Here is a 266939-nt window from a genome sequence, read left to right as displayed (position 1 = left end):
TATCTCCGTATGGACCCTAGACCTGAGAGATAGTTGAGAAGGATCAGCCTATAAGTTTTTTTCCCCCATTTTGCCATCGGTTGAAGCAACTGGCTTGAGCACAGTCTCCACTTTAATATCTGAATGTGCTCTGCCTTAGCTATTAGCCTGTACACTTCAGTCATCTCTTAATTTAGATGCATAGTTTTGTTTCTGTCCTGTTCAGAACCCTCCTGGCTCATACTTGTGTGTATCTTTCCAATTCTGGTCCCTTTTTTTTTACCCCAAGCTTTAAGAGAAGGGGAAAAAAGCATCTGTGGCTCCTTTAGGCCAAAAAAGGGTGTGGAGAGCAGCCCATCTGCAGCCCTTCCGAGGCCTGTTGAGTGCCGGAAGACAAAAAGGAGATGTGGCATCTTTAACTACACCTCTAGAGAATCGCGTTTGACATTGAGAAATTGAATAGTAAAAGCCACTTGGAAAGAAGGGGGAGGGAGTCGAGCCAGAGAAGGGCATAAACGCTGATGATGGTAATGGGAATTAGGGAGAGGGCATTACAGAGAAGACTTCCTTCTAATTCATCTTCCAAGCTCTGTGCCAAAACAGCATTTGGCATGGTTCACAGGGAGCGATTGTGTGATAATGAACCCTAAGGTGTCCCTTAATTGAAGACTGAGCATTGCGGTTTGTGCCAAGAGTCATAAATGGCGCAGGCTTGCGGGAGGATGCATTTTCTTAAATGTATCGGTAAGTACAGATTAGCTCTTGTCCCCAGTGAAATGCCCATACTATAAATTATGGAAATATCTCTCTCTCTTGCTCTGATGCAACCTTTTATTGAGGGGTGGGTGCGGGGTGCAGTACAGCAGGAGGCAGGGGGAAAGTTTGCAAGCATATGAAATTTGGCCTCATTAAGATGGCGCCCGCGGAAGATGGCTTTTCATCAGCAGTCTGGTGTCCTAGAAGGCTAAAGTGCTTGAAATGTACCAAGTTCAGCGATTTGTTCCATTAAGAAAGCTGCATGGTCATCACTGAGAGGCCAGTCTATGTGTTAGGAGTGGGGGGGCGGGGGCGCGCAGGGCGAGTGCTGTCTTTAGAATTCTTGCCCTGCCCCCCACCACCACCATGGCACACAGCACACTTGGCCTCTGCCAGCCACCCAAGTTCAGCACTCAGCAAGGACCCAGCTGGGCTCTCCCTAACCCCAGCTAAGAGTTTGGGCTGGGGTTGGGGAGTTCTCTAGCCAAGGTATCTTGACCAATACCCCTGGCCTTCACATCAGGTAGGAGGCACTGTTTCTCAGTGTCCCTCTCAAGTGGCGACCATCCAGGTTGACTGACATCCCCACAGCAGGGTTGACTGAGGCACAATTGGCACATTGCAGAGCCTGGTCCAAGAAGCTGTTCAGACACCATGGGGCTTCAGCTTCCAGGTGGCTACAGTGGTGCCATTTCCCAAGCTCCACTTCTGGTCCACGGGGGACCAGCTGGGGTTTTTTAAGATGGGCTAATGCAAATGGTCCTGATAGACTCTTAGAGATTAATGGCCAGAAAGTGTCTTGACACTCAATTCCACAGGGCCTCCTGGCCCCAGGTCTGTGTCTTGAGGGGGGTGGAAGGGGAAATGAAAAGAAGCCCTCATCAAGTTTGAAATGATGGTAATCTTTGCTGTCCTTTGTCTTGATGGTCTTTTCATAGGATCTACCAAGGGAGTTAAGGCCCTTTCTGGGCATCTCTGATGATCTTCATACCCTGGGAGGTGACATAACTAGTCCTCCCATTTTACAGATAAGAGCCCAGAGTCAGGCTGAGTGGCCTGCCCATAATCACACAAGTATATAGGGGCCACTTCTGTGCCAAGTTCTATGTCCGTCTGGGGCTTCAGGACAAAGCATGACAACTGCCCACAGGGAGGTCGAAGTCTAGTAGGGGAGATGCTTTGCAGTCGCCACCAAGTGAGGTAGATGATATGGGGAAACGGTCCTAGAAGTTAGTGTTGAGCACCAACCATGAGCCGGGCCCTGTGAATGCATTATCTCATTTTCTGTTGAGGAAATGCTATTATCCCATTTTAGAGGTTTAAGTAGATCTTGCCAGAGACATACCACGGATATGTAGGTGACAGAGCCAGGGCTCAAACCTCAGACTGACTGCAACACTTGACCTCTTAGTCACTCCCATGGGTGGAAACAGGCTCATGTACAAGGTATACCTGTCTTGGTTCTGGAGCTGCCCAAGGGATTCAGCCCACCTAAGAGTGTAGGGTGTAAATGTTTGCAAGCTCAAACTTGGGTTTGAATCTTCTCTCCACCACTCAACATTTGTGTGACATAAGGCAAGTTATTTAACTCTCTGTGCCTTGGTTTCATCATCTACAATATGGACACGACTACTACTGCCTGACCATGGGGCTGATGTGTATGTAAGGCACTTGACACCTAGCTCGTAATGAGCACTCAGAACAATGGCAGCTAACAGTAATAATTGTGTCCAAGGCTTCTGATTGCTCCGGTGGCTTTTTCTGCTCCACTATGAGCCCCAGGGTAGCTGCAGTTTGGAAAGATGTCAGGCTCAGCACTGACCCTCCACCTTCTCCTGGGCAATCCTGGTCTTCTCAGGATGCCATGACCCAAGTCATGGCAGAACAGCCTCCAAGGACTGGCAACTCTGGAAGAAGTCAGGACCCCACACATGGATGCTGTGGGTGACAGGTATGTAGGTGATAACTTTGGCCAGTGATTGAATGGATCAAGGCTGCTCATTACCAGCTCACAAGATAACATTTAAGGAAACCCTATTTGAAGCGCATTATAAAGGAGTCTGAGATTCTTTAGGTCTCCTCCTCTTGTGGCAGTTTCTCTAATCTTGACTTCCCTGAGAAGCAGGTGTCTTGGCCCCCAAGCAGGGACCTGGGCTCTCCAACTGACCCCACCATCACTCACTGCCAGCCACTCTATCAAGTTCACTCCAAGTCTCAGAAATCCATGTACATGCCAATCACTGGGTGCAGTCACTGGGTGATGACCAAAACCAAAAAAATATCAAACCCGTTGCCATTGAGTCGATTCCAACTAATAGCACCCCTGTAGGACAGAGTAGAACTGCCCCATAGGGTTTCCAAGGAGCAATAGGTGAATTCGAACTGCTAACCTTTTCGTAGCAGCCAAACTCTTAATCACTGTGCCACCAGGACTCCAGGTGATGACAGGAGGGGGATAATGGTTTTGTTCTCAGGAATGATGTCATTCCACAAGGTCACCTGTTGGAGTGTATGTTCGAAAGGTTATTTCCCAACCCTGCCTCCTCTTTAGTCAACGGGAGAGAACGATCAACTAGGATGTCCAGCGACCTGGCTTTATTTCCAACTTGGGCAACTAACAGGTCACTTCTCCTGATCGCAGTTTCTCTTCCTCTAGATTGGGTCACACTAAAAACCAAAAAACAAACAAATCCATTGCCATCAAGTCGACTCATAGCCATGGTTGCCAAATTGTGTTAAGTTGGGATTGAGGGTTCCAGCTGTTTGATTCAAATTTCAATAAAATGTGTTAAATCTATTTTAACAAAACAGATTAAATCTGTTTTAATATATTTAACCTATTTAATATTACAGACTTTTTAATAATTTTTAAAAGCTACCATGCACTCAAGTATGTTATGTGCTACATTTCCGTTTTATTATTGTGTTTGTCTATTCTTGTACCAATTCAACACTAATTACTGTACCTTTATTGTAAGTCTTACTAATTGGTAGAAACTCTGGTGGCGTAGTAGTTAAGAGCTTTGACTGCTAACCAAAAGGTCGGCAGTTCAAATTCACCAGCCGCTCCTTGGAAACCCTGTGGGGCATTTCTACTCTGTCCTATAGGATTGCTATGAGTTGGAATGGACTTGATGCCAAGGGGTACAGGTGATAATTGGTAGTGTAAGTCCTTCAGATTTGTTTTTCCTCAAGATTGCCTTGGCTATTCTCAGCCATTTGCATTTCCATATAAATTTTAGAATCAGTTTACCAATCCCTCAAACCCTCATTTTCCCCCCGCAACTCCCCCACCGCCCACCACACACACACACAGTTTTAAACTGGCTGAAGTTTTAACTGGGATTGCATTTAATCTGTAGATCAATTTGAGAATTAACAACTGATCAGTATTGAATCTTCCAATCCATGAACATAATATATCCCTTCATTTGTTTAGTGCTTTGATTTCCTCTCAATAATTTTGGTAGTTTTCAGTATAGCGGTCTTGCACATCTTTTGTCCCATTTATTCCTGGGTTTTTGATGTTTTGCTATTATTGAAAAGGGTATTTTTATTTCATTTTAATTTCTCTGTTCCTGGTTATAGAAATATAATGTTTTTGTATATTGATCTTGATTTCAGTGACCCTGCTAAATTCACTTATTAATTCTAATAGTTTTTAGATTCTTTTGGATTTTCCAGGTTCACATTGTATCATCTATAAAAATGTTTTGTTTTTTCCTTTTCAATCCTTATACCATTTGCTTCTTTTTATTGCCTTACTGCTGTTGCCAAGGCCTCTAGTACGATGTTGATTAGAAGTGGTGAGAGTGAGCATCCTTGTCTTGTTTCCAGTCTCAAAAGGAATGCTTTCAATAATTCACCATTAATTTTTTTTTTATTAATTATGTTTGCTGTTTGTTTACATCCCTTTTTTCAGGTAAGGAAGTTACTTATACTTCTAGTTTGCCAAGAGTTTTTACCTTGAGTGGTGTTGAATTTTTTCAGATGCTTTTTCTGCAACCATAAAAAAAAAAAACCATAGAGGTCATCATATGATTTCTCTCCTTTTTTATTTTAATACAACAAATCACATTGATTGATTTTCAGATGTTAAACCAGCCTTGCATTCCTAGAATAAACCTCATTTGGTCATATGTATTATCCTTCAGTTTTATATATCATTGGATTGATTTACTGGTATTTTTGGGTCAGCTTTTTGAGTCTATATTCATGAGAATAATTGGTCTATAATTTGTATATGCTATATTTTGAGCCTTTAAAGACCCACAACATGTCAACTTGTGCTATTACCTTAACTCACTTCTGTGCAGGTGGGCCATCACTGTGCACACCTGAGTCCCTGATGAAGAATATTCTAACTCTGCACCAGTCTTTTCTTGAATTCAGCCCTGCGAGCATCCGTTCCAGCAAAATTGTACCAAAAAAATGTATTACTCAGGGCCCGAGTTCCATGCACTGTTGGTTGTGGGAAAGGTTCCCCCAGGCAGATTGTCTCACCTTGGCCAGTGGTCATTACGCAATTAAAACCCACAATACTGGGAAGAACATATTCTTTTGAGGGAGGGAGGGTGGGAGAGGGTTATTTACTGATTAGTCAGTAGATAAGAACTACTTTAGGTGAAGGGAAGGACAATATTCAATACAGGGAAGGTCAGCTCAAATGGACTGGACCAAAAGCAAAGAAATTTCCGAGATAAACTGAATGCTTCGAAGGTCAGCGGAGCAAGGGCGGGGGGGTTGGGGACTATGGCTTAAGGGGACTCCTAAGTCAATTGGCAAAATAAATTCTATTATGAAAACATTCTGCATCCCACTTTGAAGTGTGGCGTCTGGGGTCTTAAACGCTAACAAGCAGCCATCTAAGATGCATCAATTGGTCTCAACCCACCTGGATCAAAGGAGAATGAAGAACACCAAGGTCACATGATAACTATGAGCCCAAGTGACAGAAAGTGCCACATGAACTAGAGACTTACATCATCCTGAGACCAGAAAAACTAGATGGTGCCTGGCCACAACTGATGACTGCCCTGACAGGGAGCACAACAGAGAACCCCTGAGGGAGCAGGAGAACAGTGGGATGCAGACCCCAAATTCTCATAGAAAGACCATACTTAATAGTCTGACTGAGACTAGAGGAATCCCGGCGGTCATGGTCCCCAAACCTTCTGTTGGCACAGGACAGGAACCATTCCCGAAGACAACTCATCAGACATGGAAGGGACTGGACAATGGGTTGGAGAGAGATGCTGATGAAGAGTGAGCTACTTGTATCAGGTGGACACTTGAGACTATGTTGGCATCTCCTGTCTGGAGGGGAGATGGGAGGGTAGAGAGGGTTAGAAACTGGCAAAAAGGTCACGAAAGGAGAGACTGGAAGGAGGGAGCAGGCAGACTCATTAGGGGGAGAGTAAATGAGAGTATGTACTAAGGTATATATAAGCTTATATGTGACAGACTGACTTGATTTGTAAACTTTCACTTAAAGCGCAATAAAAATTATTTAAAAACAAAAAACCCACAATACTGCTTGAGAACCAGCTAGACCCAAGGTACTGTGCTCAGTCCCAGGGGTATAGTGCAAAGCCATTGCTCACCTCAAGGAGCATGCTGTGTCATAGGGCTTGTTTATGTCTGGTAGTGGTTAGTTAGCAATTCAGCTTTGAAACAAGAATCTCCTCCTACACCTTCTCTTTGAATTTTCTGAGTCAGTTTTATTAAACAATATCCAAGATTACAAGATAAAGAGTCCAAAAGTTGTTATGATTGACAACTGCTTGTTTGTTTGAATCAGTTCAGAAATAACTTGGATGCTGAGGCTCATGTGAAAACTCAAAACTCCTCTTTTCTAATCTATCATCAGCAAAACAGCCTCATTATTGCCATTGGTTGTCTGACTTTATAGCAAGTAAATATGGTAAAGATGAACTTATGAATATATTACTATTTAAATGCCGCTTGTATCTATTTTCTTTGGTTTTCTACAGTTTGAATATGATATGCCTAGGTGCTGTTTTGTTTTGTTACTTTTGTTATTGTTTGTTTGTTTTATGTTTTGGTATTTATTCTGCTTTGTCTTCTTTGAGTTTCCTGGATCTGTGATTTGGAAAGTTCTCAGTCATTATTACTTAAAATACTTCTTTTCTCTATACTCTCTTTCTTTCCCTTCTGGTATTCCAAATATGCATATGATACATCTTTTGAAAATGTCCCACAATTCTTGAATGTTCTATTCTGTTTCTTTCATTCTTTTTTTTTTTCTCCGTGAACTTCAGTTTGGGAAGTTGCTATCAACCTATCTTCAAGTTCACTGATTCTTTCCTTAGCCCTGTCTGGTCTACTGATGAACACATCAAAGGCATCCTTCATTTTTCTTAGTGTTTATTATTTCTAGCGTTTCCTTTTTTTTCTTATGGTTTCCATCTCTCTGCTTATATTATCCTTCTGTGCTTGCACGTTGTCTACTTTTTCTATTACAGCCCTTAACATATTAATCATGTTATTGTTGTCATTAGATGCCAATGAGTCAGCTCTAAGTTAATTCATAGAGGCCCTATATATAACAGAATAAAACATTGCCAGGTCCTGTGCCATCCTCACAATAGTAGGTATGTCTGAGCCCATTATTGTGGCCATTATGTCCATCCATGTTGTTGATGGTCTTTCTCTCTTTTGCTGACCCTCTGCATTTTAATCATAGTTATTTTAAATTCCTTGTCTGATAATTCCAACATCTATGTCATGCCTGAATCTAGTTCTGATGCTTGCTTTGTCTCTTCAGACTGAGTTATTTCTTGCATTTTGGCATGTCTTATAATTTTTTGTTAAAATCTGGACATATGGTATTAGATAATAGGAGCCGAAGTAAAAATGCCTTTAGTGTAAGGATGTATGTTCATCTGACTGGGAGTTGAGCTGTGTTTAATGTTTTCGGTAGTTATAGGTTCCAGAAACTTCAGATTTCTCCAGTGTCCTTGTTTTTGTTTTCTCTCTTGACTTTGGGCTTCTGCATCTTATAGCTATTTTATCTGTAATACATTGTTATTATAATGCAGCCCTGTTGGTGTGGTGATTAGGTGTGAGGGCAGGGAAGTGTTCCATAGCCTTTCAGTTAAGTGTTAGTCTTTCAGTGGACCTCTGTCAAGGCTGTGGAATGTGACTTTCACAAGTGTTTCTCCAATGGTATAGTTTCCCCACTCCCCTTTCTTCCTACTCCCTTCCCTGGCAGCAGCACTCCAGATGAAATTGCTGGAAGCCCTGACCCCTGTAGACTGTGAATTTTTTCTACCTTAGGTGAGACAGGAGGGCTAGAGGGGGCTGGATTTAGGGAAATGCTCCCCTCCCAGATTGAATAAGGCTCTGGTAAACTCTTTTCCCTAGAGAATAAGCCTTATCATGGAGAAGGCTCTGGGAGTATTTCACAATGATTACCCTTCCCCTGTCCCTACTGGAGCCAGAAGGGAATCTTTCTCAGATCTTCACCATGAGAACCTTGTGGGGTTCCTGGAGATAAAATGCACAAAACTGTAAGAGCCCTCTAAGACTCGGACTTCAAGAATTTCTCTCTTTTAGGCTAATCCACACTCAGCCTCCAGCAATTCATCAAAATTACCCTTTAAATGTTCCTAGCAGTTTGTGGCTCCAGCAGCTTCTGCTCTAGACAGCTCTAGCAAGTTTTCAGTAGGCACTAGCTGATTTAATTCACCTAATAAAGTCTCCAGGGACCAGAAGCTGCAAATGCTGGGCTGATGTTGCAGGGCATGACTCATCCATGCTCAATGCCCCCAAGCCCCAAGTCCAGCTGAATAATATCCCAGGACCTGGCACACATTGTAAATCAGAAAAAAAAAAAAAAGACTATTGCCACTGAATCAATTTTAACTCATGGCAACCTCACGTTTCAGAGTAGACCTGTGCACTAGAGTTTTTAATGGCTGTAATCTTACAGAACCCTGCAATATGCAAATGACACAAACTTGCTTGCTGAAAGCAAAGAGGACCTAAAGCACTTATTGATGAAGCTCATAGATTACAAAGCTCAGTATGGATTACACCTCAACATAAAGAAAACAAAAATCCTCACAACTGGACCAATACACAACATCATGATAAACAGAGAAAAGATTGAAGTTGTCAAGGATTTCATTTTACTTGAATCCATAATTAACACCCATGGAAGCAGCAATCAAGAAATCAAACAACATACTGCACTAGGCAAATCTGCTGCAAAAGACCTCTTGAACATGTTGAAAAGCAACTAAATAGACAATAGATAAGTGGTAACTTTGGTGAAGGGCAAGACAGTACACAATACTGAGGAAGCCACCACAGCTTATCCAAGGCAAGGTCATCGAAGCTGCACAGACACATCCAAACTCCCTGAGGAAATGAATTACTGGGCTGAGGGCTGTGGGAACCATAGTATCGGGAAACACCTAGCTGAATTGGCATAACATAGTTTGTAAAGAAAATATTCTACATTCTACTTCGGTGTGTAGTGTCTGGGGTCTTAAAGCTTGTGAGTAGCCATCTAAGTCAGGAGCAAGGGAGAATGAAGAAAACCAAAGACACAAGGGAAAGATTAGTCCAAAGGACTAATGGACCACAACTACCACAGCCTCCACCAAACTGAGTCCAGTACAACTAGATGGTGACCAGCTATCATCACTGACTGCTCTGACAGGGATCACAATACAGGGTCATGGACAGAGTGGGAGGAAAATGTAGAACAATATTCTAAGTCACAAAAAAAAGACCAGACTTACTGGCCTGACAGAGACTGGAGAAACGCTCAGAGTATGGCCCCCAGATACACTTTTACCTCAGTGATGAAGTCATTCCTGAGGTTCACCCTTCAGTCAAAGATTAGACAGGCCCATAAAACAAAATGAGACTAAAGAGGCACACCAGGGGCAAGGACTAGAAGGCAGGAGGGGACATGAAAGGTGGCAAAAGGGAACCCAAGGTTGAGAAGGGAGAGTGTTGACATGTTGTGGGGTTGGTAACCAATATCACAAAATAGTATGTGTACTAATAGTTTAATGAGAAGCTAATTTGTTCTGTAAGCCTTCATATAAAGTACAATAATAAAAAAGAAAGAAAAGAAAGTGTTGAAAAGCAAAGAGGTCACTTTGAGACCTGACCCAAGCCATGATATTTTCAATTGCCTCATATGCATGTGAAACATGGACAACGAATAAGAAAGACCAAAGAAGAATTAATGCCTTTGAATTATGGTGTTGGCAAAGAATATTAAATATACCATGGACTGTCAGAAGAACGAACAAATCTGTCTTGGAAGAAGTACAGCAAGAGTACTCCTTAGAAGTGAGGAAGACGAGATACCGTCTCACGTATTTTGGACATGTTATCGGGGGGACCAGTTCCCTGGAGAAGAACATCATGCTTGGTAAAGTAGAGGGTCAACAAAAAAGAGGAAGACCCTCAACGATATGGATTGACACAGTGGCTGCAATGATGGGCTGAAGCACAGCAACGATTGTGAGGATGGTGCAGGATCGGGTAGTGTGTTGTTCTGTTGTACATAGAGTCACTATGAGTCAGAACTGACTCCACAGCACATAACAACAACCATCTCATGGAAGTAGATCACCAGGCCTTTCTTCTATAGCCCTGCTGGGTGAATTCAAACCCCTAACCTTTCAGTTAGTAGCCTACAGCGAACCGTTTGCACCACCCAGGGACCTGGCACACCTTGTTGTTGTTGTTAGGGGCCATCTTGTCGGTTCCAACTCATAGAAACCCTATGTACAACAGAATGAAACATTCGCCCAGTCCTGCACCATCCTCACAATCATTGCTATGCTCAAGCCCATTCTTGCAGCCACTGTGTCAATACATCTCATCAAAGGTCTTCCTCTTTTTCGCTGACCCTCTGTGTTACTAAGCATGATGTCCTTCTCCAAGGACTGGTCCCTCCTGATAACATGTCCAAAGTATGTCTCACCATCCTGGCTTCCAAGGAGCACTCTGGTTGTATTTCTTCCAAGACGGACTTGTTCTTTCATCTGGCAGTCGTGATATATTCAATATTCTTAGCCCACACCATAATTCAAAGGCATCAATTCTTCTTTGGTCTTCCCTATTCATTGTCCATCTTTCACGTGCATATGAGGCAATTGAAAATATCATGGCTTGGGTCAGGTGCACTTTAGTCCTCAAAGTGACATCTTTGCTTTTCAACACTTTCAAGAGGTTTTTTGCAGCAGATTTCCTCAATTCAATACATCGTCTGATTTCATGACTGCTGCTTCCATGATCGTTAATTCTGGATCCAAGTAAAATGGATTTAAAATGAAATCCTTGACAACTTCACTCTTCTCCATTTATCGTGATATTGCTTATCGGTCCAGTTGTGAGGATTTTTGTTTTCTTTATGTTGAGGCGTAATCCATACTAAAGGCTAGAGTCTTTGATCTTCATCAGTAAGTGCTTCAAGTTCTTTCACTTTCTGCAAGCAAGGTTGTGTCATCTGTGTAACGCAGTTTGTCAGTGAGTCTCCCTCCAATCTTGATGTCCTGTTCTTCTTCATATAGTCCAGCTTCTCGAATTATTTGCTCAGCACACAGATTAAGTATAGTGAAAGTATACAACCCTGATGCACACATTTCCTCATTTTAAACCATGCAGTATCCTCTTGTCCTGTTTGAACGACTGCCCCTTGGCTATGTACAGATTCTACATGAGCACAATTGTTTTGGAATTCCCATTTTTTGTAGTGTTATCCATAATTTGTTATGATCCACACAGTTGAATGCCTTTGCATAGTCAATAAAACACAGGTAAACATCTTTCTGCTCTACTCTGCTTTCGGTCAAGATCCATCTGACTTCAGTAGTGATAACCTTTGTTACACGTCCTTTTCTGAATCTGGCTTGAATTTCAGGCAGTTCTCTGTTGATGTACGGCTGCAACTGTTTTTGGATTATCTTTAGCAAAATTTTACTTGTGTGTGATATTAATGATATTGTTCAGTAATTTCCACATTCCATTGCATGACCTTTCTTTGGAATGAGCACAAATATGGATCTCTTGCAGTCAGTCATCCAGGTAGCTGTCTTCCAAATTTCTTGGCATACACATGTGAGCGCCTCCACAGCTGTTTGTTGAAACATCTCAGTTGGTGTTCTGTAAATTCCTGGAGCCTTGTGTTTTGCCAGTGTCTTCAGTAAAGCTTGGACTTCTTCCTTCAATACCATCGGTTCTTGATCATATGCTACTCTTGAAATGGTTGAAAGTCAACCTTTTTTTTTTTTTTTTTTTTGGTGCAGTGACTCTGTGTATCCTTTTGATGCGTCCTGCGTAGCTTGCTTGATATTTTGCCCATAGAATTCTTCAGTATTGTAACTGTAGGCTTGAATTTTTTCTTCATTTCTTTCAGCTTGAGAAATGCAGAGCGTGTTTTTCCCTTTTGGTTTTCTAACTCCAGGTCTTTGCACATTTCATTAGAATACTTTGTCTTCTTGAGCCACCCTTTGAAATCTGTTCCGCACTTTTACATGATTATTTCTTCCATTCACTTTAAGTACCCTATGTTAAAGAGCAAGTTTCAGAGTCTCTTCTGACATCCATTTTGGTCTTTTATTTCCTGTCTTTTTAATGACCTTCTTGCTTTCTTCATGTATGATTTCCTTGATGTCATTCCACAACTCGTCTGATCTTCAGTCACTAGTATTCAATGTGTAAAATCTGCTCTTGAGATGGTCTCTAAATTCAGGTGGGATATATTCAAGGCTGTACTTTGGCCGTCTCAGACTTGTTTTAATTTTCTTCAGCTTCAACTTGAACTTGCATATGAGCAATTGATGATCTGTTCCTCAGTTGGCACCTTGCCTTGCTCTGACTGATGATATTGAGCTTTTTCACAGTCTCTTTCCACAGAAGTAGACTATTTGATTCCTGTGTTTTCCATCCGGTGAGGTTCATGTGTATAGTCACTGTTTACGTTGTTTAAAAATGCTATTTATTTGCAAAGAATAAGTCGTTGGTCTTGCAAAATTCTGTCATGTGATTCCAGCGTTGTTTCTATCACCAAAGTCATATTTTCCAACTACCGATCCTTTTCCTTTGTTTCCAACTTTCTCATTCCAATCACCAGTAATTATCAATGCATCTTGATTGCATGTTTGATCAATTTCAGACTGCAGAAGTTGGTAAAAAACCTTAAATTTTCTCATCTTTGGCATTAGTTGGTATGTAAATTTGAATAATATTCACATTAACTGGCCTTCCTTGTAGGAGTGTGGATATTATCTATTGCTGTCAGCATTGTACTTCAGGATAGATCTTGAAATGTTCTTTTTGACAGTGAATGTGAAGCCATTCCTCTTCAATTTATCATTTCAGGCATAGTAGATCATATGATTATTCAATTCAAAATGGCCAATACCAGTCCATTTCAGTTCACTAATGCCTAGAACATCAATCATTATTCACAACCTTTCATTTTTGACGACTTCCAATTTTCCTCGATTCATACTTCTTACATTCCATGTTTCAATTATTAATGGATGTTTGTAGCTGTTTCTTCTCATTTTGAGTTGTGCCACATCAGCAAACGAAGGTCCCAAAAGCTTGACTCTATCCACATCATTAAGATCAACTCCATTTTGAGGAAGGAGCTCTTCTCCAGTCACAGTTTCAGTGCCTTCCAACCTGAGGGGCTCATCTTCCAACTCATAAGGTTTTCACTGGCCAGTTTTTTCAGAAAGTAGACTGCCAAGTGCTTCCTAGGTTGTCTAAGTCTGCAAGCTCTGCTGAAACCTGTCCACCAGGGGTGACCCTGCTGGTTTTGAAATACCAGTGGCATAGCTTCCAGCATCAGAGCAACATGCAAGCTACCACAGTGCGACAAACTGACAGGTGCGTGGTGGGACACACATTACAGGTACCATTAAATACTTGCACAATTAAAATAAATAAAAAACAATCTTAAGAGCTGCTGTCTGTGAGTATATATGCCTAGCCTACACTCTGCAATTGGAGGACTCTCACCAAATTCTCCAACCAGCCCCTTATGAGGTGGATGTCTCCCGCAGAGAAACTGGAGACTCAGTGAGGACAAGTGCCTTACCTACACTAAGTCACCCCAAATCACTCAGGGGATCCCACATTTGGGATCTGGGAGAGGTGCTGGCATGAGTCTCTGAGGGACACTGGGCTCAGTGACTTGGAAGGAGGAGGGGGAGGATTCTAGCCCCACTAGACCAGTCCTGCTCCACACTTGCAGTAATAGAGACTTTCTGCCCTGGCCTGAGCTGAAGAGCTGCACCCGAGTGCTTTTCCCTCAGCAAAAGACGTGAAGGTCTCACACCGTCGATATTGTCATTGTTCTGAATAGCTAGGAGGGTTTGTCTCCAGGAGTAGAGTTATCAAATCCCCTGCTGTTGGACAATCAGGCTCCTTCAAATTCTTCCACTGTGGTTAACATTCCTTTCCTGCCCACCTTTGCACAGACTGCTATACCTTCCATATTTAAGGTTCGTGTCTTAGAATGGGTCCCCAGAAGACTGAAGGAAATGCCAAAGCAAGCCTAGTGTGAGTTTGGGTTGGCATGGTGTAGGAGGAACCACCTGGGTTTGGTTCCTCCCTTGTGGCCCATTCCAGAGTCCTCAGGCATGGAAGGAACTCCTATTTTGCCCTGGTACCATCTCCTTCTCAACCAGGCACTCTCCCATCACCTATGCAGTCAGCTCCAGGGCTGTATCCACCTGCCCTGAATGCTGTAAAAACTCTGATGGTCAAGGGAGGGTTGGGGGACCCACTGGGCCTGCAGTCCTACAATGGCTCCCATCCCCACATCTCTCTTCCACCCTGAGTGGATTCTTCTCAGAATGCTCGCACTGCATGTAGCCTCCCATTCAGCAGAACTTCCGTGCGGACAGAGGTGGTGGGTCTTGGTCCACAGAGCTTCTCTATTTTTCTCCAGAAACAACTTGTATCTCTCCCAATTCTACCACCCTGCTCCCCAAAGCCACCTTTGTATAAATCAAAATCCTCCAGTTTATAAATGTCGCAGGAGGGAGACCAGGATGCAACAGAACTGGTTTCCTCTAGCTGTGATAACCCAGGCTCTCTACGTGCTGGAAGGAGCTCTGGTGGAGCAATGATTCAGTGCTTGGCTGCTAACTGAAAGGTTGTCAGATTTAACCCAGCCGTTGGTTCCATGGGAGAAAGACCTGGGATCTGCTCCTACAAAGCTTTTTTTTAAAAAAACCCATTGTCATCAAGTTGATTCTGACTCCTAGTGATCCTATAGCATAGAGTAGAGCTGCCTGATGGTGTTTTCAAAGCTGTAAATCTTTACAGAAACAGACTGCCACATTTTTCTCCCTTAGAGAGGCTGGTGGGTTTGAACCATTGACCTTTCAGTTAGCAGTCAAGTGCTTCACCACTGCCCCACCAGGGCTCATTCCTGTAAAGATTACACCCTAAAAAACCTTACGGGACTCAAAGGACATCTACATAACATAGTGCACAAAAACAATATACTATATCCTACTTTGGTGAGTAGCGTCTGGGGTCTTAAAGGCTTGCGAGCAGCCATATAAGGTATAAAACTGGTAGTGTCATCCCATCCAGAGTGAAGAAAACCCAAGACTCAAGGGTGCAATTAGTCCAAACAACCACATGCACCACAGCCCACATGATCCCGAGATCAGAGGAACTAGATGGTATCCAGCTACCCCAATCACTCTGACCGGGATCACAATAGAGGATTCTAGACAGAGTGGGAGAAAAATGTAAAATGAAAAATCAAATTCGTAAAAAAGAGATCAGACTTACTGGCCTGATAGAGACTGGAGGAACCCCCAAGACTATGCCTTACAACACCCCTCTGACTTGGAACTGCAGCCATTCCCAGAGACCACCGTCCAGCCAAGCAATACACAGCAATACATAGGTCTATAAAATAAGCAATAACACTCAAAAAGAACATGCTGCATAGAACACACAATTACACAAGACCAAAAGGGCAACACTTGCCAAAAGCATAGATGAGAAGGCAGGAAGGGGTAGGAAAACCGGATGAAAGGAAACGGGGAACTCAGGGCTGAAATGGGGAGAGTGCTGACACAGTGTCGGGATTGGAATCAATGTCGTGGAACACTTTGTGTAGAATTTGTTGAATGAGAAACTAATTTTCTCTGTAAACTTTCACCTAAAAAGCAAGAAATACTAAAAAAAAAAAAAAACCCTATGGGGCAGTTCTACTCTGGGGGCACAGTGCTAAGAAGATACAACCCTTAGGTGCTTTAATCTCTGGGAGAAAAAATGAGAGCCAGTGAACATAGCCAGGGCAGCAGAGAAGAAAGAGTATTCTTTAGCCTCACAGAGCCTCAGTTCCCTAGGCTGTAAAATGGGGTGAACATTGGAGTATATTTCACAGAGTTGTTATGAGTTGGCAACAAAGTCAGGTGTGCATGTGCTTCACCCAACACTCCACACGGAACAAAAATGGTGCCCTCAGAACCATCTTCCCATTATCACGGGTGCTGTTGACAGTTTTGGGGTTAGGGCAGCAACGATGAGAAAATGCTCCATGGGGTCCTGTGGATGGGGCAGATAGAGGCTGGAGGTGGGGAGGCCTAGAGGGGTCTGAGGCTCTGGTAGGGGGAGAGGAGGGGAGTTAGATCCATGAGTGGGCCCAGCCCACCCCAGCCGGGCCATGTGTTTCTGGCTCTCAGGCTGGAGAACGCATCATCCCACCCATTCATGTCTGCTCCGGTCTGAATATTTATGACCAGACCTCAGTATCTCCTCCCACATCCTGACTTCACCCCAGGCTTCTCCGAGAGCTGGGCAACCCTGGCCTGTTGGCTGTGCCAGCTTGACAGGGGAGAGGAGTTCCTCAGGTATAACACTTTCCAAAATCATGGAAATACCCGGATGGGATATAGACAGTCTTTTCATGACAACCTGAGGAGGTCAAGGTAGTGACTTCATTCCCCTTCTGAAGTCTGTTCATGCCTCCATTCACCCTGTCATTCATTCACTGGCTGAGCAGTCACTGTGTGCCACACCCTGATGTTGGCCCTGGAGGCCAAGGAAGATTCAGACAAAGTCACTGCTCTCAAGGAGGTCCTGGTCCAATCACCAGGTCTCTGAGATGGGTCAGAAGGAATGTAGTTCCTCCACAGTAAATGAAAGCTACTTTCCTGGTCCTAGAAAGCCTCTCGGGTTTGGCAGATAGTGTACAGGTCCCCTTGAGTCATAGCTCCTTAGACTTCAGCGGCACCAGCCAGAAGGCTGTATGGGACAGTGGTTAAGGCCTCAACCCTAGATTTAGTCTGCCTGGGTTGGAGTCTCAGCTCTACTTCTTGCCCACTGTGTATGGCTATGGGTGCATCAATGAAACTTGGCCACTATCTCCTTCCTGCCTCAAATGTGATGGCAGGGCTGCAGCAGCCATCTTGTAATCATGAGAAGTAGGGGAACCTCAGGCCTCTCATCCTTGAGCTGCTGAGTCAAGGCCAACAGATGTTCACCCCCCTCTGCACTCTGTGTTATGTGAGAAAATAGATCCCTCAAGTCTTCTGTTGCTTGGGGCCAGAGGTGTTCCTGACTGAAACACTTGACTTCTCTGTGGCTCAGTTTCCCCTTCTGGGAAGTGGAAGTAATTATAGCAGCTACATCAGTGTGTTGAAGTGAAAATTGGGTGAGATGATCCATGTAGAGTACCTAAAATAGCACCTGGCACTTAGTGTCTAACAGGCATTTATTATTATTATTCCAACCATTCTTTATAAGACAGGGACCCAGACTCCTTAGCATCCTAGTCAACTTCCTCAGCATATGGTCTTCCTTGTCAATATCCCTTTATAGGTGATACTTTGTAGTTTCTATATTTCCCACATTTTCAAGCATGGCCATATGTTGTTGTTTTTAAAATAATTTATTGAAATGAAATTCATATAACATAAAATTATCCATTTTATAGTGAACAATACAGTGGCATTTAGTACATTCACAATGTTGTATAACCACCACGTTTATCTAATTCCAGAACATTTCCATCATTCCAGGCTAAAAACCCATACCCATTAGTCAGTTACTCTCCATTTTCTCTCCCCCAGTTCCTGGCAACCACTAATCTTCTGTCTCTATGGACTTACCTATTCTGGATAAAAAAAAAAATCATACAATATGTGAACTTTTGTGTCTGGTTTCTTTTACTTAACATGTCTTGGAGGTTCATCAATGGTATGTCTATCAGCAGTACTTCGTTCCTTTGGATGGCTGAGTAATATTCCATTGTACGGCTCTACCACATTTTGTTTATCCATTATCCCTTGATGGACATTTGAGTTTCTAATTTTTTTTTAATAATTTTTATTGTGCTTTAAGTGAAAGTTTACAAATCAAGTCAGTCTCTCACACAAAAAACCATATACACCTTGCTACACACTCCCAATTACTCTCCCCCTAATGAGACAGTCTGCTCTCTCCCTCCACTCTCTCTTTTCGTGTCCTTTTCACCAGCTTCTAACCCCCTCCACCCTCTCATCTCCCCTCCAGGCAGGAGATGCCAACCTAGTCTCAAGTGTCCACCTGATCCAAGAAGCTCACTCCTCCCCAGCATCCCTCTCCAACCCATTGTCCAGTCCAATCCATGTCTGAAGAGTTGGCTTCAGGAATGGTTCCTGTCCTGGGGCAACAGAAGGTCTGGGGGCCATGACCACTGGGGTCCTTCCAGTCTCAGTCAGACCATTAAGTCTGGTCTTATGAGAATTTCGAGTCTGCATCCCACTGCTCTCCTGCTCCCTCAGGGGTTCTGTGTTGTGTTCCCTGTCAGGGCAGTCATTGGGTGTAGCCGGGCACCATCTAGTTCTTCTGGAGTTTCTAATTTTTTGGTTACTGTGAGTAAAGCTGCTATGAACAGTCTTGAGCAAGTATCTCTATGAGTCCCTGCTTTCTGCTATTTTGGGTATATACCTAAGAGTGGAATTACTGGGTCATATAGTAATTCTGGGTCTAATTTTTTGAGGAACCCCCAAAGAGTCTCACATATGTTGCTTTTTAAATTCAATGAAGTTGCTAATAGTTTCCATACACTATGTGCGTCCTATGCCCCCATGAGCTTTTTTTTAAAAAAAATAATATTTTATCATGTTTTCAGTGAACATTTATGCAGCAAATTGGGTTCCCACTTGACAATTTCTACACAAATTGCCAGTGACATTGGTTACGTTTTTCACGATGTGTTCCCGTGGGCTTTTCATTTATTGTCTTCTATCCCACAACCCACAACCCTCCCAGCACAGGTTCTATTTGTCATCCCAATTTTTCAGATGAGGAAGCTGAGGCTCAGAGAGGGGAAGTGGGTGCCTTGCCTATTGGCAAGTCTCCAGGGCCCAGCCCATCTCCTGATGATCCCAGAGGATCTGTACATATGGGGACACAGCGATCTTTCTGGAGAAGGGTAACAGAGTTGTAAGGTGACGATGTTGGATTTTCTTGGGGAGGAGGCAGTAATACGGACGGTAGCCACAGCATCTCTTCAGCATTTACTCTGATGCTGAATGGGAGCCTGCTCACCAGCAGAGGAAGCTTTATTAGGCAGGCATAACTAGTGTGTCCACTTTACAGATGAGGGAGAAGCCCTGTGACAAGAGAACTCTGACAGGGCTGTCTAGAGAGGCACGGGGGGGGGGTGGGCAATGACCCAGCAGCTGGCCTAGGAGAGGCTGCCACAACCTCTGGCCCCACCAGGGTGCCCCCTCCAGACAGTTGGTCTTCTTCCATGGTTGGGGAGCTCTCTCAGAGGCCAAGGACTGAGTCTGCCCTGGTCACCATCGTACCTCAGGGCCTTATACAGGGCCCAGGACACAGGCACTCAATAAATACTCATTGAACAAAGGAATGACCAGAAGCATCTGGGATTCCCAGTGGAACAGGAGATGGTCTGGATGGCAGCAGGTGCTGTTGAGGCAGCAGGAGAGTTAGGGCCTGACTCTCTTTATGCCCTCAGGACAACTGCAGAAAGGGCATCCTGGGTGGCAGGATGAACATGTGCAAGGGCTGGGAGTTGGGAGGCAGGTCATGGTAAGGCTGCCTGGGCTGAAGTGTGGAGCCAGAAGGGCGCTGGTGAAACAAGGAGGCTGTGAGCACAGCATGAGTGGGAGCTACAGAATCCCAGTGAGTTGGAGAGGACTCTCTCTGGCTGCCTCAGACCCACAGACCCTCAGACCAAGCAGGACGCTTGTAAGGGTGAGGGACTGGAGAAAGGTGGGCCTGGAGAGGTAGGGAGGAACAGGGAGGGAAGAGGTCCTTCCTCCTACCTGCCCCACCCAGCCTCCTCTCTTCATCCTTCCTCCCTGCTTTCCCCCATGACCCCTCTTTCACGCACACCAATCTCTGTATTGAGACACTCCCATTCCTCCTTTTTCCTGCTTCTTAGCTGCCTCTCCAGGCCTCCGGTTGTGTTGCAATCCGTGTCTCTATCTGCCTCGTCTTCCTCCATCTTGGGGTATCTTTGTGTCTTCACGCACCAAACTTTGATTTTCAACTTGGCCTCTTGGTCTCAGTCTCCCTGCATCGTTGCCGCGTTCTGTCTCCCGCACCTCAGCGTCTCTCGTGGAGTTCAAGCCGCCCTGGCGCTCCTCCCCTCCACCCTGCCGCATTGATCCGCCCTCCTGGGCAACAGCTTTGGGACTTGGTGGCCTGGCGACCCGGGCGTGGGCGATGGAGGGGCCAACGGCCCCCGCCCCGCACCCGAGAAGACTCGCGTGTCAGTCACCTGCCGGCCGGCCGGGCGCGGGCTCGCGCCGACGGGCTCCACTTGGACGCCCCGGGGCGCGCCTTTGTCTCTTTCCGGGCCTCAGTGGCTAATTAATGGGGGGGGGGGGGAGAGGGGCTGTCTCTATTCACTGCGCCACGGCCGCTGTCGCTGCGCTCGCCACTCCGCGCAGGCCAGTCCCGCGTCACGTCTATTGAAGCCGTGCGAGGCGGAGATTTTATTCATTCGGCATCACCGCCCACCTCTGCGGCCCGTGGCGCCTTTGTACGCGCCGGCGGGGGCGCCCTAGAGTCAACCATCCTACGGGAACGGGAAGTGGGGGCGGGAGGCGAGATGGGCCCCACGCGAAGAAGGAATTTCCCTGGGCCACGGCAGGGACTGGGGCAAGAAAGGCAGAGCAGGAGCAGGAGAGAGAAGTGGGAGGAGGAAGCTGGAGAGGGGGCCGGAGCGCAGGAGAAAGAGGAGAGAGCGCGGGGGAAGGAGGAGCAGGAGAGGGGGACAGGGAGAGAGGCGGGGTGCGGGAAGCACGACGGCTGCAAGGGGGCGAGCGGAAGAGTGCGGCGGAAAGCGGAGGAAGAAAACGGGATTCGAGCGAGGGCGAGGACCGGCAGGCCGCGGCGAAGGGAGGGCAGGGCCGCGCGCGGAAGGAGAGGGCCGAGGACCGCCGCAGGCCGCCAGGCGCGCAGGCTGTGGGTCGCACGGACGGCGGGAGGCGGAGCGGGGCCTGACTGCGCTGGGGCCCCACTCCTACCGCGGGGCTGGGGCACAGGAGCTCGGACCCGGGGGGTCGCGACAAGGCGCGCGGGCCTCGGCGCGACCACATTCTTCGCCTTTTCTTCCTCCGGCTCATTCCGCCCGATCGATACCTGCGCGGGACCTGCCCCCGCCGCTAATATCTTTTTAATGAGTTCGCTGGGCTTAGAGCAAGCGCGATCTGCCCTCCAGGGTGGATTTTCCCCCGGCAGATGTTTCGGGAGGAGGAGGCGCGCGGGGGCCCCCGGGAGGGAGGACAAATCTCTCCCTCCCAAGGGCGAGGATAGGAGACTTTCTCTAAAGTTCAAAAGAAAGACGGGCTTTCACTCGGCCCCCAAAAATGTATTTCTCGGAGGACAATGGGCTCCTTTCTGAGCCTCCGAGGGCCGGCAGGGTGGGAGGGGCGGGGACCCGTGCGCCTATGGCCCCGCCTGACGGACTCGCCACCCCCGCCCTACGCCGCTGAGTGAGAACACCGCACGGGTCCCCTCTACTCCAAACTTTCCCTCGGTGTCGCCGAGCTGAGCCCGAGAGCACGCGCGACAACGAAAGTGCCCTGTGGGCAGGGCCACTGGGCCTAGGGAGACTTCGGCTGTCCCTTGCACCCTGGTTTACACGGTGAGGCTGCAGAACCACCAGGGTTGCGCGCCCGTGCCTCGCGAGGAGGCACGACGGATCTCCCGGCTTGGACCGTTGCCCCGGTCCCCCCATCTGCACTCCACCCTGCGCGTGGAAACAAGTAGAAATCAACCGGCCCCGGGACGGCTGAGGGGCCCTGAGTCCCTCTACGCCTGTGCCAGCCCCGGTCACTCCTTCCGACCCTCCCAGCATTGTCGTCCCCTTCCAGTGTCCCTGAGTCCGTGGGCCTGTGGACCTGCCGCCGCCTCCCTTTCTCCACTCCCGTGGGTCCGCGGAATGGGGAGCCCGATCTCGAGGATGACCTCCGAAGAGCCGCAGCCAATTGATTCGTTCCGCCCGGAGCCGGAGCGGCGTGAATGGGGGCCCCGGCGGCAGCAGCCGCGGCAGCGGCGGGGATAAAGATGTTCTCCCCATAAGGGGGAGGAGGCGCGGGGCGGGAAGCGGGGCCATTCACTCCTGGCCTGGCCCCTCGGGAAGCTGCGCCGAAGAAAGGGGGCCGGGGCCTATTCAAGCCCTACGAGCCGTCCACAATGGACCGATATACTGGGGGCCTCTCTATTAACGCCCATGAATATTAAAGAGATCGCGGAGTTGCAGCCCTCGGGCGCGAGGGCTGGTGGCTCCTGCTAGCTCGGGCCGAGCCGGGCCGGGCAAAGAGGAGGGGATTTCGGCGGGCGCACTCAGTGCCTGGGCCCAGCGCAAAATGTCCGGTTCATCAGCTGGTAGACCCCGGAGGGTGCCATTTGCCCTTCGCCATCTCAGTGAGGAGAAGGGGAAGCGGGAAGCGCGGGGACTTTGCTCCCCAGCTCCAATAGACCATGACTCCCTATAAATATCCCTCTCCTAGGGTGCTGTCCTGGGGGGTCGGTGGCTAGGCCAGAAACACGCGGGCGCACTAGCTGGGAAGCAGTTAGGGGCTCCGCTTCCGCCCCGCCCCCAGCACCGCTCCTCAAGATTCGCGGGTCCCAGGGAAAGGATTGCTTTGCACCTCTTGCCCTTCAGATGGGCTCCACGAACTAAATGCTGCGCCCTAGGATAGAAGGATGCACAGACCCTAGGGTTTTTCTCACTAGGGAGCCGCTCAGAAATTAGCGAAATCCTTGGAGCTTTGGGGAGAAAGTGACCTGACCCAAAGAAAGACACTAGGGGAAGAAACCTCAAGTCACAAAGTTCAATCCAAACCATTGTACAGAAAAGTAAACTGAGGCCCGGAGAGAAAGGATTTCCCAAGAATGCACAGTAGTCCTCGTGCCCTCTTAGTCTCCTGGAGGAGCCTAGATTGGCTGCAGGGCTTGGGAGATGTAGTCTCCTCTGTCTTTGGCCATTCACCTCTCCAGGGAGTCTTCGGAGAAGCCAAGGCCCAATCGCCGATGAGGCTCGCCAAGCCCGGAGCCAACCGACTGCACGAACCCGCAGTTCACAAGCGAGCCAGCATGACTCTCTGAAAGGGAGCAGAGGTTCCGATTTCCTACCCTGCAAGGCGCGTTCGCCCCTCTGCAGCGCTGCCCTCTGCTGGTGCCGGGTCCGACGGTCGTGCCTTCTGCCTGGTGCAGCCTCCCGCCGGCGTCAGCCTCGGGCCAACTCAGTTCCGAGACTGAGTGCTGGCGGCTGCCGCCTTCTTTCTGCTGGGCCCCCACGCTAGTCTGGGGTTCCAGGAAACCGCTGTGGGCAACCGGGCGTGCAGGCCTGGGGATCGGTGGCCGCCGGGTGTGAGGATGGTATAGCGAGGGTCCGACCCGGCGGTGGAAGGGCCTCTTTGCCAAGGGGCATTCGGACAAGGGGCTTGCTTGTGGGGAGGCCAGGCCCCGGTCCCTCAGCTCCAGTACCGGCACTAACGGAAAGGCCTGGGGAGCCCTGCTGCACAGCTGAAACCTAACCTGTGAGCCCAGCCTACGCCCCGAAGGTCTAGAAAACCTGGCTCCATTAGTCGCATCTGGGATTGCAGCCCCACGGTGATGGTGGTGGGTGTGGGGGGGGGAGGAGCCAAGGGATTCCACAGATGCGAGGGGTGCCCCCATCACTCCCCTGTGTCGGGCTGGAGTCGGGGGACTTGAAGCTAACCCCGGGAGGCAGCAAAGCCTTCAGGAAGCGATGGCCTTCCTGCCTTAGCTTCGGGCAAAGCATCTCCCGAGAGGGTCCAGGTGGAAGGTGCTCTGACAACATGCCTGGGAACCGCCACGCAGAAATTCTACCAGTAGGGTGAGGTGGACTGAAGGGAGAGAAAGAAGGCGGGAAATGAAGGGATGGAAGAAGAGGGAGGCGGAAAGAGAAAGAAATAGAGCTAAGAGTCAAGAAGGAAGGAATGCGGAGACGGGAGAAACCGGCTCCCCTACGTTGCGACTGAACCAGGAACTCGGAGGCCCCAGCCGCAAACCAAGCAGCACCTCGACTCAGCCCGGAACTGTCTGAAGGTTCAGAGGGTGTTCACTCGGGGAACTGGGCTGCATCTCCTCAAGGACCAGTCCAGGGACCGCTCCCAGGCCCCAAAGATGTATCCCTCAGGAAAACTTTTTCCGAACAACTGGCGACCTTTGCTGGTTCCAGTCGCTTTTTCGACCCCCGACCTAGCGTAGCCCTCTAGTGTCCGGAGACCGCCTCCCGCGAAGCGGTTCCAGGCCCTGCCCCAGGCCCGACGGAGACTGCTGCCCGGGTCCGGCAGCCAGCTCAGCCGGGGAAGGGACTAGTGCCCGGCTGCGCGCAGCTAGCTGGGCGATTGGCCAGCCCGTTTGAAGCGAAGCGCCGGCTTCTGCAGCGCCCTCTGCGCAGAAGGTCAGCACGGCTGGAACCGGGGGCTCCGGGTTTCAGAGCGACCTTCGCAGCCTGGGGCGCAGAGCCCCGAAGGGAGGGCCGGGCCCCGCCAGGAGAGGAGTGCGGGCTGGCCTAGGCCGTGCTGGGCTGGGCAAAGCCAAGAAGGTGAATAGGAGGGTGGGGCGGTGAGCGCGGGGCTTGCCGGGCCCGAAGCCGGGCGTTCCCTCCTGCCGAGTCCAGGCCCTGAAGCCGGAGCAGGCCCTGCCGGGCCCCCTCCCCTGCTTGGTCCCCTCCTCTCCTAGCTGCGGGCTTAGCCGCCCTCCCTGCCCGGCGCTTCCCACGGGGAGAGGAGGAGGAGTGGGGAGGAAGGACCCGGGAGGGGCCGGGAGGGGAGGAGAAGGTGCTGAGCTGCCCGCGCGTCCCCGCCCCTCGCGCTCTCGCGGCGAAGGCTCCTCCAGCTCGGCCGGGTACAAGTCTGTCCTCCGACGTCAGGGGGTCATTAATAACCAATTAGGAGGGTCACTGCGGCTCCTATAAAGGCGCTGAGATTTTGCCAAGGGGAAGACCGTTCCGACTGGGTGTGCGAGAGGCGAGAGCGCGTCCAAGAGCCATCCACCTCCCACCCACCCGGCACCCCTGCACTTGCCTCCGCCTCCCCCTTGCCTCTCCAGCCCTTTGCGCCGCCTCTGCTGATTTCTCCATTTCTCTCTGCTTCTCTCCCTCTTGTTCATTCTCCTCCCAACCACCCTCTCCTGTATCGTCCTCCCCCTGCTCCTCTTCTTTCTCCTCCTCACTCGCAGCCCTCTCCTCTCCCCGCCTCTGTTCCCCTTTCGCCCGTCACATTCCCACTTCAGCGCACCGCCCGGCCGTCTGTCCCAGGCGCCGGCGAGCCCCGGGCTGCCCATGATGGGCTCCGTGCTCCCGGCTGAGGCCCTGGTGCTCAAGACAGGGCTGAAGGCGCCGGGGCTAGCGCTGGCCGAGGTTATCACCTCCGACATCCTCCACAGCTTCCTGTATGGCCGCTGGCGCAACGTGCTGGGTGAGCAGCTCTTCGAGGACAAGAGCCACCACGCCAGCCCCAAGACGGCCTTCACCGCCGAGGTCCTGGCGCAGTCCTTCTCCGGCGGTGAGTCACGCCGTCGAGGCCAGCCGGGTCCCTTCTTCCCAGGCCCCGATTCCTCACCTGTCCGATGCGCGGGATGCAGCGGGGAGACCCGGCCTTGCCGACTCTCGCCTCAACCTGGGCGCTCTGGACGCTTCGTGCGCCTCAGTTTCCCCGTTCGTGGAACCAGGATGCGTGCAGCCAAGCTAGGTCACGCTGTGGCCTGCACTCCGCAAGGCTGGTAGAAGGGACCAGGAGTACAGGCCTGCAGACTCTTCTGCCCCTGCACCTCCCTGGCCAGGCCTCTCCCTTTTCAGCCGGCGGGTTCCCGGCATTTAAAACCTTACTAGGCGTGTAATAGCAGTTGACTCAAAAAGAAGGGGTTTTAAATTCATTTAGTTAACTTGGGATTGACCCGCGAAAGTTCCCACTTAAACCAAGAACTTTAAAAGGCAGCGGGGCTGCGGAGGGGGCGGAGGGCGGGCGGTCCGGGAGAAAAAGCCGCGGAGAGAGCGAGGGAGAGAAAGAGTGAGCGAGAAAAGTTTCTTTTCTTTAAGATGTCTCAAGTTCTTATTCCTCATTCATCAACCCGCAAACAATATCTTTCCCCGGTGCTGGCATCTCTGCGCGTCGCCCTCTCTTCCCCCTTTACGATTTCTGTTCCTCTCTTAATTTACCGTGAAGACTAATTCCACTTCCATTCACGTTATGTCAACCATCTAATCCCCCCTTTTTGTAAGGGGAATTCCTCGGCCCCTTTTAAACAAGTCCCCTCCGCATTGAGCTACAATTTACTGCTACAGCATTCTTCCAGGGCTAATGAATTTAGAATTAGCAATTTCTTTCGAATGGAGCCGAATGAATGCGATCACTTTAACAGCGTGACAAATTGCCGGCCGCGCTGCAATGGACATCGTTTAACCCCCCCCTTTCAGCCGGCCCGCTCCCCGGGTATTTTCCCAGGTAGCTTAGAGGGGAACCTTGTAAGACACGGAGGCCGCCCCTGTGAGCCTCGCTGCTCCCACCCTGGCCGCTGAGGACCCGCTGGGGGCTTCGGCGGGTAGGGAGTTGCCTCGGCTCTTCTCCGTCCAGAGAGCCGACTACCCGGCTCGCTTAGGCCTGGGCACCCCCGTCTCTGGCACCTGGGCCCCTGGGCGCAGAGAAGAGAGGGACCCTGGCCCGCTTAGGTCACACAGCAGGTGCTGAGCCCGGCCAGCCGCCGCCGTCGTTTTTTTTTTTTTCTGCTTCCGCAGTTCCCCAGCCCGAGGTCTGTTCTCAGAGCTGCCAACCCACCTTGGGTGCAGGGCCTCCCTGAACCCCGAAAGGTCCTCCTCCAGAGCCCTGTGCGAGGAGCCAGGATGCGCAGTAGGCGCAGAGTGACAGGAGGAACCGCCGCGGAGTGGCCGTCGCCTCCTCCTGTTTCTCCATCTATAAAACGACACGTTTGGTCGGCTCAGCAGCTCTTAAACTTTTTTGGGTGTGTGTGCGTGTTTGTGCTTTGAGAATTCATGGAGTAACAACAACAACAAAAAAATGTAGAAACGAGCCCCAAAGTACCTCTAGATTTGGAGGGCACCAAAAGGCGCCCGGGATGCAAACAGAGGAGATCGCGACCCTGAGCCTCCAAACTACCAGCTTCCAGCCACACACATAGAGAGCGGAGTGAATTCTCTGGAGTTGGGTCCGTTTGGGGTTGGCCGGGACGGACAGGACTGGGGCAGGGGTCCCCTGCGGGGAAATGGACGCTCCTTCCCAGCCTCTGTCTCTGACCGCGTTCTCTGCCTCCGCGGCCGCAGAGGTACAGAAGCTGTCCAGCCTGGTGCTGCCGGCCGAGGTGATCATTGCGCAGAGTTCCATCCCGGGCGAGGGCCTTGGCATCTTCTCCAAGACTTGGATCAAGGCGGGCACCGAGATGGGCCCCTTCACCGGCCGCGTCATTGCCCCGGAGCACGTGGACATTTGCAAGAACAACAACCTCATGTGGGAGGTAGCGCGGGCCAGGGGAGAGGGTTGCGGGAGGCCAGCTAGGAGCGCGGCGGCCGCTTAGCACTCCCTGGGAGATACAGACGCTCCCGGCTGGATGCCCCTGGAGGCGGGACCCTTTGCTGCCATTTGACTGGAACTCACTCCCCAAGCCGAAAGGCACTTTGAAATAACATCCCCTGCCCCCAAATCTGTGCTGCAAGGACAGTCAGATTCTGAAAAATCAGATTCGATTCTTCCAGGCAAACCTGCAAGCAAGACTACTGTTGGCCCCACTTCACAGATGAGAGCACTGAGTCCCAGAGATGTGATATAGCTTCTCCAGGGTCCCATTGTGAGCTGGGAAGCCACTGGGTTGGGCTGGGTGTCTGGGAACGATCCCCCAATCACTCACATTCTTTCCCTGGCTCCAGGAAGCATTGAAGGAAGCCTGTCAAAGCCAGCCCTGGGCTCGGGATGGTAGTGCCGAAAATGGAGAATGGCCATGGCAGGGGCTGGTGCTTCCCGGGAATCAGCTTCCCAGCCCCAGGCAGATAATGACAGTGAAAACGGTTATTGCTGATCTGGCACTGAGTCAGTTTCCAAATGCCCGCCTGCATGACCCCCTGTGCATGATTCCAACAGCCCTCTGAATAGTACTATTATCCCCATTTTACAGAAGGAAATTGAGATTCAGGGAGGCTTCCATCTCAGTCCTTCTGACTGTCCACTTCCAGCGTTCGGATGCCAGGGAGAGCCAGCTTAGAATAAACCCAGTCCTGCAGCCTTCTTCTTCTTGGGGTTGTTACCCTGCAGAGCCAGGAACCCACAGAGGCCAGGCTGGTGCACCCACCTGCCCCTATCTAATCTTATCCTCCATCTCCTTATTCCCTCTAGCCCACTACCCTCTTCTGCTTCTCCATCACAGCCCCCATCTGGTAGACCCTAGCAGAGTCCAGTGTAACAAACTCTGCAGGGGAGGAGGAGAAAGAGAACAGGGGGACCTCCCAGAGGCCTATCCCAACCTCACTTTCTCCTCCCTGGTAGGTCTGGGCTATTGGTTACCTTCTCCAGGATGTTTCTGGGTCAGGTTTGGCCTCTGAGTGCCCTTGGAAGCTCTAACAAAAGGGCTAAGGTTTGCCCATTGGAAGACTATCTGGGCCAGGGTGCCACAGGGAGCCAGCCTCCATCTCCAGGTTCTCGTGTTCCCTCTGAGGTCCCAGCCAATGCTCCCACTGCTGTGGGGAGCACCTATGCACTCCCCAGGAGAGCTAGCTAGAGGCCACTTAGCCTGGTCAGTAGTGCCATGGAGGCCCTTTTCTGGGGATGGGGAGAGTGTGGCAGCAGGAGCACATCGTGGTCAGCTCATGAGTCAACTTGCTGTTGCCACTTCTAGCTGCATGAGCTCAGGCAAGTCATCTCTCCTGTCCAAGCCTTCGTTTCCTCAGCTGGAAAACAGATGATAATAGCTATATCCGCTTCCTGGGACTGTGGTGAGGATGGAGAGAGAGAGAGAGTACGAGGACGTACTCAGCACAGGACCTGGCCCTGAACACAGGCGGCACATGCGGGCACAGCCCCGCCTCACCCGGTCCTTGTTCTGCCTGCACCCAGGTGTTCAATGAGGACGGTACAGTGCGCTACTTCATCGATGCCAGCCAAGAGGACCACCGTAGCTGGATGACCTACATTAAGTGTGCACGCAATGAGCAGGAGCAGAACCTGGAGGTGGTCCAGATCGGCACCAGCATCTTCTATAAGGCCATCGAGGTGAGCTCGTTGTGCTGTTGTATGGCGGCCATGTCTGTGTGTGGAGGGGGGGCAACTATGTCCAGGGACAATGGTGGACAGGGGGTCGAGGTTCAAGGGCCTTGACTTTGGTCCAGTCAGCCCTGCCCAGGCCCCCAGGCGTCAGGGTCTCCAGGACTGTGGCCTCGGTGGAAAGCTCTCTGCTGCAGATCAGAAAGGATGGAACATTTGACTTTATGCCGTTGTGAGTGTCATGAGCACCTCAACAGTGATGTCCTTGGGTATCTGCTGAGCGTGTCCTGGGGTTCAGAGGTCACAGAGGAACAGAGGGCAAGGTGTAGGAAGGGAGCCCAAGGAATGCATTTGGGTGGGAGAGAGCATTGTGTCTGAAGCATTTCAGCTGTGCATTGTCCTTCATTCTGCAAGCATGGTGCACCTGTGGCATGTGGATAATGACTCCAATCACAACTATCATGTACTGACCATTCCCTGTGTTAGGCTTCTCCTAGACCCTGTATATACATTATTTAATCCTCATGCAACTCTGCAGCAGGGGAAACTGGGTCTCACTTGGTGGCAGGCTGACTAAGGAGCTCTTTCAGAGCATTTGTTCCTTCGTTAGGAGAGAGAAAGGGTGAAGTGCAGACAGATAGTTATCACTTTCCACAGTGGAGGTAAAGGCTAAGGGAAGGTTAGGTGGGCAGAGGGGAGGTGGGAAGGAGAAAGAGGGTTCCCAGTAGGGAAATGCTTGGGCAGAGGCAGAAGAGCTCAAGGTGTGTGGGGAAGGGTTGATGGCAAAGCTGAGGCGGGCCACACTGTCTGCTGTTCAGACCCTCCCTGGGCAGGAAATGTGACATTTGGCTCAGTGGCTGGCTCAGGAGCAGGTGAAGCTGTCCTGAATTCCCTGTGGCAAGTTGGCTGTGGGTGCTGTGTTGGTGGGCCCTGCTCCCATCACACCTTTCTGGACTTTATGCCTCTGCTCCCCCATGGAGAGGAAGACAATGCACCTTGGAGTGTGGTTGAAGCTTGGTTGAGTTTTTGGGGTGGTCTGGAAGAGCCTCCCCAGGGCCAGAAAATGATTTCCTGTAGTTCCGCGGTCCATTTTCTCCCTGGAACTCAGAGCCCCAGGCTCTAAAGCCCCCAGGAGTGCTGGGGCCTACCAGCTTCTGGAACATGAGTGAGCCTTGTTCCTAAATAACCAGGCCCCAGGGAATTTCCCAGAGATGACAGTGGAAAGGCCTTTGCCTGGGCCCTGGTGTGGCCAGGGGGGTGATACTAGGGGGGACCAGGAAGTGGAGGATAAAAAAATGGCATGGATGTTAAGTGAGGTCAGACGGCTAGTGAGATAGTGTGAGGGTAGGACTGAAAGTGGCCCAAGCCCAGGGCAGGAGTGGCTCCTGTGGCCATCAAGGGATCTCCACCACCAGACATCTTAGAATTGGCCTCAGGTGTATCTGAAACCCTCTTCATAGATCCTCATCCCTCCTTCACACACACACGTGCGCGCACACACACACACATCTTCATATTCGTACACTCCTTCCAGCCATCCTAATACAGATGATACAGAGGACGCACGCTTAGCCCATCCCTCCCATGCAACACACACACACACACACACACACACACACACACACACACTGACTTAGGAGACAGACCCGGAACTTTTACATCCTTTTGGCAAAGGGCTCCCAGCTGGGGCAGACAAGGGGGACTCAGTCTCAGCTTACTGTGCAGGTCACGCCAGCTGAAAACAGGACAGTCGGGAAGCATTGACAGACATTTATACAGAAATTCAGAGTCAGAGGAAAGATGGCTGAAGAATATCTCCAGGGAAGAATCTGATTATAAGATTAACAAAAAGATAAGAAAACAAAATAAAAATATTCTACATTTGATCAGGAATTAAAGTAGATAAAAGAAGATCAGGAATTATATATATGATATAAACCCAAAAAACCAAACCCGTTGCCACTGAGTTGTTTCCGACTCATAGTGACCTTGTAGAACAGAGTAGAGCGGCCCCATAGAGTTTCTGAGGAGCAGCTGGTGGATTCAAACTGCCGACCTTCTGGTTAGCAGCCAAGCTCTTAAGCACTGTGCCAACAGGGCTCCAGATATATATTGTAGCATATATATATGTATATATACACACACACACATATATATACACATATATATTAAGAAAAAAAACTGTTATGGTCGAGTCAATTCCGACTCATAGCAACCCTATAGGATAGAGTAGAACTGCCCCATAGGGTTTCCAAGGAGCACCTGGTGGATTTGAACTGCTGACCTTTTGGTTAGCAGCCGTAGGTCTTAGCCACTATGCCACCAGGGTTTCCACATATATATCTGTATACATAAAATACCACCAATTTGGCTATGAACGCTTTTACAGAATTAGTAAACCTACTAAGAAGGATCGTATACTGATATTTGAACGTGAGATAAGGGGACAAAAAAATCACCCATTTTACTTTTAATAAGCAAAGTTGGGGACATTTTTCTTGGTGACAGTTTTTCAAACCCACCTGGGTTTTGTCATGACTTCAGATTCCATGTACTGAACAAACTGTGTGACTGGGTGTATGTGACCACTCATGTGGCAGGGCCAAGACTCTGAGTTCAAGCAGCCCTTCCAGCGTGACCAGAAGATACTGCTGCTCCCCCAGGCCACTCTCTCGATGTCTCTGGGATAAGACAGGTGTTTGCTCTGTGTGTGTGTGCGAGTTAGCCCAGGAGAGGGACCATTGAGTGAACTGTTTTTTTAATCTTTCTGAAACTCAAGACTGCTATTTATATTGCATAACAATAGCCTATTAATTGCCAGAAATGGGAAGGAACATCTTTATTCCATAAGCAGCATATACTATTGATTCTCTAAAAATTTCCACAAATACAAAATAGCAACCCTCCAAAGGCACATAAAGTGGGCACTAAATATCGAATGAATAAAAGTCTTCCTGCAGGTGATGGGAGCTGGGTCGAAAGGGGAACAGGGGACCCATTTCTTCCAGGAAAAGGGAACTAGTTGTCCCAGACCTTGTCTGAGTCCAAAAATTAGCATAAGAAAAGGATTTCAGAATAATATATCAATGTTTTGGATATTGTAATTGGGAAGAAAATTCTCAGAGATGTTCTCCTCTCTGTTCTTTGGCAAAATACCGTGCCCTGAATGTAGTTTTTTTTTTTGCTACTTTTGATCTTGCTTATCAGTGGTTGCAGATAAGGCTCTCTGATTATTAATAATAAGCACCATTAATAACGCTACTGTTGTGAAGCATTTACCGTGTGCCAGCCACCATGCTAAGACCCTCTGCAACTTTTTAAAAAAGGTAGAATACTTTTGGCCCTGTTAGGTGCTTTTTGTTATTACTCCCATTTTACTATGACAAAACTAAGGTTTGTGGATTTGCCATTGTTGAGCTGTGATTTGAACCCAGGCCTCTCTGACCCCCGAGCTGGAGCTCTTGATCATCATGCCGTGTGGCCTCCCTTGCCAATAGCTATTTGTTGGAACTCTATTAATTGCCGTGTCAGGACATCTGTGGTACAATGGAAATTGATGTTTGTCCAGATGACACTGAGATCCTTCTAGACTAGGGCTTCTGCACCACATGGGGCCTTAGCCCCCTCTGGGAGAATGTTTAATCGTGTGACATGAATTTTTATTAGGAAAACAAACTAACCCCCCACCATTGTTTTCGATTTATAATAAAAACTCAGAAATTGGGCACGATAGAACTTCTGGGCTGATATAGGTTAAGAAATATAAGTTGAGAGATCTTGAAATTTGTCAACCAAAGATTTAGGCACTGATGTTCTCCAGAGTTTTGGTGGCATGGGTTTTCTGCTACAAGACTTGGTTTCTCTGAGAATTGCTTTGTTTACTGTGTGTCCTGAGCCTCTCTCTGCTCCCGAAAAAAAAGTCGATGAGTCCCTGAAAAGAGCACCAGCTGGCTAGGCCTGAGTGTTGGCTGTAAAGAAATAATGCTAGAGAGGGGACATGGCGTGGCCATTCTTGGAACTTAAGCAGTCAGCTCGTAGAACTGTGGGAGCCTCTGGACAGTAGTATCACGATGTCAGGCAAGAAACTGCAGGTTCTCGGGTTTCCAAGAGGGTGCCTGGGAGCAGAGAGAGATCAGAGATCAGGGTGAGGGCCTGGAGCTGGCTTCTCAGGGCTCTGAAGGGCTGAGGGAGGCTCCTGGCTCTGGAGATGGTGGCTCCTGGCTTGGTGCCGGCTGCCTCCCCTGACGCTGGTTCAAGAGCCCGTGGCTTCTAGCTGTCTCGGGATATGTGTTACTCATTTCCAGTAGGTTCTTCTTAATAGATTTTCATTCTTAAAAAAAAAAAAGTATAAAAGTATTATGTGTTTATTATTCTTATTAAAAAGTCAGATGTATCATGTAGAAAATGGAAGTCTCTCTGTCCATCACACTGCTCTCCGTGAACTTGAAATCAGCATTTTTAAATAATCTCAAAATGACAAGCTTTTCTGGGGAAAGACACACAAGAAACCCGTGACAGTGGCTGGGCATGGAGAGTAGGAAGGAGAGTTACTTTTCATTATACGCCCTTTTACATGTTTATACATTTTTGTCTGTGTGTTTGCATTACAGTTTTCATTTTTAAAATTAGTAAAACTAATTTTAGTACAATAAAAATGTGTAAGTAATAAATGACTCACTCTTATGTTAAAAGAGTCACCATCGAAGCTCGTATTTAAAAAATAATATTCTAAATAACCATTATGAATAGTAGTATTCAGGGTTTGTGCAATCCTGGAAGTTCTTGGCTCTGACTCTCTCATTCATCGTCACTGTTATCATCATCATCATCATTATACTTAATAATTGTTGTTGTCAGTTAAAATAAAAAAATCGGTGTTGACTTAGACATTTGATCCAGACATTGAGTCTGGATGTCAAGTTGTAGCTCAAGAGCAACATCAGCTGTGTTTCTGACCCTTCCATCCCACATCTGTCCTGGAGCAATCAGCTCCTCTCCCCAGGGAAGGTGAAGCTGGGAAGTAATGGCACCTGAGTGTGGCTGCTGTCCTCAGGGCATGCGGGCCCCAGGCTATGCTCTTGTTGGACACTGAAGGCAAGGCCCTGGTCACCCTGTGGGCTCTGTGAGGATACCATAGGAACTCAGTAGCCAGAGGTCACTGTCAGATTCTCTGAGAGTTTGGGGCTTGATCACAAGGGGTGTCTGGATAAGAGGTGCCCAGGAGCAAGGAAAGACCAGAGGTCCAGGCTTGGGGAAAATAATAACAAGCGCTGCTGAGTAAAGATTGTGTAAAGAGCTTTATGTGTGGGACCTGCTGAACCCCAGCAAGCACTCAGTGAGGCAAGAGCTATGTTACCGTCCTTATTTTACAGTTGAGGAAACGGAGGCACAATGACATGCGGCACCTCACCCAAAGTCGTAACACGCTTTCCAAGTGGGGAGCCTGAATGGACCCCGTCCTGTCTGACTCTAGGCCTTGAACCAGAACCCTCTTCAGCGTTATTCCCTGAGGGATTATGTTCAGACTTTTTGATGGGGGCTAGTTTTTTTTTTTTTTTTTTTTTAGTTGCTTTAGAAGAATCGTGATGAATAAATGTCTGCTTTCATCTAAGAATTGAAGCCAGAGGTCAGGTCAATGTTGGAGGTGTCTTACAATCAGTCTTAGAGTTGGGGGGACCTCAGGAATCATGCTCCCAACCCCCTCATTAGAGTAGACAAGCTCAGAGAGGTGAAGTGCTCTGACCAAGGTTACTCAGGGACCTGGTGACAGATGGCTTGTCACGCCATCTTGTGTAGAGTGGCTTCCTTCACCATGAATTTCCATTGTCTACTTTTCTACTTTTCTAAGAGGTTCACAAACCCTCTCTCTTCTCTGCCCCTTTTCCAGCGGGGGCCTCTAGCTCTGACCTGCTGGCTTTCTGGACAGTGGCCATGACTGTAAATGACCAGAGAGTCCCCAAAGCCTCACTGCAGTACCAGATTCTAAGTTGCCTGCTGTCTTTGACAGTTCAGGGACCGCACATTGCTTTTACATATTTGAGCCCCCATCACCCTGCGTTGGTGTGGTATATTCTGCCTGGCTTCTCATTACCCACTTATCCTGAGCCTTGATGTGGCACCCCACAGGCTGTGGGCTCAGCTGGGAAGGGGCTGGTGACTCCAGGCCAAGTCACAGGGGGATGGGAGTCACCTAGGCTCCCTCACACTTTCCTGGACCCTTCTTCCCTCTCCCACACTCTTCTTTCTCTGCTTACCTGTCCTTTCGAGGTTGCACAAGCTCTCTGTGATGCTCTGAGGGTCTTCCTGGGTCTGACCAGGCTGGGATTCTTCCAGAGGAAGAAAGGTGTGGTGAACAGACAGGATTCTAAGTGTGGCAGGAATCTGAGGTCAGAACCCACCTGAGGGAAGGGGAGCTTCTCTCTGGCCAGGGAATGGAGTTCCAATCTCTTGGGGATGCCTTGGAGTGTGGGGTTTATGGTCAGTGCTGCCTCAGGAACAGGCCTTTCACAGCCTTCCTGATGGTTACTGCAAAGCCCTCTTTACTGACAGCCTTCACCTCTTCCTTGGGGCAGGTCCTCACCAAAGAGCAGCAGAGCCCTGTCATCCCTGTCATCAACCTAGGACACGGCGAAATGGATTTTGCTTAAGACTGTGTTCCCCAATATTTCCTGAGGTGGGAGGCGTTCATCAATCAATCTGTGTGCCTGGGATCACGCAGAGCCCTGTAATGGGTAGAGAAGTATGCGTGGTATGGTGCTGCCTTATGGGTGCTTTGGATGAGAGATGTGTTTCCACAACATTATCAGGCAGGGTGTAACCAAGTGCTTTAGGGTTCCCCACAGCCCACACTCTTCGGAAACATCTGGCTCAGCCCTGTGACTCTGGTTCCCCTTGGTAAGAAATGAAAAGTTTTCTAGCTTTCGATCTTCTGTTACTTCTGCTGGTTGCAAAGCTTCTGTTTTGTTGCTGTTGGCTTAAAAGTTCTGCTGTGGCCGGGAGGCAGCTCTATTCCCAGCAGCAGAGCTAGTACAGAGTTGATGAGAAGGCCTGGGCAGGGAGGGCAGCTGAAGTGCAGAGCTGCCCAAAGACCTCTGTTTGTGCAGCTCACCAGGGATGCTTGGTGGAAATGGACCCAAATGTGGCTCTCTCAAGGCAGAGGCTGGCTGCACATCTCCACGGCAGAAGCCAGGATAGCTGTCTCCTGGCGGCAGGCAGGGGATGTGCAGAGGCCTCCTACTATCATCCCCTGGCCGCGGCCTCCCTGATCTCTCCTCTCTCCTCCTCCCCTGCAGATGATCCCTCCTGACCAGGAACTGCTGGTGTGGTACGGAAACTCACACAACACTTTCCTGGGGATCCCGGGTGTGCCCGGGCTAGAGGAGGAGCAGAAAAAAAACAAGCATGGTAGGTATTCTTCAAAAGGCATTGATGACAAAGGACTCACGGAGGGGGGAACCCAGGGAGAGAATATGTGTGAGGCAAGGTGGCTTCTGGCTCCTGGGGACCCTGCTTCAACCCCTGGCAGCATCAAGCAGATGGGGCCTACCGGTCCAAGAAGGCTGATACCCCTGGAGCCTGCCTCCATGATTGTGGCACGGGTGAAGGAAGTGCTCCTGCTTCCTGGCCAGATGGACTATCCTGGGACCAGGTGGGGGGACACCAGAGAGGTAGCAGGTCATGGCATAAAGAGCAAGGGGCTGGGCAGAGGGAGCCTAGATTGGAGTTCCAGCTCTGCTGTGCAATCTTGGGAATAGCTTTGTGCCTCAGTCTCTCCATTTTAAAGGAAAGGTGTTGGGCAAGATGATGTCAAACGCCCTTCCAGCTCTGCCAATCTGTACATCACTGCCCTGTCCCTGGCGCCTGGCACAGGAGAGATGCTTGTGATGCCCGATTAACCTTACAGGGAATGAACCTGAGGCTCATGAACTACCATGTGCTGAGCCCTTGCTCTGCAGCTAATGTTTTACTAACATGAACTCTACTGATTCTAACGACAGGCCCATGGGGGTGATGCTATTATTATCTCCATTTCAGGGATGAGAAAACCGAAGTGCTGTTCCCTAGTACACAGTAGGCACTCAGTAAATATTTATGGGATGAATTAAAAAAAAAAAAAAAAAAAACTCGTTGCTGTGGTGGAGTCGATTCTGACTCATAGCGACCCTACAGGACAGAGTAGAACTGCCCCATAATGTTTCCAAGAAGTGCCTGGTGGATTCGAACTGCCAACCTTTTAGTTAGCAACCACTACATGAATTTAAAAAATTTGGTGTGGGGGTGGAGGGTGGTGGTGGTTATAATAGCTATTCTTTATGGAAAGCCTACTAAGAGCCAGGCACTTCCCATACATGGGCGAAGACATGTAAAGGGCTTAGCACAGAGTAAGCCTTCAATGATGCCTGCTTTTTATGGTTATTTCCTGTAGTGCATAGCCCTGTTTAGGTAGTACTAGGTTCCCGGTTTACAAATGAAAAAAAAGAGGTTTATTTTTTAGTGAGGCTACGTCACTTCCCCGAGGTCACATAGGGACAATCTGGTGTCAACTCCTATCTGACCCCAGGTCAGGGCCCTTCGCTGCCCCTCCCATACCTCTGCCAGCGCCCCCAATCTATCCATCAACCATCCCACGATCAGACGGGCTGGGCCCTGGGATCGCAGCGCGTGCGTGTGAGTGCAGGGAAGTGGGGATGTCTGGCCCTCGGCAGCCACCGCTCTAACGGGGCTGCTCTCTCTCTCCCTCCTCCGTCTGTCTTTCCCTCATCCTCCCGCCCTGCCCCGGCCTCTCCCGCCACCCCCCCGAACCCCGCCCGCGCGGCCAGAGGACTTCCATCCGGCGGACTCGGCGGCGGGCACTGCGGGCCGCATGCGCTGCGTCATCTGCCACCGCGGCTTCAACTCGCGCAGCAACTTGCGCTCGCACATGCGCATTCACACGCTGGACAAGCCCTTCGTGTGCCGCTTCTGCAACCGCCGCTTCAGCCAGTCGTCCACGCTGCGCAACCACGTGCGCCTGCACACGGGCGAGCGCCCCTACAAGTGTCAGGTGTGCCAGAGCGCCTACTCGCAGCTGGCCGGCCTGCGCGCCCACCAGAAGAGCGCGCGCCACCGGCCGCCCAGCGCCGCGCTGCAGGCGCACTCGCCCGCGCTGCCCGCCCCGCACGCTCACGCGCCCGCGCTCGCCGCCGCCGCCGCCGCCGCCGCCGCGCACCACCTGCCAGCCATGGTGCTGTGAGCGGTGCGCCCGCGCGCCTGCCGGGAAGGGTCCCCGCCTCCCCGCCTGGAGGGGCGCGGCGCGGGAGCCTGGGAGCGTGGCTCCTTTCCTTCCGTGCGGCTGTGGGGCTCCGCGCAGCAGGTGCGCTGCGGAAGTGATTCCCCGGCACACTTTTCGCTCCATTTTACAGATGAGGACACTGAGGGGTGACGTCTTTTTCTCATGCCACCCGGCCGCTGTAACTTCTCATCTCTTCCGGAAGCCTTCTTCTCTTCGGGGAGTTTACCTGCCCAGCCCTACCCCTAGACTCCCTTCTGTCCAACCGGCCGTCCAGGTTGGCATTCCGCTCTGTCAGGAGAAGGGCTGAGAGTCTTCGAGGGGCCTCACAGGAGGGAAGGGGGAGCCCCCACTGCCCCCACAGAAAGCTCCCTGCTTCGTAAAGGAGCGCGACCTCCCTATCCCTGTGAGGCCTGGGGGCGTGGTGGTGGCGGGAAAGGAGGAAGCCATTCACCTCTGTTTGCTCCTCCTGCCTCCTGGGACTGGTGCCTTGCAGCGTTGGGAGTCACGCACATGACCTTGAGAGCTGGGGGGATAATGGGGACCAGAAGCAGCTGGGGAGAAGAATCCGTGCCAGAAGAGCCCTGATGAGACCTTGTCAGGGCGACTGCTCTGGCTACCTTATCCCCAAAACTGGCTCCCCGAGGATGAAGGAGGCACAAATACTTTGCAGTGTGCCAGGGAGGTTGATGGTGAAGGGAACACATAAATACACTTGTGGGACTCTGGGCAAGTCCGTGCCCCGCTCTGGGCCTCAGTTTCCCCACCTGTGAAACGAGGGAGTTGGACCAATGCCGCCCCTCTTCAGCTCTGACTTCATTCTTAGGAAGGGGAAGGTTTCCCCTCCTCCTCTTCAAGGCTGGTTTAAAGCACACTCCAGTAAGAGGAGGGCAAGACTGGCTTCGCTGCTCTTGAGGCTAGCTGGTTTCTCTGCCCGGAAAGCACTTCCAAGCGGTGCCCTATTCCAGAGGGTTCAGCCGCGCCTGCCCACACCCTTGGCCCCTTCCCCTTTCCCCAAACTCCGGCCGTTCGCGCCCTCTGGTGTCGCTTCTCCCACTTTGCAGTCATTTACCGGAATTCTCGTAGGGCGTTTTGTAAAATACAGAAACTATAATAATATTAATGAAAAATATAAAATGTATAGAGTTTTCAAGAAACTGCGTTCTACTTCCAGAAAATGGTCACTTTAACTTTGTAAATATTTATCCAAAATGATATTTACAAAACTGTGATATATATTATTTGATTGTATATGTACAACTGTAAATACATTTGTACCTCTCGTATTCTAAAATAAAAATTACTTGGAACATTTATCACTTAGCATCTGAATAGGTGAACACTTTTGTCTGCTTGAAAAGGAGATATAGACAGGGCCTAGAAGCTGGAGAGGGGGCTGCAAGAGTTGTTCCACTTACTGGTTTTGAAAGTCACCATTGTGTTGCCCCTTAGGAAAACTCCATCTGTCACAACCAAGCTGTCAGCTCCCAAAGAGATTGGCTACAGTGCAAAGCAACAGGAAATCTTGGGAGGAGCCAGGAAAATTTCTTCTGGTTTTCAGCTGACTCTCTTTTTCTCAAATATTGGTGCCTCACTTTACTTCCCCAAAATCTTTACTTACTTTTTTTTTTTTCTTCCATTTTTGTGGCCAAAATGAAAGGGGTTGAAGAGGCTCAAGCAGCCAGTGGGGCGGGCCAACGTGGCCACCAAGGGCCCTCCAAATGCTAGAATCTCCTAATACTCAGGCACCTGTCACTTGACCCTCCTTGAAGGAGACCAAGGAGCAGAGAGACCATCAAGTTAGGGCCAAGGGGCTTCTCTGTCCATAAAGGGCCAGGACCCAACTTTTCTCTCCAGGTTTCCTGGCCCAAGGTGGTGTGTGCACTGGGGATTGTGAATTCACACCTGTGCTTGCACATATACCAGTCATGAGGGTATTACCCCTGTAACCCGCTGGGTGAGCATGCCTGGAGGCTTCCTGTGGGTACATCTCTCCTTGCATCCTCCTGCAGATGTGTGCACATGCACACATACATACCCCTGCAAAAACTTGGAAATTCATACTTGGACACACAGGTCACCTCCATCTGGAGCTTCACATGGTACTCCCACATACACCCTCCTTTGTGGGAGTCATCTCATGCCCTGGCTGGTGGGGCACAGGCAGGGAAGTACACTGATGTGTTCACATGCAGGCTCCATCTGGGGTTTCCTGCCTCTGGCTGGTGACAGAGCCATCCTTGATATTCCTCCCACCCCCGGTCACAAACTTCGCCTCTCCTTTTTTTTTTTTTTTAAACAGGCAGCCAGTTTTATTCATACAGTTATTTATTTGGTAGTTTTTTTTTTTATTGTGGTAAAATGTATATAACAAAATTTATCATTTTAACCACTTTCGAGTGTACAGTTCAGTAATGTTAATTACATTCACAATGTTGTGTAACCATCACCGCTATTTCCAATAAGTGAGTTTTACAAACCTTTTTTATCATCCTTACCAGAAACTCTATACTTATTAGGCGATAACTCCACATTACCCCTTGCCCCTGACCCTGGTAACCTCGATTCCACTTTCTGTCTCTATGCATTCGCCTAGTGCCTCTCCTTTGACGCCTCTCCACTAGGCTTTCGAAGCCTCTGGTAGCCCCTGGTACCACCCTCCACACACTGCCTCCCCCACCCAGGCATCTTGTCCCCACAGCCAAAGTTTATATGTCCCGAGGCCCCTTCCCTCTGGATGATGACGGGTGAAGTGGAATTAAACACCATCATGGCTCACACTTCATGCCTCCCAGACAGAAATGCCCAAATAAGGTAAAATGCTGGCTTTCTGAAGAACCTGCAGGAGTCAGACTTCAGAGAAGTCAGTGGCGTCCTTGATCAAAAATTTAAATTGTTCTCCATAGGTAGTTAAGTCCCAGCTAACACCAGGGCCACAACCCAGGCTCCAGAACCCACCTGGTGGCAGTGAGCTGTAATTGCAGACCGAGGTGCCACTGGCTTGCCAGCTGACCTGCTTCTACAGACACGTGTCAGGGCCTGTGCTAGGCACTGGGGAAACAAGGATGAACAAACAGGGCTCATGGTGCTGGGAGGCTTGACGCCGAAAGCCTTACCTCTCACCTTGGTTGCATTTCCAGCAGAGACCTTGACCCCCTTTTCCAAGCGTGCACTCCCTGGACAAAAGCATGTGAACACAATCACAGCAATTTCTGTGGGCCAGCCCAGGCTTAGGGATTTAGATGCATGCATTCTGGGAACCCTGCCAACAACCCCACAAGGCCAATGCTCTTTTTATGTCCATTTGAGGTATGAGAAAACTGAGGCATAGAGAGAGCAAGTCATTTGCCCACATCACTCAGTGGAAGAGTGGCAGAGCAGGGTTCCACCACGGGCGTCTGACTCTCAGGAGCTTTAGGGCACACCACTTCCCATTCAGTCCACAGATTCAGTCCAAAGGACCTTCTGCATTTCCCATAGGGGTGCAGTGTAGACCAGCATTGTACACTGACCTTGTTTCATGTGACCTTGTAAAACTCACCTATTAGTTCCTGTGGCGTTTTGTAGATTCTTTCGTACTTTCTACGTACAGTATCATGTTGCTTGTGAATAAAGAGAGTTTTATTTCTTCCTTTCTAATTGGATGCCATTTATTTCTTTCTCTTGCCTTATGTCATCGACCAGGACTTTCAGTAGTAGAAGGACTCTAGAGGCTGGGTTCAAATCCCAGCTGTGCCACTCCCTAGCTGTGTGAATTCGGGCAAGTCAATTAACGTCTCTATGTCTCAGTTCCCTCACATGGAAAATGGAGTGATACTTAGCTCCTAAGGATGTTGTGAGATTAGATGGAATAATGCATATAAATGAATAAAGTACATGGCTCAGTGTCCAGTACATAGTAAATGCTCAATATATGGGAGCTGTTATTAATAAAAGAATGCTTTGGTGTGTGCCAGGGGTTGTAGACACCCCCAAGAGGGCATCTGAGGCAGCTGTTAAACCCCTTTCCCCCAACTGTTTTCTATACTTATGACCCTTGGGTCTCTCAAACTGGAGGATCATATATCCTAAGTTTTCAGCTTCTTTCCTGCTTTGGAACTGGCCCACTAGGAGTATGTGTCTGTGGTTGGGTGGGGAAAATTATGGAGTGTGACTAGATAGCTCCCACCCATGACCACCTGACATCTGTTTTGTAAGACAGGCCCCCCACTCCTGGGCTCCTGGCTAGAGAAGGCTGCCCCAGGGTAGGGATGTTATGTAGAGAAGGCTGCCTCAGGGCAGGAACGTTATGTGGGTGGAACTCAAAGTTTATGCACAGATATATAGGCAAATGAGGTCAGAGACAGGCAGGAGCCAGGTCCCACAGGGCCTCAACGCCAGGATGATGAGTTTGGATTTTATTCTCAGTGTAAGGGGAAGCCACCAGAAGTTTAAGCAGGAAGAAATTTAATCTGATCTGATTTAAAAATATCCCTCTAGCCCTTGTACAGAGACTAAATGGTAGAAGGGGCAAATACAGAATTAGAGAGGCAAACTAGGAGGTTATTGTAGCCACTCGAGTGAGTGGTGACACTGATTGGCCTGGAGTAGTGGCTACAGAGATGCACAGATTGAGAGGTAGATGGAGGAATCCGAGAATTAAAATGACCAACGATTAAAATCACATGGGGAGTTAAACACATACTGATAGACCTGCGGGCCTCACGCTTGTAAAGCCTCAATGCCTAAATCTGGGCTTGGAGCTTGTATTTTCAACAAGTCCTCTGGGACGTGCAGCCATGTTTCCTGAGTCTACTCATCCACAAGGTAGTGAAGAGGCAAGTGTGGTAGAGTGAGCAGAGCCTGGGGTGGGAAGGCCAGCTGCCAGTTTGTTTTTGGGACTTAATGGCCCCAAATGACTGTCAGAACTAACAATGCCTACCTCCATGATGGGCCAAGTTGTTGTGAGGAATCAATAACACAATGTTTTTAAAGTGCCCAGCAAAGGCCCAGGCCTTTGGGAAACGTTTAGCAAACGGTGCCGGCCCCGGAGTAAGGCAGGTACAGTTGGAACACTGGCTCTGGCACCATCTGCTGTGTGAATTCTCATCCTTTTTGATAATTTAATCCTCTGTATAGTCCCTGTGCATCTATAAGAAAGCATCCATTCTACACCGACACACTTGGCTTTAAAGTCGACTCCGCAGCAATCACTTTTAATACCAACGTGATGACCAAACAAAAAACCTGTTACCCTTGAGTCAAATCCAACTCATAGCAACCCTATAGGACAGAGTAAAACTCCCTCCATAGGGTTACTAAGGCTGTAAATCTTTACAAAAGCAGACTGCCGATCTCTCCCCCCATAGAGTGGCTGCTGGGTTCAAACTGCCAACCCTTTCTGTTAGCAGCCCATCGTGCTTAACCACTGCAACACCAGGGCTCCCTCTGTAAACTAGGAGTGCTGTGAGAATTAAAGGAGTTAAGGTTTTGTTCATCCTTCCTAGCGTAAAACAAGATGTCAAGACTATACCCCACCCCTTGGTCTAGGGGCACGCAGAATCTTGCTCTGAACTGGCTGGGCTCTGTCAGCTCACAGGGCACCACTGCCCTCTTATGGCCAAGGCTTGACTCAACAGATGGGCCCTTGTACTTTCTTCTGCTCCAGTGCCTTCCTCAAGGTAGGGAGGAGGGTGAGGGTCTGACCTGCCCACTTGTCCAATGACCAGCAGAGCTCTAGCATTTATATCAGAGATTGCCTCACAGGGTTGGTAGTCATGAGCCTTGCTTAGGTGAAAGAAGTGTCCTCTTTTTGGAAATTCATAAAACAATTGATCTGATAAAACTTCAGGAAGCAGCGGGCCTGATCTACTGAGTAGAGCAAGCAGTATGTGGCTAATGCAGGCAGTTCTTCCATTTAATCCTTAAAAAAAAAAAATTTTTTTTTTTTTAATGGTCCCTGTGCATGAAGAATTATAATCTCCAATTTCCCGAGGCTGAAACACAAGTTTGTTGTGCTATAAACCATGAAGGACAAGGGCCAGGGAGAGCATAGTGGGGGGCAGGAAAAATGGGTGAGGGAAATGCTCGCATTAAGTAGGACATGGAGGTGAAGCCACATACACATGTTCGCTGCATCCTTAGAAAGATGCCTGGCACACAGAAAGCGCCAATTCACAAGAAGTATAAATACAGGTGAGAATCTTTGTGTTATGTGGGCACTTGCTCTCCTTGCCAAACATACCTGCCCTGCAAGGTCTGACTGGTTTTTTTTAAGACAGTTTCTTGTTTTTTCAAAAGAAATGTTAAAGTAAATCAGCTCACTCAAAGAACGTTACAAGGAAAGTAGAAAACCAGCGAACAATGCGGAACATCGTTGGGAGGAGTTGATGGTTGGTGCCGAACCAGCAACCTACACGGGGGCTGTAATGTAAAATACTGGCTGTAATGTAAAATAAGCCACTAGGAACGATGTGGAAAGGGGCTCTCCTTATTGTCCAATACTATTTTCTGTAGATCTTACCTATGGATCTTTCTAGATTCTTTCATACAAAAAAAAGAACCAGACTCTTAGCGGCTTAGAGTTGTCAGGAAACTCAGAGGTCCATTTCTCAAACATCTCTAAGCCTGGTAAACAGTAAACGGGATAGTGTGTACGAGGCAGTTTTGGTAAAAATCCATGCGTCACACAACGTGAAACTTTGCTATTTCACTGGCGCAGCCTTGCCAATAGTAAACATGGCAATTCGGCTCCTCTTTCCCTTCAAGTTAACCTAAGGGTTGCCACTAGTCAACATGGCCGCCAGCCCGTGACCGCCTATTGGCGGCTTCTCAAAGGCCCTGCTCTGCCCCGCCCCTGCGAGCGTCCGCGGGGAATCGCGGGGACGGATATCGTGGCTCCGGGCCCGGTTGCGCCTGCGCAAGTCATTGGCGCCAAGATGGCGATGGAGATGAGACTTCCAGTGGCTCGCAAACCTCTTAGCGAGAGCCTGGGTCGCGAGACTAAAAAACACCTGGTAGTGCCGGGAGACACGATCACTACAGACACGGGCTTCATGCGGTATGTAGGGACCTGGGGGACTCGGGACTCCAGTGAGCGAGTGCAGGGCTCAGCACGTGGCCTACTAATCCGAAACCCCGGCCTGCAGAGTCTAAGCCCTTCCTTCATTCAGCGCAGATCTCCAGAGCACCCCAGTCCCCGGGTTTCCGAGGACTCGGGCTTCTCACTCTCTGTGTTTTGTGTGTTCGCGTTTGTCTCAGCCCCCTGAAGCCCTTTTCTCCTGACCTCTGGTGGCCGTGGTCTCTCGAGTCCTCTGCCTTTGGCCCAGATCTCTAAGCCTTCCTCGTTGGAGACCTGGAAAACTGGGGAGAGTCTGGAACAAGGGCCTCTTTCCAGTTTTCAGGAGAACGGTGGGCGTTTCTGATTTGGCTTCCATCTCCCTCAGTGTCATCTTGGGACCAGGGGCTGGGTTTTGGAGTCAGTAGTTTGGGTTAAGGCAGACAAATATATTGTGCTACATGCATCGGAATATACAATCTTTGACCTAAAGGCAATGTAGTTTGTTATGGTTAACAGGGCAGGCTCTTGAGTGAAACGGTCCTGGTTCCAGTCGTGCTGCCATCATTTATTATTAGCGGCATTATCTCCTGAAACATTATTTCCTCGTTTGTAAAATAGTGATGACAGTAGCTATCTGGGAAGGTAGTGAGGATTAAATGAGATTATAATGTGAAAAAGAGAAACAGAGCCCACCAAACCAAAAAAAAAAAACCAAACCCATTGCCCTTGAGTAGATTCCGACTCATAGCGACCCTATATAATCCCACCTTAAATACTATTAACATTTTAGTTGGTTGGTTTGTTTCTTTTTTGCAGGGGGTGGGGGAGACACATGTACATATATGAGGAATACAGCATTTACAACATTGCCTTTTTGCCCAAAACCAAAAAACCGAACCCACTGCCGTCAAGTCGATTACGACTCATAGCAACCCTACAGAACAGAGTAGAACTGCCCCATAGAGTTTCCAAGGAGCACCTGGCAGATTTGAACTGCTGACCCCTTGGTTAGCAGCCATAGCACTTAACCACTACGCCATCTTTTTGCCCAGTTTGAGGTTATTGAATCCTCGGAAATCTTAAAACTCATTCCTGCGTTCTTGGCATTCGATACATTTATATTACGTGCGGTTGGGGTACAACAATGAACAAAATGAAAATCTCTGTCCTGGCGGAGTTTAAATTCTAACAGGGACAGACAGATAATTAAGTAATCACAACAAATAAATAAATTGTGCAGAATGTTTGGTGAAAGTGCAATAATAAAACAAAAAGCAGAGCAGGGTCATTGGAATGGGGTTGGGAATGTGGTGGTATGGGCAGCAGAGTGGATTACTGTTTTAAATGAGGTAGGTCAGATGGAGAAAGTGACGTTTGAACAGACTCGAAGATGAGGGAGACGTCCGTGTAGCTCTCTGGAGAGGCAGTGTTGCAGGCCCGTAGAGTAACCAGTACAAAAGCCAGGCTTTAAGGCAGAAGGAGCGTGTTAGGTTTGAGGAACACATTGTTCTTGAGGGGAGAGGTCACCTCAAGTGTTACCCTAGTATCCTTTGTATCTGTATCTTGCAACAGGGGTCATGGAACGTATATGGGGGAAGAGAAGCTCATAGCATCTGTGGCTGGCTCTGTGGAGAGAGTAAACAAGTTGATTTGTGTGAAAGCTTTGAAAACCAGGTGAGGACAAAAGGTGTGTATTCTCTTTCTTGAGACAACATATTGTGTGACCAAGTCTATTCTGTCTCCCTCCTCCCAATTGCCCTATCATTTTGTGAGTCTGTGATTTTGAACATGACTGTAAGAAAGATTGTATGGAGATTGTATGTAAGGTTTTCCCCCATTACTTAACCTTTCCAAGCCTTGGTTACTTCCTCTGCAAAATGAGGATAAAAACACAAACTGCCTTCTAGAATTTTTGTTAGAATTTAGCGAAGCGATGAATTTATGTAAAATACTTAGAACAGAGCCTAGTACCTAGAAGGGCTAAGTAAAGGTTAGCCCCAGGAACAGTGAGTGAGGGGGACGGTAGGAGCATATACAGGCAGAGAGAGAGCTGAGGTGGGAGGACAGTCTGGCTTGCCTTGTAGGCCATTGTAAGCATTTTGGCTTCTACTTTGCGTAACCTGGGAAGACATTGGAGGGGTAGAGCAGAGGAGGGACATGATCAACTTATATTTTAATAAAATCTGTCCTATAGAGTTGCTGTGAGTCGGAATCGACTCGACGGCACTGAGTTTTTTTTTTTTTGGTCTGGCTGCTATGAGGAAGTTGAAGGGGAATCGGGGCAGATTTAGGAAGATGAATTCATCTGAAGTAATGGGTAGCTTGGAATGAAGTAGTAGAAGTGGAAATGGGAGTAGTGATTTGATTCTGCATATATTTTGAAGGTAGAGCTAGCAGGATTTGCCGCTGGACTGATCATGGAGCATGAGAAACAGAAAGGAATCAAGGATGCCTCTCCAAGGTTTTTGGCTTGAGCATCTGGTGGGATGAAGTCACCACTTACTGAGATGGGGAGAGGAGAAGAGGAGGTTGCTTGCAAGCTTAGTTTTGGGCTTGTTAAATTTGAAAATGCCTATTAGTCATTAAAATGGAGTGTGTGGGGTAGTCATCAGCAGTATTTAAAGCCATTAGATTGAATGAACTTACCAAGAGATGAGTGTGAACTGAAAAGTGAAGAGGCCCAGGGACTGACCTTGAGCATTGGAACATATCATCATTAGAATCAGAGCAAAGAGGCCTGCGAAAGGGCAGCCATCGGGTAGGAGAGGTGGCGAGTAGGCCCATTTAACTGGCATCAGTGCCTCTTTGGGTGGCATCCTGTCTCAGAATCTCCTTTTTCCTCTTCTGGCTGGTGCAGAGCCCACAGGAAAACATTCTATCCTTTACATTGACCTAATAAAATAGGGATTTCAGGCTTATTAAACCACTTGGCAATAAGTAGTTTGTTTAAGAATAGTTAACAGAGAATTTATTCATGTAGGAATGTTTGGCGTTATCAATTTCTGAAAATAAGTCTGAACAGCCTAGTTAGGTAAGTGTGCCAAATGTGCCTAATCAGGCCCTCATCCAGTTGTAACTGAAATCTCAAATGGTGCTTGGCCATGTAAGACAATCTGTTCGCTGATGACCTTTTGCTTTATCTTTCAGATATAATGGTGAAGTAGGAGACATTGTAGTGGGGAGAATCACAGAGGTAAAATTGATATCAGATTGATTTTCGAAAGGCAAGCTGGTGATTTAATGAATGGCGTAGTCATTCTGTGTGTAGTTATATTAATGAGGCATTCATTCCATTTGGCTGTTGTGTGACCTTTGATGAAAACATTTGGCTTGTTATATTTGGGATTATCAGTCACTTAAGATGTGAGCACTTGCCCCTGGAGTACATATCCAGGTGTGGAATTTCTTTGTAGGTTCAACAGAAGAGATGGAAGGTGGAGACCAACTCCAGGCTGGATTCGGTCTTGCTTCTCTCATCCATGAACCTTCCTGGAGGAGAGCTGGTAAGGGTCTCCAGCAAGGTCCTGGTTACTGTACGGCGTGCTAGGGTGAGCTGTGAGGCCCTCTGTTCCACTAGAGAACTTCGTTTTACACTGAGGTTGCTTTTATTACTCCTGTTTGTCTGCTGTGACATTTGCTGCCTGGATGTAAATGTAGGTCTTTCAGCTGGCCTAGTTCTCCCAGCGTAGGCTACAATCAGTGTGTGGTGATATCAGGAATGTCTGTGGGGTAGAATCCTAAAATAAAGTTGGAAAGAGAGGTCCCAGATACTTGGTGCTAACAACTTTCCTTTTCTGGGTATATCAACTTTGCACAGTGAAGATGTGCCTTGAAAAGTTGTTTTTAGATTAGTTTTTTTTTTTTTGTTAACTGAGTGGCACTTGGTTATTCCAGACAACTGCAGTAACTAAACTGTAGTCTTTTGTAAAATATCATGGTTCACCTTTATTTTCAGACCAGCATATATTTATAGAGGCTTACTCTGTTAGGTTCTGTGGAAAATGCCAAGCAAAGGAGACACGATTGATTCCTTGAAGCACTTACAGACTAGCAGGGGGTATGAGACAATGAATCCAAATACCTGGCAGTAGGAGAATAAATACAAGTGTGTAGTTGTACAAAAGGATGAATTAATTTCAGTGAGAGTAGATCACTGAGGTGATCCTTGAAGGATGGATTGAATTTAAATGATGAGTTCACGGATTCTGAGATAAAGAGAAATGTGTGAGCAAAGATACAGTGAAGTAGGAAGTAGTCTGGTCCTGCTGGAGCATGGAGGTCTGTCATGCAAGGTTAGTGTGGAAAAGTAGGCTGTCCTAGATTGGGAGGGTTTTGAATATCAGGTAAGGCATTTGAATATTATTCATAGGGTTGCTATAAGTCGGAATCGACTCGATGGCAATGGGATGGATCAGAGGAGGGAAGGAGAGAGGAAGAAGAATTGAAAGGTCTGTAAGCTGAAAAGTAGTGGTTATCACTCTTGTTTCCTTTGAGTGGCACACGTTATCTACTCTTGACATAGTTCTTAGTGTTTGAATATTGTGGTTGGCTTCAAAGATCTCAAGAGGAAGTGAAAGAGAAGAGATGGAGAGAATCTGACTTAAGTAATGTCGTCATTCTTTGTGTATTTCAGAGGAGAAGATCTGCGGAAGATGAGCTTGCAATGAGAGGTTTCTTGCAGGAAGGGGACCTTATCAGTGTATCCTGCACCTTGCATTCCAGCAGCTTCATGCTTTTATATGGAGCTGGGAAATGTGGCTGAAATTGTGTATCTCTGACAGGAGAAATGTATAGTCCTGGCAGGTGTCTGAGTCCTAGACCAAGTGCCGGGGTCTCTGCCACAGCCTTTCTCTGTTTCCTTCACTCAGGCTGACCTCCAGCTCTGTTCAGACCTGCTGCTAAGTCATTTCTTTGGGTCTTGTAACTTATGGTGGCCCCTGCATAGGCTAAACTCAAGTTTTCTTAATGATGGTTTAACTTTTATTCCAGGACTTAGAAAAGGTGTTTTTCATATCAGGAAATTCATGACATCCAGAGAGGAGAGGTCAGGTCACAGTGATGTCCTTTGGGTCATTCCAGCTCTAAGTCAGCCCAGTGGGACTCTCAGAGACAGAAGGAAAGGATGGAGACAATGGGGCCAGGGATGTGGGTGAGGGAAGCGACATGAGAGAAGGGAGCCAAAGCTGCTGTTTTTTCCTTCATCACCCTGGCCAGGCTGAGGTCCAGGCAGTGTTCTCTGATGGAGCTGTTTCTCTTCACACGAGGAGTCTAAAATATGGAAAAGTAAGTTGGGCGCTTGCTATTCCTGTTTATTGACCGAGATTTCAAGTCCATTTCCGAATCCCTAAAACCCTTGTGAAATTCTGACCCAAAGACCCTCAGAAGTTAAGCATGTAAGGCTGGCATCCCACTGTGTCAGTGTTCCCAGAATTTAGAGGAAGGAAGGTCAGGATTCACACGGTCATGGGTCAGTAGCATTGTACAGGATGACAACTTTCATCCCTTTCCTACTGAGGAGATTGTGGGGGGGCAGAAGAAGAGACCCCTGTGACCATGTGTTGGGAGGCTCTGCTCACTCTGCTCCTTCCAAGAGGTGCTGCAGGTTTGTATCGGGGCCAGGGCTGAGAGGCAGATCTTGGAACAAAGGGAGGTCTCAGCCTGATGAAATAGGGCAGTCTTGGCCCCTAGAGAAATGCCTAATCAATAAAATGGATATTATTTCTAGGAAAGATTGATTTGTCACTTGAGTGCCTAAATGAAATCTCACTGTTTTTCTTGTATGAGTTTACATTATTGAGGCTGTTTATTTATTTTTTTAAATGATGGCATACTAAAGTAAATTATGATTGATTAGTCTCTTGGCGTTATCTGGGTAAAACTTCATTTTCTGGGTGGAACTCCCTTAATGGGGTGGCTGTAGCCAATAACATTCAAGTCCCTGAAACAGGAGACAGGGCAGCTGCCCTACGTTTGCTGCCCTTCCCGGGGCAGGGCACACATCTCACGTACGCTATAGCTGGTTGGGGTTAAGGGTATGATCCAGGGTCACGGAACAGAACAGTGCTCCTTGGCCCACAGGAAGCTCAAACCCAAGCCCTCATTGGCTCCAGCTTCTAAAAGCCAGCTCACCAGCCCTGGATTAGAATGTATTAATGATTGCAAAGGCAAACGACAGAGAAGGGTATTAAAAATTATCTTTTGTTGGAAGGTATAAATCTATGAATCTAGAATTTTTCTTTGTGAGAATGCTTACTATGTAATCTACTTTCCATTCCTCACTGATGATTGTTCAGTAACTTACAGTGTATCTCTCTCTTTTAGCTAGGCCAGGGTGTGTTGGTCCAGGTTTCCCCCTCCCTGGTAAAACGGCAGAAAACTCACTTCCATGACTTGCCATGTGGTGCCTCAGTGATTTTGGGTAACAATGGCTTCATCTGGATCTACCCAACACCTGAGCACAAAGAAGAAGAGGCAGGGGGCTTCATTGCAAACCTGGAGGTGAGTAAACCCCGCTGCTGATCTTGGTGGGATGAAGTGGCACTTGATAATTGGTGTGTTTTTAAACTATATTACTGCTATAGTGTGAGTGAGTTTGAATATCCACTGAGGTGTGTTCATGAACACTGTATTGCCTTCTCTTTTTGGAATAGTTGAAATAAGGGACTGTTGGCAGAGATGGCGGAGTTGTGTTGGCAATAGCTGAAAAGCCATGGAAGAAACTATCTTTTTTAATCTCCCTTGAGGTTAGCTGTTTGATTTGTTTGGAGTCCCAGAGCGACCATATGGTTTCTGTGATTTACTGTGACCACTCACTTATTTTGGTCCTGTTTCTATTTCCTTTTCCTTCCTGGTGCTCTTTGCATCCACTTTGTAGCCTGTATCTCTTGCTGATCGAGAGGTGATATCCCGGCTTCGGAACTGCATTGTCTTGATGGTAACTCAGAGGATGATGCTCTATGATACTAGTATCCTGTACTGCTATGAAGCGTCCCTTCCACATCAGGTACTCTGTTCAGGGCTTCCCTCTTCTTCGCCGACCTGTGAGCAGGCATTAGGTGTTCATCCGTCAGCTCCAGTGTTTCCACAGTGACACAAAGTACATCTTCCCAAATACCTTTACCATGTCCATCAGTATGAATTGGTCTGAGGGGCAGCCTTAATGAGCATGTGGTAGATCTTCCCCTAGATACTTGCATTATTCTCAGTGCCTTGTGGGGTAATGGTTAAGCCCTTGGCTGCTAACTGAAAGGTTGATGGTTCAAAGCCACCAACCCCTCTGCTAGAGAAAAGACCTGGTCATCTGCTCTCATGAAGATTACAGCAGTTCTACTCTGTCCTATAGGGTTGCTATGAGTCAAAATCAACTCAATGGCACACAACAAGAAAAGTATCAACCTGAAGATTTAGGGAGATGGACGTTCCAGATGGGATTAGTTTATGACAGCAACCCTTTGGACTTCATCTTGCCCATCCCAAATTTAATGAATGTCAGAATAGTTGTTCTTGTCAGCTATATCCCATAGAATCTTGCTGATGTATTAAGCTAATTCTAGCAGATCATATCTTGAAACACTTAGCCTCTGTAAGGGAAAGGCATACAGAAGGTTTATATTAACTGTGTTTGGTTTCTAAGTTTGGATTGGCTTGGTGATCTGCTTATGGTTGGTTTCTTTTCTGTCAAATGCCTTTTTCCTTTTTTCAGATCAAAGACATCTTAAAGCCAGAGATAATGGAAGAAATTGTGATGGAAACGCGCCAGAGGCTGTTAGAACAGGAAGGATAAGGAGAGGCACCTGCAGGACAGGACTGTCTGTACCTGGCTGAAGCCGTTCTAGAAAGTGAAGAATCAAATTGATGGTCCCCATGTGCAGCCCAGTAAAGAGCTGAGAAACTCATCACTTGATGCGCATCAACAGCTGTGGGCTGCCACCAGCCTACATACCTGCTTCCTCCTTCTAAGAGAGGACTGGGTGGAGAGGTGAACAGTGCCTCTGGCCCTTCTGGTAGGCTGAGTCCCAGCACTAGGGGGTAGTTTCAGGTCTTTGAAAGCGTGCAGAGTTCCAGCGAAATGGACTTCCATCCTGGAATAATGTGGAGGATCCTTTGTCTTCCACTCACCATCATTCAAAGTGCACAATACCCCATGAAATTGCCCCTATAAAACACATGGCATCTCTGACCCCCAAAGTGTCTTTGTCTTCTATTTCCAGCTCTAAAGTGCAAGTACAACATTCCAGTTAATCTAGCAGTCAAATGGAAGAATAAAGTTAACCAAGCCGTTGTTCGCTTGGTTTGACTCTTATTTCCCATTGAATGTTTTTTCTAGTGATGGCTGAAAATATATCCGCCCCTTAACCTCTGTCCTGCCTTGAGGGGTGAGTTGTAAGAAGCTGAATTATTATCGACAGCAGAGAGAATGAATGTTCTGGATCCATGTACCTTTGGGTGTTGTGACAAACATGAAGAAAACAAAGTAAGAAAAACAGATAGAAAAAGAAAAGCTGTTTTCCTCCTGTCATTGAAGTAATGCATTTACTTTTGAATTAATTTGAGGTTAAAAGATAAAAACAAGGTGTTGATGTTCTCACCGAGGGATTGTTTTTTCTGACGACTGCCTAAAAATGGTGCCCTGATTTAGGTTGTTGGGAAACATTTTTTAAAGGCACTGTTTTAAAGGGCTGTTTATTTCAAATATGTGGTAAACTACTTTTTTATATTACAAAGGTGGTGTTAACGCCATTGATTTGTGTTCTGTGTAATAATTGTAATAACAGGAGGATTTAGTGAATATAAGTTCCTTCTGACAGCTCCTGACTATACTTGGGTTACCTAATAATATTTGGCCCTATGTTAGTTTCAATGGCAGTAACTTTTGAACACTGCACTGCGCTTGAAAAATGTGAAGTACAGATTCGCCCTATTTCATTAAATGGTATTTTTTTCCTCTTATTACTCAATGGGCAACTTCTTATGTCACTTTTTTTCTACCCCACCTTGTATCACTGGTTTTCATGAGTTTGCAGACTCATCAAGATTCTATAGGCTATGCTTTAACTTTAGATTTTCTCATTTGTTGTATTTTTGAGAAAAATTTCCAGGCCTTAAGCCTTTTGTTAGAAGGGAACAGGAGGGTTGGTGTCTGAGTGCCAGTTTTGGTTTTGACTAGGGCCATAGCGAAAGCTCACTGAAAGTTTATCCTTATCACTTGGTCTTTCCCAAGGTGCCAGGCCTATGCTGCTCATTCAGTGTTGAATCGTGATTGCCTATTAAGTGGAAATTAATAGAAGGTTTGAAAGCACCTTTTGGTGATTATTTTTTGTGGCCCACTAGAGGGCACCCTTGTTAAGTATAATTTCAGTAAGTTTAAAAAAGCTGAAAATTTTACACTGGTGCTGAATTCCTTTAGCAACCTAGTGGGTTTGCTTTGCTTTATAAAAGCGAGAACAAAATTAGACTCAACTAAATCATTGTTTATGAAAAGGCTTTGAGCTTAAAGGGATTTAGTCAACATTTGGTAACATTTATTTGCTTTTGACAGATGTTTGCTGGGCTCTGGATCCAACTTTCAGTCCTCAAAAGTATCATTCTGTAGTGCTATACAGGAAGTAAAAAAATATAGTGCCTCTCTAGAGAAAAATATTACAGCCTGGGCTTGGGGTTCACCTAAAACTAACAAGCAGTGGAAAATGGACATTAGCGGTAATAAGCCTTCAGGTGAAGTGCAGTTGATCTTTACATTGCCTATCATGAAGCATGGTCTCAGTCTTTTACTGTGGAAAATCAAACAGTATCTAAGATGATCCTCATGATAACCTCATAAAGTGAGCAAATAGGACCCCCACTCATAGGCGAAGAAATAGATGGAGAGAATTAAAGTGATTTAAGCCCATTAGCAATTGTGAATAAGATACATATTTAAGGTTTAGAGAGGTATTATAAAGCCCTTCTTTAGAGTGTGGGTTGAGACTGATACTTGGGTTTGTTACTTACTTTGTGTACTTGCTGTCCCTTAGCTATGAGTCGGAATCGATGCCACTGGGTCTGGTTTTCTCCCATGTATGCTTCATGAGGACAAGTATGTTTTTTCCCCCACTGCTGTATTCCAGCTCCTAGAACAGTGCTTGGCACATCATGTGTGCTCAAGAAATGCTTGTTCAATGAATGGTAAATAAACTGTTCAAGGAACATGTATTGGATCTGATTTGATTGCCCAAATTTAAGCTAAATTAGAGAATGAAGATACATGAAGATGTGGAGGAAACGAGTAAAGCATGAATAGGAATCAAAACAAATTTTCCAAAAACAAAAATGGGGGAGGGGGGAAGGGAATAATCAGGATTATGGGAAAATAAAGGGGACCAAGGGTGTTAAAATTTGAAGAATGACTCAAAAGTTGCTACACTAGACGTCAGTCAGATATTCTGTGACAGCAAAGCTAAGCCAATTAACATCTGAATTTGTACATTAGTTAGAAATCTAGGCACGTGTTTTCATATGCTTCACCTCCAAGTGACTCCTTTCCCCCTGAAGGTAATACCTATGCAATCACAGCACCATTTTACGTTCCAGCAAAAATATTTCTAGAATACATAACTCATTTGTTGGGCTAATGTGTCACCTACATATAGCAGGGGAATGTACAACACTTATAATGGGGCTGTGGCTTCCCCCTAATCAGCAACTTCTGAAAAATCTATTGTTTAGTATTGCATCAACAGTTATTTGATAGTGAAAAAATGGGGAGTAATATTCCACGCATTATTGCACTGTAATGAGGATTAAGTGAAAATGCAGTTGATGAAAAGTGCTTAGTAACAGTGCTGGGCGTAGAGTAGGCGCTGTGATAAGTAGATCTCCTTAGAAATGAGTACATCCCGACCACATGCAATGCTTTGAGGAGACAGGGAAGGTAAATAGGGAGCCAGGGTGCTTTTCAGTTGCGGAAGATGGGTTATGACAGGTGTGTTTGGTGTGTCTGGGTCACTAATTAGCCCCGCAGCCCTGCGAAACTCAACGATCTGGGCTTTACCTCAGCTAACATGGATATTTTTATGGGTATACGAGTTCATCTGTGAAACGAGGTTGTTCACTCTTAAAGGTTCATTCTAGCTCGAACATCTTTGAACGCGCCTGGCAAAGCCTTGGAGAGGTGCTTAACAACTGCAGTTTGTTAAGTGAGTGAGCCTCGTGATACCCGGAGAAAGCAAACAATTGCGTTCGTTAGCAATACGTCGGATGCTTTCCAGCTATATTTTTCACTAGCTCTAATATTTATGCTTCTTGGGGAAAAGGTGGAAATTTGGGTGGAAAGGTGAAAAAGGCACCAAATAGTCTTCGTTTCCAGGAGCAAGCCAAATTTTCTCCCCTAAAGAAGCTTAAGGAAGTAATCCAACTCCGGTTCGGGGGATAATCCAATCCGCAGTTTTCCCCTTACTTTGGCTCTTCGCCGGTTTTATTACTTGCGAAGGGGAGACATTGGCCAGCCCTACGCGAGGCCATCTAGTCCACGGTCTCCCAGGAAGGCGGGACCGAAGCTCAGGAGTTGAGAGCAAAGGGCAAGAAGTACCGGGTGCCGGCCAACAAGAGCGGGCTTCGCAGAACCACAACTCCCGGCCTGCCCTGCGGAATACATCGAAAGTGGTTGGTTGGGAGCTCTAGCACCATTGCCCCTCTGGCCAATGGGATGGAGGAGAGAGGCCTGACCCCGATTCTCGGGAACCAATGGCAGTACAAAGGAGGCGGGTGCTTCCTTACTACTCACCTTGCCCCTCAGAATAAACCACTTCTAAGAGGTTGTGTTGGTCCAGATTCTCGCAGGCAGCGAGACCAGAGCCGGAAAGTGCGGCGGCGTCCCTCGAAAGCTGGTCCAGGGGCATCCCGGTCTTTGAGAGGCGCGCTCCGGACGCCCTAGGGGGCGGGGACAGGGGTGGAGCCTGGCCTCGTTGTGAAGCTGCTCGTAATCCATCATGGCGGCCGCGGGGGTCGATGTCTTTCCCTGAGCAGCGCTGGAGCCGGAGCCGGTTCCCGGGTCCTGCAGCTGAGGAGCCCCTCCGTTGTCTACAGCCCCTCCCGGCGGGGGGAGGCTGGGTCCCGCGGCCGAACTCGGGGGATGTGACTGCCTGGCGGCGGCGGCAGCCGTGGCAACGTCCGGGGCCGAGGGAGGGGGTGTCTCGGGCTGAGCCCCCTAGGCTCGGGGCAGCTGAGGCGGCCGGGCCTCCTTAGCCCCTACACCGGCTTCCGACTTCGGGGCCGCGAGGGTACTTAGTCCCATACAGCCCGTCCGGGCTTCTCGGGTACTGGGGGTGGCCTCTGCTCCCCTCCAGACCTGAAACACCCCGTTTACTGAGAGGTGGAGGAGCATCGCCCCGGAGTAAACCGCCGGTGCCCCGACCCGGCAGCTTCCTTACTCCCAAGCCGCCTCTTGCTCCCATTCCCGGTCCCAGGTTTGGCCGTGGAGCTCCCCCCAGATTCCGATTCCCTCTCTGCTGTCAAGTGACCTCTCCTTCCCCCCAGGTTGCTCCTGCAAGCCTCTAATGCCCTGACTTCCAATGTCACCTACGGCCCCCTCGGTCTCAGCCCAGCCAAAAACTTTAATGCAAAGGAAAAGTCTGGACTGGTTTCACAGGCCTTTTAAAAAGCGAACTTAAAAGTTGCTGGCAATGCATTCCTTCTCGACAGAGTGAAGGGCAAGCTCTCGCTGAAATCTGGGTGATCCGTGTCCTTTTCCGGACAGAAGGGTAGAGAAGCGGGAGCAGCAGCCAGTTCGGCAGGAAATTTGTTGGACGATGAAGAAACTAAGATAGGGGGTGGGTGACTTGCACAGGAAAAGTTCTGGAGGAGCATCTAAAGAAGATCAACGTTTCCTTTACATGTGGGAGTTCAAATGACTTTAGTATTGTTGACCCTTTACAACATTCCCTGTGAATATTTTTAAGTTTTTCCTCTTGAAAAGAAAGACGTTGATATTCAGTCAGTAAAGGACACTTAAAGTCAAACTTTTGGGTAACATTACAATTCCATTACTTCAAATTGATTAACCGCAAAAATTATTGGAACTCCTGTTTACAAGAGTCAACCTAAGAACTGTGCTTCACTCTTGTTTTGGAAGGTGTCTTTTTGTGATTGACCTCAATTACTGACTTGTGGAGATGCGGTGAATGTGAAATCCCACATATATACCATTTTCTTTTTAAGCTTACTGACTGTTCTGGAAGACCTTGAACCCTTTTCTGGGTGCCTAGCATTACTTTATGGGGCAGCAGCCTGGAAAAGTTCTTGGGGACCAACGAAGGCCAAGTTTGCCTGCCCTGCACTTTATCAAAGGAGCAGGGAAGAAGGAATCATCGAGGCATGGGGGTCCACACTGCAATGTTTTTGTGGAACATGGTGAGTGCTTTTTAAGGTTCCTGAAGTTGTGTTTTTCCTTATGTCTGCAGCTTAGGTCATCAAGGAACTTTTGGATAGTGTTCGTGCTAGTTCATTCCAGTACTGCTTAAAGCTTCTGTTACTGTAGTCTTAGTTTCTGGTTGAACTTTCTTTGTATAAGAAAAAGCTATGGTTTTATTCAAAATCTCTTTGAATTGCTTATGCCTTTCCTGATTGTGATTTCAATTCACTGTTGACCTTGGATAAGCCCTACCATGTGGTTCCAGGGCCTCAGTTTTCCTGAGGGTTGGACTTCGGTGGTTTCTTAGGAACCATAGTTTTATGATTCTGCTCTAATGTAGGGCATGGGCTCTTCACCTGAGGTGCATACACATGTCTGGGCTGTCTGTGCTTTTATCTACAGAGAGCTTTTTATCATATTTCAAAGTGGCTTGTGCTCCCCAAAAGCTTAAGAATTGTAAAACCTAGTTGACACTAATATCCTTGACCTTTTCAGTCATAAGTAGCTCACTTTGGAGCTATGTGGGAAAAATCAAGTGGGGAAGCAGCATTCCTTGTGAACTGAGAATACACAGCATCTAGTTATTTTGCCTTAGCGGAAGGAATAAACCTTTCCCCATTGAATGAGCGTTCATCCTCCTCCCTCTCTGTTGGAAATGACTTTTTGGGCAAAATAGTTTGTATTTCACGTTTTTGTGAACATAATGCCGACAGTACAAATTATACCATTCGCTTCCAGTAATTCTGTGTGAAATTAAAGCTAAGGGTTGGTTTAAACTGACGTCTGTAACAGAGGCCAGTGCTGTTGCAGCCTGCTGTTTTTGTATTGTGCGTTTTATATTAAATATCCATTGAGCCCACCAGTCCTGTAGGCAAATATAAGATATGTGCAGGTGACACGTACTTTGAAATTCTGTCACAAATACTTCTTAACAATGGATGATGCAAGTAAACAAAGGCCTCTGCTCAGTGAACTTGTAGTTGACAGGTAAAGTTTTTACTTTTTTACAGACGGGTATTCACCTCATCTAACTAAATCTGGGTAGTTGGATTTTACTTTGCCTTGAAACATTAGTTATATTTTAACATTGGTTTTAGATATGCAAATAGGGTAATCCATCACCTTATGGTGCTTCCTAAAGTCAGGATTTAAAAATGGAATTCTTTACTTTTTAATTAATCACGGTCATGCAATCTTAAGTAGTAGAAATTGGTACAGACATTTTGGAGAGCTTTGGCAGAATTTATCAGAATTTAAAATGCACATACCAGTGACCCAGTAATCTCACTTCTAGGAAACTAACCAAGTATAGAATGGCATAGTGCCTAAATGTCCCTGATGCCCTTTCAGGCAATCAAGACGTTAAACTCTTTTTGTATTAATACAATACTAGGATGTATTTGCCCCTTTCACTGTGCTGATGTGTGCGCTAATGGTGCAAAACTTATGTAGGAGCCTTAGCATGAATCAAAACAGGGGCACCTAACTGTACTAAAAATAGCCATTATATTCTTAATGCCATGTACCCACTGTTTAAAACAAACAAAACAAAACAAAAAACAACAAGTCAGTTTCACCTAAGAATGTTTTTGACGAAGCAGTAAAAATTGCTAATTTTATTAAATCTTGTCCCTTGAATACATGTCTGTTTAGTATTCTGTGGGACAAAATGGGAGGTATGTGTGAAGTACTTCTGTGTACTAAAGGATGGTGGTGGTTATACTAAGAAAGAAAAGCACGGGGGTGACTGAGTTGCAAGCTAAACTAGCTGCATTTTTACTTGAAACATTGACTGACAAATCATGGTTATTCACACTTAAGTATTTGGTAGATATTTTCTCAACAATGTATGATGGAGATTGTCCCTTTAAAGAAAACAACTGATGGTATTTGTTGGCAGTGATAAAATTCAAGGGAAAATTAGAATTTTGTAAAACTTGTATCTGCTACTGTGATGTAGAGATTTGGGATACAGAGATAGGTGGTAATATTTACAAATACGATATTTTGATATCTTATAATGAAATGTAAGGAGCCCCGGTGGTTCAGTGGTTAAAGCACTGAGCTGCTAACTGAAAGGTTGACAGTTCGAACCCACCAGCTGCTTCCACGGAGAAAGATGTGGCAGTTTGCTTCCGTAAAGATTTACAGCCTTGGAAACCCTGTGGGACACTTCTACTCTGTGCTGAAGGGTCGCTATGAGTCAGAATTGGCTCAATGGCAGTGGGTTTGGTTTTGTAATTTAATATATCATTTGGAAAATCTACACACCTCAGTGAACTAATATTTTATGAATGACCAATGCATAATATTTAAAATCACACACCAGCAAAAGATTTACTCAAAGTTCAAAATAGACCAATAGATTTTAATGAAACAAAACAAAAAGTTCATTGCATTGTAACCAACTTTAAGAAACTACCACTTACCAGGTTTTGGTGTAGAATCAAAGAAGAATATTTAAAATTATTTGAAAGGGCTACTTATAAGAAAAAGTAATTTGCCATTAAGATACTATTTTTATTTTTAAATGAATAAATATTTTTTTTAATTTCAGTTTTAATTTTTTTTAAATAATTTTTATTGTGCTTTAAGTGAAAGTTTACAAATCAAGTCAGTCTGTCACATAGAAACTTGTGTATACACCTTACTACATACTCCCATTTACTCTCCCCCTAATGAGTCAGCCCACTCCCTCCTTCCAGTCTCTCCTTTTGTGACCATTTTTCCAGTTTTTAACCCCCTCTACCCCCCCATCTCCCCTCCAGACAGGAGATGCCAGCATGGTCTCAAGTGTCCACATGGTGCAAGTATCTTACACCTCATTAGCATCTCTCTCCAACCCATTGTCCAGTCCATTCCATGTCTGAGGTGTTGGCTTCGGGAATGGTTCCTGTCCTGGGGCAACAGAAGATTTGGGGACCCTGACCGCCGGGGTCCTTCTAGTCCTAGACCATTAAACCTAGTCTTTTTATGAGAATTTGGGATCTGCATCCCACTGTTCTCCTGCTGCCTTAGGGGTTCTCTGTAGTGTTCCCTGTCAGGGCAGTCAACTGGTTGTAGCCAGGCACCATCTAGTTCTTCTGGTCTCAGGATCATGTAGTTTCTAGTTCATGTAGCCCTTTCTCAGTTGTAATTTCTTACATGGTAAATATCGATAGCGATAATCTGTATAAATGAAAGCTGTCTGGGGTCCTCAATGATTTTTAAATACGTAAAGAGGTCCTGACATCAAAAAGATTGAGAACAGTTACTATAGGAAGTCCACCAAGAAGGGTATTTATTGCAGGCATACTGTAAGGCACTAACACCAAAAGATATCGGTGCTGTGGTAAGTGGAGAAAACCAATTTGGGGGTTATGTATGATATGACCCTATTTGTGTAATACAAAAAATATGTATTTAGTTGTGTATGTGTGAAAAAAAGTATGGAAGGATTCAGACCTAAATAGTTATCTCCAGGAAATTGGCATTTTCGTGGGCTAGGAGAAGACTTCGACTTTCTTCTTTGCATTTGTGATGTTCCAAGTTTCTTTTTATAACAAACAGGTATTATTTTCATAATACAAAATATATGAAGATTTAAAAAAATGAATCAATGAGAGCCCAATCAAGTAATCACTTCTTTGAAGCACTTATTTAAAGAATTTGCCTAAGTCACGTTTTATTGAAGTTCAGTTCCTTAGGACCCTGGATATTCTTTTTCTAGGGGAATACAGTCTTATTTTGTGTTACAAACTACCCTTGATCTTTCATAGGCTGTTTAGAGTTGGTTAATGGTGATTACCCCTTACCGTCAAGTTAGTTCCTGTTCACTGCTCATCTTTTGGTTAGCAGCTGAGCTCTTAACCATGAACCACCAGGGCTTGAATAGAGTTGGTTAATATCCATGCAGGTGGAATTCAAAAACTTGCAACCAAAAACAGTGTTGAATCTGGAAGCCAAGGATAATATTGTTTTGTTTTGTTGGTGGTGGTGTGGACAGATGGCATCTTTTTGCCACGATCATTGAAGGTCAAAAGGGCTGGTCATACACCCAGGAAAAAAAATGGAAACCATGATATTATTTCATGCACCATATGTTCCTTTCAAATTTCCGTGCCTTGACTAAAAAAATTCACGTTGAGAAGAGTTGGTAAAACAAGATTGAAAGCATTCATTAGTAAGCCTTAGTATTTCCTTCATTCTTCAACAAATATTTATTGAGCATACACTATGTGCTAGGTAGTCTTGGTGATAGGTTAGTGAACAAAAAAATATCCCTACCCTTCCAGAACATATAGTGGGAGTAGACTATAAATAAGCTAAATAAAATATAGAGTATGTTGGATGGTAGTAAGTGCTAAGGAGAAAAATAACATAGAGGATGGGGAATGTTGGTTGTTGTTAGTTGCCCTCAAGTTGATTCTGACTCATGGGGGAAAGTGTAATTTTAGTTAAGGAGGGTAGAGAATGCCCCCACTGAGAAAGTGGCATTTGAATAAAGTCCTGAAACATTAGTTTAGCATTGGTTTTAGACAGGCAAATATGGTAATGTGTTACCTGATTGTACTTCCCAAATTCAAGATTTAAAATTGAATTATTTATATTTTAACTAGTGACAGTCATGCAATCTTAGTGAAAATTGGCGAGGGAGCAAGCTGTGTGGACATATGGGGTAAAAGCATTTCAGGCAGAGAGGATTAGGGTGCAAAGGTCCTGAGGCAAAGCTTGCTTAGCATGTTCAAGGAACAGAGCAAAAGGAGAGTTGTAGGAGATAAAATGGGGTGGGTGGAGAGAATGGCTGGAGAATAGTGTGGCCCTGTTGGCCGATTCAAGGATTTTAACTTTTACTCGTGTGGAATGGGAAGCATTTGGAAGGTTTTGAGAGAGGAGTAATGGGCCTGATTTTTGGTTTAATAAAATTTCTTTGGGTGCTGTGTTCTGAAGGAGAGCAAGGAATGAAACAGGGAGTCCATTTAGGGGTTGATTGTAGCAATCCAGATGAGAACGATGATGGCTCGGACCAGGGTGGGGGCAGTGGGTGAAGGGATCAGATTCTGTAAATATTTGAAGGTAAAGCTGACTGGATTTACTCTTGGATTAGATGTGAGAGATGTCAAGGGTGACTCCAAGGTGTTTGGACTGGCTAACTGGAAGAATCGAATTGTCTTTGACTCAAAATGTAGAGTAGGGGAGTGGAGTTTTTTGAGGGGGTGGGGAGGAGATGAAAATCTGGAGATTCTTTTTGGTCACGCTGCCTTTGAGATACCAATTAGGCATCTGAGTGAAGATGTTAAATAAATACTTGGGTCTATAAGCTTGAATTCAGGGAAGCAGTCCAGGGTAGAGAGAGAAATGACGAGTCATCAGGTTAGATGGTAATTTAAAGTTGTGCAGATGGATGAGATTGCCAAGGGAGAAGTCTCTGTCTATGTGTTTTTCATATACCTAAGGTAACATGTAGTAGCTTATGAAGTTAAGACTTTATATTTTTATATAAAATTAGTTTGAATCCTTTTTTTGGGGGGGGGTGGGGATGGCATTCAAATTCTGCATGAGAATTATTTTAGCTCATCTTTAAGTTTCAAATCCTGTTTCTCTGTGAATTATTATTGTCTTTCCACCAAATTAAGAAGGTACAGATTTAAAAAAGAAAAATTTGCACAGAAATTTTCCCCTTTCCTTGGCAGTGAATGTCTTAAATATTAAATGATTTCAATTTTAAGTTTTGTAGTGACTTTTTAGTTAATGTTTAAAAAAAAGCCAAAACTTAAAAAAGAAAAAAAAAACAAATTGTATACTTTCTAATTTTGAGTTGGTCCATCTATATCCTTCAAGGTACTGTTTATTTATTTGTATCCACTGTTTTGTTATGAGCTTAACTGAAAAATGATTTTAAGAAATGGTTTACTATTAGTTCAACAGTACTTTACCGTTCTCAAAGCTTTATTCAAGATAATAACAGGAACTTGATAGATCAGCCATGTAATTCCCATCAGTGTTAAATTATACTAAACATCCATATAGATTAGGAGATGGGAGAAAGGGCTACTATGAGTCTTATAGGCATTAAAGTTAATTCAATCAAATTTTTAAAGAGATTGTTTGAGAAGGTTATATCCATCCATTTTTGTTACACAACCCATCCATCCAGTCCATTGGGTTGTGGCACACAAACTGTGAAAAAGCAAAATTGCGCACATTTGCATACATTTGTATGATCTTCTTACCTTTCATGAAACCTTATTGTCCATTTTAAGAACCATGCTTATAGTATAGAAGAAAACAGAAATTTTAGCAGTGGGGTAGGTAAAGAAGAATGATCAAAAATGATTTAACCAAGAAGACCTTTCCTCTTATTTAAATGAAACATCAAAGGAAGTAGTAGAAATTGGAGACAACATGAAATCATTTTTTATTGGTGTGCTTCCGGTCTTTGTGTAATATACACTAGTGTGTTGTGAAGTGTGTTGCAAATAGATGCCTTTTTGAGGGGAAGAGAAAGGGATGAATTAACAATATTGAGCTGAGAATTACACCCATAGGAGTATGTCAGTCACATTATCTGAGTCTAGGGGGGAAAAGATTAAAATTGCTACTTAGAAGATTGGCTTCAGTAAAAGGAAGGCCTTCGTGCTTATTCTTGTGTAGTTCCCTGACCCCTCGCCTTGCTCATTTCTGCATTGTGTGTTCAGAATCTACCCATCCTTCAAAACTCTTGAGTCGTGTCACCTGCTTGAGTCCCTCCTCCTTCCTGAAATCATATTTAACATTTCTGGTCCTCATTAATTTTCTATAAATTCTGCTCTTATAAAGCCTCAGCCATACAAACAAAACCTTAATCATACACTGTCTTGAGGTTATTTCCTAATAGTTTTATGTGAGTTGAGTCCCCAGGTAAACTGTAAGCTTTTGAAGGCAGAATCCACCTCATTTTCTATTATCTCAGCTCACTGCTGAAGAAATAGGCCCTCAATTAAAAAAAAAAAAAAACAAAAAAACCTCGTTTAATAAGAATTATATTACATAGATTAAATAAGAAAGTGGAATTTTTTTAATCTGCTTACAAGGAATAGAAGAGTTTTCAATTAAGTGATTTCCTCTTTCCTTATGGATCCTAGGACTGTTTATCTAGCGTTGTCCTGGGGTTCTTTCCCCAATGAGTATACTTGTGTATGTTTTTAAATAGTCTTAAAAAAATTAAGTGTAATATGCGTATAGAAAGGGACACAAACTGTAAGTGTACAGCTTGATGAATGATCACAAAATGTAAATCCCCTGTAACCACCATTGGAGTCTCTGGGTGGTGCAGGTGGTTCGTGTGCTTGGCTGCTGCGTGAAAGATTGGATGTTCGAGTTCATCCAGAGGAAAGGCCTGGTAATGTACTTCTGAAAAATGAGACATTGAAAACCCTATGGAGCACAGTTCTACTCTGATACACATGGGATCACCTACAATATATACTGTTCCGTAACTTACTCTGTTTTTGTTTCCCCGCTTAATATATTCTCAGAATCTCTTCTTATCAATATAGATATCTTCCTTTTTTTTTTTTTTTTTTACAGCTGCATAGTATTCCACTGTGTGAAAGTACCATTGGTTTTTCACCCAGTCCCTATTGCTGAACACTTGGATTGTTTCCACTCTTTAGCTATTACAAACAATACTGCAAGAATAACCTTATATTTGTCATTTCATACTTGGGTAGGTGTATCTGTCGGAGAGATTCCTAAAAGTGGAGTTGCTGGGCTAAAGGGTAAATGCATTTATAATTCCCAACGTATTCCCAAATTTGTTCCACAAGGGTTGTTCTAGTTTTCATTCCCACCACTAGTAATGCTGGGAAGTACCTATATGCTCAAAGCCTAGCCAAGAGTGTGTTGTGAGAGTTTGGGACTTTCACCAGTCTGGTAAGTTAAGAACTAGTATTTTGATACAGTTTTAATTAGTGGCTCTCTTATGAGTAAGGTTGAGCACTTTTAAAATTTTAGCTAAAGGGACATAGAGCCCGTATGTATTTATCTTTCTGTGGACCATTTCTCCAGGTGAGATGTGGCAGGTATTTATTTAAACAGTTGGCTGAGGAAGGCCTAGTTGGTTGCCTTCCTAACATCTGTCACCGGGAACTGTCCCATCCCAAACTCTCGAGTGGGGTCCTGATTAGGTGGTTTTCAGCCCTGACTATACATTAGAATCTCCTCAAGAGCTTAAAAATACTTGGGTCCAGTTTCCACCTGGAAATTAATTGGTCTGGGATAAGACCTGACACCCAGTTGTATGTATGTGTGGTGGTTAACTCCCCAAGTGATTCTGGACAGACATAATTGTGCATCACTGGGAGAAGCCAATCATAATAATCCCTCTACCCTGAGGATTGTTTTTGGTGCAAAGTGGGCATGCACCCTAAATTAACTGAGACAGGCTCAAGGCAAGGACTTTTATTCCGTGGTGTTGGCAGTGAGGGTTCCCTCCTTGCTTCTGTCCCACCTTTCCACTGGAGTGGATAGGAGAGGATGAAGTGCTCTTTTCTGTTGGTAGCCAGCATAAACCCATGAGCACAGCTGGCCTCAGGATGGAGCTGAGTCACTGTGGAAGGGAGTCGGGAGTGAACACGGTATGAAGCCACAGAATCTGCCTCACCTCTGGACTTTGAAATTATGTGACAAAATAAAGTTCCTTACTGTTTAAGCCATCTTATTATTTTTTTTTTTTTGAGTTGGGTTTACTATTTCTTGTAGTCAGTCACCAGCGTTCTAACAGAAAAAGTAATACATTTTAACCTCATCAGTTTTTTCCCCTCTCCATATTTTAGTAAGAAAAATGGCAGATTCCATGGACAAATTATATAATTCATTATATTTGTTTAGCTCTCACTAGTTTGGATAATGCTTTCACACTTGTCTGTTTTGGGAAATTGACAAAATCCTATATTATGAAGATGTCCTAGCTTTTTGTCACAGTGTACTAATCATATCCACAAGATATATTGTTGGAACTGCCTTGTGATAACAACACTTTGTTAGAGATACTGTTATTTGTATTGCTTCAAAACCCAATTCCTGGGATGATGGGGAGGCCTGGCTGCTGCCACCAGTTTGCTTTTCATCTTGTCATAGACTGACAGGGTCAGCCAGTCCCAGCCTTCCAGCGGCTCCTACTGCTTGGCTTCTTCCTGGAATTGGTATCTCATGCTAATGCCACTGAGCTCCTGATCATGTTTGAAACATGGGACCTCTGGTTTAAGGAGCCTTTATGATTGTTCCAGGCTGCATTGTGGGGAAGCAATGGGTAGAATTGTAAAGCCTGCTGGTTCTTGCTGCTTAAGGGGCAAAGACTGGTCAGAAACTCTGATTGAAGCATCTTTTATGGGGCTCAACTCAATTCCAGGGTCTTGAAGCTTGCTTTTGACCACTGCTCACCTTCTTTGCTTTAGTGTTAAAACAGCCTCTGTTTCAAGTACAGTGGTCTTTGTAGAGGAATACTGATCTATTTAGAAGGAAACACCTAAAAAAGAGGTCCCAATGCAAAGAACCTCATAGCCTGCTAAGAAAGAATCAAAACATTGCCAAAACCCCAAACCCGCTGCCTTTGAGTTGATTCCAACTGATAGCGACCCTATAGGACAGGGTAGAACTGCCCCATAGTTTCCAAGGAGTACCTGGTGGATTTCAACTGCTGACCTTTTTGGTTAACAGCTGTAGCACTTAACTAGTACACCACCAGGGTTTCCACATTGCCTAAGGGGGAAAGAAATGCCGTATGATAGCATTTGTATTTCAGTTGCCTTTCCTTACCTAGACTAATAATAAACTAAAAAACCAAACTGCCGTCAAGTTGATCCTGACTCATAGCAACTCCACAGGATTTTCAAGGCTGTAAATCTCTACAGAAACAGACTGCCACATTCTTCAAAGGAGCCGCTGGTGGCTTTGAACTGCCGACCTTTTGGCTAGCAGTCGAGCTCTTTAACCACTGTGCCACCAGGGCTCCAATAATAATAATAATAAACCCACTGCCGTCGATGAATAGAAAACATTTATTGAGCGTTTACTATATTCCAGGTACTAGTCTAATCAGTTCTAATATATTATATAACGATTTTTCCAATATTTTTTCCAGCAAGGAAAAGCTGAAAACTAAGAATTGAACATTATTAGCACACCTGGAGGGTTTGTTTTTCTTGAGAAGCACATTTGAGGTTGTTGTTGGAATGAGGTAGATGGCGTGGCTGAGCATGGACACCCTAATTCAAAACAAAATCTGTTGTTCACCGAATACAATGCAAGGAAATTTTTTTCTCTCAGAGAGATGTATCTTTTTTGTGATACATGAGCCTTTCAATCTAGCAGAAAGTGTATTGCTTGTACTGTTTTTTAGTAATAAGCTGCCTTTGTACCTCTCTCTCCATTACTTTGGTTGGAATTTGACAGATGACCTGTGTTAGTATCTTCCTTAGCATTAACTCATTCATGATCTTGTCATTGTCAGTTAAACTAAATGTGTCTTGATATTTTTTTTTTATTACCTTTTATTAAGCTTCAAGTGAACGTTTACGAATCCAATCAGTCTGTCACATATAAGTTTACATCACATCTTACTCCGTACTCCCACTTGCTCTCCTCGTATTGAGCCAGCCCTTTCAGTCTCTCCTTTCGTGACAATTTTGCCAGCTTCCCTCTCTCTCTATCCTCCCATCCCTCCTCCAGACAAGAGATGCCAACACAATCTCAAGTGTCCGCCTGATATAATTAGCTCACTCTTCATCAGCATCTTTCTCCCACCCGCTGACCAGTCCCTTTCATGTCTGATGAGTTGTCTTCGGGGATGGTTCCTGTCCTGTGCCAACAGAAGGTCTGGGGACCATGGCCGCCGGGATTCCTCTAGTCTCAGTCAGACCATTAAGTATGGTCTTTTTATGAGAATTTGGGGTCTGTATCCCACTGATCTCCTGCTCCCTCAGGAGTTCTCTGTTGTGCTCCCTGTCAGGGCAGTCATCGATTGTGGCCGGGCACCAACTAGTTCTTCTGGTCTCAGGATGATGTAAGTCTCTGGTTCGTGTGGCCTTTTCTGTCTCTTGGGCTCTTAGTTGTCGTGTGACCTTGGTGTTCTTCATTTTGCTTTGCTCCAGGTGGGTTGAGACCAATTGATGCATCTTAGATGGCCGCTTGTTAGCATTTAAGACCCCAGACGCCACATTTCAAAGTGGGATGCAGAATGTTTTCATAATAGAATTATTTTGCCAATTGACTTAGAAGTCACCTCAAACCATGGTCCCCAGACCCCCGCCCTTGCTCCGCTGACCTTTGAAGCATTCATTTTATCGCAGAAACTTCTTTGCTTTTAGTCCAGTCCAATTGAGTTGACCTTCCATGTATTGAGTGTTGTCTTTCGCTTCACCTAAAGCAGTTCTTATCTACTGATTAATCAATAAAAAACCCTCTCCCTCCCTCCCTCCCCCCTTCATAACCACAGAAGTATGTGTTCTTCTCAGTTTTTACTATTTCTCAAGATCTTATAATAGTGGTCTTATACAATATTTGTCCTTTTGCCTCTGACTAATTTCGCTCAGCATAATGCCTTCCAGGTTCCTCCATGTTATGAAATGTTTCACAGATTCGTCACTGTTCTTTATCGATGCGTAGTATTCCATTGTGTGAATATACCACAATTTATTTACCCATTCATTCGTTGATGGACACCTTGGTTGCTTCCAGCTTTTTGCTATTGTAAACAGGGCTGCAATAAACATGGGTGTGCATATATCTGTTTGTGTGAATGCTCTTGTATCTCTAGGGTATATTCCAAGGCGTAGGATTTCTGGGTTGTATGGTAGTTCTATTTCTAACTGTTTAAGATAATGCCAGATAGATTTCCAAAGTGGTTGTACCATTTTACATTCCCACCAGCAGTGTATAAGAGTTCTAATCTCTCCGCAGCCTCTCCAACATTTATTATTTTGTGTTTTTTGGATTAATGCCAGCCTTGTTGGTGTGAGATGGAATCTCATCGTAGTTTTAATTTGCGTTTCTCTAATGGCTAATGATCGAGAGCATTTTCTCATGTATCTGTTAGCTGCCTGAATATCTTCTTTAGTGACATGTGTGTTCATATCCTTTGCCCACTTCTTGATTGGGTTGTTTGTCTTTTTGTGGTTGAGTTTTGACAGAATCATGTAGATTTTAGAGATCTGGCGCTGGTCGGAGATGTCATAGCTGAAAATTCTTTCCCAGTCTGTAGGTGGTCTTTTTACTCTTTTGGTGAAGTCTTTAGATAAGCATAGGTGTTTGATTTTTAGGAGCTCCCAGTTATCAGGTTTCTCTTCATCATTTTTGGTAATGTTTTGTATTCTGTTTATGCCTTGTATTAGGGCTCCTAGGGTTGTCCCTATTTTTTCTTCCATGATCTTTATCGTTTTAGTCTTTATGTTTAGGTCTTTGATCCACTTGGAGTTAGTTTTTGTGCATGGTGTGAGGTATGGGTCCTGTTTCATTTTTTTGCAAATGGATATCCAGTTATGCCAGCACCATTTGTTAAAAAGACTGTCTTTTCCCCAATTAACTAACACTGGTCCTTTGTCAAATATCAGCTGCTCATACGTGGATGGATTTATATCTGGGTTCTCAATTCTGTTCCATTGGTCTATGTGCCTGTTGTTGTACCAGTACCAGGCTGTTTTGACTACTGTGGCTGTATAATAGCTTCTGAAATCAGGTAGAGTGAGGCCTCCCACTTTCTTCTTTTTCAGTAATGCTTTGCTTATCCGGGGCTTCTTTCCCTTCCATATGAAATTGGTGATTTGTTTCTCTATCCCCTTAAAATGTGACATTGGAATTTGGATCGGAAGTGCGTTATATGTATAGATGGCTTTTGGTAGAATAGACATTTTTACTATGTTAAGTCTTCCTATCCATGAGCAAGGTATGTTTTTCCACTGAAGTATGTCCTTTTGAATTTCTTGTAGTAGAGCTTTGTAGTTTTCATTGTATAGGTCTTTTACATCCTTGGTAAGATTTATTCCTAAGTATTTTATCTTCTTGGGGGCTACTGTGAATGGTATTGATTTGGTTATTTCCTCTTCGGTGTTCTTTTTGTTGATGTAGAGGAATCCAAGTGATTTTTGTATGTTTATTTTATAACCTGAGACTCTTCCAAACTCTTCTATTCGTTTCAGTAGTTTTCTGGAGGATTCCTTAGGGTTTTCAGTGTATAAGATCATGTCATCTGCAAATAGTGATAACTTTACTTCCTCCTTGCCAATCCGGATACCTTTTATTTCTTTGTCTAGCCTAGTTGCCCTGGCTAGGACTTCTAGCACGATGTTGAATAAGAGCGGTGATAAAGGGCATCCTTGTCTGGTTCCGGTTCTCAAGGGAAATGCTCTCAGGTTCTCTCCATTTAGGGTGATATTGGCTGTTGGCTTTGCATAGATGCCCTTTATTATGTTGAGGAATTTTCCTTCAATTCCTATTTTGGTAAGAGTTTTTATCATAAATGGGTGTTGGACTTTGTCAAATGCCTTTTCTGCATCAATTGATAAGATCATGTGGTTTTTGTCTTTTGTTGTGTTTATGTGATGGATTACATTAATGGTTTTTCTGATATTAAACCAGCCTTGCATACCTGGTATAAATCCCACTTGATCATGGTGAATTATTTTTTTGATGTGTTGTTGGATTCTATTGGCTAGAATTTTGTTGAGGATTTTTGCATCTATGTTCATGAGGGATATAGGTCTATAATTTTCTTTTTTTGTAATGTCTTTACCTGGTTTTGGTATCAGGGAGATGGTGGCTTCATAGAATGAGTTGGGTAGTATTCCATCATTTTCTATGCTTTGAAATACCTTCAGTAGTAGTGGTGTTAACTCTTCTCTGAAAGTTTGGTAGAACTCTGCAGTGAAGCCGTCCGGGCCAGGGCTTTTTTTTTGTTGGGAGTTTTTTGATTACTGTTTCAATCTCTTTTTTTTGTTATGGGTCTATTTAGTTGTTCCACTTCTGAATGTGTTAGTTTAGGTAGGTAGTGTTTTTCCAGGAATTCATCCATTTCTTCTAGGTTTTCAAATTTGTTAGAGTACAATTTTTCATAGTAATCTGAAATGATTCTTTGAATTTCATTTGGTTCTGTTGTGATGTGGTCCTTCTCGTTTCTTATTTGGGTTATTTGTTTCCTTTCCTATATTTCTTTAGTCAGTTTAGCCAATGGTTTATCAATTTTGTTAATTTTTTCGAAGAACCAGCTTTTGGCTTTGTTAATTCTTTCAATTGTTTTTCTGTTCTCTAATTCATTTAGTTCAGCTCTAATTTTTATTATTTGTTTTCTTCTGGTGCCTGATGGATTCTTTTGTTGCTCACTTTCTATTTGTTCAAGTTGTAGGGACAGTTCTCTGATTTTGGCTCTTTCTTCTTTTTTGTATGTGTGCATTTATCGATATAAATTGGCCTCTGAGCACAGCTTTTGCTGTGTCCCAGAGGTTTTGATAGGAAGTATTTTCATTCTCGTTGCATTCTATGAATTTCCTTATTCCCTCCTTGATGTCTTCTATAACCCAGTCTTTTTTCAGGAGGGTATTGTTCAGTTTCCAAGTATTTGATTTCTTTTCCCTAGTTTTTCTGTTATTGATTTCTAGTTTTATTGCCTTGTGGTCTGAGAAGATGCTTTGTAATATTTCGATGTTTTGGACTCTGCAAAGGTTTGTTTTCTGACCTAATATGTGGTCTATTCTAGAGAATGTTCCATGTGTGCTAGAAAAAAAAGTATACTTTGCAGCAGTTGGGTGGAGAGTTCTGTATAAGTCAATGAGGTCAAGTTGGTTGATTGTTGTAAGTAGGTCTTGCGTGTCTCTATTGAGCTTCTTACTGGATGTCCTGTCCTTCTCTGAAAGTGGTGTGTTGAAGTCTCCTACTGTAATTGTGGAGGTGTCTATCTCACTTTTCAATTCTGTTAAAATTTGATTTATGTATCTTGCAGCCCTGTCATTGGGTGCATAAATATTTAATATGGTTATGTGTTCCTGATCAGTTGTCCCTTTTATCATTATATAGTGTCCTTCTTTATCCTTTGTGGTGGATTTAAGTGTAAAGTCTATTTTGTCAGAAATTAATATTGCTACTCCTCTTCTTTTTTGCTTGATATATTTTTTTCCATCCTTTGAGTTTTAGTTTGTTTGTGTCTCTAAGTCTAAGGTGTGTCTCTTGTAGGCAGCATATAGATGGATCGTGTTTCTTTATCCAGTCTGTGACTCTCTGTCTCTTTATTGGTGCATTTAGTCCATTTACATTCAGCGTAATTATAGAGAAATAAGTTTTTAGTGCTGTCATTTTGATGCCTTTTTATGTGTGTTGTTGACAATTTCATTTTTCCACATACTTTTTTGTGCTGAGACGTTTTTCTTAGTAAATTGTGAGATCCTCATTTTCATAGTGTTTGACTTTATGTTACTTGAGTCGTTACGTTTTTCTTGGCTTTTATCTTGAGTTATGGAGTTGTTATACCTTTTTGTGGTTACCTTATTATTTACCCCTATTTTTCTAAGTAAAAACCTAACTTGTATTGTTCTATATCGCCTTGTATCACTCTCCATATGGCAGTTCAATGCCTCCTGTATTTAGTCCCTCTTTTTGATTATTGTGATCTTTTACCTATTGACTTCCGTGATTCCCTGTTATGTGTATTTTTTTTTTTTAATTAATCTTAATTTGTTTGTTTTTGTGATCTCCCTATTTGAGTTGATATCAGGACGTTCTGTTTTGTGACCTTGTGTTGTGCTGGTATCTGATATTATTGGTTTTCTGACCAAACAATATCCTTTAGTATTTCTTGTAGCTTTAGTTTGGTTTTTGCAAATTCTCTAAACTTGTGTTTATCTGTAAATATCTTAATTTCGCCTTCATATTTCAGAGAGAGTTTTGCTGGATATATGATCCTTGGCTGGCAGTTTTTCTCCTTCAGTGCTCTGTGTATGTCGTCCCATTCCCTTCTTGCCTGCATGGTTTCTGCTGAGTAGTCTGAACTTATTCTTATTGATTCTCCCTTGAAGGAAACCTTTCTTTTCTCCCTGGCTGCTTTTAAAATTTTCTGTTTATCTTTGGTTTTGGCGAGTTTGATGATAATGTGTCTTGGTGTTTTTCTTTTTGGATCAATCTTAAATGGGGTTCGATGAGCATCTTGGATAGATACCCTTTTGTCTTTCATGATGTCAGGGAAGTTTTCTGTCAGGAGTTCTTCAACTATTTTCTCTGTGTTTTCTGTCCCCCCTCCCTGTTCTGGGACTCCAATCACCCGCAAGTTATCCTTCTTGACAGAGTCCCACATGATTCTTAGGGTTTCTTCATTTTTTTAAATTCTTTTATCTGATTTTTTTTCAGCTATGTTGGTGTTGATTCCCTGGTCCTCCAGATGTCCTAGTCTGCATTCTAATTGCTCGAGTCTGCTCCTCTGACTTCCTATTGCATTGTCTAATTCTGTAATTTTATTGTTAATCTTTTGGATTTCTACATGCTGTCTCTCTATGGATTCTTGCAACTTATTAATTTTTCCACTATGTTCTTGAATAATCTTTTTGAGTTCTTCAACACTTTTATCAGTGTGTTCCTTGGCTTTTTCTGCAGTTTGCCTTATTTCGTTTGTGATGTCTTGAAGCATTCTGTAAATTAGTTTTTTATATTCTGTATCTGATAATTCCAGGATTGTATCTTCATTTGGGAAAGATTTTGATTCTTTTGTTTTGGGAGTTGGAGAAGCTGTCATGGTCTGCTTCTTTATGTGGTTTGATATGGACTGCTGTCTCCGAGCCATCATTGGGAAACTAGTTTTTCCAGAAAATCCGCTGAATGGTACGCTGGCTCCAGGCTCTGAAAACAGTCGCTGCTTCCCCGTATTTGTTCGTTCTCCGTCTCTAAATCTGTGTTTGTTGTTCAGGGTTCGTAGATTGTTATGTATGTGATCGATTCACTTGTTTTTCCGAGTCTTTGTTGCAAGAGGGATTCGAGGTAGCGTCTACCTAGTCCACCATCTTGGCCCCGCCTCCGTCTTGTTATTTTTAAGGGCTTTTTTTTTCCTTCTTAAAGTATAATTAAGGCATGAATATAATGGAGAAGAGCCTTCAGAAAATATAAATACAAGGGAAAATTTGTTATTTTTACAATAGTTTTTAATAAAAATAACATGTATTTCTGTAAATTCGATCCAGGAATATTTCATTCAGAAAGCCATTTGAAGTTGAATTAGCCTGATTAGTGAAACTTTAAATTTTGTTAAAATTAATCATATCTTAGTCAAGGTAATAGGCGTCCCTGTGGGGGGTGAAGATGGTTAAGCTCTCTGCTGCTAATCAAAAAGTTGGCGGTTCAAATCCCCCCAGAGGTGCCCATGAAGAAAGCACTGGTGATCTACTTCCCAAAGATCACAGCCACGGGAAACATTACGGAGCGTAGGCCTACTCTGAAACACACGGGGTCGCTGTGAGTCGGAGTTGACGCAACAGTGAGTGACTTGGTTTATTGAAAACGTTATGGAGCGTAGGTCTTCTCTGAAACACACGGGTCGCTGTGAGTCGGAGTTGACGGAACAGTGAGTGACTTGGTTTATTGAAAAGATTATGGAGCGTAGGTGTACTCTGAAACACACGGGGTCGCTGTGAGTCGGAGTGGACGCAACAGTGAGTGACTTGGTTTATTGAAAACGTTATGGAGCGTAGGTCTACTCTGAAACACACGGGGTCGCTGTGAGTCGAAGTTGACGCAACAGTGAGTGACTTGGTTTATTGAAAACGGTATGGAGCGTAGGTCTACTCTGAAACACACGGGGTCGCTGTGAGTCGGAGTGGACGCAACAGTGAGTGACTTGGTTTATTGAAAACGTTATGGAGCGTAGGTCTACTCTGAAACACACGGGGTCGCTGTGAGTCGGAGTTGACGCAACAGTGAGTGACTTGGTTTTGATTAGTCAAGGTAATACATAATCAAAGTAACGGGAAATGTAGATGTCCTGAGAACATTTTTTAGGGTATGTTTTGGAGACAGTTTTTCCAAATTAGGAAGTCATTGTTAATGGATGGATTTTGTAAGTTGATCAAACCCTGGTCTGACTTTTTTCTTTGAGTGTCTGTAAGTCCTCATCATTGCTTTGTAAGAATGTGTAATCATGGTGTTAATGATGAGTCAGAAGAGTTGGTAAATTATGATCTTTTAATTGAAATGAAGTTTTTTTCTCTCCCTTAAATTGGCTTGTAGAGGAGTTATCGGTAAATTCATGAGTGGTGTAATGAATGGCCACAAAGACACAAAGGAGTCATGTCATTGCATCTGGGCTGTCCTTTATCCCCAGGGCTGGTAAGGTCCTGGAGGATCACTACTTCTCTGCATTTATGTAACAAAATTCCCAGACTAAAGGGTTGGCTGCGTGGTTATGTGTGAGTGCAAGTTGTAGGGCTGCCTGGCACCCACGGGAGCCACAGCAGACCTGTGGTGGAGGGAGGAGAAGAGGAATACCAGTTACCAGTTACCACTGGAGTGCATGTTATGCCCAAGACCTACAGAAGGGGCAAGACTACACCTGTCCTCAGGCATTTATATTCCAGTGCAGGGAAAAACAAAAGCGAGCCAAGAAAAAATAGTGAAAAAGGAAATTTGATGGGGGACTAGGAAAAAGGATAAAGTGAGTTGGTTGGAATTGGTAACGGCTTTAGCCTCTAGCTACCGAGCAGCATCAGTGCCAGGGCGGCCATTGCGCATCTGGCCCAGACCTTCTCCGATCTTTACAGACCAATCCATTCCACGTTGTAAAGAGGAAGGAATCTGATTGTGTGATCATTTGCCCCGCAGTCCTAGTCCTTATTACGGTGTGAGGCTCATTCCTAGGCCCACAATGTTGTACTGGCCCCCTTCCTGCATGTTCCCTGGGTGCCCTGGTTTTGGCTGAATTCAAAGGTTGACCACTTGGCACTTTTTACCTCTTGTATGCTCCAGCTGCAGTGGATATCATTTTGAGGATGTATGCTCGGCAGTGAGTCAGATGGGATGCACACATAGCTTTTCAGTTATTAATCCAATACAGTTCACTTTTCTGGCATACTTCTGAGAAATGCTGATGACTACATTTAAAACTTTTTCTCCGCTGGCTAGAAATTGAGGCTCATTTCTGCAAAAGCACTTCCGTCTCTTCGGAGGTACATTAGGGAAACCGGAGGGAGTTCCTTGATTCACAGATGATGTGTTGTGCATAAATAACTCGTCTTACTTAGTCACCAAGTGCTGTAATATGTTACTTACTTGGTATAGCTGCCATAGGAATGCTTTCTCTGTGCCAGGCACTGTGCAAAGCTCTTGACGTATTTTAAAAGGAAACAAAAGGAAAAGGGGGAGAGGGAAGGGAAAGGGAGGAGGGAGGAAAAAAAAAAAAAAGAGCGAGAGCGCGAACGAGCCAGTGACAGAGAGAGAAAACGAGCTAAAATGAACCTGGGGAAATGAGGCTTGACAGTGTTAACAGTGTATGTTTAACTGCATCTTCCCTGCAATGCAGAATAGACTCAAAATACAGATTCTAGAATGTATAGAAGTTCTGTTGTCTCTTGACAATTTCCGCTTCTGTGTCTATCTCCTTGCCAAATAGGGAGACAGGAGTGACATTAAGATCGTGGTTCTGTCTGAATTTATACCCTAGCTGTGACTGCAGGTACCAGCATTCACATAATAGGTACTGGTTAAGCATATCCTCTATGCCACATACTTTGCTAGGTATTGGGAATACAACAAATCTTTTTAACCTTTCTGAGTCTCTAGCTCCTGATTTATAAAATGGAAATTATGGTGCTTACCTTGGTTGTACTATTGGTGAAAGAATTAAATGAACTGAAGAATATAAAATATCTAATGGTACCTAGCCCTTGGTGGTGGTGGTTGTTGCTAGCTGCCATTGAGTTGTCACCGACTCATGGTGACCCCATGCACAATGGAACAAAACATGGCCTGGTTTCGATCAGTTGTGGTTTGGGCCATTGTGATCCATAGAGTTTTCATTAGCTGATTTTCGGAAGTAGCTCGCCAAGCCTTTTTTTCCTAGTCTGTCCTAGCCTGAAAGCTCCACTGAAATCTGTTGAGCATCATAGCGACATACCACTGACAGACGGGTGGTAGCTGTGCATAAGGTACATTGGCTGGGAATCGAAGCCAAGTTTCCTGCATGGAAGGCAAGAATTCACCACTGAACTACCAATGTCCCCAGCTGGACCTTGATTGGCCCCCCCCAAAACAGTAATTATGTTATAACTCTAGAAATAATCTGTCGTAAAAAGAGTAAGCCAAAAATGACTAGATCAGAGGAAGATTAAGAAATAATAACACTGAGATGAACAGCTTGTCAGAGACTAGGTTGTACAATGTTGGTAATAAATAAAAATTATCTGTAAAATCCATGGGTTATACCTGAACATAGGATGACACTAGAATGCAATTCTGCAAGAAAATGGTAAAAAAAAAAAAAAAAACCCAACTTGACCTGTAAACACTTTTTTTTTTTCTTTTTGTGTTTCCCATGGTAGTACAGTGGTTAAGAGCTTGGCGCTTAACCAAAATGTCACTATTTCAAATTCACCAGCTGCTCCTTGGAAAGCCTGTGGAGCAGTTCTGCTCTGTCCTGTAGGGTCGCTGTGAGTTGGAATTGACTCAACGGCAACAGGTTTTATAAGGTGGTTGGAGGATATGAGCTGTAGAGATCTTTCCGTCTCTGCTGCATGAAATCAGCAATTCTGTATTTTTGCCCCTTTTCCCTGAGGATTTCCTTGTTGTCTATGGCTTCAGCCCATTCTTCTTGTCAGAGACAGCATCCTCTGACCAGATGGCTGTTTTTCTTTCCCTCAAGTAATTTCTTGTGTTTTCAGGACAAAATTATCTAACCCTTATATTTGCTGCTTCTTGTTTAGCACACTTCATTTTTCTCTGGCTCCTTATCAGAATCTACATAGGTTTTATTTATGAACCTGTGTGAAAGAGGGATTTGTGAAGCACAGTTTGTTTGTAATACATGGTGGTTAGTTTGCTGGAGGTAAGTTCTGAGGTATATAAGTGTGTGTGGCTGTCAACCCAATCTGGAATTAAATAATAAAGCAAACTTAATTTTGCTTGGTCAGAAGACTATATAAATTGGACAAAAGCCCAAGAAATTTACTGGTTTACCAGAGTATTTGCATTTTCTATTTATGTTGTAGTGATGGATAACCCTCCTCATGACTTTCTGGGAATCTGTCAAGGAATTTAAAGAAAGTCGTAAGCTCTGTGCTGGATATTTGGAGATCAGTTATTCATGCTCTTGTTTTGAGTGTTCTCCTTTCTTGTATCATTTAGCCATGTTCTTTTTCTCCAGCATCTTCACTAGCCATAGGATGAAGAGAACAGGTGAATTTCTTTGAGGTTCTTTCCATGTAGGAGCATTTCATTGTCTTAAACTAAGCTTATTTGACTGCAGTGTTCTCAAGTTTGTAGTTAATTATAAAGTGAAAGTGGGCTCAGCCAAATAACTCTGGAGAATCCTCCTGGCTCAGATGTTATTTCATTCTCCTTTGTTACTAAGCTGGCTCTGATTTTAGTAAGAGGGTGTAGTGTGATGAATTGCTTTTATATGGCCTTTCTAGCCATGGTCTTGTAATTCCCACCAAAAGATTGGGTGGGACTATGCAAATAAGGTACTCGTAGCCCACCAAGGGGATTAGACAGCTTGCTAATAATACACATAAGGTGCATGGCACCCTTGTGGAGTGGGACCATGCAAATAAGGTATATGCAACCCTAACGAGGGGATTGGCCAGCGTTGTCACCCTGCTAGACTTAAAATGAGCCATCCCAGAGGTGGATGGGGGGACTCCATTACCACCAAGAAGAAGAAATGAGAGTAGAGCACATCCTTTGGACCTGAGATCCCTGCCCTGAGAACCTCCTAGACCTGAGAGACAGAAAGAGCTGTAAGGCTGAAGACGGCATAAGATGACAAGAGGCAACGGCAGAGAAATGGTGGCAGCAGAACCAGGAGGCTGGCATGTGATGGCCCAGTGGGCTTCCTGGCCCATGGAACAAGGTGGTTACAGTGGATGTGCCAACACCATGGAGTGACAGAGCTGAGCGCCTTCGGGTAGGAGGCTTCTTGGTGGAGTGTGATACTTCCAGGTGCTTGTCAGCAGACGTGCTAGGCATACCGACCAACAGAGCAAGAGAGCTGAGTGCCTTTGGGCTGGGGCTTACTGATGGAGTGGGGTGCCCCCAGGTGCTTATTGGCAGAACTGAACAGTTTTGTAACACTTGCCCAAGCAGGGCAGAGGCCAGGCTGAGGGCCTGAGGCCCAGAGAGAGGCCTGCCTGCTGACACGGCTGCGAAGAATCTGTTGTGATGGAAGAACTGTATCCTGAGCGTTCCTGATCCTGAATTGTAACCTGTTACTTCCCTAATAAACCCCATAACTTTGAGTATGGTCTGTGAGTTCTTTGTGGCCACTGCAGCAAATTATCGAATCGAGCAGAGAAGTAGAGAGTGTTGTGGGAGGGACGGCTGGTGTCCGAATTGGTAAAAAGATTGGAGGTGGAGGCATGTCTGACCTCCACCTCATAGCAGTCAGCTTTGCACTGCTGATGCTGATAATGATCCTTCTCCCACCTTGGGAAGTTAGACGAGGAGGTCTGATGCCCCCACGCCACAAGTTTTGCCGAGAGGATAGAGAGTAAATGGAGCCATTTGTAATAAATGGACTTTATTTTTCTGTGTTGTCCCTTATTGTCATTCCTGTGGAGGATCAAAAGTGAACTGTACCAGAAATTGCTTAGAAAGCCCAGGGTGTTGGGTCTTGGTTTATAAGATACTTGATATCAAATCATAAATACGGTATGATTCCTGATATCTAATAGAGGTTTTTCCTATTGGAGCGGGCCTGAAACTTGTTTTTTGATGGAAAAGCTCAGTATCATCAGTCACAACATCAGGCCAACTGTGGAACAGACCATCAATTGCTCATATGCAAGTTCAAGCTGAAACTGAAGAAAATCAGAGCAAGTCCACGAGAGCCAAAATATGACCTTGAGTATATTCCACCTGAATTTAGAGACCATCTGAAGAACAGACTTGATATGTTGGACACTAATGACTGAAGACCAGACGAGTTGTGGAATGACATCGAGGACATCATACATGAAGAAAGCAAGAAGTCATTGAAACGACAGGACAGAAAGAAAAGACCAAGATGGTTGTCAGAGGAGACTCTGAAACTTGCTCTTGAATGTCGAACTGCTAAAGCAAAAAGAAGAAATGGTGATGTAAAAGAACTGAACAGAAAATTTCTAAGGGCAGCTTGAGAAGACAAAGTATTATAATGACATGTGCAAAGAGCTGGAGATAGAAAACCGAAAGGGAAGAACACGCTTGGCATTTCTCAAGCTGAAAGAATTGGAGAAAAAATTCAAGCCTTGAGTTGCAATAGTGAAGGATTCTATGGGGAAAAATATTAAACGACACAGGAAGCATCAAAAGGAGATGGAAGGAATACACAGAGTCATTATACCAAAAAGAATTAGTTGATGTTCAGCCATTTCAAGAGGTGGCATATGATCAGGAACCGATGGTACTGAAGGAAGAAGTCCAAGCTTCTCTGAAGGCATTGGTGAAAAACAAGGCTCCAGGAATTGACAGAATATCAATTGAGATGTTTCAACAAATGGATGCAGTGCTGGAGATGCTTACTTGTCTATGCCAAGAAATATGGGAATCAGCTTCTTGGCCAACTGACTGGAAGAGATCCATATTTATGCCTATTCCCAAGAAAGGTGATCCAACCTAACGTGGAAATTACATAACAATATTAATATCACATGCAAGCAAAATTTTGCTGGAGATCATTCAATAGTGACTGCAGCAGTATGTCGACAGGGAACTTCCGGAAATTCAGGCCGGATTCAGAAGAGGACTTGGAACCAGGAATATCATTGCTGATGTCAGATGGATCCTGGAAGAAAGCAGAGAATACCAGAAGGATGTTTACCTGTGTTTTATTGACTATACAAATGCATTCGACTCTGTGGATCATAACACATTATGGATAACGTTGCGAAGAATGGAAATTCCAGAACACTTAATTGTGCTCGTGAGGAACCTGTACATAGATCAAGAGGCAGTTGTTCAGACAGAAAAAGGTGGTACTGAGTGGTTTAAAGGCAAGAAGGGTATACGTCAGGGTTGTGTTCTTTCACTGTACTTATTCGATATGTATGCTGAGCAAATAATCGGAGAAGCTGGACTATATGAAGAAGAACGGGGCATCAGGATTGGAGGAAGACTCATTAACAACCTGCATTATGCAGATGACACAATCTTCCTTGCTGAAAGTGAAGAGGACTTGAAGCACTTACTAATGAAGATCAAAGACCACAGCCTTCAGTATGGATTACACCTCAATATAAAGAAAACAAAAATCCTCACAAGTGGATCGGTAAGCAACATCATGATAAACAGAGAAAAGATCGAAGTTGTGGAGGATTTCGTCTTACTTGGATCCTCAATCAACACCCATGGATGCAGCCATCAAGAAATCAAAAGATCCATTGCATTGGGCAAGTTTGCTGCAAAGGACCTCTTGAAAGTGTTGAAAAGCAAAGATGTCACCTTGAAGACTAAGGTGTGCCTGACCCAAGCCATGGTATTTTCAATTGCATTATATGTATGCAAAAGCTGGACAGTGAATAAGGAAGACTGAAGAAGACTTGATGCCTTTGAATTGTGGTGTTAGCGAAGAATATTGAATATACCATGGACTGCCAAAAAGAACTAACAAATCTGTCTTGGAAGATGTACAACCAGAATGCTCTTTAGAAGCGTCTTACATACTTCGGACATGTTATCGGAGGGACCAGTCCCTGGAGAACGACATCATGCTTGGTAAAGTACAGGGTCAGTGGAAAAGAAGAAGACCCTCAACAAGGTGGACTGACACAGTGGCTGCAACAATGGGCTCAAGCATAACAATGATTATGAGTGTGGTGCAGGACCAGGCAGTGTTTGGTTCTGTTGTGCATAGGTTCTCTGTGAGTTGGAACTGCCTCGATGGCACATAGCAATAATGGTTCTCAGTCTTTTTTTTTTCCTGCTTCACTGTCTATCTCCTTGGCAAACAGGAGACATGGATGACATTAATTCTTTTGTTTGGGGGGTTGGAGAAGCTGTCATGGTCTGTTTCTTTATGTGGTTTGATATGGACTGCTGTCTCCGAGCCATCACTGGGAAACTAGATTTTCCAGGTAGTCGGCTGGTACGCTGGCTCCTGGTTCTGAAAACGGTCGCTGTCTGCCCGTATTTGTTCGTTTTCCGTCTCTAAGTCTGTGCTTGTTGTTCAGAGTTTGTAGATTGTTATGTATGTGATCGATTCCCTTGTTTTTCCGAGTCTTTGTTGCAAGAGGAATCCGCGGTAGCGTCCACCTAGTCTGCCATCTTGGCCCCGCCTACATGGATGACATTAAGATCATAATTTTATCTGAATTCATACCCTGCCCTTTTCGATCTTCTGGTTAGGGCAAATTCTGCTTACTTTTTGCTAGGTCAAAGTTTCAAGGATGTCGTGGGGTTTTTTGGTGGATTTTCCTAATTTAAATTTTTAAATTAATAAGCAGTAAAATTGCCTTTTGATGTACAGTTTTTTGAATTTTAGCACATTCTAGATGTGTGTAACTACCACAACAACAGGACACAAAATAATTTCATAATCCCAAAAATCTCCCTTGTGCTATTCCTTCATAATCACACCTTCTCTCCACTTCTGTCTCCTGGCAACCACTGATTTGTTCTTGTCACTATGTTTTGTTTTTTTGAGAATGTCATATATGTGGAACCATACAGTATGTAATCTTTTTGACAAGCTTTTTTCGCTGAGCACAGTGCCTTTGAGACCCATCAAATATTGTGTGTAACAATTGTTCCTTTTTATTGCTAAGTAGTGTTCCATTGTATGAATGTACCACCGTTTGTTTATCCATTGAAGGACATTGGGTTGTTTCTAGTTACTGGTGGTTATGGATAGGGCTACCATAGATGTTCATGTACAGTTTTTTGTGGGACTGTAAATTCTCAGTTCATTTGGTGTATGAATTTTCTGTGGCTACTGTAGTCAGCTACTACAAACTAGATGGCTTTATTGAACTGCAGAAATTTATTCCCTCACAGTTCTGGAAGCCAGAAGTCTGAAATCAGTATTCCTCGGTGTCAGTAGGGGCATGCTTCCCCTGGAGGCTCTAGGGGAATCCATTCCTAGCCTCTTCCAACTTCTGGTGGCTGCCAGCATTCCTTGGCTTGTGGCTCTATCACGAATTTCTGCCTCTGTGGTCACATTTCCTTCTCTTCTTCTGTGTGTGAGGTCAAATCTCTCTCTGCCTCCCACTTATAAGGATACTTGTAATTGTATTTAGGGCTCACCTGAATATCCCAGGATAATCTTCCCATCTCAGGATCCTTAGCTTAATCACATATGCAAAGATCCTTTTTTACCATACAGGGCAAAATTCATAGATGCCAAGGATTAGCACATAGATATCTTTTGAGAGCCATTTTTCAGCCTACAACACTTGGTAAGTACCTAGACATGGGATTGTTGGGTCATATGGTGGATGTGTGTTTAATTTTAAAAGAGATTGCCACACTGTTTTGCAGTGTGGGGCTGTGATTTTACATTCCTACCTGTACCCCGGCATGCCAGCATTCCTGGTCTCTTCACTAGAACTTGGTGTTGTCAGTATTTTTTTATTTTAGCCATACTAGTGTGTTTGGAGCCCTGGTGGCACAGTGGATAAGAGCTCAGGCTGCTAACCAAGAGGTTGGCAGTTTGAACCCACCAGCTGCTCCTCGGAAACCCTGTGGGGGCAGTTCTACTCTTCCTGTAGGGTTGCTACGAGTCGAAATTGACTCAATGGCAGTGGGTAGTGGGTGTTTAGTAGTATCTCATCATGGTGTTAATTTGCATTTCCCTGATCACTAATGATGTTGAGTATGTTTTCATATGAACACTTCATATCATTTTATTTTGATTTTTTCATAAGAGTAAACTGAATCATAAAGAGAAGAACATCACTCTTACAACACAATCTTGCTTATCAGTACTATACAGTACAGTACCATAAAAAAAAAATTTTTTTTTTTACATTACAAATTGCTCTTATTTCATTTTATCTTGTTAAATTTCTTTATAAAGTCTTGTCTGAATTGATATGCTTATTCTAATAAGAGGTGATTTTTATATAATTTTTTAATGAATTCTAAAAAAATTTAAACCGTGCTTATTCTGTACCAAATTAGCTTTGTAAATGAAAAATGTTTAATAAAAGTCCCACTACCGCTATGACCGAAAGCATGAAATGGGCTTGTCTTTTTGCTGCTATTAGGCTGTAGTTCACCCTGGTTTTATGTTGCTGTAGGTCACTTTTAGGGACGTTTAATCATCTTTTATATCAGATTTTATAATTTTAACTGTTAACCATTTCTTTTCTCATATTGTAGTGTTAAGTAGCAATAAATTGTACTAAATCCTTTTTGGTCCTCTGTTAAGTCCAACACAGTAGCTTCTGTCGCATGAGTTCTTGTAGAGTTATGAGGGGGAATTAAATGGATGCAGGTGGCCATTGCCTGAGAATTAAAAACCTCAGGTATGGCAGACAGAATAAATGAACTGATGCAAGATAAATGATGTATCTTAGTAGTATTGTTATTCTAATTGTGTTCCTTTTAAAATGACATTTTGGGTTTAAGATAATAGTACCAGGTTTCCATCTCTGGGAGTTGAAGAACTCACCATTTAACCTTAAAATGCTCATGGCTCAGAAAACAGGATTATATAGCATTTCCACATAAAACTACCAGAGCGCACCCCCTCCAAAGATTATAGGGGTTTCCATTTCTGGTCTGCTAAGTTATTGTCAGTAGTATGGGCTTTAGAGTATGCTGACTTGATCAAACATTTACTGTTTATAGATATTTCCTTCTAGTTCTGGTCCTGCTACTTATAAACCATGTGACAGAGATATCATTTAGTTGATGGGGGAAAACTTAGTACCATTTTCCCCACCTGTCAAGTGGGGGTGATGATACACTCTTTCCTTGCTCTCTCCCAGGAGGATGAGAGACCAAGATGAGCTGCTATCTGTGAAGGAACTTTGGACTGTAAAATGTGTTATGAAGGTACAGGATTATTATTTCATGGGACTGTTGATTTAGCATCATAATTTGAGATACATGATCTCTATTTTAATGCTAATGCTTATGGAGGGTCTTGTCACCTACTTTTCTTTTTTCTTCTTTATTGAACTTTAGATGGGGGTTTGCAGAACAAACTAGTTTCTCATCAAACAATATACACATTGTTGTATGACATTGGTTAACAGCCCCATGACATGTCAACACTCTCCCTTCTCAACCTTGGGTTCCCTATTACTAGCTTTCCTATTCCCTCCTACCTTCCAGTCCCTGCCCGGGGGCTGGTGTGCCCCTTTAGTCTTGTTTTTTCCCATGGGCCTGTTCAATCTTTGGCTGATGGGTGAACCTCAGGAGTGGCCTCATTACTGAGTTGAAAGGGTGTCCGGAGGCCATACTCTTGTCACCTACTTTAAAAATATTGCCAAGTAAATGCAAATCAAAACTACAATAAGATAACCATCTCAACCTGACATTACTGGCATTAATCAAAAAAACAGAAAATAACTAATGTTGGAGAGGTTGTGGCGACTCTTATGCATAGCTGGTAGGAGTATAAAATGTGGAAAATGGTATGGTGCCACCTTAAAAAGTTGGAAATAGAAATACCGTATGATCCAGCAATCTCACTCCTAGGACTATATCCTAGAGAAATAAGAGCCATCACACGAATAGACATATGAACACCCATGTTCATTGCAGCATTAGTTATACTAGCAAAAAGATGGAAATAACCTAAGTGTGCATCAGTGGGTGGATAAGCAAATTATGGTAAGATACACAATGGAGAAACCCTGGTGGCATTGGGGTTAAGAGCTATGGCTGCTAACCAAAAGGTCGGCAGTTCAAATTCACCAGGTGCTCTTTGGAAACCGTATGGGGCAGTTCCACTCTGTCCTATAGGGTCACTATGAGTCGGGATCGACTGGATGGCAATGGGTTTGGTTTGGTTCTTATACGCAGTAGAATACTACATAACGATGAGGAATAATGATTGTCTTAGATTGGGTTCTCTAGAGAAGCAAAACCAGTAAAGCATATAAATATACATATAAAAAAAATTTTTTTTTTTTGAGATTTATATTAAGGAAACAGCTCACGCAGTTGTAGAGGCTGAAACTTCCCAAGCCCGTGTATCAAGATAGAGGCTTCTCTCAATTCACGTAGCCACAGGGGCTGGTGAACCCAAGATTGGCAGGTTGGAGAGTGGGGCTCCCACTCTTAGGCTGTGAAGATTGACGAATTCCAAGATCTGTAGATAAGCTGATAGCTCAAGTCCCAAGAGCTAGAGGCCAGACAAACAGGAGGCAGCCACAGGATCCAGAGTGAGCAAAAAAGCCAGAATGTCTGTTTATATTCGAACGCAGGCCGCACTCCCAAGGAAAATCCCTTTCAAGTGATTGGCTACTCACAGCAAATTCAGTCATGGGAGTGATCACATATAAACACTGAGAATCATGGCCCAGCCACGTTGACAAACAATCTTAACCATCACAATGATGAATCCTTGAAACATCTCACAGCATGAATGAATCTGGAGGGCATTATGCTAAGTGAAATAAAAAAATAAGTCAGTCACAAAAGGACAAATATTGTATAAACCACTATTATAAAGACCCATGAAACGATTTACAAACGGGGAAAAAAAAATCCTTGATGGTACAAGGGAGGAGTGGGGTGAGGAGGGAAATCATTAACTAGATAGTAGACAAGTGTTAACTTTGGTGAAGGGGAAGTCAGCACAACTTGACCAAGACAAAGTCATAGAAGCTTCCTAGACACATCCAAACACCTTGAGGGGACCGGGTTACTGGGGCTGAGGGCTGGGAACCATTGTCTTGGGAGACATCTAGGTCAACTGGCATAATGTAGTTCATAGAGAAAATGTTCTACATCCCACTTTGGTGAGTAGTCTAGGGTCTTAAAAGCTTGCAAGCAGCCATCCAAGGTATTTCTATTGGTTCCATCCTGTCCAGAGCAAAGGAGAATGAAGAAAACCAAAGACCCAAGGAAAATAGTAGCCCAAAGGACTACTACAGCCTCTACCAGCCTGTGCCCAGAAGAACTAGATGGTGCCTGGCTACCATCACTGATCACTCTGACAGGGATCACAATAGAGGATGCCAAACAGAATGAGAGAAAAAACGTAGAACAAAATTCAAGTTCACACACACACACAAAGACTAGACTTACTGGTCTGACAGAGACTGGAGGAACCCCCTGAGACTATGACCTCCAGAGACCCTGCTAACTCAGAACTGAAGCCACTCCCAAAGTCCACCTTTCAGCCAAAGATTAGACAGGCCTATAAAACAAACAATAACACACACACACGAGGAACGTGCTTCTTAGTTAGACAACTATAGGAGACCAAATGGGCAACACTTGCCCAAAAACAAAGATGAAAAGGCGGAAAGGGATAGGAAAACCGGATGAATGGACACAGAGCCTGGGTGGAAAGGGAAAAAGGGGGAGAGTGCTGACACAGTGTGGGGATTGCAGCCAATGCTACAAAACAATTTGTGTATAAATTTTTGAATGAGACCTAATTTGCACAGTAAACTTTTACGTAAAGCACAATAAAATTAAAAAAAAATTGCCAAGTAAAATTAGAAACTTATAGATTGATGAAGGCTTTTTCGTTACTGACTTTTCAATTTATTTCTTCCGAGTTTTGACAGTTAAATAAGCAAACAAAAAGTTGTCAAGTTTATTTTGACGCATCGCGACCCCATGTATTTAAGAGTAGAACTGCTGTCCATAGGGTTTTCAGTGGCTGTGAGAAGCAGATCGCATAATAAAATAAAACAAAACAAAACCCGTTGCCCTGGAGTCGATTCCGACTCATAGCGACCCTATAGGTTAGACTAGAACTGTTCCATAGAGTTTCCAAGGAGTGCCTGGTGGGTTTGAACTGCCGACCTTTTGGTTAGCAGCCATAGGACTTAACTACTAAGCCACCAGGGTTTTCAGATTGCATAATAAGGATAAAGAGGGAAAAAAATCTTACCCGTGACATGCTCCTTTTTCTATTAAGCTACTTTTTTGGAAGGGTTTGGGTGATGGGGGTGTTGATAGGATAAAAAAACACATTACTGTCAAGGTGGTTCTGACTCATAGTGACCCTATAGGGCAGAGTGGAACTGCCCCATAGGGTTTCCAAGGCCGTAATCTTTATGGGAGCAGACTGCCACGTCTTTCTCTCTGGAGCAACTGGTGGGTTTGAACCACTGGCCTTTAGGTTAGTGGCTGAGTGCTTAACCACTGTGCCACTAGGGTTCCTTGTTGATAGGATAGGGAAGAGATTCTATACTTTCTTGAAAATATGTTTAGAAGTGTGCAAAACAATATTACATAATATTTGAGAATACACAAATGGTATAATTCTGTACTTGTCCTTTGGAAACTTTCTTTTTTCATTCAAATTTGTTTTAAGATTTACCTGTGTTGGTACATGTAGTTCTAGGTCCTTATTCTAACTGCTGTTTAGTATTCCATTATATGATTAAACCATAGTTTATCCATTCTTCTGTTTATGGCCAGTAGGTTTTTCCTACATTTTCCACTGTTATGAACAGTGCTGCAGTGAATGTCCCTCAAGCTGTCTCCTTCTGCACACGTGTGAGAGTTTCTCTAAGGAGGTGGATTAGGCAGGATAGGATAGACTTTGCTATGGTAATGAACAACCCTCAAATCCCAGTTACTTGACCAAGAAGTTTATCTCTTAGGTGTGGTTAGGGGACAAGTATTCTGCTTTACGTAGTTTTTCAAGGATCCAGATTGAGGGACACTCACCTGTTTTGTAGCTGCACAACCTAGAACGTGCAGCCTCCTTGATATCCAAGGTAGGGCAAATGAGCATGGAGAATTGTCAACTGACAGACTCCTAAGTTTTTCAGCCAGGAAGTGATACCTGGTCACTTCCAGTTACATCCCACATCCAGAATTAGGAACAAGGTCTCACCTCACTGCAAGAGATCTAGGAAATGTCATCTTTTGTATGTACAGGAAAGGGAAGGATTACCAGTTGCTTGGGAGCACTGGTAATGTCCACCAAAGATAGACATCTAGAAGCCACATACAATTTAACATTGGGCACATAACACACTACAAAACTAATCCTCAAGCCTCCAAACAGAGGGGCAATCAGTTCTTCCTCAAATTAATTTTGAAGTTTTTATTTGAGAGCCATTTAGGTTTAAATTACGGTGATTGTGGATCATGGACTTTTTTGGTTCCATGTTAATAAAGCGGAAGCTACAGACTAGAACTTGTGTCTTAGGATTTGTAATTCGGTATAGCAACTATTTATTTAAAAAAATCTAGAACGTGTTTGTTTTGGCCTGGGTTCAGTTACAGAGAAAACAACCCACTATAGTTAATTTAAATATGGCTAACAATTATTATTAGGAGAAATGAAAAAGCAGATTGTAGGTTAAGCATCATGAATGATTCCAAAAGCCATACCGTAGGCTTAGGCTACCAAGGAAGCAGCAGTCTCTTCAGTAATTGGGAAGCTGCCAACTCCAAAATCACTGCCACCCTCAGGACGTTACTGCTGCTGAATGCAAAGCCAGGCTGCCGTCTGCCACCAAAATATATGTTCTGCGCTCTGCCACCTGATACCCACGAACCTAATGCCTGGACACGGGACCTCCTAATTCTGCCTCAGAAAAGCTAAATGCTTCTACTGCTGGGCTTGCCCACAGCAATAGCAGTGAGTGCCGTCTTGTGATGCCTTCCAGATCTCGTGCAGTTGTGTCTGATTGACAAACTCTTAATCATATTCTGACTCTAGCTGCAAGAGTTAATGGGATGTAGTTTTTAGCTTTGTAGCATCTGCAACATAAGGTGGCCTACTAAAGGGGAGATGGAACAGATACTGAGCATCAGTCTACTGTATTCACTCCCAGTCTTAACCTGATATTAAGGTGTATAGATAGAATTTAGGGAATCATCTACCCCTAAAATTTTGTACCCAATTTTGTGAGGACCCAAAAAAGGATCATAGGCCCTCAAAAGTTCTTTTCCGGGTTTTTTTTTGGGGGGGGGTGCAGGGGGAGGTTAGTGGAACGATGGCAGTCTGCACAAATACCTGCACTGGGGACTTCTGCTTGATTGCTGCCCTCCCTGGCCTCCAGAGTTCTGGTCTGTGACCTACCATCTGCCTATGTCCATTCTAGTTGTGAGAGTGGTGACCAAGGAGGAGGAGGACACTCACTGTCCGGGACTTGTGTCTTTTAAAGAGCTTCATTGGTGCAGAAATAGCACTCTTCAGTATCATGCATGAGTTTATGTCAAAACACGGAAGAGAGTTGATCACATTTCACAGTTATTAAAAAATGACTTGTAAACATTGACCTCAGCCGTTTAGCATTATTTCAAAGGAAGCAAGCCTCTTTGTAAGAAAAGTGGCAACTACTTTTTTTTTTTTTTTAATAAAGAAGAACAGATTTATGAAACGAAAACATCAATAGATGTATGTTGGTTCCTTGCTGCATCCTGTTTCAAAATTTTTACCAATTTAGAAAAGCAGCTGAGTTTGGGAGCCCTGGTGTTCTATCACTTCCCTTTTTCCTTGATTTTTGGCAAACCCAATTAAGTTTCCAGTAAGGCTTTCCCATTCATTTCTGCTCCGGGAGAGAGCTGCTTCTCTGGCCCTCAGCATCTGGATGGATATTTTAATTAATTTTTTGGTCAAGTGAAAGATACCCATTTACCTCAGATTTTGCGTACACTATTGTAGCAACATTTAGATTTCAAATTAGCTAATTCAGTGGGTCGGGAAATTAATTCTTTACAACTTTAAAAAAATTTTACATCTTCTAACACAAAGTTGGTACCTCTTTCTACTACTTTTCAGCATTGCTTTAAACGGACATTTTTATATTCCAAGCCATTGAAACGTACTTATTCTGATATTTTCTTCTTTGGGATTATTTTGACAGTGTGTAAAACAAGTTGATACTGTTTTGCCAGAAATGTGAAGAAATTAGGATTTGTGGGAGTCGAGGGGAAGGGGATGTTTCTATTGTTGCTATTTGCCGAATTATCTTCCTATGTATAAAAGAAACTGTTGTACATGCAACGCCAGCCTGCTGCTGGCCTCAGCAACGTCACCAGTGGCCATCTGTGTTTTAATATGTAATAACTGGTTTGTATCCATTTTGACTTGACTAAAAGGTTTTTTTGGGGGCATGCTTTAAAAGAAAGTTAAAACAAAGCCCCTCTTCTTGCCTTGTAACTATGGTTATAGAATTTGGACATTTGGAATCTTCCGAACACTCAGACTGAGCAGAGGTGGGCTCCCCTGTGGAGCTGCTTGCTGTCTCTACTTCACAATTGTACGCAAGAGGACGGAAGGAGTATTGAGCATTGGATGGAAAGAGGCACCCAGACTGTTGTAATCTGCAGAATTCTGTTCTGGCCCTGAGAAGGCAGTTTGGGGCCCTTTTAGAAGCTTGCTTGATAAATGAAGAAACTGAGGCCACGCCATGCTCACTCTCTCAGAACTTGGCGAGAACAAGTTGTTCAAAGATAGGCTCTGAGATCAGCCACATTAACTGACTTGGGAAGGGGTTCATCCAACTCCTGGAGGAGAATGCCAGGTGGTGGGAAGCCAGAGGAGTCCCACTTTCCTGTTGAAAACCTGAATTTCATATAAAAAGCTGGAGAAAGTTGATGAAGAAGATGAGAAAGCTAAGAGTTTTACCTTAGTTCCCCTTAACTGTAATATGAGGTTAATAATACCTTCCTTGAAGGAATATTGTTAGTATTACTTAGATAGTTCACTGATTTGTATTAAGTGCTTACTCTGCGTTGGGCATTGCTTTTGGTTCTAGACATCTATTATCTTGATCTCTGTCTGCACAGTGGCCAAGAGTTTGGGCCCAGGGAATCAGACAGATCTGGGCTAGAGTTTTGACTCTGTTCTTCACTACTTGTCAGGTCTTGCTGATTATTATTTCAGCCAAAATCATACTTATTCACTGGGTTTGGGAGGTAGAGTAAGAGAGGGCATTATCTCATTCATCTGAATAGAGGGAGGTCCCATAAAATGCTTTCCAAAGGTTTCAGGGCTGTGGAGGCTTGGGAGCAACTTCACAACTTTCAGGCTCCTGTGGAGCAAGGACTGAGTGTTTCCCAGGATACTAGCCACTTATTGTAACAATTGTTGGGTATATATTGTGTGTCTGAGATTCTCCCAATAGCCCTGCAGGGCCACACTTCGTCTACTGAAACTGATTTAAAGAGCTTGTCTTGGGTGGAGCCAGGACTGGAACCCAGGCTCCTGTCATAGACTTGAATGCTCGTGTTCCTTCCCTTATGTCTTGGTTACCTAGTACTTCTATAACAGAAATACCACAAGTGGGTGGTTTTAACAAAAAGAAAGTTATTCTCTCACAGTCTAGTAGTTTACAAGTCCAAATTCAGGGTGTCATCTCCAGGGGAAGGCTTTCTCTGTCAGCTCTGGAGGAAGATTCTTTGTCATCAATCTTCCCCTGGTCGAGGAGCTCCTCAGGTGCAGGGACCCCAGGTCCAAAGGACACGCTCTGCTCCAGGTGCTGCATTCTTGGTGGTATGAGGTCCCCAACTCTCTGCTTGCTTCCCTTTCCTTTTATCTCTTGAGAGATAAAAGGTGGGTGCAGTCCATACCCCAGGGAAACTCCCTTTACTTGGATCAAGGAGATAACTTGGGTAAGGGTGGTGTTACAATCCCACCCTAATCCTCTTTAACATAAAATTACAATCACAAAATGGAAGACAACCACAGAATACTGGGAACCATGGCCTAACCAAGTTAATATACACATTTTTGGGGGGACATAATTCAATCCATGACATTCCACCCTTTGACTCCCCCAAAATCACATCCTTGCAACATGCAAAACATATTCACCCTATCGTATCATAGCAAAAGGCTTAACTTCAAGTCCAAAATCCAAAAATTCCTCTTCATCTGTGACATCTAGAATACAAGTTATCTGCTTCCAAAGGTACAATGGCAGAACAAGCACAAGCTAGACATTTCCATTACAAATGGGAGAAATTGGAGAGAAGGAAGGCATAACAGGCACCAGACAAGTTAGCAGAACACATTACATTAGCCGTCAAGGCTTGAAAATAATCCTCTATTCTCTGAGACAATTTAAACAATAGCTCTGCCCTCCAGGCTGTAGGTATTGGCCATACTCTCCGCATTCTGAGTGGAGGCCCCTCAGCCCCGGGCTTCAGTTCCCACCTTCCAGGCCCACTGGGACAGCAATTCTGCTCCCCCGGCTTTAGGCACACAATTCTCCTCAACCATCTGAGTGGCGACTCTACCCTTAGAAACGCCAGTGGCCATGGCTCCACCTTTGAAACCCTTGAGGTCATGGCCATACCTTTTGAGACTGAGGCAGTTCAGCTTCTTGTGCTCCTTGTCTCTTCAGCTTCTGTTTCCTGGTTTCTTGGCCTCTCGGCTCCTGGGGCCTCACACCCACACCTGCCCTGGTGGGGAAAGTGTTCTAAAGCTCTGTAGCTCCACCGATAACTGCCCATAGGCACCCCACTCTGCCAGGAAGCCTCCTGCACACAGGCACTCAGCTCTCTGGCACCATGGGTCGGCAGGCCTAGCTCTACCAATAAGCGCCCGGAGGCACCCCACTTCACCAGGAGCCCTCCTGTGCACAGGCAGTCAGCTCTCTTTCTCCATGGGTCGGCTCCAGCGCCATATTGCGCTGGTCTCCTGGTTCTGCTGTTGCTGCTTCTCTGCCGCTGCAGGCTCTCTGATGTGCTGGTCCTCTGCTGCTGTTGGAACTCTACCTGTTCAGTTTCAAAACCGCTTCCACATTTTAGGTATCTGTTAGAGAAGCACCCCACTCCTGGTACCAAATTCTGTCCTAGTTATTTAGTACAGCTATAACAGAAATCACACTGCAGTAATTTAGTTTTAAAGATTTAACCTGGTTGAAATGTGGTCACCTTATATTTGGTTCACAGACTGATGGGGTTGATTTTGTCATTGCCTAGCCCTCAGGTCGTGGTGCTGAGAGATGTCATTTTGCTGTACCAAGGATAAACAATTTGATTTTTTACTCCCTCCTTAAGTCAGTCCTTTAGTGTGGGGCCTCTACCCAATTAAGAGGAACATTGCTATCAATTAAGATTCCTTTTCCTCTTGGACTCATAATAGAAGCAGCCTTCCAACTTGATAATTAATTGTGGTAACAAGAGATCTGTTGTTCCTAGATTTTGTTTTGTATGGTATAATGGTTAAGAACTTAGACTCTGGAGTCAGACTATCAGGATTCAAAAATCCTTGCTTTACCACTTACAAACTGTGTGACTGTGAGCTAGTTACGTAAACTTGGAGTCTCAGTTTTCCCATTGATATTAAATATTTATTTCTGTATAACAAATCACTTCAAATTGTAGTGGCTTAAAACAACAAATGTGCATTATCTCACAGTTCCTGTGAATAAGGAATTCAGAAGTGGCTTAGCTGGTTATTTTCAGTTTATGTTCCCTCTTGAGGTTGCAGTCATATGTTAGCTGTGGCTGTAGTCATCTGAAGGCTAGACTGGTACTGGAGGATCCACTTCCAAGATGGCTCACACACATGGCTGACAAGGCAGTGCTGGCTGTTGGTGATAGGCCTCAGTTCCTCTCCACATGGGCCTTTCCACATGCTGCTTGAGTGTCCTCACATGGCGGCTGCTTTCCCCAGAGTAAGCAATCTAAGAGAACATAAGGCAAAAGCTACAATATCTTTTATGACCTAGCCTCAGAAGTCACACTCTGTCATTTCTACAGTATCCTATTGGTTACACAAGTTAGCCCTATTTAGTGAGGGGGGGCTAGACTAAATGAGTGACAAGAGATTCATTTTGGAGACTGGCCAACACAGGCCTGTAAAATGAACATGATAACGTTTCCCGTATACTTGGCTTATAATGAGGATTAAATGCGATAGTGTATTTAAAATGAATGAATGCAGTTGTGTTTTGTTTATTACCACCACCACCAACTCTTTCCATACAAGGGAAAGATGAACCTAACATAATGGGTGAGGGGGGAGCAGGAAAATCTTCCCTGAGGAGGTGACATTTAAGCCGAGACTGGAAAGATGAGCAGTGTTGGAGAGGCAAGAGCATTCTAAGCAAAGGGGGAAGCCTGTGTGAAGGGTAGTCTCTGCTCTGTGGGCAACCAGAGTGGGAAGGCCAGTGTGACTAGGACATTACATTGTAGAAGGAGGAGAGTGGCATCAAAGGAAGTCACGAGGTGGGCAGGGGCTAGATCATGCGGGCTACAGAGGTCAGGATGTGGCCACTCCTGTGTTCCTTAAGGAGATTTTCTTCTCCAGGAATGTAGCTGAGCTTACCCTGGAAATCAGTGGAGGAAATAAGAGCCAAGTTCTCTGGAATGCATTTATTCTGTGAAGTGAGGCTTTTGGGTGTCATGCATCTCCCCAGAGCTAATGTTTTATTTCATTACTGGTGGAGGGGAAACAGGTATCTGAATCTTCTGATTTAGACTGAACTCTGTTGCTGACCTCCTCACATGTTGAAGATGCCCTTTTCCGTTTGAGGACTGTACTTTTTTTTTGTTGCTGTTGTTGCAACAGTGTATTTATTTAGTAGAAGCAGATTTGTGTTCCTGAGTGCTCTCAATAAACTTGGAAATCTGTACAAATTTCTTGTTCCTCATGGCACATTGTTTCCTTCTGCTTGTTATGTATAAGGTCAAGTATATTGTGTTTTGTGTTTCTGACACATTTGGTTTGGATTTATGCTATTATTTCAAAGGATACAAGTAGAATTAGTATGCTTAGCTGCTTGTTTGCCTGATTAACAGCCACTCCAAAGACTGAAGTTCTCCATCCCCCTCCCCCCCCTTTTTTTTTTGCCAGAGTTGCCCATTTTTAGAATTTATTAGCTTGTAAGGGTTATTTTTTTATTGCTAAATGTGAGTGATATTCTTTTCCCAGACTTTCTAGGCCATCCTAAAATTACATACAAAAATTTGTGTGTTCACACGTGTTTTCCGGCAATGGGGTCCATGGCCTTTATCAGCCTCTCAAGGGGGTTTTGTTAGAGGTGCAAGGTGAGGCTCTGGGGGCAGTTACGACAGTGCTACAGCCAGTACACCTAGATCCTGCCCACCTACTTCTCTGCAGAGTTCTTGAGGGAGGAGGGAGTGCTGTACAGAAATGTAGCAGGAAGGAGATCAGGTACATACGAACATCCATGTCATGTGTGGATTCTTCTCATCCTCTATTGATGAACACTTATTTACAGTTTTTCTTTGGAATCTTCTTCATGATCCATTTTCATGCATTCTAATTATTTCCTTAGGATAAGTTTCTTGGAGTGGAATTTCTCCATCAAAAGAATAGATACTTTCAGAAGTTTTTGATACATATTGCTAAACTTCCCCTCAAGAAGATATATCAATATACTGCTCCATTAACAATGACATATCAGTATTTATTTCCCCATTACAAGGGAGAAAATCAAAGTCATTTGGCGATAAATCCACAGTTAGACCCCTGACAGCTCTTGTATTTCCAGTCTGCCTTCTAGGCCCCCTGAGACACCTCTTTGCTTTCTTTTTTACTGGTACAGGTTTAATGTTTTAACAAATGCTGAAATTTTTTAAAACTACAGTAAATCAATCTAATGGGGCATCATAGTCTGGCAGATTTTCCCAATCTGGCGTTGACCAAACTAAGCACTTGTATGTGGTAGTTTGGTGGCAAAGCCATTTGTCAGCAGAATTAGGTAAGAAAACAGTCACGAGGTCAGGGGGTTGGCCTCATTTTGAGTGATTCCTTGAGGAGGGAAAAGATAAAGCAAAGAATTGGGTTGATTCATCAGATTGTGTTTGGCAGAATGAGACCAAGTGGGTGCAGGTCATCGCCTACGACAAGTTTCCCAGGGTTGTGGAGAAACTGCTGCTCACGAACTTCTGATTGTGAGAGACTCGGGGCCATGGCATGCGTTGGTGCACTCTGAAGAATGTGGCCCGAGGCATTCACAGATACATACCAGGCACACTTGGCCTCTCTCTGTACCCCTCTGCTGGCCTGCTCATGGTCATGCTATATAACCAGAGCAACCCACATGACCACAGCATGGAAAGTGGGTCTTACCAGGGCAAGACAGATGCCTTACTGTTGGCTCAGGGAGAGAAATGGTGAGTGTAGACACACTTCTGAATAGAACCTTGAGAAGAGAATGGTAAAGATGCAGGGAAAGGCAGCCCCACCAAGGGTGGCTTCTGACAGAAAATTGGAGAGCTGAATAGGTAGGCAGCATGTGGTGGATGGGTTTGATTTGGCTCATCAGGATACAAATGAAAATGTATCCTATGATTATGAAGGTGAAGAAGTGAAAGCACTTCCAGGGATTTTTCCTTTTGAGTTAATGGGTTCTCATCAAACTGCTGTTCACATTTTAGTCTTGTCATTGTTTTGATGGCTTAGGGCCTGGGGACAAGGGCTAGTCTGTGACCACCTTAAGTGCCTGCCCACACCTAGGTGACACTCCCCACATCCGATGCAGCAGCAAGCGCTCCAAAATAAATCCCACATCCACCCCGTGCTCTGGAGACCACTGCTACCACCCTAGCCCACACCACCACCATCTCTGTCCTGAGAGATATCTGCAGCCAGCCACCCAGCCTGGTCTTCTTGCCTTACATGTTGCCATCTGTTGTCTGTTCTCCTTACGTCGTCAGAGAGGCCTTTTAGAAATTTATGTTAGATCTTTTCACTACCTAGTTTTCTGTCCTCCAGTGGGTATCCATTTCAATTAAAACAGAACCCCACCTCCTGTCTGTAAACCCTGGGGCCTGCATGGTCTTGTCCTGGCATCCCTCTTGGCCTTCATTCCCTGTGTTCACTAGCTGTACCTTTCCCTAGGTAGGGCCTGACCGGGGCCTCAGACTTGCATTTGCTCCACTGGAATACTCAACACCAGATCTGTTGCTGGCCTGTCCAGATCATACAGCCCCAGCTCATGGGACATCTTTTCAGAAAAACCTTCCCTACAACCCAATGCAGAGTAGCCACACCTTATCTCCTTACTCTCTGGATTTCTTCATAGCACATGCCATCCGAAGTCACCTTGTCCTTGACTGGTATAGTTGTCTGCCTCTCCTACTAGAAGCCCGGCTGGGGACCTGAGTGATCTCATTGTTCTGAGGGCTCACATGACCTCAGAATGCTCTGGAGAATCTGAACTCCAAGTTTTAGTTCTAAGTCCAGGCCTTCAAAATAAAATGCTCGTGTGTACACGTGCATGTACTTGCACACACGTACCCCAGTATGGCATGTCTTTTAAACAGAAATAGCTACTGGCATTTAAGCAATGTTTTCACACAGAAGAAAACATTCTAATACAGCTCCTGGCATGTTAAACTCAGTCATCAAAATTTAGACTGAGGGGAACTCTCTAGAACAAATGACCTGGCTTAATTAACAGATACATTGCAGGGAAAGAAATGAAGGAGAGTATATAGATTAAAAGAGACTTGAGATAATCAGTTGCAATGTATGGATCTTATTAAGATCTGAATTCAAACAAACTATAAAAGGGGCAGAATACCATTTATGAGCCAGTTGGTGAAATTTGAACTCTGATTGGCTACTGGATGATATTAAAGTTTTATTTTTAAGAATTTTTAGATGTGATAACCAGGATACCATTATGCTTAAAAATAGCCTTTATCTTTTCAAAATATACATTGAAACAATTAAGGATGAAATCACACAGTGTCAGGTATTTGCTTTAAAACAGTCTGGGTTATTGAAATGATCAGCTCTGAGTTGATACTTGTTGAAGCCAGATTATGGTGCATGGGGGTTCTTTATGCTGCTCTTTCTACTTTTTGGACGTATTTTTAAATTTCCGTAACAGTTTTTTTTAATTAGGAAAAAAGACTGAAGTTGTCAAGGATTTAATTTTACTTGGATCCACAATCAACAGCCATGGAAGCAGCAGTCAAGAAATCAAAACACGCATTGCATTGGGTAAATCTGCTGCAAAGGACCTCTTGAAAGTTTTGAAGAGCAAAGATGTCACCCTGAAGACTAAGGTGCGCCTGACCCAAGCCATGGTATTTTCAATCGCATCATATGCATGTGAAAGGTGGACAATGAATAAGGAAGACTGAAGAACAGTTGACGTCTTTGAATTGTGGTGTTGGCGAAGAATATTGAATATACCCTGGACTGCCAAAAGAACGAACAAATCTGTCTTGGAAGAAGTGCGGCCAGAATGCTCCTTAGAGGCAAGGATGGCGAGACTGCGTCTTCCATACTTTGGACATGTTGTGAGGAGGGATCAGTCCCCTGGAGAAGGACATCATGCTTGGCAGAGTACAGAGCTAGCAGAAAAGAGGAAGACCCTCAATAAGGTGGATTGACACAGTGGCTGCAACAGTGAGCTCAAGCATAACAACGATTGTAAGGATGGTGCAGGACCGGGCAGTGTTTCGTTCTGTTGTGCGTACAGTCGCTATGAGTCAGAACTGACTTGACGGCACCTAACAACAACATCCCTCCTTCCCAAAACAAAACAGAAATACCTTGCATTTTCCCATGGTGGCTCTCTGCCAGAGCTGAGTGGCTACTGCTTTCTTAAGATGGGGAGGCTTCCCTACACAGTCCCCTCACATGTACCATTGCCTGGCCCCTGTAAGCATTTGAATTTGCAACTTCTATTTTTCTGTTTCCTTCTTGATAGAAAGATTGCAGGCAGGATTTACTTGGTTGCTACTTTTGTGTACATGTAAAATAGTTCATGTTTTGCTAAGTATACAAGTTTGTGGGTGGCTTGGTGTGAACTGGCATTTAGCAGCATGATGGAGCTTATGGAAGACTTGCATTGGTGAGAACAAAGCCTTTGAATGGGGTAACCCCATAATGGAGCTAGTGACTGATTCTCCGTGTGTCCTCAATCTGATGGTGAGGGAGGGGAGGCAGGACCACGTAGCAGAAATGGGAAGCTTTCACCTTGTGATCATCCCTGCCCCAGTCTCTCCAGGTCACCAGATTCCTCCAGTCTCCCTTGACTTACACTGGTCGAGGGGATTGTTGTAACAGGTTATATGATGACTGAGACTATGTCTGACCCCGTACACTGTTGTGTTCATGACACAGGGTAGCGTTATGGGTTGAATTGTGTTAAAAAATATGTGTTGTAAATTCTAACCCCTGTACAATTGGGCAAATCTGCTACAAAAGACTTCTTTAAAGTTAAAAAGCCAAGATGTCACCCTGAAGACTAAGGTGCGCCTTATGCATGCAAAAGCTGAATAAGGAAGACTGAAGAAGAATTGATGCCTTTGAATTATGGTATTGATGAAGAATATTGAGTATACCATAGACTGCCCAAAGAACAAACAAATCTGTGTTGGAAGAAGTATAGCCAGAATGCTTCTTAGAAGCAAGGATGGCAAGACTTCGTCTCATGTACTTTGGACATGTTATCTGGAGGGACCAGTCTCTGGAGAAGGACATCATGCTTGGCAAAGTTGAGGATCAGCGAAAAAAGAGGAGGACCCTCAACAAGATGGGTTGACATAGTGGGTGCAAGAGTGGGCTCAAACATAGCAACGATTGTGAAGATGACGCAGGACCAGGCAGTGTTTTGTTGTGTTGTATATTGGGTCCCTGAGTCTGAACTGATTTGACAGCATCTAACAACATACCTGTGGATGTAATCCCATTTAAGAATAGGGTTTTCTTTGTTACATTAATAAGGTTATATCTGTGTAGGAAATGTTTTAAACCAGCCACTTTTGAGATATAAAAGGAGCAGATTAGGCACAGAAACAAGGAAGCACAAATGGGAAAAGATTGATGCCACATGGAGATCACTGAGAAACACAGGAAGAGAAGCTGAAGGAGATAAGAAATTCCCCCAGGAGTGGACAGAGAGAGCGTCCGTCTAGAGCCAGTGTCCTGAATTTGGACCCCTAGCCTCCTAAACTATAAGAAAATCAGTTTATGTTCTCTAATGCCACCCAGTTGTGGTATTTCTGTTACAGCACTAAAACACTAAGATTGGTAGTATCCGTTAAAGGAACGAATTGGTGCATCCTTTTGAGTCTTGGTGGCCTTATCGATAATAGGCCCACTCTATACGGTCCTTGTTATACGGTCCTTGTGAGAATTAAATTAGAACCTCTATGAAGAACCTAACATAGAATATTTGGAAATAACGTAAATATTCATTAATAGGGCAAAGCTAATTAAATTGTGGCCATCATTCTGTGCAATACTGTGCAGCTATTAGAGATTGAGGTAGCTTTATGTGGATTGGGAAACCCTGGTGGCGTAGTGGTTAAGAACTACAGCTGCTAACCAAAAGGTCAGCGGTTTAAATCCACCAGATGCTCCTTGGAAACTGTACAGGGCAGTTCTGCTGCTCTGTCCTATAGGGTTGCTATGAGTTGGAACTGACTCGACGGTAACAGGTTTGGTGTTTTTTTTGGGTTATGTGGATTGACATGAAGATATGTTTAAGGTTTGTTCAGTGGAAAAGCAAGGGCATAACACAATCCCATTCATACTGCAGAGAAAATTGTGGGCTTGTGTGTAAAAAAAGGTCTATGATAGTGGTTGCCTCTGGGTAGTAGAGTGGATAGGAAGTATGGTATGGAGAGGTGAGGGAGGATTTTTCACTCTTTACATACATCTGTAATTGACAGTTAAGCAGTAAACCTATAGAAACAGAATGGTCCTTACCCAGAAATGGTACTTAGCACTCAGTAAATCGTGACTATCGTAAAGAGTAGTTATAAAATTAGTAAAGGCCAGAATACTAACTAGAGTAGGCCAGTTATAGAGAAAAAGCAGCCTAATCAGTATTTGTTTGTCACAGAATGTAACCTCTTTAGCTTCTGAAAACACAATCATCCTTTAATTTGAAGAGCCAAATTGTGGCTTTTTTATTTTTTTCAGTCAAGTTTATTGGAGTATAAGGAGTCACGGTAATGCAGTGGTTAAGCAGTTGGCTGCCAACCTTTGTTCAAACTTTTGCTTCCATAAGGATTATAGCCTTGGAAACCCTAGAGGGCAGTTCTACTCTGTCCTATAAGGTCACTATGAGTCGGAATCGACTCCACGGCACTGGTTTTTTGTTTTTGGTTTATTGAGGTATAATTTACACATACCCAGACCCAGTGCCGTCGAGTCGATTCCGACTCATAGCGACCCTATAGGACAGAGTAGAACTGCCCCACAGAGTATCCAAGGAGCGTCTGGTGGATTTGAACTGCTGACCTTTTGGTTAGCAGCCGTAGCACTTAATCTCTATGCCACCAGGGCTTCCAATTTACATAGAGTAAGACTCTTTTTACCGTACAGTTCTATGAATTTTGTGTGTGTGTGGTGAAATTGTATAGACCAGATGTTTGCCAACAAAACAACTTCCACATTTATAATTCAGTGACATTGATTGCATTTTTCAGTTTGTGCCATCATTCTTCTACCACCATTAGTTCTGTGAATTTTGATGAATATATACAGTTGTGAAATTACCAGTATACTCAAGATACAGAACAGTTCCATCATCCAAAAAAAAATTCGCTAGTAAGGCCTCTTTGCAGTTAGCTTTTCTCCCTAACCCCAGCCCCTGGCAACCACTGATCTGTTTTCTAGCCCTATAGTTTTGATTTTTCTAAAATGTTATATAAACAGAATCATGAAGTATGTGGCCTTTGGAACCTGTTTTCTTTCATTTAACATAATGCATTGAGAGTTGGTCACCGCCATTGTTGTTACATGTTATCAGCGGTTCTTGTACGTTATCAGTAGTCCATTCCTTTATATCTCTGAGTAGTATTCCATTGTGTAGCTATACCACACTTTGTTTATCCTTTCACCAGGTAGAGGACAGTGCTGTAGACTTTTAGAGCACAAACAGCTTGTGGCTTTTGTTGTTACCTTTATTTCTATTAGTTGTGCCTTTTTTAAAAACCCTAGATTACTGAGATTTATAATACAGTCTATTATTTCACAATTCTCACATGAAAAGAATTGTATTAAATATGAAATATTTGGAGGTTTTAAAATTTTATTTATTTGACACATATAGTACTTATTGTGTGCCAGGAGCAGTTCTAAATATTGCTTTACAAGTATTTATAAAACAAGTATTTTTAAAACAGTTGCAGGCACATATTAAGTGTTCGTTAAGTAAATAAAAGCGTAAAAGTCTCCAAATAATGTGCATTTTATACAGAGAAGAGCGGGACCATGGGATAGCAAAAAGAGGCAGGAGACCAGGGTTCTAGACCCTACTAATATCTCTTATCTCTTCCGCACCCCATCCCTGCCCCCAGTTATATATTCTGGTGCTTTGGGTGATTAATTAATTCTTTCTGGGCCTTACTGACTTACATATGAAATGAGGATCGTAATCAAGTCTTTCTGAAGGGAACCAGAAATATCTTAACTCTAAAATTTGTTCATTACAAAAATAATCCATTATAAAATATCCTATAAAATATGACTATATCTGTTTATTTTATTTCATATTGGGTCTGGATAAGTTGTTCCTTTTCCTTTTTTCTAATATGACACATCCTACCCAAAACCAAGTGTACTAAAAATATTGACCACATGGTGGCACTCCCTTAGAAAATGAAACTTAAAAATTATAGGTCAGCATCGAGTATTTTTTTTTTTTAGATATGAAGTTAATTTAGGGCCAGCTGGAGTGCCAGTTTATGTCTATATATTTGTGCTTTGAGTTTTGGGGGACAAATAGGGAAATATAGGGTCTTATCATTTTATTGGCTCAGTAAGTTATGCAGTTGTCAGAAGATAGGAACATTTGTCCTTTTTTAGGCATTACATATACTTATTGACCCTAACCAATGCTATACTTTTTTTTTTTTTAATAATTTTTATTGTGCTTTAAGTGAAAGTTTACAAATCAAGTCAGTCTGTCACATATAAGCTTATATATACCTTACTGCATACTTCCACTTACTCTCCCCCTAATGAGTCGGCCTGCTCCCTCCTGCCAGTCTCTCCTTTTGTGACGATTTTGCCAGTTTCTAACCCTCTCTACCCTCCTATCTCCCCTCCAGACAAGAGATGCCAACACAGTCTCAAATGTCCACCTGATACAAGTGGCTCACTCTTTATCAGCATCTCTCTCCAACCCATTGTCCAGTTCCTTCCATGTCTGATGAGTTGTCTTCAGGAATGGTTCCTGTCCTGGGCCAACAGAATGTTTGGGGACCATGACCGCAGGGATTCCTCTAGTCTCAGTCAGACCATTAAGTCTGGTCTTTTTATGAGAATTTGGGGTCTGCATCCCACTCTTCTCCTGCTCCCTCAGGAATTCTCTGTTGTGCTCTCTGTCAGAGCAGTCATCAGTTGTGGCTGGGCACCATCTAGTTCTTCTGGTCTCAGGATGATGTAAGTCTCTGGTTTATGTGACCCTTTCTGTCTCTTGGGCTCATAGTTATCGTGTGACCTTGGTGTTCTTCATTCTCCTTTGACCGATGCTATACTTTTAAAATGTTCCAGATATCTTCACTCAGAAGTTTGTGTGCTTAACAGAGGGGAAAAAGTACATATGTAAAGATAGCATCATACATACTTCTCCTTCAAAAGTGTTTTAAAAAATGTTGCCTGGTAATTACTATAGGGAGTCCAGTTTTAAGATTTTTATTGTGATTCCTTTGAAGCAAAGTGTACCTGCCTTACTGATTTGGAATGGATACTTCTAAGCAGTTTTCTTCGTGTTACTGTGGCTGCCTGGATTTAGGTCATTTACATCAGAACATCAGACTGGTTGGCCCTCCTGTATCTTTGGGAGGCAGTGGAGATCTCTCCAGAACATCCTAATTTCTCATAAGGATTTTCATTCCTGCATGTGTTCATTTATTCATTTACCAAGTATTTATTGTTTGTCTACATGAGTAAAGGTATTGTGCTAGTGCTATGGTACATTCAAAGATGGTCCTGATTTTACAAATATACCATCAAATAGAGAAGATGAAACATCCATACATTTAATTCAAACACTAGGCACACAGTAATGTAGGTAAGAAGAATTATAGTGGTTGAGAGGAAAGAGAGACTGCTGCTCACTAGGATGATTGACCAGGAGAAAACATGGAACTGTGTTTTAGCAGGGGAAGATGCTGGAAGAGCACATCTGGGGATATGAAGAGCCCTAGAGTAATGATGTAGAATTTCTCCTTACTCTAAATCTGAAAGGGATACAGGGTACAGGAAGGAGACACAGTTTCTGTGAAGAGGGAATGCCCTGAGCAAGAGTATGAGAAAAGGAAGATACAAGGTACATAGGGGTTAGATTATGATCCAATTTTATATGCTTTCCTGAGGAGTTTTGCTGTTGGAGGATTTTAAGTGGGATGGGGGCAACTTGATTGAAGAGCTTTAGAGAAATTTAATATTCCTTTCAAGCACAGTTGTGAGGGAGGCTTTCACTAACAGTATGACACACTAGTTATCCTGAAAATCTACCTGATAAAAACACTTACACATGATGCCTAAAATATAACAAACATCTTTTTAAATGTATAGCTCAACTTGCAACTAAAGACGGACATGCCTAGGGCCTCAGATGTAAAGGATGACCTGAAAATAAGAAGGGCAAACTAAAAGTATGGCTGTCTTGGAATCATTTGCTGATTTTAGTAACCAAAGAGGCTTATTTTTCCCCCCCAAAAAAGTTTTATTAAGGTAAAATTGATACATAATAAACTGCATATATTTGAAATGTAGAAATTGGATAAATTATGACATACATACACCTATGAAAAATCATCACTACAATTAAGACAGTGAACATATCCACCATCCTCAGAAGTTTCCTTATGCCCACCTCCCTGTATTCTCAGGCAACCACTTACCTGTTTTCTGTCGCCATAGATTAGTTTTCATTAGTATAAAACTCAGTTATACACTGTGTATATAACTGTCTTTTTTGCCAGATTCCTCCATGTTTTTATGTATATCAATACTTGACTCATTTTTATTCCTGAGTACTATTCTGTTGTATGGATATATCATTATTTGTTTATTCATTAACCTGTTGAGGAATATTTGGGTTGTTTCCAGTTTTGGGCTATGGCAAATAAAGCTGCTAGAAAATTTGTGAACAAGTCTTTGTATGAACATATACTTTCATTCTCTTGGGTGAATACCTGGGGTGGAATGATAGGGTCATATGCTAGGTATCTGTGAGGCTTGATTTTAAAGGCTGTTTAGGGTACAGGACAAAGCATTGGGCCCATGGAAAGCAGGGAGGTGAACCAGAGACCATCATATAAGGTCTCTGAGGCCATTTAACAGCCATACCTTTAGCAAAGCTGCAATCATTGAACTGTAGTACCTCTCTAGACTGGAAAAAATAAGTACATTGACAGAATATTGAAAAAGAAATTTGTCGACTTCGCCTTCACCTTGAATTGGAGAAAAAATATCTCCCTGGATGATTTTTCCCCAGGCCTGCCTTTTCTTGAACTCTGTGTAAATTTGCCTTACTGTGTCGTCTGGAACAGAGTTCCTGGATACCTGGCAGAAGCCAATACATTTCTTCTTTGAATATACCTTCCTTTATCTGAGCCTTAGATGAAGATCCCCATAGATAAAGCCTCTCTAAACATAAACTGACAATCCAAAACTTAAAAATATGAGGAAACAAACAACCGTGAGCAAGACAACAGAAAAAAGGAGCAACAGAACTAGATTAGAGCTTTAGATATTAGGTAAAATTCAGACGTAAACATCGATATCCTAGGCATTAGTGAGCTGAAATGGACTGGTATTGGCCATTTTGAATCAGACAATCATATAGTCTACTATGCTGGGAATGACAACTCAAAGAGGAATGGTGTTGCATTCGTCATCAAAAAGAACATTTCAAGATCTATCCTGAAGTACAACGCTGTCAGTGATAGGATAATATCCATACGGCTACAAGGGAGACCAGTTAATACGACTGTTATTAAAATTTATGCACCAACCACTAGGGCCAAAGTTGAAGAAATAGAAGATTTTTATCACCTGCTGCAGCCTGAAATTGATCGAACATGCAATCAAGATACATTGATAATTACTGGTGATTGGAATGCTCAAGTTGGAAAAAAAGAAGGATCGGTAGTTGGAAAATATGGCCTTGGTGATAGAAACAATGCCGGAGATCAAATGATAGAATTTTGCAAGACCAACGACTTCTTCATTGCAAATACCTTCTTTCACCAACATAAACGGCAACTATACACATTTTTTTCTTTTTATACACATGGACCTCGCCAGATGGAACACACAGAAATCAAATTGACTACATCTGTGGAAAGAGGTGATGGAAAAGCTCAATATCATCAGTCAGAACAAGGCCAGGGGCTAACTGTGGAACAGACCATCAATTGCTCATATGCAAGTTCAAGCTGAAACTGAAGAAAATCAGAGCAAGTCCACGAGAGCCAAAATATGACCATGAGTATATCCCACCTGAATTTAGAGACCATCTGAAGAATAGATTTGACGCATTGAACACTAGTGACCGAAGACCAGACGAGTTGTGGAATGACATCAAGGACATCATACATGAAGAAAGCAAGAAGTCACTGAAAAGAAAGAAAAGACCAAGATGGATGTCAGAGGAGACTCTGAAACTTGCTCTTGAGCGTCGAGCAGCTAAAGCAAAAGGAAGACTTGATGAAGTAAAAGAACTAAACAGAAGATTTCAAAGGGTCTCTTGAGAAGACAAAGTAAAGTATTATAATGACATGTGCAAAGAGCTGGAGATGGAAAACCAAAAGGGAAGAGCACGCTCAGCATTTCTCAAGCTGAAAGACCTGAAGAAAAAATTAAAGCCTCAAGTTGCAGTAGTGAAGGATTCCATGGGGAAAATATTAAATGACGCAGGAAGCATCAAAAGAAGATGGAAGGAATACACAGAATCATTATACCAAAAAGAATTAGTCGATATTCAACCATTTCAAGAGGTGGCATATGATCAGGAACCGATGGTATTGAAGAAAGAAATCCAAGCTGCTCTGAAGGCATTGGTGAAAAACAAGGCTCCAGGAATTGACAGAATATCAATTGAGATGTTTCAACAAATAGATGCAGTGCTGGAGGTGCTTACTTGTCTATGCCAAGAAATATGGAAGACAGCTTCCTGGCCAACTGACTGGAAGAGATCCATATTTATGCCTGTTCCCAAGAAAGGTGATCCAACCGAATGTGGAAATTATAGAACAGTATCACTAACATGACACGCAAGCAAAATTTTGCTGAAGATCACTCAAAAATGGCTGCGGCAGTATATCGACGGGGAACTGCCAGAAATTCAGGCCGGTTTCAGAAGAGGATGTGGAACCAGGGATGTCATTGCTGATGTCAGATGGATCCTGGCTGAAAACAGAAAATACCAGAAGGATGTTTACTTGTGTTTTACTGACTACGCAAAGGCATTCGACTCTGTGGATCGTAACAAACTATGGATAACATTGTGAAGAATGGGAATTCCAGAACATTTAATTGTGCTCATGAGGAACCTTTACATAGATCAGGAGGCAGTTGTTCGGTCAAGTCAGGAAAGGTGTGCGTCAGGGTTGTATTCTTTCACTATACCTATGTTATCTGTATGCTGAACAAATAATCCAAGAAGCTGGACTATATGAAGAAGAATGGGGCATCAGGATTGGAGGAAGACTCATTAACAACCTGCAGATGACACAATCTTCCTTGCTGAAAGTGAAGAGGACTTGAAGCACTTGCTAATGAAGATCAAAGACCACAGCCTTCGGTATGGATTGCACCTTAACATAAAGAAAACAAAAATCCTCACAACTGGACCAATGAGCGACATCATGATAAATGGAGAAAAGATTGAAGTTGTCAAGGATTTCATTTTACTTGGATCCACAATCACAGCCATGGAAGCGGCAGTCAAGAAATCAAAAGACGCATTGCATTGGGCAAATCTGCTGCAAAGGACCTCTTGAAAGTTTTGAAGAGCAAAGATGTCACCCTGAAGACTAAGGTGCATCTGACCCAAGCCATGGTATTTTCAGTTGCATCATATGCATGTGAAAGGTGGACAATGAATAAAGAAGACCGAAGAAGAGTTGACGCCTTTGAATTGTGGTGTTGGTGAAGAATATTGAATATACCCTGGACTGCCAAAAGAACGAACAAATCTGTCTTGGAAGAAGTGCGGCCAGAATGCTCCTTAGAGGCAAGGATGGCGAGACTGCGTCTTCCATACTTTGGACATGTTGTGAGGAGGGATCAGTCCCTGGAGAAGGACATCATGCTTGGCAGAGTACAGGGCCAGCAGAAAAGAGGAAGACCCTCAATGAGGTAGATTGACACAGTGGCTGCAACAGTGAGCTCAGGCATATCAACGGTTGTAAGGATGGTGCAGGACCAGGCAGTGTTTCGTTCTGTGGTATATAGGGTCGCTATGAGTTGGAACCGACTTGACGGCACCTAACAACAACAGCAACAAGATTCAGAACATAAAATAATGGTTTAAAAACATTTAAAGAAATAAAATGTGGAATAGAAAACAAGCAAGGACTAAAATCCTATGAGGAAAAATCAGGAAGAATTGAAAAATAAATGGAAAATATAATCAGTGAAATTAAAATCTCAGTAAATGGCTTAAACAAGAGTTCAGACACAGCTGAAGAGAAATTTAGATGGAGAGATAGGTCTGAAGAAATTACAGGAATGTAGCACATAGAGACAAAGATGAAGAATATGAAAATTAAATCTAAAGTAGAATAGAAACTAAAAAAAATACTAAAGATATGGATAATAGCATAAGAAAGTCTAACATAAGCCTGTTTGGAGAAGCAGAAGAGAATAGAGATAACTGGGGAGAGGCAGTATTTGAGCAGATAATGCTAAGAATTTCCAAGAACTTTGAAAAACACAAATTTTTAGATTCAGGAATCACAGCAAATCTCTAGTAAAATTAAAAAAAAAAAAAAAAAACTTATCCAGGTAAATCGAAGTGAAACAGAACACCAAAGACAAAAAGAAGATCTTAAAAGCAATCAGAGAGAACTGATTATCTCCCAAGGAACAGCGTTTAGACTGAAAGGAGCCTTCTCCACAGCAACATTGAAAACCAGAAGATGGTGGAATAGTATCTTAAAAGTGCTCAGAAAATTATTACTAACCTAGAATTTTAAATTCAGCTAAAGTATAATTCAATAATGAGGGCATGTCAATGATATTTGCAGATAAACAAAAACTGGGAGAGTTTTATCTCCAGCAGACACTCACAAGGAGCTTATTTTAAATTAAAAAAAAAAAAAAAGACTCCAGAAGGAAGAATGAGATACAGGAAGGAATGATGAGCAAAAAAAGAAAAATTGGAGAATGAGTAGAGAATTAGTCATGTGGTATCCTGCAACAAGCTAAGCCAGCTCTCTGAGATTAAGGAGTTAAACCCTAGAATCATGTTAAACAACAGGTCAGATCCAGCTGAAGAGAGATTTAGTAAATTGGGAGATGGATCTAAAGAAGTTACACAGACTGTAGCACATGTCTTCTGTGAAATTCAAGTTAAGTGATCTTCAGGCTAACCTAAATTAAGAAGCTGTGGGTAACTGATTTCTTGAGGCCTTTGGAGGCTGCACATTAACGGGCAAGAATGTAGTAGAAGGCCCTGGAGGGGCTTGGCAGAGTTGCAGTGATGGTGAAACACAGCTGCAGAAGTAATAAAATGGTCTTGTTGCATAAAAGGGGATCTTTACACTTACTAATTTAATCTTGGCCTTCATGGATCTTTGTATTTTTTTTTCTGGATTTCGGGAGATTTCCTTGACTATTTTTTGCTCATTTTCTATTAAGTTTTTATTTTGGCAGTCATATTTTTAACTATCAAAAGCTGGTTTTTATTTTTAAAATCTTTTTCATAGCCTTGTATTCTTGATTTCTGGGCATATAATCTTTATGAGTCTCTCTGAGGAGAGATGAATTTGAGGAGAATTGTTTTTTGGATTCTCTCCAGTTTCCTGAATTATCTGTTTCCTTCAGGGTTAGATAATCTGTTTATCTTGGTCTTTCTCTGTGAATCTCTAGGCTTTCCTCAATAGACTAGTGATCCTGGCCGTGCATTCATACTCAAGAAAGTGAGAATGGGAAGGTTGATTCGTAATTCTCTGTATGTGAGAGGGACTTTAGATTGGCTGGTTACATTATTTGGATTAATTGGCAGGAGAATCAAGGACCCCTTTTGGAGGGCTTTGCATGGTAGTCACATACTGCATTAGTACTTTCCCGACTTTAATTTCTTTGACAAGATTCTTCCAATTACTAAGGGTAAATGTCTGGTTGAAAGCCACTGGGTGTGGAAAGTGGGTCGGGTATGTGTTTTGGCCTTCTACCATTTTATATACAGATTTCTAATCCCTAGTTTTCAGCCTCGTATCTCACTCCCACCCTCCATCATACTTGCCATTTTCATGTTTAGGGTCCCTTTGGGTTTCTTTCTTCTATCACTCTAGCCCCTCCAAGACACACAGCTGTGATATTCTCTGCTCCGCTTTGCCAGGCTGCGATTCCCCATCCACTTTCCAGATTCCAAAATTTGTTAAAATCTCTTGTATGATGACAACCACTTTTCTGTTCCTCTACATTGTTGTGGTTTATACCTTTTTTACTCCTTTGCTGTAATTTAAAGGGGTCATATACAGGAGAGGAGATAAACACATATCAGTCCACCATCTTGACCCAGAAACCAAGAGCCATTATTTTAATACCTTTGATGATTATGGATTACTGTAAAGAAAGAAGACATAGGTCGTTAAGCCAAATATATATTAACCTCCAGGATATTACCTAGAGCCTGTTTAGGAGTTAAAAAAAAATGCTTTGCATTTTGAAAATTTGGAATTTTCTCCTCAAAAATTTAAAAGTGGTAATTAGGGAAGGAAAAAAACCTTGTAGTTAATTGAGAATTATAGTTAAGCAAGGTTTAAGTATTTTCAAGTATTGATGAGAACTATGACGTAAAAAATTTGATCTCAGAATTTCTAATCACTTGTTCACAGAGCAGTCCTCATGTTGTGATATGATATCAGCCTTTGGCCTAAGCAGCTGCCAGGTGAATGAAAGCCAATCTGGAGTCCCAGAGTGGCAATAACAGCACTGGAGATATGTGTGCAGTTTGTTAAGATGATTCAAATGGTAGTTATGGCAACAAAGATCAACAGAGAGAAAAAGAAAGAGATACTGGAAAAGCAGCAGCACATTTTAATAACAGTCATTATTCACAATGGCAAAGTTGTTTACTATAAAAATTCCATTCTTCTCTGCCTCTTTGCTGCCCTCCACCATTTTTTTAACTTTATGTCAGAGTTTGCTGATTTATGGTCTAACGCAATACAATTTCACCTCTGAAATGAAGTCTGTGAAGTCTTGAGATATTTTAAAGACTTTAGTTCCTAACACTGAGACATGAGAGGAGCTTATACTGTTTGGTACATTTAGCCCTTTATGCCAGTGTATATGTGTTACATATTTATCGAGATAAATTAATTTGCAGTGGTACATTTGATGGTGAAATGCCTAGACTGAGCAAACATGGCCCCTCCAGAAAAAAAAAGAAACTGCCTACCTTGTAAGTAATCTGTTATGTGGGGACTTACTTTGAGTTTAAAACAATGTCATACTCTTGATGCTTTTAGGTGACTATTGTTGTTAGTTGCCACTGAGTTGACTCCAAGTCATGGTAACCTTATGTATAACAAAACAAAATGTTGCCTGATCCTTCGCTATCCTCACAGTTGTTGGTATGTTTGAGCGCGTTGTTGTAACCACTGTGTCAATCCATCTCATGGAGAGTGTCCCTCATTTTTGCTGACCCTTCACTTTATCAAACCTGATGTTCTTTTCTAGCAATTGGTCCTTCCTGATGACGTGTTCAATGTCTTGTAATAAGCTATGAGTGGGATCTCATCGGTAAGGATAAAACAGAAATATGGTGAAGTTGCATTTGATCTTGAGGGATACTACTGGCAAAGCTTGACACTTAGCTTGATTACTAGCAGTTTGATTATTTACAGCTGCTGTGCTATTGTATTAACAAAGCCCACTCTGCCTTCTGGCACCACAGATGCCTTTTATAATTTGAGTGTGCTCAAAAAGAACACTATGTGAAAGTGCTCAGCCCCAAATGTAAACTACTTTTTTTTAAAAAAAAAAAAAGCACACATTTTATGTTGGCTCGTCCTCTGGGTTTTGGTTGTCCGTTTTAGGAAGGAAGCTGAAGGACCTTTTGGAAATGACACTGAAGTTATCTGGGTACAGGGTGTGCAGATGTAGCTGCATTTGCTTATTGTTGGTGATCTTGGGACTCTCTGTTTCTGACCAATCCACAGACGAGACCTCGTACAGCTTTAGTTTTTGGATTCTTCTCCCCTCATGTCTGTACACGCACCAGGTCCTTCGTTACCTGCTATTTCTATGTGAACTGTCCCCTCCCAACCTATCTCCCCACAGACATGTCCCATATTCCACTCCACCTCTGTTTGTAAACACAGACTTATCCTACAGGTCTCAGCTTAACTGTCACTTTCACAGAGACTTTTCCTCACCTCAGTCTAAGTCAGGTTCTGGAGCACCCTGTACTAGCCCTCATTCGGCACTTTTCATAATCGTAATGAAGCCTGTTTGGTAGTTAATTAAAGCCTCTCCCCTTCAATAGGGGACACTGGTGGTTCAGAGGTAGAATTCTCACCCTCCATGCAGGAGACCCAGGTTTGAGTCCAGGCCAGTACCCCTCATGTGCAGCTACCACTCATTTGTCAGTGGAAGCTGTGTGTTGCTGTGATGCTGAAACAGTTTCAGTTGAGCTTCCAGACTATAATGGACTAGAAAAAAAGGCCTAGTGATCTACTTCTGAAAATCAGCCAGTTAAAACCCTGTGGATCACAATGGTCCAATCCAAAATGGATCATGGGGATGGCGAAGGAGTGGGCAGCATTTCCTTTCATTGTGTGTGGGGTTGCCACGAGTTGGGGGAGACTCAACAGCAGCTAACTAACAACAACAATCCTTCACTGTACTATACTAATACTATACTATACTATACTATATACTGAACTATACTATACTCCCACTCCCACTCCTACTGTCCATGTGGGGAAGGGCTGTGATTATCTTGTTTAGTTTGCTGTATCCCCAGTGCCTGCATTCACCCTGGCACATACCATGCATTGCTTATATGCTTTCTGATGATATGCCATTGGCAGTTTTGTCAGTTATCCGTGGCTAGCTGTCTTGAATGAGCTCAGACAGGCCCTGATTTATGAGGTTAGGTGAGCCATTCAGTGGTGTCTCTGTTAGGACTGGAAGAAATACTAACTTATAGGCAGTTCTCAGTTATTTCTAAAAATGGGGTAGAAGGAAAAACCCATTGCCATCAAGTTGATTCCAACTCATAGTAGAAGGAGAGCATGGGTAATTGAGATCACTCTCCCACTTGGATTTTTCTTTCTTTGTCTCTCTCTCTCTCTTTTTGATAAGAAAGCTTAGAGGAGGGAACTCCAGATGTGTGGGATACCCAGCAGTGGAGAAATTTGAACTGGATTTCTTTTTTCCATTCCTTTTTTTTTTTTTTTACCAATGACCAAGTAAGTCCAAGAAAGTAGATTGGACTCAAAGTATACAGTGGGCAGTGAAAAAGGTAGATCTGAGGTCACAAAGGATAGAACAAGTTAAGAAAAGTTTTAGAAAAGATGATAAAGCTGTTTTACCAGTTAAAGAAGGCAACCAGATCACATGATGAAATTGAAGATGAGAAGAACCTCCTCGTCACCTGCCTGGTTCTAGAGATACTGTGAATGGGTGCCTGACCTGTTGTTGGCTCAAAAGCCAGCCTTCGCCTGGATGTATTCACAATCTGTTTTGAAGTTGTGCAGAGAAGCTCACTTGCGTCATTCTGAAAATGCAGTGAGTCAACGCAGTCCCAAGGGAGCAGTAATGGTCTCAAACAGAAACTTGGAATGAAAAATAGCCATGGATTTAAAGACATAGTACTTTCTTCCTATGACTTCATTTGGTATTGGTAAGATGAATTCACAGAAAACTCTTTTTTAATGGTGGACCTTAAAAACATATGGAATGATTGTTTTCTTCACTTTTCCCATTTTACCCTTTAAAATGGGATATACAGTAGAGTGCTCAGTTTTGGAGAGCACTATTAAAATAATTTCTCACCACTCATTTGCCCAGCACAGGTTCTCCATCCCCACCTTATATGCACATATATGCTGCTTTTGACTTCTATGGCAATGTAAGTATGGTTTTCCTTGGTCATTCTTGACTTTCAGTTACGTTGCTGTGCATTTGGATTTTTGGTGGAGAAGAATCACCAGAGAAGAATCTTTTCATTAGTTTTAACCATTGACCATATTTATGTATACTGTTTCTGCCTGAATGTTAAATTGATGTCTTTTAATAGAATTGCAGATAACATCTTACTATAACAAACTCCAAGAGGATTATCTAAATTCCTACTAAAAAGTATGTCTTTTACATTAGCATATTTGCCAGCTGTGTTATTATTCATTAGTGTGTATTAAAAGTATATTATTTTGGATTATCTTGAGATTAGAGAATTCCCAATGGAATTTTGCCCTCAACCATCTAACCTGTGTTGCTTTTTTCCCCCCTTCTTTTTTCTAGTCTCCTAAATAGTGAAGCTTCTAGGCGGGATATGAAAGAGGCGGCGGCAATATTGACTAATGCAGTGGCTTCCAAACTTTGTGACTCACTGTTAGGAATACATAGAGACACAACACACACATAGATAAAATGGAGGAAAATCTGTGAATTAATACTTTCTCTTCTTATCATGGGACAGAGTGATATTTTCTATTTTATTTCAGTTTTGAAAAATACTGGTTGTGATTCAGAATTTTGTGACCAGAATGAGTCCTGACCCAAGTTTGAAGAGACAGGTAGTAGGAAAGAATGGGGACTCTAAAGTTTGTCTACCAAGTTTAAATCCTGATTCTACCCTTTAACTTGGGTGAGATCACAGTTACTGTGTTACCCTCTAAAGCTTTGGTCTCCATATCTGTGAGATGAGAATGGTGATAATACGCACCCACCTCATAAGGTGATTGTGAAGATTCAAGTAGATAATGCACATAAAGCTCTTAGCGCAGTGCTGCTCAGACCATCCAGTCAATGGCAAAAGCTGCAGCGGTGCTGGTGAGTGTTCTTACTGAGATGCTGCCGCTGCATTGGCTTCATGGGAAGTTAGAGAATTCTACTCCCTGTGAATGTTGAGAAGAATACATTGTACTTGTCAAGAGCATTTATTCTTTTTTTTAATTGTATTAAATCTTTTTTACTATGAAAATTTTTAAACCAAAAAAAGTTGAAAGAACAGTACAAAGAACCCCTTATATACTCCTTACCAAGATTCATTAACTCTTAACACTTCTCATAACCACCCTCTCCATATTTCTCTTTACATACAAGCACTTCCCTTTTGCCAGACTACCTGGAAGATGGCTGCAGACATCGTGATACTCAAGGACAAGGGCATTCTCTTATACCACCATAACACCATTACCATACTTAAGAAAATCAATATTGATTCAATGACATTATTTAACTTACAGTCCATATTCGAAATTCCCCAAGTATTAGCAATATTTTAAATATGAACACTTTAAATATGAACTATGATGAGACGGCCTATAAAGTTCCTCATGGAAGTGAAGATTCCTGTGAAGTAGAAAATAACCATAACAGCATAACTGTTATGCCCAGTATTAAGTGTAACTCTCATGTGGAATATTAAATTGATTGTGTATCTTTTTGGCATCTTTTTTTTTTTTGTTTGCTTTAAAGCACCACTCTTTCTAAAGTGAAAGTTCACAGCTCAATTTAGTTTCTCATACAGAAATTTAAATACACATTGTTATGTGACCCTAGTTGCTATCACATTGTTATGCGATGTTAGCACACTCATCTTTTCCACCCCAAATTTCCCATGTCCATTCAACCAGCTCCAGTCCGTTTCAGTCTTCTCATCTCACATCCAGACAGGAGCTGCCCATTTGGTCTCATGTATTTTATCTACTTTAACTAAGAAACACACTCTTCACAAGTTTCTTTTCATGTCTTACACACACAGACACACACACACACGTGTTGCCATCAAGTTGATTCCGACTCATAGTGACCCTGTAGGACAGAGTAGAACTGCCCCATAGAGTTTCCAAGGAGCGCCTGGTGGATTCGAACTGCCGGCCTTTTGGTTAGCAGCCGTAGCACTTAACCACTATGCCACCAGGGTTTCCTTATGTCTTATATAGTCCAGTCTAATCTTTGTTTGAAGAGTTGGCTTCAGGAATGGTTTTATTTCTGAGTTAACAGAGAGTCCAGGGCCATGTCTTCCAGGGCTCCTCTAGTCTCAGTCAGACCATTAAGTCTTGTATTTTTACTAGAATTTGAGTTCTGCACTCCACTTTTTCCTGCTCCGTCAGGGACTCTGTGTTGGTTTCCCTGTCAGGGCAGTTATTGGTGGTAGCTGGGTATCATCTGGTTCTTCTGGTCTCAGGCTGATGGCCCTTTTTGTTTCTCGGGCTAATATTTTCCTTGTGTCTTTGGCTTTTTTCATTCTCCTTTGTTCCAGGTGGGTTGGGACCAATTGATGCATCTTAGATGGCCACTCACTAGCTTCTAAGACCCCAGACGTCTTTTTTGGCATGCTTCAGGGTCGCTATGAGTCAGAATCGAGTCAGTGGCACTGGGTTTGGTTTTTTTTTTTATGTGAACCCCAAATTGCCAGTGAGAGCAAGGTTGTGGTTGTCTATGTGGGACAGTTAGTGTGGCAGTATTCACAACTGCCTTAAAGATTCCATCCTTTACTTTGCTAGAACACACAGATCTGTTCTGTTAAAAAAAAAAATAAGGGTGGCCAAAAAGGTACATCCCAGAATACAGAGTGGTAGAGCATTAGGTTACATTTGAATTTAAACGGCTGTGAAATGGCAATATTTGTTGAAAGTAGAATGTGTCTAGGCAGCAATTTAAATTCTACCCTCAAATTGAGAATGACAAAGATGTCTTTTAAGGAGAAAATGTAAGATGAACACCATGGAGTTTTTTTTTTTTTTTTAAATAAACTTGAACATGGAAAGAAAATTCAAGCAACAAAAAAGGGCTTTCTGTAAAATAATAAGTCCTACCTTGCCTGTTTCTTCTGTATCTTTTTGGAACTACTTTGTCTAAAATATACATTATTGCACATTTTAAAATCATCTCTAAAGTCTGAATGGCTCTTACAATCAACAAAATGCCATGGTTTAATTGGCAGAATTTTTTTTTATTTATGTGGTGGATTACATTAATTGTTTTTCTAATGTTGAAGCATCCCTGCATACCTGGTATGAATCCCCTTGGTCATGTGAATTATTTTTTTTTGATATGTTGTTGAATTCTATTGGCTAGAATTTTGTTGAGGATTTTTACATGTACATGCATGAGGGATATAGGTCTATAATTTTCTTTTCTTGTGGTGTCTTTACCTGGTTTTGGTATCAGGGAGATGGTGGCTTCATAGAATGAATTTGGTAGTATTCCATCCTTTTCTATGCTCTGAAATACCTTCAGTAGTAGTGGTGTTAACTCTTCTCTGAAAGTTTGGTAGAACTCTGCAGTGAGGCCATCCGAACCAGGGCTTTTTTGGGGGGGAAGCAGTTTTTTGATTACCTTTTCAATGTCGTCTTTTGTTATGGATCTATTTAGTTGTTCTACCTCTGTTTGTGTTAGTTTAGGTAGGTAGTGTGTTTCTAGGAATTCATCCATTTCTTCTAGCTTTGCGAATTTGTTTGAGTATAGTTTTTCATAGTAATCTGATAGGATTCTTTTAATTTCAGTTGGGTCTGTTGTAATATTACCCATCTCATTTCTTATTCGGGTTATTTGCTTCCTCTCCTGTTTTTCTTTTGTCAGTTTGGCCAATGGTTTATCAATGTAGTTGAGTTTTTCAAAAAACCAGGTTTTGGTCTTGTTAATTCTTTCAATTGTTTTTCTATTTTCTATTTCATTTAGTTCAGCTCTAATTTTTATTATTTGTTTTCTTCTGGTGCCTGTGGGTTTCTTTTGATGCTCTCTTTCTATTTGTTCAAGTTGTAGGGATAGTTCTTTGATTTTGACCCTTTCTTCTTTTTGGATGTATGCATTTATTGATATAAACTGGCCTCTGAGCACCGCTTTTGCTGTGTCCCAAAGGTTCTGATAAGGGAGTGTTTTCATTCTCATTGTATTCTATGAATTTCTTTATTCCACCCTTAATGTCTTCTATAATCCAGTCTTTTTTGAGCAGGGTACTGTTCAGTTTCCAAGTGTTTGATTTCTTTTCCCTGCTTTTCCTGTAATTGATTTCCACTTTTATGGCCTTATGGTCAGAGAAGATGCTTTGTAATATTTCAGTGTTTTGGATTCTGTTAAGGCTTGCTTTATGACCTAATATGTGGTCTATTCTAGAGAATGTTCCATGTGCACTAGAAAAGAAAGTATAGTTGGCTGCTTTTAGGTGGAGTGTTCTGTATATGTCTACGAGGTCAAGTTGGTTGATAGTGGCATTTAGATCTTCCATGTCTTTATTGAGCTTCTTTCTGGATGTCCTGTCCTTCACCGAAAGTGGTGTGTTGAAGTCTCCTACTATAATTGTGGAGCTGTCTATCTCACTTTTCAATGCTGATAGAGTTTGTTTTATGTATCTTGCAGCCCTGTCATTGGGTGCATAAATATTTAATATGGTTATATCTTCTTGGTGTATTATCCCTTTAATCATTATATAGGGACAATATATCCTTCCTTATCCTTTATTATGGATTTAACTTTAAAGCCTATTTTGTCAGAGATTAATATTGCCACTCCTGCTCTTTTTTGATTGTTGTTTGCTTGATATATTTTTTTCCATCCTTTGAGTTTTAGTTTGTTTGTGTCTCTAAGTCTAAGGTGTGTCTCTTGTAGGCAGCATATAGACAGATCTTGTTTTTTAATCCATTTTGCCACTCTCTGTCTCTTTATTGGTGCATTTAGTCCATTTACATTCAGGGTAATTATGGATAGATATGAATTTAGTTCTATCATTTTGATGTCTTTTTTTGTGTGTTGACAGCTTCTTTTTCCCACTTGATTTTATGTGCTGAGTAGATTTTCTTTCTATATTGTCCTTTCCTCATATTTGTTGTTGTTGATTTTGTTTCTGCTGAGTCTGTATTTTCCCCTCATATTTTATTTTGATGAGGATAGTTTGTCTCCTTTGTGGTTACCTTATTATTTACCCTTATTTTTCTAAATTTATAACTAACTCTTATTTCTTTGTATCACCGTATCTTCCTCTCCATATGGAAGGTGTGTAATTACGTATCTTAGTCCCTTTTTATTATTTCAATGTTGTCTTCTTTTATATAACAACATCGCAGTTACCCTGTGTTGGGCTTCTTTTTTGTTTTTGTTTTTTTTAAATCTTGCTTTTTTTTTTTTTGGATTCCCGTCTGAGTTGACTTCTGGTTGCTCTGCCCAGTGTCCTAATCTTGGGTCGATACCTGATATTATTGATTTTCTAACCAAAGAACTCCCTTTAGTATTTCTTGTAGTTTTGGTTTGGTTTTTACGAATTCCCTCAACTTGTGTTTGTCTGGAAATGTCTTAATTTCACCTGCATATTTAAGAGACAGTTTTGCTGGATATGTGATTCTTGGCAAGCAGTTTTTTTCCTTCAGTGTTTTAAATATGTCATCCCATTGCCTTCTTGCTGCATGGTTTCTGTCGAGTAGTCCGAGCTTATTCTTACTGGCTCTTCCTTGTAGGTGACTTTTCTTTTATCCCTCGCTGCTCTTATAATTGTCTCCTTATCTTTGGTTTTGGCAAGCTTGATTATAATATGTCTTGGTGACTTTCTTTTAAGATCTACCTTATGTGGAGTTCGATGAGCATCTTGGATAGATATCTTCCCATCTTTCACAATATCAGGGAAGTTTGGCAGAATTTTTTTTTAATTGTACATAAGGTAATGGTTTTCTTATGACATCTTAAATTTGATGAAATATATAGTATTCTATGCATATACAAGTTTTTATGTTCTTTTTTCCCCCTTTTAAGACATATGTTAGTGTAGTAGGGTCCTGGACTTATATACTGCAAAGTAACTGTGCAGAGAAATACAGCTTTTTTTTTTTTTTTTTTAATTACCAATCTGTCTTCCTCATAAGTCACCATCTTGTAGTAGAAGTAAAGGGTGTTTTAACTAGCCAGTTAACAAGGTTTTGTATTCTTTTGGTTTAAATAGTATATATTTTGGGTGAATTTTGGGTCTTACATATTTCTTACCTTTCTCTTGTTCATCATTAAAAAAATGACATCTATGAGCCCTGGGAATCATGAGATCTTGTGATGAGAGAGGAATCTTTAGCTATGCTTGCTTGCCTTTGCTGATCTTAGCTATGGGAGATCTAGTCTGGTCTGGTCCTTGGGCCCTTTGTGCAAACGTCCTTTGAGGTGTGGTTGGGGATTTTTGTCTCTATCAGGTCCAGAGGACTGTCTGTCCTTGGCTTGCCCTTCAGTACATTTAACCTGTGTCATAAGTGAGATGCTCAACTTGATTACTTTCCATGGGGCAGAATTTGGGTACCTTTCTTAATGCACAGAGACTAAGGGGGGCTCAGAGTGCTAAAATTTAGATCATCTCTCTGCCTAGTTATGCCATCATTTTTATTTTGTGGCCATCCCATGTTGGTATGAGTGGGAGGTTGCATCTTGTAGATAGCCTTCTCCCAGAGTTTCAATTAGGAAGTGGGGCAAAAGCCCCATTGCTGTTCCCTCAATCCAACTATCAGTCTGCCCTCCCTTCCCCTGACTGTCTGTGGCCACTTATCAAGTTATCACCTATTCTCTCCAAACCCATTCTTCTTTACACTGCTTTGTGACATGGGAGCTGGACTCTAAACGTTTTTCCTTTGCCAGCTGGCTTAATGTTAAGCTTTGTCAGTAGAGGGTTCTGAAGGGACACTGCAAGGCCATAGGAGGAGGATGGACTACCTTTCCTATTTCTATTGCACTGATTTTCAGTGAGCGTGCAGGAGGCCTAGTACCCCTTACTTCAAGAGCCCTCCCAGGCCTTCCAGTGGTCTGTACCTCGGGACCACCTTCAACCCATCTACACCCTTCAACAAGTTTCTCCACTACGTGGCGGACTACTCCCATAGAGCAGACCTGGATCACACCCTCTGGCAAGCGTCTTTGCCATCAGCAGGCTGCGTGGACCTGTGGCAGCTATGCCCTCTCTAAAGACACCTGAATTTCAGCTTTGGGGTAGAGGGGAGACTCTTCTAAGTTCTTGTTGTTGTCATTGTTAGGTGCTGTCTGGTGGAGGCTGTGGTAGTTGTAGTCCATTAGTCCTTTGGGCTAATCTTTCTCTTGTGTCTTTGGTTTTCTTCATTCTCCCTTGCTCCAGACAGGGTGGGACCAGTAGAGTATCTTAGATGGCCACTCACAAGCTTTTAAGACCCCAGATCCTACTCACCAAAGTTGGATTTAGACCATTTTCATTATCAACTATGTTATGCCAGTTGAGCTAAATATCCCCCGACACCATGGTCCCCAGCCCACAGCCCAGTAATTCGGTCCCTCAAGGAATTTGGATGTGTCTTTGAAGCTTCTAAGCCTTGGTCAAGTTGTACTGACTTCCCCAGTATTGTGTACTGTCTTACCCTTCACCAAAGTTACCACTTATCTATTGTCTAGTTAGTGTTTTTCCTTTGCTACCCCTCCCCTCTCTCGTAACCATTAGTGATAGTTTCTTTCTGTGTCTAAACCTTTTTGTGAGTTTTTATAATAGTGGTCTCGTACGGTATTTGTCCTTTTGTGATTGACTTATTTCGCTCAGCATAATGCCCTCCATAGTCATCCACATTGTGAAATGTTTCATGGTTCGTCATCCTTTATGGTTGTGTGGTATTCTATCGTATGTGCCATAGTTTGTTTATCCATTCATCTGCTGGTGGGTACTTAGGTTGTTTCTATCTTTTTGCTATTGTGAATAATCCTGCAGTGAACATGGGTGTACATATGTCTGTTCATGTGATGGCTCTTACATCTCTAGGGTGTAGTGCTAGGAGTGGGATTGCTGAATCTTACGGTACTTCTTTTTCTAGCTTTTTAAGTAAGCACCATATCATTTTTCAAAACGGTTGTACCATTTTGCATTCCCACCACCAGTGCATAAGAGTTCCCATCTCCCCGCAGCCTCTCCAACATTTGTTATTTTCTTGTTTTTTTGATATGTGCCAGTAATATCTGGGTGAGACAGTATTTCATTGTAGTTTTGATTTGCATTTCTCTAATAGCTAATGGCTAGTGATCCCAAGCATTTCCTCATGTATCCGTTAGCCACCTGAATGTCTTCTTTGTGTGTTCATATCCTTTGCCCATTTTTTTAAATTGGATTATTTGCCTTTTTATTGTAGAGGTGTTGGATTTTCCTGTAGATTTGAGAGATTAGACTTCTGTCAGATATGTCATGGCCAAAAATTTTTCCGACTCTGTAGATTTTCTTTTTACTCTTTTGGTAAAGTCTTTTGATGAGCACAAGTGTATAATTTTTAGAAGATCAAATGCAACAATTCTTCTTTGGTCTTCCTTATTCACTGCCCAGCTTTCACATGCATATTGAGGTAGTTGAAGATACCATGGCTTGGGTCAGGTGCACCGTAGTCCTCGAGGTGATAGTCTTTGCTTTTTACACTTTAAAGAGGTCTTTTGCAGCAGCTTTGCCCAGTGCAATACATCATTGGTTTTCTTGACTGCTGTTCCGATGGGCGTTGTTTGTGGGTTCAAGTAAAATGAAATCCTTGACAACTTCAATATTTTCTCTGTTTTTCTAAGTTCTTAGTTCCTTTCTTATTCTCCCTCCCTCAGTCCTAGGTAGTAGATGCTTTCTGCATCTGCTACTTTAGTATTCCTTAGAGTCTTCTTTCACCCCATGTGATGGTTAAGGTTGTGTGTCAACTTGGCTGGGCCATGATTTTCAGTAATTTGTGGTTATGTAATGATGTGATTATCTTCCATTTTGTGATACAATGTAATCACTTCCATGATGTGATCAGCCAATCGATTGTAAGGGGAGTTTCTTAGGGGACGTGGCCTGCATCTAATATATATGACAAAGCTTGCTGGCTTTTACTTGCTCTGGATCTTGCATCCAGTTCGCCATCATCTGACCTCTGGCTCTTGGGACTTGAGCCAGTGGCCTGTTGTATTGCCTGCTGATCATGGGATTCGCTGGCTTCCACAACCTGTGAACCAGCAGCCTGCCATCTTACCTCCTGATCTTGGATTCACCAGCCTCTGCAGCTTGTGAGCCAGCAGCCTGCCATCTGACCTGCCAGTCTTGGGCTTGTCAGCCTTTGCAGCTATATTGAGTCCAGAGAAGCCTCCAGCCTGACCCATGGACTTGGGATTTTCCATCTTCTACAACTGTGAGAGCCATTTCCTTGAGATAAATCTCTCTCTGTATATAAATGTATATGTATACTACACTGGTTTTGCTTCTCTAGAGAACCCAGCCTAAGACCCTGCTTAGCAGTTAACTACTTTCTGTTAGCTAACATTCCTTATGTTAAGTTTTTTCTGTTCAAATTATGGTTTCTGTCTCCTGACTGAACCCTGACTGATACAGTCATCTCTTCCCTTCAAATTTTGCAGAGGGAAAGTAATGACACACTTGTTTGACTGTCTGCCTCTCCTTCTTCTCTCTTCCTTCTCTTCCACTCTGATGTGATAAAGGGGGTGGACTGACTACTTCTTTCTTTGGGTGGAGCTCCTCTTATATCATTTTTTCCTTCTTCTGTAGTGCAGTAAACATCTCTGCCAGCTTGTCATAGAAGACATTTAAGTTATTTTGCCAACACAGTGCTTGCAATGAAAAAATGACATGGTTTAAAATTAGTCATTAGCTTAAGAAGCTTGTTATATAGTAATTTAATAATTGAAAAGGCTACCATGGAGCAGTAAAGATAAAAGAAAAGTGAAGAAATAACTAGAGTTAAAGGAATGACTAAGTTACCACTTTTATGTTACTTCTTTATGTATTATGAAGCTCTGTTATTAGGTACATACACATTTAAGATTGTTATACCTTCTTGCTGAATTGACCCCTTTATCATTACGTAATGTCCCACCTTATCTCTGGTAGTATTCCTTGTTTTGGAGTTTACTTTTATATTAATATAGCCATTCTAGCTTTCTTTTGATAATGTTTGCATAGTTTGTCTTTTCTTCCATCCTTTTTCTTTTAGCCTACCTATATTATTACTGCAGTGGTAAACTGCTGTTGCTTTTTTACTTGGTGCAAGGCTCATGGTGGAATTTCTTGGCTCTCTTAGTCTTGGCTTAGTCTTAGGCAGATCCTGTATGCTTGGGCTTCAGAGGTGGGGCTTTCTTTGCATTCCTGAACTTCTACCCTTCGTGGTACCCAAACTCTGCCTTCTGTATGTGTGTGTGGGGGGGGACATCTTGGGTGGGATAGAATTTCCTATGTGTCCCTCCTCCCCCAATAGTAGCAGATTTCTGCTTTGTATCCAGTGCAGGAATCAGTAGGAAATGACTTTTGCTTCTATCCCACCCCTAGGAGCAGTAGATCTTTGCCTGGATTCTGGGGTTAGGGAGGGTTCTTGCCGTTCCCCCAGTAGATTAACACTTTCTCATTTGATGACAGAAAGGACAAGGAAGTGGGCAAGGTATTACCTTAATCCACTATTGACAGTGTCTCCAGTCTCCTGCCTTGCTCCAAATCTTTCTCATGAGCACCCGGTAAAGGCCCCATGAAAAGAGCTTGCAAGTGAGTTTGTACTACCTTTGTGTCTGGGGCTTCCAAAGATTTGATAGTGTTACGCTAGCCCACACTCAGTTTTATAAGAATTTATGAAAATTTAAGCTGTTTTCCTTTTGCCTATTTTTATGATGGCCACCTCCTGTAATCTGTGAAAGGTCAAACAATTTGTGTGTCTTAGCTCTCCTTGGAGGGACTTGTCATTTGTCACTCTTTAGAATTCAGTTATGTGGTCACCTTGTGAACTCAGCTCTATGAGTGTCTCAAGAAAAGTTATGATATTGTAGACTGACTTTTTTTGTTGTTAGATTGGAAATGATGTTCTTTTATAGCTTTCTATATCCCAGGGGGCAGCGGAACTTGTATTATTTCTTGACCTATTCCTCAGCAGATTTATATAAGTAAATTAGATTTTTAGGTTCCTCACAGTTCAGTGCAGCTTGCTAATGCAAACATAACATGTGTATTTATTCTGTTTTCCATGTCTGTTACTGGTTCGAAGTTTTCACTTTGTATTTTGGAATAATTTCAAACTTACAGAAAATTTATAAAAAATACTACAGAGAATTCTCATATACCATTTACGTAGATTCATCCATTTATTATTTTTTTATGATTTTTATTGTGCTTTAAGTGAAAGTTTACAAATCCAGTCTCTCACACAAAAACTTGTATGTACCTTGCTACATACTCCCAATTACTTTCCCCCTAATGAGATAGCCCGCTCTTTCCCTCCACTCTCTCTTTTCGTGTCCATTAGATTCATCCATTTTTAACATTTTGCCACAATACATTTTCTTTATCATTCTCTTTCTCTAGCTCTCACTGAAATCTTGACAGCCTCCAGGAATTTTGCTCTGGGCTTCCCACTGCAAATGTGTCTTTTTTCCTTTTTCCCAGAACTGAACTGTACTTTTTTTTTTTCCCTTCAAGAAGCCACATGATAGCTTAAGGCCACTAGTCACCAAAAGCCTCTCCAGTGTTGCCAGGGGCAGAACAGCTTTAATTTCATTGTTTGTCATCTTGACTTCCCTCTTTTCCAGTTTCCATTGGCCACTTCCTGTACCTGTTGGTCCTCCACAAGTTTGTTTGCACAGTCTTAACAATTCTACCCTTTTCGCTGTAACAAACCTGTAGCTTTGTTAAATATGATTTCACAAAGAGAAGTGCTGAATTGGAGGAGGGTATAAATGGGTTTAAGATATATGCAAAAAGTTGAATAGGATATTTTAAAAGATATTTCAAAGAATACTGTACCTTCCATTTATATAGTTGAACTTCACAAATTCAGTCTTATGACATCATCTCATCTGCTGTATCAGATGCAGATATTATCCCTATTGTATGGATAAAATCTATAGGGCTCAATGAAGTTAAATAATTTGCCCTTAGTCATGAAGTTAGGAAGCGGCAGACCCTAGTCATGAAGTTAGGAAGTGGCAGAGCCCAGGACTTGACCTCATGGCCTCTCTCTGCTTTCTAATCCAGTGCTCCCTCCACCAATACCATCTTACCTGTACATAGTAATGGCTTATAAAATGTTACTAAGGATCAACAGTTTTTAGTCAGCCAATAATAATCATATGGAATTAGCTTATTTTTAGTATTTCTGTGAATAATGATGATTTTTTAAAAACACTTTTTCCATAGATTTATTTTGCTCCCCTCTTCCCCACCTTCTCCAAGTATGGTTATACCATTAGTTACCACCTGCCCCCTTTCTTCTCCATAAATATTGTGAAATCTATTCTGGGCCTGAATTACTATTAATTTTAAAGTGTTTATATTTATACCAATAAGGATTTCCTATAACTGGAACGTTCTTTGTACCTTTTAAAACATTGATGATATCCTCTTCATGGACTTTTAAAGTTTCAGACTATTTTCTTCTGAGAAACAGCTCAAGAATCCATGCAAGCTGTGTTGTGAATTGCCCATTTTGACTTGAATTTTAGCGCTGAGCTTTGCCTGTTTTTTAAAGAGGCAGGTAAACCAAGCTAATGAGTGCAGTTTCAAACCTAAGCTACCATTATCCTATAGATGACATTGGATCATGGCGCGTTGCCATCTTGTTGATTTAAGTGCTGCAAACTGCACTTTGTAACTGCCCTTAGGCCATATTTTTCACCTGTGAGCTCACATCCATAGAGTTATCAGAATATGTCATGGTCAAGAGACTTTGCTTTATGAACTGGCTGATTTATTTTATTCATTTAGTGAGCTGGGGAAGAATCTTTTCTAAAAGGCCAAGTTTTAAGATACCATAGACCATAAAAACATGTGTATTTCCTGGCCAGTTCTGTCTGTTGAAGGCCAGATTTCATCAAAACAAATGAATCACTGCTTTTACTTCCTTCATCATCCCCTAATTGGTTTCCAAAATAAAATGATTAATGGCTGAATTTCTCAACTGCATTGTTTTTATTACAGCCCTACTAGCTGTACTGGTGATGCATTCAGAAACATTTTCATAACTGGTGATCAGTGTTGACTGGGTCACGTGACATCACAAAGGCTTACCCAGATATGTTGCTACTAGGAAGTTACCAAAGGAACAAGCTCTTTGCAGAAGACCTTTCTTATTTTGTTATAAATTTAAGGAAAATGATGTTAAATAATGAAACTTTAGTTATGATTTAGACTCCATTTTTCTTAGGATCTATTGTAGTTTTCAAGTAAGGAACAAGTGTGACTTTTAGAATTCTCTTAGAGTGTATTTTTAATTAGGAGATTTTTGGCCTTCAGCTTTTGTGAAAGCATCGCCAGTTGACTTTCTGGCAGAATATGCTATTCCCACTGTAGGACCCTCTCTCCTGATAACCTTGAAAGAGCCCCAAAGATAACTATTAACCTCCCCTTTTGCTGCCCTTGGAAACCCTGGTGGCTTAGTGGTTAAGTGCTACAGCTACTAACCAAAGGGTCGGCAGTTTGAATCTGCCAGGCGCTCCTTGGAAGCTCTATGGGGCAGTTCTACTCTGTCCTGTAGGGTCGCTATGAGTCGGAATCGATTTGACGGCACTGGGTTTGGTTTTTTTTTGGTTTTTCGCTGCCCTTGACATCCTTGACATTTCTTCAGCACTTCTTTTGGCTAGTGGTGGCTGAGAAGCATAAAGCTAGTTGTCCTGGTAGTGTGACTCCGTGCTTTCTTGTGAGCATCCACTTGTGCTACCGATGGGCCTTCTGTCAGTTTGTGAACTGCTCCTTGCCATGCTCCCTTAGAGCTAGTCTGCCATTGAATCGTTCATTTATAGCAACAGGAAGTAATAATTACCCTGATAGTATGAGTGGGTGATTTTTAGAATTCTGCTTCAGAATGGCATCAACCCTTCATGCAGCTGGTTTCACTTAATACGTTTTGTTTAAACAAACCCTGTTCCTGGAAATAGTTTCAGAATAGTCTGTTCCTTGTAGCTGTTCCTTTGCTCTTATTTTTAAAAATGTTTTCCCAATGATATCGTAAGGGCATGAACATGACGGAGTCTAAAATTCTGCTTGGAGTTATTGTACTTAAGAATAGGGTTGTGCTCAGATGACGTGTTATTGTATTTGGTAGTTTAAAGATTGAAACTGACACCTTTATTTTCCAAAACTGACCAAATTACTATATTGTTATGTAGGTATATTCCCCTTCAAGGGACTCTAATGTCTAGAAACCTCAACTCACAAAATAAATATATTAAAGAATGAGTATTTTTCACTTTGTAAACATGAAAAAAATTAACAGAAAAGCCAGAGCTCATTTATTTTTACTGTTTTTTTTTTAAATTAAAAAAATTTGTTACTTAATTAAAAATAATCAATATATTTTTCAAGTGGGATATAAATTTCTATTTTAGGTATAATACCACAACTGTTGAAAAAAAAAAAAAAAACTAGCTGCAGATGCGAAATAAGAAGCTAGTGTTCTCAAAAAGAAGGAGTCCTGGCGGCACAGTGGTTAAATTGCTCGACTGCTAACCGAAAGGTCTGCTGTTCAAACCCACCAGCCGCTCCGTGGGAGAAAGATGTGGCAGTCTGCTTCTGTAAAGATTACAGCCTTAGAAACCCTACGGGGCACTTCTACTCTCTCCTGTAGGGTTGCTATGAGTTGGAATCGACTCCACGGCAGTGGATTTTGGCTTGTTCTCAAAAATAGTATTCTCTATTGTAATTTTTGTAGAAAGCCTTCCTATTTGAATTTTTTAAAAATAAGAATTTATAAAACACATATGCAGCTTACTAAGAAGAGATATATAAATTTTCAACTTTTATATTATCTCTTAGGATTTATTCTTATCCTTTGAAAAAGTTACCTCAATATTAATTATACAGTAATTAACGTGGTACTTTATTCAGTGCCTCCCCCCGCCTGGACTGTAAGCTCGCTTAGCAGCATGCCTAGCTTGCGCTTTATCAAATCCCAGCACATCACAATACCTGGCACCTGGTAGTTGTTTAGTAGAAACTTACTGAATGAGCAAATGGATGCATGAAGTGCTTTTCCCCTAGACTGCAGGGTAACGACAATAGCAAACATATTTAACTTCTGTCAGACACTGTCCTAAGTGCTTTACATATATTAACTCCATATTTGTTGAGTATGGAGTGCTGACTGAATATAAAACATACAACAGCTTATTGGTTGACATTTAAATTTTTGTTGCCAAGACCTTTATTGTCTGTATTTGGCAGTAATTCCAGACATTTTCCGTACAGAAATATTTTGCCAGATAGAAGAGCATAGGGTACTCTTCCACTCTTAGGACTGGTTAGTTTGTGATTTCAGGTGCAGGTCTCTGTTGCCAGGAAAATAGACCTGTTCTCAAGCTGAAACACTGCATCAAGAGATTGAAACAGGTGCTTTTTCCTTTTTCCCCCCTTCTTTCTGTTTTGTTCCTCCTGTGATTTTCATTTCTTTAGCAGGTCAGAATTTATACAGCTTCCAGGGGATATGTAGTAGGCACATGCTTAGCTTTTAATTCTTATTTTTATAAATAGTTTTTTATTGTAATAATTTTTCTCACAAAGGTACTATTTACTCATTGGAAAACAAGCTAAACTAAGTAAAAATCTCTTTCTCTTGATCACCCTCCTCACGAGTAACCACTGGCAAGTTTGTTGAATATTCTCTCAGATCTTTTTCTTCTGGTCTTTGAAAGTTTAAGTCAATTTTAGGTTACATTTGGAAACATTTTCTCTTACACCTGCATATAAAAATGGATGTTCTGCTTTTAGAGTACAATTCCATTTAGTTCGTGGACATTATTAATAAATGGCAGAAAAGACATTGTATATTAGTAGGCATGGGAATTGTAAATGGTGCATTGTTGTTGTTAGCTACCATTGAGTTGGTTCTGACTCATAGCGACCCTGTGTACAACAGAATGAAACACTGCCCGGTCCTGCGCCATCCTCACAATCGTTATGTTTGAACTTTGCATTAATGATTGTTATTGAGTTATTGTTTGCAACAGAATCCATAACATATTCTTATTAAGTAAATCTAAATTTACTAAGTATATAATTAGAATAAATAAGCAGAAAAGACAGGAGCCCTGGTGGTGAAGTGAGTAAGAGCTACGGCTGCTAACTAAAAAGTTGGCAGTTCAAATCGACCAGCCACTGCTTGGAAGCCCTATGGGGCAGTTGTACTCTGTCCTGTAGGGTTGCTATGAGTGGGAACCAACTCAATGGCAGTGGGTTTGGTTTTAAAGACAGATAAGTGACAGGGAGCAGGAGTCTTGTGACCAAGTAAAAAAATAAATATGGATTTACAGTATCTTATTTTACTTTTGTCAAGTATCACCAAGATAGTTATCCCTGAGCTCTTTCTTAGGACTAACAATAATGAAAATACAGAGTAGTCAAGCTATGAGATTGATTGGTATTTCCCAGCATGCTTTTTCTGTTTCTTGAACGTTCTACAGCACTTTGCCATGCATTTGTTATCTGGGTGAAATAAGGCCCCCATGCTTTCAATATTTCCTACCATCCCTTTCTCGGCTTTGTTCTCCAGGCCTCTTCCCACAGTAGCAGTGAATTTTTTAAAAATAGCAGGGGGACAGAAGAAGCAAGATGGTTAAAAAAAAGTTGTCTTTATACGTACACTCTGATGTATGTGAATTCAGAACATCCCCGAGTGCTCCTTTTCTGTCTAGCGCCATGCTTTCCTCTAGTAGAAATAATGTGTAAGGCCAGGAGAATCATACAGCTATGGACTTAAGGTGCCATGATGAAAGCTGAGTTCACTGATGCCTATATTTGGAGTTGTGTTTGGCCTCCCAGACGTTTACACCTGTAAGCAGTGCTCCATAGTGAGATTTAGGGTAAGTAAAAAAAAAAAAAAAATTTTTTTTTTTTTTTTTTTAAGCAGTAAGCTTTTCTTTTTTAAAGTGCATGAAGGATGACAGTGAAAGCGCTATTGGAAAAAATTACTGGGAGGGCTACAGGTGCGTCATCTAGACAGATTGGTTGAAGAAAAGAATACACAGGGATGCTGAGGTTTGGGAATTTATTCTCTTACAGAGATCCATGTCCAATATCCTGCGGAAAGTCTTCATGTACTCCCACGGGGTACACATGCCTAAGTCTGGGTTCTAATCTAGGTTCTACCACGTATTAGCTGTGACCTTAGATAAGTAAGTTTATTCTTATTTTCGAAAAAAAATGTGGATGATAATGGTACCTCCTTAACACTTTTTTTAAAAATAATTTTTATTGTGCTTTAAGTGAAAGTTTACAAATTAAGTCAGCCTCCCACACAAAAACTTATATACACCTTGCTACATACTCCCAGTTACTCTCCCCCTAGTGAGACAGCCCACTCTCTCCCTCCACTCTCTCTTTTCGTGTCCTTTTCACCAGCTTCTAACCCCCTCTTCCTTCTCATCTCCCCTCCAAGCGGAGATACCAATGTAGTCTCAAGCGTCCACCTGATCCAAGAAGCTCATTCCTCACCAGCATCCCTCTCCAACCCATTGTCCAGTCCAACCCATGTCTGAAGAGTTGGCTTTGGGAATGGTTCCTGTCCTGGGCCAACAGAAGGTCTGGGGGCCATGACCCCAGGTTGCTTCTTCCTTAACACTTTTGATGTCAGGCTTCAATGGGATATTGCATGTAAAGTGCTCAATACATGATAAGTAACCATTGATGTTGAGTTGATTTCGACTCATACTCCTATAGATAGGACAGAGTAGAACTGCCCCATAGTATTTCCAAGGCTGTAAATCTTTATGGAAGCAAACTGCCACATCTTTCTCCTGCGGAGAGGCTGGTGGGTTCAAACCGCCAACCTTTTGATTAGCAGCCGAGTACTTAATCCCTGCACCACCAGGGCTCCTAACAGTAAGTGCACAGTAAATATTGACCATTATTGATGTCATAATAAAGTGTAAAACCTAATGGTTTTTATAAGTATAGTTAATACTTTGTTGATAGTCAACTCCTCAGAGATTTCCATGGAAACCTGTTGATCAAAGAAAGTTTACTGTAGCAATGGAAAACCCTGAACATGATGTCAGAGACAAGAAGTCCTTTATAGAAAATAATATCCAAGTTTATTGAGAGTTATTGAGGGAATAGAACAATTTGAACTGGGGCAGTGTCACCAAAGGGTTGGCAGAAACACTCCCAATTTGACAAAGGTTTTGGCATAGCTCTTATAAGAACTTAAAATATCAGGAACTTACAGTGAATGTTTCTGATTGGTTGATAGTTAAAAACAAGGCTTCATCAATTACAGGATATTCATTTTTCTTATCAGTCATGAGGTGGTTACAAGACATTATGCAAAGTTTCTTATCTGTATTTATCATCTATTCCCTTGGAAGCATTCTGTTAAGTATAACAAAAAGATGAACTTCCTCATAATGTACATAGGCAGAATGCCTAAGCAGGACTTCTATAGCTAGAGGAGAAGAAGAAAAACAAAACGATTTCCAAATTGAACTAGCTGTCAGCCATTTTGGTCATGCCAAGTGCCTCTGGTTAGATTTATGCCTCTTTCCAGTTGATTTCATTCCCCAGTGTCTGGCCCCAGGCAACCACTGATCTGCTTTCAGATTCTATGGTTTTACCTTTTGAAGAAATTCATATAAATGGAATCATAACATATATAGACTTTAATATTTTACTTCTTCCACTTAACGTAGTATTTTTGAGATTCATTCATGTTGTGTGTACTGATATTTGCCCTTTCTATTGCTGAGTAATGTTCTGTTATTATATGGATACACCATAATTTGTTTATCCATTCACCAGTGGACATTTAAGTTACTTTCAGTTTTGGACCATTATAAATAACGCTGCTGTGAACATTTGTGTATTCATCATTGTATAGACGTGTGCATTCATTTCTGTTGGGTAAATATCTAGAAGTGGAATTTCTGGCTCATAGGACAAGTGTATGTTTATAAGATAAATGCCATATTTTTTAGAGTGAATGGGTTTTGATTTTTTGTAGTTTCGTTCAATTTTTTTTTTTTAATTTCTTGAGACTTTCTCTTTGACCAGTGAATTACTTAGAAGTGCATTATTTAGGTTCCAAGTATTTGCAGATTATCCTGTTATTATTATTGATTTCCACTGTGGTCAGAGAATGCAATACCTGATATCAATTCTTTTAAATTTGTTGAGGTTTGTGTTATCGCCCAGGGTATGGTCTATCTTGGTGTATGTTCCATGGGCACTTGAAAAGAACGTGTAGTCTGTTGTTGAGTAGATTGTTCAGTAAATGTCAGTTAGATACTGTTGGTTGGTGGTGTTGAGTTGTTTTTCCTTATTGATTTTTTCAATCTAGTTATGTCAGTTGTTGAGAGAGGAGTGTTGAAATCTAACCATAGTTGTGGATTTGTCTGTTTTTTCTTTCAGTTCTGTCAGTTTTTCCTTCCAATATTTTCTAGCTCTGTTGTTTGGTGCATACACATTTTGGATTGCTCTGCCTTCTTGGAGGAGCCCTGGTGATATAGTGGTTAAGTGCTTGGCTGATAACCAGAAGGTTGGTGGTTTGAACCTGCCAGCTGCTCCGCAGGAGAAAGATGTGGCAGTCTGTTTCCATGAAGATTTACAGCCTTGGAAACCTTACGAAGCAGTTCTACTCTATGTTTCTACTAATAACATGCCCTTCCCTACAAGGCATCCTCACAGGTGCTACCATGACAATCCTCTTACACAGTTACTGTAAAAAAAAATTACCATAGTGTGTTTACAAAAATATCTTGTGTGGGAGGGTACAGCCAGTAGACAAATGCAGAAGGCAAGTGTTGTTTGCATAAAAACATGGTACTCTGTCCTATGGGGTCTCTATGAGGCAGAAATGACTCAGTGGCACTGGATTTATGCCTATTAGTGGATTGGCCCTTTTTATTATTATGCAGTGTCTTGTAGTTTTGTTTGATTTAAAGTCTATTTTATCTGATATTAATATGTCCATTTCTGCTTTCTTGTCATTAAAGTTTGCATGATATATCTTTCTCCATTCTTTTATTTTCAACCTATCTGTACTGTTATATTTGAAGTGAGTTTCTTATAGGCAGCATATAGTTGGGTCACCTTTATTAATCTACTCTCCCAATCTCTGTCCTTAGTGTATTTAGACCATGTACATCTAATGTAATTACTGGCATGTTAGGGCTTAAGTCTGCCATTTTATTTTTTGTTCTGTTTGTTCTGACTGTTTTTCATTTCTTTGTTTTCTTTTTCCTGTCTTCTGTTGGGTTACTCGAATGTTTTTTTAGAATTTCATTTTGGTTTATCTAAAATGTTTTTAAGGAGCCCTGTGGTGCAGTGGTTAAGCTTCTGGCTGCTAACCAGTGACTCCATGGGAGAAAAGACCTGGTGATCTGCTCCTGTAAAGATTACAGCCTAGGAAACTTTATGGGGCAGTTTTACTTTGTCACATAGGGTCGCTATGAGTCAGAATCAACTCCATTTTGTTCATCTTTTTCAGTAATGTCTTACTTATGCGGGGTCTCCTTCCCTTCCATATGAAGTTGGTGCTTTGTTTCTCCATCTCATTAAAGAATGTCCTTGGGATTTGGATTGGAATTGCATTAAATGTATAGATCGCTTTTGGTAGAATAGACATTTTTATAATGTTAGGTCTTCCTATCCATGAGCAAGGTATGTTTTTCCACTTATGTAAGTCCCTTTTGGTTTCTTGCAGAAGTGTATTGTAGTTTTCTTTGTATAAGTCTTTTACATCTCTGGTAAGATTTAGCCCTAAGTATTTTATCTTCTTGGGGGCTACTGTAAATTGTATTGATTTGGTGATGTCCTTTTCAGTGTTGTTTTTGTTGGTATAGAGGAATCCAACTGATTTTTTTATGTTCGTCTTGTATCCCGATACTCTGCTGAATTCTTCTATTGGTTTCAGTAGTTTTCTGGAGGATTCCTTAGTTTTCTGTATATAAGATCATGTCATCTGCAAATACAGATACTTTTACTTCTTCCTTGCCAATCTGTGTGCCCTTTATTTCTTTATCTAGCGTAATTGCTCTGGCTAGGACCTCCAACACAATGTTGAATAAGAGTGGTGATAAAGGGCATCCTTGTCTGGTTCCCGATCTCAGTGGGAATGCTTTCAGTCTCTCTCCATTTAGGGTGATGTTGGCTGTTGGGTTTGTATAAACGCCCTTTACTGTGTTGAGGAATTTTCCTTCTATTCCTATTTTGCTGAGAGTTTTTATCGTGAATGAGTGTTGAACTTTGTCAAATGCCTTTTCTGCATCAATTGATAAAATCATGTGATTCTTCTCTTTTGTTTTATTTATGTGGTGGATTACATTAATTGTTTTTCTAATGTTGAAGCATCCCTGCATACCTGATATGAATCCCACTTCGTCATGGTGAATTATTTTTTTGATATGTTGTTGAATTCTATTGGCTAGAATTTTTTTTTTATTGACTTTTATTGAGCTTCAAGTGAACGTTTACAAATCAAGTCAGTCTGTCACATGTAAGTTTATATACATCTTACTCCGTACTCCCACTTACTCTCCCCCTAATGAGTCAGCCCTTCCAGTCTCTCCTTTCGTAACAATTTTGCCTGCTTCCAACTCTCTCTATCCTCCCATCCCCCCTCCAGACAGGGGATGCCAACACAGTCTCAAGTGTCCACCTGATATAATTAGCTCACTCTTTATCAGCATCTCTCTCCTACCCACTGTCCAGTCCCTTTCATGTCTGATGAGTTGTCTTCGGGGATGGTTCCTGTCCTGTGCCAACAGAAGGTCTGGGGAGCATTGCCTCCGGGATTCCTCTAGTCTCAGTCAGACCATTAAGTATGGTCTTTTTATGAGAATTTGGGGTCTGCATCCCACTGATCTCCTGCTCCCTCAGGAGTTCTCTGTTGTGCTCCCTGTCAGGGCAGTCATTGATTGTGGCCGGGCACCAACTAGTTCTTCTGGTCTCAGGATGATGTAGGTCTCTAGTTCATGTGGCCCTTTCTGTCTCTTGGGCTCTTAGTTGTCGTGTGACCTTGGTGTTCTTCATTCTCCTTTGCTCCAGGTGGGTTGAGACCAATTGATGCATCTTAGATGGCCGCTTGTTAGCATTTAAGAGCCCAGACGCTATTGGCTAGAATTTTGTTGAGGATTTTTGCATCTACGTTCATGAGGGATATAGGTCTATAATTTTCTTTTCTTGTGGTGTCTTTACCTGGTTTTAGTATCAGGGATGTGGTGGCTTCATAGAATGAGTTTGGTAGTATTCCGTCCTTTTCTATGCTCTGAAATACCTTTAGTAGCAGTGGTGTTAACTCTTCACTGAAAGCTTGGTAGAACTCTGCAGTGAAGCTGTCCGGATCAGGGCTTTTTTGGGGGTGGGGGGGCGGTTTTGATTACGTTTTCAATGTCTTCTTTTGTCATGGGTCTATTTAGTTGTTATACCTCTGTTTGTGTTAGTTTAGGTAGGTAGTGTGTTTCTAGGAATTCATCCATTTCTCCTAGGTTTTCAAATTTGTTAGAGTACAATTTTTCATAGTAATCTGATATGATTCTTTTAATTTCAGTTGGGTCTGTTCTAATATCGCCCATCTTACTTCTTATTTGGGTTATTTGCTTCCTCTCCTGTTTTTCTTTTGTCAGTTTGGCCAGTGGTTTATCAATTTTGGTGATCTTTTCAAAGAATCAGCTTTTGGTCTTGTTAACTCTTTCAGTTGTTTTTCTGTTTTCTATTTCATTTAGTTCTGCCCTAATTTTTATTATTTGTTTTCTTCTGGTGCCTTTCGGTTTCTTTTGGTGCTCTCTTTCTATTTCTGTTCAAGTTCTAGGGATAGTTCTTTGATTTTGGCCCTTTCTTCTTTTTGGATGTGTGCATTTATTGATATAAATTGGCCTCTGAGCACCGCCTTTGCTGTGTCCCAAATATTCTGATAAGCAGTGTTTTCATTTTTACTGGATTCTATGAATTTCTTTATTCCATCCTTAATCTCTTCTCTAATCCAGTCTTTTCTGAGCAGGGTATTTTTCAGTTTCCAAGTGTTTGATTTCTTTTCCCTGCTTTTCCTGTTATTGATTTCCACTTTTGTGGCCTTATGGTCAGAGAAGGTGCGTTGTAATATTTCAGTGTTTTGGATTCTGCTAAGGCTTGCTTTATGACATAATATGTGGTCTATTCTAGAGAATGTTCCATGTGCACTAGAAAAGAAAGTATATTTGGCTGCTGTTGGGTGGGGTGCTCTTTATATGTGTATAAACTCAAGTTGGTTCACTGTGGCATTTAGATCTTCCATGTCTTTATTGAGCTTCTTTCTAGATGCTCTGTTCTTCACTGAAAGTGGTGTGTTGAAGTCTCCTAATATAATTGTGGAGCTGTCTATCTCACTTTTCACTGCTGGTAGAGTTTGTCTTACGTATCTTGCAGCCTTGTCATTGGGTGCATAAGTATTTAATATCATTATATCTTCTTGGTGTATTGTCCCTTTAATCATTATATAGTGTCCTTCCTTATCCTTTATGGTGGATTTAACTTTAAAGCCTATTTTGTCAGAAATTAATATTGTCACTCCCACTCTTTTTTGATTGTTGTTTGCTTGATATATTTTTTTCCATCCTTTGAGTTTTAGTTTGTGTCTCTAAGTCTAAGGTGTGTCTCTTGTAGGCAGCATATAGACGGATCTTGTTTTTTAATCCATTTTGCCACTCTCTGTCTCTTTATTGGTGCATTTAGTCCATTTACATTCAGTGTAATTATAGATAGGTGGAATTTAGTGCTATCATTTTGATGTCTTTTTGTGTGTGTTGTTGACAGTTTCTTTTTCCCACTTAATTTTATGTGCTGAGTAGATTATATGTTGTCCTTTTCTCATATTTGTTGTTGTTGATTTTGTTTCTGCTGAGTCTCTATTTTTTTCTTGTATTTTATTTTGGTGAGTAGGATAGTTTTTCTCCTTTGTGGTTACCTTATTATTTACCCCTATTTTTCTAAATTTAAACCTAACTTTTATTTCTTTGTATCGCTGTACCTTCCCCTCTATATGGAAGGTCTGTGATTACATTTCTTAGTCCCTCTTTATTATTTTAATGTTGTCTTCTTTTATATAATATCATCGCTGTTACCGTGTTTTCAGCTTTTTTTTTAAATGATCTTTGTTTTTTTGGATTTCCCTGTCTGGGTTGACTTCTGGTTGCTCTGCTCAGTGTCCTAGTCTTGGGTTGATGCCTGATATTATTGATTTTCTAACCAAAGAACTCCCTTTAGTATTTCTTGTAGTTTTGGTTTGGTTTTTACGAAATCCCTAAACTTGCGTTTACCTGGAAATGTCTTAATTTCACCTTCATATTTAAGAGACCATTTTGCTGGATATATGATTCTTGGCAGGCAGTTTTTTTCCTTTCATTTTTTAAATATGTCACCCCATTGCCTTCTTGCCTGTGTTGTTTCTGCCAGGTAGTCTGAGCTTATTGGTATTGGCTCTCCTTTGTAGGTGACTTTTCTTTTATCCCGCGCTGCTCTTGTAATTGTCTCTTTATCTTTGGTTTTGGCAAGCTTGATTATAATATGTCTTGGTGACTTTCTTTTAAGATCTATCTTATGTGGGGTTCAATGAGCGTCTTGGATAGATATCTTCTAATCTTTCACAATATCGGGGATGTTTTCTGCGAACAAATCTTCGACAGTTCTCTCTGTATTTTCTGTTATCCCTCCCAGTTCTGGTACTCCAATCACTCGTAGGTTATTTCTCTTGATAGAGTCCCACATGATTTTTAAGGTTTCTTCATTTTTTAAAAATTCTTTTATCTGATTTTTCTTCAAATATATTAGTGCCAAGTGATTTAGCTTCGAGTTCAGAAATTCTGGCTTCTAGTCGCTCAGTTCTGCTCCTCTGACTTTCTGTTGAATTGTCTGCTTTTGTAATTTTATTTTTAATATTCTGAATTTCTGATTGCTGTCTGTGGATTTTTCCAGTTTATTTAACTTTTCATTATGTTTCTGAATAATCTTTCTAATTTCTTCAGTTGCTTTATCTGTGTGTTCCTTGGCTTGCTCTGCATATTGCCTCATTTCCTTCCTGATGTCTTAAGGGGTTCTGTATAGTAAAGTTTTGTATTCTGGCTCTGGTAATTCCAGGAATGCACTTTCATCTAGAAGATCCTTGGAGTCTTTGTTTTGAGAGTTCGTTGAGGTGATCATGGTCTGTTTCTTTATGTGACTTGATATTGACTTGCTTACTGTGTCGTAGCTGCTTTGTTTGTTTTGTTTTGATATGCCCCAGTGGATTGCTTGAGTGAGCTAACTTGATGATTTTTGTCTTTGGAGCTCTGACATCCTGTCCCCAGATGGCTAGAGCTGTTTTCAGGTATATTAGTCTAGGAGTCCATTCACTTTTCTTGTGGAAATTCAGCTCACGTTTCCAGGTAGCTGATCATCAAGTGTGTGGTACAGGCTCTGTCCTGCAGTCTTAGAGGGGCAGGCGTGATTGGTGTATGTACCGGTATCTGATTGCTGCAGGAGGTCACGCTCTGAACAAGGCAGGGTGCTGAGAACCGAGCCCCGAGTTTCTCTGAGGAAAGCGCGTCCCTATTCCCTAGAGTGTGCAGGTGGGTGGGTTCTGTAGACGGACCATGGGCACCCAAAGTTTTTGGTTGTAAGAACTGTGTGGTACCAGTTAACCTTGGACCCCTGTCGTGGGTAGCTGGATGAGCTGAGTGGAGCTACCAGTCCTTAGTCCCCTAGTGTGGGTAGGTGAGGACCTTGTTTAATAGGCAAAGCAATGTCAAACATCAAACACCCACCTGTCCACCGCACAGCTGAAATATTTGGAGTCCGTCAACAAGGGCCTATTCTCCCAAAATAGGCCCACACAGGTCCATGCAGAAGGGAAAGGTGCTCAATGTCCACAGACCGTTTACGCCTGGACAGGAGCCACTTCTGTCCTGAGTTCCCCCAGTTAGTGGAGCTGGCAAATTATCTTTTTCCCCAATTGCAAATTTTTTCCTTCCCCAAGGCTGGCGGATGGCTCTAGGCACTCAACAGTGCATGTCTCAGGCAGTCCCAGGGAATTCAGCCGCTGAAGCCTGCTTGGGGGTGGGGGGGCGTGTTAAAATGTACGCAAGTACTTAGCTTTTGCCGAGGGTGCAGTTATTCTCTGGTTCCAGAGGTGTGAGTAAGCTGTGTGGCTTGCTGCTTCTGTCTGAGGAAGGTGTGGCCGAACGCTAGCACCAGTCCACTGCTGCCACCACTCTGGGAATGGTGCCTGAGGGCTCCCCACGATTCAGGTCCGGTAACTCCTCTCTGCTTCTGAATGGCCTCTTCCTCCCCCTGCCACTCAGTTCGTTTTCTAACTTGCCTTTGAAGCTCAGGGCTACCAGCTTGTCACAAATATACTCGTTTCACTGTTTTTTCAGGTCTTTGTTGTAAAGAGGGCTCGCCAGAAGCGTCTCTCTATTCTGCCAGCTTTGCTCCACCTGCCCACGTCTGGTCTTTTTATTGGAATTTGAGTTCTGCACCCCAGTTTTCTCCCGCTCTGCTGGGGACCCTCTGTTGTGTCCCTGTCAGGGTGGTCATTGGTGGTAGGCCAGGCACCATCTAGTTCTTCCGGTCTCAGGCTGAAGGAGTCTCTAGCTTATGTGGCCCTCGCTGTCTCTTGGGCTAATATTTTCCTTGTATCCTTGGTATTCTTCATTCTCCTTTGCTCCAGGTAGGCTGGGACCAATTGATGCCGCTGCCTAGCCTCCAAGACCCAGACGCCACTCACCAAAGTGGGATGCAGAACATTTTCTTAGTAAACTTTGTTATACCAGTTGACCTAGGTGTCCATTCAAACTATGGTCCCCAGACCCCCACCCCTGCTTCTCTGTCTTTCGAAGTGTTTGGTTGTATTCAGGAAACTTCTTAGCTTTGGGTTTAGTCAAGCTGTGCTGACTCCCCTCTATTGTGTGTTATCCTTCCCTTCACCATACGAGGATTCTTGTCTACTCTCCAGTTAGTGAATACCCCTCTCCATCCCTCCCCGCCCTCGTAACCATCAAAGAATGTTTTCTTCTGTGTTTAAACCTTTTCTTGAGTTCCTGTAATAGTGGTCTCATACAATATTTGTCCTTTTGTGACTGACTAATTTCACTCAGCATGCTTTCCAGATTCATCCATGTAATGAGATGTTTTGCAGATTCGTCATTGTTCTTTATCATTGCGTAGTATTCCATTGTATGAATATACCATAATTTTATTTATCCATTCATCCATTGATGGGCACCTTGGTTGCTTCCATCTTTTTGCTATTGTAAACAGTGCTGCAGTGAACATGGGTGTGCATATATCTATTCATGTGATGGCTCTTTTTTCTCTAGAATGTATTCCAAGGAGTGGGATTGCTGGATCATATGGTACTTCTATTTCTAGCTTTTTAAGGAAACGCCAGATCAATTTCCAAAGTGGTTGTACCATTTTACATTCCCATCAGCGGTGTATAAGTGTTCCAATCTCTCCAACATTTATTATTTTGTTTTTTGGATTAATGCTAGCCTTGTGGAGTGAGGTGAGATGGTATCTCATTGTAGTTTTGATTTGCATATCTCCAACGGCTAATGATCCTGAGCATTTCCTCATGTATCTGTTAGCCACCTGAGTGTCTTCTTTGGTGAAGTGTCTGTTCATGTCCTTTGCCCATTTTTTAATTGGGTTATTTGTCTTTTTGTTGCTGAGGTTTTGCAGTATCTTGTAGATTTTAGAGATTAGACCCTGATCGGATATGTCGTAGCCAAAATTTTTTTCCAAGTCTGTAGGTTGTCTTTTTATTTTTTTGGTGAAGTCTTTTGGTGACCATAAGTGTTTGTTTTTTTTAGGAGCTATCAGTTATCTAGTTTCTCTTCTGATGTTTGTGCATTGTTAGTAATTATTTGTGTTCTGTTTATGCCATGTGTTAGGGCTTCTAGCATTTTCCCTATTTTTTCTTCCATGATCTTTATCATTTTAGATTTTATGTTTAGGTCTTTGATCCATTTTGAGTTAGCTTTTGTGCATGGTATGAGGTATGTATCTTGTTTCATTTTTTGCAGGTGGATATCCAGTTATGCCAGCACTATGTGTTAAAGAGACTGTCTTTTCCCCATTTAACAGACTTTGGGCCTTTGTCAAATATTAGCCGCTCATAGGTGGAGTTCACATCTGGATTCTCATTTGTATTCCATTGATCTATGTATCTGTTGTTGTCCTAGTACCAGACTGTTTTGACTACTGTTGCAGTATAATAGGTTCTAAAATCAGGTAGTGTGAGGCCTCCCACTTTGTTGTTCTTCTTTAATAATGCTTTACTTATCCAAGGCCACTTCCTTTTCCATATGAAGTTGGTGATTTGTTTCTCCATCTCATTAAAAAATTCCGTTGAAATTTGATTTGGGATTGCATTGTATCTGTCGATCAGTTTAGGTAGAATTGACATTTTCACAATGTTGAGTCTTCCTATCCATGAACAACGTATGTTTTTCTACTTATGTAGGCCCCTTTTGATGTCTTGCAGTAGTGTCTTGTAGTTTTCTTTGTATACGTCTTTTATTTCTCTGGTTGGATTTATTCCTAAGTATTTTATCTTCTTGGGGTCTATTATAAATGATATTGATTTGGTGATTTCCTCTTCGAAGTTCTCTCTGTTGATGTGGAGGAATCCAACTGATTTTTTATATTTATCATGTATTCTGATTCTTCGCTGAACTCTTCTATTAGTTCCAGTAGTTTTCTTGTGGATTCTTTGGGGTTTTCTGCATATAAGATCATATCATCTGCAAATAGAGATACTTTTACTTCTCCCTTACGAATTTGGTGCCCTTTCTTTCTTTTTCTAGCCTAATTGCTGTAGGTGGGACGTCCAGCACAATGCTGAATAAGAGTATTGATAAAAGGCATCCTTTTCTGGTTCCCATTCTCAAGGGGAATGCTTTCAGACTGTCTCCATTTAGGATGATGTTGGCTGTTGGCTTTGTATAAATGCCCTTTTTTTATGTTGAGGAATTTCCCTTCTATTTCTATTTTGCTGAGAGTTATTATCATGAATGTGTGTTGGACTTTGTCAAATGCCTTTTCTGCATCAATTGATAAGATCATGTGGTTCTTTTGTTTTATTTATATGATGGAATACATTGATCGATTTTCTGACATTAAACCATCGTTGCATACCTGGTATGAATCCCACTTGGTCATGGACTTTTTTGGTACGTTGTTGAATTCTATTGGCTAGAATTTTGTTGATAATTCTTGTGTCTATTCATGAGGGTTCCCAACATGAGGGTTGTTGGTCTGTAATTTTCTTTTTTTGTGATGTCTTTACCCGGTTTTGGTGTCAGGGTTATGCTGGCTTCATAGTTTGGGAGTATTCCATCCTTTTTTATGCTCTGAAATACCTTTAGTAGTAGTGGTGTTAACTCTTCTCTGAAAGTTTGGTAGAATTCTCCAGTGAAAGTGTCAGGGCCAGGGCTTTTTTTTGTTGGCGTTTTTAAATTACCTCTTCACTCTCTTTTGTTATAGGTTTATTTAGTTCTACCTCTGTTTGTGTTAGTTCAGGTAGGTAGTGTGTCTCTAGAAATTTGTCCTTTTTCTCTAGGTTTTCAAGTATGTTAGAGTATGGTTTTTCATGGTATCCTGTTATGATTCTTTTGATTTCAGTTGATCTTGTTGTGATATCTCCCATCTCATTTCTTATTTGGGTTATTTGCTTCCTTTCCTGTTTTTCTTTTGTCAGTTTGGCCAGTGGTTTATCAGTTTTGTTGATCTTTTCAAAGAACCAGCTTTTGGTCTTGTTAACTCTTTCACTTGTTTTTCTGTTCTCTATTTCATTTAATTCAGCTCTAATTTTTATTATTTGCTTTCTGCTGGTGCTCGAGGGCTTCTTTTGGTGCTCTCTTCCTGTTTTTTTCAAGTTGTAGGGTTAATGTTTTGATTTTGGCCCTTCTTTTTGGATATTGCATTTATGGCTATAAATTGACCCCTGAGCACTGCTTTTACTGTGTCCCAAAAGTTCTGGTAGGATGTGTTTTTCATTCTCATACGATTCTGTGAATTTCTTTATTCTGTCCTTAATTTCTTGTGTAACTGGGTAGGTTTTTGAGCAAGGAGTTGTTCAGTTTCCATGAGTTTGATTTTTTTTTTCCTTGCGTTTTATGTTATTGATTTCTACTCTTATGGCTTTATGGTCAGAAAAGATGCTTTGTAATATTTCGCTGCTTTGAATTCTGTTATGCCTAGCTTTATGGCCTAATATGTGGTCTATTCTGGAGAATTTTCCATGTGCATCGGGAAAGAAAGCATACTTGGCTGCTGTTAGGTGGAGAGTTCTGTATATGTCTATGAGATCAAGTTGGTTTATTGTGGATTTTGATCTTCCCGTGTCTTTATTAAGCTTCTTTCTGGAGATGTTCTGTCCTTCACTGAAAGTGATGTGTTAGAGTCTCATACTATTATTGCGGAGCTATCTGTTTCTCTTTTCAGTGCTGTTAGAGTTTGTTTTATGTATTTTGGAGCCCTCTCACTTGGTGTGTAAGTATTTCTTATGGTTATGTCCTCCTGGTGTATTGACCCTTTAATCATTACATAGTGTCCTTTTTTATCCTTTGTCGTGGATTTTACTTTAAAGTCTGTTTTGCCAGAGATCAATATTACCACCCCCACTCTTTTTTGATTGTTATTTGCTTGATATATTTTTTTCCATCTTTTGAGTTTTTGTTTGTGTCTTTAAGTCTAAGTAAGGTGTGTCTCTTGTAGGCAGCATATAGATGGATCTTTTTTTTTTTTTAAAATCCATTTTGCCACTCTCTGTCTCTTTATTGGTGCGTTTAGTCCCTTTACATTCAGCGTAATTATGGATAGGTATGTCATTTTGATGTCCTTTTTTTGTGTATTATTACCAGTTTCTTTGTTCCACTTAATTTTCTGTGCTGAGTTGTTTTTCTTTATGTATTTTTTTTTTATCCTGTTGATTGTTACTGATTTTTTATTTGCTGTGTCTTTGTGTTTTTCTTGTTTTTTTTTATTTTGATGTATAGGATTGTTAGTTTCCTTTGTGGTTACCTTAATATCTGCCTCTATTTTTCTAAGTTTAAACCAGTCTTTTATTTCTTTTTATCACCTTTACTTCCTCTTCATATGGAAAATCTGTGACTATATCATTTAGTCTCTTTTTTTTGTTTTAATGTTGTCATCTCTTACATATTGACATCTCTGTTTTCAGGGTTTTAGCTTTGATTTATTTGTGACTTCCCTGCTGGGTTGATATCTGGTTGTTTTGTCCTGTGTTCTGACCTTGGGTTATGTTATTGATTTTCTAACCAGATGACTCCCTGTAGTATTTCTTGTAATTTTGGTTTGGTTTTTACAAATTCCCTAAACTTCTCTTTATCTAGAAATCCTCTCATTTTTGCCATCGTATTTGAGAGACAGTTTTGCTGGATATATAATTCTTGACTGGTAATTTTTTTCCTTCAAGGCTTTATACATGACATCCCATTGCCTTGTTGCCTGCATGGTTTCTGTGGAGTAGTCCAAGCTTAGTCTTCTTAACTCTGTTTTGTAGGTGACTTTTCATTTATCCCTAGCCACTCTCAAAATTCTCTCTTCATCTTTGGTTTTGGCAAGATTTATTATAATATGTCTTGGTGATTTTCTTTGGGGATCTATCTTGTGTGGTTTTTGATGAACTTCTTGGATAGATACCTTCTCATCTTTCACAATATCAGGGAAGTTTTCTGCGAACAAATCTTCAACAATTCTCTCTGTATTTTCTGTTATGCCCCCTGTTCTGGTGCTCCCATCACTCATAGGTTATTCCTCTTGATAGAGTGCCACGTAATTCTTAGGTTTTCTTCATTTTTTTTAAATTCTATTATTTGGCTTTTCCTCAGATAAGTTGGTGTCAAGTGCTTATCTTCAGTCTCACTATTTCTGACTTACACTGCCTCGGTTCTGCTCCTGTGACTTTCTATTGAGTTGTGTAATTTTGAAATTTTATTGTTAATCTTTTAGATTTGTTAGCTGTCTCTGTATGGATTCTTGCGGCCTGTTAAATTTGTTATACTCTTGTATAGCCCTCTTAAGTTTCTCTATTGCTTTGTCTGTGCGTTCCTTGGCTTATTCAGCATCTTGGCTAATCTCCTTCCTGATCTCTTGAACAGCTCCATATATAAATCTTTTGAATTCTACCTCCAGTAATTCCAAGAAGTTCTCGCCCTCCGGACAGTTTCTTGAATCTTTGTTTTGGGCATTTGTTGACGCCATAACGGTCCATCTCTTTATGTGATTAGATACTGGCTGTTGTCTCAGAGCCATGAATAAGTTATTATGTTTATTTATTTTATGTTTGCTTACTGTGCCCAAACTTCTTGTTTTCTTTTGTTTTGATATACCCACATAGGCTGGTTGTGTGAGCTAGTTTGATTGCTGGTACCTTTGAAGCTCTGACATCCGGTCACCAGGTGGTTAGAGCTGTTACTATGTATGTGAGCCCAGGAGTCCATTTACTTTTCTTGTATGGATTCAGCTCAGGTGTCCAGGTAGTCAGCCACCAAGCATGTAATGCAGGCTCTCACCTACAGTCCTAGATGGGCAGGGGTGATTGGAGTAGGCACAGGTATCTGGCGGGGTCATGCGCTGAGCAAGGCAAGCTGACAGCTGCCCCTGAGCGTCTGAGAGGAAAACGTCTCCTGTTGCCTAGAGCATGTAGGTGGGTGGGTTTTGCAGCCAGACTATGGGTACCCAGTGCTGTTGGCTGTAAGGATTGGGAGGCACCACTTATTCTTGCACCCCTGTCATGGGTGGCTAGGTGGCATGGGTAGAGCCACCAGTCCTCAGACATCTGATGTGGGTAGGTGAGGAACCTGCTTAATGGGCAGAGTGGTATCAAATGTCATGAATCTGCCACTCCACCTTATAGCTGATACAGTTGAAAATAGGCTTCAGGCATATACCCTGTTGACTGTGATAATGAGGGCCTGTGCTGTTGAAATGGGCCCACCCACACAGGTCTATGCAGGTGTAAAAGGCATTCAAAGTCTGTGGATCCTGTTAGTCTGTGCCTAAGCAAAGGGGCTGTGCCTGCCCTGAGTTCCCATCTTACGGGAGCTGGGAGATTACTTTTTCCTGTTTGTTAATTTGTTCTGTCTCCAAAGCTGGGAGAATGGCTCAGGGCATGCGATGGGTCCTACTTCTGGTCCAGGGGATACAGCAGTTGCTGAAGCCTGCCTGGGACCTGGTGCAGAGCAGGCAAGGGGTAGGCAAATGGGAGAGAGGTTCTTCCCAAAGTGGGTATTTTTTGATCTATGTGGTAGGTTAGATGCATGTACCTATCTTTTGCCATTTGAGCGCCACTTCTCGCTGGTTCTGGAGGCATGAGTAGACTCTGCTTCTCGGTCTCTCCCAATGTGGAAAACGCATCTCGAGCGCCACTGCTTGCCTCTCTGTGCATGACAGTGGATCCGGCCTGCAGGGTGCCAGTTCCTGCCCGGTCAGTTCTGGCAACTTCTTGCTGCTTCTGAACCACCTTTCCCTCCTGATACCACTCGGTCTGATTCATCAATTTTGCCTTCGATGTTCAGGGGTCCTAGACTGTCATATATAATCAATTCACTTGTTTTTTGGGTCTTTGTTGTAAGAGGGACCACCAGAAGCATCTGACTACCCCGCCACCTTGGCCTTGCTTCTCCAGCCTTTGTGATTTTTTTTTTTTTATGAGAAATCCATTGTTAATGAAATTGCTTTCCCCCTACGGATGAGATGCTGTTTCTCTCTCCCTGCTTTCAAGATTATTCCTTTGTTTTTAGAAGTTCAACTATCATGTGTTGGTATGGATTTCTTTGGATTTAATCTATTTGGGGTTTGCTTATATGAATATATGCCTACATATGGATTCTGTTATGTTCTATTGATATATATATGTTCTTCTGCCACTACCACACTGTCTTGATTATTATAGCTTTATAATGTGTATTAAACTCATAATTATAGGCGTAAATATAAATCCTCCAATTTTGTCATTCTTTTAAAAAATGTTTGGCTATACTAGGTTCTTTGTCCTTTTATATAAATTAAAAAATCATCTTGTCAGTTTCTTCAAAAAAGCCTATTAAGATCTTGATTGGGATTTCATTAAATCTGTAATCAGTTTACAGAATTGCCATCTTAATATTGACTTCATGAGGAGTCTGTATTTTTCAGCCATGAACATAGTCTATTTCTCCATGTGTTTAGACCTTTTATAATTTCCCTTTGCAATATTTGTAGGTTTCAGTTAGAAGGCTTGCACACTTTTCATTAAATTTATTACAAAGCACTTTGGTTTTTTATGCTGTTGTAAATGGGATTGTTTTTAAATTTAACTTTCTAACTTTTTATTGCTAATGTATAGAAATACAAATGACTTGTATATTGACCTTGTATTCTGCAGCTTTGCTAAATTGACTTATTAGTTCTTGTAGTTTTTTATAGATTCCTTAGGGTTTTCCACATAAAAGATAATGCCATCTACAAATAAGGATAGTTATGCATTTTCTTATGTTATTGCACTAGAAGAATACAACATTAAATAGAATTTGCGAGAGTGGACATCCTTACCTTAGTCTTGATTTTAGCTAGAAACCCTTGAGCCTTTCGCTTTTGACTATAGTGTTAGCTATAAACCAAAACCAAACCTAACCTGTTGCCATCAAGTCAATTCCGACTCATAGTGACCCTATCGGACAGAGTAGAACTATCCCATAGCGTTTCCAAGGAGCAGCTGATGGATTAGAAATGCCAACCATTTGGTTAGCAGCTGAGCTCTATGCCCTTAATGACATTCCCTTTTTCTCATAATTTATTGAGAGTTTTTGTATCATGCAAAGGTGTCAAAATTTGGCAAATGCTTTTTGAGTATTTAAGTGATCATATGGTTTTTCTTTATCAATATGGTGAATTATATTGATTTTCATATGTTAAACCAACCTTGCACTCTCAGGCTAAACCCCACTTGGTTGTGATATGTTAATCATTTTAATATATTACTGAATTTGATTTTCTAATATTTTGTTAAGAATTTTTGTATCTATGGTAATGAGAGGGATATTGGTTTGTGGTTCTTTTTTCTTGTGATGCCTTTTTTTGGTTTTGGAATCAGGGTAATTGTGGCTTCATAAAAAGAGTTTGGAAGTGTTTCCTTCTCTATTGTCTGAAAGAGTTTGTGTAAGATTGGCATTGTTTCTTCATCAGTGAAGCCATCTTGGCCTGGAATTTTCTTTGTGGAAATCTTTTTAATTACAAATTCAATTTCTTTAATAGATGCAGAGCTGTTGAAGCTCGCCATTTTTTCTTGGATAATTTTGGTAATTTTCATTGCTCAAGGGATTTGTCCATTTAATATGGATTGTCATGTTTATATAGGCATTTAAAGCTATAAAATTTCCTATAGACACAACTTTTTCTGCATCTCACAAAGTTGGTGGGTTGAATTTTTATTATCATTCAGTTCAAAATACTGTCTAATTTCTCTTGTGATTCCTTCTTTGAACCAATGATTATTTAGAACCATTTTGTTTAATTTCTAAATATTAGGAGTTTTTCTGGTTATCTTATTATTTTCCATTTGTAGTTTGATTCCATTGTAGTCAAAGAACATACTCTGTATTATTTTAATCTTTGAAAATCTATTGATCTTGTTTTGTTGCCCAGAATATGGTCTGTCTTGGTAAATATACCATGTACCCTAGAAAAGAATGTGCATTCTTTTTGTTCTACGGAATTTGTTGTTGCTGTGTGTCATCGACTACTCCAACTCATCACGACCCTGTATAACAGAGTAACACTGCCCCGTGGGATTTCCTAGGCTGTATCTTTTAGGGGAGCAGATCACAAGATCTTTTCTCCCATGGAACCGCTGGTGGGTTCGAACCACCAGCCTTTCAGTTAGCAATGAAGGACTTAACTGTTGCGCCAGCAGGGTTCCTTCTTTGGGAATAGAGTTCTAAAAATATTAAGTCCAGGTGGTTCATACCCAGAAAAAAAACAAACCCAGTGCTGTCAAGTCGATTCCAACTCATAGTGACCCTATAGGACAGAGTAGAACTGCCCCATAGACTTTCCAAGGAGTGCCTGGTGGATTCAAACTGCCGACCCTTGGGTTCACAGCCGTAGCACTTAACCACTATGCCACCAGGGTTTCCACAGTATTTCATAGCATTGCTCATATCTTCCATGTAGTTGCTGACTTTCTTGTCTAGTTCTATCAGTTGATGAAAGAACAGAATTAAAAGCTCCCACTGTGATTGTGGGATGGTCTATGTCTCCCTTTAATTTTTCAGCTTTGCTTCATGTATTTTGAATCTGTTGTTAGGTATGTACATACTTAGGTGTGTTATGTCTCCTTGATAAATTGACCCTTTTATTGTTTTATTTCTGACAATGCATTTTGTTTTGAAATCATTGCATTTGATATAACCACTCTAGTCTTTTTTGCCTATATTTGCATATTCTTTTTCTGTTTGTTTTCTTTTAACCTATTTGTACCTTTACATTTAATCTCTGCAAAAAGCATAACATTGGCCTTGTATTTTTATCCATTCTGACAACTTTTGCTTTTTAAGTGGAGTATTTAGTCTATTATTGATTAATGTAAATATTGATATGGTTGGGTTTGGAGCTACCATTTTAATTTGTTGTTACTTGTTTTCTCTGCTTTATTTCTCTGTTTTTCTTTTCCTGTACTATCCTGGTGGCGCAGTGGTTAAGTGTTCAACTGTTAACTGAAAAGTCAGCAGTTGGAACCCACCAGCCATCCCGCGGGAGAAAGATGTGGCACTTTGCTTTCATAAAGATTACAGCCTTGGAAACCCTGAGGAACTGCTCTGTCCTATAGGGTCTCTGTGAGTCGGAATTGACTCGATGGCAGTGGGTATACTTATTTGAAGTATTTGAATGGTTTTTAGATTTCCATTTAAATTTTCCTGTTTGTCTTTTAGCTTTACTTATTTGCATTATTTTTTTAGCAGTTGTCTTATGGATTATACATCCTTACTTGTTCACAGTTCCACTTATAGTTAATAGTGTGCTATTTAATATTTAGTATAGAAATTTTCAATATATACATGCATATCTCTCTTGTCCTTTATGCTATAGTTATTACATTTTGTTCATCTTCATGCATTATAAACCCCACAACACTGTTACAATTCTTGCTTTTAAACTAATGGTTTATAAAGAAATTAAGAGGAAAAAGTAAAAAAAACAAAACAAAACAAACTCTTGGGTTTACCAAGATAGTTACAATTTCTGAAGCTCATCATTCTTTTTTTAGTATTTGCATTTGCCACTGGTATAACTTACTTTCAGCCTGAAGAAATTCCTTTAGTATGTTTTATAGTGCACATCTGCCAATAATGAATTTTTTTTCTTTGTGATCTGAAAATGTCTTTCCTTTGCCTTCATTCTTTTTTTTAATAATGTTTTATTTTAATTTCAGTGGAAGTGTACATGGCAAAACAGGCTCCCATTCAGCAATTTCTACACATATTGTTGAGTAATATTGGTTACATTCTTCACACTGAATCAACATTTTCATTATTTACACTCTAGTTGTTCCATTCTCATTAACCTAGTCTCACAGTCCCCCAACCTTCTCATCTATGCTTTAGAGTGTTCGTTGACCATTTGGTCTCATATAGATGGTTTTTAAAACAGCACAGTACTCAAGGGTGATTTTCATTACTTTATGAGCTAACCTGCTATTTAGCTAAAAGGTAAGTTGAGGGGATAGTTTCAGTTCAAGGCTTAAAGACTATCTCAGGGTGATAGTCTCAGGGGTTCCTCATGTCTCAGTGGATCCAGTAAATCTACTGTTTATTTGTTTGTTTTTAACTTGAAGTTCCGTTTCGCATTTTTCTCCCTTTCTATCAGGATCCATCCATCTGTTGTGGTCCTGATCAGAATGTTTGTTAGTGGTAGCCAGCCAGCATCTAGTTCTTCTGATCTCAGGGTAGTAGAGGTACTGTGGTTCATGTAGACAATTATTGCTTTCATTCTTTTTTTTTTTTTTAATATATATATGTATATATATATATATAATATTTAATTGGGCTTTTGGTGAAAGCTTACACAGCAAATTAGGTTCCCAGTAAAAAATTTCTATACAAATTATTCAGTGACATTGGTTACATTTTTCACAATGTGTCAGCATTCCTATTATTTCCATTCTGGTTGTTCCATTTTCATTAACCTAGCTTCTGTGTTCTCCCCTTACTTTCTCATCTTTGCTTTAGGGTAAATGTGGACCTTTTGGTCTCATATAGATGATTTATATGCGGGGCTCAGTACTTATTGGTGATATTGTTTATGAGCCAACCTGTTACTTAGTTGAAAGGTGACCTCTAGGAGTGGTTTCAGTTCCAAGTTTAAAGGGTGTCACAGAGCAACAGTCTTGGAGGTTTGCCTTCATTCTTAAAGGATATTTTTTCTGGATATGGAATTCTGAGTTGACAGTTTAATTTTTTTTTGTTTCGGTCCTTTAAAGATGTTCCACTCTCTTTTGGGCTTCATGTTTTCTGATGCAAAGTCAGTCATCAGTTGGACCCTCATTCCCATGTATTTAATAAGCCCTTTTTGTCTTGCTGCTTTCAAGCTTTGCTCTTTACCTTTGGCTTTTAAGCATTTGATTATGATATGCAGACCATTTTGTTTCTTTTTAGTACTCATTTAGTATTTTGCATCTTCAGATTTCTGTATTTCATCAAGTTTGGGCTATTTTTGGCCATTATTTCATCAGTTTTTTTTCCTACCCCATTCTGTCTCTCTTATTTTGGTATTCCAATTACACATGTTAGACCATTTGACATCATCTAACAGGGTTTGGTGTTTTCTTTTTGGAACAAGTCTCTAAGTCTCTCTTCATTTTTTCCACCAGTCTTTTCCCTCTGTTCTTCCTCTTGAATAATTTCTACTTATCTTTCTTGAAGTTCACATACTCTTTCCTTTTCCTTGTCATTCAGCTGTTAAAGTCCATTTTGTGATTCTTTTATTTCAAAACTTGTATTTTTCAGTTTTAGAATTTCCATTTGATTCTTTTTTTTCCCCACTTGTAATTAGCATTTACTGTGATTCACATGTGTAACTCATTGGTATTCAAACACTCCCAGGCCAACGCTAATGTATTAGCCCTTTTTTAGAGAAGAAACTGAGGCGCAAAGAGGTTCTAGTGTAGGGAAGAAAAGCGTTTTAGAAATGTTTAGATCTTTAAACGTGCAATGGTTTATAGAACAAAAAACAAGTAGAGTATTAAAAATTATTAAATTGGTCATTCTCCAAACTGACTCATTTATGGGTTATAAACATGGCTGTTTTAATAAAAAATGATTGAATTTTGTATTCTCCCAGTTGATTCTTTTTTGCTGTGTTTGTTTCTCTTTTGAGATTTCATACTTTGTTGTTAGAGATTTTTATTCATTGAAAACAAGTTTTATTGCATTTCATCGAGATAGTCATATATTTTTTTTTTTTTTTAGCTGTTTTAAAACAGTAGTTTTAGCAATAGGTTAGAATTGAGGCTGAACTAAAATGTGTTCCATTGTCTTGGTTCTTTGTGTGTTAGGTAATTTTAAATTGTGTCTTGGATATTATGAATGTCAAATTGTGGAAATTCTAGATTCTGTAGTTTTTATCGTATATGTGTTATGTTGTTTTATCAGGTAATTTTCTTGGCCAGGTTTGAACTACAAATTTGTTTCTTAGAGCAAAGCTCTAGTCACTTAGATCTTTAGTCTCTAACCAAGCCGCTTTGAGTCTTTTCCACACATTAGTGGTTCAAGGGTCAGTCAGAGATGTGAGCACATAGATTTTAGAGATCTCCCTGTCTTTGTCCCTTCTGGGATTACCCTACTGTCTTTAGCATTCATAGTTTCCCAGCCTCATTCTTCTGGTTTACCAAGCCAGAAATACTTTGAGTTTTTCTATGTTTCACCCTACCATCTCTTTGTGCAACATAAATCGCAGTATCCAAAGATGAGAAATTGTTAAAGGCAATAATTTGAAGTCACCCAGCAATAAGTAATAATGATTATAGGAAATTAACTTTCTTTAAAAAAAAAAAAGTAACATTTTGTCAAAATGATCCTGAGTATGCCAGAAAGTTCAGACAGTTAACATAATTTTTTGATGATAAAAAGGAAAGGAATCTGTTATTTGGGAGTGGAATAACTCAGTCATTTTACAGAAAGAAAACCCAGATTCCAATTTTACTTTTCGTATATCATCCATGCAACAGTTCGCAATAAAAGATTCATAAGTCCTTTTCTTCATGAATAAATTTATTAATATTGAGCCAATTTTGCTAAATTTTTTTAACATTATTTTCTTGAAATTCACCATCTGTAAGTATTATAAATCCAGACAAACAATTCATTTTCCTCAAACCTGTTGTATTTACCATTAATAGTTTACCCTCAAATTTGTCTTTTATTATCTATGATCATTTATAATGCTTTGAATTAATCTTAATACACCATTTTAGGGTATGTGTTTAGATATACCAAAAATATATAATTCTGTGAATAGATGATATGATTCAAGCTTTAATTATATCAGCACATTAAATAAAAACATATATTATATTGGTACTTAACAGTTTCCTTAAGGAACAAACAAACCACATTTATTATTTTATATACATATTTCTATTTCTTTGTAACCATTTATATTAATCACCAACTTTAACTAAAGTTAAAGTTTCTGGATAAGAGAAAACTAGAAGACAGGAAACCGGTTGTCTGGAATTTTTTTTCATAAGCATATATTTTAATGTCACTGTAACAAGTTTTAAGGTGGCAAATAAGCATAAATGTAACATCATTTAGAGAAATTTGCACATCCAGTTAATAAAGCATTGTTGTTATTAGTTGTTGTTGAGTAGTTTCTAATTCATGGTGACCCCGGGTGTTTTTTTAATATAAAAATGTGGAGTAAGGTTAATTTAAAGTGTACAGTAGCCAGTGTTTGTGTCTTTTGCTTAACTAGAAATTGTCCAGGTATCCAAGGATTATTAATTAACTCAATTTATTATTAGTTTAAGAGTTCCTAAAGCTAGGAAAATATCTAGAAATTATAATTTAGGTGAACACATTACCATATTTTACAGTGGTAATGTGTACTCCTACATTTGCATGCCAACCACACCCTCCCCCGTGAGGTATTTTCATAAGTGTGCTATGCTAAAATTTTTTTTACTGCAACATGTAAAAAAATTGGGCATAGTGCTACTTATGAAAATACCTCACAGGCGGATGGAGTGGTTGGCAAACAAACGTAGAAAATGTGCATCATTTGTGTAAAAATACAGTAAGTCTTCATGGTTTGAAGCATTATAAGAATTCTCAAGATTACATCATTTTTAAAAGATATTTTTTATAATTTCTTTTAATTAAATACAATTTTGTATATTTGTAATTTTAAATGATTTATGGAAACAGTGAGATCTTTTTGGATCCATGTAACTAATGTAGTTAATTTAAAAGGTTTAAATCATGAAACGTTAAACCCAAACCTTGCATTAATTTTTGTGTTAACATTTTTACGTTGTGATAAAATTAGGAAGAAACATGTTTTTAACCTAACAGTAATTCACTCTTATTTGTCCCAAGAGTCATCTCATTATCAGGAATATTACACGAACATTTTAATATAAGTAAACCTTCTATAATCATATGTCCAAAAGTATTTTTAAGATTTTTGGATTCATGTGAGCAGCTCTAAGCATTGGAACCAAGACCATTACCCAACTTCACATCTAAATTTTTCTTTTGAGTTTAAGTTTTAGCAAGGGAAAAGTATATAAAAGCAGTACAATTTACTGTTTTTCTCTTTTCTATGGAAATTTCAGACTGTTTATCTGTAGTAGATATTTCTTGACTGTGTCATAATGACAGAACAATTGTCTATGGTTAATTAATCTCCATAGTTTTCCAAGAAAAGAGAGGAAGAATTAAGTGAGAGGAAGCTGGCTTCATATAGATATGAAAGGCTAAGTATCTTCCCTCTGGGAGGAAGGGAGAAGACTTAGATGCAAGAAAACCCACTTTGAAATGCATGCTGAAGCGTACAAGAGCTAAAGTCAGTACAGTTCCTTTAAATAGTAATTCAGGTCCTCGACAAGTCCATCAAGCTGTATTCTTAAAAAGCTGATACTTATTAATCCCTGAAGTAAGGAAAAAATGAAGGCCGTCTCCCATGTTAAGCTGTGTGATCTGTCTTTTGGACAGGAAAGACAAAGGATCTCCTCATAAGGCTTCTTCCTTTTCTGTCCTAAATCTAGTATATCTCTTAAATGAACAACTGCAATTTCAGATTGTTTGGTGGAGCTATACCAGTTAGAGAGAGAGATGCATGTGAGTTAAAATATGAAGGGAACAGGTGTTTGGTCCAGGGCACCAGACAGAAGACCCCATGAGAACTGCAACAATCCCTGAGAACGGTGCTTATGTAAACCTCATGTCTTTAGAACCTGGTCAAAGATCAGACATCACCAAGCAAATTCCAATGAACCCTCTAACAAGAGGTGTCTATCACAATCCTTAGAAAACAGGGCTTATGGAACCCTGAGCTTAATACCATTAATTAACCCCATGGCTTAAAACCATTTGCTTCACAGTAGAATTAGATCATTCATTCAACAAACCCAACCAATCAAAAATGAGAAGCTGCTTACAGGACTAGGCCCCAGCTATACAAAGATGGATCATACATAGTATCAACCCTTGAGGAGCTTACAGTCTAGCTTTTCTTTTGAGCAAAATACCATGAAGTTGTTGCCTTCATGATAAGATAAATCTGCCTTGGACTCAATCCAAGGTGGTTATTGTAAAGTAGCTGCATCAATAAGACTTTAATCTCAGAGATAGCCTATAGTGGATTCCAGCATTCTATAGAATGTTAGGATTCCCATGCTTATATTAGTAAGCCAACCAGCCATATTTTCTGTGGGGACTTTAAAAAAAAATGCATTCAATAGTTAAAAAATTAATATAGTATAAAAAGTTATACATCGAGACGTTTTACTGCTCTGGTGCCACCTAGCAAAGCTTAAGAGCAAACCTAAAAGGATCAAACTGTTTCCAAGTAACTTAACTGAATCTCAGAACAAAGCTGAAGAATATTTTTAGGAATACAAAAATATTGAGGACCCGACAAGGTAAAATTAACAATGTCTGCCACCGAATAAAAAATTACCAGGTATGCTAGGAAGCAGGAAAATATAGCCAGTTTGTAGGTGGAGCTCAAGGAAAGAAATTTGTATAGCACTAAACACCTATATTAGAAAAGAGCAATGGTTGCAAATCAATGACCTGGGATTCCACCTTAAGAAACTAGAAAAAATGAAGGCAAGTGAAATCCAAATTGAGCAAAAGAATAGGAATGATAAAAATTAATGTGAAAAATAAGAGATAGAAAACAATACAGAAATCAGTGAACCCAAAACTGGTTCTTTGAGAAGAGCAACGAAATTGATAAACCTCTTGCCAACGTAATCAGGGAAAAAAGATTGAGGTAAAAAAAGCTGCAACATCAGGAATAAAAGAGATGACATCACTACAGACTCTTCAGATATTAAAAGTATAAAACAGTATAGTAAGTGCATATTATTTAACAACCTGGAAGGAACTGAAAAATTCCTTGAAAGACACGAACTATCAAAATTTACTGAAGAAATAGATAACCTGAATAGCCCCACATCTATTAATGAAATTAAATTTATAGTTAAAAATCTTCCCACAAAGAAAACTCCAGGTCCAAATGGCTTTGGTGATGAATTCTACCAAACATTCAAAGAAAAAATGGTATTAATTCTACACTATCTTTCCAGAAAACAGAAAAGGAGGGAACACTTCCCAGCACATTCTATGAGGTCACCATTACTCTGATACTAATACTAAACAAAGACATTATAGGAAAAGAAAACTAGAGACCAGTATCCCTCATGAACAGAGATTCCATAATTCTTAATGAAATTTAAAAAAATAAAATCACTCAATAATGTATAAAAAGAACAGTACCTCATGTCGAAGCGAACATTTGATAATCAGTCATTGTAATTTATCACTTTAACAGACTGAAAATACATCCCTATAGTCGGAATCGACTCAACGGCAGTGGGTTTTTGGTTTTTAGGATCATTCAATAAATACTGAAAAACCATTTAACAAAATCCAATAACCATTTTTGGTAAAAACTCTCAAATTAGTAATGGAAAGGAACTTCCTCAACCAGACAAAGAGCATCTGTGGAAAAACCTTCAGCTTACATCATACTTGATGATAAGAGTAAATGCTTTCCAACCCTAATATCAGAAGCAAAGTAAGGATATCATTGCTTACGTTTTTCTATGTAACATTGTACTGGTGGTTCTAGAGAGTCTAATAAGGCTAGAAAAAGGAATAAAAGGCTTCAATATTGAAAGAGAAAAGCAAATTGTCTTTATGCTTGAATGGATCTGATGGAATCTATAAAAAAAAAGCTGTTAGAACTAGTAAGTTTTAACAAGTTGTGGTATATAGATTAGATATACAAAAGCAATTGTATTTCTATATACTAACAAACAGAAGGCTTGGTTGCACAGTGGTTAAGCACTTGGCTGCTATCCAAGCCACCAGCCTTTCCACCCACCAGCAGTTCGAATCCACCAGTTGTTCCATGGGAGAAAGTTGTGGCAGTCTGCCTCCATGAAGATTATAGCCTTGAAAATTCTATGGGGGTAGTTCTACTCTATCCTGTAGGGTCTCTGTGAGTTGGAATTGATTCAACAGCAACAGATATAAAAAAAAAAAAAATGACAATTGGAAGTTAAAATTAAAGTATCATTTTCAATAGCATACAAGAAATGCTTTTAAGAGATAATCCTGACAAAAGACATTGTCATGGATTGAATTGTGTTCCCCAAAAGTGTGTCAATTTGGCTACCACATGATTCCCAATATTGTGTGGTTGTCCACCATTTTGTGACCTGATATAATTTTCCTGTTTGTTATAAATCTTACCTCTGTGATGTTATTGAAGCAGGATTCGAGACAGTTATGTTAATGAGGCTAGTCTCAATCTACAAGATTAGGTTGTGTTTTAAGTCAATTTCTTGAGATATAAAAGAGAGAAACGAGCAGAGAGACAAGGGGACCTCATACCACCAAGAAACAAGAGCTAGGAGGATAGCACGTCCTTTGGACCAGGAGCTTCTGCGCTGAGAAGCTCCTAGCCCAGGGGCATATTGATGACATGACCTTCTTCCAGAACTAACAGAGAAAGAAATCCTTCCTCTAGAGCTGGCACCCTAAATTTGGACTGTGAGAGAATAAATTTCTGTTTGTTAAAGCCATCCACTTGTGGTATTTCTGTTATAGCAGCACTAGATAACTAAGACAGAAGTGTAAGACCTTCATAATGAAAACTACAAAATACTGTTGGGCATCTAAATTAATGGAGAACAAAAACCCAAACCAAACCCATGGCTGTCGAGTTGATTCCAGCTCATAGTGACCCTATAGGACAAAATAGAACTGCCTCATAGGTTTTCCGAGGAGTGGCTGACGAATTCAAACTGCTGGCCTTTTGGTTAGCCACCAGGGCTTCAAATTCATGGAGAGATGTACTCTATTCATGGATTGATGACTCCAGTTGTTCTCAAATTAATACAATAAAATCAATGCAATCTCAATCAAAAGTCCCAGGAGAGTTTTGGTAGAAATTGGTCAGCTGATTCTAAAATTCATAAGCAAATGCAAAGGACCTAGAGTGGCTAAAATAACTTTGAAGTAAAGCAACAAATTTGGAAGATTTATACTGACTAAAAGTAAATTGATTATTTTTAACTATAGATTAAAATAAGACAGTGTGGTATTAGCATCAAAATAGACAAAAATGTCAGTGGAACAGAATAAAGAGCCCAGAAATGGACCCTCAAATACATGCTCAGTTGATTTTTGACAAAAGTGCAAAAGCAATTCAATGGAGAAAAGATAGTCTTTTCAACAAAAAGAAAACAGAGAAGACAATCTTTGTGACCTCGGACTGGGCAAAGATTTCTTAGATGCAATATCACGAGCATGATTCTTTTTTTTTTTTAATAATATTTTTATTGTGTTTTTGGTGAATGTTTACATAGTAAACTAAGTTTCCATTTGACAATTTCTGTACGAATTGTTCAGTGATATTATAGTTTTTTTTATTCTACTTTAGATGAAGGTTTACAGAACAAACTAGTTTCTCATTAAACAGTTAGTACATACATTGTTTTATGGCATTGGTTAACAACCCGACATGTCAACACTCTTCCTTCTCGACCTTGGACTCCCTATTACCAGCTTTTCTGTTGCCTCCTGCCTTCTAGTCCTTGCCCCTGGGCTGGTGTGCCCCTTTAGTCTCGTTTTGTTTTATGGGCCTGTCCAGTCTTTGGCTGAAGGGTGAACCTCAGGAGTGACTTCATAACTGAGCTATAAGGCTGTCCGGGGGCCATACTCTCAGGGTTTTTCCAGTCCCTGTCAGGCCAGCAAATCTGGTCTTTTTCGAGTTAAAATTTTGTTCTACATTTTTCTCCAGTTCTGTTTGGGACTCTCTATTGTGATCTCTGTCACAGCAGTCAGTGGTGATAGGCAGGCACCATTTAGTTGTACTGGACTCAGTCTGGTGGAGGCCGGGTAGATGTGGACCATTAGTCATTTGGGCTAATCTTTCCCTTGTATATTTAGTTTTCTTCATTCTTCCTTGCTTCCGAAGGGGTGAGACCAGTGGAGTATCCTAGATGGCCACCTACAGGCTTTTAAGACTGTAGTCCCTACTCACCAAAGTAGAAGGTAGAACAATTGTTATGTCAGTTGAGCTTGATGTTCCCCGAGACCACGGTCCCCACAGCCCTCAGCCCAGCAATTCGTTCCCTCAGGGAGTTTGGATGTGTCTATGAAGCTTCCGTGACCTTGCCTTGTACAAGTTGTGCTGACTTCCCCAGTATCGCGTACTGTCTTACCCTTCATCAAAGTTACTTATCTATTGTCTATTTAGTATTTTTCCATCCCCACCCCTCCCCTCCCTTGTAACCATCAAAGATTGTTTCTTTTTGTGTGCAAACCTTTTCATGAGTTGTTACAATAGTGGTCTCATACAATATTTGTCCTTTCGTGATTGACTTATTTCACTCAGCATAATGCCCTCCAGATTTATCCATGTTACGAGATGCTTCACAGATTCGTCATTGTTCGTTATCGTTGCGTAATACTCCATTGTATGTATGCACTACAGTTTGGTTATCCATTCATCTGTTGATGGGCATCTGGGTTGTTTCCATCTTTTTGCTATTGTGAACAGTGCTGCAACGAACATGGGTGTGCATATGCCTATTCATTTGACGACGGTTATTTCTCTAGGATATATTCCTAGGAGTGGGATTGTTGGATCCTATGGTATTTCTATTTCTAGCTTTCTAAGGAAGTGCCATGTCATTTTCCAAAATAGTTGTATTATTTTGCATTTCCACCAGCAGTGTATAAGTGTTGCAGTCTCCCCACAGCCTCTCCAATATTTGTTGTTTCTTGTTTTTTTGATTCGTGCCAGTAATGCTGGGTCGAGGTGGTATCTCATCGTGGTTTTGATTTGAATTTCTCTAATGGCTAGTGATCGCGAGCGTTTCCTCATGCGTCTGTTGGCCACTTAAATGTCTTCTTTGGTGAAGTGTCTTTTTATTTCCTTTGCCCATTTTTTAATTGGATTATTTGTCTTTTTGTTGTAGAGGTGTTGGATTTTCTTGTAGATTTTAGAGATTAGACCTTTGCCTTGTAATAGCCAAAAAAATTTTCCCCGTTCTGTTGGTTCTCTTTTTACTCTTCTAGTGCAATCTTTCGATGAGCATAAGTGTTTAATTTTTAGAAGACTCTAGTTTTCCAGCTTATCTTCTGAGTTTATGTGTTGTTGGTTGTGGTTTGTATCCTGTTAATGGCATGTATTAGGGCCTCTGGAAACCCTGGTGGTGGAGTGGTTAAGTGCTATGGCTCTTAACCAAGAGGTTGGCAGTTTGAATCTGCGAGGCGCTTCTTGGAAACTCTACAGGACAGTTCTACTCTGTCCTGTTAGGGTCTCTATGAGTCAGAATTGACTCCATGGCAGTGGGTTTTTTTTTTTTTTTTTTTTGGTTAGGGCCTCTAGCATTGATCCTATTTTTTTCTTCTATGAACTTCATAGTTTTGGGCTTTATATTTAGGTCTTCGATCTATTCAGAATTAGTTTTTGTATATGGTGTGAGGTATGGGCCCTGTTTCTTTTTTTTTGCCGGTGGACATCTAGTTTTGCCAGCAGCATTTATTAAAAAGACTGTCTTTTCCTCATTTGCTGGACTTTGGGCCCTTGTCCAAGATCAGGTAACCATAGGTGGATGGATTTACATCTGGGTTCTCAATTCTTTTCCATTGGTCAGTGTATCTGTTGTTGTACCAGTACCAGGCTGTCTTGACTACTGTAGCTGTATAGTAGGTTCTGAGGTCAGGTAGTCTGAGTCTTCCAACTTTATTCTTCTTCTTCAATGGTGCTTTACTTATCCAGGACATCTTCCCTTTCTGTAGAAAGTTAACAATAAGTTTTTCCATCTCTTTAAAGAATGTTGTTGGTATTTGGATCAGGATTGCATTGTATTTGAGAATCGCTTTGGGTAGAACTGTCATTTTCACAATGTTGAGTCTACCTATCCATGAGCATGGTATGTTTTTCCATTTATGTAAATCTCTTTTGTTTCTTTAAGGAGTGTTTTGTAGTTTTCTTTCTATAGTTCCTTTACATCCCTGGTTAGATTTATTCCTAAGTATTTTATTTTTTTAGGGGCTGTTATAAATGGTATTGTTTTCATGATTTCCTTTTCATCGTTCTGTTTACTGATGTGAGGAATCCAACTGTTTTTTGTATATTTATCTTCTATCCTGCAACTCTGCTGAATCTATTAGTTTCAGTAATTTCCTCATGGAGTCTTTTGGGTTTTCTGCGTATACTGTTATGTCATCCACAAATATGGACAGTTGAACTTTTTTTTTTTTAATAATTTTTATTGTGCTTTAAGTGCAAGTTTACAAATCAAGTCAGTCTCTCACAGAAAAACCTATGTACGCCTTGCTACGCACTCCCAGTTACTCTCCCCCTAATGAGACAGTCTGCTCTCTCCCTCCACTCTCTCTTTTCGTGTCCTTTTCACCAGCTTCTAACCCCCTCCACCCTCTCATCTCCCCTCTAGGCAGGAGATGCCAACATACTCCCAAGTGTCCACCTGATCCAAGAAGCTCACTCCTCCCCAGCATCCCTCTCCAACCCATTGTCCAGTCCAGTTCATGCCTGGAGAGTTGGCTTCAGGAATGGTTCCTGTCCTGGGGCAACAGAAGGTCTGGGGGCCATGACCACCAGGGCCCTTCCAGTCTCAGTCAGATCATTAAGTCTGGTCTTATGAGAATTTGGGGTCTGCATCCCACTGCTCTTCTGCTCCCTCAGGGGTTCTGTGTTGTGTTCCCTGTCAGGGCAGTCATTGGTTGTAGCCGGGCACCATGTGGTTCTTCTGGTCTCAGGATGATGTAGTTGCTGGTTCATGTGGCCCTTTCTGTCTCTTGGGCTCGTAATCACCTTGTGTCCTTGGTGTTCTTCATTCTCCTTTGCTCCAGGTGGGTTGAGACCAATTGATGCATCTTAGATGGCTGCTTGCTAGCGTTTAAGACCCCAGACGCCACTCTTCAAAGTGGGATGCAGAATGTTTTGTTAATAGATTTTATTATGCCAATTGACTTAGATGTCCCCTGAAACCATGGTCCCCTGACCCCTGCCCCCACTACACTGGCCCTCTAAGCATTCAGTTCATTCAGGACACTTCTTTGCTTTTGGCTTAGCCCCGTTGTGCTGACCTCCCCTGTACTGTGTGCTGTCCTTCCCTTCACCCAAAGTAGTTCTTATCTACTATCTAATTAGTGAATACCTCTTTCCCACTCTCTCTCCCTCCCACCTCTCGTAACCACAAAAGAATGTTTTCTTCTCAGTTTAAACTATTTCTCGAGTTCTCATAATAGTGGTCGTATACAATATTTGTCCTTTTGCAACTAATTTCACTCAACATAATGCCTTCCAGGTTCCTCCATGTTATGAAATGTTTCACAGATTCCTCACTGTTCTTTCTCGATGCGTAGTATTCCATTGTGTGAATATACCATAATTTATTTATCTATTCATCTCTTGATGGGCACCTTGGTTGCTTCCATGTTTTTGCTATTGTAAACAGTGCTGCGGTAAACATGGGTGTGCATATATCTGTTCGTGTAAAGGCTCTTATTTCTCTAGGGTATATTCCAAGGAGTGGGATTGCTGAATCGTATGGTAGTTCTATTTCTGGCTTTTTAAGGAAGCGCCAAATCAGTTTCCAAAGTGGTTGTGCCATTTGACATTCCCACCAGCAGTGTAGAAGTGTTCCAATCTCTCCACAGCCTCTCCAACATTTATTATTTTGTATTTTTTGGGTTAATGCCAGCCTTGTTGGAGTGAGATGAAATCTCGTTGTAGTTTTGATCTGCATTTCTCTAATGGCTAATGATCGTGAGCATTTCCTCATGTATCTGTTTGCTACCTGAATGTCTTCTTTAGTGAAGTGTCTATTCATATCTTTTGCCCATTTTTTAATTGGGTTATTTGTCTTTTTGCAGTTGAGTTTTTGCAGTATTATGTAGATTTTCAGACATCAGGCACTGATCAGAAATGTCATAGGTAAAAACTTTTTTCCAGTCTGTAGGTGGTCTTTTTACTCTTTTGGTGAAGTCTTCGGATGAGAGTAAGTGTTTGATTTTTAGGAGCTCCCAGTTATGTAGTTTTTCTTCTACGTTCTTTATAATGTTTTCTATACTGTTTATGTCATGTATTAGGGCTCCTAACGTTGTCCCTATTTTTTCTTCCATGATCTTTATCGTTTTAGATTTTATATTTAGGTCTTTGATCCATTTTGAGTTGGTTTTTGTGCATGGAGTGAGGTATGGGTCTTGTTTCATTTTTTTGCAGATGGATATCCAGGTATGCCAGCACCATTTGTTAAAAAGACCGTCTTTTCCCCATTTAACTGTTTTGGGGCCTTTGTCAAATATCAACTGCTCATATGTGGATGGATTTATATCTGGATTCTCAATTCTGTTCCATTGGTCCATGTTTATCTGTTGTTGTACCAGTACCAGGCTGTTTTGGCTACTGTGGCGGTATAATAGGTTCTAAAATCAGGTAAAGTAAGGCCTCCTACTTTGTTCTTCTTTTTCAGTAATGCCCTATTTATCCGGGGCCTCTTTCATTTCCATATGAAATTGGTGATTTGTTTCTCCATCTCATTAAAGAATGTCGGGATTTGGATCAAAATTGCATTAAATGTATAGATCGCTTTTGGTAGAATAGACATTTTTATAATGTTAAGTCTTCCTATCCATGAGCAAGGTATGTTTTTCCACTTATGTAAGTCCCTTTTGGTTTCTTGCAGAAGTGTATTGTAGTTTTCTTTGTGTAAGTCTTTTACATCTCTGGTAAGATTTATTCCTAAGTATTTTATCTTCTTGGGGGCTACTGTAAATGGCATTGATTTGGTGATTTCCTCTTCAATGTTCTTTTTGTTGGTGTAGAGGAATCCAACTGATTTTTGTATGTTTATCTTGTATCCCGATACTCTGCTGAACTCTTCTATTAGTTTCAGTAGCTTTCTGGAGGATTTCTTAGGGTTTTCTGTATATGAGATCATGTCATCTGCAAATAGAGATACTTTTACTACTTCTTTGCCAATCTGGAAGCCCTTTATTTCTTTATTTAGCGTAATCGCTCTGGCTAGGACTTTCAGCACAATGTTGAATAAGAGTGGTGATAAAGGGCATCCTTGTCTGGTTCCCGATCTCAATGGGAATGTTTTCAGGCTCTCTCCATTTAGGGTGATGTTGGCTGTTGGCTTTGTATAAACACCCTTTACTGTGTTGAGGAATTTTCCTTCTATTCCTATTTTGCTGAGAGTTTTTATCATGAATGAGTGTTGAACTTTGTCAGGTGCCTTTTCTGCATCAATTGATAAAATCATGTGATTCTTGTCTTTTGTTTTATTTATATGGTAGATTACATTCTACATACCTGGTATGAATCCCACTTCGTCATGGCGAATTATTTTTTTGATATGTTGTTGAATTCTATTGGCTAGAATTTTGTTGAGGATTTTTGCGTTTACATGCATGAGGGATATAGGTCTATAATTTTCTTTTCTTGTGGTGTCTTTACCTGGTTTTGGTATCGGGGATGTGGTGGCTTCATAGAATGAATTTGGTAGTATTCCATCCTTTTCTATGCTCTGAAATACCTTCAGTAGTAGTGATGTTAACTCTTCTCTGAAAGTTTGGTAGAACTCTGCAGTGAAGCCGTCTGGACCAGGGCTTTTTTTTGTTGGAAGTTTTTTGATTACCTTTTCAATGTCGTCTTTCGTTATGGGTCTACTTAGTTGTTCTACCTCTGTTTGTGTTAGTTTAGGTAGGTAGTGTGTTTCTAGAAATTCATCCATTTCTTCTAGCTTTGCAAATTTGTTTGAGTATAGTTTTTCATAGTAATCTGATAGGATTCTTTTAATTTCAGTTGGGTCTATTGTAATATCGCCCATCTCATTTCTTATTCGGGTTATTTGCTTCCTCTCCTGTTTTTCTTTTGTCAGTTTGGCCAATGGTGTATCAATTTGGTTGAGTTTTTCAAAAAACCAGGTTTTGGTCTTGTTAATTCTTTCAACTGTTTTCTGTTTCATTTAGTTCAGCTCTAAGTTTTAGTATTTGTTTTCGTCTGGTGCCTGTGGGTTTCTTTTGTTGCTCTCTTTCTATTTGTTCAAGTTGTAGGGATAGTTCTTTGATTTTGACCCTTTCCTCTTTTTGGATGTGTGCATTTACTGATATAAATTGGTCTCTGAGCACCGCTTTTGCTGTGCCCCAAAGGTTCTGATAGGAAGTGTTTTCATTCTCATTGGATTTTAGGAATTTCTTTATTCCATCCTTAATGTCTTCTATAATCCAGTCTTTTTTGAGCAGGGTACTGTTCAGTTTCCAAGTGTTTGATTTCCTGTAATTGATTTCCACTTTTATGGCCTTATGGTCAGAGAAGATGCTTTGTAATATTTCAAATGTTTTGGATTCTGTTAAGGCTTGCTTTATGACCTAATATGTGGTCTATCCTAGAGAATGTTCCTTGTGCACTGGAAAAGAAGGAATACTTGCTGTTGGGTGGAGTTTTCTGTATATGTCTACGAGGTCAAGGTGGTTGATTGTGGCATTTAGATCTTCCGTGTCTTTATTGAGCTTCTTTCTGGATGTCCTGTCCTTTACCGAAAGTGGTGTGTTGAAGTCTCCTACTATTATTGTGGTGCTGTCTATCTCACTTTTCAATGCTGATAGAGTTTGTTTTATGTATCTTGCAGCCCTGTCATTGGGTGCATAAATATTTAATATGGTTATATCTTCTTGGCGTATTATCCCTTTAATCATTATATAGGGACAGTATATCCTTCCTTATCCTTTATGATGGATTTAACTTTAAAGCCTATTTTGTCAGAAATTAATATTGCCACTCCTGCTCTTTTTTGATTGTTGTTTGCTTGATATATTTTTTTCCATCCTTTGAGTTTTAGTTTGTTCGTGTCTCTAAGTCTAAGGTGTGTCTCTTGTAGGCAGCATATAGACGGATCTTGTTTTTTAATCCATTCTGCCACTCTCTGTGTCTTTATTGGTGCATTTAGTCCATTTACACATTCAGGGTAAATTATGGGTAGGTATGAATTTAGTGCTATCATTTTGATGTCTTTTTTTGTGTGTTGACAGCCTCTTTTTCCCACTTCATTTTATGTGCTGAGTAGATTTTCTTTCTATATTGTCCTTTCCTCATATTTGTTGTTGTTGATTTTGTTTCTGCTGAGTCTGTATTTTTCCCCTGTATTTTATTTTGATGAGTAGGATAGTTTGTCTCCTTTGTGGTTACCTTATTATTTACCCTTATTTTTCTAAATTTATAACTAACTTTTATTTCTTTGTATCGCCATATCTTCCTCTCCATATGGAAGGTGCGTGATTACATTTCTCAGTCCCTCTTTGTTGTTTTAATGTTGTCTTCTTTTATATAATAACATCGCAGTTACCCTGTGTTGGGCTTTTTTTTAGATCTTGGTTTTTTTTTTTTTTTTTGGATTTCCCTGTCTGGGTTGACTTCAGGTTATCTGCCCAGTGTTCTAGCCTTGGGTCGATACCTGATATTATTGATTTTCTAACCAAAGAACTCCCTGTAGCATTTCTTGTAGTTTTGGTTTGGTTTTTACGAATCCATTCAACTCGTGTTTATCTGGAAATGTCTGAATTTCACCTTCATATTTAAGAGACAGTTTTGATGGATATATGATTCTAGGCAGGCAATTTTTTCCTTCAATTTTTTAAATATGTCATCCCATTGCCTTCTTGCCTGCATGGTCTCTGTCGAGTAGTCTGAGCTTATTCTTATTGGCTCTCCCTTGTAGGTGACTTTTCTTTTATCCCTCGCTGCTCTTATAATTGTCTCCTTATCTTTGGTTTTGGCAAGCTTGATTATACTATGTCTTGGTGACTCTCTTCTAAGATCTACCCTATGTGGAGTTCGATGAGCATCTTGGATGGATATCTTCTCATCTTTCATAATATCAGGGAAATTTTCTGCCAACAAATCCTCAACAATTTTCTCTGTATTTTCTGTTATCTCTCCCTGTTCTGGTACTCCAATCACTCGTAGGTTATTTCTCTTGATAGAGTCCCACGTGATTCTTAAGGTTTCTTCAATTTTTTTTTAGTTCTTTTATCTGATTTTTCTTCAGATGTATTAGTGCCAAGTGATTTATCTTCGAGTTCAGAAATTCTAGCTTCTGCTTGCTCAATTTTGCTCTTCTGACTTTCTACTGAGTTATCTAATTCTGTAATTTTATTGTTAATCTTCTGAATTTCTGATTGCTGTCTGTCTATGGATTTTTCCAGCCTATTAAACTTTTCATTATGTTCCTGAATAATCTTGTTGAGTTCTTCAGTTGCTTTATCTGTGTGTTCCTTGGCTTGTTCTGCGTATTTCCTCATTTCCTTCCTGATGCCTTGAAGGGTTCTGTATATTAAACTTTTGAATTCTGCATCCGGTAATTCCAGGAATGCACTTTCATCTAAAAGATCCCTGGATTCTTTGTTTTGAGAGCCTGTTTGATCATGGCCTGTTTCTTTACATGACTTGATATTGACTGTTGTCTCCGAGCCATCTATAAGTTATTGTATTAGTTTATGCTCGCTTACTGTGTCGTAGGTGCTTGCTTTCTTTTGTTTTGGTATACCCCTGTGGGCTGCTTGAGTGAGCTAGCTTGATGATTTTCACCTTTGGAGCTCTGGTGTCCTGTCCCCAGCTGGCTAGAGCTGTTATCAGGTATATGAGTCTAGGAGTCCATTCAGTTTTCTTGTATGAATTCAGCTCAGGTTTCCAGGTAGCTGATATCAAGTGTGTGATACAGGCTCTGTCCTACAGTCTTAGAGGGGCAGGGGTGATTGGTGTATATACCCGTATCTGATTGCAGCAGGGGGTCACGCTCTGAGCAAGGCAGGGGGCTGAGAACCGACCCCCAGTGTCTCTGAGGAAAACACATCTCTGTTCCCTAGAGTGTGCTGGTGGGTGGGCTCTGCAGAGGGACCATGGGCATCCAAAGGTTTTGTTTTAAGGACTGGGAGGTACCAGTTATCCCTGGGCCCCTGTTGCGGGTGGCTGGGCGACCCAAATGGAGCCACCAGTCCTTAGGTCCCTGTTGTGGGTAGGTGAGGATGTTGTTTAATAGGCAAAGCAATGTCAAACATCAAACACCCACCTCTCCACCGCACTGCTGAAATGGTTGGAGTTTGCCAGCGAGGGCCTATTCTTCCGAAATAGGCCCACACAGGTCCATGCAGAAGGGAAAGGTGCTCAAGGTCCGCGGACGGTTTATGCCTGGACAGGAGCCGCTTCTGTCCTGAGCTCCCCCAGTTAATGGAGCAGGCAGATTATCTTTTCCCCCCAGTTGCAAATTTTTTCTTTCCCCAAGGCAGGGAGGACGGCTCCACGTGCTCACCCAGGGTCTATCTCAGGCCTAGGGATTCAGCCGCTGAAGCTGGCTTGGGGGTGGGGGTGGGGGGCACGGTAAAATATACGCAAGTACTTACCTTTTGCTGAGAGCGCCCTTCTGCTCAGGTTCCGGAGGTGTGAGTGGGCTGTGTGGCTGGCTGCTTCTTCCTGAGGAAACTGCGGCCAAACGCTAGGACCAGCCCGCCGGTGCTGCCGCTGCAGCCGCTCTGGGAATGGTGGCTGAGGGCTTCCTGTGATTCAGGTCTGGCAACTGCTCTCCGCTTCTGAACGGTCTCTTCCTTCCCCTGCCCCTCAGTTCGTTGTCTAAGCTTGCCTTTGATGCTCAGGGCTGCCAGCTTGTCACAAATATACTTGTTTTTTTGAGTCTTTGTTGTAAAGAGGGCTCGAGGGAAGCGTCTGTCTATTCCGCCATCTTGGCTCCGCCTCCAGTTTAACTTCTTCATTACCAATTTGAATGCCCTTTATTTCTTTTTCTTGCCTCATTGCTCAAGCTAGAACCTCCAGCACAATGTTAAATAGGAGTGGTGATAAAAGGCATCCTTGTCTTGTTGCTGTTCTCAAGGAGAATGTTTTCAGCCTCTCTCTGTTATGAGTGATGTTGGCCATTGGTTTTGCATAGATGCCCTTTGTTATGTTGAGAAATTTCCCTTCTATACTTATTTTATTGAGAGTTTTTTTTTTTTTTTTTAATCAGGAATGGGTGTTGGACTTTGTTGAATGCCTTTTCTGCACTGATTGAGATGATCATATGATTCTTTCCTTTTATTTATGTGGTGGATTACATCGATTGATTTTCTAATGTTGAGCCATCCTTGCATACCTGGTGTAAATCCTACTTCGTTATGGTATATTATTTTTTTGATATGATGCTGAACTCTGTTGGCTAGAATTTTGTTGAGAATTTTTGTGTTTATATTCATGAGAGATACTGGTCTGTCATATTCTTTTTTTGCGGTGTCTTTGCCTGGAGTGATGCCTTCTGATCACCTTACTTAAAATTTCAATCCCAATCCCCATCCCCACTCCCCAGCCCCAGCATCCCTGTCCCTCTTGCCTGCTTTTTTCTCCCTAGCAGTTTTTATGTCCTTCTTATATATTCTATAATTTATTAGTTTGTTTTGTTAATTGTTTGTCTCCCTTCACTAGGATGTGAGTTAGGGGAGAGTGTAGTTTTTTTTTTCCCCCCCTTTATTGTCCCTGTTACAACCCTGGAGCCTAGAATAGTACCTAGCTTTTACTAGGTATTCAATAAATATTTGTAGACTGTTTAATGTTTATTTCTTAACGATGCTGTTTTTACTCTCAAACAAAACTTTCCCTCAGAAGTGATGTATGCTCAGGTTGTCCCATAGTTTGATGCATAGGAGTTTTTTAAAATCCATGTGTCCAAGAGCATATGTGAGAGATGTTCCTATCCTTTGTGGGGAGGAAGAGAGGGGATGATTGTGAAAGTGGCATTAGGAAAAGAGAACTAGCAGAGGACTTCTCAGGCAAAGCATTCTTAGAAACAATTATGTACAGAAATTGAGGACCTTAAAGTTTACTCCTTAAAAAAAAAAATAACCTGTATACTTTTTGGGAAGCTTCATGTGTCCCCATCCAGATGTCAGTATACCCCAGTTTGAAGGCTACAACCAGAGTTTATTTAATCTAATGATGGAAACTTTGCTAGTTAATCAATGTCACAATGAGGAGATACACACACACACACACACACACACACACACACACATATATTGTTGTTGTTAGTTTTCATTGAGTTGATTCTGACTCCGGGCTACCCCGTGTGTGCAGAGTAGGACCGCTCTGTAGAGTTTTCAAGGTTGTGACCTTGTGTAAGCAGATGGTGAGTTGGAACCATCAGCCTTTCAGCTAGTAGTCATGTGCTCAACTGCTTATGCCACCCAGGGACTTTTTATATATTATTATATATACCAAAGTTGTATATATGTTGAAAAGCCTGTAAATCCCCAGAAGTAGAATTGTTGAGTACAAAGGGTGCATGTATTTGCAATTTAGACATTGAATATTGCCAAATTTCCCCTGTGGGGTCTTCTTGAGAGCAGGGAATTACAAATGCAAACAAACACTAAGGGGGATCAGGAACTCTCTTTCCCTTTGTGATGTGCAGCTGTTGGACAAAGTTAAAGACATTTTTGTAATCTTAGTGGAAAGCCAAGGAATTAATTAGGTGGTGCTCTTTCAGTCTTTAAGAGACCCTGTACAAGCCCGATAGCTCCTCTCTCCCCTGTCTTTATGCTACTTAGTAGCAGAAAGATGAACACTCAGGGTTCTGGACACTGTTTTTCCTAAGGTTTTCTGGCCCACTTGCTCTGGAAGTGATGAGATATGAGTCAGGATTCTTGATTGCAGCCACCTAGGGCTGATTTTCTGTTTTCTTTGTGTATTTTACCGGAGACCTGCCCCTCATCCTCCTGTGGCCCAACGGCTCCTAAATCCTTTGTGAAGCTTCGCATATGCTTGGTTGTGGATACAGACTTGATAAGAGGAAGTCAGTCTTTGGATTCCATGTTGGTATTTGTGGGTTAGCAAATTTACTCTTTCTAGTCAAGAAGATGTCCACCAGTGGTAGTTTGTTCTGTTTTTTAATGTTTTAGGTGAAAGTTTACATAGCTGTCCTGGTGGCGTAGTGGTTAAGTGCTACAGCTGCTAACCAAAAGGTTGGCAGTTCACATCCACCATGCACTCCTTGGAAACTCTATGGGGCAGTTCTACCCTGACCTATAGGGTCTCTATGAGTCGGAATCAACTCGATAGTAACCGGTTTGGTTTTTACAGTTTTTATACAAATTGTTTTGTGCCATTGGCTATAATTTTTACGATGTATCAGCATTTTCATTATTTCCATTCTGTTTGTTTCTGTTTCCATTGTTCTAGCTCTCTTCCCTTCCTAGCCATCTCATGTGTTTTTTTGGGTAAATGTTGACTGTCAAGTCTCATATAGTTAATTGTTTAAGGGAGAGCATTACTCACAGGTGATATTGTTTATTTTATAAGCCAGTCTATTATTTGGCTGAAAGGTAACCTGCAGTTCCAAGTTCAAAGGTTATCATAGGGCAATATAGTCTTGGGATCTCCTCTAATCTCTATTGGTCCAGTAGGTCTGGCCTTTTTTAGGAATATGAGTCTCTGTCTTAGTTGTCTAGAGCTGCTATAGCAGAAATACCACAAGCGGATGGCTTTAACCAACGGAAGTTTAGTCTGTCACAGCTTAGAAGGCTAAAAGTCTAAATTCAGGACACCAGCTCCAGGGGAAGGCTTTGTCTCTGTCAGCTCTGGGGGAAGGTCCTTGTCATCAGTCTTCCTCTGGTCTAAGAGCTTCTCAGCACAGGGACCCCAGATCCAAAGGACACGCTCTGTTCCTGGCACTTCTTTCTTGGTGGCATGAGATCCCACTCCTCTCTGCTCACCTCTCTCTATTATATCTCAAAAGAGATTGACTGAAGATACAGCCTAACCCTGTAGATTAAGTCCTGCCTTATGAACATAACTGCCTCTAATCCTGCCTTATTAGCATCATAGAGATTAGGATTTACAACACATAGGATAATTACATCACATCACAAAATGGAGGAGAACCATACAATACTGGGAATCATGGCCTAGCCAAGTTGATACACATTTTGGGGGGGACATAATTTAATCCATAGCAGTCTTGTTCTACATTTTTCTCCCATTCTATCCAGGACCTTCTATTGTGTCCCTGGTCAGAACGGTTGGTAATATTAGCTGGGCACTGTCTAGTTATTCTAGTCCCAGGTTTGAAAAATTGTGTTTCTTGTGGGCTTTTAGTCCTGTGGACAGGTTTCTTCTTTGAGCCTTTGATTTCTTTCATTCTCTTGCTCTATACAAGTAGAGACCAATAGTTGTATCTTAGATGGCTGTTTACGAGCCTTTAAGACACCAGATGCTACTCACCAAACTTGGATGTAGAACATTATCTTTGTGAACTACACTATGCCAATTGACTAAGTTGTACCCTGGGACTATGGTCCCAAGCCCTTCAACCTGGTAAACCAATCCTGTGAGTTGTTTGGCTATGTCTAGGGTGCCTCTGTAACTGTGCCCCCTATGTAGTTTGTTATATATGTGGCACACACAAATGTGTGTATACATACGCCTGCAGATACATTTATACATGCATGTGCATTTCCTCACGTTTGCCTTCCTAGACACATATATGCATCCATATCTACCTGTGTAATCATATACGTATTTTTTGGTTGGTTTTACTATTGTTGCAAAATTGTATATGTTAAAGCAATTACCAAAATTGGCCCTTTTTCTCCTGTACTTCTTAGTGACTTCATTTACTTTGGCTACATTGTGCTGACTTCACCCATACTTAGGATTGGCTTTCCCATCACCAAAAGTAACAAGTGTCTACTATCTACAAAGTGATTCCCCCTTCTACACCCTCTCATTCCTGGTAACTTTCAAAGAACTTTGCTTTCTGTGTGTATATCTATTCTTGAGTTTTTATAATAGTGGGACCACACAATATTTGTCTTTTTGTGGCTCACTTATTAAAAAAAAAAAAAAAATTTTTTTTTTTTTTTTATTTCACTCAGTGTAATGTCCTCCAGGTTCGTCCATGTTATTCAAGGACTCGTCATTATTCTTTATAGTTGCAGAGTATTCCATCATATGTATATACTACAGTTTTTCAATCCATTGATCCATTAATGGGCACTTAGGTTGTTTCCATCTTTTTGCAATGGTAGTTTTTTAAAAAAAACCTTGACAACAGGGATCACAATAGAGGGTCCCAGACAGAGTGGGAGGGAAATGTAGAACAAAATTTATAACTCACAAAAAAACACCAGACTTACTGGTCTGGCAGAGACTGGAGAAATCCCAAGAGTACGGCCCCTGGACACCCTTTTAACTCAGTACTTAAGTCACTCCTGAGGTTTACCCTTCATGCAAAGATAAGACAGGCCCATAAAGCAAAATGAGACTAAATGGGCACACCAGCCCAGGGGCAAGGATGAGAAGGCAGGAGGGGACAGGAAAGCTGGTAATGGGGAACCCAAGGTTAAGAAGGGAAAAGCGTTGACATATTGTTGGGTTGGCAGCCAGTGTCACAAAACAATATATGTATTAATTGTTTAATGAGAAATACATTGCTCAATAAACCTTCATCTAAAGTACAATTTAAAAAAAAAAATAAAAACCCTTGACGAGGAGAGAAACAGACCTTGAATCGGATCACAGACTCAGAGCCAGGACAAATTACAACTGCCATCAGGTTCAGCCTCCGTTAGATGAGCTCTGAGGCTCAGAGTAGGGAAGTACCTCACTCAAAACACCCATATGCAAAACAATAACTCTTATCAATACCTCACACCATATACAAAATTTAATGCAAATTAACAGAACCCTCTAGAACCTAGGGCCCTGAGTTCCCTCCAGGGCTTCTCTCCATTATCTGCAGCTGCGTCTTCTCCACAGCCACCAGTGTTCTTCCATCCAGATTGGAGGGAGATTTGTATTAGAGAAAGACAACCCATAGGATGGATTTCTAACACATTGGAGTAACAGTGGATAAAGCTGCTAACTGGTGCTGTTTGTACGTTTTGTCTATATCCCACTTAAGGTCTTATAGGGCAGAAGAAAGCAGAGGGTCAGAAACTAAATGGTATAGGCCACAGGCACCCCTCCTCAGATGGTTAATATAATTCCTACCAGTTTATCGCTCTAAGTCTAGTAATGCAGTACCCTCTCAGTCCCTGAGAGGTACCATTCATAGGGAGGCACCCAAGCCTGTGCCCTAGCAGTAGAGTGCCCTGAGAATGGAGCCTCGAGGAAGGAAAATAGTATTATTATTGAGGTATAATTTACATAGGAGGAGTCCCTGGGTGTAGTAGCGTTTAAGCACTCGACTACAAGCTGAAAGGTTGGCGGTTCAAACACACCCAGAGGCACCTTGGAAGACAGACCTCGAGATCTGCTTCCAAAAGGTCACGCACCCTGTGGAGCAGTTCTGCTCTGCACACATAGGATCCCCATGAGTCAGAATTGACTTGATGGCAAGTAACAACAACAACAATTTACATACATTAACATTCACCATTTTAGTGTACAGTTCTATAAGTTCTAACAATCATACAGTCATGTAACTACCACCATACTCCAGATACAGAATAGAATCCTTCCGTCACCGCTAAAATTATTTCATTCCTTTTGTTGTTAACCCCTCCTCCCACCCCTGGGCAACCACTGTTCTGTTTTCTGTCCTTAGAATTTTACGTATTACAGCATGTCACATAAATAGAATTACAAAGTATTGTGTATGAACTTTTGAGTCATAGTGCATTTAAGATTCATTCATGTTGTTGCAAGTATCAGTGGTTCATTCCTTTTTATTGCTGAGTAGTATTTAGTTGTTTTCAGGTACCAACTTTTTTAATCCATTCATTTGTTGGAGGACATTTGGATTATTTCCAATTTTTGATGGTTATGAATAAAGACACTGTAAATGTTCACCTACAAGTTTTTGTGTGTACATAGGTTTTCATTTCTCTTGGTTAAATAATTAGGAGTGGAATTGCTAGCTTATATATTAAGCATATATACTTAACTTACGAGAAACTGTCAGACTGTCAAGGTAAACGTCCCATTCTGATTCCCACCAGCAATTCACATCAATTTGCCTTCATACCAATAGCTCCCTATTAGTGTCAACAGATAGTATTTCCTACCATCCTGTTTCTTTTTTTTTAAATTTTACTGTGTGTGTGTATATATATAGACACACATAACATATACATATATATAAAAAACTGCAAAGTACCTCTTTAAAGTGTTGAAAAGAAAAGATGTCACTTTGAGGACTAAAGTGTGCCTGACCCCAGCCATAATATTTTCAATTGCCTCATATGCATGCAAAAGCCGGACAATGAATAAGGAAGACTAAAGAATTGATTCATTTGAATTATGGTGTTGGCAAAGAGTATTGAATATACCATGAACTGTCAGAAGAACAAACAAATCTGTCTTAGAAGAAAGAAGTGCAGCCAGAATGCTCCTTGGAAGCAAGATGGCAAGACTGGGTCACACATACTTTGGACATGTTAACAGGAGGGACCAATCCCTAGAAAAGGACATCATGCTTGTGTAAGATCAGCGAAAAAGAGGAAGACCCTCAACCAGATGGATTGACACAGTGGCTGTGACAATGGGCTCAAACATACCAAATGTTTTATTCTGGCAGTGTTTTGTTCTGTTGTACGTAGGGTTGCTGTGAGTCGAACCCAACTCAACAGCACGTGACAACAACATATATATAAAACAAAAAGTTCGGCATTTTAACCATTTTTAAGTGTATAACAACTCAGTGACATTAGTTTCATTCACCATATTGTGCTACCTTATGACTACGTTTTGCCGGGCTGCAGTCACTGCAGCTTCCGTGGGAATGAATCATTCCTACCTCCTATCCATTGGTTGTGGTGGAAATCAAATGAGAAAATGTAAGGGAAAGGGCTGGACAGTATTGAGGATTACTGATTGACTAACTTTTGAAATTCCTGTGTTTATTGGAGCTTGAGACTCATGAAGTATTTATTGTTAATTAATTCTAATACTTAATTGATTAGTTCTCTTTCTCCCAGCACTTTAGAACCATAAATTTTTACCACCTAGAAATTTTCCTACAAGGCATCTTAAATATTCTTCCTTAACCTTTTAAGCTCAACCAATTCACCATGGCAGTTGATTTCTGTGAGAGATTTAACTGTTTCGGACTGTATTGTCTAGAACGTGCAGGTGGGGCCACGTTGTATATTTGGGAACTCTCAAAGTCACAGCCCTGCAGGCTTCTAAGAAGACAGAGCTGCAGGTTGCTTGTGAGAGTTCCACATGCTTCCAATGGATGGGAATTGTGTTTCTGTGCATTTTGGTATTTGGTATACCAGATTGGTGGCTTCCCAGATGTCTTTATTTTAATCAGCATGAGCTACATCATCCACCCCCATCCAGGTCTTGATCATCTTAGTTGTTTGCATATAGTCTTTGCCTTAAACCTCCCACCACACATACTCATTAGCTGGAAGACACATTATGCAGGGAGTCAGGAGGTATTAGACCTGCATGGAATAGTTCCATGCTTACTCCAGGAACATGGATCTCATTAGAAGCATCTCTAAATAAAATGCCAAGTACTAGCAACACATATTGTTGTTAGTTGCTGTTGAGTCAGCTCTGATTCATGGCAGCCCTGTGTACAACAGAACGCAACATTTCCTGGCCCTACACCATCTTCAGATCGTTGGTATGCTGGAACCCATTGCTGTGGCCACTGTGTGTTTTGAGTGCCTTCCAGCCTAGGGGGCTCGTCTTCTAGCACTGTATCCAACAATATTATATTGTGATCCATAGAGTGTTTATTGGCTAATTTTCAGAAGTAGGTTGCCAGGCCGTTCTTCCTAGCCTGTCTTACTCTGGAAGCTCCGCTGAAACCTGTCCACCATAGGTGACTCTGCTGATATTTGAAATTCTGGTGGCATAACTTCCAGCGTCACAGCAACACAAGCCACCACAGCACAACAGACAGATGACTAGTGGAGCAGCATGTATAAAAATCTTTTTTAGGTTCACAGCGTGGAATTGTGGACCCAAACTGAGTGTACTCAAAATCCTTTGTCTTATCCTTTGTTTGGCAAGCAATTAAAGGTGTTACAGAATACATTCATTTTCCACCTCTTTTTATTAACAGTTTTTCTGAGATATAATGTACATGTTATAAAGTTGTATCATTTTAGTGTACAATTCAGTGATTTCTAGTAAATTTATAGGGTTGTGCAACCATAACCACAATCCAGTTTTAGAACATTTCTCTCACCCCCTGAAGATTCCCTGTGCCCCTTTGCAGTCAATCCTCGCTCCCATGCCCATTCCCAGGTAGTCACGAAGCTGCTTTCTGTCTCCGTAGAAAGCCTTTCCTGCACATTTCATGGAAGTGGAATCACATTGTATGTGATCTTTTGTCGCTGGCTTCTTTCTCTCCTTGTGCTTTTGAGGTTTGTCTGTATTGCTACACGTGTCAGTACTTTGTTTCTTTTTACTGGTGAATAGTAGTCTGTTGTTTGGAGCTATGTTTTGTTTCTTCATTCACCAATTGATGGACATTTGCATTGTTTCTGATTTTTGACCATTATGAATAATACTGCTATGAATATTAGTGTATAAGCCTTTGTGTGGATACATTTTCATTTCTCTTAAGCAGATTCCTAGGAGTATAATTGTTAGATCTTATGGTAAAAAAAAAAGTTTGTCTTTAATTTTTGAAGAAACTGCTGAAATGGACCACAACTACCACAACCGACTGTCGTGGCAGGGATTGCAATAAGGGGTCCCAGACAGAGTGGGAGAAAAATGTAGAACAAAATTCAAAAAAAAAAAAAAAAAGAATCGGGCTTGCTGGTCTGACAGAGACCAGAGAAACCCCAAGAGTATGACCCCCGGACACCGTTTTAACTCAGACCGAAGCCACTCCTGAGGTTTACCCTTCCGCCAAAGATTAGACAGGTCTATAGGGCCAATAATAACACACATGATGGACGTGCGTCATAGTTCAATCATGTATACGAGACTAATGGGCACACCAGCCCAAAAGTAAAGACCAGAAGGCAGGAAGTGACAGGAAAACTGGACAAATGGAAACAGGGAACCTGGAGGGGAGAAAGGGAGAGTGTTGACACATCGTGGGTTGGCAACCAATGTCACAAAACAATTTATGCATTAACCGTTTAATGAGAAACTAATTTGCTCTGTAAACTTTCACCTAAATCACACACACACAAAAAAGAAACTGCCGAACTGTCTTTGAAAGTGACTGTACAGTTTTATGTGAGAACATTTGAGAGTGTTCCAATTTCTCCGCATCGTCACCAACGCTTGGTATTGCCCATCTTGTTGATTATAGCCTTTCTAGTTTTTTTTTAGTGGGTATGAAGTAGTCCCATTGTGATTTTAGTTTGCATTTCTTGAATGTCTAATGATGCTGAACTTTTTTTTTTTTTAATTGTGGTTTAGGTGAAAGTTTATGTAGCAAATTAGTTTCTCATTAAGCAGTTAATACACAAATTGTTTTGTGACATGGATTGCCAATCCCATAATGTGTCAACACTGTCCCCTTCTCCACCCAGTTACGTGTTTCCATTCATCCAGTTTTCCTGTCCCTTCCTGCCTTCTGGTCTTTGCTTTTGGGCTGGTGTGCCCGTTAGTACTGTATACATGGTTGAATTATGAAGCACGTCCTTCATATGTGTTATTGTTGGCCCAACAGACCTGTCTAGTCTTTGGCTAAAGGGTGAACCCTAGGAGTGACTTCAGTCTGAGTTAAAAGGGTATCCAGAGGCCATATTCTTGGGATTTCTCCAGTTTCTGTCAGACCAGCAAGCCTGGTCTTTTTTTTTTTTTTTTTTAATTTTGTTCTACATTTTTCTCCACTCTGCCTGGGAACCCTGTATTTTGATCCCTGCCAGAGCAGTCGATGGTGATAAATGGGCACCATCAAGTTGTTCTGGGCTCAATCTGGTGGAGGTTGTGATAGTTGTGGTCCATTAGTCCTTTGGACTAATCTTTTCCTTATGTCTTTGGTCTTCTTCATTCTCTTTTGCTCCAGCCAGGATGTGACCAGTAGATGTATCTTACTGTCCGCTTGCAGACTTTTAAGACCCCAGTCACTACTCATTACAATTGGATGTAGAACATTTTCTTTATAGACTATGTTATGCCAGTTGGGCCAGATGTCCCCCGAGATCATGGTCCCTGGCCCTCAGCCCAGTAGCTCTGTCTCTCAGGGCATTTGAATGTGTCTGTGAAGCTTCTCTGACTTTGCCCTGGTCGAGTTGTGCTGACTTCCCCAGTACTGTATACTGTCTTACCCTTTACCAGAGTTGGCGCTTATCTACTATCTAGTTACGGTTTTTCCCTCCCCACCCCTCCCTTCCCTGGTAACCATCAAAGATTGTTTTTTTCTGTGTGGAAACATTTTCATGTGTTTTTATAATAGTGGTCTTGTATAGTATTTGTTCTTTTGTGATTGACTTACTTCACTCAACATAATGCCCTCTGGATTCATTCGTGTTGTGAGATGTTTCATGGATTCATCATTGTTCTTTATTGTTGCGTAGTATTCCATTGTGTGTATGTACCATAATTTGTTTATCCATTCGTTTGTTGATGGGCACTTAGGTAGTTTCCATCTTTTTGCTCTTGTGAACAGTGCTGCAGTGAACATGGGTGTGCATATGTCTATTTGTGTGACGGCTCTTATTTTTCTAGGATATATGCCTAGGAGTGATGCTGAACATCTTTTCATGTGCTTATTAGGCATTTACATTTTTTTTCTTTGGTGAAATACCAATTCAGATCTTTTCTGCATTTTAAAATTGATTTGTGCATCATCTTATTATTGAGTGGTAGGCTCTTTATCTTCTGGATGCAAGTTCTATATCAGATATATGATAGAACACATTGATTTTTATCTTGCTCACACTTGTACCAGAGATCATGGAAAGGGGAAGGGACAGTTAATAGTAGTAATAATTAATGTTTAATATTTGAGTATTTATTATGAGCTGTACCTGAGCTAAGTGCTTCACAAGGATTACTTAAGCCATTTTCTCATTTTTTAAAAGTTCTAGGACAGTTTCAAATCTTGTTCTTTAATTAACAGTTTTTAATAGAAGCAGAAAACAGTTGAATTTGGGAATTCTAAGATATATGCAAGTTACAACTGGTCTTTTAATATTATTACTACAAGGACTATATGTTAGTTAGGATAGACATGTGGCTGTTATAACAGATCCAAAATACTAGCGGTTTAAGCTGGTAGATGTTTATATCCCTCTCCTCTAACAGGCTGATGTTAACAGTCCCTGATGGGTGTGGTGGCTGTGGATGGGTAAGGTCAGGCTCCTATTTGGTTACCCTGTCATCCTTAAGATCCAAAATGGCTACTTCAGCCATCAAATCCCCTTATAGACAGTGGGAAGCGGAAAGGGGGGAAGAGAGGCATACCCCTTCCTTTGAAACCCCTAACCCAGAAGTTGCATGCATCACTAACCTAGAAGTTGCATGCATAGCTTCTGTTCACACACCATTGGTTAGAACTTAGTCATGCCTAGCTACAAGAGAGGCTGGGAGAATTAGTCATTTTTTCTGGGGCAATATGTGCATGTAAGCCTTAGGGGTTAAGGCCTAAAACCTAGGGATTGAAGGTGGGAAAGGAGAACAGATATTGAGGGCCATTGTTGGGCTTGAAGGTTCCTGTAAATGGTTCTCATTCATTTTTCATCAAAGGAAGTCTAGTTGATATGCAATTGTTGACCTAAACCTTCTTGAGAAGTTAATTTTACAATTATTTTAGAATTACACCAGGATGTTCTTTATCTGAAATAGCCATAAATATGAATTATTGTTGCTTGTGTTGTTTTTGTGTCGTCGAATCGATTCCAATTCATAGGGACCATTTGGACAGAGTTGGGCTGCCCTGTAGGGTTTCCTAGACTGTAATCTTTATGGGAGCATTGCCAGGTCTCTTCTCCCACAGAGCTGCTGGCGGGTTTGAACTGCAGACCTTTCCAGCAGAGCTCTTAACCGTTGCGCCAGGGCTCCTTTATTGTTGCTTAGACCAAACCAAACCCATTGCTATCCAGTTGAATCTGACTCACAGTGACCCTATAGGACAAGGTAGAACGACCCCATAGGGCTTCCCAGGCTGTAAATCTTTACCGAAGCAGACTGTCTCATCTTTCTTTTGCGGAGCAGCTAGTGGGTTTGAACTGCCACCCTTTTGGTTAGCAGCGGAGTGCTTAACCACTTTGCCACCAGGGCTCCTCTTATTGTTGCTTAGGGAATGTGGAAATAACTTAGAGATTGAATTAGATTTTGGAGTTGCTGTGTATAGATCTTACATGCCAGCTGATAGGAAGGGTGGCAGACAAGAGGATAGCTTCTTCCAGGTTGACTTTGAAAGCAGTCCCTTTGTTTGTAGTTTTCTCTTCAAGTCCAGGGACCAGGGACCTGCCTCTCTCCTCTTGACATCACCATAATGCCACTTAAATGAGCAGTTTTGCCAGTGTTCACTACAGCAGTTCTTTTCTAGTTAACAATCGACTTTGACAGCAATGGGTTGGGTTCTGGGTTAATACGCCAGATCTGTTGCTTTAAGGAAGAAAAAATGAGGTACCGTTTCATTTGGAGGTGCTATTGTTTCTCTAAGAATAACAGTGATTTCTAACAAGTGTACGGAAGAAATCTTCGGGTTCCATTTGCCCTTTGTGTATGGGTAAAACCTTGACAACAAAACAAATTGATACTGAATGTTTTGAAGAAATAATCACTCAGGCTCCTTTAGTATTTCATTTTCATTTCTAGGTTTTCAAGCGTTGGTAACAATTAACAAGAAATTTGCTTTCTCGGTTACAGCTCTAGGCTGCTGAGAGGATCTGAATACTGAGGGAGCCTATATTTTTACAGCCCATTTCAACTGCCCCAGAGATAACTTGGGTAAACATGGGCTCCTCCACATACCTCCTAATCCCTGCTGGGTCTTACACTGTGGGGAGGTTCAGACAACTTGTTTTCTTTCCCTTCTAGCCTTTCTCTCTACATTCCCCTCCAGCTGCCTTCTCCACCCCGCCCCCTTCACCCCCAAATGTAATGTGATCTCCTAGGCCTGGTCTGCTGCTTTTGCAGATTCTTGTAGTCTTAGAGAAGGGGGGGGGGGGCGGGGGGGCGGGGATTAACTACTGCCTTACCGGTTTAAAGTTAACCAAACTTTAAAAGCCAGAAGTGATGCTGGTGTTTCAGAACTAAAGTCGTGCTTTTGAATAGTCCGTGCTTGTGCTTTTCTTTATCCATTGTTTCTTCTAGTGTGCTTAGTTTATCTTCTTATAAATCTTGTTATACTTCAGGGTAATAGTTTGAAGCCTTCAAGGTTTTTCAAAGTTGAGACACTACAATTTTTTATTTGTTTTGTAGCTGCCTTAATCATTATTCAATATTCAAATTAAAAACAAACAAGACTTTCAGTGATTAAAATGAAATTCTTTGGCATTTATTTCAAAAGTTAACCAAAGGGACAAAGATTTCACGAAAGCATGCAAAACCTCTTTAAATTGAATTCAAGCACTTAAAGCTTAATAAGAATATCTTAAACTTTTTGTTTAGTAATATTTCTGTTTAAAATTTAACTTTAAGGTACAGTGTTGTGACTGTATATAAGAATTCAGGGTGTAGTTGTCTGATTTCGCTAGCAGCAAAATTAAGATTTGAGAGCTGTCATTTGCAACAAATTTTAAGTAATTTTTCAGCCTGGTATCCTAAATCTTGCCTGTGAGTCAGAATCGCCTCTATGACAGTGGGTTTGGTTTGATTTTTTAGTATGTGTCATGTAATGGAAAATAATCTTACCAGGGAGTTTGGAGATGCTGGGTTCTTCTTCTGGCTCTGCCGCTAACTTGCTGTGTGACCTTGTACAAATTATTTAACCTGTCAGTTATCTGGAAACCCTGGTTGTGTGGTGGTTAAGTGCTACAGCTGCTAACCAAAAGGTTGGTAGTTCAAATCCACCAGGTGCTCCTTGGAAACCCTGTGGGGCAGTTCTACTCTGTCCTGTAGGGTTACTATGAGTCAGAATAGAATCAACGGCAATGGGTTTGTTTGTTTTTTTTGGTCAGTTATCTCATCTGTAAAATGGGCGAAATAGATTTTGATTAAAAATGATTAAAGTTAGAAAACCTGCATTTATCTTTTTTTCTACCCCAGACCCCACTGAAATGACAATAAAAAGATTTTTTTTGGTGTAAATGCATAAGGGCAATACCACCCAAAAAACCCACTGCCGTTGAGTCGATTCGGACTCCTAGCGACCCTTAAGGACAGAGTAGAACTGCCCCATAGAGTTTCCAAGGAGCACCTGGCAGATTCGAATTGCCGACCTCTTGGTTAGCAGCCGTAGCACTTCACCACGCCACCAGGGTTTCCGAAAGGGCAACAAGAACCCCCAAAAAACCCAGTGCCATCGAGGCAATTCCAACTCATAGCGACCCTATAGGACCCAGAAGGAGAAAATAGTGCATAAGAAAGTTCAACACATTTTTAGAAAATGGAAAACAATCGAAAGAGTAGTGATAGACTTAGCAGAATTGAGGAAGCTAAAGCCTAACCTCTTCTGAGAGAGAGATTGATTAGAAGTGAGTTAATTTGTTCCTGCGAACCTTGGAAAAGCTCAAACTAGAGACATCAGTAAGCGGGGAGTGAGGCCTGTAGCTGAAAACAGGGAGAGCAATTGAAAGTGATTAGATTCCTCAACCCCCTCCCCAACCCTATGTCTCTTTCCTACCTGCAGGAGACTAGAGCTATTACATTGAGAAATTGGACACTAAAGGCTTTGGACTCAGGCATTACCCTGCCTGGGACTGGGTAAGGCATTGGGCTAACAACAGTGGGATAGGCAAGAGTGGAATAAAAAAAAAAAAAGCCTGTATACTGAATAGTCGGATTCCTAACCCTCTTCTAATGCCTGTTAGCCAGGACCCTAACAGAGGAGTTGGGAAAATTCTCTCATGTGGGTGGGGAGGGGGTGGGGTTGGGGGGGAAGAGATTGAACAGCCCTGGAGAAAAGCCTTACATATACTAACATTTGGGGATTCTCTTGTTGAAAAATGAGCTCACCACTTCTTTTCATTGAAATCCACCAGTTATGCCCCTTCTATTTGGGTATGCCCCTTCTATGAATACAGAGCTTCCAGTTAACTTTTTAGTGCTTCACTCATATATTTATTTAATGGACAGCCAAATTTCTCTAGATATTAAAGAATAGTTTCTAACATGAAAGGTAAAGGATAAAAGAAATAAACAGAAAACAGGAACTTGGTGGAAATAAAGACAATGTAGGAAACAAGAGTTCAAAAAACTAATGTTTGCTTTCCTCAGATAAAGCTATTGCAACCATCAAACAACAGAATGCTATTAAGAACAATAACAATCAGAATAAGAGTGAGCTTCTTAGTATTGAAAACATTGTTGCCAAAATTTAAAATTCAACAGAAGACTTGGAAAACAGTCTGTCTCAGAAAGCAAAAACATAAAGACAAAGAAGTAGACAGTAAGAGAGAAAAGTTAAGGAAATTAGACACTCAGTCCAAGGACTTCAGTATCTATCTGGTAAGAATTCCAGAGAAGTTCCTGGATGGTGCAAACAGTTCATAGGGCTGCTAACCAAGAAATGTTGGAGGTTCAAAAGGCCTCGCTATCTACTTCCAAAACATCAGCCATTGAAAACCTATGGAACACAGTTCTACTCTGACACACATGAGGTCACCAAGAGTCCCAGTCAACTTGACAGGAACTGGTTACTGCTTTTATGAATTCCGGAAAGAAAAAACTGGGGGAAAAAAAATGGAGGAAAGGAAGCTAGCAGATAAAGTTTAAGGAAAAAAATCAGAGTTTACTGAAGTGAGTGTTTTCCAGGGCTAAATGACTTAAATCTCTGGATTCAATGGGCCCTCTGAGTCCCTGGCATAATATATCTAAAAAGACTTATACCAAGCCATATCATTGTGAAATTTAAGAATACCAGGAATATTAGAAGATTCTGGTAGATTCCAGAGAGAAAAGCAAGTTATTGTGTAAAGGATCAAGAATCGGAATGGAATTGCATTTCTAAACAAAAATACTGGAAATAGAAGATAGTGGAGAAGTCACTTCAAAATTCAAGTGGGGAAAATTATTTTCAACCTAGAATTCTATACCCAGCCAAACTGTCAAGATATAAGGAAGACATTTTTTAGATATCCACCTTCCTCCTTCTCGCTGCCTCCCAAGGAAGTTACTTATTTATTCTCCAGTAAAATGAGAATAAATCAATAAATGGAAGTGAGACTATTTAAAGTGTGTTTGAAAAAATATTGTTTGATAGATCTTTGAAGTATTTGGGGAAAAATAGTAGTAAGTACATAGAAGACTAATCAAATGAAAAAAAAATAGGCAGTTAATATCTCCAGGATAAACAAAGTTTTGTAATAAAGAAAACATTCGTAGTGTATTGTTGGCCCAGCAGTGAACAATATTTACATGGTTATAGTTGTGTAAACTCTGACTCTACTTAACCAAAAATTGTGATGTTAGTGTTTTGGAGGTTGGGAATGGAGATAGTATAATAAACCAAAAAAAAACAGACCCACTGCCATCGATTTGATTCCGATACTACCAAAAAATTAATAGATAATGTGTAAAGTTCATGAATCCAGAAACAGCAATCTGAGCATATTCTTCAGAAATCTGAAGGAGGCTACCTCTGAGAAAACAGTCTGGGAATGGAGTCAGGGAACTGTTGTTTTTTATTATATAAGACTTTTAGTATCATTTGATTTTTAACCATTAAACATTTGATAAAAAATAAAATGTGCATAATAATACCAGTTCCCTTCTAGAGAAAAAATTTTTCAACAGTTATGTTTAGACTTGTTAATTATAAAAATATAGTAGAGTCTTACTATAATGAGATTTTCTGGAAAGTAAAAGGCAGCTCAGATTCTAGATTGTGGATCTAAGGCAGTTCAGATTTGGGCCCCAACTGAGAATTATAGCCTTGGAAATACTAAGGGGACTAACAAAGAATCAGTATGGTCTGAAAGACAGTTGTATATGCATTCTGCACACTAAGTACTGGGCCTGAAATAAAATAGGCTCCCATTAAAGATATGGGGGTGTGGAGTTTGGGTTTTGCTACAGAGCTGTGGTTGCAGAACCTTGGCTTTAGGATTAAAGGTAGGACTCTCTGCGACATTGGAACCTCGGTTGCTACTCCTTCCCCATAGCTAGTGTTTCTTTCCCTTAATCAAATAATTTCCTTGTCCCTTGGAAAACCTCCAGATTCTGCTTTCACTCCCTCAGACTGTGCTTTCTGGAATCATTTTCATGTATCACATTTGTTAATTTTAGCTCTTGACTTAGTTCCAATAAGACTTAGTCAGGAACACAGACCATCACCTGATACAGTAATAGTCCTCTTTTGGAAATAACAATAGCTACCTTTTTTTTTGAGTACCTACTATGCACAGGACATTTTCCATACATTATTTCTAATCTTCCTAACCCGGTGAGATAGCTACTCTTATGACCACCGCCCATTTGCGGAAGAAAAAGTTGAGGCTCTGAGAGGTAAAGTCACTTGCTTAAGTCACCACGGTGAATGGCAAATCTGAGACTCAGAACTAGGCTGTGTGGTGTCACGGCCCATGCAGCCGCCACTGTGTTGCCTCTCCCGATGCCTGGTCTGCCCAGGCCAGATTCATCAGACCTTTGTGACCCGTAAGCGGGGCTATCTGACTGAATAATTAAGATAACTTAAAGGGATGCATATGCGTCCTTATACAGTGGCAAAAATGGATATGATTGACAAGGTCTTCTTTTAAGCTGTAACCTTATCTTTAGTTAGACACACACTGTACCCACAGAGCTAGAGAACTGGGCAAGTTCGCACTGAACAGTGTTTGCAGAATCAGATGAAGTGGATTTTGTTGGGATGTGCATGTGAAATAGCATGCACTTACCTGAAGACCTTTGCTCTTTCCCTGTAAAGTTACTGGCTGAGCCGGAAACAGTGAAGAAGTCAGTCAGACTTAGGGTCATCTGAAGGGGGCGGGGGGAGGGCCCCAAACCAGGCCTCGTGTCACACTCATCCACCTCCCTTTCCATACCCACCCCCTACTCCCTTATCCTGCTGCTTTGTGGTGGTACTCAGGATCCTGCACCTTTCCCTTGACCCACTTCTATTGTGGGCCCCTGCTCTATTTTTTTTTTAATTGACCTGAATGACAAACTTTAAAAAAATTCAGTCTTTATCCTGAAATCTTCAGAGAAGAGTTCTCTTTTGATAACTTCTTCAAGGGTCACACATTTCAAATTCAGAAATTTCATTCAAATGAATAAGTTTTAGAAATATCCATTCCTATTTGTCCTATTCCAAGTGAAAAGAAGAACCAATTCTCTTTCCTCATCCAAAACAGTGGTTTTCAAACTGAAGTATGCACACAGATCATTTGGGGAGCTTGTTAAAATGCTGATCCCTGGGCCCCATTCCAGATATTCTAATTCTGTAGGCCTAGAATGGAAACCAAGAATCACAGGTGATTCTAAGTAGGTTGTCCATGGATCATGCTTTTAGAAACACTGCTGAGATACCTTAATATAATTAAGAAGCTTTATTGTTTATTCTTTCTTGCAATGTTGATGGTGCAGTGCTTAAGAGCTACAGCTGCTGACCAAGAGGTCTGCAGTTTGAATCCACCAGCTGCTCCTTGGAAACTCTGTGGGGCAGTTCTACTCTGTCCTCTAGGGTCACCATGAGTTGGAATCGACAGCAACGGGTTGTTTTTCTATTTTTTCTTAATATTCGTAATATATTTTAAAATACTCTTACGTAGCTTTAATCCCTTGTTTTGTTTTAAAAACATTTTCCAACATTTAATGATTTTTATTCCATCCTCTAGTATTATCCACCATTCACTTCAGTTGGAAATTATGTGACATTTTGGAAAGTTCAAGAGTTTGTGGACCTCCTAGCTCACTCCTCAGTTTCCTTACCTGAGAAATGGAAATACACTACACAAAACTCATAGGACTGTTGTGAGGCTTAAGAGTGCCTAGCACATACTAGGAACACATTAAACGACAGTTCCTTTTCCAAACTGAATGAGCTCAGGATCTTTTTTCTTTTTAAGTTAATGGCTTTTAGGTTTTAGGTTGATAAGAGGAAATCTTTGTTGGGTCCTTTCTTCACTCTCCTAAGATGATTTCAGCTCTCCTTCATTTGCTTGTTACAGAATGCTTTTTGTTTGGTGTAAGTTTCAAAACACAACAGGTTGGCTCTGGAAATCATGACTAGCCCAGGTTTGATATGGTAGTGTACAGTTTGCTGATATTTTGAATATTCATTGCCACTACTTCTGAGTGTTTTGCTAAACCTTGTTAATGCGTGGTTTTATAACTAAATTTTAAAAGATTTGGACACAGTGTATAAGCATTACACATTTTAAGGGGATATGAAGGTCATTTCATTTTAGACTCAAGAGCAGAATATTAGTAACAGTTATCAGCTTTTTAAAATAAGATTATATTCCAATAAAAAGTGCAGTACCTGCAGATAAATATCTTGTCCTATATTAACTGAAAATATTCAAAGATATGGTTAAAATGCCAACAAATGCCTATTAATGTGCAGTTATTGGCATTAAGCTGCCAGTTTGAATGGAGCCCTTTAAATCTGAAACACTGTATAATAGCAGAGGATATATTTTTTAGCTCCTGTTGGTCACCTTTTTGAATTTTATTTTTGGCATTACTCTTGGAGTTCAAAACAACACAAAACAAGTCAGTCAGTACACATTACGCACAAGCTGTCCAGCAGAATGAGAGTCTCCCAGAATGCAGAAAGCATTCACAGTCACACTTGTCACCTGGTAGTTTTGTAGCCCTATGTTTCAGGGTGATGGGAACTGTGTACTTCTCTGACCTGGTACCACAACATGTGACCTACTCACTCTAACAGTAGATCCATTAGTTGAAGTAAACATACATTTTGTATATTGATCAGAATTTGGCAGGACACTTCTAAAAGTTTAATGACACCGTGGCTGAGAGTCTTGAATTTTTGTGCGCTATTTTTTGGCAAACTTAAATGAAGATCTTATTACTTAGCCATTCCTGGTGTACTGAAGATACTCAGGTTTTTGTCATTGCAGGATAGGCTAGAAAGTATAACAAGCGAATCCTACTTGGTTTCTGGGGCTGATCCCAGTAGTCAGGGTCTCTTAACCAAGATCCGCTCTGAAACATCCGACCAGTTGCTGTTGAGTCGGTTCTGGCTCATGGCAACTCCACGTGTGTCAGAGTAAAACTGTGCTCCATAGGGTTTTCAGTGGCTGATTTTTCAGAAGTAGATCATCAGGCCTTTCTTCCCAGGCACCTCTAGGTGGACTTGAACTACAACCTTTTGGGTAGCAGCCGAGCACATTAACAGTTTGCACCACCCAGGGACTCAAAACATATGACAATCTCAGTTATTTGACCAAAGATACAGATATACATCTCCAAAGCTTCAGTTTACTTGAAATTTAGTCTTGGTGGGAAAACCAAAACCCATTGCTGTCAAGTCGATTCCAACTCATAGCAGCCCTATAGGACAGAGTAGAACTGTCCCATAGTGTTCCCAAGGAGCGCCTGGTAGATTTAAACTGCTGATCTTTTGGTTAGCAGCCATAGCTCTTAACCACTATACCACCAGGGTGACGAGTCAGCATAATCCACTGGTCAGGAGCCTGATAGATCAGGGTTTGAGTCTTGCTCTGTCTGTTTACAGCTGTAGGACCTTGGGCAAGGTGCTTGACCTCCTTGAGCTTCAGTTTTCTTCCTGAAGAATTGGGATAATTATTTTCCTCACAGGATTGTTGTGAAAGTGTGATGCAGCAATGAAAGTAACATGCTTAAAACAAATCTCTGGCACATAGTAAGATCTCAATACATGTTAGGTTTTATTATTTATATGCTATAAGATGGACTAAATTAATTTTTCTCCCTGTTGTATTTGACATGATTTAATAAACTTTTCTTATTGTTACTGGAACTTACCTGATTTTATTTAATTATTTGGTATGATTGGGTTCCCTATTGTTTTCTACTGATCTAGATTACTGGTTTTGTGCCAGTAATACATTGTTTTGATTATTGTTATTTTATCGTATTTCATAATGTTTATGATTAGCCCTACCCAGAGTTATAAAAGATTTGAGCCCAACACCACAATGAAATGGATTTTAAACAATGGTACCGAATGACAGTCACCAAAGGGCTGGAAAACATTCTCTGTTGAAGAAAATGAGGCAAAGAAGGAATGCACTTCTTGCCTCTGATGAATTCTCATTGTGGAGACAAAATTTCTGTCCCATATAATCGGAAATTATGTTGGAATTTGAACTCACAACTCTTCTGTTACCAGCCCTCTCCAAGTCTGCATATCTGTGTAGTTGTTCTGTGGGTCCAAGTTTGATTATTCATTCCTCAGACACCCATTGAGTAGGCCTTAATCACAGTAAGCTCAGTGAATATAAATGAGAGCAGTAGAGGTAATTCCAGAGGAATTTGCATTATTCACCGGCATTCTTGGGATATACAATATAGGGTTTGCCTAGGCACAGAGCGTGGTGCAACTTGACCTTATGTGGGGCAGGTTGGGGAAATCTTGTGTCACAACGGGGATGTAAGATGTTTCAAACTTGGAAACGGGAAAGCATGTGCTCCCTGAGGGCAACAGCATTTCTCACAGGCTGAGTAACTCCACGTCTTTCTCTGGGTGTTACGATTGTTTTACCAACGTTGGAAACACCTCAATGCTGGGCTTGCACTCCTCCCCTCCCTGCTAAAGTAGGATTTGTCTGCCGAATTGTTGTTGAAAGCGGTACTGTTTTAGGGATGGGTTTTGCCTCTTGAAAACGTAGAAGCGAACCTTCGTCCGCACTCCCTGTCTCAGTTTTCAGTCTGTCCTAGACTCCGACCGGCTGCGCTTCGGGAGGGAGCGCGAGGAGGGCGGCCCGGCCAGGAGAGGGTTAAGGGCCGGGGGCGGGCCTTCCGCGCGCCGGAGCTTCAGGGCCCTTTGTTGGCCGCGTCCCGGAGTGGAGACGGGACGGGCGCGATGGCCGAGTCCGGGCGCGGTCACCCGCGGTGAGCGCAGAGCACAGCGGGGCTCGGGGCGAAGAGCGCCATCGGGGAGCGGGGCGGCACCGGCCCGAGTCGGGTCCTGCCCGACGCCCGCGGAGGTGGGGAGAGGGGGCGCCAGACCCGGACGCCGCCAGACGGGGACTCCGTCCGCACACGAAGATGTTGGAGATTTGCTTGAAGTTGGTAGGCTGTAAATCAAAAAAAGGCCTCTCCTCGTCCTCCAGTTGTTACTTGGAAGGTAAGTTCAGGCCCAGGCACTTGGGAGTAAATTCTGAAGGAAGGCCTGCCCTGCGCGGCAAGCGTCTGGGACTCTGCTTAGGCCTCGCTCTTTCGCTTGCGCGCGCGCGCGCTCTCCCCCTCTCTCGCTTTCTTTCTCTTTCTTTCCCTCGAAAGTCCCTGGGCGCTGCTGGCTGAACGGAGAGAGTGCGTGCTGCAGCCCACGATCTCTAGCTGCTGCGTTGACGTTGTGCTGGAGGTGTCAGGGAGCCGCTAAGAGCGGGCTTCCCGGAGATAGTTTGAGAAAGCGAACTTCACAGACCATTAATGTTCTTGTTACTCCACGTGTGTAATTTCTGCTGTTAATTGGGAATTAGGTGTCAAAAAGGTCGATCTGCGTTTGGAAAACATATGATTTTCATTAAGTATCGTGTACAAAGAGAACATGGCCCTACCATTTATGGATACAGAGTTTCAAGTGATCTTCCACCACCACCCCCACCCACCCACCCAGACTACTCAATCTTATCTACAGACCATGAATAGGTCTTAGGAATTTTCTCTCTTTTGGGGGGGAGGAAGAGAAATTTCACAAAATTTAAGAAGGTATTTCCAGTGAGTCCAGTAGAGTACTTGGGAAAAAACCCTCATGTTAGGTTCCTTCTATAAAACTTAGAACCAGGAGCATTTCGCCTTTCCCTCCTTCCACCCTACTCTCCCTTTCTTCTCTAATCCCATTTATTTCTTTTCCCTTTTTTTTTTTTTAATTACCCATTCTAATAAGATGACACTGGAAAAGTGAATTGAGAATGATGAATGGTCGTCATGTTTGTAGCTTCAAGATGTATATGAAATTACTTGATTTGGGCACTGGCCATCCTCGGACTATTGTCTTCAGCAGAAAGGCTAATTGTACTTCAGAGATATAATCATGCTTGGATTTCTTTGTCATTTAGGAGTTAAAATAGGAAAAGAAATGTAAACGAATGAGTAGGATTTCTGCTATAGTGCCATGAATGAAGTTCTAATGTTTTTCTGTTTCGAAATGAAATAGAAATAAACGGAAGCCTTGTTAATTTTCTAATCTTTCCTTTGCCACTTTTTGAGTTGAGGGGCTGCCTGGAGTCGCATATGCAGCTCAGACGATAAATGCCAGTGATATAGATGAAACCTGTTTGCTCTTCTTGCCACAAGACCTCTACCTCCTTCTCTCCTCTCCTCTCTGGAATTTTAAGGACTTTTTTTTTCCAGTGCCTCAGAGATCTTTCTAGATGGAGTGGGCTCATAGAAGTTGAGCATTTGGAGGGAAGAGATGGCTTATTTGTCTCTGAAAGTTGGTGGTTGAGAGCCAAAATCTTCTTAAGTTAATACGTTGCTTATTTTCCAAGTTGCTCAAAATTTTGAACACATTTTCATTTACATCTGTAACCAGTTAGTGTTAGCCATTATCATCTCCATTTTGCAGATGGATGCCTAAGGCGGAGTTGATGAATGGACTTTTATAACTGCAGAACTGGAGAAAAGTTTAGGTCACAGCTTGGCTGCGACACTGTTTTGTTTTCCAGGGGGTATATTGGAGATTTAGGGCATACCTGATTGGTTTAATTACTGTTTTGGGAAAAAAAAAATTAATCTAAAGGGTCTTACTCCAGCAACCTGGTGTCTTAAAATGAATTGTTTATGCTTAAATCTTAAAAAAAAAAAAAAAAAATCCAGTACAGCATATTGCCTTGGGTTAAGGCTTTAGAAAAGTATCACTATTAAGAGTTCTTTCTTGTTATAAGTTTTCCTTATTTCACTGTTACATTTAATTAGAAGATATAAATGGAATTATTGTTTCATAGCTGAGAGAATTTAACAAACCTCAGTGGTCGTTTCTTAAGGACTGGAAGTGCTTCTGATCTCTACGGAAAAACAATCGCCAACATCTGGATAAGTAATCCAGCCTTCCATTTTCATTGCCGTCCTAAATTAATCAATCAACATTAATTGACAACTGTTTGGAGCCCAGGCATCCCAGGTCACAGAGAGTTAAATATTGTCAAGTTTACCCTTGTTCTGTTGAAGGTTTAGCTATCAATCCAGTTTGATCAAGCATGCTACCTGCTACCAGGCCTAGCTGTCAAAACAACAATAGTATAAACATAACAATGTTTTTTTAAAATAATATTTTGTTGTGTTTTAGGTGAAAGTTTACACAGCAAATTAGGTTCCCCTTTAATAATTTTTATACAAATTGTCCCATGCCATTGGCTGCAATTTTTACACTGTGTCAGCATTCTCATTATTTCTATTCTTGTTTGCTCTGTTTCCATTGATTTAGCTTCCCTTCCCCTCCATACCCTCTCATCTTTGCTTTTGAGTAAATGTTGGCCATTTGGTCTCACAGAGTTAATTGTTTAAGGAGGGAGCTCATTACTCACGGGTGATACTGTTCATTTTATAGGCCAATCTATTATTTGGCTGAGAGGTGACCTGCAGAAAAAGCCTCAGTTCTAAGTTCAAAGGTTATCATAGGGCAATAAGTCTTGGGGGGTTCCTCTTATCTCTATTAGTCCAATAGGTTTGGCCTTTTTTTTTTTTTAGGAATTTGAATTTTGTTCTACATTTTTCTCGCGTTCTGTCCAGGACCTTCTCTATGTCCCTAGTCAAAACAGTCAGTAGTGGGAACCGGGCACCATCTAGTTCTTCTTGTCTCAGGTTAACAGAGGCTGTAGTGGGCTGTTAGTCCCATGGACTAGTTTCTTCTTTGAGCCTTTGATTGCCTTCATTCTCTTTTGCTCTATACGAGTAGAAACAATAGTTGTATTTTACATGGCCTCTCAAGCTTTTAAAACCCCAGACACTACTCATCAAACTAGGATGTAGAAACATTATCTTTGTGAATTATGTTGTGCCAGTTGATTAAGTTGTCCCTGGATACTGTGGCCCCAAGCCTTTTAACCCAGTAAACCAATCCCTCAAGCTGTTTGGATATGTCCAGGAAGCCTCCATAACTGTGACAATGTTATCATTAGGTGCCATCGAGTTGATTTTCAACTCCTAGCAACCCCATGGACAGAGTAGAACTGCCCTATAGAGTTTCCTTGACTGTAATCTTTGTGGAAGCAGATTGCCACGTCTTTCTTCCACAGAGCTGCTGGGTGGATTCAAACTGCCAACTTTTCATTTAGCAGCCAAGTGCTGAACTGTTGCACCACCAGGGTTCCTTATGATAGATAACAGTTATTAAATGCTCATTGTATGCCAAGCACTTCACATGATTTAATTCACTTATTTTTCATGTTCACCATATGGTTATTTCAATTTTATAGATGAGACAAGGCACCAAAAGATTAGGTAACTTGTCTAAAAGGTCACAGAGCTAGCAAGTGTTGGTGCTGGGATTAGAACCTGTACTGTCTGGCTCCAGAGAGCCCACTCTTAGCCCCTCTACCAGCTGTTATTATTTGTTTCCTTTGGAACTCACTGTGGATATTACAATGGTATCCTCAGAAACACCTCAAGTAATGACTGAAAAAAGGGCACCCTCTCTTTCTCTTCTGGAAATGCTGGTAAAGTGGTTACTTTTAGAGTAGAATTAAGAATTTTTTTAATGTATATGAAAAAAACACCTGTACATGATAAATTCTAAAAGATCACTTAGTGAAAGTAATTCTCTTTCATACTGAGTTTCCCTACCCACAGGCAGTCACTCAGGCGTTTCTTATGTGTGCTTCTAGAAATATTTTATGCATATACAAGCATTATAACATTTTAATCTTGCCATCCAACTTTGTGAAAATGTATATTTAGCAGTATCTGTTCACTTTGACCACATTTAGCTTTATGATCTTTGGTCCACATTGAACACACTCAATTTTCTGTTTCTTCCCCCTAGAGATGTGAAAGAAAACGTGAACGTTAGGCACTTGAATTCGATTTTACTTTGATTTGTTCATATGTTTGTATTTAAATACATTGTGCGTAAATGTTGTACATGAATGTGTTAGTTCCATAGTGTGGATTCAAAAAGTAATGTCTGTGAAATGAACTCTTCTTGAACTTTCAACATTTATTTTAAGGACCCTTTATTTAAGTGCTTCTTTTCAGCAGTTAGCTTTCTGGTGACTGCTTTATGTGGTGCCAGCCACACAGATACAGTTTTAGAACTTTTGCTTTGAAGAAGCTTATACTGTCTTTCTAAATACGCTCTCCTGAGGTCATCAGATACCTCCCAGGTTTAGTAACAACGAAAACTTAAGGCTTTTTCTGTAACCTCATAGACAGTCAGTCAGTGCTTTTTGTTCTGGATTATATTCACATTATTGATTTCTGATGTGGTGGGCCTTGGCACCGAATGCTTGGTGTACCTTTAATTTCCATACGAACGCTAGGAGGTTTAGGTATTACTCTAATACTACCCTGTTTTATAGAAGAGGAGGAAGAAGGGCTCCAGTTCACTTTGGTTAGAAATAATATTGAATTTGGAGTTAGGAGATCCAAGTTTTCCTCTGACCTCTCTGAGCTTCCATTTCCTTACCTTAAGACAGATAACATCCTCTCTCCAGCCCCCTGACAGGACTGTTTTGAGAAACTGGGAGATGTATTTATATCAATATGAGATTCCTTCGAAATGCCCTGCATCTCTGCGGTTTTATGGCTGTCTCAAGTATTGTTAGGGTACCATTTTCATGTGTAGATAGGGCAACTCTGGAGCCAGCCAGCCTGGCTCCAAATACCAGCTGTGCTGCCTGCTGCCTGATGATCTTGAGCAGGTTGCTCTCTGAACCTTAGTTTTCTCATTTCTAAAATAAGGATCATAATAGCACCTACCTCACTGAGTTGTTGTGAAATTTAAATGAGAGATTTTAAATAAATTGTTTAGCACAGAGTCTGGCATAGAACAAGAGCTTAGCATATGTTAGCTGTTATTTTAAACAAATATTTAGCAATCTAAAATGTCAGGTTTTCCAGTTTCTCTAATGGCTGAGGTAACGATAGAATTGAGCTGAACCCACCCATAGCTTTTTTTTTTTTTTTTTTTATAAAACAATTCATTTTCAAATTTGTTTTGATGCATATAATTAATACTTCCTGTGCTTGGTTTTTGGAAACCTTGGTGGCGTAATGGTTAAGTGGTATGGCTGCTAACCAAAAGGTCGGCAGTTTGAATCTGCCAGACACTCCTTGGAAACTCTGCGGGGCAGTTCTCCTCTGTCCTGTAGGGTTGCTATGAGTCAGAATCAACTCGACGGCAGTGGGTTTGGTTTGGTTGGTTTCGTGCTTGGTTTTAAGCAGGAAAATATTTTCCCTTCCTCTGACCCTCTTATTCTGTGGTGAATATTTTCATTGTGGAAGAAAAAAATCCCATTGGTTCATGGGTATCAATATTTTATCTCTCTTCTCCAGAGGCAATTTTCCACAAGCCCCAAACATGAAAACTGATAATCTTACATTACTTAATACCTTTGTGAAATCAAGTCATTGTATTTTTGCCAAATGAAATAGAAACGGGAAAAAATATCAATGGATAGGTTTTACATATGTATATGTGTGTATATGTATATATATGTATAAAACAAGAACTTAAGATCAAATTGGACATTGGAAGGATTTAATTTTTCTTCTGTAAATGATGAATCATAATTAAACACACTGCAGAACCATTTATTAAATAAATTCTTAGGTTTTTTTTTTTTAAACTTTTTTTAAATGGGAAATTTTAAACCTGTATCAAAAGTAGACAGCCTGATGAACTCCAATGTACTCATCACCGTGCTTTAACAATTATCAGCTTATAGCCAATCTTATTTTAACTATATTCCCCCCCCCCCCATTATTTTGGAGTAAATCTCAACAAGCTTAGAGGTTGTTTTCTTCCACAGTAAAATTATGGTTCAAAGCCATAAGGAAGAATAACTTGCTAGTTACTTCTTTTTGAGATTTTAACTTTTTCCTCAGATATTGAGCATTGTTACTCTCCGAAACTGGTCTTAAAACTCTTCTTTCTTAACCCATACCATAGGTACTTTGTTATATTGTGCATATTAGGTTGTGTTGATGAGGTGGACAGATGGGGGAGACAGAGAAACAGATGGAAGGTAGAGAGAGAGGGAGAGAGGGAAAAACGGGAGAGAGAGAGAGAAGGGGATGAGACAGAGACTGGGAGACAGAAAGACACGTTGAGATGGGAAAAGGAAAACAAAGATGGGAGGGAAGCGAAGATGGAGAAGGGACAGGGACAGAGGAGAGGGTGGGCTGAGAAAGAGATCCAGGTAGATGAGAAGAGAGAAAGAGCCAGATCGTGAGAGAGGAGAGACGAGCACAAGAGACTGAGTGAAAGTGACTGACTGATGGACAGCCAGACAGCTGATGGATGGACAAGTGGAGGGAGAGACAGATCAGTAGCTTCACCTGTCCCTGCTTCCATTTCCTCCCTTATCAAATAGAGTCATCATAGAGTCTACATGATGGGGTGGTGAGGATTCTACACAAAGTGCCTGGCACAGTACATATTAGCTATTAGCACATTAAATTGTACAGATTTTATCCTCATTACTCTTAAATTCTTTTTAGAGACCTAACCCTTATCAGTCTTACCAGTTCCCAAATTTAGCAAATAGCATTGTGTATTAAATACCTTAAAATTGTATTTGTAGTTGGGCTGTGAGTGGCATTAGCTATTGCTTTACTCAAAATTCCTCCTTTTGGTCACCTTGGAATACCCACATAACAATATATTCTGGGAACGTTACTCTAGTGACTCAGATCTAAGATGACCTGTGAGTCCATGATGAAACATTAAAGGAGCACAAGAAATGTGAAACGAATGCTTTCAAACCATCACATGCCTGACAGGCAGATGGAAAGGCTTTTTAGTCTGTTGCAAATGGCCTATGACAGAATGAAAATGCTTTTATGGTTAGCAGGCTCATGGGGACAGTTTGAATCTATGGCCTGCACAGAGATTCCTGAAATGATGGGAAAGTACATGGAGCCATCCAGGGACCTCACTATGCTACTTTAGGAGTCTGTAACAAATCCCCTTTCTTTTGAAAGCACAGAGAAATGTACTTTTACTTTACACTTTTTTTTTTTCTTTTTTAAAGGATCTTGACCATGGTTTACATTACATTGGGGGAAAAAAAAATTATTGAATTTCCTAGACCTTTATAAAGGTTTTTCTAGTCAAGTTGCATTTGCTTTTCATCTTTATTGCCTATCATTTCTAGTTCTGTTATTACAAGTTAACAGATTATTAAGGTGCCCTTTTCGGTCAACTTAATACTTTGTTTTGTTGCTAAAGAGACAAGTGCAGAGTGTTCTACAAATGAGTTCATTTTAACAAACACCAGGCAGTGCTATATGCCCTGCATTGAACAAGGCAGGTGCTGAAGATGCTGAGATAAAAGAGACTTGATCTCCTCCCCAAAGGAGTTTTCATTGTTATAACAGTAAGAGAGGGAGTAATTGCGCTGTCGTGCAGTATGCTAGTGCTAGTGCCAGGTACACACGACACTTGTGCAAAAGTACTTTGCGTACGGGATGCCATTGAATCCAACCTAACCATCCAACTTAAGTCAGTACCATTTTTCCGCTGTTTTGCAACTGAGAAACTGAGGCTCAGAAATTAAATAATATATTCAAGATATTACCAGACAGAACAAGGGGACACTGAGTGGTTTAAAGTCTGGAAAAGTGTGTGTCAGAAGTATATCCTTTTACCATACCTATTCAGTCTGTGTGCTGAGCAAATAATTCGAGAAGCTGGACTGTATGAAGAACAGGGCATCAGGATTGGAGGAAGACTCATTAACGACCCGTGTTATGTAGATGACACAACCTTGCTTGCTGAAAGTGAAGAGGACTTGAAGCAGTTACTAATGAAGATCAAAGACCACAGCCTTCGGTATGGATTACACCTCAACATAAAGAAAACAAAAATCCTCACAACTGGACCAATGAGCAGCATCATGATAAACGGAGAAAAGATTGAAGTTGTCAAGGATTTCATTTTACTTGGATCCACAATCAACGCCCATGAAAACAGCAGTCAGGAACTCAAATGACGCATTGCATTGGGCAAATCTGCTGCAAAGGACCTCTAGAAAGTGTTGAAAAGCAAAGATGTCACGTTGAAGACTAAGGTGCACCTGACCCAAGCCATGGTATTTTCAGTAACATCATATGCATGTGAAAGCTGGACAGTGAATAAGGAAGACTGAAGAAGAGTTGACACCTTTGAGTTGTGGTATTGGTGAAGAATATTGAATACACCGTGGACAGCCAAAAGAACGAACAAATCTGTCTTGGGAAAAGTACAACCAGAATGCTCCTTAGAAGCAAGGATGGCAAGACTGTGTCTTACATACTTTGGACATGTTGTCAGGAGGGATCAGTTCTTGGAGAAGGATATCATGCTTGATAAAGTACAGGGTCAGCAGAAAAGAGGAAGACCCTCAATGAGATGGATTGACACAACGGCTGCAACAGTGGGCTCAGGCATAACAGTGATTGTAAGGATGGTGCAGGACTGGGCAGTGTTTCGTTCTGTTGTACGTGGAGTTGCTATGAGTTGGAACTGACTCGACGGCATCTAACAACAACAGCAGCATTCAAGATATGGTGGTGCTGAGATTTGAGTAAGCTTTGTCCACCTCAGAGCACATGCTTATTGTACTGCAAGTCACATGTTGACACATTCCATACCCTGCCATGGTGATAATAGAAACTGACACCAAGTACACAAATGGAGTGAAGGGGAGGTAATTAATTGAGGGTGAGGAGGAAAAAGGACCAGTTAGAAAAGGTTTATAGGCATGGTAGGGCCAGGAGGATGAGGAGTAGGTTGGGAAGGACATTCCAGGGAGAATAAATGGCACCAGTAGAGGTACGGACAGGTGAGGCACCAAGTTTCCATAGGGGAGACTGCAAGGCTTGTGAGGAGGCTGAATGAAAAGCAGGGAGAGCAGGGGAAGATGGTTCTAGAGCAGACCCTGAAGGATCTCTGTGCCCACTTCAGGAGCTCTGAGTTTTCCTGTAGTTGGAATGGTAATAATAGCCCCTACCATTTTTTTGGTGGTCTGTTACATGCCAGAAGCACAGCGTCTCCCATTTTTTTTTCTGCGAACTCCCAACTACCGTGCAAGACACATGATATTTCTGTTTTCAAAAGAGGAAACTGTAGTTTTCAGAGGCTTCAAGCATTGCCCCAGGTGACACTGCTAGTATATGGTGACGAACCATTGACCCACAGGACTCCCATTCTCTCTTCTGCCTCTCGGCCGCCAGCCATCTCAGTGGGGTTTTTAAAAAGGAGAGTGACTTGACCAGGTTTGCGTTTTAGAAGGATCCCTCTGGTGTCAGTGTGGGGGTGGAGTGAAGGGGGGCAGGGTCAAAGTCAGGGAAGCCAGTGGGAAGTCAAGGGTGTGGTGGGGCATGAAAAGGACAGTGAAGATCAAAGATTGGAGAGATTTGAGAGGAAAAATGGCCAGGATGTGGGGTGTGAACAACTGGGGTGAGAGCTAGAGGAGCAATGAAGATTACCTCAAACCTGTTTCTGGCAGGCTTGAATGACAGATATTTAGGGTGGTTTGATGATGGTGGCGTTCATTGTATAGGGTGTTTCCAGTAATTATAGACATTGATAGTAAACCAAACCATACCCATTGCCATGGATCGATTCCAAGTCATAGCAACCCTATAGAACATAGTAGGACTGCCCCATAGCATTCCCAAGGAGCGCCTAGTAGATTCAAACTGCCGACCTTTTGGTTAACAGCCAAGCTCTTAACCACTGTGCCACCAGGGTTCCTGGGTGCTTAGAATTCCTTTTAGTTTTTTATATTTTGGTAGAGGGAGGGGGATAGGGACTGTATGTCATCAGAAAGGTTAATGTTTGAACTGCTAATAGGGAACAGGGGTTAGGATGGAGGATTCTGTTTTTAAAACTGACTGGCTAAGAACATTATAATGTAAAATGAATGTAGGGGGAATACTTAAAACTTGAGCTAATTCAAATATTATTTTTTAAAGTAGATTTATCTAGAAACCTATTTATTGCCTATAATGCCATTAAGTAGAAAGTAATAAAACTGGATTTCTCTAAATAGAAACTTACATAATTCAGACTTCTCCCTAAATTCATACTGGCCTCATTTCTAGACTCCTTTCCCTGTAAGGTTACTGGGATTCTACTGAACCAAATTGAAAGACCTTTGGAGTCCGGGATAGAATTCAGGGACTCCATGTCCTTGGATGGGAAAAAAATTAAAAATTTTGTTTTATTGAGTTCTGTCTGAAATTTAGCATTTTCTTTCCTTTTTTTTTATTTTAATAAAGATAGGTAACAAGCTACAGTAATATTAGCAGTACATGTGACTTTGTCACCAATAGAAATCTCAGATACTTTCATGTCACCTAACAGTTGACGGCGTCATTTACACTGGTCAGGACTTTGAAATGGTAGTAGTTAGGCAGCGCAGTGATTAAGCCGTCAGCTGCTAACTGAAAGGTCAGCAGTTTGAACCCACCTGGCAATCTGCTCCCGTAAAGATTACTGTCTAGGAAACCCTATGGGGCAGTTCAACTCTGTCATATAGGGTCACTATGAGTTGGAATTGACTTGATGGTACACAGCAATTGCCATTGTTACTTAGTGTGTGAGTAAAGAAGCTCCTATTTAATGCGTTAATAACGAAGTGCTGTATCACAAATTCGTTAAAGCATTTCCATGACTATTTCAGTATAATTAGTTTCCTTGGTAACCTTCTGTATTTTATGCATTTACAAACTTTATTCTGAGGAGTCCCTAGGCTTCACAGGAGGCATCCACAGCACTGCACAGATGAAGAGCCCTGCCTTGGTTGCCGCTGTGTCAGGCCAGCCTTGGATCTGCATGTCCTCCTCCTCCCTTGCCAGGCGCTGTCTTGTTCATGGTCTGCCTCCTTTCCAACACAGTGAGCTCTCCCTCTCCAACTCCTGGCCTTCAGTGTCTGTATTCTGTAATTTATAAATTAATTCAGAGGCAGCACTTGCCATCTATTAGACTTTTGCTTTGAGGCCATGCATACTTTCATTAACTGTGTTTCTCTCACAAGGTGATCCGCTCATTTGGAGTTGAGGTCGAGTGATGATGTTTTGTGTTATTACCACCCTGCTGTACCCCACACCCCAGCAGCTGACACAGTGCTTTAGGGTGCTGGGCAAATATTCTGCCAGTTTTGTTCAGAAATGTGAAGTTAACGTGAAGGCTGTGTCTAGCTAAACTTGTTTTTTTTTTTTTTTTTAAATAATTTTAAGTAACTCTGAGAGTGTAAATTACACATTAAAGGACTGGATAGAATGTAGATAAAATGACTTTCATCAAGTTCAACTTGTGGGAAATAATACTTTTTCTCTAAGCTCATATTATAAAAAGTTGTATGAGACTGTTATAAACTGACTTGAGAATAGTTGGAGCATGATCTCATCAGTTGGAACAGAGTATGAAATAAAACACGAAACCTTCCTTCTTTTTAGAAGAATCTGTTTTATAGATTTTTAAATTACAGAGATTCCTTGAACTAGAGGGTAATAGTAAAGGACCCACAGAAGAAATAAGTATAAAGCAACAAGAGTTTAAATAATTAAATGTGACCAAAAGGAAAGGGAATGTTTATCCTGTCTGACTCTCCCCTGCCTTCTTGCCCCTCCCTCACACTGAAATGTTGATGAGGATCTGAGAGACCACAGAGTGGACAGTAATGGCTGCTGCCTAGCTGACAACTCTGCCTTTCAGAGGAAACCCCAATCTTGGGCAGAAGTACCAACAGGGAAGTGGGAACTAGCTGGGATGTTTTTCCTGGAGGTGAAGTCTTCCTTCCCCTTGGGACTATGAAGTAGCCAAACCAACCAAAACCCACTGCCATCAAGTCGATTCTGACTCATAGTGACCCTATAGGACAGAGTAGAGATTCCAAGGAGTGCCTGGTGGATTTGAACTGCCGACCTCTTGGTTACAGCAGTAGCACTTAACCACTGTGCCGCCAGGGTTTCCATGAAGGTAGCCAGCCCCTGGGATTTATGAGAATCTGCTTCCCTCACTGTTGCCAGTGTTGGGTTGAACAGCAACCCCTGGAAGTCTAGACCAGATACGCCATATCGGAGAATCTTTTGTAAACATTTTTGATCAGTGACTCATAACTTTAAGAAAGGATTATTTTTGTATAAAATGATCTTTAAATTGTACCCTAAAGACTCAAACCATTTTCTTAGAATATTGTTCCAACAGGTTAATCATGCATGGATCTAGTGAATTTTGTGGCATGGTTCTTACTGAAAAAAATTTGATATTCTCATATCTGGCGCCATAGCTTTTTAGAGGTTTGGAGGCATTTTTTAGATTTCACCATTCATGGTGCTCAACTGGCTAATGACTTTTCCTGAGTTCTGTTGGTGGGCGGAAAGGAAACCTTTTCATTGACATGGTGAAATAACAAAATGGTTTTAAATGGGATTAGAGGCACTTTTGAAGATACAGATCTTTAATATACTTAAAATATGACTCAGAAAGGATGCTACAGAAAATGTTCACTAAAAAATTTAAGAATAACGACAGATGTGAAAATTTATTTATTTTCTACGATTTTAACAATAGCCAGAGGATCCCCCAGAAGAACAAAAGAGAAGAGTTATTTTGAGCATCTTTTTTGAATGAAGCCTTTGGACTTCTTTTAGGGGTATAACTTCCTGACACTGATGCTTGCAGAAAGTTCATGTATTAAACAAGGAAGATTTAAGTACATTCTGCAACTTTGGCCTCCTAAGCTGTGATCGTTTTAAAGGTTCGCGAGCATAGTTCATTATGAGATGAAGCAAGTAACTTGGCATTTATACATTGTGAGTCAATTTTGACATCACCCTGGATTGGGAATTGACTGGAAGGTTTTGGTGTTGGATTGTGGCTACAGTTGAGTGTCTTGATCCAGAGGCATGCATGAGCAATACTTCCCTTTGGGTTTTGGCCATTAATTTGTGGAATGAAGCAAAAACTGGAGAGGAAAATCAGAGAGACTGCCTTGGATTTCCTGACGTCCTGTTGAATCAAAAAGTAGTGGGAGGCCCTTTCCTGCCTAACAAAGATCTCATCTCTTGCACAAAATTCCCAGCCTCTATCTACTTTTTAGGGACAGTCCCACTTTAACCCATATTTTAAATTAATAGTTACCTCTGGGCGAGTCTGCATTCTGCTTATTCCAGGTGTTTTCTAGGCCACTTCCCCTGATTATGTAACTTTGATCAAATCCAGATGCTACAGAATGTTTTGATAGGAGAGGTCAAATGGCATTTCAGAAGAAAAGCATGTCTGTATTCATGACTTTGGTTTAATTTCCTGTGTGGACCAGGTCTGCCAAAGTTGTATGCTTGTGGCCATGAGGTTGGGACACTAAAAGGAAATGCACAAATACTTTTTCAGGGCAACTTGAAGAGATCCACGCCCCGCCCCCGACACATACTTTTTTATGTTATCAATTATGTGTCAGTTGGCTTTTATTTATGATAGCAGTTTTCCTGTTTTTATAATTGTTTTCTGCTCATAAAGACAATCCATATTTGTTGTGAGAAATATGCCAAAATTAAAAAAAAAAAAAAAAAACCAAACCCACTGTCGTCAAATTGATTCCGACTCATAGTGACCCTACAGGACAGAGTAGAACTGCCCCATGGAGTTTCCAGGGAGCGCCTGGTGAATTTGAACTGCCAAACTTTTGGTTAACAGCAGCAGCACTTAACCACTACACCACCAGGGTTTCCAAAATATAAAAAAGTATTTAGATACTTATAATTCCACCACTCTAAGTTAACTACTGTTTACCTTTTGGTTTAGTTTCTTCTGGTCTTTTTTCAGTTTTTACAAAATTGGAATCATGCTGTATGTACTGGTTGTGATGTAAACACTTAAACAATGTATTATTAGTATATTCCCAGGCCATTAAATATTTTTTCCAAAAAATACTTTGAATGGTTTTATGAATATATTTTATTTTATGCATGATCCATAAACTAACTTATATTGTTTGATATTTTGTATTTTTTATCTTTAGTGCTGTTATTTAAAGTCATCCTGCAAGACCCACCAGTGTGTACAAATCATTGTGTGGATCTTTCGGGATAAATTTCTAGAGGTAGATCAAAGGTTATGAAAATTTTTAAAGATTCTTGGTTTCTATTTCCAGTTGCCCTCCTAAAATGTTTTAGCAATTTATGCACCTAGTACTACCATAGGGAGTCCCTGGGTGGTGCCAATGGTTAAGCACTTGGCTGCTAATCAAAACGTTCGAGATTCAGACCCACCCAAAGGCACCTCGAAAGACAGCCCTGGCAGTCTGATTCTGAAAAATCACAGCCCTACTCTGCGATTCTACTCTGAATCCATGGGGTCGCCGTGAGTCGGGATCGACTGGACGGCAGCTAACAGCTACTAGTATTGTCTGAGAGTGTCTGTTTCACTGAAGTCTTATCAACATTGGCTGTTGTCCCCAAGAAAATGTTTCTGCCAATTTGACAAAGAATGTGCATTCCTTTATTAGAGAAGTTAACATGTTTCATGTTCATTTTAATTTTCTGTGAGTTATGTTTTTTGTTCATTCTGTAATAGTCAAGGGATTTATCTTCTTGTTGATATGTAAACAGTTCTTTCATGTTAAGAATCGTCTGCCTAGTAGCTGTCTTCAATATTACAATAGGAGCTCTTCTGACTAGCTTCCACTTAACTTGACCAGCACGCTCCACTTCCTTCATAAAATATGCCTCATTAGTGCTCATGTCACATGGGATAGGGCAGCCACTCTACCCTGTCTGCACACTGCTCCTGTTGACCAAGTTGAAGCTATACCAAGAGCCAGTTGTGTTTGCTTCAAAACCTGTTTAGTTTAGATATGCTTCTTGGTTAATTGGAAAAAAAAAAAAAAAATGAAATGCAAGTGTGAAAAGAGGATTGTTTTTATCAAAATTAAGAGAAATGTTTCAGAAAGACTCAGTAACAGCAGGTAGCCTTTTAAAAATTGCTGCTAAATTAGACATGAGTAAGACAGCTATAAATGATTAGAAGGGATTGTAAAAATCTCAGAGTTTTTGCTCTGAAATTACATAGCGGATGGCTCTCGGTTCTGTTTCCACCTGAAGGAAATTGCAGCTAAAAGTGAAATGATGCATTATAGATAGGACTTCCAGAAAAGGACAACATCAAGTTCCAGTTGCACACCAGAAGGACATTCAGGTGGAGGTGAGGGGTCACATATCCTAATAAAAGAAACATTCCCTGCTTTAACCAGGTTTTTTGTTTGTTTTTGGTTAGCTAATCAATCCCTGATCATGATTGTGCCAGATATACTTTTATAATAATGTGTTTTTATTATTCAGTGTGAATATTCAGAGAGCAAAGCCTAACATGTCACTAAGCCTTTTCCATATTTTAGGGAATGGTAGTGGTACAGGACCCATTTCCTTGAAATTATCTTTGCCTCTTTTAGAAAAATACTTTTCGAAGGTTTACTTCAGTTAATACTTGAAAAGCTAGAATTAAAAGACCTTTGTTATTTATGTTCTGTTGATTTATTCCAAACAGATGTTTAAAAGAATGTCGATTTCTAAAAGCTCTCCAGTAATATTTCTACAAGTTTAGCCCAGCCTTTCAGGTATCTCCCGTGTTTTGATTTTTTTTTTTTTTTTTTTAAAGCTAATGTCAGGTGCATCTTGGCTGAAAGCAAAGAATACCAGAAAGATGTTTACCTTGTATTTTATTGACTAGGGAAAGGCATTTGACTGTGTGAGTCATAACAAATTAGGGATAACATTAAAAAGAATAGGAATTCCAGAATACTTAATTGAGCTCATGAGGAACCTGTACATAGACCAGCAGGCAGCCCTTCGAACAGAACAAGGGGATGCTCTGTGGTTTAAGATGAGAAAAGGTGTGCATCAGAATTATATCCTTTCACCATTCTGATTCAGTCTGTATGCTGAGCAAATAATCCAAGAAGCTGAACTATATGAAGAAGATTGAAGCATCAGGATTGAAGGAAGACTCATTAACAACCTGTGTTATGCAGATAACACAACCTTGAAGCACTTACTGATGAAGATCAGAGACCACAGCCTTCAGTATGGATTGCACCTCAACATAAAGAAAACAGAAATCCTCACAACTGAACCAGTAAGCGACATTATGATAAATGGAGAAAACATTGAAGTTGTCAGGGATTTCATTTTACTTGAATCCACGATCAACACCCATGGAAGCAGCAGTCAGGACATCAGATATGTTTGACGTTGGGCAAATCTGCTGCAAAAGACCTCTTTAAGGTGTTTTAAAAAAAAAAAAACAAGGATGTCACTTTGAGGACTAAGGTGCGCCTGACCCAAGCCATGGTATTTTTATTCGGCTCATATGCATGTGAAAGCTGGACAATGAATATGGAAAACTGAAGAAGAATTGATGCCTTGGAATTACGGTGTTGGTGAAGAATATTGAATATACCATGGACTGCCAGAAAAATGAACAAATCTGTCTTGGAAGGAATACAGCCAGAGTGCTCCTTAGAAGCAAGGATGGTGAGACTTTGTCTCCCGTACTTTGGACATGTTATCAGGAGAGACTAGTCCCTGGAGAAGGACATCATGCTTGGTAAAGTGGAGGGTTAGCAAAAAAGAGGAAGACTCTCAGTGAGATGGATTGACACAGTGGCTGCAACAGTGGGCTCAAGCATAGCAACAATTGTGAGGATGGCGCAGGACCAGGCAGTGTTTTGTTCTGGTACATAGGGTTGCTGTTAGGCAACAATGCAGAATCAAGCCCATCCCTGATATTGGGGGTACCACCCAGGAAAAAGATGCCTGGGGGTCCTCTAAAGCCACAGACAGGGAAAATTAAATTATCATTGTGGTACCCTTTGTGTTTGTCTGAAGCATATGGTAGACCCTTTCTGTGTTTTCAAGTAGCCCTGGCGGCGCAGTGGTTAAAACACTTGGCTGCCAACCCAAAGGTAGGCAGTTTGAGCCCACCACCTGATCCAAGGGAGAAGGATGTGGCAATCTGCTTCCTTAAAGATTTACTGCCTTGGAAACCCTGTGGGAGGAGTTCTACTCTGTCCTGTAGGGTTGCTGTGAGTTGGAATTGACTTCGACAGCGGTGGATTTGGTTTGGTTTTTTTTGTTTCTGTGTTTTCAAATTAGAATTTTCTCCCCCCGCCCCCCTTTTAAGTTTTATTTCTTATGATGGCTTTCTTAAATGAGCATACAGATTTCACTTACAGTGTCCTGCAACTGTAAGGTCTACTTGGAGTATACTTGCTGGTTTGGAAGAACCTTTGTGTATATTGCCATTATAACAAAGAAACTCTATAGAAAATTTGAACATGGTTCAAGGAAAAAGTTAAAGGAAGAAAACAATGAACTATTAGACCCTGTAGTAAGCAGTATTCACACATTTTATAATAGCTCTTTATTGATTTTCAACTTCTAGAATCTACCTAGACCCAAAACATGAAAGACTTTATTATTATTACAGAATAGAAGTAACCATTACTAATTTTCATAAGGTTAAAGAAAATACGAAGAAGAAACCATATTTGAGAGGTGGGTGAAGGGGTAGAAAAGATGGAAGCAAGAATGGGATGTTAATATCCTTAATTTGTGAAGTCAGTTGTTGAGAGAGACTGTCTCTAGTTGGTAGAACAGGAAATAAAGGTGTAAGTCTATTATTTAAAATTACAAAGGTAACGAGTTGAGAATGCCAAGCAGTGTGTGTGTGTGTGTGTGTGTGTAGAGGATGGAGTGATATAATTCATATGTAGAAAGATGGAGGGGATCATCAAAAAAATAGAAGTTGCCTCTGGGGGATAGAAAATGTTTGTTATCACAAGCCCTTCTGTACTATTTGGTTTTTGAATTATGTGAATATATTAACTTTGATCATTTAAAAATATTTAAAGCAAGAAGTTTTTAGTTCATGTGACAGCATAAGCAGTAGCAAAGACATATAAGGATGGACGATTTGAATTCCTGACTAAATTCATTTTGAATTAGTGACTCTGAAAAGCTTAAACTGTTTAGGAATGGTTATTACCACCTCAGAATGAAAATACTTACTCTTTTCCACAAGATTTGGTAAAGGAAGAGTCCATATTTACCACTTTTCTTAATATATAGTATGTTTTTACAGAGGTTAAAAAATGAGAAATTAGGAATATATAATGCTGGAAACGCAGATTCTTTTGCTCCTGAGAGTAGAACTAATTTTGTTTTCCAATCTTCTTCTCTCTTTCTTCTTTGCCCCCGTCTTTCTTTTCCAGAAGCCCTTCAGAGGCCGGTAGCATCAGATTTTGAGCCCCAAGGTCTGAGCGAAGCAGCTCGTTGGAACTCCAAGGAAAACCTTCTTGCTGGTCCCAGTGAAAATGACCCCAACCTTTTCGTTGCACTGTATGATTTTGTGGCCAGTGGGGATAATACTCTAAGCATAACTAAAGGTAAAAGGCTTTGGGCAGCTGGTAGTGGTTGCAAGAGACAGAAATCAGGGTGGATTGTGGCTTGGCTGGTCACCCTTTGCTAATTGAAAGAACAGCTTTAAAGTTTGGAATGGTGGAGGCATCCAAAAAGATAAAAGCATCTTTCTAAGAGAGTCACGTCTCCCGAAGGAGAAGAGTTTCTGTACAGTGGTCCTTAACAAAAGCAGAGCTTTCCTTAAATTTTATACTGGAAAAGACCACGTGGGCCAAATTCTGAAAGAAAAGGTATCAGAAAAAGCTTTTTTTTTCTGCAAAAGCTTCTTTATGTTAGGAGTAGAACACTTGAATAAACATAGGAGTAGAACACTTGAATAAACATAATAGATTTATAAAAATTGAGGCTATATATTTATCTGTATATTCAGCACAAACAGAAAGCTTTTTGTATATAAATGTGTACTTTTATATTTTTATACACTTATAAGTGTATATATATGAATTTGTTCAGAATGATGCAGGTATTTAGGAATTTGGAGATTTTTAGTAGTCACACAAGAGTAAATGAAAATGAACTAAGCCTTAAAGGCTTTTTAAAAAAGCCAACATGTCTGATTTGGTTCTTCTTTCTAAGGTGAAAAGCTCCGGGTCTTAGGCTACAATCACAATGGTGAATGGTGTGAAGCCCAAACCAAAAATGGCCAAGGGTGGGTTCCAAGCAACTACATCACGCCTGTCAACAGTCTGGAGAAACATTCCTGGTACCATGGGCCTGTGTCACGCAATGCTGCTGAATACCTACTGAGCAGCGGAATAAATGGCAGCTTCTTGGTGCGAGAGAGCGAGAGCAGTCCTGGCCAGAGGTCCATCTCGCTGAGATATGAAGGAAGGGTGTACCACTACAGGATCAACACTGCATCTGATGGCAAGGTAGGGAACCCCAGAGAAAGGGCTTAGGGAGGTTGTTGGGGTGAAGTTAGTCTTTGGCCAGGAAAACGCAGAGGTCTTATTGCCAAGTTGATAAGTTTTTGCAACATAACGCAACCAAGATGTTTGAGTAATCTTTCAAGTAAACTGCAATAATCATTCCATTAGCCTTAGGAAGGACTGTTTACTAAGTACCAGCCATGTGACCATTACAAGTCCATGGACCTGGTGTGATTCTTTTATTGTTCCTCTGGAGTTTCATTGTTGGCAGTTTCTTAAGATTGGAATATCTGTTGGGGTTTTGGATATACTGTCCACATGAAGATTCTTCCTTTTAAAAAAATCTTCTCTTGTTGTGATAGAAATTCATCCTCAATAAGAAAAATTCAGACAATAGATATTTTTAAAGCTCCTGTCCACAGTAAGTCTGGAATATGGCCTTCTTCCTATGGATAAAATCACATTTATGTATGTGCATGTATGCTTGCATTCATGTATATTAACACACAATTTTAAAAAAGAAACTAGGTCATAGTTTTATAAAGGAGTTGACATTTATTTCTTCGTGGTTTTGTGGTCTTCCTTTTTTTTATAAACAGTCCCTAAGAGTCCAAGAGGAAGGGATGAGTTCACATTTACTGAGCTCCTGCTTGCAGGGGCATTTTGCAGTCTTCAGGACAGGTATTGCTGTAATCTGCATTTTTGCATTAAGGAACTAGAGGCTGAAGAGGGTCAAGTTTCTTGCCCAGAGTCATATAGTGAGTAACTGATGGAACTAAGCTTTGACCTCGCTGTCTACTGTATCACCATGCTGTAGTTGAGTCTATAGATGTGGATTGTTGGAGATGAGATTGTGTATGTATTTCTTTTTTAATATAATATGTAATACATGCACATGGTTAGAAAAAAAATCAATACAACAGAATGTGCTACAGTGAAAAACAATTCTGTCTCCTAATTTAGTTCCCCTTTGCAGAGGTAACCACTGTTACTAATTTCTTTCAGAGTTGCCCAATGTATGTATGTTTGTTTATATTTAAAAACACACATGAATGATGCATGCTCTGTACATACTGTTCTGCGTGTTGCTTTTTGCACCTAATAATATATTTTGGAGGTGGTTTATGGCAGTATGGTTAGTGCTGCCTCATTCTAAATGACTGCATAGGATGGCTGGACCATCATTTATTTAACCAGTCCCCTACTGGGTGACTTTTAGGCAGTTTCCAATCTTTTGCTATTATAAATCCTACTGTCAGGAGGTGGCTTTGAAACCTTTTTTAAAAAATGTCAGCCCACTATAAGAAAAACGTTTTACATCACCACCCAATACTCACACTAGTAACAAAAGTTTCCTGAAACCATAGGTACCCTTATTGTATGTAATACACTCTGATATTTTATATTCCATTCTGTTCCTCTTTCTTTTTTATTTTTTCAATTGTGGTCATAACCCACTAAATTTATTTGATGGTCGCACTAATAGGTCATGGCCTGCAGTTTGAAAACACTCTATACGTACTTTGTGTGCAGTATAAGTGTCTGCAGGGTAAGTTGCTAGAACTGGAATTGCTGAATTGAAGGTTATGTGCATTTAAAATTTGTGCAGATACTGCCAGATTACCCTCTAAAAAACTGTGCAAATTTATACTCTCACCGGCAACATATGAGAGTACCTGTTTATCCTCACCCTCATCAACAGTATAGTATCAGACTTTTAAAAACATCTTTATCAATCTGGTAAAGAATGAAATCTCATTGTATTTAATATGCATATGTCATATTTTGAGTTATCCTTCTGCCATTTGTTAAATGCATGTTTCCTACATATTTGAAATACACCAAATTCTCACATGTATATGGGTCTGTTGATCTACTTTCTGTTCTGTCCCATTGATCTGTCTATTCATGTGCCAATACCAAAGTGTTATAATTGCTCTGGCTTTATAATATGTTTTAATATCTGGTAGGGCTAGTCCCTTAAACTTCTTAGCATTTTCCTGGCTAGTCCAACACATTCATTTTTGCTATATGAACATACATACAGTTCCTTTTTTTAATGTTCTTATCTGGTATTTTCTTCACTTGTCTCAGTCTTCTGGCTAAAGTCCTTAATACCAGTATCTGATGCTTTCTGTTACTGCTCATGTCTTTACTACCAACGCTGTGGTTTATTCAACAGGCAGCACAGACTGTTGCTCATAGGTGACTAGAGACGATCCTTATCAGTCAGCTTACTTTTTGGGTCATTGTTCTTATCCCAAATGTTGGGCTAGGTTATTCCATTTTGTAGGATGTACTCTGGGGTGGTGGGGCCTTTTGAAAGAACCTTCAGACTATAAGGGTACCTTTGTAGTGAATCATCTTCAGGGTGTAACCCTCATGGGGAGGTAATTTTCTGGAACTGACAGCTTGCTTCCCATCTGTACAATTTATCTAAGGCAGATTGTGCTGCACCAGGGTAATCAGTTGAGGTTTGTACTGAATAGGTTATTGGTTTCTTTTCCCAGGAGTTGTCTAATCAGCATCCTTGGAACAGATGCAGACAGGCATGATCTATTTTGTCAAGCCATTAGCTGGGGGTTGGACCGAAGTACTGTTAAGGGAGGGGGAGGCTATATGTGGGATACATGATTTGCAGAATTTGAGATTCATCCATAGAGGAAGTCAAGCCCTTTGTCTAAAAGCCAGAAATGTTCAAGTGGGCTCTTTTCAGTCCAGGCAGAGCGTAGGGAACACATTTTATCAAGCAGTATCTGCCATTGGGCAACTCATCAAACTTCCCTGGACATCTTGCTCTTCTCGCTCCTGAGCAAAGACTCCCCGTTCAGTTATCCAAGCACCTGGAGATTTCTCAGCCCGTAGGATTATTAGGCTCACCATTTGTGGAAGTTCCTCACTGTGAGGGCCACATTTGAGTGGGCTGAGTGAAACAGCATCAGAATGGGGGGGTATTAAAAGTACGTGTGGGACAGTGTGTCTCGGCATTGAAAAAATGCTTCTCACATAGCAGAGCTTTGATGCAATCCTTTTTGGATTTCTATGGGGAAAATTTAAGGTTGGTAGGAGGGGTAGGCTGGGGTTGAATAAGTTTAGTTCTTATTTTCGTATTAGCTAATCTTTAGAAAACACAACTGAATTTAGAAGTTTCTTCTGTAAGCCCTCAAAGAATTTCTTTCTGCCTCCACCCTCTTGGCTTTTGTTTACCACTCTCCTCCTGTTCATGGCCAGTCAGTCATCCCAGGGTCATCAGTTCAGGGCCCAGAGCAGAGGACTCTGGGAATTTTGAGCTGGACTTTTGAAAGGACCAAATTGAGCCATACCTGTTTTCTAGGACCCTTGACATTCTTAAAAACCTTAAAATATCCTGGGATTTGATTGTAGTTCTGATGCTCTTTCAAAATTTGTAATCCTCTGCCACTGTAGTGGAATTAAAGACTTTTTTTCTCCTCAGCCCCGTCTAAATCTTTCGTTCTGGTTAGTTGTGCCTGTACCTCATTTACTTCTTTGAGATGCCACTGTCAAGTTCCACAAGTCCTTACAGTCCCTGATAGAGTCTTTGTTTTTCTTGACAGAGAGGCTCAGTGGACATTTATTTTCATGATCTGCTGAAAACCTCAACAGGTTCAGGTTGACAAGAGTGGAATTTGGATTTAAGTTTTAGCAGAGGTGGCAGGATGGGCCAACCTCTTGACTTTTAAAGATTTACCGGTGCTGAAAGTGGCTTAGCAGGTGCAGGTATCCTGGTGAAAAGCCTGCTAAAACAGAGCTAATCTTCCCTGGTAGAAGAGACTTGGAACATTATTTAAGTATTGCTGGGCTTTTGCCTTCCTGCTGGTTATGAGAAGCACTTGGTGGGGGGCGGGGGCGGGGGGAGGCGGCGCATAGCTTCCTGGCCAGGTGGCCTGTAGTGTGTGGGACTTCAGGGTCTGAGGGACCCAAAGGTTGTATACATCTAGGCTCAGTTAAGCCTGTGGGTCTGGCTGTCAGGAGGACAGCAGTTTCTGGTGAGTTTCTTTGGCAAGTCCTACACGATTAGGAAGAGGCAGCGGCCCTGGCTGAGCGCCCTGCGTGTTTATATAGCTGGGTACATAGCATGATGACATGCCATTCATAACGCTGATTTCACTTTCTTCTCTGAACATGCCATGAATTCCTGATGAAGATTACCCAGGTCGCTGGCATAATGCTGCTCAAAACCTAGAACTAATCAGGAGGAGGCCACCAGACTTGACTGCTAAAAGAGGACTGTGAATTGAATATATTGTGCATTTAAGGGAGAGTAGTTTTAATAATAAGTTTCAGTATGTAAATTTTATGTTGGGATAATGTTTGCCGTTCAATAAAACCTCCTGAAACTCTTAAAGTCTCTAACAGAGCAGCCTGAGAGGGACTCATATGAGACCGGGAACGAACTCTGCATAAACTAGGGCTTGGAGGAGCCATTAGCATGCCACATGGTCAGAAGGACTTGATCTTCTGACCTTGAAGCACTCCCCTCAAGCCAACTCTGTGCTTGATGCCCTGATGGAGAGGGTTTGGGTAATGGGCCTTGCTTCCAGGTGAACCTGCCCCAGGAGCCCAGCAAGCAAAATGGACTCTTTTGCCCTATACTATGCTGATGATTTCTCAGTCAAGAGGGGTGCTCTGATTCTAGGGAATGTCTTCTTGGAATGGCTTTTCTCTCTCCTCTGCGCTCCTTGGTATGGAACACCATTACCTCAGCTAACCCGAGAGAAGAGAGGTTGGAGTATTTGCAACCTGCGGTGAAGTAATAGGGCGACTAACAGTGGGAATGATTAGGAACTGTCCCCATGTCCCACTCAGTTTTTTTTGTGACGGCTGCACTTGTATTGGCAGCCAACACTGAGGAGAGTGCTGTGTATATCATTGTGTGGATATTAAACCCCCCCCCCGCCGACCCCACACTTACATATATCCACGCATCTCCCTGGGTCTGTGTGACCCGTAACATTTCTAGAGAAGTTCACTTAGTGGTTTCTGTTTGGTGCTCTCAAGTATAAAAGTGGGGCCTCCTGGTGGCCTCCTCCTTTTCCTGGAAGGTCCTGCTACTCAAAGACACCATCTTGCAGAGGGGCAAGTTCATGTCTTCAGGACCACTGTCTTTGCATAAGGAGCAAGTTCCCCAGAGCAAAGAAATCTTTCTGGACCAGTCTTGGATTTCTCAGAATTTTATTGTAGTAAAATTGTTACCAAAAGATTCTAACAACAAAGTTTGCCATTGACTTCTCTGATTTTTAAAAATTCATTTGATTTTGTTACCTCCCCAAGCAAAAACAAAGGAAGAAAGTAAAACCTCTTTGCTAATGAATCCTCTTTACCTCCTTGAGGGTTATAGATGGGATCAGCTTATGTATTTTGTCATTATTTCTTTGCAAAAATATTTTTATTATTTATTATTATACAAAAAAGTGATAGAGACTAACGTAACCAACAGCCAAAGGCCTTGGCCCAGCTTTATCACATCCATTTTGCTGTGTGTTTCAGGCTTTTTCTTCTCTTTTTGTTTTTTAAGTAGTAAAACATTACAGCTATAGCTGAGTCCTGACCCTGTTCCTTTTCCCTCCCTCCCACCCTAGGTGTCATCACTGTCCCAAATCTGCATTCATCATCCCATGTCTTCGCAGTTTGGTCAGGTCTTCTGAACTCCTAGTCATGATGTTGAGTGTCCTTTCTACCTTCAAGGTCGTTGGCTGCTCTTAGTGAGCCAATAGATTCAGTCTCGTGCCTGGAGCTAGATACTCTGTGTGGGGTTTAATCTGCAATTATTTTCTGATAAGAAAGCATTCTCTCACCACATCACTTACACAAAAAGAGAGAGAAAGAAAAAAAGAAAAGCTAGCCTGCTCCTTTCCCTCCCTCCCTGTTACCCTTGTATCCAAACAGGATGTACGTGGAGGGGCTCACTGCTGTCCATCTGAGACTCAAGTGCTCTGTTTTAAGCCCTTCTACTTATTTGCCCATGATGGAAGAGGGTGTATTATCTCCTCGTTTGGCACTGCAAGCCCCCACTGTGTGACAGGAATGCTTCCACTCTGTTCTCGAGAGTGCTAATGGGAGCATTCTACAGGGGCATACCCTGGGATTTGCAAGTTTTTGGCCTCCGATGCTTCCCACTTGGCTCAAAGCGACGGGGTAGGAATACAAAGGAGACTTATGTTTTTTAGTGATTTTCATCTTCTGATCACTGTTCATTCTAGGTTTATCCATTTAATATGATATAAATGAAATAAATGATTTTCTTTTCCAGTCAGCAGAGAGGTATTCAGTTCTACTATCCATTAAGGAGCCCTGGTGGCGCAGTGGTTAAGAGCTACAGCTGCTAACCAAAAGGTCAGGCAGTTCGAATCCACCAGCCACTCCTTGGAAACCCTAAGGGGCAGTTCTACTCTGTCCTGTAGGGTTACTATGAGTCGGAATTGACCCAACAGCAGTGGATTTGGTTTTTGAGTTTTTGGTGGCAAAATGGGTAAGCACTCAGCTGCAAACTGCAACGCTGGCAGTTCAAACCCACCCAGAGGCTCCAAAGGAGAAAGAGCTAGTGATCTGCTTCTGTAAAGATTTCAGCAGAGAAAACCCTGTGAGGTAGTTCTACTTTGTCACATGGTGTCCCTATGAGTTGGAATCAACTCGAGCAGTCAACACCAACAATCCATTAATTTAATCAGCAATTACTGAGTACCTGTTACGTGCTCATTTTCTGTTCTCAACATTGCGGATACAAGATTTAAAAAAGACAGTTTAGGGCTCTGCTCTCGTAAGCTTACAGTCTGGTGGGCAAATCAATAAATTATCTGCTAGTGGTAAGTACAGTACAGAGAAGTAAAACAGGTGATATGACTAGTGGTGGGCAGCAACTTTGAATTGGATGATTACAGAATATTTCATAAACATTCAAACTGAGCTCCGAATGATAAGAGAGACCTGGGAATATGAAAATTACAGGAGTAGCGGATTTCAGGCAGGGAGTGCAGCAGATGCAAAGGACCTGAGACATTTTATTGTCATCTTCCTGCTTTAGCAAATAAATTACAACACATGTAGAGAAAGACAATATAGGTGATTTTCTGAAAGCTCAGTCCTACATGGAAAGCTGTTTATCTGGGATTTGCTGTGCACTAAATGCAGCCTCAGCAAAGCTAGTTTATTGGACTTGTTTGAATTCACATCTGGTCTGTGGACTGAAATTATTCCCTATTTTCCTCAGCTCTACGTCTCCTCAGAGAGCCGCTTTAATACTTTGGCCGAGTTGGTTCATCACCATTCAACAGTGGCAGACGGGCTGATTACCACTCTCCATTATCCAGCCCCCAAGCGCAACAAGCCCACTGTCTATGGTGTGTCCCCCAACTATGACAAGTGGGAGATGGAACGCACAGACATCACCATGAAGCACAAACTGGGAGGAGGCCAGTATGGGGAGGTGTATGAAGGAGTGTGGAAGAAATATAGCCTGACGGTGGCAGTAAAGACCTTGAAGGTAAGCCTGGGAACCACCTAGTTGGGGCACCCAGTTAGAACCACCGCTGCTGATGGTGTCTCACATATGGTTAGCTGTCTGCTGGTGTTCAGTAGTATGCCTTTCTAGGGGCTCATCAGTGCCTGGCAATTGACTCTTTCATCTTAAATATTGTCTGTCTGTACAGGTCTAATCATTCACATAGTTTTAGTATATTTCCACATGTGGTGAGAGCTAAAAAGTGCTATGGTTTTTTGGTGTTAAAAGATTAGTCATTTGGAGAAGTTATTTTCATTCTATGGGAAGATTATTTTAAAGACGTGGGTTTCTACTCCATTAGGATTTGACCATGTGACACGGGGATTGCTTCCCATTGAGAGTTAAAAAGAAGAAATGCTTTCTGCATTTTGGAAAAAATGTTTAACTAAAATGCCTTTGATTCTTCTGTGGATTTTTATTGGCAGATTTGAAAGACAAATGCATTGAGTGTTCCTGGCAGGTTCTGACTTCTCTGCATGTGTGCCCAGACTTCTAGAAATAGAAATGTAGAAGTGCCCCCATTAAAAATGCTTAAGGGAAACTAGCTTTCTATTAACCATTCGTTCTCGTTAACTGTCATTTCACCATCTCAACTAACAAATAGTGGTTACGGTTTCTGATTTAAAAAAAAAAATTTTTTTTTTTTGAAGTTCTTTGAAATGGTTAGGTTGGTTCCTTCAAGGGAAGGAAGTTTTAACTTTTAACTCTCTGCTTTCTTCAGAATGTGTCCCATGCTTTTGCCTATGACAAGAGTGTCCTCTAGTGTTGGCCTGCATTATTTTCACTTCTAAATGAAGCCTGATTACATTGACCTGTGTGCGAAAATTGAGAGAGGGAGCCACTTTCTGTAGCTTTTATTTAGAAAAGAAAAGTGAAAAAAAAAAAAAAAAAAGACACATCCACCTCTGGGAAAAAGACTCAGGTTTGGGCATGCCTCTTAAAAAGTCAGGAGCACACTCTGAAACTGGTACAGCCCACACGCTTGCCTTTCTAGAGATTCAGTTGCTTACTTCATGCCCTCACGTAAAAAAAAAAAAAGGCACAATAAAATGAGAAATGATTTCTGGCTGATACAAAATTACTGTTTAGAGCTGTACAATCATAGCATCAGAGGTCCTCTAAGTTCAGGAGGTGGGGAGCTGATTCCTGTGAGGTGGAGGTCAGACATACTTCCACTTTCCAGCCTTGTTACCAGTTGTCACACCAGCCATCCCTCCCATGGCGCTCTCTACTTTTCTGCTGTGTTCAGTAATTTGTTGCAATGGCCACGTAGAACTCACGGACCATTCTTAAAATTATGGGGTTTATTAGGGAAGTAACAGGTTGCAACTCAGGATCAGGATCAACTTGGAAGTAACAGGAACAACTCAGGATACAATATTTTGATCAGTACAGCCTTTTTTCACCTGCTGTCACTGGTCCCTGCTTGGGCAAGTGTTACAGCTCCTAGCTCCATGGATTGGCAAGCCTCACTGCAGCTGTCTCGCACCAGTCTCCTGGTTCTTACTGTTCTGTGTCACTGTCGCTCTTGTTGCTGCTGGGCTGTCTCTCGCTGTCTTCAGTGTTATAGCTCCTCCTTTCTCTCTGTATATCTCTTTAAAACCTCTGTCAGGAAAGCTGGTTATATAGCAAGCTCCTTATCAATTTCAAGGTATGGCCCCCCCACCCCCAGCCCGCAAGACTGTCAACTAACCAGTCCTCTCCACAGGTTCCATTGCACCTTATTTGCATTAGCAGACTGTCCAGTCCCCACAAGCGTTCCACACACCTCATTTGCTAGTCCCAGCCAGTCATTTAATTGTAGTTGCAAGACCATGGCTAGAAAGGCCATATAAAAGCAATGTATTACACCGCAAGAGGAAATATCACATTCTTCAGTCCTAGAAACCAAAACCAAAAGTGGCTTCCTGATGGTCATGTTGAATGCATCCCCTTAGATTGTCACTGAGGTGGGACAGATGTTTGTTGGTGGGTTTTGTGGCATGGCCTGGGGTCGCCTTGAGGGCTGTTGGATATTTTCCAGGTAGGACTTTTAAAATTGAGTAAACTCTTACTGAGTCCTCCCTTCTATTTGCTAGGTTCTGGCTAAACACTGGGATTATGAAAATGAATTAGAGTTCTTCGTCTCAGGCAGTTTACAGTCTAGGTAGTAGGAGAAATAGATGTGTAACAATTGTAGTACAGTGTGATAAGTGCAGCATTAGAGACGTGCTCAGAACCGCGGCATTGCAACGGAGTGAGTGAAGGAGGGACTGATGAACGCCACTTGGTAGGGGAGAAAGCACTAAGGAAATCGTGAACTGGGGCCTTTGTGAAAGATCAGGAGTTAACCAAAGGACTAGAGGCAGGGAGAGAGAAGCTGGAATGGCAGAGTGGCCCAATAAATCACAGAGGGCATCAAACACCAGCTAAGGAGCTGGGATTGTATCCTGGAGGCAGTTGGAGCCATTGAAGGGTTTGATGCACAGGAATAGCTTGATTAGATCTGAGTTTAATAAAGATCATTCCTTTGGAAAACACTTGTGGCTAGTGAATTATAATATAGTAATTCCTCACAAGTGTCAGGTTTTTAAACTCATACGCCAAGTTTTTTAAATCAGTTACTGTCTTTTTAGATCTGCAGTTTAGTTCAGTCTCCTTAAATGAAAGAACAAAACACCCATCACTCTACCTCCCACAGATCATGCAAGTGCAGGGAGATGGGGTCTACTTGTGCTCCAATTTCTCTAGCTGACGCAGGGCTGAGGACCAGGTCCAGAAAAATGTGGTTTTGACCAGCTCGATAAACTGTTAAAGGCCTAGGCACTATGCATGCATTTTCTAAGCTCTGCAAAAATGAGCAAGGAAAAGTAAAAGCGTAAAATATGCTAAATTTCAGCCTGGTAAAGGCTTGATTTAAAACTTTAAAAAAGAGAGTTTGCACAACTTGAAATTGGGGAAAAACCCACCTTAGCAGATGCTGCTGCTGTATTTTCTGAACAACCAAAGAAAGGGATTCCAGAGAAGGGGGACCTACTGGAACCCAGCGGTTGTGGTGGTTTTCTTATGCCAGTGAATCAGAATTGTCTGGAAGTGGCTATCTTTTAGAATATACTTTACTGATGTTGTTTTGTTATACTTTTTATTATACTTTTAATGATTTTCCCCTAACCTTATATTCCCAAGAGCCTTAACTTAATGGTCCCACAGTTTGCGGAGATCAGAGCATCTGGTTGCATAGATTTCTGTGAGTAGTCGCCCCAGGTGGTATCTAGTTAGGGAAAAAGAGAATCCATCACTTTCTAGAGGTGTGTTATCCCAAAATATGGTTCCAAGCAACTGCTAAATTATCCCGCGTTTTCCCTCACCAAGCTCAAGAACATCGGTACAGTAGTGTTTCCCATTTGCCAAATAATATTAACATCAATGTGTATGGGACTTTAATCGCCACTCAAAAAGTTAAGAACTTTGAGTGAGCTCTAAGGTTCAGTAATGGCTAGCATTTGTTCAGATTTTACTGTATGCCTCGCAGAGTTCTGAGAGCTTTACATATAGCATCTCATTTAATTATTATAACATCTTAAGAGAAGGGTACTAGTATTATCTCCATCGTAAGGTTAAGGAAACTGAAGCAGAGAGAGGTTAAATGATTGGCCTGAGGTTGCACAGCTAGCAGTGGCAGAGCCAGGACTCAAACCCAGGCACCTGGCTCCAAAGCCTAACAGCTCCTGCTCCCCCTCCTCCTCTTCCTCCTTTTTTTAGTTGTAACTCAGATTCTTATTCCTCAAACACCATGAAAGATACGTATAGACCGCAGTTATGCATCTTTAAAAAAAAAAAACACTTCCTCCCTGCCATTCACTTCCCTCACAAGCTGTAGCTGTAGTCTACCCTTTTCTTCAGAACACCTTGAGAAACCCTTTCAGCTCTAGCTCAGTCCTTCATTTGTTCAACAGTCTCACTGAGTACCTCTTGGTGCCTGGTCCCTTACCAGGTCTCCTCCCTGCCTCCCTTTTCTGCCTGATTTGTATTGGTGGTACCTCAAAGGGCAGGCAAAGAAAAGAAACCAAGTGGGCAGAACCAGAATCCTGTTTAACCACCAGGGGGAGGATGGCCCCACTTTTAAACATGACTATATTGAACCATTAGGCCCCATTGGGTCATATTTGTTTAGAACATAAGGAAGACCATAAAGAACATGAAAAAAAACGAGGGTACTAGACTGACCCCTACAGATGGGAAACTGGAATTACAGCAAGGCCCACTGATTTGGAACTGCTAGTTTGAATTTTGACAATATTCAGCAGGATCTAGGTTTAACTTTACCTTTGTGCTGTCTATGGAATTGACTCGACGGCACTGGGATGTAGAGGCAGGATGTATGTAAGAGAGTCAGCTCTCAAGTATAAGAAGCCTCTGTTTTTAACAGCTATATTTCAAAGTTTGTAAGTCAGTTTTTTTCTATGAAACAGTTCTGTAATTAATAGAATTTAGAGAAGACTACTATATATTCTAGGAACCCTGGTGGTGCAGTGGTTACAGTGCTTGGCTGCTAACAAAAAGGTCGACGGTTTGAGCCCACCAGCTGTTCCGCGGGAGGAAGATGTGACAGTTGGCTTCCGTAAAGATTACCTCCTTGAAAACCCTATACAGCAGTTTTACTCTGTCCTATAGGGTCGCTATGAGTCAGGATCTACTGGACAGCAGTAGGTTTGGTTTGATTTACAGTGTATCCTAGTTGTGGCATCAAGATTGACACATGAGCTAACAGATTTACCATCAAAATAGTAGAAAGTAACATTGTTGTAAAATTTCATGTTTTTTATATGCTTTTCAAATAGGTAATATATGCTGTAGTATTCTCCCACCCTTGATTTTTGCCTTTCCAGAGACAGTCCACATGTGTGTATGTTCTTTTTTTTAACCCCACATGGCAGCATACTGTAGCCACTGCCCTGTATCTTCCATTTCCCACTTCGTACTTCTGAGCAGTTGTTCCTTATTAGTACTTATAAGGCGGTTTCATTTTCGTATGGATATATTTTAATTTGTACTAGTCCTCAGTTCCACTATGCGTCTGTCAGTTTGTTGTACTGTAGTGGCTTAAGTCTTGCTTTGATACTGAAAGCTTTGCCACCTATATTCAAATACCTGCAGGGTCATCCTTGGTGGACAGGTTTCAGCTGAGCTTCCAGACTAAGACAGACTAGGAAGAAGGACCTAGCAGTCTACTTCTGAAAAAATTGGCCAGTGAAAACCTTATGAATAGCAGTAGAACATTGTCTGAGATCAGCCCTTCAGGTTGGAAGGCACTCCAAGTACAACTGGGGAAGAGCTGCCTCCTCAAAACAGTTGATCTAATGACATAGATAGAGTCGAACTTTCGGGACCTTCATTCACTGATGTGGCATGACTCAAAATGAGAAGATACAACTATAAACATCTATTAATAATTGGAATGTGGAATGTACAAAGTGTGAATCTAAGAAAATTGGAGGTCTTCAGAAATGAAATGGAACGCATAACCATTGATATCCTAGGCATTAGTGAACTGAAATGGACTGCTCTTGGCCATTTTGAATCAGACAATCATATGGCCCACTATGCTGGGAATGAGAAATTGAAGAGGAAAGTCCTTGGATTTATCATCAAAAAGAACATTTCAAAATCTATCCTGAAGTATAACACTGTCAGTGATACGATAATATCCATACGCCTACAAGGAAGACCAGTTAATACAAATGTGATTCAGATTTGTACACCAACCACTAAGACCAAAGATGACAGAAATTGAAGATTTTTACCAACTTCTGCAGTCTGAAATTGATCAAACATGTAATCAAGAAGCATTGATAATTACTGGAGAATGGAATGCAAAAGTTGGAAACAAAGAAGGATTGGTAGTTGGAATACATGGCCTTGGTGAGAGCAACGACACTGGAGATTGCATGGTAAGTTTTTGTAACACTAACAACTTCATTACAAATACTTTTTTTTCAGTAGCATGAACAGCTACTATACACATGGACCTCGCCAGATGGAATACACAGGAATAAAATCGACTACATCTGTGGAAAGAGACATTGGAAAAGTTCAGTATAGTCAGAACAAGACCAGGGGCCGACTGCAGAACAGACCATCGATTGCTCATATGCAAGTTAAAGTTGAAGAAAATTAGAACAAGTCCAGAGAGCCAAACTAGGACCTTGAATATATCCCACTTGAGTTTAGAGACCATCTCAAGAATAGACTTGATGCTTTCAGCACTGATGATTGGAGACCAGATGAGTTGTGGAATGACATCAAAGACTTCATACAAAAAGAAAGTAAGAGGTCATTAAAAAAAACAGAAAGAGACCAAAATGGATGTCAGAAGAGACTCTAAAAGTTCCTCTTGAATGTAGAGTAACTAAAGCGAAAAAGATTTCAAGGGGCGGCTACAGAAGACAAAGTGTAAAGTATTATACTGAGATGTGCAAAGACATGAAGATACGAAACCAAAAGGGAAAAACACATCTGGCATTTCTCAAATTGGAAGAACTGAAGAATGCACACCCATGTTCATTGCAGCACTGTTTACAATAGCAAAAAGATGGAAGCAGCCAAGGTGCCCATCAATGGATGAATGGGTATATAAATTATTGTATATTCACACAGTGGAATATTGTGTATCAGTAAAGAACAGTGATGAATCCGTGAAACATTTCATAGCATGGAGGAATCTGGAAGACGTTATGCTGAGTGAAACTAGTTGCAAAGGACAAATATTTTATGATACCACTATCATAAGAACTCCAGAAATAATTTAAACACAGAAGTAAATATTATTTGATGGTTGCGAGGGTGGAGAGGGAGGAAGGGGGTATTCACAATTAGATAGTAGACAAGAACTATTTTAGGTGAAGGGAAGACAACACACAATACAGGAGAGGTCACCACAATTGGACTAAAGCAAAGCAGTTTCCTGAATGAACCGAACTGTTCGAAGGCCAGAGTGGCAGGGGCGGGGGTCTGGGGACCATGGTTTCAGGGGACATCTAGGTCAGTTGGCATAATAAAATTTATTAAGGGAACATTCTGCATCCCACTTCGGTGAGTGCCGTCTGGGGTCTTAAACGTTAGCAAGCGGCCATCTAAGATGCCTCCATCAGTCTCAACCCCCCTGGAGCAAAGGGGAATGAAGAACGAAGAACACCAAAGACACAGGTAATTATGAGCCCAAGAGACAGAAATCAGAGACTGCATCAGCCTGAGACCAGAAGAACTAGATGGTACCTGGCTACAACCAATGACTGCCCTGACAGGGGACACAACAGAGAATCCCTGATGGAGTAGGAGAGCAGTGGGATGCAGACCTCAAGTTCTCGTAAAAAGATCAGCCTTAATGGTCTGACTGAGACTAGAAGGACCCCAGAGGTCATGGTCCCCAGACCTTCTGTTAGCCCAAGACAGGAACCATTCCCCGTGCCAACTCTTAAAACAGGGATCAGACTGGACTATAAGGTAGAAAGTGATACTGGTGAGGAGTGAGCTTCTTGGCTCAAGTAGACACATGAGACTATGTAGGAAGCTTCTGCCTAGAGGGGAGATGAGAAGGCAGAGGGGGACAGAAGCTAGCTGAATGGACACAGGGAATACAGGATGGAGAGAGGGAGTGTGCTGTCTCATTAGGGGGAGAGTAACTAGGAGTATATAGCAAGGTATGTATAAGTTTTTGTATGAGAGACTGACTTGATTTGTAAACTTCCACTTAAAGCTGATTTAAAAAAAAAAAACTGAAGAAAAAATTGAGACCTCGAGTTGTAATATCAAAGAATTCTGCCAGGAAAATTGTGCTCATATTGAACCTGTACATAGACCAAGAGGCAGTCTTTTGAACAGAACAAGGGGATTAAAGTCAGGAAAGGTGTGCATCAGGGTTGTATCCTTCCACCATACTTATTCAGTTTGTATGCTGAGCAAATAGTCTGAGAAGCTGGACTATATGAAGAAGAATGGGGCATCAGGATTGGAGGAAGACTCATTAACAAGCTGCGTTATGGAGATGATACTACCTTGCTTGCTGAAAGTGAAAAGGACTTGAAGCACTCACTGATGAAAATCAGAGACCGCAGCCTTCAGTGTGGATTACACTTCGGCATAAAAAAAAATCCTCACAGCTGCACCAATAAGCAACATCATGATAAACGGAGAAATATTGAAGTTATCTAGGATTTCATTTTACTTGGATCCACGATCAATGCCCATAGAAGCAGCAGTCAGGAAATCAAATGACATATTGCGTTGGGCAAATCTGTTGCAAAAGATCTCTTTAAAGTGTTCGAAAGCAAAGATGTCACTTTAGGGACCAAGGTGCACCAGATATTTTCAGTCTCCTCATATGTATGTGAAAGCTGGACAATGAATAAGGAAGATCGAAGAATTGATACATTCGAATTGTAGTGTTGTATACCAGCGACTGAGAAGAACAAACAAATCTGTTTTGGAAGAAGTACAGCCAGAATGCTCCTTGGAAGCAAGGATGGCAAAACTTAGTTTCACATACTTTGGACATGTTATCAGGAGGGATCAGTCCCTGGAGAAAGACATCATGCTTGGTAAAGTAGAGGGTCAGCGAAAAAGAGGAAGACCCTCAATGAGATTGATTGACACAGTTGCTGCAACAGTGGGCTCCAGGATAGCAAAAATTGCGAGGATGGTGCAGGACCAGGCAGTGTTTCATTCTGTTGTGCATAGGGTCGCTATGAGTCAGAACCAAGTCAACAGCACCTAACAACAGCAGTCCTCAATGGGCATTTGTGTAGCTTCTGGTACTTTGCTGTTATAAATGGTACCACTGAGATTATCCTTCTTTGCACCCATGTAAGGGTATCCTGGTGGGCCAACCACAGTGGAACCACTGGATCAGGGAGCATTTATGAATTTGATCAGCATTGTCAAAGTGCCTTCCAGGAACTTGTACCAATTTGCACTCTTTCGGCAGTGTTAGAAAAGTGCCTTTTTGCCCTTCTGTCACCAACACAGTGTGTTTTTTGTTGGTTTTGTTCCCAGGAAATTGGTTTTATTGGAGAGCTCCAGAAAGAAGCAGAGAGAAAGGGATCCATGACAGCGTTAACACTCGACGGTCGCAGTGGTTTCTCTGATTTTACAAAGGGGACTGTTTATTAGGGAGAGAGCAGCCTGCTGTTGCCATATAGCACTTGGCTTTTGCAAAGTAATCTTTCCTTGCAGTGAGTTGCCTTCTGGTTGTGAATCTAGATACAGTTGCACTATTCAGGGACCAGAGTTTCTGGGGCTCTTCTGTGAAGCTGTTCCTTGTGGACTTTTAACTTGGGCTTCAAGTCCCACATCTGGTTTGTGAACCCTTTTCTCATCTAGCCCATCTCTACAGTGTGCTTTTCAACATGTTGATGCTCGTCCATCTGATCAGTGAAGGATGGTGCTGCACCATTCACCTAACGTTTGGTTAAGAAGCAGAGCAGATGTGGAGACTGATGAGTCTATAGGTTTATCTAAAGCCTGTGCAGAAAATGAGGATGCCGAGGCTTTTTTAAGAAAGTTCCCTTTTTCATGTACCTACACTTCGTGGTGAGACCAGTGAGCAAAAAGGGTGAAGCTACTTAAAGAATACCTATGAGACATTGAGTTTGGGAGAATTTATCTGTAAGAAAGAAACAAACACAATATTAATTTGAGAACCATCCTTTCTTTATATACAAGCAGTATGTTTAGTCTACCTCTCAGGAGTAGAGATCAGCTGTCTTACTAAAAATAAAAGTGAATACCACTGATGAATTTGACCATATTCTGGGTACTGTACTCAGCACTCTTAGTGAATGAGGTAGATACGGCTATTTTCTCCATTTTGCAGACAGGAAAACAGGTTCAGAGAGGGAAAGTAACTTCCAAGGTCACACAGCAACAGAGCTAAGTTCCGTGTACTGTACTTCACAAGCTACCCTCTTAACCACTTCACTGTATCATCAAAAACGTTTGTCTACATCTAGGCAAGGCCAGTCAATCCTTGTGAACTGTCTCCTTTCCTAATACAGACTCAGAAGAGACAAGGGCTGAAAATTCAGTGTGTTCTGTTCACCCTAATTAATCTGATTTTGCAGTGTTTCCAATTAGATAGACAAAATCTCTTCAAAAGGATAATGGAAAATTTTTAACTAAAGTAAAGGAGTGTAAAAGGGTAACATCAGGGACATTTCTAGTCTTAACACAGCTATAAACATAAGTTGCTACTAGTAGTTTAAATTATAATTGAATTAGGTCTGATACCAGCAGGGGGAGACAAGTTCACACTGATTTTCCTGAAAGAAAAAAATAAGAAATTATGTACACTGTCAGTGTGTGTGTGTGTGTGTGTGTGTATGGGAAAGACAAAAAGAAGAGAAATGCCTTTCAGAGCCATATTGTTCTTTTGCTTGTCCACACTGTCTTAAGATTTGTAACATAGTTCTTTTAGGAAAGGCTCAGTAGCCTTAAGAACAAATGATGTTTCTGAAATTATTTCATTGTACGTGGTTTATTATGTGGTGCTTTAAAAAACAGACTCCACCTGTCTAGAAAGCTTCATTTCAGGACTATTTTTTGAACATATTGTTGACCAGGCACAATCCCTCAAGGCCCCCAGTTCTGTACGTGAACAGCATGGAATTCCCCGATCCTGGCAGGCCTTCTCTCCAGCCTTTGACATTCATGTGTCACCTGGTAAATCAGAGCATCCACGCCGAAAACAGCATGGTCTGCTGAGCACGTTAAGGAGCAGAGAGGACTCAGAAGACTTAAGTAGCCAACGGAGTGGCTGCGGGGATGAGTTCTCTTTCCCCGTACAGCTTGACACAGTGACTACCGCCGATGTTTAATTGACATTAAGAGCAGCTCGCCATTTTGAAAGAGCAATAAATTGTTGCTAAGTTTCAGTCTCACGGAGCCCTAAGCTAAGTGATAGTAGGCTGATGCGTATCCTCACTGGTCATGCTTCGCTTATAAACATGATTGATCAAAGCAAGAAAGTTCTAAGTAAAGGTTGACCTGTCCTCTGCGAGTCTTTCCTACGTGCAAGAGCAGCCACAGCAAGTGCTTTAGTAAGGACACTTTAACTTGCTGTCCCCCAAGAGGCAGGTACAATGTATAGGGTTACACATTTAAAATAAAGTTGATAAAGTGTTCCTTCTCAGGGAGTCTAATTTTCAAGAAGTCCAACCCCCATTTCTCTTCAGACAAACACATTCCATGGTGAAACTTGGGGGGGTCGGTATATTGATTCCTTCTTTGGCCTTATAGCCAGGTTCTCACAGCTGAAGAAACCCTATTATTTACCAACCGCCTGCTTCTTGTTTTGATGGTGAGCTCATAGGACAGCAGTTTTCTTTCTTGTCTTTTTTTTTTTTTTTAAGTGAAAAAGAGCCTTAGTGATAGCTATCTGTAGCCGAAGCAAAGGCTCCCGTGTGATAGGGTCTACACAGGACTAGGCCACAGCTCTTCTGACTTGAGTCAAGCCTGAAAATAAGTGAGGAAATATAAAAATATTAGCATATTTGCTCTGGGCATTTACTAATGTCTTTTTCTCCCCCTTGGCATTTAAATACTGTGAACTTGCTAAAACATGACATGTACTGATGATACTTACGAATCCGTTGTTAGGGAGCCGCTGGTGAGGATGATTTTAGAATCTGAGTAATTCACCTGACAGGTAATGGTGATTGCTTCATTAAGAGTCCAATGACACCACATTCCTAAGCAGTTCAGCATCCTGTGTTTCTGCTGTATTTTGAGACATCATTCTTCATTAGTTTCTCAACATATTTTTGTGTCACCAGGGCATAGCTAGTCTCTTCTCTTAAATCGGAGATGTTTCAGATTCTTCAAGTTTTTTGTTTGTTTCGTTTTGTTTTTTTATGTTAAGAATGTTAGGACTCCTTGGAAATCATATTTCTTAGTTGATTTGATGCCAAAGCTGATCTCAGGGAAAGTAGTACCATGTGTATGGTGTTGCGTGTACGTCTCCTCCACGCGCCCCACACCCAACTTCACACAATGGTGGAAACAAATAAATTCTGCATAGGAGCCACCAGAGACAAGTCGCCAGCATGTACAAACCAACTTTGATTTGTTGCCCTGGGTGAGCATTCAAAAAGTTCAGTAATGAAGGAGAGAAGTCTCTGCCATTGGGGGGATGATCGGCTGCCACTGAACATGTCCAGAGTGGCACGGCAGTGGAGATGGTCGCCCAGGGTGATCATATGTTGAAGCTTCAGTTTGTATTAGCCAATCAAGTCATATTCTCCCGCTTAAACATTTTCCTTGCTGAAGTAATGTCACTATTTCTTTTTTTCACAGGAGGATACCATGGAGGTGGAAGAGTTCTTGAAAGAAGCTGCAGTAATGAAAGAGATCAAACACCCTAATCTAGTGCAGTTACTCGGTAGGTGTGCAGAGCTCTGAAGAGAGGGACTTTTAATTAAACCCTCTGAGGTGATGCAGATGCTGTTAAAAAAGAGATAAGCAGCTTACTACATTAAGATTTCTGATTTGGACACGTTTACCAACACTCAGCTCCGGGTAAAAGGTCTGTGTGGGATGGTATGGACGTGTGCATGTACACGTGTATGTGAGAGAGAGGAAAGTGTTATTACTTCATATCGATACCTAGAAGCCATCAGAGAATGCAAATCTCAAATTGGTTTCTGAAACTTAAGAATTTTCAAGAGTTCTCTTGCTCCGATGATTCTGTAAATAGATGTAACCATCAGAGCTCAGATGGGGGTGAACCTGACAGTGGTTTACATCATTTGGTGTGGGGCCTGGTCTTTGCTTCTGAATTCATTGGCAGTGCCTCTTACTATGACAATCCCAAGTTCATTGGCTTGGGAGAACGAAAAGGTGGTTTGTGTCCCTCCCGTAGGAGCACAGTCTCAAGCCACAAGTGCTCAAAACCGTATAGAGGCTGGGCCTAGGACTTTGGAGCAGAGTCAGAATCCATTTCAGAAGCCATTTTCTTTAGTGCCTGTCCTTTCTGATGCTTGTTTAGTCGGGAACCAAGCAGCACACTGAAGCCCTTCGTGTCTTGTTGTCAGGCGTCTGTACCCGGGAGCCCCCGTTCTACATAATCACCGAGTTCATGACCTATGGGAACCTGTTGGATTACCTGAGGGAGTGCAATCGGCAGGAGGTGAATGCTGTGGTGCTACTGTATATGGCCACTCAGATCTCGTCAGCCATGGAGTACCTGGAGAAGAAAAACTTCATCCACAGGTAGGAGCCTGGCAAAGCATCCCTCCCCACAGAGGCAGTGTGTGGAACTTGGGCGTCCTTTTACGAAAAAGCCCCAGCCTACGTGGTTTTATGGCTCAGCTTCTGACTTTAGTGCTGGCAACACATTGGACCTTGGAACAAAGGCAAACGCTAGGTCCCTGACATAGCCAGCTTTGGGCATGGACCCAGGACTCAATTCAGCCTGGCCTAGACCCTGGACCAGTGAAGCAGTTAATCCCTGGGGTAAGAAGTATTTCACTTCTGAACCATTTTGGACTAAGTGGCATATTAAATGAAGTGCATAAAACATATCCTTCCTAATAGTCATAGCTCCCTCTGAAATTGAGTGCTCATTGTTCCTTCGAGGCCAGTGTTCATCAGTAATGACCTCTTCCTGGGAGCGGTTGGCATTGCTTTTACATAAACTATAGGGGTGTGTGTGGGGGCGGGTGGTGTGTGTGTGGTTTTTTTTTTTTTCCTTCTCTGTATTAGCATTTCATTCTCCACTTGCGGTCATCTGATTCAGGGATGTTTCCACTATTGTCAGAATTGTATGTGTGTAGGCCTAAATTAAGCATCTAAAGGCTGGAGTGTTTTGACCTTCAAGTGTGCCACAATTATCTTGGCCTTTGCATTCTTTGCTGGTAGAGATGGCTTCCTACCAAAGTAATGGCATCTACAGGACAGAGCCTGATGAGCTTTGCCGGAGTATTTTATATAAGATGTTCTCCACACCACAGTTGTGACCTTTCCTACCCAATTAACTGAAGTATGAAATCTGTGCATGAGATTTCATAGTGAGGAGTAAGTACCATGTGTGAGATGTCGGCGGTTCCTTGTAAGACAGCTTTTCTGTGCTCCAGGAGAGCCCGATTCAGATGCTGCTGTCACTCAAGAAAGCGAGCCCTCTGATGCTGCAAATTGAGATTTCCTGACTTCTGGTTTGCCTAGCGTGGCATTCAGGCACACTTAAAATGCTTTACCAAAATCCTATTAGGCACAACTCTTCTGCATTTAATTTCTCTCTGATTGCTGATGATCAAGCTACCTTACACCGCCATCGCTGTAAGCCACTGCTACTTCTCATTCCTTCTGTCCAGTTGGCCTTGTGATTTCACAGCAAATGTCCATGAACCAAAGATTAGACTCCTACCTCCCTGGGAGAATCAGGAAGCAAGAGGAAGCTGATTATACAGGACAGAGTTTTTAGGATACATTTGGGTAAGCATCAGGAAGAAAGAAGTAAGAAACAGAGTTCGGGTTAAGAATGCTATGGGTTTAACTCTCCAGACAGGGCTTGGACTGGATTATAAGATAGAAAATGATATTGGTGAGGAGTGAGCTTCTTGGCTCAAGTAGACACATGAGACTGTGGGCAGCTTCTGTATGGAGGGGAGACGAGAAGGCAGAGGGGGACAGAAGCTGGCTAAATGGACACAGATACAGGGTGGAGAGAAGGAGTGCGCTGTCTGCTTAGGGGGAGAGCAACTAGGAGTATATAGCAAGGTGTATATAAATTTTTGTATGAGACTGACTTGATTTGTAAACTTTCACTTAAGGCACAATAAAAATTAAAAAAAAAAAAAAGAATGTCATGGGCTTTAGGTTCTAGATGGGACAAGAGGAGAGACTCGCTCTGCTCTAAGTTTCTTCTAATCAAGCACTGGGGTAAGGTTCGTTCCCCTATGCCTGGCATATACTAGTAATAACTGCACAAACTCCCCAACATTTACTGTGCTCAAGGCATCAGTCGAACCATTTTACATATTAATTCATTACTAATTATAACAACAGGTAGGTGCTGTTATTACTACCTTCATTTTATGGATGAGATAACTGAGTCCCAGGGTATTAATTTGCTAGGTCATGGGGCCTGGGAGCCCACTTCCAGTGCCATACTCTGCCACCTCTCAGTGTGGCGGGAGCTCAGTGTATGTTTGTTGAGGAACAGCACTGCTCCCCAGTGGGGAGTTAACATAAGTTTCCAGGCGACCAGACTGGATTTTCCCTTTGTCAGTATCATACCTTTACTCAATGGTGGTCAATCTGCTCTCATGGATGAACTTTTTCCTTTCCCAGGGATCTTGCTGCCCGAAACTGCCTGGTAGGGGAAAACCACTTGGTGAAGGTGGCTGATTTTGGCCTGAGCAGGTTAATGACAGGTGATACCTACACAGCCCACGCCGGAGCCAAGTTCCCGATCAAATGGACCGCCCCAGAAAGCCTGGCCTACAACAAGTTTTCCATTAAGTCTGATGTCTGGGGTAAGGGCTGCTGCTGCTGCTCTGTACAGTCGGGGCCAGCCAGGGTGGGGTGCCTTTCTCCCTCTTTTTCTTCCTCTCCCTGCTTTTTTATCTCTTCTTTCTTGCCGTCTTTTATTTCCTTTTTCCTACTCATTATTTTTTTTTTTCTTTTTCATTATAAAATCTTTTCTCCCCTGTGTTTTCTCTCCAAAATGAAGTAAAAGTAAGCTTTCTTTTCCAGAGTAATTCAGATGCAGATTAACGTTTTTTTTTCATTTATCATCTTTATGTCTTCATCCTAAGCCTGCTGCTTGGGTTATGCAGAGAATGCTGGTTAGCTTGGTTTGGTCTTTAGGCTACTACCCTCTGAAGCCTCACGTGATTTATTTTTATTGTTTTTTTAACTCTATTGTGGACAGTTGTAAGCATGTGCTAAAGAAGACAGTCATAGTGAACTTTCATATGCCTGTCACCCAGCTTTAATAATCTATATCCCATCTTGACACTAATTATTTTGAAGGAAATCCCAGACAACATATTATTTTGTCCATAAATATTTTAGTATGTGTTTCTTAAAGATGACTTTTAAAATTAGCATAACCACCATACCCTCCCCCAAAATCGACAGTAATTTCTGAATATTATCAAATATCCAGTGTTTAATTTTTTTAAATTGAATCATAACAGTCACACTTTTTTTTTTTTTTTTACAGTTTGATTTTGATTCATACATGGTTCATACAATGTGATTAGTTGATATGTTTCTTAAGCCTCTTTTAGGTTCTCTTTCCATCTCTTTATTCCTTTGCTGTTTTATTTGTTGAAGAAGCCCAGTCATTTGTCCTTTAAAGTTTCCCACATCTGTATTTTTGCTGAGTGTAATTTGATGGTGTAATTTCATATGTTCCTGTATCTTCATTTGGAGCCCTGATGGCACAGTGGTTAAGAGATCGGCTGCTAACCAGAAGGTCAGCGGTTTAAATCCACCAGGTACTCCTTGGAAAACCCTATGGGGCAGTTCTACTCTGTCCTATAGGGTTGCTATGAGTCGGCATCGACTCAGTGGTAACGGGTTTTTTTTTTTTATCTTAAACGTTTCTAGTAAATTGGTAGTTGGGTCCAGACAGCTTGATCACATTCAGATTTGATTTTTTCTTTTGGTAAAATTATGTCATAGGTGGTGGTGTGCTCTTTTATCATCAGGTGTACAATGCTTGGTTTTCTCTCTTTTTTTGTGATTTACCAGTTGTTGATACCCAGTGCCTACATCCATTACTTTATTAGAAGTCTCAATGTAGTAATATTGTAATCCTGTCATTCCTTACTTATTAGCTGAGTACATCTATAAAAGGAGCTCTCCTCACCTACGCTTTGGTTACTCAGTGGTACAATTCATATAAGATAAAAAAAAAGAATAAAGGCTTGCTTCTTCACCTTAAGTACCAGTTTTCAAAATGAGCTGGCTTCCTAATACCCTCCAATGGCTACCAATTAAGTTTTTGTAGTTGTTTTTCTTTGGTAGTATTATTATGAACTCAGGGCTTTAACTATTTTGATATCTTTCAATCACTGTGGTTATTTTCCTTCTTGGTATTCAAATTGTCTCATCTTTGGCCAGTGGGAACCTCTTGAAATTAGCCCCTACTCCTTTTGACGAGACACTGGTAGTCTTTGATAGCTTCCGTGCTCTCTGGAATGGTGGAATGTTCCAGGTTCATCTTGTACATTTCCTGCCCCAGAACTGGAATCAGGCATTTCTTCAAGGAGTCCTGGTTCCTTTTAAGGGAAAGTGTAATTTCAAGACCATAATTTGGACACTAGGGGTACTTATTGCCATATTGTTTCTGGGCATTTTCAGAGGCCAGATTTAGGATTTCTTTTCTATTTTTAAGAAGTTTTTGTTTTTTTTTTTAAAAAGGATAAAGTATGTCATGAGTTCATATTGATACTCTCAATTCAGATTTAGGATTATAGTTTTTTATTTAGCCTCTTCTGTCTTTACCTCCTTTCTTCCATGCCAAAAATTCTGATTCTCAGTATCACCAGAAAAGATAGAATTATTCATTTGCTGTATCCCCATAATACACATGCAACAGCTCACAAATACCAATACCAGCACTGCTCCCAGCAGCATGGTTACGCTATGCAGGTTAAGTTTTGCTTTTGATGTTTTTGTTTTGTTTCAGCAGTTTTTATCCTTAAAGTGTATTCTCTTAGGGTTGTACCATCAAATTACTTGTTGAAAAATTATTTGCCAGGCTCATCTGTCATGGATATGCCGTCAACTGGATACAGATTTAGGTTCATTTGCTTAACTTTCATTTTTATTTTCAAGGATTTTTTTTTCCAATTAATGGAAATTAAATTAATTTCCATTTAATTTTGTTTTATGATTATGTAAAACAATCCCTGACCCCTTCATCCTGTTTTCATCATAGCCCTGTAGGTAACATACATGCATACTTACCCATTTGTTTATTTACTTAGGTTTATCCTTCCATCTTTTTTTTTTTTTTCATGGTCCAGATCAGTATGTGTACTCATAGACCCCCTTTCTTAGAAACAGTGGCAAACTAGACATAATTATCTCCATTGTGCTTTTTTCCCTTGCGTTCTGGAGATCGTTTCATAGTAGTATGTAGAAGCATCTCTGGTTCCTTTTTTCTAGTTTTATGGAACTCTGTTGTGTGGGTGAACCATAGTTTATTGTTTTATGAGATCATGTTAAATTTATAAGTTATCTGAGGGAGAACTGACCTCTTTGTGAGTTTGAATTTTCTCATCCAAGAACATATGTCTTTGTTTAAGTCTGTTTTGGGGCATTTCTTATTAAATTTACGTGTAGGTACTTTATTTGTTTATTGCTATCATAAATGGAGTCTTCTCTTCCATCATATTGTCTGATTTGTTTTATATATGAAGGCTATTGGTTTTTTTTTAAACAAACTTTTTACTGTGGAATAACTTTGGATTTATAAAAAAGTTGCAAAGATAGTACAGAGGGTTCCCATATACCTCTCATCTAGTTTCCATTGATGTTAACATCTTATACTACCACAGTACATGTGTCATAACCATTGGTTACTTACTTAACTCCAGACTTTATTTGGGTTTTACCAGTTTTTCTATTAATATTCTTTCTGCTCCAGAATCCAGTTCAGGGCATCTCTAGGGTACCACATTGTATTTAGTTGTCATGTCTCCCTAGAGTCCTCTGGTCTTCCAGTCTTCCCTTATTTTCCTCGACTTTGACAGTTTTGAGGAGTACTAGCTAGGTATACTGTAGAATATCCCACAATCTGGGGTTGTGAGATGTTTTTATTGTGATTAGGTTGGGATTACGGGTTTTTGGAAAGCCTATAGCAGAAGTGACATTATATGAAGGAGTACATGATATCCACATTACTGGTTATGTTAACCTTCATTACTTGGTTAAGGACTACCAGGGTTCTTCACTGTAAAGTTAGCAGTTTTCCTTTCCCTTCTCTATTTATTAGAATCAAGTCACTAAATCCAGCCCACCCTTAATGGAGTAGGGAGATTAAGCTTTACCTCCTGGAGGAGTATTTATATATATTATTTGAAATTTTTCTGTAAAAATTTGCCTTCTCATTTATTTATTCAGTCATCTATTTATGTCAGTATGAACTCATGTATACTTACACTTTGGGTTATACTCCAATGCTACACTCTTTTCATGTTCATAGTGTTCCAGCTTTGATTTTTGGAAGCTCATTTAGGTTGTCCTCCCATGTCCCTGTGACATGTCCCCATCTTTTTGGCTTTTGAGTACTTCCTTTACTTTCTGGTACTATAGGATGATCCAGGCTCATGTTGTATTTCTCTGTCCCAGCCCTAGAATCAGCCATTTCTCCAAGGAGCCCTGGTTCCTTTTTTTGGAGAATGGTATTTAGAAACCAAGATCTGGACTCTGGGTGTGCTTGTTGCTCCTGGAGTGTCACTCCTTCTAGGTCTGCTGAACATATAGAACTAGGTAATAAATGTGTGTAAACTAACCTATGTATAGACACATTGATAATTGCTTCTGTATCTCTCCATCTGTATGTATATTAAACTAAACATGAGTTTATACTGATATCTCTGGTCCTAATCTAGTACAGCAGGGTTCATTCTAGTGAAGGCTACTGATTTTTTGCATGTTAATTTTATAAGCTGGTACTTTACTAAATTTTCCTATTGTGTGTATGAGTTTTTCCATTGATGTTTTGGTGTTTTTGAGATGAATAATTATGTCATCTGCAGATAGAGATAGTTGTGTCTCCAAGTCTTATACCTGTAGTTTCTCTCTCTTGTCTAATTGCATTGAATAATAGCTCCATGCAGTGTTAAATAGAAAAGGAGATAAAAGACATCCTTGTCTAGTTCCTGACTTTAATGGGAAAGCTTCTAGTCTTTCCTTATTAATTAGTGTGCTTACTTTTGGTCTAAGGTACATATATTTAATTATATTAAGGAAGTATCATCAGATCCTATTAAGATGAATGAGTGTTAGATTTTGTTAGACTCCTGACATATATCGTTTCAGTTACTCTGCTTTGTATATACATAGGGGACCATGAGAGAAAGAAATACACTTACTTTGATTGAAAACTTCCAAATATTCCATAAGGTTGTTTTTTTTTTTTTTTTTTAGCATCAAAAAGGGCCTTAGAGATAATCTTGTATACCCAGAAAAGAATGAAGGCCTGTCTTAGTCACATAGCTAGTTGGACACAGAGCTGTGAGTAGAACTTGACCTCCTAACTTTCAGCCCTATGTTTCTTCCATGACATATCCCAGCAAGATGATCACATTACCCAAAAGACCACATAGGGGTTGGTCAGTACAGTCCTCTTATTTTTTTCAGTGCATTTGCTCTGTGGTGGTAAATAAACTGAAAATCTAATACTGTCGTGTTCTGTCCTGGGTTGGCTAATTAAGAAGCCTGTTAAAATCTGTCAGTGCCTGGACTGCTTCTGAAGTATAACTTTTGACACCTTCTGCACAGGTAACTAAATTTAAATGCAGAATAGTTAAATCTTACACATCTTCAACAGCTTTTTTCATTCTTTTTCCTTTTAGCATTTGGAGTATTGCTTTGGGAAATAGCTACCTATGGCATGTCACCTTACCCAGGAATTGACCTGTCCCAGGTGTATGAGCTACTGGAAAAAGACTATCGCATGGAACGCCCGGAAGGCTGCCCAGAGAAAGTCTATGAACTCATGCGAGCATGTGAGCCTTCCCCAACCAGTTTTAAAAATTATACATGAGCATTTTAAGAAATTTCAGCAATGCTGGAATATACACATGAAGAATTAAAGTATTGTTTCTTTCCTCATTCCTACTTCTTAGAGGCAACTAGTAAAATACTTTGGTACCTATTTTTCCAAACTTTCAGTGCTTCTGTGTTCCTTTATTTATAGGTATATACAGGCAGTCCCTGGATTACAAACGAGTTCCATTCCTAAGTCTGTATTTAAGTCAAATTGGTACATAAGTCTGAACAGTTAGGTATGGTTCATATTTAATGTTAATTAGTCAAATGTTTGCCTTAGTATATGGTATATAGTGTACCTTTTTATGCATAAAAACTATTAAAGAAATACTTCCAGATAAAACATCATTAACATAAGAATACAGTGGTGATAATAATAATGTTTTGATGTGCGTCTAAAAGTAGCGCCCGTTTGTTATAAACCACTGTATGTACCTCACATTTTTAATATAATAGGCTTTTTACATGGGTTGGTTCATAACTACGGGTTGTATGCAAGTTGGACGTCTGTAATCTGGAGACTGCCTGTGTATGTGAGAGTTTTGTTTTTTTTTTTTTTTTTTAAGCAAAAATTGGATTGATCAATACCAAACCCAGGGTTCTTATTAATAAATACAGATTTCTGGGCCATACCTCTAGACATTCTAATATAGTAGGTAAACATGCCAAGTAATGCTTATCTTCCTGGTGTTATTTATAGTATTATATTTGTATGATTTTGTGTTACTTTCTCAACTTATTCCACCTGTTAGAATAGCAAGCATATCTTTTCATATTTGTATATTTAGGTCTCTCTTTCGTATTCATATAGCTGCCGAGAATTCCATTAAATGATGTATTCATTTGTCCAGTCCTCTTTCGACGAGCATTTGATTGTTTTACACATTTGTTTGTTCCCATTGCAAACTAGGCAGGAATGAACATCCTTGTAAATATATCTCTGCCCACTTATGCCAGTATTTCTAAAAGTTAACTTCTTGATTCAGAGGGGTTTGTGTATTTTAAATTTTGATAGATTTTTGCCAAACGATACTCCAAAAAGATTGCACCAATTTGTACTCCTACCAGAAGTGTATGGAGCCCTCATGGGTGGTAGTTAAGAGCTTGGATGCTAACCAAAAAAGGTCAGCAGTTCGAATCCACCAGCTGCTCCTTGGAAACCCTGTGGGGGCAGTTTTGCTCTGTCCTATAGGGTCAGTATTTTTTTTTTTTTTTTTTTTTTTAATATATATCACTATTAGTCGGAATCAACTCGACAGCAATGAGTTTGGTTTTTTTTTTAGAAGCGTATATGAGTGACTTTCTCTACATCTTCACTGAAGCTAGGTGTAATCAAGCCTTTTAATCATTTTAATTAGCATTTCTTTCCTGATAAGGATTTCAGACTTTGATAACCATGAAGTAAGGGTGGAATAGAAGGCAATTTATTTGGTTTAGTAATTCCCTGCACCGGTGGCAGTGGGGTTGGGGAAAATAGATTTGTAAATGAAGTTCTTGCTGTCAGATGTCTCTCTGGGGTTTTACAACCCATATTCTTACCAGTATCTAAAGTCTTTTCGAATGCCTAATGTCTGTAATAGGACACAGTAGTATTTGTCACTTACAACTTTTTGCAGAAAAAGGTGGTTAGCAAGATTGGTATGCTTCTTTAATTTTCAGACTTCTCCTTGAGGATTGCTAGCCCTAAGCTCATTAACAAGGCCTCATGGGTGTCTGATTCTGGTCTCATCTGTCTAGGTTGGCAGTGGAATCCCTCTGACCGGCCCTCCTTTGCTGAAATCCACCAAGCCTTTGAAACAATGTTTCAGGAATCCAGCATATCGGATGGTAAAGTTGCCTTTCCCAGGGTGCTCTGCAGTGGGATAGTTGGGACAGGAGGGGTGGCCATGTTGGGACTAAGTCTCTGGTCCTTCAGTTCACTTCCCAGTGGAAGTACCCGGGCAAGCAAGTTATCTGAGACCAGAAAGCTGGGCAGAGGTGTGAAGTGTTGAGCTCTTTGTCTTTTATAACCATGCAGAGTTCTTCTGAAAAATAAATGCTGTTTCTTCAGCACCTCTGTCTCTTTTCTGTAACTATGTAGATAACCATTATTATCTTTAAAAGAAAAAGAACACCAACATACCAAAATGACACCATTACTGATGGCTCCTTGGTGTTTTGTGTGTGGTTTTCAGAAGTGGAAAAGGAACTGGGGAAAAAAGGCGTACGAGGTGTTGCAAGTACTTTGCTGCAGGCCCCAGAGCTGCCCACCAAGACGAGAACCTCCAGGAGAGCTGCAGAGCACAAAGACTCGGCTGACGTGCCTGAGACGCCCCACTCCAAGGGCCAGGGAGAGAGTGGTATGTCTCTCCTCCCACCTCCTCTACCCTCATCAGCTCTTCTCTCTCCTCTCACCAGAGGTTCAAGGGCCAGTGTAGGCAAAAGGAAAGCAGTAAGTGGAACCTGCATGGAAGGGCAGGCAGATCCCACGTTAGTGATCCATCTTTTGGAAAGAGGAAGGTTCTCATCCCCCACAACACCTCCCTTCCCCTCCTCCTGGGAATCACCTAGGATCCATTGACTTTGGCAGTTAGTTTGGTCAAATAGGCAGAGGGGGCTTATGAAATCTACTGAGAAATGAATCCACCTTCTCATCTGTTATTCAAAGCATTTGTGGTTGCTCTTTCGGGACAAATACAACAATGATAAATATTGAACCAAATGAAAAGTAGTTTGTAAAAGCACTGGTATTGAAAAGCCCACGGGGGCTGGCTAGAGCCAGGAGAGTCCTGTGTACAGAGCTAGTGTCTTCTGGTGGCTTCTAGCAAGGGTGTCTTTCTGGTGCTGTTCCCTGGGCAAGCAAGGGAAATAGGATTGGTTCAGGAGGGGTCTCAAGATACTATCAGTAATAATACTGGCTAACATTTATATAGTGCTTCCTGTGTGCCTAGCTCTTTTCTGAGTTAAGCTGTTCTAACACATTGGTTGCCCCCCAAAACCAGAGGTCAGGGTTCTACTGCAGACCAGCTGAGTGAAAATATCTGAGGGTGGGGCCAAGCATCTGGGTTTGTAAAGGCTCCTCAGGGCATGCTGATGATAGACTCGACTCTAATGGACTGCAGGTTGTGGAAGTAGAAAGGAACAGGACAGACTAAGTTTTAATATGGAATTATGGGATGTTTAGCTGCAGCAGGATCTGTGGTTCTCCATTTTTTTTTTAATCATGTATCCATATTAGTAAAAAAATAAAAAGCTGAACATGTGCCCCCTATTTATTTATGTATTAACGCACTTATTTATAAACATATACTACTAAACAAATACATTATGTGTGTTATAAAATATACCCAAGACGTACATTGAAAAGGTTTACATAAGAAATAAATCTAAATTATAATACTTTTCAAACCTTACTGGATAATCTTGGTTGACCCCTCTTTGGTGGCTGTGGCACCCAGACTATCTGTAATCTTCCACCCTTCGTCCTTGCGTTAGTCGCCATGATTTCAGGTAGCCGATCACTGGGAGGAGGAGAGGCAGCTGTGGAAACGTGCTTATTAAAAGCCTAATGATAAGCGATCATGTTCGTTTATGCCCGTCAGTATTCATCTGAGAAATATTTTGATACCTAATCTCATGGGGAGCCAAGAGTGTCAGTTAGCTGCTCAGCACTGAAATAGAGCTGGGTATAATTTGTTACATTTCACTTTCTCTGCATTCTTCCAGTGGATTAAAGTTTTAGTAGTCTTTGTCTTCCCCTAATTCAGGTGTCCTATGTGATGCCTGATGTTGTGATAAATGCCCACTTGTACCTCTGATCTGAAGTAGAGAGTGCTGACAGGAAACCCCTTTTCTTGTAGCTCGAACCCTGAGAGAGAAATTTTTTTAGCAGGGAGTCATTGCCTAGCACTATGCAACCAGGGTTTCCTTTTTTTTTTAAGCAGGGAGCTTGGTAGCACCAAAAGATCTATTATTCATATTTAAAGAGTCTCCATTTTAAAATGTTCAGAGGTTCCCTTTTTGTTTCCCAAGCATAATAGCCCATTGTTGCTGCACACCTGTAGCATAGGACCCCATCCCTCCCAGATTATACCTTGTAGGAGCCTCCAACAGGGCCAGGTGGTCTGAACATCGCAGTTTCTGATCCTTTGCTTGGCCTGGTCATTGTTTTTTATCCACCAGATACTGATGTTGAAGAGGGTGAGGGGGGCTGTGCTGATTTAAAGTAAACTAGGGGTGGCACAGTGGTTAAGAGTTCAGGCTGCTAACCAGAAGCTCAGCAGTTCAAATCCACCAGCCACTCCTTGGAAACCCTATGAGGCAGTTCTACTCTGTCTAGGGTTGCATGAGGTAGAGTCAACTGAACAGCAATGGGTTTTTTTTTTTTTTTAGTGAGAGGATAAGGAGGCTGGGGCCATCTCAGCTTTTGTTCCTCTGTCTTCAGTGAGTGAACTTAAGCCTTTCCAAATAGTAGTAATAATAATGTTTACAATTATTGAGAAACTATATGCCAACAACTATGATAAATACTCCACATTCATTATCTCATTTACATTCTCACAACAATCCTATGGATAGATTTATTGTCCCCATTTTATAGATGAGAAAGCTGAGGATGAGAAAAGTGAAGTAATTTGCCTGGGGCTTATAGCAAGTGGCAGAGCTGGCAGTCAGACCAGGCCTATCAGAGTCCAGAGGCCAAACTCTTAGCTGCTCCCCTAGAGAACTGGGTGGCCAGCCTGAAGTTAGCCACTCAAGAGCCTTTGGTCTGGAGTTCTTAAACTCTTCCCACTATTTTTCAGATCCTCTGGACCATGAGCCCACTGTGTCCCCATTGCTCCCTCGGAAAGAGCGAGGTCCCCAGGATGCCAGCCTAAATGAAGATGAGCGCCTTCTCCCCAAAGACAAAAAGACCAACTTGTTCAGCGCCTTAATCAAAAAGAAGAAGAAAACAGCCCCCACCCCTCCCAAACGCAGCAGCTCCTTCCGTGAGATGGACGGCCAGCCAGAGCGCAAGGGGGGCGGTGAGGAAGAGGGCCAAGAAATCAGCAACGGGGCGCTGGCTGTCATGCCCTCAGACACAACCGAGCCAAGCAAGTCCCCAAAGCCCAGCAATGGGACCAGCGTCCCCAATGGAGCCTTCCGGTCTCCTCATCTGTGGAAAAAGTCCAACATGCTGACCAGCAACCGATTAGCAGCCAGTGAAGAGGAGAGTGGCAGCAGCTCCAGCAAGCGCTTCCTAAGATCCTGCTCTGCCTCCTGTGTGCCCCACGGAGCCAAGGACACAGAGTGGAGGTCAGTCACACTGCCTCGGGATTTGCAGTCCACAGGAAGACAGTTTGACTCGTCCACATTTGGAGGGCACAAAAGTGAGAAGCCAGCCTTGCCTCGGAAACGGGCAAGTGAGAACAGGTCTGACCAGGTGACCAGGGGCACAGTGACACCCCCACCCAGACTGGTGAAGAAGAACGAGGAAACAGCTGATGAGGTCTTCAAAGATACCACAGAGTCCAGCCCAGGCTCCAGTCCTCCCAGTTTGACTCCGAAACTTGTTCGCAGGCAAGTCATGATGGCTCCTTCCTCTGGCCATCCCCAGAAGGAAGAGGCCGGGAAATCCAGTGCCTTAGGGACCTCTGTCACAGCTGAGCCAGTTCCCCCCACCAGCAGAGCAGGGTCAGGTGCATCTGGAGGTGGCACCAAGGCCCCTACTGAGGAGTCCAGAGTAAGGAGGCACAAGCAGCCCTCCGAGTCTCCGGGGAGAGACAAGGGGAAAGTGTCCAGGCTCAAACCTGCCCCACCGCCCCCACCCCCAGCCTCTGTTGGGAAAGCTGGAAAGTCCTCTCAGAGCCCGAGCCATGAAGCAGCTGGGGAGGCAGGAGCCGGTGCTAAAGCAAAATCCATGACCCTGGGTGTGGATGCTGTGAGCAGTGAGGCTACCAAGCCAAACCAGCTAGGAGAGGGCATCAAAAAGCCTGTGCTCCCTTCCATACCAAAGCCACAGTCATCTACCAAGCCATCGGGGACCCCAACCAGCCCAGCCCCTGCTTCCTCATCATTGCCGTCAGCATCCTCATCCCTGGGAGGGGACCAGCAGTCCTCCACTGCCTTCATCCCTCTCATCTCTACACGTGTCTCTCTTCGGAAAACCCGGCAGCTTCCGGAGCGGATTGCCAGTGGCACCATTACCAAGGGTGTGGTCCTGGACAGCACCAATGCCTTGTGCCTCACCATCTCCAAGAACTCTGAACAGATGGCCAGCCACAGTGCAGTGCTGGAAGCTGGCAAAAACCTCTACACGTTCTGTGTGAGCTACGTGGATTCTATCCAGCAAATGAGGAACAAATTCGCCTTCCGTGAGGCCATCAACAAACTGGAGAACAATCTCCGGGAGCTTCAGATCTGCCCGGCGACTGCGGGGAGTGGCCCAGCCGCCACTCAGGACTTTAGCAAACTCCTCAGCTCAGTGAAAGAAATCAGTGACATCGTACAGAGGTAGCAGAAGCCAGGTGTCAAGCCAACTAGAGCTGCCTGCAGCGTGTGAGGGTTACCCGTGCCCGTGATGGTAACGGACGAAGGACCAGTGAACTGGGACCTTGGCCCAGGAGCTCTGCGCAGGCGGAGCTGAGAGGCCGCCATGGAGTACAGCTCTACTACCTATGTGTGCACCAACTGTCCACATGCACTTTCCTCCTCCTCAGCCCCGGCTCCCTGAGCCCTCTCTGTCCCCTGAGTTGTATCTGTGGAGTTCCTTCTCTGTGGACTGAAGTCAGCGTGCCAGGGTTCCGCCAGGCTCTTTCACACACACTGCTTTAAAACTGAGGTTTTCAGGGCAAGTGAGAATGGCAGATAAGAATTTTTGTTTTTATTTTTCTCTCTGGCTACATCTTCCCCCTCCACTCCCCTCCCTGCCCCCCTCTCCCCAACCAAGAGTGAGCATCCTGAGCTTCAGCCTTTCCACCAAGGCCTTGTGAATAGTCACCCCTGCCCACCACGTGGAGGAAGCCTTTCTACTCAGTTACCCAAGTTGACCCTCATAAGGTCAAGACGCATTTCAAGAACTACATCCTGAAGAAGGGGGTGTCCAGCCTGTGCTACCAGGTGGTCACTCTGCCCCTCCACTGGTGTCTGAGGGCCCCACTTTCTCATGTGAAGGACAGCTCCTGGCTGGGGGCATAAGGCAGGGTGATAGAGCAAGCAGAGGTAGGGAAGCTGAAGAGGACTGTAGTGTGGGCCAGTGCTCTTGTCATCCATTGTCTCCACATCCCTGAAGCCCAGGTCCTTGTGCTCTTTTGAAGTACAGTGTTAATCCTGGCTAGAAAGCTTGAGTCTTAAGGGTAGCATGGTCGCTGTCACTGCAGACCTCAGAGCAGAATGGGGGCAGGGCAGTGGGTGATAGGTAGCTAGGCAGGTGAGGAGCCTGGTGCTGAGATAGCCCTGGGCTGGGCATAGCAGCTCCACAGCAGCCTGGGGTTACCATCCTTTCACATTCCTGAGTGTCCTGGAAAGGTCTTCATTTCTGACCTGTCCCTGCCTTCTGCCCCTCGCTATACTCCTCCTCTGAGACAGATTCTTCCAAGGCCCTCTCCTTTGTGACAGGACAGTCTTCAGTTTTCTGGAGTTCTTGAAGCATTTCAAAGCTCTGTCCTCACTGGGCACAGCTGCCTGTGATACAGAAATGAGCCACCATCAGGCACCAGCGCAAACAGGAAGAAAAGAGCTGCTGGCCCCGAGGCCGTAACAGTGGCGGCTGCACTCTGGAGGTGGGCAAATGTCTTTTATTTAATTACCATGAACAACACTTAGCCTAATATTTGGGGGGTTTGTCAGGAATTGTTCAGAAAACCACAAAAGTATGAAGCCCCAGAAAGTATTTCAGAGAGGAGCCCTCATCGTTTGGTGTCATGCATTTCTCCCCCTGGACTGCCCAGGAACAGAGCTGAGGTGCTGCGACTGTGCCTCGTGGGGCAGGGCTCCTGGTTTCCTTGACCCTGACCCAGAGCAGGTAGTTGAAAAGCAGGCAGGCAACCACCTGAGCCTCACGGATGTCTAGAAACAACCCTTAGAGAAACCAGGAGAAGACCCCCTTTCTGCTCCCCTTGCCTTCTCATGCCTGTGACTAACACAGGCACTATTTTTATGCTACTCACCTAAACTTGTATTTTATTTTCTGGTAGAGATGGTTTCCTCTGGATCATTTTATGCTGTTCTCACAGCACGTCACCTCTTTGCCCCCCGCCCCCCCAGACTGCTGTGTTGCACAGACTGAGGGAGGTGCTAGAACACCGCCAGCGGCATTGCAGAGCAAAGCAAAACCACGCCACACAGATTCCCCCAGACTGACTTTCTATGAGGTACTGGTCTCTTTTTGTTAACATGATGTGCCACTATATTTTGCATTTATATCTTGGTATTACACTATTTTATAGACCTCGTCTTTTATAAATGATGTGTAAATAGCTTTCTACTGTCCTCCCTTCGGGAATGCCTATGGTGTCTTTTTTTTCTTTGGTCCAGTACATTTTGTTTCTGTATATGACTCTGTGTTTTTTGAATCCAATCTTTCCTCTGTAGTATTTTTTAAATAAATAAAGTGTTTACAACTTCAGAATTTTTGGCAGATGGTTTTGATCTGTAATTCTTCAGTGTTGTTCAGAGCCATTGTTGTGTGGGGAAGGGATAAAGCTCTTATTTTCCTGACAGAGCTGGAGGCTCAGTGTGCAGAACAGAAGAGAACAAGAGCAAGATTGCGGCAGGAGCCATGCTGGCTTCCCAGCTTGAGGAGCCTGGGATTTCCTGCCCAGGTCTTATGCCATTAGCAGCCACTTCTCAAGAATTTTGCTCTGAGCTCAGGCCCTTCCTGCACCCTTGGTGCTTACTTGCTGCAGCCCGGGCTCCTGTCAGCTCACTGAGAGTGGGGCTCTGTACAGGCCACCCTGTCTGGCAGTGGACAGGAAGATCAGCCTCACGGGCTATGCGGACTTCCAGGCCATCACAGTGTCATTTAAATGGGCAGAGGAGATAATGTCCTGAATTCCTTGCTGGCCTGAAAGAGTTAATTACCTCCACAAGTGCATTTTTTTTTTTTCTTCTCCGTCCTAGAACCCCACTTCCTGTCACTGCCCTCAGCAGCTAAAGCGCCCTTCATTTACTTGTGTTTTACAGGCTGGGCATCTTATTTCTTTGTGTGAACAAGGAGGAACAGAGGTGTGCTGGCCTGTGAAGGCTGGAAATGCCATGGGGGGGCCATGCTGGGACCTCTCCTAGCCCCCAGGGGGACTGTCAGGTAGGGTGTGCAGCCTCTTCCTCAGCTTGGTCTCCACTTAACGCCAGCTGACAGATTGGAAAGTGGAAGTTGGGGAAGTGAGTAGCGCCCTCTGATAATGATACTTAAAGCCAGCAGACTTGTCCAAGGACACATGTGGATCCTGCTCAGCAAAGCATATTGAAGAGCACGGTTCAGTGAAGCCTCTTTACAGGAAACCTCGGCAGCAAGATCTGCCGAACATCTGGAGATAGGGGTGAAACGCCAGCCCCGGATGAGAGCTGGGGGACCCACGTTACTGTGCTCAGACTCAACAGCGGCAGGCAGCACTAGAGACCAGATTGTCTTCCCTCTCAGTTCACAAGGACAAAAGCCAGCTTGGGGTCACGTAGTTCACTGGTATGTAGTTGAAGCACAACTGAATGCTGTATCTCCTGAGTTCAAGTGCAGGGCTTTTCCACTGGTAAGAGGATCTTTCCCTGAGTGACTACTCCCAAGTCTGAAAGAAGACACAGAATGATTATAGCAACAACTGCAACTGTTGGCGAGCTTCGTCCGTCCTCCATGGTAGACGTGGACCACTCATGGAGTCCTCGCAGCAGCCTTCCTAGGCAGGGTACGTGTAATCCCATTTCACAAGGCTCAGCAGCAAGGTTCCTTGTCCAGAGTCAAAGCTCACATGTGGTAAGACCAGGATACAGCCCACACACAACGCAAGTCACCTTGGCAAATGCGCAGTGGACGCTGGCCGCACTCCTGTGAGATAAATTCCTTGTCTCCCAAATAAGAATCGTCCATGTATGTAACTGAGCTTAAGAAACTTAGTGTGGTCTAGCCATTCTGGGGCAGTGGCTCTGAGTCTTTTTTAGGTCACAGACCCCTTGAGAATCTAATAAAAGGTGTGGATCCTAGCCCCAGAAAACACATGTGCACATACACAACAGTTTTTAGATAATTTTGAATCTCGCCCTCAAGGTCCTGAACCAAGGGAGGTTTCCAAGGACCAAGTCCACCAAAGGGCCAACAGGTTACTGTGGATATTGTGATTATCACAAAATAAGAGCCTAATGTGTCTAATTTTTTTTTTTTTAAAAAGCTATAAAAAACAAAACCCCAAAACTGAGAACCGTCCAGATGTCCATCAAAGAAGAGAGGATAAATTATGGAGTGTCCATGGAGTAGAATATTATAAGCAACATCAATGAGTAAACTGTTGCCACACAAAACAGTATGGGTGTATCTCATAAACAATGTTGAGCAAAAGAAGCCAGACACAAAACAGTTGTGCTGTAAGCTTCAATTTATTTAAACAGACACAACTCATCTGTGGTGTTAGAAATCAGAATGGAGGATAACCCAGGGTGGAGCAGGGCCATGCCAGGTTGGGGCACAAGGGGACTTGGGGACAGGTCATATTCTGTTTCTTAATCTGGGTGATACTGGGTGATGGGTGTGTCACTTGATGAAAATTTATCAAACTATACACTTAGAATTCGTGCATAGATATATGTTACATTTTAATGAAAGTTTCCTTAAAATACTAGGCCACATCTGAGCACTTTCAGCATTTTCAGGCATGCTACATCATCAAGGAAACCTTCACTCCCCTTTACGAGGGAGGTTGTGTCACTGTCCTCATCTGATGGGTGAGAAAACTGAGGCTCAGATGTGAAGCAACTTGTCCAAAGTCACACAGCTTGTGACCTGCCGCAGGCCTGTCTGGCTCTGTGACACCAAGCCCTTAGCCATTCTGCTGGACTGATTCGTATACAGTGCAGATGGCCACAACATGACCTGCAGAGATCTGTGCTCCAGGACCAGGTTTCTCCCTCAGTCACGGAAGAAAACAAGCCAAGAATTACAGCTAGACCAACTTCTCCAGGTGTTTCAGATACTGTAGACGAGGGGTTCCTGAATTGGCCGCTCTGGGGAATCAGTTTCTACGTTTCGTCTTGGTACAGAAGACATGAGGTGAAGAGAGAACTATTAACCAGAGTGTGTCCCTGTCAGCGCATGTCCTTGTTCCTGGTGGTCACCCAACACTGTGGGCAGGACCCCCTGGTCCAGTTAATGTTACCGACATCATCAGAGAAACCTCAGGTATTAACCTGCAAGGGCATCCCCAAGGAGCTGAGGGAGGTTTCAGTTACAGCAGCACCGACAGCACAGACGAGTGCCCTGCTCTGCCCTTGGGGTGAAAAGCACCTTGTTGGGTGGGGGTCTTCAGTGAGCTTTGTCATGCAACTGTGGCATTGGAGCAGGGTTCTAGACAAAGGTGGCTTCCCTGTTTCCTACAATGGTTGCCTACGGCTTAGTGGCCCTGGCAGTACTCCCCCTTTTTTCTTAAACGTTTTTATTCACACTTCAAACATACTTCAACAAAGAGAAAAATATTCTCTTCCCTTTTTAATAGCTAAATACGTTTAGATTTTCCCACCTAAGATGAAGACTTTCGTGTCTTGAATAAATACGAACAGATGCAAACAGCTCTCCAGTGGCTCCGGTTTGGAAGAGTGAGAGTCACCACTCGAGGTGGAGTGAGCACCGGTCACTCGGAGCTTAATCTCTGCTTCCAAAATGAATGCACTAATCAGAGTCATATTCCTCATCAAGGAGAAAGGGAGGCGGTGGGGTGGTGTGAGGAGGCCCAAGGTCCTTGACAGAAACCAGGCGGGTTGATACAGAGTGGGGCAGGGGGTGAAAGACTAAATTGAGCCAGATATAGTGGGAGTTGATTCAACAGATAATGCACTTAACAGTTTGGTTGTTCTGATTTTCAGGGTTATTGGGCATGAATGTACAAGCAAACTGGAAAGAATATCTCCATTGTTGATTCTTGTAATGATGAAAGGCTAATGACGGTATATCCACTGCTTTGAAGGTGTCTCATCCCTCCTCTCCTCTATCTCTGTTTTCTCTGTCGAGGTTAACCTAATGCTGCTAAATTAAAAACCAGCCAGTGTATATCTGAGGTGTGTGTAAAGATAAGCAGGAGGAGCTCAGCCAAGGTGGCCTCCAAGTGCTGTTAACCGTTGGCCATGGGGCAGCTCCTTTTCTACAAGGCTGGAAATTGGCAAGAGTAGGTGGGCCGGGGCCCTTGCTCCAGGGTGTCCCTCTGTTGGTCTTCGGTCCATTGTGTTTCACTGGGTTTCTCTTGGGCATGTTATCTGGCTTCTTTGTGTGGAAAGGAGCTAAGGGAGGGGTGGATCTGGTTCCTGCCCTTCCTTAAACAAAGCGGGTGTGAGCACACACAGCCGAGTGTATCAGCTGGCATCCCACTTGCCTTTGCATTCAGGGCCTGAGCTGACTTTTACTGACAAACGGATAGTTTTCTTAGAGATTTGCCCTCCATGGTTTAAGGGCCAAGCATTTGCCTTATTAACCAACAGACAACCCCGGGATGTGTCCATCCCTGTCAGAATGTCACATTAGCAGGTGGTAACAGCACCCCTATGCGGGAGACCTGCTGAATCATCCCAGAAAGGTCATGTGCCCCCCCAGACTGGTACCATTGTCTTGCCCCCATTCCAGCACCCCAAGACCCACGGCACAGGTATCAAGGCATAGGTAAGCCCTGTTTTTGTGTAACAAGCAGCAAGAAGCTCCACGAGAAGGCAGCTTGCTTTAACTGAGGGTGATGTTCTGATTCCTGTGTTCCTCTCCCATCTTTCCACCCCTGTTTCTGCTCCCCAGTCAGCTTGGTCCTTTTGTGGCTCTGACCTGTCACCCCCTAATGAAGTGGCTTTCTGGCTGCTGAGGATTGAGAGCTGTTTCTGGGGAAAGCAAGTCACTAATGGAATGGAAAACACTGAAATACTCTGAGGTGCCAAGCTGGGCCCAACCCAGTGTGGTTCTAAAAGGCTAATAAAAATCCACCAATTAATTGTGCCAGCTCAATAGAAAATTATTCATTTGTGAACAGGGGCAAGCTGCAGCTCGAAAAGAGGAGGGAAAATGTTGCTATAGTAACATCAATATAAGTTCCCATCTCAGCAGTGGAGTAGCATCAGACTGGCACCAGACACAGGACGGGATGCAGGAGACACCAAAGTCAAGTTTGAAAGGGCTTCTCTGCCTCGTCCCAGGCCTGCAGCCACTCCAGGCCAAGCTGCAGCTATCCTCGGGTAGAGAAGTTGTTTTCCAAATGCTACTTGGCTCTGCGAAGACCAGGGAAGGAGCAGTCAAGTGGAGGAGAAAACCATACCCTGCACTGTGCTTCCCTGTACCTTTTGACCATGTGTATTTTACCAGCTGCCAATTAAGGGGCTGCTGAGAGGTGTGTGGGTATATGCAGCCCAATTTCCATCTCCCCAAAGTTAAGGCATTTGCAGCTCGGGAAAATGAAGTTCCTAGGGCTCTGAAGACCTGTGGTTAAGTCAGTTGAACTTCCCATTATGGTTTTGCAGTTATTACAACTTTTATTTCAAAAGACACACACAACACATTCATGTTTTGAACATATGAAATGCAACCTCGCTGTAGCAAAAAATGTATTCCCGCCTAGTTCATCTCCCAGGGGACTTTGGGCTTGGCAGACACCATAGCCCAGAGAAGGATGGTTATCAGACAGGGATGGGCAGCCTGGTCAGAGTGGTATCTCGACACCAGAGCTGTGCTTTCTTGCTAGAGGGACCTTGCATTAATGGGATGGAGAACAGGATTTTTTTTTTTTTTTTTCATTTGTATTGTTCAGAACCGTACTCTGTACCCAGTGGAATGTACTCACTCACAGTTGCATTGAGGATGTCGGCTACAGACGTCCCTGTGGAGACTGTCAAAACTTGAATTACCCCACTATAATCACTCAGTCCGCCTACCTTCAACGTGGAGCCAGCACAGCCAGCCCTGCCTATTCCTATTCATTGCTGAGCAGCATCCTCAGCTCCCTGCCGCTGGGGCCAGGGGACTACTCTCAGAATCAGACCACTAGGGGAGGGAGGAGGCAGAGGCAAGACAACAGACTTCACGGGCGAACTGGAACAAAGGTGGCATTTTATCTTAAACAGGACAGCGCTTCCTTTTAGTCACCTTTGTGATGCCATCTGCTTTTTGTCTTTTTGCTTCAGCAAAGTTGGAAATCAAAAGTAAGCACCCGCCTAACCAAATCTACTGCTGATGACTTGTGATAATAATACTGAAGTCTTCTCAATGTTTTGGTCTTTGAACCTTGAGAACACTGGAGTGAGATCAGATGGGTGAGGGTCCGAGGAGGCACCCTTTCCAGCATGCCACGGTCCCTTCACCGCCGGCCGAAGCGGAAGCTGAAGCCACCTTTCTTCCTACTGTAGCCAGTGAGCTCCTCAGCCAGGCTTCCCAGTGGCCCACTGGTCTTCTCGCCATCTGCTGGGAGGAACCTGGTGGCCTCGTCGCCATCATCTTGCCTGCCGAACCGGAACCTGAAGCCCGCACGTTCTTTGCCGGACGTTTGCAGCTCCTTAGCTACGACAAGCAGGGCCAGCGGCTGGGGAGCTCTTGGCTGCCAAGAGGAGCCCCACCGAAAGTTAGGTCGGTGCCACTGGGCCAGGTGAGCCCAGCTCGTCTTGGCTCTGATGCCACCCAGGGTGTCTCCAGACTCTTCTCTGTCTGCTAGAGGAAAGCAGACTCCCAGCGGCAGGAGGAGGAGGTAGGACAGGGGGTAAGGGTGCATCATCTGACCCAGAGGGAGAAAGGAGAGGAGGTTACAGGCTGTACACGTGGGCCATGTACAACAGCTGGTCAACAGCACTTCCCCAGACTTGGGCAGCCATTGAGGCGTAAGCCAGTGACTCCGCTGAGCCTGACTTCCAGCGAGCATTAGGAAGTGTCTCTAGGTTGGGACCAGGCCTTTATTTTCTTAGCAGGCTCAGCAGCTGATTGCACCAATTAGGCTGGTTCTCACTCTCCTGAAATCCCCGGGATTTGGCTGCCGTGGCAGCTTAGCCCTATAATACCACAGCTGCCGGAATGGCTTACAGCCGTGCGCAGGCTGCTCCTGGGAAAGCCGAGCGAATCTGGATTCATTTTCCTTTTATTATAATTATTGACTCTTGGGCCGTATCATCTCAGAGGCATTAGATAGAAAGTTAAAAGCATCAATCTCTCTTAGTTTTCAACTTGGTAATAAATAGGTCTAGCTAAGCTGTTTTGCTGGGACACTCTGCTAATGTCTCTAACGTGGAAACAAGTTGCTCCTGACCACAGGAAACAGAGTTAGTGGTTCTGACCTAACTCACAGAGATGTGCACGGGGCAGGGGGGAGCATGGGAGCACGGGGGAGGGGGAGGGGGAGTGGACCCAAATTTGACATGCGTGACTGCACTCCTTCACAACAAACCTAATTCATAGGTACTCTTATTCCCATTTTTCAGGCAAGAAAACTGAGAGAAAGGCTGAGATTCTGCCCAGGTCACACAGCTAGGAAGTGGAGGGGCTGGTATTCGTGATTCTAGTGGGGAGGGATTCTTGGCACACCAGATTTGTGCGAAATGCTTTCTGTACATATCTGATGCAACGTTTGCAAAATCCTACAGAAGGGAGTATTTTATCCCCACTTTACAAAAGAGAGGAGCCCTAGTGGTGCAGTGGTTAAAGCACTCAGCTGCTAACCAAAAGACCCACCAGCCTTAAAGATGTAGCAGTCTGCTTCCGTAAAGATTTACATACAGCCTTGAAACCCCTATGGGGCAGTACTACTCTGTCATATAGGGTTGCTATGAGTCAGAATCTACTCGATGGAACGGGTTTGGTTTGGGTTTTTGGTTTACAGAGGAGGAATCTGGATCAAAGACGGGCAGGTGACTTGCCCAAGATCTCACAGCTTTAAAGTGACAGAGCTGGAATTCAAGGCCAGACCTGACTGGGCTTGGCTCCAGGATGCTGCTCTAAACCGCTACCTTATACCATGTGTGGCAGCCCTAGGGGTTCTGAAACAGAAATAGAGCTTCCCAGAGTGCCCCTGCCTCGGCAGTAATTGCTGCCTTCCCTTGCAAAAGAAGCCTTTTTGGTAATGACCAGGGAGTAGATGGGAGCTGGCTCATCCTCTGAGGAGTAAAACTGAGGCTGTAATAAAGAGAGCCAGTTCTGAAGAAGATAGCACAGGGCTCCCCAGAGCTATTTCCAGAAACGGTTCCCTTGAAAACCTTTCAAAGAAGTGAGTTCAGCCAGAAAGCTTTAAAAAAATAATAAAAGCAGCCCTTGTCTCTACCCAAACACAGCCCTTCTAAGCCCCTCTGGTCCCCAGGATGCCCGCTGTGGGGAAAGCCTTTCCACAGGACCTGGGCGGAGTGAGGGACTGGGCTTCTCAAAAGGTAGCTTTCTGTTGGGGGGAGTCACCCCTTCCTCCCCATGGAAAGCACTTCACTTGGACTGGGGAGTGTTCCACCCTGGTGGATGAATCCACTCCAGGGCTGGCCTCTGGTTCTTGAGAAAGGCTAGTAGGAACAGGCTTCCCCTTTTGGAGGGGTCATGGGCCCCTTTGAGAATCTAAAAGAAGCTAAGGACACTCACCACTGAAAATCAGGCCCCAGCACAAGTCAGGGCTTCAGATCCCAAAGTCCACAATGTGGAAGGAAAAGCACAGGACCAGGGTTCCAGCCCTGGCGGGTACCTTGAGCCAATCTGCACTGCTCCGGGCAGTTGGCAAGATAAGGGACTGGTCGCTATCTCTTTGGACCTCCCCAGCCCTGTGGATCTGTGAACCCTCTGACTGGCCGTGTCCCGCTCCTGATCTGGACAAAGGCTGGAGCCAGGGTTCCCACTGGGGACTGGGTGGCTGTACTCACCATGCTACTGGCCTCTCCAGGTGAGATGGTGGATCTTTGGACTCAGCTGGGCTGGGTGGAGCTGCTCTGTGTTCTCGTCCAGGAAATGTGGCTCCTGGGTTCTCCCTGCTTTAAATAGGCCTCCTGAGTATACTTGCCACTTGTGTGTCCTGATTGCTGCACATTCCAGACCCTGGGATTCCATTGGGGAGCTGGTGGTGAAGGAGGGGGCAGTGCTGATTGGGTTGATAAAAGACGCAGCACAAACAGGATATGGTATGATGAGAGGGACATGTGGGGCTGCCCTTTGCCCAGCGGGCTGCCTCATTTGGAGAAGATTGGCAGCACCCTTAACTGTGAATTGCAGCCCCTGGGCCCTTGAGTCCCTTGGAGGAGGCATCGATGCCCACCTTTAATGATCCTAATGAGCCTGCCTTTGCTGGGTCAGCCTCACTCTCCAGAGAGGCTGCCCACACCTTACACACCTCCTGCCCAGCTAGCGTGACCACTCTCATGGTCTGAGTTGATACCTGTGAAGCCAGTGGTAGTCCATTCACTTTTTTTTTTTAGTTAGTAGACTATTTTTTTAGAGCAATTTTAGGTTTACAGAAAATAAGCAGCTAGTTCAGAGCACTCCCATAGCCTCCTAATCCCCCTGCACACAGTACGTCCTGTTATTAACATCTTGCACTAGTGATACGTTTGTTACCATTGATGAACTGTTACTGACACGTCATTATTAACTAAAGTCCATAGTTTACGTTAGGACTCACTCTGTGTTATACAGTTCTGTGGATTTTGACAAATGCATAATGTCTCATGTCCACATTACAGTATCATCCATGATAGTTTCATTGCCCCCAAAATGCCCCTGGCTACACCTATGCGCATCCTCACCTGCTAACTCCCGGCAACCTCTGATCGTTTTACTGTCTCTATAGTTTTGCCTTCTCCAGGATGTCATACACAGGTAGCCCCCGCTTATGACAAGTTCTGTTCCAATGACTGTGTTATAAGTTGGTTCTGACATAAGTCGAATACCTCTTTATTTTTTAGTTTTCAATTTGCATTATCATTATCTATAAATCTGATCTTTGAACGTCTGCAAGTGAACACCTGAGAATGATAAAAAAAAAAAAAAAAAAACAGCAAATTATGCACGACAACATTGTATGTCGTACATGTTTCTAAAGATGTGCCAAAAACAAAAGATGGTCGTGTGGTTCGTTGTAACTTGAATACGTCGTAAGTCGAGGACTACATGTAGTTGGAATCATACAGTATGTAGCCTTTTCAGACTGGCTTCTTTCACTTCGTGATATGTATTTAAGGTTCAGGGCTTGGTAGCTTATTTCTTTTCATCACTGGCTAATACTCCATTACATGAATGTACCACAGTTTATCCATTCACCTATTGGAGGACACCTTGGTTGCTTCGTGTCTTGGGCAATTATGAATGCAGCTGTGCCACTCACTTTTTAGTAAGTTGAAGAGTTGTTGTTTGGGGCCATATTTCATCTGCTCAGGATCCACGAGAGGCACGTGTCACTGAGTGGCTGCCCCCAGCAGTGGGACACGTGCTTCTGTGAGAGCTGATGTTATCATCCTCAAATGTTCCCTTGCAGATGTTCAAAGACCTGGGCAGGAGGTGTGTAAGGCTTGGGCTCTGGAGAGAGAGCGGACATCCACTGTGTGTGGGAGCGGGGCACAGGGCTGTTTGCTGGAGCAAGGCCATCTCTGTCTTGAGCCCATGGCCTCACCATCAGCAAGTCCGTTTGCTCTGTCTTCCTCACCATGGCATCCCCCGTGCCCAGCTCAGTGCCTGATGCCCATTTGGGAAAGGACAGACTAGAGAATGAATATTCTCCCCTCAGTGTTCAGCCAGCTGGCAGTGCCTTTGTGTTTCCGGACCTCAGCCGGGGAGTGACGGCATTCACCTCGCTGGGCTGAGATAGGTCAGGAGACAAGGCTGTCATTAGTCTGGTGCTGGAGCACCGGAAGAGCGTGGTAAAGGTTGTGATGATTATTGGCTCCCAGCTCTCCCCAGGCGGGAACCCGTAGCGGAGGACACCAGCGTTTACCATTCACACTATTTCTCCTGTTGTTAACACCTTCCCTTGGTGGTATGTTTGTTACAGTTAATGAACCAATACTGACACATCATTATTAACTAGACCCCATAGTTTACATTAGGATTCACTGTGTTGTACAGTCTGTGGCTTTTGACAAACACATCATGTCTTGTCCCAGGTAGTTACTCCCAGGTGAGTTCACTGGCCAGGGTGGGGAGTGATGCATATCTTTATCTGCTCTGCATCTCTACAGAGGAGTATGGGGCTTGAGGGGCCTGAGTTGTGGACCCCGTAACTGTCATTGGGGACCACTCTGTGGAAGCTGCCTGTGGAATCCACTCCAGCTCTGCTGACAGCCCATGGCAGGGCCACGGACCACGCATCCTGCAGAGGTTTTGGGGTGCTTGGCCCATGATTTGTTTCTTGCATAGATGTGTCCTCCTCCTGCTTGTGTGTGATAACAGGAGCGCCCCTTGGGCCCCCTCCAGGCAGAGGGGCCTCAGCAGACGGCAGGGATGGGAGGGTGAGGGGCCCCAGTGCAGGGGCAAGCGGGAGCCCTGGGTGGTGGTTGGCCCAGGAGGCATCCCCAGCCCCCTCCCCTCCTCCTGTCAGCCTGGTGTCCTGCTGGGCCTGTGCCCTGGGTGGCCCCCTGTGGTGTCTGAGGAGCACCTGTGGGGAGACCAGCAGGAGGTACCAAGATGGCGGACGCCCAGCTGGAGTGACACCAGTTTGTGACCCCAGCCTCTGCATTTCTTCCCCGCTTCTCCTCTGACCTATATTTTCCTCCACACAGCAGGGCCATGTGAGCAGGTGCTGTGAGGCTGCCGCCACCCTGGGATTGTCTGAGGGCAGCTGCACATACCAGGCCACGGACTAAGACAGGATTTTCCCCGGGGGGCTTACCCAGCTGACCTGTCACCAAAGCTCTGTAGGGAGGGTTTGGAAAATCACACCTCAGGGCCTCAGCCTGGGACACAGGGAGCCTCGAGGACACCCATCTCTCCTGCTCAGGCTAGATTTTCTCTTCTCCCCCCCCCCCATTTGGGGGAAACGGAGGTTCGGAGGGCTAGAGCACCTGGCAGAGCAGCAGCAGGCCTGACGCCCTCTCCTGACAAAGTGTGAGCACGTTTCTTGTCCCCAGCAGTTTCCCCCATGCCTCTGTCTGGAGAGAGCAGGGTCAAGAAAAGGACAGGCAGCCATGGGTTGATTTTGGGCTCCTTCCTTGGGTTGTACTCTGGCGTCTTTTTTGGAGAGCGAGAGGCCAGCTTGGGCAGAATGTGGGCAGAGGGTACACCTGTCTGCCAAGCAGAGGGAATACCAGAGCCAGGCTGGCCAGAACCGGCTCCTGTCACAGTTGCAAGGGCTGCCTCTGAGGTGCCTGCTGCTCCCTCCCAGTTTTCTCTCAGCCCCGTGTGTATATGTGTGTGTGTGTGTGTACGTGTGTGTGCATTGCATGTGCACATTGCATGAGTGTGTGTTCATATGTGCACACACGTGCATTGTGTGTGTGCATGTGTGTGTGTGATGGGTGGTGTCATTTTATCGCCTTCGTTAGTTTTGGTTGGTTGTGACATGGGCTACTACTGACATTGGTTAGCCAGGGATGCAGCCAGCAGTGGGTCACTACTACACTGCAAGGCCTTGGGCCCTCTCTGTATCTCAGTTTCCTTGGATGTAAAGTGATCTTCCCAACCTGTGTTCTGCAGGGTTCCTCTGACTGCAGGCAGGTGAGGAGGTCGAGCCCTGTGGGCCACTGCCCCCAGGAGAGAAGCTCCAAGAAAAGGCCCTGTTGAGGAAAGAGCCCTGGCCCAGGTCACTGTGCCCCATTCAGAACTGAAGCCTGTGGCTCTGGAAGTGCCCACAGAAAGTCCCAAGTGGTAGGTGTGGTTTGGAATGGGGGCTGAGTAACATAAGGCCCCTCAGGAGTGAGTATGAGGAGCCCCCCCACCATGTACCTCACCTATTCCTCAGCCCAACATCAGCCCCACCCACTCCCATTCTCCTCCAGGTAAGGGTACCTGGAACCAAGACAGATGCCTGATTTGGTGCCAAACTTTCTGATTCCAGGGGCTTGTCAGGTGTCCCCCCACCCGAGCACCTGGCCTGAGAGATTGTTTTCAAATGCACTTCCTAGGATCTTCTACGCCTCTGCCCCCCACCCAGGGAACGAACCTGCCACTATTGAGCAGCTGGGAAGATGAGAACTGTGCCACTGTTTGTGCGTCCTGAGATGCTGGGTCTCCAGTGGCAGCTGATGGATAGGCCTGGGTTCCAGGAAATTCATGGGTGGCCGAGGCTGTGTCAGTCAGAGCGGCAGGATTCATTCAGGGCCAGCTTCCAGGAAAAAGGCCTTTCATGTTATCAGGGTAACACAAGGGAAGACTTGAGACCTGTGCAGGAAGCCACTTTGAGGGAGGGGGTCCAGTGGTGGCCATTCCAGAGGCGCATCAGGGTGAGTCCCAGGATGTCCAAGCTGACCAGCAGCCTGTGCCTGTCAAGTTCTGTCCCTTTGCTTGTCCAGGTGAGAGAGCGAAGACCTGGTGTTGAGGGCAGGGCTTGTTGGGTTGACCCAGTCTGGCTGTGCTACTTGGCCATGTACCTGCTATGACTCTGGGCGCATCCCTCCACACTCTGAGCTGCGCTTCTCCACCTGTGGACAGGGTGACAGCAGCGCCCACGTCATTGGAGTGTGAGGATTGAATAAGCCTAGGGAGGCAGAGAGGGGTGGGCACATGGGCACATGGGTCAGTGACTGCTGCTGCTGCTACCCAGAGCCCAGACAGCCCTTCATGGCAAGCACCAGCCTTCTGGGGTCTTTTAGCAACTGCCATTCCTTCTTAGAGCTCCTGTTGTGCTGGCTGAACCCCTTCCCGCCTTGGGCAATTTCTTACCATGCTGTATTATATATTGTGGCTAAAATGCTGGCACCCCTGAGAGGGGTAGCCCCTGCCAGCTGTAACAACCTCCATGTGGCTGAGTTTACTGAATCTTTTCAATTAGCTCTGGATTTGATGTGGGGAAGGTCTGGTGGGGGCAAGGGAGGACTGCCCCCCCCAGGGTGGGTGTGGCCTGGAAGAGGTAGAGCCAGGGAGGGTGCTGGTGGCAGTGGCCACCTCCGTGAGTCCCAGTGGGCTGGCTCAGGGCCCCATCACAAGCGTCCTGTATCTGCCCCATCAGACCCTTGTAAGCCCATATGGAACTCAGAGGAAAACAGGCAGCAGGGCAGAGGGACCTGGTCAGCCTCCTCAGCAGAGCTGTGGAAATTGCCTCTTGGGTAAGTCAGAAAGAGTTGCAAGTCTAAACACCCAGAGGCACAGCGGCAAGAGCCAGGGAGGTGCCCAGAGTGGAGTGTGAGTGGGCTTCACCCAGGGACACTGGATGGCCGGGAGGTTTGGGCAGAGCAAGGTCAGAGTTACTTGAGAAGATCCTTCTTGCTGTCACATAGGGATGGAGAGTAGGGGGTCCTGAGATGGAAGCAG

General features: G+C 42.4%; 5 protein-coding genes across 12 annotated transcripts; 4 read left to right on the top strand and 1 right to left on the bottom strand.

Moving 5' to 3' along the window:
- The first annotated feature begins 25543 nt into the window (after positions 1-25543).
- On the top strand, positions 25544-38697 carry PRDM12 (PR/SET domain 12). The gene is made up of 5 exons (XM_003407564.2): positions 25544-25766; positions 27539-27729; positions 29319-29474; positions 36758-36869; positions 38285-38697. Exons 1-5 carry the CDS (start codon positions 25544-25546, stop codon positions 38695-38697), a joined length of 1095 nt encoding a protein of 364 aa, XP_003407612.1.
- Positions 38698-45618: 6921 nt separating this feature from the next.
- On the top strand, positions 45619-58314 carry EXOSC2 (exosome component 2). 5 transcript variants are annotated; one of them, XR_002784997.2, is made up of 9 exons: positions 45620-45772; positions 47345-47446; positions 48920-48965; positions 49186-49275; positions 50406-50471; positions 50987-51055; positions 52094-52270; positions 52423-52515; positions 52647-52759. XR_002784997.2 is itself a non-coding variant. In XM_003407559.4 (9 exons), exons 1-9 carry the CDS (start codon positions 45651-45653, stop codon positions 53553-53555), a joined length of 882 nt encoding a protein of 293 aa, XP_003407607.2. In that variant the 5' UTR covers positions 45621-45650; the 3' UTR covers positions 53556-58314. The 5 variants fall into 5 exon arrangements, 4 of the variants coding, with proteins under 4 accessions (XP_023400601.2, XP_010585860.2, XP_023400602.2 ...); XM_003407559.4 differs by lacking the exon at positions 52423-52515 and adding an exon at positions 53475-58314 and having other exon boundaries at positions 45621-45772; positions 52647-52775; XM_023544833.2 differs by lacking the exon at positions 52423-52515 and having other exon boundaries at positions 45619-45772; positions 52647-58314.
- Positions 58315-58320: 6 nt separating this feature from the next.
- Positions 58321-58419, top strand: LOC135232431 (uncharacterized). Its single transcript, XM_064291324.1, has one exon. It carries the CDS (start codon positions 58321-58323, stop codon positions 58417-58419), a length of 99 nt encoding a protein of 32 aa, XP_064147394.1.
- A 603-nt stretch (positions 58420-59022) lies between these two features.
- ABL1 (ABL proto-oncogene 1, non-receptor tyrosine kinase) lies at positions 59023-252995 on the top strand. 4 transcript variants are annotated; one of them, XR_010322991.1, is made up of 12 exons: positions 59023-59158; positions 215050-215223; positions 215834-216129; positions 223355-223627; positions 235973-236057; positions 236710-236887; positions 238967-239151; positions 244213-244365; positions 246146-246235; positions 246583-246747; positions 249190-252147; positions 252632-252995. XR_010322991.1 is itself a non-coding variant. In XM_003407556.4 (11 exons), exons 1-11 carry the CDS (start codon positions 59023-59025, stop codon positions 250881-250883), a joined length of 3429 nt encoding a protein of 1142 aa, XP_003407604.1. In that variant the 3' UTR covers positions 250884-252995. The 4 variants fall into 4 exon arrangements, 2 of the variants coding, with proteins under 2 accessions (XP_003407604.1, XP_010585859.1); XR_002784996.2 differs by having other exon boundaries at positions 252562-252995; XM_003407556.4 differs by having other exon boundaries at positions 249190-252995.
- A 5564-nt stretch (positions 252996-258559) lies between these two features.
- On the bottom strand, positions 258560-259299 carry QRFP (pyroglutamylated RFamide peptide). The gene has a single exon (XM_064291323.1). It carries the CDS (start codon positions 259297-259299, stop codon positions 258889-258891), a length of 411 nt encoding a protein of 136 aa, XP_064147393.1. The 3' UTR covers positions 258560-258888.
- Positions 259300-266939: the final 7640 nt, after the last annotated feature.

The sequence above is a fragment of the Loxodonta africana genome, chromosome 9 (assembly GCF_030014295.1).
Source record: "Loxodonta africana isolate mLoxAfr1 chromosome 9, mLoxAfr1.hap2, whole genome shotgun sequence".
NCBI lineage: Eukaryota > Metazoa > Chordata > Mammalia > Proboscidea > Elephantidae > Loxodonta > Loxodonta africana.
This window is presented reverse-complemented; position numbering and strand designations above follow the sequence as displayed.

Coding starts and splice junctions, on each gene's coding strand:
- LOC135232431 (XM_064291324.1), top strand. CDS start 58,321: ATGTCACCTACGGCCCCCTCGGTCTCAGCCCAGCCAAAAACTTTAATG.
- EXOSC2 (XM_023544833.2), top strand. CDS start 45,651: ATGGCGATGGAGATGAGACTTCCAGTGGCTCGCAAACCTCTTAGCGAG. Junction 47,447..48,919: donor GTGAAAGCTTTGAAAACCAG/GTGAGGACAAAA, acceptor TTTATCTTTCAG/ATATAATGGTGAAGTAGGAG. Junction 52,271..52,646: donor GCTTCATTGCAAACCTGGAG/GTGAGTAAACCC, acceptor TCCACTTTGTAG/CCTGTATCTCTTGCTGATCG.
- QRFP (XM_064291323.1), bottom strand. CDS start 259,299: ATGATGCACCCTTACCCCCTGTCCTACCTCCTCCTCCTGCCGCTGGGA.
- PRDM12 (XM_003407564.2), top strand. CDS start 25,544: ATGATGGGCTCCGTGCTCCCGGCTGAGGCCCTGGTGCTCAAGACAGGG. Junction 27,730..29,318: donor ACAACAACCTCATGTGGGAG/GTAGCGCGGGCC, acceptor GCCTGCACCCAG/GTGTTCAATGAGGACGGTAC. Junction 36,870..38,284: donor GCAGAAAAAAAACAAGCATG/GTAGGTATTCTT, acceptor CCGCGCGGCCAG/AGGACTTCCATCCGGCGGAC.
- ABL1 (XM_003407556.4), top strand. CDS start 59,023: ATGGGGCAGCAGCCTGGAAAAGTTCTTGGGGACCAACGAAGGCCAAGT. Junction 215,224..215,833: donor TACTCTAAGCATAACTAAAG/GTAAAAGGCTTT, acceptor CTTCTTTCTAAG/GTGAAAAGCTCCGGGTCTTA. Junction 244,366..246,145: donor CTATGAACTCATGCGAGCAT/GTGAGCCTTCCC, acceptor TCATCTGTCTAG/GTTGGCAGTGGAATCCCTCT.